Source organism: Ammospiza nelsoni, chromosome 1 (genome assembly GCF_027579445.1).
Source record: "Ammospiza nelsoni isolate bAmmNel1 chromosome 1, bAmmNel1.pri, whole genome shotgun sequence".
Taxonomy (NCBI): Eukaryota; Metazoa; Chordata; class Aves; order Passeriformes; family Passerellidae; genus Ammospiza; species Ammospiza nelsoni.
In genome coordinates this window covers 42,781,675-43,070,032 of record NC_080633.1, presented here as the reverse complement: position 1 = coordinate 43,070,032, position 288,358 = coordinate 42,781,675, and the positions used below count along the sequence as shown (strand labels likewise).

The 288,358-nt window shown below is 40.1% G+C and overlaps 3 protein-coding genes across 11 annotated transcripts; 2 read left to right on the top strand and 1 right to left on the bottom strand.

Moving 5' to 3' along the window:
• The first annotated feature begins 63,216 nt into the window (after nucleotides 1-63,216).
• SNRK (SNF related kinase) lies at nucleotides 63,217-102,916 on the top strand. 4 transcript variants are annotated; one of them, XR_009418041.1, is made up of 8 exons: nucleotides 63,217-63,408; nucleotides 73,763-73,860; nucleotides 75,168-75,861; nucleotides 90,322-90,463; nucleotides 93,349-93,561; nucleotides 94,638-94,772; nucleotides 99,087-101,738; nucleotides 101,881-102,916. XR_009418041.1 is itself a non-coding variant. In XM_059467869.1 (7 exons), the coding sequence occupies exons 3-7, from the start codon at nucleotides 75,273-75,275 to the stop codon at nucleotides 100,303-100,305; spliced, it is 2,298 nt and encodes a 765-aa protein (XP_059323852.1). In that variant the 5' UTR covers nucleotides 63,217-63,408; nucleotides 73,763-73,860; nucleotides 75,168-75,272; the 3' UTR covers nucleotides 100,306-102,916. The 4 variants fall into 4 exon arrangements, 3 of the variants coding, with proteins under 3 accessions (XP_059323852.1, XP_059323861.1, XP_059323869.1); XM_059467869.1 differs by having other exon boundaries at nucleotides 99,087-102,916; XM_059467878.1 differs by lacking the exon at nucleotides 63,217-63,408 and adding an exon at nucleotides 63,954-64,065 and having other exon boundaries at nucleotides 99,087-102,916.
• Nucleotides 102,917-107,014: 4,098 nt separating this feature from the next.
• On the bottom strand, nucleotides 107,015-250,625 carry ANO10 (anoctamin 10). Of its 5 annotated transcripts, XM_059486977.1 has the most exons (14): nucleotides 250,469-250,625; nucleotides 242,777-242,817; nucleotides 234,389-234,562; nucleotides 233,255-233,437; nucleotides 231,714-231,848; nucleotides 230,126-230,245; nucleotides 227,609-228,178; nucleotides 225,214-225,269; nucleotides 223,731-223,805; nucleotides 222,587-222,769; nucleotides 219,047-219,238; nucleotides 216,834-216,962; nucleotides 148,185-148,301; nucleotides 107,015-107,872 (listed from the first exon to the last, which is right to left on the bottom strand). In XM_059486977.1, exons 2-14 carry the CDS (start codon nucleotides 242,805-242,807, stop codon nucleotides 107,837-107,839), a joined length of 2,001 nt encoding a protein of 666 aa, XP_059342960.1. In that variant the 5' UTR covers nucleotides 242,808-242,817; nucleotides 250,469-250,625; the 3' UTR covers nucleotides 107,015-107,836. The 5 variants fall into 5 exon arrangements, with proteins under 5 accessions (XP_059342960.1, XP_059342992.1, XP_059342968.1 ...); XM_059487009.1 differs by lacking the exon at nucleotides 242,777-242,817 and having other exon boundaries at nucleotides 250,469-250,504; XM_059486985.1 differs by lacking the exons at nucleotides 242,777-242,817; nucleotides 250,469-250,625 and adding an exon at nucleotides 237,666-237,792.
• A 7,997-nt stretch (nucleotides 250,626-258,622) lies between these two features.
• ABHD5 (abhydrolase domain containing 5, lysophosphatidic acid acyltransferase) lies at nucleotides 258,623-286,873 on the top strand. 2 transcript variants are annotated; one of them, XM_059471472.1, is made up of 7 exons: nucleotides 258,623-258,790; nucleotides 272,548-272,633; nucleotides 272,912-273,284; nucleotides 276,714-276,868; nucleotides 280,987-281,098; nucleotides 281,633-281,819; nucleotides 283,788-286,873. In XM_059471472.1, exons 1-7 carry the CDS (start codon nucleotides 258,660-258,662, stop codon nucleotides 283,875-283,877), a joined length of 1,134 nt encoding a protein of 377 aa, XP_059327455.1. In that variant the 5' UTR covers nucleotides 258,623-258,659; the 3' UTR covers nucleotides 283,878-286,873. The 2 variants fall into 2 exon arrangements, with proteins under 2 accessions (XP_059327455.1, XP_059327462.1); XM_059471479.1 differs by lacking the exon at nucleotides 258,623-258,790 and adding an exon at nucleotides 270,178-270,308.
• The last annotated feature ends 1,485 nt before the right edge of the window (nucleotides 286,874-288,358 follow it).

Below are 288,358 nucleotides of genomic sequence, written 5' to 3'. Positions count from 1 at the left end.
GAGACCTGCTAGCCATGTCTTGTCATTACAAGTCCTCCAACTTCAGTGCTTGCCATCCCTGTTCATTGAGAATGACTCCCATATTTGATTATGTTCTTGCCTCCTGCTTTCCCAGCTCGTTGTGCTCTGACCTACCCTCTCACACCTGCTGTTCTGCATAAAGAGGGCCTCCTATCACCACAAATTCTTTCATCTTCCCACCCTTCCTGGCAGGAGTTCCTCTAGCAGAGAGCTGTGTCCTGCTTCCATGAGAATTACTGCTGGTAAGAGACATGACTGAAAATGTGCAATGTGTCTGTGTGTTCACCAAACTGTGACTACATAAATTTTGGTCTTTGACTTGGCTTGATACATCTGGTCTTATCTTCCTTTTTGTATATCATGAGGTGTAATTTATCAATTTCCTTTTTTGTTTTTGATTAATATTCCCCATCTATTTCTTCTGCCTCTTCCTGTAAACTATGCATGTATAAAGGCTGACTCCAGCCCGTTGTCACAAGGGGATGCATTAAAGCTGCAGATCTGCCTTTGCAAAGCCTTAAGCACCTGATTTTGTAAATTAAATAAAATACCATCTACATGTTACTGCTAAAACTACCTAGTATCAGCTGCGTTTCAGTACCACAGGGCTTCCCTGCTTCTGTTTGAGAAAGAAAACTAACACCAGCAAATGGTAACATGAAAAAGAATTTGTTCTTTAATAAAATAACAAAACAAAGTCTTCACAGAGGAGTAGTTTCCTTTTTTCCTACATGTAAGTGTTTGTAACAAAATAAAAGAGCGTTTAACTCTTCAGGCTGGTGATAACAAATAAAGATGTGGTTCACCTCGACTTTCACATGCTCTGTCTCTCTTTTCAAAGAGCCTCTTTCCTTTATTCATGAGCTCTTCAGGGACAGGATTTTTAACAGTTCTTTCTGCCAACTTGTGGTTAGCAGAATATTTGCTTTCCTTTTTTTTTTTAAGTGTGTGTTGTGGCTCCCAAGTATCCATCTGTAACTCTCTGAAAAATATCTGGTAGCTTGCGGCTAGAATATATTTTGGGATGCTTAGTTTATCACTGGTTAGCTCGGATGCTGAAGTTTAATCTGACACCTGAAATTCACCAAGATGAGCAAACCTTTGGAGACCCTCTCTTCAGCCATCTCTTCCAGGTCACCCCACAGAGATTATTGACATTGGTACTGAGCTGTCACACAGGAGAGAATTTTTATTTTTTTTTTTTTTGCTTTAATACTGCTTATGCCACAGATCTTCCTCATTCCCTAGATCCCTTCTGCACCTCTAATGAAATATGATGCCCTTCATTCATGTAAGGTTTTGGCAGTGCATATCCTATTTTTAGGAAGTTATTTTGCAGGAAAGGAATCAGTTTTATGTGTTACACCTCCATAGGAAAAGTGTGAGGTCTGGACATAGAAGATAACTATCCCTCCTTCACTTGATGGTTGAACAGTCCAGCCTTTTGCTCTCTAAAGCATCTGCTTTTTGTAAGATGTGAGCTTTGCCCCAGTGTAGCATAGCCTAATTTTTGTCACCTTCATTTAATGACACACGGATATGAAACAAGGAGGCATTGTACCTCCTCCCAAGACTGCAACTTGAGAGCCATGTCCGTCCTGCAAAACAATGGGAAACATCAAGCCTAGTGCTAAGAAATCCTTGCTTTGCACCCCAGTCTTCCTACGGGACAATTACTTTTGTTTTCAGCAATTTGTTTGTTTTTGCATGCATGCACAACCCTTGTGGTTCCAAATCCAAGTGGGGATGAGTTACAGTGATTCCTCTGCTCCATAAACACCACTGCCCACCACCTGGGGACGTGGTCATCATTCCACCCTTCTCCCACTTGCAGAGGAGTCTGGACTAGCTGATTCCTGCCTGAAAAGTTTCAGATCTCTCTTCTCAGTGAGACCAAATGGTCTCTTTGTCTTTTCCTTTGAGGGCCAGACTGTGACAGAGAATGGAAACTGGTTGTCCTGCTTTTCAGGATGATCCTGCTTCAGGCCAGGCAGAAGGCAACTACCAATCCTTGTGTGGCATCGTTTTGCAGTGGGAATATTTGGTCTCAGTGAACTTTCTCACAACTTAGCTAGAACCTTGCCCTCCTTGACAGCAGCCCTAGGTACCACAGAAGTGAATTGGGAGAGCCAGGCCAGGTAATAATGCTGGCTCCCTTGTTGGATTCTGTCTGCCCCAGGAAGTATTTTCCTATGAGCTCAATTTTTACCTAGCACAGCAAATTAAATGAAACCAAGGCAAAGAATAATGCTCCACTTCTCTGGGAACACAGGGCCTCAAGGATGTAACACGAATTCAGCATTTGTCTGTTTGCTGAAGAATTCGTACATAGGATTGAAAAGAATTCTCCGGGGAACAGCAACACACTTCCTTCCCTTCCCTTCCCTTCCCTTCCCTTCCCTTCCCTTCCCTTCCCTTCCCTTCCCTTCCCTTCCCTTCCCTTCCCTTCCCTTCCCTTCCCTTCCCTTCCCTTCCCTTCCCTTCCCTTCCCTTCCCTTCCCTTCCCTTCCCTTCCCTTCCCTTCCCTTCCCTTCCCTTCCCTTCCCTTCCCTTCCCTTCCCTTCCCTTCCCTTCCCTTCCCTTCCCTTCCCTTCCCTTCCCTTCCCTTCCCTTCCCTCTTATTGTTTTCTTTTCATTTTCTTTTTTTCTTTTTCTTTTCTTGTAGTGGAAAACATATAGTATTTGCCTGTGTATTTGAGCAGGGAGTTTGGCTCCTTCCATTCATGTCACAGCAAGACAGAGCATCTCTCAGGCAGGATCATTTCCCTGCTCTTTCAAAGCACCACTGTCTGTGAGCGTGCCCCAGCTCTCCCCTCATGTGCTTTGTGTTGACAGAAAAATCATCTCCATGTGAAGCTGCTCCATCTCCCTGCAGCTACAGCCCCCTGTGAGCTGCTGCTGCCTCCCCCCCGCTCCCTCCCTTACAGATGACACATCCCATCTCATTTATATTATTAAAATTATTTCCATGGGGTCACCTTCTGCTTCACGCCTGAAATGATAGAGAAAATTAAGCTCTTCCTCTTGTGCCACTTGGATTTAAATTGTAGATTTTAAATCTCTCCTCACTTCTGCATCCTTTAATTTTCCACAGGCAGCGCCACTGCAGCGGCAGCTCCTGGTGACTGCATTAGACATTGGGAAAAAAAAAGAAATCACAGGCACATCGACTCATATGGCGTTATGATGAGTGAGGTGGATAATAACAAACATGCAGTACTCCTGTCACCCACTGGGTCTCTTTCCATTTTCTTCACAGAAAACCTAAACAGCCTGCTGTGTGGAGTATGAAAAAGGTCGTATCAAAAGAACATCTGCACATCACCGTGGTGATTAGCTTGTAGAGTAGCACCCAGTGGTGAAAGGGCTTTTATCTTCTTTTCCACGCACAAAAGGGATGGGTCATGGGGAGGGATGCTTACACTGAAGTCAGACCTGATGTCTGTTGTGACTTCTCAAGCGTTTCATCAAAAGTGTTTCCATGCAGGTGAGTTTGGCAAAAGGCATAGGGCTGTTTAAGGTAAAGTGCTGGACTTTTTTAGGAAGTGTAATTGCAAATACTGTTTCACAGGCAAAAATGCTGCCAGGAATGAGTAATTCTTGGTATGGGATGCAGACAATACAGTAAATATGCAAACCAATACTTTGGAAATTGTGTCTTTCACTTAAGCTTGATTTAAATGTGTGAATTCTTTGCAGCTTTCTGGTATCTACTAGTCTTTACCATTGTCTTTCTTTATTACAGGTCTGAAAGAAGCTGCTGCCATATGGAGAGCTGGAGCAGCCAAGAGTTATATTCACCAGCAATGCACCATTCAAAGCAATTAGAAGCTGCCAGTCCTCATGGTCCCAGACCAGAGCTGACCTTTGTAGCAGCACTATTAGGTTTTCTTGCTTCTTTTTCCAAGTCAGATTGTGTTGGCACTCTCTTGTGAAGAGCACTGGATCAGATGGTCTGAGGGGTTAGCAGCTCCTGTGCTAACTCAGATGCAGCTGCATCCCCAGTTACATTCAGTTCAGGGGACAGAATAATCCTCTGCATTTTTTCACTGTTTGCAGTGCAGATCTGATGGGTCTCACCTGAGTGCTGGAGCAGGGATGGAAGAAAGGAGGAGCTTTTGCTTTTTCTTTGGGCAAATGACTGAGCTATTCCACAGAGAAGGCTACACAATAAAAATTAATCCAGCTCTTTCATAGTGGCTGCTGACTAAATACACAGCTGTTTAAAGAAGCACCAGGCTATCTATTCAGCCTTCCTTGCAGCACATCCTTCTATCCAGAGCATACTCCAGAATGTGGCTGGGGAGTGAGACAGGTCAGAGACACTGGAAAGATGAAAGTTATTGGATTAGCATTTTTGTCCTAGGGCTGTAATAGAAATCTTTAGCAAGCAAAGCCCAGGCATGAAAATCATATTGTAGCTTGAAGTCCAATTTTGAGCTGAAATTCACTCCCTTTAGCAGTCTCAAGGCCAAAGTATGCACAGAGACTCTGTAAGTCCTATTTTCAGGGTGTTAGCAGCACAGAGATCCCTCTGCTGGTTCGTCTGTACGTGAATGAATTGGATCCAGAGCACAACACAAGCTCATGTCAGAGCACTGCGGTGGGCATGTCTGGAGACAACTTTACCGGTTCCAAAATGAAAGATTAAAAGAAAAACTGACCAGAGGAGTGCTGACACATTCTGAAAGTTTAGAGGTGAAAGGGATCTGAGGTCTTCTAATAAACTGTTCTAAAAGTAAAACTGCAAAATACCACTCTTTTGTGTGGAAACCTCAAGGCACGTTCCCAACTTTCAATCTAACTTGCAGACTGTATTCCACTTCCGTTTCCTTTTACAAGACACAGTGATATTCTGCCTCATGAAGAGGGCCCATGCAAACTCCTCTGAGGTGTAAACATCTCATTCTGCTGATGGGACTCTTATGGACAAATTTATGCTACAGAACTTTTCTTCAAACAGATAACAGATGTAATGTGTGACTGTGATAGTTATAGGCCAAGCCTTTCAGCTGTGCCTTTGGTTCTAGGATCATTTACTCCTGTAGGATTACCCACCAAAGTGGTCTTAGTTCTCTATTAACACACAATCTGCTCAAGGACAGTCTTCATGCAGAACAAGGAATGGAATAAGGAACCAGAGGCAGCACTCTGAGACCAGGCAGCCTCAGACAATAATGCCCCCTACTGATATTTGAACAATTCCAGGGGAAAGAGATGTCTCAGAGAGCTGGCAATGGCAGCAAGGCTGATAAAAGCAGCAAGAATGTGTGTGAGGAGAGCAGACAGACAGCTTGAAGCTCCAGACAATTAAATGCATAGAGGCAAGTAACTGCTCCAAAAAAATCATATTTTGAGAAAAGGCTGGTTTGAAGATCTTGTATTTTAGGGGAAAGGAGCCTCAGTTGCTAAAAGTTAAAATTTGGCATTTCAGCTGCCACAGAAGCACACGAACTGTCTCATCCAGGCCAAGGGAACTGTGGGCTTGGGCTGCCTGAGAGCTGCAGGAGCACCACGAGCACAGCTCACACCAAGACTTTTGCAGACCCACACCAAGGTCGATATTACAGACCATGGTCACCTCACCTGGGGGGAAACTGAGGCAAGATGGCAGTGACATCACTGAAGGTGTAAGCACGTACAGGTAGGCATATTACTTCCTTTCTAATTAGGGTTTCTGTAATGCCCGAGTCCTCTTACCAGCCCAGCAGTTATAATTCTTTACAGCCAAATACTGACAGCAATTTCATTGCCTATGAACCACTACTTGTAACAACTTTACTGAAATTTGGTGTTGAAACTTGGGTTGCTCTGCTTTATGTTCCATTATTATATATAGAGCAGTTGTTTCCTGCATGTCAAAGGAAAAACATTTTATATTTTATACTGGGTATCTGTAGCCAAGGAGTTACAAACTTGTATTTTTAAAATTAAAATAAAGCTCGGATATTCCAGCAAAAAGACTGCTGCTTAGTTTCCTCACCTTCCCAGGAACAAATCCAGCCATTCTGTTACATCCACTGAGGGCCAGCCTTGGCTCAGAAGAGCACTCCTGTAAAATTCCTGTGAGATGCCATCAACTCTGTGGCTCAGTGGAGGTTGCTGAAATTCCATCCACACACCTTCAGCAAGTCTTAAATTGTCCTAGGAGCCACATCCATGCAAAAAATGCAAGGATGAGCATGTCATTTGCTTTTCACACATGTACCCGTGGTCTAGGGGGGAAGAACACCCTCCTCAGCCACAGAAAAGCTGTTTGCTCTCCGGTGATCAGGGCGAGGCATTTCAGTCAATGCAGTCCTCTGGACTGGGAGCCTCAGGGCAAGAGACAGGAGCTGGCTTTGATGCTACCTTTAGGTGAGTTACTTCCTACTGTAAAAGCCCATGTTTCCAAACAGCTTCTTCCTGCCTATGGACTTGCTTAGAGCATCAAGGTAACTTGCTGTAAGTTTGCTGTGGCAGCCTGTCAGCATTTGCAAAAATAACAAGACACCCTAAGAAATCTGAAAAGTGAGGTTGAATTTTACTATTCCACTACCCAAAAAACCAATGTGTATTAGTCTGCCCTTGGGAATACATTCAGACAGTGAAATCCAGTTTCCTTATCGTGTGCAGTAAACACTGAAGTTAAAACCCTCGGTGGCTTCTTAAGCTTTTATCACTGGATTTATGTCAGCAAAATAGCATGGAAAGTGTATTCAAGTGGTTATTATGCACCACTCTGATCAGGCCACATGAAGTTGTATCTGGCACCTTGCATGCAAAGGAAATCTGCTTTTGATGGAAACTAATGCATGGTTAATTTGCTACATTAGCATGTGATAATTAGTACGCAGGGCTTAGGATGTATTACAACTACATCTTAGTATGCATGCATGCAAATAGACACATCAGTGTGTTAAATGCAGGTATCTCTAGGACAGAAGGTGATATAAACAAATCTAAGCAGAAGTTTTGGACACAGAATGAGGGCTGCATAATGAGTGCCTCAATTTACAGTCCAATAACGTATTATATATTCCTCCGCATACCCTGAGCTGTGTGAATATATTAAAATCTCTAATCTGTCTACTTTCATATTCGTGAATATATTAGGACTTTCTGTGGTTCTTTCTTTTTCAAATGCACAGTCCAGGGTCACTTAAATAGTTGCAGCTTGAAGATGAACACTGTGGCTGTGTCAGAGCAGGACATCTCATCACTCTGAGTTTTGTGCATCTGTAACCATGGTGACTTTGTGGCTGCAGCTTTCCCCAGACTTGGTGTAACCTGGGGTGGATAAAGGCATGCTTCTCCATCTGCTGCAGATGTCACGTACAGCATCTCTTAGGATACATTTTTAATTACCATGTTCTCTTAATTACTCCTTCTGATTTCCCTGGTGAATTGCCTTTCTCGAGTTTCAGTGACTCATTGTGAAACCAAGTGATATCTTTGCTGTCTTCAGTCAGGAAAATTCATCCCAGACCTCTGCACCTTCTCAAGGACAGCACTTGTCTGAAAAGCAATGCAACCTGGTGCTTTGTGCTTGTGGCTACTGAGCAAAAACAATGTTTTACAAGTGCACATTTCCTTCCCTCAGCTGCTGATCTTGCCAAACCACACTGGAGAGCGCGTCCATCCTGTCCAAAGTGGCCTTTGAGGGCAGCCCTACTTTGGCTGCAGGCTGGCTGAGCTCAAGGTGGGCTCCTCTGTAACATCTCCTCTCAGGGAGGTGCAAGGACTGCATGGTGGTGACTCCAGAAGAAATGCAAAGGTGACACATGGTGGGGTGTAAGGACAAGGGAGGCTGTCATCACCCCCTTGGCCATTTGGTCCCCTCCGTGGCTGTCAGGCACTCTGGAGAGAGACTCATGGCCTGTGGGACATGGTGCCATAGAAAAGCTGTCTTGTGGTGAGTGGGGGCAGCGGTGGGCTGCCCAACACACATACAGCTACAGGCAGCAGTCTGTAAGTCTGCACTGTGTAAATCTCACCAGCCCATGCTGAGAGGGGGCTTAGCCAGGCAGTGTCCCCTGTCACCACAATCTTTTTAGATTGTCCTCATACAGCACGCTGTGCTGGGACTAAACAACTCTGGGTTTAGCCTTTTATTTGACAAGGTACATAGCTAAGAGCTGTAATTTATCCCTTTTGAGCAGTCACTTCTTCAGGTGTGTTAAAGTCACCCCTGGGCAGAGGTCCAGGCAGCACAAGCCCTGCACCTGGGTGCAGACACAGTCCATACCCAGGTTTTACAACCACACAGCATGGGACTGAGCAGCTGGGGAGGGACAGTGCCAGACGGCAGGGGTGTTTTTCTCCCTGTGTACCTGGGGGATTTGTCTTCAACTTGGCCTTCATGAACTGCAAAATCACCTGACACCGTAGATTAATCAGCATTTAACAGAGCACCCATGTATTCTTCCACTTAAACTGCACTAAACACAAGCAGTAACTGCACTATTTCTCTTTTCTACCTGGGCTGTCATAGATCTTCTTTTCATGAAGTCATCCTTAGCTGAGCCATCTCTGTGAACAGCTGAGCTGCTGAGGTGCATTATTTATTGCCGTCAGGTGTTTAGCACAGAACCCGAGCAGCAGGCGGCCGTGGGATCACCTTCTCGCCCGGATGGGATGAGAGGGATTTATGGCAAAAGCTGAGCCACGGAGAGAACACACAGTACTTGTTATTAAGGACAAGCAGCTGAAGACCAGTTCTGCTGCATTTCTGACAGAGGGCAGCATTGAGTTTTTTATCATATAAAATAAAACCCCAACAAAATACTTCTCGGCTCTCCAGTGATTGCGCAGTTCAGAAAGAAGAAAAGCTTCTCACTCGCATTTTTCAAAAAACTGTGCTATCAACCGGCTTTTAACTAAAATTTCCTTTTAAAGCTGGCTTTTTTTTGAGACTGTTTTGGCAGAGGGAGGGCAGGCTTGGGGTTGTTTGCTCACAGCTTCATGGAAAATGCTGCTTTCTGGTCTGCCCCTTGCCAGGCCTTTGCTGCTTCTCCTCTACCCTGGCCATGAAAGTCACCAGAGCTAGATACTACCTGGGCAACTTTGTCAGGGAAACATGTCCTGTAACACCCAGCTGCTGTTCCAATGTTTTGGGGGCCTGTGGAAAGGGAGGACCTAGGGGTACTCAGAAATCATCTGGGAAGCCATCAGATCCTGCTGCAGACAGCAATTTTGTGAACCAGCTTTGGACTTGAATTCCTTTCTCACTAAAAGTCTCTGTTGCCTCCTGAGTTTTAATAAGACCAGATAGCAGTGAGGGCATGCCCACAGCTGCAGCAGGAGGGGGTGCTGCTGAATGGCACCCTGGGCAAAGGGCTGCACTCAGGGAGTTTTGAAGGGAGGATTTAGCTGGTGCAGTGTTTACAGACACTGTCTCTAACTCTCTGGTTTCTGTTAGAAGCACATCTTTTTTCCCTGCCAGCAAGGAATCAACTAATTTAATTCCCGACCAACATAATTTATGATTAGAAACAATCCCTGATGTGGAAATTTGCAGCAAAGTCTGTATCTAACTTTCTAGTGTTCCCAGCCTGTTTCATCTCTGGGCTCTGGCTGCACCTCCATTTGTAATTGAAAGGAGGCAATTCCTACATGAAATTGCTGGAAGAGTGGGTGCACCATGAACTTGACAATTGGAAGCTTGCCCACTTAGGAGACATTTTCCAGTAAATGTGGATGTTTCCCAAAACCAGTGGGTGTGAGAGTGTGTGTGTTATCTGCTGAAATACCGCCTCCCTGTAGGCATTTTCATTATAAGTTTGGGAGAGAACTGCTGCATATTCCATCTTTGCCCTGTCTCATTGATATTCATTCATTCTCCAGTGGGCTTAATGTTGCTGTCTGCACAGGGGAAAAAATTAAAATAACAAGACAAGGAAATAATAGAAGAAGGAGGTGATTCTTTTTTAAACTTTTCTTGTGAGTGAAGACAAGGATTCATTCGTCCTGAGCCTTTGTTCTGGGAGCCCTCGGCACAGCAGTTGTCAGAGCAGGTTGCAGGAACAAGGTATTCAAATGCCTCAGAATACATCTATAAATCATGTCACCACTTTTCTCTGCAGGAGCCAAAGAGTAGGAGGGAAGAGAGATGAGAACAGCGAACAGATCAAACAAGCAACCTTCGGAGGAGACATCAGCCCCACCATGATCCTTGGCATGATGTGACCATCTTTGAGGGTTCCTGTGGGTAGTTTTATTTGTCTAAAATAGAATGGACCTTGTGCAAATATTTATGTGTCTCTCCAGTGGCTTTCAAAATATTGGAAGTTCTTTGCTCATGTGGACTGAAAATCTTCAAAGGAGCACAAGTCCTCTTGACTTGCAAGATGATATGAGCACCTATGTCACACATCTGCTTTTAGAAATACTTCTTGCAGTACAGCCAAGGCAGACTGATGGATATTGTCCAGCTGTCCCAGCAGGCAGAAGTTGTGCAACCCCTCCAGGCCAAAGGATATTTGGACAATGAAAGGGAAATGAGGATATTCCTGCCTCGCCCAGCCCTGATTGCCTTAGGAAGGATGCAAATGTCTGTACAGCTTTACCTGGAGGTCAAACAGGACCTGATCAGGCCAGGGTCTGTGGAGGAAAGCTCAGCTAAGTGATCACAAGCTGAGTATGAGGGTCCTGGGGCCACTTGGTGCCCCTGTGCCATAGGCTGGGGCCAGGCAGTGGGGTTGCTCCCCAGCTCTGGTACCCCTCATGCCAGAAAGCCAGGCAGCCCAGCGTGGGCACTGCTGACCGTCTGTGGAGCTGGTGGCCAGTCACCATGGGGGGACAGGCTGCTGTGCCCCCATTCTGGCTCCTTGGGCCCATTGTCCCCTTCCATCCCTGCACATTGCCAGTTACTGTCTTTCTGCTGTAATCTCTGCCAGATCTCACTCCATGTCTGGTCACCCCCTGGGGCTTGAGGTGTGTAATTGGCTGCCATTTCTGTCCCATTGATCACTGCCCACCCCAAGAGGACCTTGAGCATTTGTGTGCTCAGAGGAGGACAACATTTTGGCTGTAGCTGCCAACAGTTTGCCTACTTTGTAAGGGGTCTTTGTCTGAGTGAAATCCTCACAGGTCTGCTGCTTTCACCTATGGACTGCAGAATTTGTACAGAGGGGTTCATGACAGGCTTTATGAGTTCTGGTTTTATGGGCTTTTAGGTGCTGTGCTTCATTTGTGCCTCCACCTCTCTTGTCTGCCTTTCTGCATGTCTGGGATGTGGAGTGAAAAGCTGTTGAAGTTCATGTTAGCCACACCATCTCCTTATGTGCCTTAACTACTCCAGCTCAGGACTAAGGTAGGACAGCTGAAATTGAACCTGCTTATATTTGCACCTGGAAGGAGAGCAGATTTCCCACTTTTATCCCATGAGCTGTGCAGGAATGGAGAGATCAGAGGCACCAAGAGTTCAGCCAAGTACAAAACTGTCCATGGCACTACCATGCTGCTGTCTGTCAGAGCCATGAGGACTGAGCCTTGCAGAGACCAAACCCAGCAACTCTGTTTATCTTCTGTGCAAATCCAGAATACTATTGGTTATCTTAACCTTAACATACCAAATTTTAAACTTTGGTTGGAAAGAAAACTTCTAAAGGTGGCAAATGCTTGCAGTGTTGTTGGCAACATCCTTTAATGATCTGCAGCGTTCCAGATGTAGGTCATGTTTACTACATCAAATGCCAGCAAACAGCAACAATACAATTTTGCAGAATAAACCACAAATTTTAAGCAGAAAAAATGCTGCTGTTCTAGATTCAGCATCTTTTAAGCCCCAAACAGACAAAAAAATTAGGCTTTCCTTTTTCACACCTTACCTCAAGATGACTGAAGCATTTATTGAGTGCTCCTAACATACTGTGTGATTGTAGTAGCAAGCAAAGCAAACTGGGCCACAGAAGAGCTGTAATGCCAGAGGAAAGCAAAACAGCACTATTGAGCAGATGATTTCATGCCTGGAAGAAAAAACTCTCAGAATTCACACCTGGAGAACATGGAGGCTGTGCACAGTTCAGTGCCAGGGCTGAGGGTAGGGTACAAACCTTTAGCAGACAGCAAATCACCATTTTGGATATGAGCTGCCTCCACACTGATGTGGGGAAAGCCTTGAAGGTTCCTGCCCTGGCCAGCCTGGGCATGTGGCTGTGTGTTTCATCCTGCCTGGCATCCAAGTGTAGGTGCCAGCAGGAAAATGCATAAGGGCATTGAGCCAGCTTCCTGAGAACATGGCACTGCTTCACCCTGCAGCCAACAACAGCAATCACCTTCAGTGCAACAAAGCCAACTTTGCTTCTGCAGATACGTCCCTCACATGCTCTGGGGTGCCGGACTATGCCTCTGCAACCTGCTGGAATGGGTATGCCAGCATAACTGGGAGATACAGGATGGCTTAAGGCAGTGGAAATGATGGGAAAGAAGAAGGAAAAAATCTTCTGAGGGGAAACATCTGTTCTCTTTACCATTAGCTACAAGTGGTACCTTTTTAATTATTGAGATGCTGGAGCTGGCAGAGGTTGTGAATTGACTTGGTAATTATTTAGAAGAGCCCCAATTGCTGGCAAGGATTCCCATGCAGTCATTTTCTAAATGGATAGAGGGAGAAATAAACTCTTCAAGTATTTATTATTATTACAGCCTGTCAATTATGAAGATTTATTCATTCCTGCTGAGCTACCTTGAGACTTGGCTTTATCACTTCACTGCTGCTGCCACAACACTATTATATATGTGAAAATGTGAAGGTGAGGCATGCTTTTTGAAGTTAGACACAATTCATCTTCCTGAGTTTTGACAGCTCCCCACCATGTTCAAGATAACACTGTCTAACACACCGACCATGGCACTACAGCCTGCTTTTCTCAGGTTTGATTCAGCACAGCTTCTTAGCTCACACACTGTAACATCTTCAAGCAAGTTGAAAGTGCAGTGAGACCCAGTCTTAGCATTTTCCACAGCTATCCAGACTGCTGTGTAAAACACCCTGGTCTATCAGGCTCATGTGCTGCTGAGGTCATGTTTAAGCCCATTGAAATTGGGATTTCAGTTGATAAATTTGCCATCTTTCAAGTCAGTCAGGTCCTGAATTTAGGGCAGGCTGACCAGGATCTTTAGGAAATGTGGGGATATTGGTGTCTTGTCCTGTGTAGCTTGTTTAAGCCTGTTCATGGATGCAATAGAGGCTCAGCACAAAGCTATTGTTTTCTGCTTCAAGAAGGAAGTGGCTTATGATGTCATTTCCCTTGGGATTTGTGTCCTTTACATTCCCCTTCCTTTTCCATCCCTTTCCTTTCCCTTTTCCTTAAAAAAAAAAAAAAAAAAAAAAAAAAAAAGGCAGCAGTCTTTTGAGCAGTCTTTTGTGGTTTTGTTGAGTGAGGGGCAGATTGATTGGGGCAGAATTAAGGAGATAAGAGAATGGGAGCCCCCCTTTTTCAGACCTCAGTTGGAAAGCTGCCTGTCACACTGCTCGCAGTGCCCCCACAGAGGCTGGTAGGTGACTCCAAAACTTGCTTTATTTTGGGAGCCATCTGAAGGACATGGGCTGTCTGTGAGGATTTGAAGCCCTGCTGCCTTGTGTGCTGCAGCCAGGATACAGAGAGCCTTGAATGGGTGGGACCCCTCCAGTCCCACCCCAAATGGGGGGTCAAGGTCCCAGGCAGGGGACTTGCCATAAAAATGCTCTTTGCAGTCTCATCCCAAGCAACTGTGACAATTCGGGGCCATCTGTGGATTTGCCACCTCACTGCTCACCTCTTTTCCAGATCATTAAGGCATGCTTTAAACAGCACCGGCCCTCTGAACAAATTTGCCAGTCACTTCCACAGCTAGCTGGGAAAATGGTCCCAATATATACCTAATACAGCCTCACCATGGCCAGCCCTGAGCAATACAGCCCTTGTTTTCAGCCTCCATGTCTGTTTTTTGCTGTGCTTTCCCTGGTGGGAAGGGGCGATTTCCCAGTCAGGGTTATGCAAGGTGTGTTAGTCAGGATCCCTCACATCCTGGGCACAATCAGGGCTGGAATTTCTGCATGAGCCTTTGGGGAAGAGCAGGTGCTGCTGCTGTGCTTGCCAGCTTCCCAGCTGTGCTGCAAGGTCTTTGCTGCCTGTGTCAAGGTTGTGCCATGCAACTCTTCCAGAGGCATGGGAGAGGCATTTGGAGAAGTTTCTGGTCTGCTCTGTGGCTTCTTGCAGGAAGCTGTGCTGCACCTGCAACCTGGGATAGGCAGAACCTGGAAAGAAAAAAAATATAAACAGCAAAACCAGAGTTACTGCCAGGCTGGGCAATTAGCTGTATTTATACAAACATGCCTTGCCACTGTAGTTTTTGCTTCCCTGGCACATGTTCATTTTTCTTCCTCCTCTCTTCTTCTCAGAACATTGTGGGGCCATGAGTTTCCCAGCCTGTTCCTCTGGCTGGCCACCAGCCCTGCTGCTGGGTCAGCACAAGCACAATGCCCTCGTGCAGCAGCCCCATGGCAGATGTGTCACAGCCAAGGCAGATGTGCCATGGGAGTCTGCACTCTGCACCCCATGCTTCCCCCTGCCTCCCAGTTTTGGGGAGCTGCTCCTGAGCTCACTGTAAGGGACAGGTAGCTCATTAAACTGCTTGCTGTGCTCTGCAGCATTCCCACTTGGCAAGGTCATCACTGCCAGCTCGAGCCATTCCTCCCTCCGGAGGGAGAGGTGGGGGGGAACCTGTCAGGAAACCTTCCTGTGTGCTAAACCATGGTTGCAAAAGATATACCATGGGACAGAGCCCTGAGGAAGCAAAACAGCCTGGAGCCAGCCTCATATTTTATCTTCCCTGTCCACCAACCATTTTAAAGAAAGGGACACAACCCCAGTCAGATGGTTTGTACCTTAACACTTGGGATGGATGGCAGCCTCATCCTTTGCTGCCTTCCCTGGTTGCCAATGGTTGCCATTGGTGGCTGAGGCATCATCCCAGTTCTCAGCCATGAACCTGGAGATGGGCAAAGCACAACTCTTCTTCCCAGCATGCAGCCACTCAGAGGAGCCAGCTTTAGGGGTGACAGGAAGAAAAAAAACCATCCCCAGCTGTGGGATCTCTTGGGGTGGTGGGGAGGGCAGAGGCCTGGCTGCAGGTCTCTGCTGGAGGGGAATGTTTGCAGCCCCGGGGTGTTCAGAGGATTCTCCAGCCCAGCTGGGCTGCATTTTTTTTGGATGCACCGAATGAAAAATATTAGCCTGTAGACAAAACAGACACTGTGAGGAGGAGCAGAGGGCAGAATGCCACTGCAGGAGCCAGGGCTGGAGAAGCAAGCTCCCCACATGGCCAAGCCATTCCAGCTATGGGCTGCTGGGCAGCAAGGCTGGAATGTCGCCATTTTCCAGCATCACTGGGATGTGCTGATCCTTAACCATCCTCAGCCATCCCATGCTGGGAATAGCTTCCACTGCTGCAAGTCACCTGGGCAGGCTCCATGGAAAAGTTTGTTTAACAGGGTGAAAAGTCCTCTTTGCCTTCCCATCACTTGCTGAGGATATTGGGGAAGGGTTCAGTGCTCATCTGCCTGTGTCTCCAGAGATAACGGGGAGGTGGCCAGCAGTTGGCCTCCTAGCCTAAAAATGGTTTTCTTCTACAACAAACATCCCACTTGTCTTAGGCAGGTGGTAACCATGAAGCAGGAGGTCTGACACACAAGCAGGACAGGGCTCATCTCCCTGCGTGGTAAATATAGAGCTGGAACCTGCATCACACTGGAGGTGACAACCTAGAGCAGCCCCACAGTCACACATAGGGGAAAATCCCAACCCTGGGCATGCACCTCAGTCAATTTTCCATAGTGCTTTTTTGTCTCCTACTTTAAATAAACCCAGAATTCATTAATTCAGAGCCTCTGTTTTTCTGTACCATCTGCTTGTGGGCCAGCATAGCTGAGAGTACCTGGAGTCAGCTCTCCTGCCACCTGCTCCTGCTGGGTTTTCCTCCTCCAGCAAAGCTTTAACCTTTGGTTTGCAGCCTGCTCAAATGTGGTTCATTATTAATTGGCTGGAAAAGTGGGGCCACTGCAATGGAACTTCTGGAGCTCCTCCCTCCCACCCGTCTCCTTGCATGACCCAACCTGGTCCAGCAGGCCAGGCAAAGCGTGTCTCTGAGCTCAGCCAAGGAGGATTGCAAAGGAGGGCCACGCTGCATGGCATCCCACAGCTCCTGTGCCCAGTGTCCTCTGCAATTCGCCATTCTGGATGCCAGAACTGATGGAGGGTCCTCAGGAGGAGGTACTGATTTAGGGACAGCCTTGTTGCTACCCAGCAGGGCAGCACAGCCTTCCCAATGCTCTGCTTTTACCAAGCTGGGCTCTGTCTTGCCCCCTTGCTGACTCATCCATGTTCAGGCCAGAAGAGACCATCACCAAAATCTGGTTTTATCTTCTCACAACTCAGCTGTAAATCTTCACCCAGTGATTTCTGCACTGAGATCACAAGCGCTGCCAGAGGTAGCACCTGGCTTTTCAGAGGTTCAGACGTGATTCAAAGACTTTGAACATCATTACAAAACTCTTTGGAATCTCTTCAAAAGTCTATTAATACTCCCTGTGACTTGTTCAGATGGGAAACACAGCTTTCTGTCCTCCCATCCAGACACAGGGCATGGCAGGCTGTGTCCACAGTGGATACAGTCCAGCCTCCATGAGAGGCTATGCACCTCCAACACAGCACTAGTGTGGAAAATAAAGAAAACAGCAACCCCCCCCCCAGAAGATGAGATCAGGATGTTTCCATCGTGGTCGTTTTGGGAAGGGGGAAAGCAGCAGCTCACCATCTGAAATCCCAGCCCAGCTGGTGAGGCTGCCAGGCAGGTACTTGTGGTACAGGGCTCCAAGGCTCTCTCTACAAAGTCCCCAGAATGTGGGGTGCCTGCACAGCCAACACCCCTGCTGCTGGTGCCACAGCCCTGCTGGGGGACCAGGGGCTGGGGCAAACCCTCCACAGCTCTCCAGGAAGCACTGGCCATCCAAAACAAACTTACAACCCAAGCTTTCCAGCTGGCCTTCTTTTTGTAGTCCTGGAGAGAACTTCTGGGTACAAAAAAACAATCCCAAAGACCTAAAAATAACTGTGCACTTCTTCAACAGGGCAGTTGCATTTTGAGGTATGTAGAATGTTATTGAGCACTGAGACCTCCTGCTAAAACTGGAGGAGATGAAAGCCCCTTAATTCCTTTTCTCTTGTCACCTGAGCTGACCTTCAGGCCTGGGAGTGCTTTTATTCGAGCACATTCCAGGACTCAGGCAGTGGCTGGTGCTTGACTGGGACAAGGACATGCATTTGTCATTGGTGTTCTCTGCTCCTTCTTGCGTCAGAGGGCTCTGCTTTGTTTCTCTTCCCAAGACTAGCCAGGGAATACACAAGCAATGTTTAAACAAGCAATGGACATATTATTTTATTGAAATGATAAAAAAAATAAATTAAAGGACACATTTGTTTTATAAACCTGGAGGTTCTGGCTCAGGCCCTCTGACAGCATCCCTTCAGCATAAAGCAAACCTAGAAGAAACATGACAACAATATATATTAGCAGCTTGAACACTCAGCTCAGTTTAAAGCTATGTGTTATTGCAGGTCTAAAATGTTATTTCTGTTGGATATACAAACCCTCTTCTTACAGATTTACTTCTTCACTGCTCTCAAGCTTGTCTCCAGCAGCAGGTTCTTGTGCTCTGTCTCCAGAGTCCAGAGCTCACTCACCCCACCAGCGCTGATATTGCCATGCTTTGCTCTGCTGAGTGCACCCAATGTTTTTGCCAGCTGCCTGCTGCTGCTCCAACCCTGTTTCAAATGCCCATTTCAGGAAGAGAAACCCGCTTGCCTGGGCTGCAGCAAAAAGAAAAGGCTCTTCTGAACTGGGGGGGATGAATAACCAACCCTTCTTTTATGCTAGTAACTTTAAAAGGCATTAAAATAGAAGGCTTTCAGGGCAGAAAAATCCCCATCACCAGGCTACAGATGCTGCAGAAGGTGTTTTCATTATGAGCAAAGAATGTCTGGAAACAGATATTCCTTTTAACAAGTACTCCAGTCACTGTCTTGAAAAAAATTGGGTCTGTCACCTGCTCTGCTCACCTGTGAATGTGCATTGCCTCCAAATTCAGAGTTTCTTAGATCATTATATTGTCTACAATGGGGCTGCTGCCTGCAGAGAGCTGCAGATCCCTGACCCCTGCACACACACACGCGCACACACACACACACACACGCACACACACGCACACACACTCTGTCTCTGTCTCTCTCTCTCTTACCCATGACAACAGCTATCTTTATGGCCACAAAATCCCATGAAAACAGATGGTGCTGTAGTAAAACTATGATAAACAGTGTGATTTACATACACAGGCAGCTCCAGCTCTCATTAAGAATAAATTAAGTAAAGAGACCCAAGATGCAAGCAGCTCTCCAGCTCCAGCTCCAGGCAGTCCCAACATTGTTGATGCCTGAGTCTGGGATGCTGCTACAGTCCTAGGTAATGCTGAAGCCTGGGAACTCCAGACTTGCATTTCATATCTAATTTGAGATGGAGTGTGCACCCAGAGCTTCAATCTGAGCCCACCTCCTACAGAAAGCAAAGGAAAAGATGCTTTATTTAGATTTTAAAATTTAAAGTTGAAGCTGAGCCCCGTGGTGCAGGTGTTCCTCCCTTCAAAGCTGGAGCCCAGCACCACTTGGTGTGCTTCAAGCACAGCCTGCAGCCCCCAAGCCTCCCATGAGCTCAATAAAGTTGGCAAGGACAAATTTGTCACCTTTCACCTCCCCTTTGGCCATGGCCTCTGTGCAGGACTAGCCCAATTATCCAGAATGGGGTGGCCAGTGATGAGCCCAGCATTCCCAGCCCCCTCCCAGGGAAGTTCCAAGGGATCTGAGTCAAGGACAAGTGTGAGAGCAGGGATGGTGCAACCACACAGGAGCACACCTCAGCCCTCCCTCCCTGTGCACTGAGGAGGAGGAATAAGCATCCTTTGGGCCTCCTGTGCCTGCTGGGAGTGTGCATGGCCCCTCCAGCAGCTCCCACTGCCCCTGGCTCTGCCAGCCTGGACACGGAGCCAACAGCTGAGCAGACAGCCGAGCCCTGGCAAGGGCTGTGCAGTGCTGCACCTTTACCTCTGCAGAGGGATCCTGAGATGGTGGGCTCAGCCAGCCCTTGGCAGACACAGCTGCTGTACCTGGAAAGATGAAGGGTAAACCCAGAGACTCACTGGTCTGTCTCTGCTCCACAGGGCTCCCCAAGGGCTTGCCAAGGCAGTGCCTCTCCTTGTGTCCCCTTCTGTGTCCTGCGGGACTTGCTTTGTGAGAAGGAGGGGGAGGAAGGACGGAAATCCCAGATGAAGCACAATTAAAGCCACTGGGAACCCGATGAGCCAGCTGGTCCCCAGGCAAGCACCCTCAGGGACCTCCCCAGGGAGCAGCTCCAGGGGCTCTTGCAGCAAACTCTCTGGGCAGCCTCTTCCCACGCACTACAGCCTGCCTTGCCTTGCCTTTCCTAACGCTTTCATTTACAGGATTTTCACCTGTGTGGTTTAGTTTTTGTTCACAGTGTGTTCCCATATGGTTTAATTTGCACCTCTAAAATTAAAACAAGATTCCTTGCTGTTAGAGGGCAGCAGGTCCGAGCACCAAGCCACAGAATTTCCTATTTTTCCGTCCCAATGAGCTTAGTCAAGCTCAGGGCTCCTTGTAGCCCTGGTGTTCCTTAGCCCAGAGCTACAGGAATGGGGAGCTGTGGAAATGCCAGAAAATTTTCTTGAAAGATTTTTTATGTGTCATCAAGCTGCACAATTAAATGGCATCGAAAGGTGCCAGATGAGGAACTCTGAAATTTGCATTTAATTTGGTGTGTGGTTGGGTTTTTTAAAATCCACCATTAATCACTGCTCGTGATATTCACAAGGAGCAAAATATTTCTTTGCAAAACTGAGGCTACCATACTCCTGAAGTGTGAAAAAGGGGGTGAGAGCAAGTCAGAAGCCCTGTGATAAATGTGTGCAGAATATTCTGGAATATCACTGGAAGGCTGCAGCCTCCATGTGCAGCATGGATGGAGATACACTCAGAGCTCCCTGAAGCGTGTAGCTCAGGGCAGACCTTCCCCACCAGGCTGGGTGCTCTGGGCCCCTGCAGCTCCTGCTCTTTCCATGTCTAATTCCATAGGAAAGGGGGCTGAGGTGATTCACTCAGCAGGAACCTCAACAGAGCACATCAGGCTGCAAGGAGAGAAAGCAGCCAGCCCCTGCCAGCTCCTGCCCAGCAGCCAGAGGAGATATCCAGCGAGGGCATGTGGAAAGCACAAGCATACAATGAATCTGTCCCATGGAAAGTCCATCCAGTGCCTCACAGGCATCACCTGCTTGAGATGATGTCCTTGAGTTCCATGGCCCTTGAAGGATTTTAGTTACTTAAATTTGTAAAGCTGCTTTCTGACCCTTGACAAATCTCCCAGGGCCTACACCATCCTGTGCCAACAACCTCAAATGGCAGTGAAATGCAGAAACATTGTTTCCTCCTGCTTCTTTTAAACGTGCTGCCTAATAAATTTACATGGTGATTTCAGGCCTGGTGAGAAGGAATGGAAGTTTCTTTCTGTTTCCCTTTCCATCATGGACCTCCTGCACGCTCACCCTGCAGATGGCCCTGCAGCCATCTCACTTCCAGTCTATCCAGCCCATCCTCCCACAGGCACTGTTCCCTATTTCTGGCTGCCTTTTTCCCCCAGCAGGGCAGCATTAGCCTCTATCTGAGGCACCTCACAATGAATGAATGAATGGAGGTACAGCTAGAAGAGCCACATCATTGGGATGATCTCTCTGAGGACATCGTGTCATGCACAGCATTGCCTTTTACATAGAAGATTTCCCCATTGTCCCTGGAAGCTCCAGATTGTTCAAGTTCAGCTGCTGGCATGACTGAATGATGGCAGGGATCACTCGGTCCATCTTGGAAAGCAGCACGAGTGAAGAAGGAACAGCATAAGTGCCTCAGTTTCTCAGTCTCTGCCACAGAGTACCCAGAAAGCAAACACAGAGCCCACACTAGAGGGAGGCTCAGGAGCAACCACTGAGGAAATGTCTTCCTTCACATCCTGAGCAAAGAATGCCTCTCTCAGCAGATATAACAGGCTGGAGGGGGTGGATGCACTTCTTCCCTCTCAGGAGGAGCAGAGGGAGAACTCTCCTGCTGGGCAACCCCTTCCCCTTTGCCTTGCTGTTCCTGAGCTCATGAGCATCTTACAATTTTCTTTAATTACTGCCTTTACCTCCTGATTTGAGAAGCTGCCCTCCCACCTCCTTCTTGAGTGAGGAATGATATTTTACCATCATTAAACCAGGCAGGCTGGCAATATCCCATATGTTTTCATATCTGCCTGGCTTTCGCTATGGACCAGCTGTAAGGAGCATTGAGGAGCAAACCCATTCACAATCTATGCAGAATCCCTCTGTGTCTGCCAGTGTTAGGGACCAACCTTGTTCAGTTTTCTCTGCTGCAGGTTGTGTACCTGGCCTGACCACATCCACCTCTCATGGTTTCATGCCCTTTCTGGCTGTTCACTTGATGGGGAGCTGAACAAAACCAGTACAAAAGGAGGCTATGGCAAAATTTGCACTGACATTATTCTTGTTTTTTGGTAACTTGAATGTGGAATGTGTCTGATATTTATCAGGAAAAAAAAAAAGCCACATCCTTTCTCTTCCTCCTGATATATATTAAAAAAATAGAAAGGCAGTCTGGAAGCTTTTAGAGGCCTCTGTTCTTCCACCAAAGACAGTCACAGATGCCTAAATGCTTAAGCGCAGATGCACAGCATGAACCCCAAGGAGATTACCTTTCAGGAGATCCTTCCTCATGCTGGATTACTTCTAAATGATGCAATGTGATTCTAGTCTTTGCAACCTCACACTTGATGTTCTGGAAATTGCCTGGCCATGTTTGTACCATGGGAAAATGACAAGAGTGGAGGGCTGCATGTTCCCCTGTCCTTGGTCAGTCCTGCTTGCTGGTGTTCCCCTGTAATGAAAAATATTACATCAACAACACCTTCTTGGGTGGAAAAACCCAGCCTGAACACTTGCCCCTCTTTGTCTTTTAGATGTCTTTTCCCCTTTTTATCTCAATTTGTGACCTGTTGCATGGCACTTTGGTGGAAAGGCCTCTGGACAGGAGCAGTGTGAAGCACAGCCATGGTTTCTGTGCTTGCAGATATGTGGATGTAGAGCTGTGAGCCTGCCTGCTTTCATGTGTAAATATGCATATATGCCAATAGGTGAGCTGATCAGAGTATTGCCCCTGAGTATTTATCAGTTTTTATAATGCATGGCATTAAAAAGGATAGCATAGCAGATGTAATATGTAATGCAAATATCATATGCAAATAATTTACTTAGTGTCACAGCGAGAGCAACAGAAGAGAAGGAATCCGACTCTCAACAGGTCTGTGGGGTTTACATTTCACATTACATCCTCACTCCATTTGCTGGGATGGCACGAGGAAAGTAGCTGTCAGTAATACTTTGTGTGGCAGCAGACACAACGTGCAGAGCTGTGAGCAGCCTGATGCAGTACCTTTTTATTACCCAGATTAAGGATGGCAGGCAATTTACTTGCTAAAGGCCAACAGCAAATAATCTTTTCCCTGCAAAATGCAAAATGAATTTAGGCAGCTTGAGGTGGGGCTAGAAAGCAATTAAGTATATTATCAAAGCAGGGCAGGAGATTGTAATCATACATATGTATATTACATACTTACATACAGAGAAAGGCAAATAAGTCTGCAGCCACCTTTGGAACCAATATATTCAAGTCTGAAATGCAATAAGGCTGGAAATGAAGTGCTTATCTTCCTCTGTTAATGTGTAATCTTCCCCTTTAATCAGCTGCATTAATTATTCCATCACACTGAGTTTTTTACATTTCTGAAAAGCAGAAAAGTTAATTCTGTTGTGGTTCGTGGCTTTTGAGAATTACCTGGGGCAGAGCAGAGCAGGGGTGAGGACGGGCTGGCTGCTGGCTGCCTCCCTGCCCTTGCAGGCAGCCTGCTAACAGGGCCTTCACCCCCTGCTCCAGGCTGAGCCCTCCTGCCCCCCGGGACAGCGAGATTCCCGAGATTCCCGCAGCATCTGGGACAGAGGGACACTCTGCTCTGGATGTTGTCTGTCGTCAAGGAGACAAAGTATCCAGATTATCAGGCCGAGCCATAATATGATGGACATTCAGTGAAATGCAGCTTTCAAGAAAAAGTAATCAGAAATCTTCCATGGTAAGACAGGGATTTTGCCTCCCTTACTTAGGAGGTCTCATTTATCCAGTAGAAACAGAAGACAGGGTTTGCTTTTGGCTGTAATGAAGATGCAGACTGAGACATGCTACTTACATACAGAATGTTAATAAATACATGATGGGACAATATTTTCCTCTATCATGAGGGCAGCAGCCACAAAAAAGCCTGATTAAGTATGCTCCATTTATGACATCTGATTGCAGAAGATAATCCCTGCTTGCTGAGGACGTGGCAGTCACGGGGACAAACCACAAGCTGAGCAAAAGGTCATCAGGACGTGGGGCAAGGGGTACCACGTCTGCTCCAGGGGCATGCCTCAAAAATCTTCCAACCCCACTTCGACAGGGGCAGAGTGAGCATGTCACCCTTTGGCAAAAGAGGGTGAAACAGGGATTCCAAAGCATTGTTTCCCCTCATGGAATAGCTGATATCTGAGGGCAGATGTTGCTCTGCTGAGATCACTGCTCTGAGATGTCAGCACTTCCACTGAGCCCATATTGCCACTGCTGTGGCAAGGCAACGCGGCGGGGCTGAGCGTCCACTGCCAGACACAGATGTATAAACTGCTACTGCTCTAATTAAAATGTGGATTTCTTTCTTCTGGGGCTCTAAAATATGGTGTCACAAACTGAGGTCAACACAGGAAAACCAAGTCACTCTTTTTACCCACTTCCTCTTTAGACAGAAAGATTGATGTTTCCCCACACTGAGCACATGCCCCATGTACTGGTTTTGATAAAATTACATTTTTCTTTGTTTAAACAAAGTGTGCTAATTTTATTAAAACATCCCAGATCCATCATGTTATTGAAAACCTTTCAGTTAACCCAAAAGCCAGTTGAAAAGTGAATTTTAATTTCAGGACATATTTTAAAATTTGTCATTTACTTTGGGATTAGGAGTGGAATAAAATCAGGAAACTGCAGGAACAGAAACTACCCTGGTAATTTTTATATTAACTGACACGAGTCTCAGATTAACTGCTTCAGGGTTTTATTGCAGGACAGGGTTAAATTCAAACTAATGAAGTGAGGCCAATATACAGGCCAAATAACGCAACAGCTGGCACAGTGCTCTGAGAACTAAAGGAGGTCACTAAAAACGATGCCAGCTCACAGTGGTTTATATAAAATGTACTTTTTCAAACCTACCAGCCGCCTTTGATGAGACGATAAATTTTGCTGAAAGCAATAAAATGCCTTGGACTTGGTACTGCGTGACATTGGCTTAGAAACCAGGATGGCTTGAAATCAATGTGTCAATATTAAATGAAATTAAGCAACTACAAGCTGCTTAATGTCAACATCATGAAGTAATTTGTAAATAAGAATCACCTTGTGTGCATTGTGTGCAGGCCCCTCTGGGATCATGTGTTTTGTGCCCATTACTGCTAATATTTTTGATAACTACTTAGAAGAAAAAATTAAAAAAAAACTTAACCATCACTGATGATGCTTGTGGGTGACACAGACCTTGGGGGATAACAGCAATACCAAAGAAAGGATAGCACAGATCAGCATCACTTCAACCTGAGCAAAAAACACTCAGCTGAGCAGAGCCAAACATAAATCCATAAATCTGAGGGCCAGAAGATGTTGATGAGGCAGGTGATCCATGCCCACGTCCAGCTTGTGAGGTGAACTACTCCAGCAAGAGCCCTATTACAATTTAACATCCTAGAAGATCCTGCCAAAGCCCCAGAGGCATATACATCAGCTAGCCTTGACCACCTCAACATTTGGGTGCCTCCTGAGCTCCTCCTCCTGTTTGTTGACTTGCCTGTTACTCTGTTAAGGGCTCCTCGTAGTTGCTGTGCTCTCTTCAGTCCTGGTTTTGAGGCACTGCACTCCCTATAGAGGCAGGACTGCAATTACATTCCACCTCGACTCGTGGCCTCCCAGCAGGCTTCCTGCATTCATCCTGCCCCTCAGGGACAGGGGACAGTGTCCCTTGCTTGGCTCTTCCCTCAGGGCCTCTGGACTGCTGCTGACCTGGGATCTCTGGAGGACTTGCTCACAGGCTCAAAACATCCTTCTTTCAAACATGACAAGTAAATCTTTGCCTTAATAGCCTTGCATTTTGTGCCGTCTTTTATGCCCTCTCAGGATGTTATATGCCACATAAAACATGAGAGGTCATTAAAGTTGAAGTGAGAAACTAATTAGCCCACATTTATGCTGAGGGATGCGAATAAATTATGTTATTTAAATATCAGGCGTGCCTTTTAAAATATTGGCTAATATTCTAGGAGGATCCTCAGGTTATAGAGATCACAGAAGATGCTTAATTTACAACAAGCACCCAAATATGTGACTACACTGGGGTAACACCAACACCAGATGAGAGATGACCCCAGTACCACCTGCAGAGCTGCACTGAAGGCATTGCTACAGGGACTCCTACAGCTGCTGCCCCTCACAGGGGAAACAAAGAGCTGTGGACCCTTCCCCATGAGCCCATCAGCTCTGGCCCCAGAGGCTACAAGGTGCTAACATATGTTCCAACCAAAACATATCCCCTGTATCCTCAAGGGAACCAATTGCCAAAGCAGAGAAAGGATATTTAATCTCTTGTCCAGTGAAGGCTGAGCACCTGCTGCTTCCCTCTGTTTGCTGCTTTTATTGGGATCTATACTATGCTCAGCTCCTGTTTTCATGAAACTTGTGGGAAGTCAATATCTTTGTGCCTTTTGTTCCTCTGTCAGGTTTGTCTGAGGGCAGCCAATGATTCCAGTGTAATACAGGGAATGCAAAAGGAGCAAGCAAGTGATTGCATAGCTGTATTTCCTTACGAAGTAGGCTAAAAATAACAGTGACCTTTACAAGCTCTATTTTTCCATGGTTTGGAGCAGAGTTGTGAAATTTGGCAGGTGCAAGAGACCTTTGGGGTGTGCCTTCTGCTGTTCCTGTGAAAATCTTCTCAAATTTGGGCTAGGTATAAGCCTTTGGAAAACAAGACCATATGTTAAGAACACGGTTCAGAGGCATGTAAGAACTTGAGCAATTCAGAGGAATTCCCCCATAATTTCACCCTCCCCGAGTCTCATGCCACTTTCCTACTCAGTGCCCCTGTTTGGCTCTGGGGTCTTCATCTGGATATCCCCAGGACCCACTGTGAATACTGAGGTGTAAAACAGGGGCAGAGTTTCTTCAGAACTCCATGTTCTCACCCTGCTAACAAACACAAACACATCCTTTCAACACAGGCTGAAAGGATGCTCAGACCAACCACACAAAGGGACAAGAACATGGAGCAGATGGTGGATCAAGGTGGCCCTGAGTCACCACATGCTGCAAAAGGCAGAGCCAGTGGACAGCCTCTCAAACCCATTCCTGTTTGGAGAAGGGGGACGTGCCCCTGAGTGTGCTTTCAGACAAAAGCTGTGTGTAAGCTGCGTGCATTAATCTCTGGCATGTGAGTAAATTTCCTCATGTGAGTAAATGGTCCTGGTTACGCAGGGTTGTCTCACACATGGCCATGTGGAGGGAAGGTCTCAGTCTGAGATCTGAGTGTGCAGCCACAACGAGGAAGAGAATGTTTGGCTTCACAACAGATTAGTCATTTGCTTGTAGTTTAAATAAGCCTCTGAGAAGTTGCTGTCTTGACACTGTTTTCTGGCTGGACTGGTAAGAGTGGCTCTGAGCCGTGTCCATGGAATATCTGCCTCACTGAGCCGGAGGGGCGAGCAGTGACAGAAGGTGGTTTGGTGACTCTTGCCTGAGTGAAGGACGCTTCCACAGACAGCAAACAAGTGCTTTTTTTACTCCTAATTTACACAAGCTTGTTTTAGTAGAAGGCAATTTTGAAGCAGAGGATGAGCTTTGAGGTCCTTCATCCCTACAGGCTCCAGCCTGTTTTTCCCCTGGCACTGCATGGCCCTGCTCTGACCTGCACAGGCCACACTGGGAGCTGGCATGAGGCAGGTCAGTGCATGGAAGAAGAGTCACCAAGTCACCAAGTGTTGGCAGGCAGATTATTCCATTTGGAACAGATTGATATGGGCACACCTGATCCCTACGGGACCCAGGAAAGCTCGTCACAGCCACCAATACCAGCAGTGACTGTGGAGGTTGCAGGTGGCAGGCACACAGTGATGGAAGGAAAATTAATGAGGAATTGAATGAGAATTGGGATTGCTTGGGCAGAAAAGAATGGAATTGAACTGAAAGGTAAGGGAGAGACAAGATGGGAAAATGGAAAATACTATATTCAGTAGTGGCTATCAAATAGGATTTCTATCCTATGCACCCATGATGGCAAGGATCCCATAGAAAAAATAGATTTTGATTAACATGCACTCAATTACATTAGTAATTAAAGTCTGTGTGTTGTAGGGACTGTTCAATTAAAATTGCACTACCTGTGTCCTTAACAGCTCCTGATTTCTGGGGGGCTGACTTTGTGATGTTGCTCTGCCATTGCTGTTTTCTTGACCAAATTCTAAACCTTCAAGAGCAGGGAGGTGCCAGTTGATGCCTGTGGGATATCTCTACACACAAACCAGTACAGAAATCACAAAGGGAGAGAGAGCTGGAGCAAGTATTTAAAGGAAGCATTAGCAGAAGGGGTGGCTGTCCTTGTGCAATGCCTCACTGCATTCCCCACGCTGTCCTGAAAATGCCCACTTGTGGGCAAAATACTGCTAGAGCCTGGAGTGACTGCAGGGGGAATGTCATGAGCTGCATGTTTTGCGAGCATTACTGGCAGTGGGTTAGGGACTGCCCTTGCACAGTCCTTAACCCTGCCTGGTCAAGATTGGGGTACCCTGGCATGGGGAAACGAGAGGGTTGTGACACCCTCAGCCCCAGCGCTGATGCCACCAGAGCCCGTCTGTCAGGGCCCTGGGTGTCAGCAGGATCAGAGCTGACTATCCTTAGTGAGCAGAGGGAGACTTTGCCCTTCAGATCAAGGCTGGCCCTGTGGTGCAGGCAGGTGCCTGCAGCTGGGTGTTTGAGCCTGGCTGTAAGTGTGCGTGGGACAAGCCTGGCAGATCTCACACAGCCGCTCTCTTCATCACATGGTGCGTCCTGGTGCTGTGGTCCTGCTGAGCTGATGGCTCGGGCTGAGGACCCCATGCAGAGCCCCGGGGGGACAAGTCGTCATCCCCTGGGCCCTGTGCTGAGGCCTGCGCAGCTCGATGCATGGAGCCATGGCACTGCCAGGTATCAGACACCCATCTCTCCATGCCCATTTCAGATTGCAGGCTGCACCGTACTAAAAGGGCTGTTTCACAAAGGACTCTCCATCCTATTTGTGATAATCCAAAGCCCTTTTCCTCTTGTTCATGGCTGTGTAATAGCCCTGGTGGCAAATGCATCAGCTGCTTATTCCGGAGAGAAATCCTGGCAAGGCTGAATGCAAATTTACGTAAGCCACATGGCACACAAGTTTTCCAGAGAATACTGGCAGAGCCCCACTGGTTTTCAGAAATATCTATTCTTTTAATAGCTGATGGACAGGTTCATTAGGTACCTATTTTTAACAAGATGAAATAGATTCTGAATAACTGATGTCACCAACACGTCAGTCCTGAGCAGACAAAACTTGGATGCAGTCACTGGGGATTTTTCCCATGTCAAAATGTGGCAAAGGCTGCAATAATTGACTCCTGTGGAGCTGAGGACCCCCAGTTAGACACTTTGTTTTATTCCTGGTGATGAGTGAGGAATTGCCTACTGATCACAAAAAATACAAAACAACCACATTCTCCCCAGACTTTTCTTAGCTAAACTTCCTTATTACCTACCTGCCTTAATTAAAAAAAAAAAAATTAAATTTGGAGGTAGCTCAGATGAGAGTTCTGCTGCCACCTTGGCACAGTTCAGGTCTCTTTTTTTTTGAGAAAAAGCTGTGAGTATTTCATGGTTGATTGTCAGCAAGATTTACCTGGGCAGGTGTTAACACTGAGGACAATTTATTGTGTGTATATATATGGAATTGATTTTGGTTAGGAGTCTAATGAATTTTTAAGCAGATGGCAAACTGGGCAGTGTAACAGGAGGAAAAGCCAGGCAGATACAACTCTAATCTTGTTATACATGTTATATCTACTGGAGACCACCTGTGTCGCTGGGTCTGCAATGTCCCCTTGGATTCAGGATGGCAAGGGCAGAACCACCAAAGTCTGGTGCTCTGAATCCAGGGGCTTATAGTCTTAGATGCTTTCCATATTACTGCCAGGATAAAACTGGGCCAAGCAGATCTGGAGAGGTGCTACATTGGTTTTGCTGGGGTCTTCGGGGAGGATAAGGTTGGATCACCAATCACCATGGCATGTACTGTGCCAAAAAAACCTTTTCTGATGTCTAATGATTTGCAGCCCGAAGAGCAAGCTAGTATTTTAACAGATGTAGACTTGCTTCCTTCACCAATCCCCTTATAGGGAGGGTTCATTGGAAGGTTAATAGGATGCTGAGAAGACAGACTGATTAAAATTAAATTAATCCAAATTAAATTAGGGGAAAGTCAAGTAACCTAGTTAGTTCATAAGAATTCATAGGAAAAGTATTAAAAAGAAGCAGTTCAGACTGTAAGGAAACAAAGGATCAGGACCCGAGAGCGTTCTTGCCTCGGCATCACCGGAAGGATTAGGCTGAGGAGTTCGCACGGCTTGTACGACCAGTCTCGGGAGCAGCCGGGAACACGCTGTGCCTGCTCCTCAGCCCTGCAGCGCACCCAGCCGGCTCTGGGACAGCCTGCGGACTGCCCAGGGGACAGCGTGGCTGCGAGGACCTGCCGGCGGGACCTGTCACACGCCCCTGCACGAGGTCACAAGCATCCCCTGCAGCATCCCCTCCCGCCCCGTCCCGTCCCGTCCCGTCCCCTCTCATCCTATCCCATCCCATCCCGTCCCATCCCGTCCCATCCCGTCCCGTCCCGTCCCGTCCCATCCCATCCCATCCCATCCCGTCCCGTCCCGTCCCGTCCCCTCCCGTCCCGTCCCGTCCGTCCCGTCCCGTCCTTCCCATCCCGTCCCATCCCGTCCCCGGGCTGGGAGCTCCGCATGTGCGTGTCGGGATGCAGGGCGAGGATCCTCCTCGCCTCCTTCACCCGTGCTGCCCCAGCAGCCTGACCGCCTCCGCACACAGCATCCACGGCACGGGAGGTTTGCACGGTCTGCAACCACCCCCGAGCACTTTGGAGAAAGCACTTAGCACAGGGAAGGGGGTTTTAAAGTAAGAGTAATAAGGATCAAGTGAGCTACGTTCATCTCTCATGCTATTAAAGCTATTTCATAAAGCAACAAATCTCTCCGCAGTTATATCTACATTATCCACACCCCCAGCACATCCTCCAGGAATTCAGATGGTTATCTGCTTGCACATGCAACTAAGGCAAGCTCATTTTTCCCATCATGTGAAGTGAGGAGAGAAACTGCTTCAGAAACAAAGGGTCACAAAATATTCACTACCCTAAAGAGCACAGAGCCACAGTTATCCTGCAGTTCAATATGTAACACCCCTAATATAACATGTGCCTAATTTTCTTTTAATTTCAAAGTATCTGTATAGCACTTGTCTTTGAATTTTTGCTTTTTTTTGTTCTTACTCTATGAACTAAGAGAGGCTCTTTAAACTCCATAGTGTGCAATATCTCCTTCTAAGGAGGCAATCATCTCATCACAAGATGAAACAATATGTATGTAAATGTACATTGATACATAAAAACTGAAATAAGGCATTAACATCTACATTTTGATGCACTAATTTGGGCCTAGTTATGTTGACACAGATGGAGTGAATTACTGGAGGAGAAAAAGCACATCTGTTAAATGTTATTGTTTAATTAAGCCATTAGCAACTGAAAGACAAGGGCCTTTAAATTATAGTATTTTATATTTATCCCAGCCTGTGGTAGTCGCATCCCTGAGCACTTGGGGTGTGCTGGAGTCTTTAATGCAACCAGCACAACAACCTCTCTGTAAAAGGGACCAAGAAGGGTCCCTCTCTCTGCCTTGCAGGTGGGGAGCTGAGCTGTTTGGCATAGGGAATTTGGGCAAATCACCCTGGGCTGGCTGGGGTTGGCATTGTGACACTGACCTGCTTGGTTAGCCTGTGTGGCAGAGCCTCACAGGGCCTCCAAGGAGATCTTCATCTGGGGATAAGCATCCCTGAAACCTCTGGTCATTCCTCAGTGAGGGCTTGGCACCCTGGCATTCGTGTTCACCCAGCTGTGGGGTTTTGGACACATGAGATTTTCTACCTGAGTGCCAAGCTCTGTGTGCACAGCCAAAGAAATTGGCAATAATCCCTTATTACAGCCACAAGCTCTCTCTGGAAATCTTATTCTCCTGTTCAATTTTACAGAGAATAAATTTCCTAGCTGGAGGGAAATTTCTTCCTGTGAGAGGGAAAAAAATGTCTCTGTGAGACACCTTACCAGTGGACTTACTATGACACAGAGGGGAAAAACTCTCATCTTGTGCTCCAAAAAGCCTTCAAATTCACCTGGGAAGGGTCCACTGCCACTCCAAGGATGCAGGGTCAGCCATGAGGAGGTGTCCTGCAGGCTGTCCCACTGAACACCTGCACCCTTGTTTAAGTCACATTTACTGTGGAAATAGAATTTTACAGAGGTCTAGAGAGCTTAAAGATATTAAGCATCCAGAAGCAGTGCAAAACCAGAATCCATAAAGAACAAAGACACCCTTTTAGCAGTTTTAGGGTGGAGGAGGTGAACACCATCAGCCCTGTCTTTGCCCAGGCACTGAGGCTTCCCAGGTTCTGCTGCCCAGCAATGCCTGGTAGCTGTCATGATGGGGTCAAAAGCAGTGCCCATAAATTGTTTATTTAATTTTTCTGTGCCATTTACACCATCACTGCCAGGAAAGTGACATCTGATAAATAGAAATAAGAAATGCTTTCAGCTTTAAAAATAGAAATGTTTTTCACTTTAGCTGCTGCAGGAGGAAGGCCCAAGTCTGCTCTCACACTGGCATAAAACAAAATTAGCTACACAGAAATGAATGGAGTTTCATCTATCAAAAAACTGCACAAGGGGCAGCAGAACTGACCTCTTTTCTTTTAAACTCCTTCCTGCTCAATACTCTATGAACATCTTTTATATTTGATGCAGTAATCTTTTAGAGCTGACCCCTGCCCCCCACATCAGAGCTGATGCCGTTCAGGAACTAACATGCATACAGCTCAGAGAGGAAAATCAGCCTTGGTGAAGGCCCAGGCAATATGGGAAGCAGTCCTTGGGCCAGCACAGAGCAGTGTAAAGTGCCACCACAGAGGGCCAGCATTTGCTTTTCCTACACTAGGAAATATTGAAGCACAGCACAGTGCTTCAGGGAGGGAGCTCACGGGGCCCTCCAGGAAGAAACACCGAGGGACTCCTGATGGTGGCCCATTGTCCAGGTTTAGAGCAAATTTGGGGAAGAATCCCCGGAAGGAGCTCGGTGGGAAAAGCAGATCCAATCGGCCCCTCCCCCCAAATGGTCTGGGAGGAAAAAATACCTCCTTGGAGAAAAGTGGAAAAAAAATGTTTATTAAACAATAAAACCAACACAATATCAAACAATGAGACCCCTTGCCACTCTAAAAGAGACGACAAACTGAGAAAACTCTGGGTTGAAGCTCAGCTCACTCAGTCTCTGATCAGTCCCTCTGGTGCTGGAATTGTCGCAGGCCAGGTCTGGCCCGGTGGGCCACAGCTGCAGCTGCCGGTGCTCTCCTGGGCGTTCAGTCCAGAGCAGTTTCAAGAGGTCCAAAGAAAAAGGAAAAAAAACAGTCCAGGGAACTTCTTTGCCTCAGCTAGCTAAAACTAACTAAAAAGCAAAAGAAGAGCTCTGTCCCGCTGTCTGTCCGCAGACAACACAGTCTGGGAGCAGGAATGTGGAGGAGTGAGTGCAGTGTCTAAAAACAAACTTCGTGCTTCTTCTCTCCCCCCCCTTCACTCTCTGGAACAAGTCTTAAAGGTGCAAAATTTATTATTCAACATAAACAGAATGAGTTGACTGGGGATAAAAGCATCATATAGTCAACCCAGGACACCCATTCAGCTGTCCTTGTCCAGAGCCATTGACTTTGGCCAGGCATGACCAAGCCTCCGTGGGACCTAAGGAGGTTGGCAGAACACATGGAAACTTCCCGAGGGATGTGCCAGGGAAAGGTGACAGCATATCCCTCCTAATGAAAGCAGTGGCTCAAAGACAACAAATCCCTTCTCCCAGGGAGCTGGATCCCAGTGCCCTACTGTCTGAGGTGGCAGCAATTTGAAAACTAACCACAAGCCTTGCTGCTATCCCAGAGTACTGCATTAAATAATTGAAAAATGAATAATTAAATTAAAAGAGGATTATTTCCCACAGGCAGGGAGAAAATTGCTGCCTGCATGACAAAGAATGGTGGCAACACTTTGTTTTCTGCAGTTCTCAGCAGTTAGGAGCGAGGTGATGTGAAAACATCCACAGTGGGCAGGAAGAGCCCCTCTGAGTCACATTGGGATTTTGGCTCACAGTTTATTCCCAAATTGTCTATCGCCAAGTGCAAGATTAGTGATTTCTAAAGAGCAAGGAAGCAAATCAGGAAATACAAGACATTCCTTTTCCCAAGAATGTCACCCTTGGGGTGTGAGGGCATCTATTTACGCAGAGGTACCTGAGGGATTTGCACAGATCAGTCCCATTTACTCACAGTGAGCTGCTACATACATTTGTAGGATACATTCCTATGTTTAGTCATCTGCATTTATTTTATTGCTGGATATGAGGAGACGCGCATGTGTGCTTTGTTCTAGGACTGTATAAGAGCAGCATAATGGCACTATTATATTTTTCCCTCAGATGTATATATCTGTTTGAACAGACGACGCATTGTAAGAGTCTGTATTTCTCATGAACTATAATTAAACATGAACAACTCTCCACATAGGATAACAATACTGTAATATACTTGCTCTCCTCACAAAATTTTAAACAAGTCGACATGCTGAGTGAATAATGATCCTACATTTATGCAGAATTATTTTCTCTGAGTAGCTACAAGCCCTTGGAACACTGATACCCTGACTGTATGAGGCACTACATCAGGGTCTGACCATGACCTGAGGGGAGTAAGTTGTCCACTTCAACTCACCCACCTTGCCAGCACCTCAAGCTCTCCTCACCCAGCCCCTACATCCCTTCATGATGCCACTTCATTTTTCATTCCTTTTGCATCTGGAAGCCTTGTTTTTATCCTGTGTGTAAGGTTCCTTCGGACAGCCCTCCTACGCCCCTCCCTTAAACTCATATTTGTCCAGTGAAGCAATTTCTTCACTCACCACATCAGCATTGGCTATAAAAGGTCACAGTATTTTTCCAAGAGCTGTGACATTTTCCCTAAGCCCATCTTCTTGTCTCTATCTATCCAGAAACTTTATAGTCACCACCACGGTGGTCATAGCTGTGACTGAGCTGTCACAAGCCAGATGGCTGTGAGGGTGCCATGGGATTCAGAAACACACATGCAGCATCAGGAAGGGTAAGGCTTCAACTCTGCTAGTTGCCCTTCCTCCCTCCACCAGCAAGTCCATACTCATCACCACGTCACATGTATATCTGGAAGCTGTGACCCAGTGCGGGAGGCCCAGGATTCCCACAGCAGATTTCTCATTCCCCACCCCCTGTGCCACAGCAGATGGGCAGAGGAAGCTCAGCAAGTAAACAGCATGCTTGACACTATGGAACTGTGCTGCAGCAGAACAATTTCTGAATGCCAACCCAGGGCCCCAGTCCCAAAACCAGCCCCTTCCTTCCTTCCTTCCTTCCTTCCTCTGCAGAGAGAATGTCTGCAGGCTGCGTTGTGCGAGAAGACATCTTTTGTGAGCGGTGGCTTTTGAACACGGGAGCAATGAAGCCATGCTGGAGCCCAGAGCCAACGAGGACAGAGCAGAGGAGAGGCAGGGCTGAGGGTCTGTCTGGCCATGCAGACAGTGCCCATTGCCCTCCTCTCACAAAGGTCCAGCTAAACCGAGGCCAGCTCTCAGCACTGAAGTGTGCAGAGCCCACAGCAGCTTCTCCCTCCATGTCAAACCATGAAGGAGGCTGGTGGAGGGGATATTTCGGTACATGCCTTTTCAAGGGTGTAGAACACCCTTGCCTTTGGTAAATGGTAAATGAATCTCCAGTCCCTTCAGGAATGGCTTTGTGGTGACACATTCCAGGGCCAGCCATCACTGATCCAAGAGTAACATTTACACACACAGGAGTTGAAAGCTGGTATTCACACAGGACCCAGCATCAATGCTCCTCTCTCTGTCTCTGCAGCCATTCCCTTGTCTCAGCCTGTCTAATAGCCACAGGAATACAGTTGGTGATGTTCTCCTCTGTCCTGAAGCCCACCCAGCTAAAGCAGTGGAAAACATCTTTGTCCTGCTCAGCTCCAGTCCCATGTCCCTCCACGCTCCAGCGGGGCTAGAACCGCCTGAGGGACACTCTAATCCCAGCCATCTGTCAGGGGTCCCTGGGGCACAGTCCTCGAGTTCCAGACTGTCAGCATGCTGCCAGATGAGTGCTCCCTGCTGCTGGAACAACTCCCAGCCAGCCGGCCTCCAGCCTCCAGCCTCTCCTTCCCATAAGTGCAGAAGAAAGAGCTGGTTTGGGGATGAGGGAGGGGGGAATTGAGCTTGGACCCTCCAGAGAGGCATTCATTTTCTCTTGCTCATCAGGAGACATTAAAATACAGTTTTTGTGAAGGCGTACCAGCCCCTGTGATTTAATGCCAGCCCTGGCTCTTTGCATCTTCAAAGCTCTTTACCATCAGCTGGCTGTGGTCTCCTCTCAGGAACCACCAGGATGGGACCAGCGGCACCATGCAGAGCCTGTCCCCCTCCCAAATGACTCAGGCCCTGCAGGGGTACCTTCACAAGGCAGGGAGAGTTATTCAGTGTTATTCCTTCTGACAGATGAGAAAAATGAGAGGAGGTGCAATGGCAAGAGTCGCCCAGGGCCTTCCTGATAACCTGGGCTGTGAATGTCTGAATTACTCAGCCCCAGCCAGTCAGCTCAAACTGCCTCTGGTTCTCTCTGCTGCAAACCACTTATAAAAGCATCAGTGCATCAGTTCTGGGTCAGGCCAAGGCCCCGTCTACCTCTGTATCCCATCCCTGATGAAGGGCTTGGCTGGGCACTGACAGAAAGGCTTTGCCAACAAGACTGGTACAGAGCATCTCCCTCCCATTGAAAAATGAGTGACTCCTTTGCATCCCCATCACCTCTCATAATGATTAAAGCATTGAATCATGCTTTTGGCTTACAGAGCTTGCATTGTGCAGGTCTGTTTGAATTGAAGAAAAGAAAGGCTTTGATGATCTTAATCAGAACTTCCCTCTAAACACACGTTTCCGTCCCCGCCGCGGCAGGAGCAAAACCAGCACTCTGCTACCCAAGAGCTCACGTCCAAAACATGCTTCCAGCCCCAAAGGTCACCAGCAATGGAGGAAAAAATGTAACCCTGCTCTCAAGTCGTTAGCCAGACCTAACAAAATATCCCTCTCCAGTACAAAGAGGAAGAAAGTTTCTGGTAGATAGTGGGGCATCAGTGGGAGATCAGTGCATTTCAGCCTGGTCCCGAGCAGCTGAGGTGGAGAGGAGGTTTTTGGTGGGGTGCAGATGAGGTCTTTGGGAAGCACGTCAACAGCATGACTGGGTGTCTGGATCCAAGATCTGAACCATGTCATAAGAGCACACAGCAACACTTCAGGCAGGAGCCGAAGAAGAGAGTTATTCACCATATGCTTTTGATCCTCCCTTTTACCTTGTGAAGATGTTTTATATATTTTGCATCAGAGGTAAAATTTACCCAAGGAATGTAATAAACAGCATTGCCTCGAAGACTGTGCACAAACTTTACACTACTGTCAGATTAAAAAGTCATCTGCTCCCTAGCGATTTCCTCCTGCACGTACCAAAGGAGTCCAAGTCTGGATAAATTTAACACAGATGATTCTCATTTTTTGCTTCTGGAAAATGTTGCCCTGGCAGATCATGGAGTCAAGCTATGCATCTGTCACTCCCTCCAGTCAAGTCCTTGGGAATCTATATTTATAGTCCTAGACTTTGTTCAGTTAGCGTCCATGCCAAAGCCTGCCTCAGTCAATGGAAATCTTGGGGAAAAAAAGCATTGAAAATGTTTTATAAAAGCACAGTTTTGATGAAAGTATGTTAAAATGTTAGAATATGTAAAAATTTTTCAAAAATATTTTTTAAACATTTCAAAGAAAAACCTATGCAAGCAGTAGATTCTGAAATGAACTGTGGATGTGTGCTTGTGAAAATGCTCAGCGCAGTGAGATTACCTGAGCACAGCCTGCCATGCACAGCACCTTGTGCTCCTCCAGCACGTCAGCCTCTGAACTGGGTCACAGTGAGTTTTGCATAGCTGTCTCGGGTGAACTCCAATTCCATTTTAGTCTATCTTTCTGTTAAATAAATGCCATTCCACAACTTCATTATTTGTTGTTACCAATCACTGAGAAAACAGCAGGTGTTTTCATCAATAAAAGCAGGGAGATTTTTCTCACTTTTGAAGTTTGCTGAGAAACAACAGTGTTTCCTACAAGAATTTTTGGATGGGCACCATCTCCCTCTGGGACTCTACTGCAAAATATTGGCACTTTTTTTGTGTATAACTGCATCATTGTCAATATATTTTCTGTCTTGTTCTCTTTCAGCTTTTACCAGGTTTTACAACCCCCTTGAAATCTGGTCTACAAGGGCCTAGAATGTCTGATCTGTAGGTCAGAGATACAGAAGAGGACACACATACATGAAGGGGGCACACATACAGAGCAACACATGACCATAAAACCTCAGGGTGATAAATGGATGAGCAAAAAATATGCATCACAACTTCAAAATCCTGCAGCTACTGAAGTAAGCAATAAGAAGTCCTATAAGTAAGTCCAAAACAACAGCTTTTCCAGCTTAGGTAACCAAGTCACAAAGTAAAATAAAATGCTGAGCAGGAGCGTTTGTAGGTGGTACAAACACTGTAAGACTTCTCCAGTAAACCTGGCTTCTCAAGGTTGAAAAAGGCTTATACCAACCTTTGCTGAGCCCTGCACAGCTGGCAGAGGCCTCAGCTGAAAGGATCTGGCAAGCCTGAAGCCAGTTTTAGCATCTCTTGGCAACAGAGCATCACCAAGCCAAACATTTTCCAGTGATCCCACATCCACTTGTATTTTAGTATCAACTACAACAAATCCATGACTGAGGATATATAAAAGAAGACATTGATACAGTTGCCCATGAAGTATCTGTAGCACCAAATTTCCTGCGCCCCAATTTCAATATTTAGGCACTTCTGTGCTGAAGGAGCAAAGTCAGAGGTGATGCAGGCCCCATTCCTGCCTGCATGCTGCCCACATGGGTATTGTTTGATTTAGCTTATCTACTGCCAGAGCATATCTTGGACGTGAAGATCCGTAGGGCAGCATCCTTAGGGAAGACTGAGTTCAGCTGTAAAAATACTTGTGGCCCAGCATGTCCTTCTGCACATTGTTTCTGATCACCTTAGACATGTTTGGACTCTCAAAATCTTGCTTGGGGAGCTGCTGTGTGCAAAAGCAGTGGGTAAAAAAGCCCCCAGGCATTTCCCAGACAGTGCTGTCAGGTGGTTATCTCTGTACAGTACAATTTTCATGGGGCTGCATAACAGGGTCCAAAATTAGGAGCTCCTTTACCCATGACATCCATTAAACCTCACCTAGGAAGTGCTCTCACCACACACGTGGCCAGTCCATTCTGCCCAAAATTGTGAAATAAGTAGAGCAATTTACTCTTACTCTGCATCTTCTGCTTTTTACAGCAAGAAGCTTCATCCACAATGTGGGAATCCCAGGCATAATTTCCTCTCCTAAAAGAGCAGGAATATCTGTGTCCTAGATACATGCTGTGACTACCAAATAACAGGTTCTATCCTGGGGAGGTGCTCCATGCCCAAAATAAAATAGGGACACTTGGCAAGAAACAACAAGATTTGGTGGGGAAACAGGAGCTGTCAAGGGAAATTGTGCTGCTGCAGCAGCAGTGGAGAGGAAGAGGCTGCAGGACAACAGAGGCCATCGAGCAAGGTCACCGCTAACTTCAGCAGTCTGGGTCAGGGTCCAAACTCGTAGCTTCCCATCTCACCCGAGTTCTGGATTTTTAGAAATTTCCTTATAAACTTCATGTAACTTCTCTTCCTCTTCATGAGGCTCATGCTGCTTTTACCGGGTCCTTTTGCATGCCATGCTACCATGGGAGCTATTTAATGTCTTTCACAGTGTCTGATGATAGCGAGTGGCTTTTCCGCGCCTTGCGCAATCATCCTACTACGTGCTCAGGAAATGCATGTCCCAGGACTCCAGGAACGCCTGTTTCCATGAGGTACCTGTTGCTTTTATAATATGCAAATATCTGTTAGCTGGTTTTGTAACTTGGTGAAGTTATGAGCCAGTGAAATTAGAGAGTGGATGGCTTTGCACTACAGAAACCCAAAGCAGAGCTCCAGCATGTGTAAATCAGTGTAGCTCCTCTGAGTCAGATGGAGCTGGGTCAATTTATTCTAGGTGAGGAGCTCTTGTAACTGGAGACACAGCCCCCAAATGGCCTGTAATAAGACACCATCCTGCTTTTTCTCTCTTCAAGCCTGCTATCACTGCATCCCTGCAGACTGCATGTTATGCCATGTGCTGGCCCTTCGCATACAGCAAGGGGCACTGATGTTTATCACATGCACTGCGTGAGGTGAGAGGGAAACCACCACAGCAAGAGCTTTGGCACTGCTTTATTCTCATCTGAGCCTTGCTTTGGAGTGTTCAGAGGCTCTGCCTGCCTGCTTTGTGTGGGCATGAACAGCAGCCTTTGATTCCTGGGTGGCACCGTTTCCTGCCCTTTGCTGTGGCTTTAAGACACAGGGGCATTGTAAGTGCCTGGCTGCAGTTCTTAGGAATACCAGCACTTTGGGCTCTTGGAGCAGCTGCATCCTTATCCCCAGCATCTGAAAACTGCTTGTATTATTAAAGTGGCAGATTTCAGAACTGGCATTTCCCCACAACCACAGGTATTTAAAAAATTTAGCAAGACAAAATGGCACGCTGGGATGGTTCTTATGGGTCCTGCGTAGCACTTAGGCAGGAGACAAAAAAATCCCAGAGTTGGCTCTACGCAAGATGAGATTTGGATGTGATGCTTCCTCTGTCTCTAGCAGAATTCAACCACCATGCTAACAAAACCATGGAGACTTTTCCAGAAACACTGCTCTTGAAACTTTTCATGGCCTTGTACACAAAATGCTGCAAGACTCATACCCTATTTAAGGTTGGTGATGCAGAGTGGGAAATAGTTGTCCCTAGGAAGTGGCTGGCTGATGAAAGTTCCACTGGTGTGAATAAACAGCACAATTACAGGGAAAGGCAGCTGTCTTGAACAAACTGTTAATGGGACACTGAGCCTTTAACTGCTACATCAAAGTGCAAATGTGTCCCAGAGCAGCACTGACTCACGTTATTTGATGTCCTATGGGAAATGTGCTGGTAAGGCTCATTCCAGCTCCTTAACTCATCAGAATCATTGAAATTGAAGGAGCTGTGGCATTCAGCAAACTGAGATGCTTCTGTCAGTCCTACCAGAAATGTATCTACACCTTTGGAAACCTGACCCTACTTGTCTCTGCCACAAGGGCCACCAGTGTCACTCACACAGGCTGTCTCAATTTTTGGCCAAGAACAGAAACAGCACGAAAATGAAAATCCCATTTTAGCACTCATGTCAATTATTTATTCATGAATGCTGATTTATTCATCAAGATGTCTGCCTTCAGCTGTGATTTAACAGCTTTGCTAAACATGGGTTTCATTTAAGTAACAAGGAACTTCACTCTGGTCCTTCATCTATCTAATAAGGGCCAGCAGGGGTCCTTATTTAATAAGGACTGCAAATGGACTGATCTGAATTCTGGCTTTAATAGACAAAATTAATAGCAAAGATTAATTTCCTCCACTGCAGGAATGAGCATTAGGATGAGCATCATGAGGAAGTCAAACTAAATGATTGTAATTTCTAAGCCTTAATATCTATTTAGGTAGCCATTTTGCAATAACAAACAATTAGATCTATGAAAAAGGCAGATAATGAATAGGAAAAGGAAGTGTTCTGTGGACCTTTGTGGACCATAAATGTCTATCATCTGGTAGCCCAAGACTGTGTGGAACCAGAGTCAAAGAGGCCAGCTGGCTCTCCCAGTTCTATTTTTTTAGTGAACATGAAGTCAGTCATTTATTTCTCAGAGAAGATAAGTTACAGCTATCCCAAATTTAGATAAAAAGTAAAAGCCTTTCTAAGCTACCCAACCATGAAAGTCCCAACCAGGACTTTACATGGAGTGCTAGCCACACGTTGCATGAAGGCTCTCTATAATGCTGGATATGGTACAGCAAGTCTGAACTGTGGTATGAATTCTTGGTCTAAGCAAATTCACTCTGTAAAACGGGAAGTTCTGACACGGTGCTGCCCTTGCACACTTGAGTGGGCTCAGTGAGGATATTTGATGCAAATGGTATAAACAGCAGCCAAAATACCTAGAGAGCTGATCTAGACCCAGTAGGAACAAAAGGCAGTAAGGTCATCTGATTGTGATCAGTCACCATGAGCCTGAGCTCTGGTAAAAGCACAGCTTTAGCCCATGGTAATTACAGCTCTCCAGTATTCTGCTTCTCAGCTGCAATGTGCCAGGGACTGAGTGTGGCTCAGATCAGAAGCAAGACTGAGCCCGTGCTACCTCTTACTAACACTGCTGAGCTGAAGGACAAAATGACCAGCCCCAGCTCTGACACAGCCTCCCTGCTGGCATCCACAGTTCCCTCACATCTCCTGGTGTGGTGTTGCCAACACCCCCACCAAAGGCTCAAGACTGATCAGTTTACATGGTCCCAAAGAAGTTGTGAAGTGCCCAGAGAACCAACTGAGCACACAGAGTACCTGGGTAGAGAGAGTCTGGAGGGTACCAAGAAACCACAGACAGTGACCTCTTAAGCCAGCCAAAAGAAGACACGCACCCACAACATAGCTTGCCAAAAAACCTGTAGCTCTGTCACATAGAAATATGTGAAAATACCCAGAGCCACATACTGCTCTACTTTCCCCTCTCTGGATGTTGTTTTTTAACAAATATTTCTACAAGCCTGGGGGAAAGACACTGGGATGAAACAAAGTAGGTACTGGCAGTGAATATGCACCATGGTTTGCTATATGCTTGCCTGACTTTTTAAGTGCCAATGTTTTTCTTCTTAATTTTTTTTTTTCTTCAAAGCCTGGCACACTACCATGACAGCTTTACAGTGAGACTCTAGTCCAACATGCTGACATCAACTAACAAGGCATAGCAACAACCAGCCCTTTCACATACTTTACGAGTACAATGTTTTAGTGTTAAGCAATATTTGAAGAAATACTAGGCAAAATAATTCCCAGGAAGACATGGATTCTGACTTTATGCAGGCAAAGAAATATATGACAGAAATGGTAAATCCTAATGACATTGCTGGTGGCCCACCTAGTCCATCAGCAATGGAGGAGTTGTAGGACTCAAGTGCAAGCAACAGCCCATGAAAGAGCATCCTCTTTGTTCCTTTCAGTTAATTTGCTCTGCTTTTATGCTGGCAAGTGTTGTTTGGTAACACAAAGCAGCATAATAGGGCAAGAGGTTTGCTTATTTGGCATCTAGTGAAGATAAAGAAGTTAAAAAAGAAAAGCCCTGCTAATAATAACAACTAGTATTACAAAGGGCTGAGGTGTACAATGTACTCTTCTAGAACCACACTAAAGCCCAAAAGAGTGGCATGTTGACACTATCAAAAGTCTGCATGTTTCACAAAGAAAACAGCATTTAATCTCTAAAACTGGACAGAAAAAAGGTCCAGCAAAATCTCTACAGACATACAGTCCATCACTTCTTTACAATGTTCAGGTCTTATGCAATTCACTCAGCTTCCCCCACTCCCCTTTGCCTTATTCAGGGATGGAAATGTTCTGCTGGCTTATGTGCTGTAGCAGCTGCTCCTCTTGACATTTCTGCTGCAGGCTGGGATACAGACCCTGAGAATTAGTTCTAAGGAAATAGCTAATATAACCCTTCCTCTCATTTCCCAATATTTCATGTGAATCAGAAATTCTAATTTAGGCAATCATTTATCTGAGAAGTCTTCCTAGGTTAGTGGAGATTCAAAAATAGTTTGAAACATCACAACAAAACCAAGGGTGCTTCAGGCTTTAATTTTGTTCCAACAACTTCTGTGGCATATTAGAAAAATATAGATGCTATTTCTATCAGGTATCCTGCTAGGAAATTCAGTCTATTAGTTATTGGCTCCCACTCTTGGTGGGTGTTCAGGTGAATAGAATAAGATACAGAAAGCTAATCATAGAACCATAGACTATCCTGAGTGGTGCAGGACCCATAAAAATCATTGAGTCCAACTGCTGGCCCTGCACAGGACACCCCAAGAGTCACCTCATGCCTGTCCAAATGCTTCTTGAGCTCTGTCAGCCTTGACCTGTGACCTGCTCACCTCTTGTGGCCACTTCTGTGGGGAGCCTGTTCCAGTGCCCAACCACCCTCCGAGTGAAAAACCAAAGGGTGGTTGGGCACTGGAATAGGCTCCAGTGCCCAACCAACCCAATAGGCTCCAATAAAACAAACAAAAAAATAAATATTCAAACTAAACCCTCCCCTGACAAAACTTCATGCCACTGATCACGATAGAAAAGAGATCAGTGCCTGCCCCTCCTGTTCCCCTCACAAGGAAATTGTAACTGCAATGAGGTCTCCCCTCAGTCTCCTCTTCTCCAGGCTGAACCAACTAAGTGCCCTCATCCACTTCTCATACATCTTCTGTAGGTCCTTTGCCATCTTTATAGCTCTTCTCTGGACACTCTGTAATAGCTTTATATCTTTTTTATATTGCAGTGCCCAAAACTTGAGCGCAATACTCAAGGTGAGGCCACACCACTACAGAGCAGAGAGGGACAATCACCTCCCTCAACCAGCTAAATTCTGGTGCTGAGAATATGTGGACATGACACAATAAGAGAGTGTGGCATTCACATTCTCTGAAAAAATCTCTTTGCCCAGGATTTTTTCTCCTGGGAAGCTGAGAAGCCTCAGAGAAAAAGAAAAACAAATTCTTATCTCATTTGCTTCTCCTATGTTTTGCTTGTCTGGAATGTGTTTAGATTGTTTCCCCACAGGTGATTGTTTCATGGAATTTTGGTGTGTGTTGTTTTAACTCTTTGGCCAAATGGGGCCAAGCTGTGTCGAGACTCTAGAAAGAGTCACGAGTTTTCATTTTTATCTTTTTAGCATTTAGTAAGTATTCTTTCTGTATTTTTTAGTATAGTATAGTATTCTTTAATATAATATAGTATTATAAAGTAATAAATTAGCCCTCTGGGAACATGGAGTCAGATTCATCATTCCTGCCTTCGTCGGAACATTCCCAGCAAATACAATAAGAGAGCATGATTTTGCCTCACAGGGTGCATTTGTAGCTCTAAAAGTACAAGGGAGAAAGTGTCTTTGTGGCAATTATTAATGTTGTGTTTCCATGACAGAACATCCAAGATGCAATTCATGATACAGGGGCTTTGCCTTGTCGGGCCATTTCTGCACTGGGCCTGCAGGAGCTGCTCATTAGGAGGGTTTCAGTCACCACCAGTGACCACTGAAGACTGCACAGAAAGCCTCCATTCGTTCCCATCACACTGCAAATACACAGCCCATACAAACATTTGGGTTTTTTCAAGATCCACTGTGACTGCTGCCTAACAAAATCATCAGCATCACACTGAGCAAATTTGAAAAAATAAGAAGAAAGCCGAGTCCCAGTCAATGAGACCTGGAAGCAGAAATATCTATCTTGAATTACCCTTTCTGTGCTTCTGCCCATTACCTGAAGAAATGTGGGACATCTGGGAAGCAGGAATTGCAAATGCAATTCAGAGTCAGTTACCCTCTCAGCTGTGACGGATTTAGTTTGAGTTCTGCTTGTATTGCTCAATAATTTCTTTAGGGAAAGGTGTATCGCAGGAACAATTAATTGAAAAAATGGTAATTAATTGACATATACACCCCATCTCAGCAGTAGAAAATGTTTGTTCTTGGCACTAGAAGGAGACAAGTCTCCTCATCCCAAGTTGCTTTACAGCTCCATTAATCACCTGTGTTTGTTCCAATGGAGAATGTGCTTACTGCAAGTCCTTTGTCTCATGCCTGCATACATTTCCATGCCCTGACTCCTGCATAGCCTCCAGGAAACTCCTCAGTGCAGGCAAATTTCTTCACGAAGTTCACAGAGGCACTCAACCATGCTGCTTGGCCAGCTCCATCAGTATCATCATGCAGCATAATGATGCTGCTTTATATGCATGTGTGTTTTTCAGATAACAGGGAATTAACCAGCTAAACAGAGTATGTAACCTACGGTGAACATTTCTCAACAAATGCCACCCTGGTGGAAGCTTACTGCTGGATTGCCATGCACCTGTTTCCAAGGTCACTCTTCTATTGGCCTGTTTCTGTATGCTGATGTCTTGTACCCACACATCAAAACAGGGCCTACCTGCCCTAGAGATGCACTGGGTTACTACAATTCAGGAGTCCCAGCAGTGAATTCCCATTGGGAATCCCCCAAAAGATGTGAGGTACAACCTGTTGATCATACAGCCTCCCCTCCAAACACTCTCTCTGTCAGCTTCCTCCCTGAAACCTGCATTTCCCTCAAGATCTAGTATTGATTCCTCAGACTCAGCCCAGAGATTATAAATATCCCCAGTCTCCTATGTTCCACTTAGCATTTTGTGAGAAAACCTGAGGAAATTCAGCAACACAGCTAGCTTCTACACAGCATCCTAAAACAGCTCCTTTAAAGCAAACAAACAAGAGCTCCCCAAACCCCAAGCCCTTTCTGAAATGCAGCTTCCCTCCATCTAATTGTGTTCCACTTCAGAAGTCCTTGCAGCAAGAATGGCAAAGAGGCAGCTCAGGGGGTACCCTCATACTTTAGCTTTCTTGTACATCTCCTTCAGACTTCACCCAGGAGACCTTTTAAACCCTCTTTTATCACCTCTTTAACATTGCAGAGTTGCTGGCAAGTTGCCAGTGCTCCTGGAAGAAAGGGTACTAGTTTGTATTCAGAGATAATGTAGTCAATGGAACAAAACCCATTATGCCATCCAGCAGCAGCAGCAATCCAAAAAGTCTTCACATTTGGGAGTATCAGGAGACACCACAGCTGAAAACCCCTTAGTGTATGCATTAGGGCTTGCCTGTCATCTTAGATTTTAGGGATCAGCCTCCAAGCAGATGCACAATTTCCTGTCCCTATTCCTGATCAGCAATCACTGATGAAATCTCTTTTGAATTTTTGCCAAGAGGAAAACAATAGGCTGCTTGAGAACTTCAGCTTGAGGTGTGAGTTATTGTGCTTCCTCTGCTTAGCCGGGTCCTGTGAGAGGGCTGGGGGAGTGTGACCAGAATTCAGTGTATGTGCTGAGAAAAAAGATGCATATCTTCTTTTTCCTTGCATACTTTATTGTCCCACTGGGGAGGATGGAGCTATGGAGATACCACTGCAACTATCAGCTGAAGTTGAGAGATCAGTTCTGACAGCAGCACAGAGAATGTCATGAATGAATGCATCTTATGAATGCATCGACCCTGAAGTCACTAACTCACCTCAAAAATTTTGTTGTTCTCTTTAAGTGCCAGGTTTCATTCTGTTGGACATCAACAATTATATGATCCCACAAACTAGTCAGAGCTTGGGCTAGAAAATGTGTGTGGTATGAAGGTGCACCTGGAACATCAGGAAAAGGTTCTTCACCCAGAGGGCGGTCTGTCACTGGAATAAACTTCCCAGGGCACCAAGCCTGCCAGGGTTCAGGGAGGGTCTGGATGATGCTCTCAGCCATGTGGTTTAGTTTTAGGTAGTACTGTGAGAAACAGGGAGGTGAGCTCTATGGTCCTTATGGATCCCATCCAGCTTGAGACATCCTATGATTCTATTATTCTCTATCAGGCAATCAATAAACAGGTTCTCCCCAGCAGTTTTAGAAGTAAGAGAACCTTAAAAAATGGCAAGAGGGTAAATGAAGTAATGAAACATAACATCTGTTTCTCTAATATTAGCTTTGTTTTTTGTGAGACTTGCCACAAAAATAAAGGCATGAAGGAAAACAGGTAGATTACATCTAAGTAAAATTCTCTAAACTGAGAACGATAAGTTTTTTTGAGAAATAGAAAATAAAGATGTTCCTTGCTTTGAGAATCCTGAAAGATGACACTACTATATAAACCAACTACAGACTATGAATATAATTTGTTATTATATTATTTCAGAAAACATGTTTGCTCATCCTCTTTTAACTGTAGCTGAAAAGGATTTTAAAAAATGCAATCAACACATATTTCATTGTACTTATATGCTAGCAGAATAGCACATAATCCTCTCAGTTTTACTATCAATTTCTCATAGTTAGAACAAAAGTCTGAATTTGCAGCTGTCTGAAGGGACTGTTTGTTTTTGACACATACCTCTTTCTTAGTCAGCTGGTGCAAAATAGTCATCATGGAAATCTGAAATTCATTGTGGAACAAGATATTGTACACTGTGGGGAATGTTCCGTGACTAACAAGGGATAATATTTTAAATCTGAATTTATTTTCAAAATGAAGTGGCTTTTGACTTCTCATTTTAGGCTTGGGAATGAAGACTGTGTTGGAGAGTGTATCTCCTGTGTGTACTGCTTGAAACTGCAGAGATGCAACAGCTTGCCTGTGGAGATGGAAACCAAAGGTCAGTTTGCCTAATGTTGGGATGTGGGCCAGGCCTTCTCTGTGTTTTTCTCTCTCTCCCAATATCCCTCTTGTATCAGTGCCAGGAATTAGGATATTCATCTTCTCTAGGTAAACATCAGTTTATAAAACAGAGAATACAATTGCACAGAAGCAGCTATGATATGCCTTGGGATTAGTGAATGCCTCCTAATTGAGCCTCAGTGAAAGCGGCAGTTCTGGCATTATTTTTATTCACCTTGTGGAAAATTATTGGAGCATATTTCATATAATTAGGATCAAGAATGGATTTGGCATCACTTCCAGCAAATGCCCCTGAACACTAATCTGGTTTATTTGGCACCACTGATGAAGCTTCTCTTGTGGGGAATACAATGACAACAATTAACCTGGCAATACAGAACAGAAATGGGAAGTGGGAAATTGTCTTGTCTTTTATCCACATACAGGGTGAAGTGTGGCCTCGTTCAGCAACAAAGCAGTGCCTTGAATTTATTTTCTTCTTTTGGTTTTTTTTCTCCCATCTTGAGATGCCTTAAGGAATCTTCTATTTTTTTCCCCATCTGTCTGAAAAATCTACATTTTTCATGCTCTTCAAGAGGATCCCAACAAACAGACCTATTGAAAGTGTTTGTAGCTTGATGTGCTGGATAGAAATGGGTGTTGTTGAATGACCAAAAGTCTGTTTCTAGAATTAGTCCAATATTGACTTTCAACAGCTGCCAGCTCAGAGCAAGAAATCAATAGCAGGATTTGGGCAAGGTCTTTAGGTTACTGCACCAGGATGTACTCATGTACTTTTTTTTTTTTTTTATAATTGCATTTGACCCATACATACTCCAGTTTTCAGCAAGTTCTGTTTGTTCCTTCTCAGTGAGTGTTCTGGCTAATTCAAAATTCTCCTTTTTTTGTCTTTTTTATTCACTCGTTATGAATTCAGCACTGACAGTACATTTTAAGATTTCCAGGTCAGGTAAAATGACAATTCATCCATCTGTAGCTTTCTTTTCCTTTGATCTAGTCCTCAGGCTAGAGGCCACAGTGAGGCTTGGGAAAACTAGTCCTCCAAAGTTTGTTTTCAGGGAGAATGTTTGGAAGGAGAGACTTTCACTAGAAGCAGGACAAAGAGATTAGGTATTAACCTGGGATATTAAATACAGCAAAGCTTGAGAGACTTAGGGAGATTTACAGACACAGGGAAGCATGACAAAGAAGAGGAAGAGTAGAGTGATTTGCTTTAGCTGCTGAGCCAGCTGAGAAAGGGATGAGAAGAACTCTGAGGGCATGAGTGAGAGAAGAGGATCTTGTGTACTCAGGGAACCTTAGACTTAACCCCAAAGAACACCATAAAGCAGTGACAAAATTTAAACAAGGAAATATATAGAGTTGCTTATTGGCATTATGCAGGGTTTGGTTTTTTTTTTATTTTTTTCCTTAGAGCAGTATATGTCTTTTGCCAGACATAAGACCTAAGAACACAACAAATTTCTTGCCCAGACTCATATTCCAGTCCCTGATCATGGCATTAGGAAACACCATCCGGGCAAGCATGCTCATTTTATTTAGGACTTGTCACAAAACCTGCCTGTTTCCTCTCTCCCTGGTGGCTGAAAAGGTGAGATGAGAACCCTGAAGCACTTGCAGCTCTGGGGCTCAGGGCAGGAGCTTGCTTAAGCTGCTGAACAGCACAAGGAGGGCGGCTGTGGGGCTGGGACACACAACTTCTACAGAGTCCCAATTCTTTTAGTGGGAAGGCAGAGAGAGCCTATGGCCAAGCAGTGTGTGAGAGAGACTGAGGAACAGTCAAGTGCTGTTGTGTGCTTCTGTGCAGAGCACCTGAGAAACCTCCTGTAAGCTCAGTGTAGTGGGGCCAAGGTGTAAAACCCTGGTGAGAGCCATGCTAGTGTTTACAACAAGCAGCTGGAGATCACAGGATTGTATTTCAGTCATATTTTAAAAAATCTTTACAAACACAACAGATTTGGGGAATGATGTCAGGTCTAGCCCCATCCTTTCTGAAATCCTGGAAAAATGGAGGAGACTCACAGCCTGTCCTGATCATTAACACCCCCCTCCCCACAGCCCCCAAACAGCCTCAAGCAAACGCCAGAACTGAGAGCTCCTCACAGAAAGCGTCCTTCCATTATCCTGAGCTGCAATCTGTGCTCTATCCTCTTCTCTGACAGCAGAGAGGGGATGCAGTAAATCCTGTGCAAGCTGTTCACATCAAAACCAGCAGATGATCTTGTAAAATTGCTGGTCCTGGTAAAATACCTTGCTCAATAAGAGAGCAGCTGCATTCAGCTCCTGTGTTGACTGTAGATGCAGCCCAAAGATGGGAGAGTTGCAGCAATTTAGCTGTGAAGCAACAAGTAACTGACTTGCAATAGGCAAGGTCTAGTATGGTAAAAAACACACTGTAACAACATCCCAGCCAGACAAAAATGAGAAACTTCCTAGAAAATGCTGATTTGTGATGTGCAAGAGGAACCCAGCAGAGCCTCCATGTGCAGACCAAGGAATGGCAGGCACACATGTTCCATGAGGAGTGGAAATGACTATTTCTCCTGGGCAAATAACTCACTTTTGCCAGGTGTTAATTTTTGCCAAGCCATTTCATCATGAACTTGGTCCTCCAGCAATTATCTGTGAGGTTTTCAACACCTCACCAGCCTTGTTGCCAGGTGAGCCAGAGAAAAGGGACTGGTTTATTGCCAACACAGCTGAACTTCCATGGCCTATTTTCCCTACTCTGTCCCTCACAAAAAATAATTTACAAAGCAGAGAGGGGCAAAGGGCAGGGCAAACACCACTGTACACAGGGGATCTGATCCTTGCTCTGGAAATGCCTGGTGTGGAAGGAATGGCAAATCTCTCAGGGCAGACCTGCCAGCTGCCACCATCATCAGGGGACTGAGCAGTGCCCTGCAGCTGTGACTGGTCCCTGTCCCATGGTGTGTGTGTCCCCTGGTGCTATTCATGCTGCTGCTCATGGAAAGTGATACACACCATAATGGTACCCCAGACCTTACCCTATGCATGAGATATTCTGGCTCACTTTTCAGCAGTTTTTGTTAAAAATTTTATCTTTATGTACACATAGCATTGCATTTCATTTTTAAATTTAGAGGTTCTTAAATTCATCCTTAACTCAAAAGTCTTGGATACCCACCATCTGGCACCTCAGTTTAAAAGCTCTGGCCTGAACGTTTTGTGTCCTCTCTTATGCCAGACACTGCACAGCCCCCTAAACAGTGACAGATAATGAATGAATTTAATGTACTTCAATACCAAGTTTCATGAGCAGAAAATAGGATGTCACCCTTAACCATGAATTTTCTTCTCTCCTCTTCTAAAAACTTGTGTAATAATAATTAGCACAGCTTAAATGTGTACTGTACTCTTTCACAGGGTTTGGACACAAATATATTTACCTCACACTACACCAGAATTAGCAATTTAGCAATGTTCCCTGTCAGCACAAAGAGAAGTGAAAGATAATAAATCATTGACTTGTAAACTGCATCCAAGAATCAATAAAATGTAAATGGCTACAACACAGAATGTAGAAACACATTAAATATGAATGATAAGAAAGAGTAATAAGACTGCAAAACGATAAGGCTCTGTATTTCTTTACATGAGACAGAAGCTATGGAGAATGTTTCTGGACTGGTAAAAGGAGAGAAGTTCTTTTCAAACAAAATTGTATCTGACCATGTAATTCTGTCCACTACCCCTTAATGGAGATAGAATATATCATATGAGTGTCAACAAACTTTTACAAACTTTACACATCACTGATTACAAATGAAAATGTAATGCTGCCTACACATGTTCTGGCTCTTATCTCTCCTCTAGGGGAAAGCATTAAATCCTCAGCCTGCCATGGAAAATGTAGTGTTCAGACATCTGTGACCAGTATGTGTAAAGAAGAGAAGATAAGGTGCATATCAAGCCTACATCTGTGACAGGGGTCTCAGAGTCTCTAGAGATAGATGAATGAGCACATATGAAGACTGACTGAAAAATCTCCTAATTAAACCTTTGCTTTCCCCAGAAGCATTTGCTCTCTATGGAGAATTTTCTGTTTTGAAAGAAAAGCTCACTGAAAAGATTTTGGTCAATATCCTTGATATCCAGTGCTCACACACATGCACACACACTCTCTTCTTTTAAGAAAAAATAACCTACTCTTGAGCAAAGATACTTTGTGGGCTTTACAGACTCCTGGAGAAAGTTCAGCCTGCTTGCCTACTGTGCAAGGCAAGAGGTAAGCTGTTAATGGTTGCAGGATGACACTGGATATTTGGGCTGTGAGACAGATTTGGATCTTTGAAGAATAACTGGTTCTTGAACAATAGGAGACAAATAAACCAGAACCAAGCCACAGGTAAGATGTTTGGATGAACAGTGGCCTGCCAGTCAGAGCTGGTCATTAGCCCACACTGGCAGTGTAGGTGAGATGAATAAGGTACAGCTTCAACTTCAAACTTCTAGGCAAGGCTCTTGAGTTTTACAGCCAGAATTACAACAGCTTTGTATGGTCAGCAATTAATCTTATTCCTTTAGAAATTTAAGAATAAAAAATGCAAATGCACCTTTCATGCGTTGATTACTTAGGGATGTATAAAACCATGAACAGTGGCAGCAACTGAATATCTCTTGGGTGCCTCTGAACACCACAGGAGGACACAGGCGAGGTTCCCTAGGAAACCAGAGATGCACTGCAAAGCATGTGCAAGTTTGGCCAGCTGACAGTCACCCAGTTGTGCTCTGAACATCACTGCTAGAAGGTGTCTGATTCAACTCTGGAGTGTAGTCAGAAGGACTAATTGTGGAAAGCCTAGAGGAGGTTGGGATAGATTTATTCCTGGTTGCATAAATATTCAGACCTCTAAAAGAAAGAAAAGGCTGATTGCTAGCTATCCAAAATGAGGGGAGAGAACGGTGAATAACACCTTCAATTAATCTAAATATTGATCTTAGTCCCAGACTCTGCTGGACTAAATTCCACCTAAATCCTTGTGCCTACTGTGTTCTATTGGCTGGGACCCCAAAGGCTTCAGAATAATTATTCCAGAGATGTGAGTAAGGCTTAGATCCCAGAGCCGCCAGTGCTCAACACTAAGTACTCAGATTTATGTGGAATCTAGTCCTGGCAAAACTGGGATTTGGTGGGGATTCGATGTACCTCCAAGGTGCTTATGAGGGAAGGTGCCTGCACACCCAATGCTTGACCTCGCCTCTTCCAACTTCTAGACAAAATATCAATTTAGGGTTCTTGGGAAGTACAGTATAGCGCCTTCTAAGCTTCATTCTCTTTCTGCATCCCAGCACTTCCAAACCCTCACTGGGTTTTCTCTGAAGAGAGAGTTAAGGCCATATGTACAGGTGACCCTCAGGAAGAGAAAAAGCAAAAAAACTTTTGCCCTCCTTGGCCAGATGATTCCTAATGCTTTGCAGATCTATCGTCTCTTACTACTAGAAGACCTTTCTACAAGGGCAGAACAGTGGAGTTTCTCATACTGCTGTGGAAGTCGTAACATGACAGAATTCCTTTCAGGTTGCATTTCTCTGACTCCCTTAATGCCTGTATCTACCAAAGGCTGGAAAGCAATCACAGAGATTTCCAAATCAGCGAGTCCTTCCCAATGATCTGTGGATCAAATATCCTTAATATCAGATATTTGAGGATTGGGATGTTTGGAGTGGAAAGGTCTGCCACACATGAACATTCTTACAAAGCTTTCCATGCATTGAAGGAGCACTGCTGTTCCCCAGCTCCCCTGCCCTGGTGTGAGCCAGAGCAGACAGGTGTGGCTGTAACTCCAGCACGAGTAATAAATACATTTAGCAGCTAGATTAGCATAATTGCTTGCCTAGTCAGCTAGCATGCAAAGTGCACAAACAAGTATCATAACAGTTTTATTACATGTACATGCTTGCGTTTCCTTGAGACGTGATAAAACAAACAGATCAGTAATTTTAGAACAAGCAGTCAAAAAACCTAAAAAATACAATGAGTAATTTAAAACAAATGTTAAGAAAATTGTGCCTTTCAGAAATACTCTCCAAGCTCTGCCCCAGTTATACTGTATCAATGTGAATTATATGATGACAAAATGTATTGCTGGTCACAAAAACTTACATTTAGGTAGTTTTTTGTTCCATTATGAAATATGTTTTGTTTTGTTTCATTATGAAAAGTACTTCACTGCAGTCATTTATACTCTTCAGTGTGAAAGGTATGATTCGATCTGGAAATATTTTGAATGGGTGATTGCTTGAGAAATGCTCCCACCCTTTTCTTTGTTCAAACAACAGATAAGGAATGTGCCTCTTATTTCTCAAGTAGAATATTTAGTTCTTGCTGATAATATTGCACAGTGCCTTTTGAAGAACTTGAATATCAGTGACTTATAACTGTTCTAAATACATTTCTAACAACCCACTATAATTTCACCAGTATTACATGAGCTAGCTAACAAGTTTGCTAGTCAAAACAAATAAGCTAAAACATCTTTGGGGTTACACCAAGATGCACTCAGCTGTTAAATGAAGTAAAATCAGCTGTTGGAGTTTGTTCCTTTTACAAATGGCCTATTGTGTGTGTTTCAGGGAACAGTGGGAGCAGTGAGCAAGACATGAATGGAGTAGTCTGTCAAATCCTCTGTTTGATTTATAATAATGGGGTTGCATTGACATGAGAATAAAATACAGCAAAGCATATGTTCACTGTGAGTAATACAGACTCATTTATATATTACTGGAGTATTAAATAAATAGTCTTGATGATTTTCTAAAATAGTCCTACAGTGAATGTGGTTATAATGCCATGGGACAAATTCTGATTCACAGGCAGTGATCAAACAGACAGAAAAAATATTAACCCTGGCTTTTCTTTCTCCTTCTGTTGCCAGTCCTTAGACTGGTGGAGGGAGTTGAAACAGCATATATTTTCCTGTTGTGGGTCCAAAGAAAAGCTAATCCTGGTCTTCCTCTTGAACAGAGAACAAGAACAACAGTGGCTTCATGACATAACTTGCTCAGTTTCAGTCCTCAAAGAATCTGGTCGCTTAAAATCTCAGTCAGATGTAGGCAGGAAAGGACCGGGTAGGACTTCAAGAGAACATTGACACAGTTTCAGAGATGTCAGTGACAAATCCAACTCAGCTATAAAACAGTTACTGTGGGAACCCAGAGAAATACATGCATCTATCATGAAGACTGGCAACGCTTCCACATGAATGTTCTAATTAGGAATCATGACATCCTATTTCTTTTTTTAATACCCTAGTTGTAAATGTACAACAAATGTTATTTACCAGTGATTGAGCAAGAGAATGTCATTGTTTAAACATGGAAATGGAATTTCAAGTTCTGCATTTAATTATGTTTGGGGTTGCTTTTCATTTGGAGCTAGACCTGAAGATTTTTAAAAATGTGATCCAATATTGTTTCTCTTTGTAAAATGGGAAGAATGTTAATGAACACATCCAAGCTGCCTTTAACAGCATGAAAATTGTCTAAAACTCAGTAAATCTCCTACTTGTTCAAATAATCATGCATTGTATGAGCATGGTTATTTTGTGTTGTGGTTCTAACCACTACATTATGTGACAGTTCTTACAAACCAGAAGTTTCTGAAGTCTCATTTCTATTCCTTTTCTTTCCTATTTTTCAGTGAAAATGGCTCTTTATTTATCTCTCCCAGAGACTCAATTTGTGCACCTATTCAGTGTCAGAAGCAAAGTCATCATAAGAAAACTGTTTGGTTTTTTTTTTCATTTCCAGCCTGAATTGAGAAGTTCTAAACATTTGCCAGAAACTTTGTAAATCAGATATCTGATAAATTAAACACACAGCATTCTTCTCAGACCACCTAGAGAAAAGGAAGACTAAGAAGAAAAAGGAAGACTGAGCAAAAGTTAAAAAAAAACACAAGGAAAATAGAAGGACTGTTGGCTGAGCTCTAAGGCATGGGCCAAAGTGAAGCTGAGATGTAGGTGGTTACAATTTCTCCAGCTCTGGTAGCAAAGCCCAGGCCAAGGCTAGAGCTGTGAATTCTTCGGGAATGTAGAGCTTCAGTCTGCTAAACCTGGAAAGCTGCTCTGCCCTTCAGTCTTCATTCCAGGGTGTGAGTTTAACCACACAGCTTGAACCATTGGCCTTTACTGTGCTGGCAGAGGTCATTCTGACTACACTTGTTGAGTGCTGAGAGCAGATGTGTAAGTATTCAGTACAGCATACATCAGAATTTAAAAAATAAATCAAACAAAAGCCCCTAACTCCAAACCCTTTGTTGACATGAATTTTTGAAATGTTTCATTTCAAAATAAAAGTGTTGTACTTGTGAAAATGGCAACACTATCCTTTTAGATGAACATCAGTTATTCCAAAGAAACACATTTTGCTGTGTAAAATATTATTACTGCTGTTCCATGACTACAATTGCCCTCAAAGGTGCAACTCAAGCTTTCCTTCCAAGAAATTTCTTATTTTTAAGTCCATGGCATTACATGGTTGTACAGGTCTTCAGCTACAAGTCTCCACATTGCATCTTGCTATTTCCTACTCTGCACTGGCTGCAATTAAGTGTAAATCAGGGGTATGTACTACTAAGGACCCTTCTGTAGGCAATGTGTGTTTGAACATTGCTGAAAGTAAGCAACAATTATAATAGCGCAAAAAGCTTTTAAATATTTGCTTTTTAGGACATGCTGGTCCTGTTTCATCCATTAAAGAGGCAGGGTGGAATATAGGTCATATCCTAGCCATTAGCACTTACGCTTCAGTAGCAAACAACTGGGGTTAAGTAATCTGTCACATGATCAGAATTCTAATTTTGATTTTAATGCAATAATTGTGTGCTTTTTCCCTGTAGCAGCACACATATGGCTGCTTTTCTACACTTTCTACTACATTCAGGGTATTCAAGCCCATACTTCCTAGAGAATTTGAAATAATTCTTTCTGCCATTCATACCTGTCCTTCCTCATCCCAGGTAAATGCTGCTTTCTTTATTATTCTACCCTGGCAAGGTGATAAGGGGTTTTGGGAATCCAGTTCAGACAAAGTCTTCCCCAGCCAGTGTGACACCTGCACAAGGAAACTTGGCACTTTGTCCCACACAAAAGCCTCCCAACCTTTCCCAGAACAGAGAAGGACAGACTCCTGAGTTAAGCTCCTGACTACTATAAAGAAACATGTTGGCACTCAGGGATTTTTTTTCTACAACTGACTCACTTTTTCCTATGCTGGCTCTTCTAGAAGAGTTACTAGGAATCCCTAAATAACTTGGGCCGAGCCCAAAACCATAAGTGAAAAAGTATGCAAGGCAACAGTCCTAGAACCACTCCTAACTTTACTATGTTTAATTAGTTTATCACTTAGAACACTAATGCCATATCCACAGACTTTCTGCCTCTACCTTTCCTTCCAGAGTGACACATTTTTATCCTTTCAGAATGAGGCATTATGAATCCATGTCATACCTTATTTCATTCATCATTTCTATGCCTGATGTTCTTTTAATGTCCTGTTCCTTTCTGAGTGAAGCAGGAGCTTCTGAACTGTGTCATCAGCTCACCAGAACAAGATGTTGGACAAAGGTATCATAGGAAGGGCAAAGTTTCTGCACTGCCTCTGTGCTAGTCAGGACCCACAGAGGTTGCATGCTGGTTCTCAGCCTGATATTTTTGCCCTCCTTGCCTAAGTCAACTTGGGCCCCATCCCAGTTTTCCTGTCAGTCCAAGGGTCCCCTGTATCCCTGTCCCTGCTATTTGTGTCACCAAGTGGGATTAGTTGCTTTGACTAAGAAGCAAATGAGGAGTTAGGGAATACAAAATGTGCTTCCTTCACAGCAGGCAGCAACTCTAACTGTCCTAGGCACCAGTGGGAAACACTTCTCTCCACCCACGGCAGGAAGCACACACCTTCTTCCTCCACAGCACTAGAGCACCCATGGCCTTGCTTTGTGTTTCCTCCTCTGTAGTACAGGCTGTGTGTGGGTGTTTGTGCCTCTTTCTTCCTAGGAGAAGGAGGGAGAAACCTTTTGGAAAGGCCTGCAGCAGCATTGTAGAGCAACTACATGGTGGTGGAAAAGCACAGTACTTCAGATGCAGTCTGAGTGCCAAATAGAGGACGGTAATTGCTTCCCCCCTTCTCCTGGCTGTGCTCCAGCTGACACAGCCCAGGGTGCTGTTAGCCTTCATCGCTGGCTGGGGCTTACCCCAGCTGTCCCCCAGGACTCCAGGCCCTTCCCTGCAGAGCTGTACCCTGCACAGAGTCAGTCTGTCCCAGATACTGTTTGTTCTGCTTGAATTTCATGAGGTTCTTGTCATACCATTCCTTCAGCCTGAGTCCCTCTGAGTGGCAGCTCTACCCTAGACCATATTGGCTCTCCCACTAATTTGCAGTCATCCACAAACCTGATGAAAGGGCACTCTGTCACTGCCTCTAGGCATTCCTACAGACATTAAACAGGTCAGGTCCCAGGATAGATCCCGACAGTACTTGACTTCTTACTGGTCTCCAGAGAGAGTACAGCCCTTTAACTGCTGGCCTCTGTGTCCTATCATCCGGTATTTTACCCATGTGGTTGTCCATCTATCTAGCCCACAATGTGTTAATTTGGATACAAGACAGTAGACGGTGCCAAAAGCATTGCAAAAGTCAAGGTACACAACATCCTCTGCTCCTTCTCATCTACAAATCCAGTCATTTTGCTACAGAAGGCAATTGGATTGGTGAGAAACACTGGCTGTTCCCAATCACCTCCTCCTTCCTGTGTTCAGAAAAGTGTTCCAAGAGGACATGGATTTCCACATGGACTGCAGTGAGGCTGATCAGCTAACAGTTTTCCTTTGGAGTTTTTTCAAGACTCATTGGAGAGCACTCCAATGGTTGTGGAGACCCCAGTCTCCACTGTCAAAGACAAAAGCGCAGTCTTGCAGTGAAACCAGACAGCTCCCTCAACAGCTCGGATACAGCTCTGTTGATCCCATGAATGTTTATGGGTCAAATCCTCCCATGCAATCCCTGAATTGATCCTCACCCATTGCTGGCAGCTCTCCCCCATGAATTCTAAGCACAGAGATCTTGGAGACCTTGACGATATGCCTGAGGCAACAGTGGCTCTGAGTGCCACAACCTCATCTGTTTCCATTGCCAGATCACTTCCCCCACTCAGGAAGAAAACCACTCCTGTTTTCAGTCTTTTACTCTTGGAGTTGTGACAGAAGCTCTTCTTGTTGCCTTCGAGATCGTTTGCAAATCTTAAATACAGCTTTGACCTCAGAAAAGACTTGATTTCTTTGGATATTTCCAGCAGTTTCTGCATCAGCCCAGAAACTTGAGTTAGCTCCCCTGATCATGGAAATGTACGGATCTGAATGTCCTCCATAAGCTGCAGTATAAATTGTACTCTTCTATATCTGTCCAAAGGCAGCTGCTTTGTTCTGCTTTGTCAGGGAAACTGTTAATAATTTAATAATGAAAGGGAACTAATGAGGCCTATGGATTTGAGCCTCATGCTCCGATTATCCAGTATCTAATGAAGTGTGAATTTTGACTGAAGCTTTTTCCACCCTGAGGGGAAAAAGCCACTCTCATCCATGCGGATTCTCCTGTGACTAATGAAGGGTGAGCTCACACTGCAGCTTTTGCTATAGAGGGAATACAGGTAAGGCTACTGTTTGCTGCACAGGCCTAGTTTCATGACACTTATGAAAACATGTAATTCTGGAAATATCTACCCCTTTAATTCAGATTTGACCAGTGGGTTTGGGAATTACTAGGGAGAATGGACATACTCACAAAGGCTGGTCCAAGGTCATTATTCAAGCCTCAAGCATTTTGACACATCGCAACATTTTCTTGCACTACTTTGCATTTCAAACACATTGCATTGGAAAGGTGCAAAATAATTTACATTGAGTATTAGCCTAATTTTGGAAAGAGGTGAACCGTAATGATTCATCTTTTAAAGAACATATCCCTTCTCAAATCCTGTAGACCAACAATCTCACATGTGTGTATACACTCCAGACTTTTGACAGACGGCTTACACTTTCTGTGTCTTATCTGAAACTAGGTTATTTCTAATGTAAGCCAGTAGGTATTCTGTAAAAACCAATATTATCTACCATTTTCTTGCTGTAGTAGATTATGGATTGGATTTAGCAAGGAGGAATGTCGTCTGGTCTGATCTGGATGCATGTCTGCCATGAGCAATCCCTCAGACAGATGCATGAGGCTGTTGCTGTCACCTTCCCTAGACAAATACATTCAGGCTGATGACTGACAGGGGAGGTGTGTTTTGCTGTGGCACAGCTATCATGCATTAGCTGTCCTGTTTTATAGCTGACGTGGGCACCGAGGCACGGCACTTTTATTGCAGGGCAAACCAGGCGGGGCCAACCAAAAGCAGCAGCACAGGGCCAACCTCCCCCAGCAACCTCGCTGCAGCTCATGTGATTTTGCAGGCAGGTAGCCATCACATTAATTATGTTTTCACGGCAAAAAAACCTTCACAAAATCAAAACAAGGCCCCGTGCCACTGAAGACAAAGCCCAGTGTAAGTGACTGTATATGTGACAGGAGATTTACATTACCTTGTCGGGGGGATGGTATTGGTCTCAGAAGTGTCTGATGTGATCTAGTGTAAACAGTGATAAAGCTGCCTGAAAACAGGCAATTCCATCCCACTACAGACTGCCAGACTCCTGCCAGTCCCTGCTGTCTCCACTTGAGCACAGCGTGTATTCTTGACCCTCTTCTTGGTCTCACACATACTCATCTATAAAGACTCCCATTGAGCAAAAGAGCTGTTGTGTTGCACAAGTGACCCTAACTACAGTATCTCAGAATAGCTATGTTGCAGGTGAGAATTTTCTTTTTTCTTCCCTGTAAATGTATACTTTTTCACCGACCTGCTCTCCCACATAAGCAAACATACAGAAAAGTTGAGTACACCTGAGTGCAATATCCTGTGTGGCAGTGCAATAGATGATAATGTGATTTCTAGCTGATATAAAAAAGTCCTTTATGCCAAAATATTTTGCTAAGACTTAGTGGCACTGAACCGAATCATCATTTGGCCTTTGTGAGATGTGCCTTCTTCAACATGCCAATGAAAAACAGCTGGAAATACATAATTATTATTAACTAGAGACGGAATCTAGATTTAAGTTTTACAACACAATAAGCACGAGGCATCACCTGAGCACAGCAGGCTCAGAAATCCAAGTGGTGTGTATTACACACGTGTGCAAACTCAGACTTGAGAAATCAGTGATAATCAGGCAGACACAGGTGGTGGGCTGGTTATTGCAATCTCCTACATCAAATCCATCTCATAAATTCAGCAATCAGTTGTGTTTTATTGGGGCCTGAATGGTGCAAGAGTGGAGAATCAAGCCTGATTGGAGACCATGGAGTGGTCTAAATTATGACCAAATAATGAAATTCTCATTCTTGTAGGAGGCAGTGCTCAGACTAAACATATCCTGTAACCTTAATGTATTTTTACTTGATTTCCCTTTTGAAACCTTAAAAATACAGAATCATTATGTTCTTTTTATCACAGATGATCGCACTATTTCAGTTTAGTTATTTCCTGAACTGTATTGTCTGGCTTAGTGTATTCACAAAGACTGGTTTCAAGCTAAGAAATTCCAGGTTAATTCAATAGCCTCTACTGTACATAAGCTATTAACAAAAGAATGATATCTAAATTTTGTAAAAGCATGGGGGAAAATGAACAGCATTTCTCAAAGATTTTCTTAAAATTAGGCTTAGCTATATAACGAGGTTTTGTATTCTCTCTCCATAATTCTTGATTGGCTATTTCTATTTGGAAAAAAAAAAAAATCACCAGGGCACTTTTCAAAGTGACACTTTCAAGTCTTTTGATTCCCTGGCTATTCGAAGATTTTCCTTCCTTGATCTTCAGAGCAAACTCTTGCTTTATTTCTGATGCTCTGAGCAACTGCTTTGCTCATCCCTTCTTAGCACCTACTTAGCCCAAACACTCGAGGTGTTTCCCTCGCCTTCACTACCCGAACAGCATACATGTACAGGGTACATGTGCAGGGAAACTGCTCTGCCAGGTGTGTGTGTGCAGGGAAACTCTGCTCTGCCAGGTGTATATGTGCAGGGAAACTCTGCTCTGACAGGTGTGTGCGTGCGGGGAAACTCTGGAGCCCCTGCCAGGCTTGTTTCTTGCCCTGTTTTCTCCCACTGCCTTCCGTAGCATCCTTTCCTCGCACTCTGTTTCCAGATGCCCCCCACCATCCATTGCACTCCCAGCCTGCCCACCACAGGGGAATCCAACAGCAACGTGCCTTGCTGCCCTCACACCATCACTGCCCAGGGCACAAGGGGCACCAAGGCCTGCTCGGGGAGGTGATGGAGTCTCCATTCCTGGAGGTGTTTGAGGACAAACTGGACGTGGCAGTCAGCGCCATGGTCCGGTTAACACGGTGGTGTTCGGTCACGGGTCGGACTGGATGATCTCAGAAGTTTATCCCAATTTAATTGGTTCTGTGATTGGTGTAGTCTCATTTATACTCTATTATTTCTACCCAGGAATCACAGGCCTGGCCCTTTCATAACTTTAAGCAGCCCTCCAGCCCAGCGTCCCCTCCAGAGGGACAGGGCGCCGTCAACTCGCCGCAACGCAGGTGGCGGACGCACGGGCTTCTTCACCCTCTACCTCCGACCTTCAGCGCTCCGCCCTCCGCTCTTTTTCCCATGTCTAAGGGGAATTGCTCAGGACCTCCTTCAAACCCAGGACGGACCGAACCGGGCGGTCCCGCTCCCTCAGACCCCCCATCCGCTGCCCGGCCCCGCCGCCACCATTGGCCCCCGCCGCGGCTGCGCTCGGCGCGTGGCCTCCCCTCCCGTCCCCTCCCGCCGAGCGGCGCAGGCGCGGCTGCGCGCGGGCGAGCGTTGGCCCCGCCCCGCCCCTCGCGGCCCCGCGCGAGCCGCGGCCGTTGTTGTCAGTCGCGGCTCGGAGGCGCAGCGGGAGCGGCCGCAGCGCCTGGTCCCGTCCGAGCGCAGCGCGGGCGAGGGGCGCCACCCGCCGCAGCCCCGTCGGCCTTCCCCGCTGGGCTCTTGGACCCTCTCCGTCTCCTCCTCTGTCCCTCCTTCCCTCCCCGCCGAGCTCCCCGTCCCCGCCGCCGCTCCCGAGGGCAGTCGCAGCGGGCGCTGCCCATGCAGGGGGCGGCGCGGGGCGCGGCGCCCCGAGGAGACGCCGCCGCCGCTGCCGCCGCTGCGGGCAGTAAGTTGCCGGCGGGGTTGGGCCGCGTTCGGCTCGGGCTGGGCCGGTGGGGTGTGGTGGGTTCCTTCCTCCCCCTCCCGGAGCCGGCCGAGCCCAATGGCGGCCTCGGCCCGGGGGGAGGAGGAGGCGGTGAGGGGACGTTTCCCGGCCGCCACCGAAGGTCGGTGTGTCGGTGCCGGCGGGGCTGGAGGGGAGGGCTCGGGGAAGGGAGCGGAGAAGCGGTTGTTTCTGCGGGCACGGCGCGCTCCCAGGATGCGGGTGTTCATGCGGGATCGGCGGGTCCCGGAATGCGGGTGTTCCTGCGGGGACGATGGGCTCCCCGGACGCGGCTGTTCCTGCGGGGACAGCGGGCTCCCGGGATGCAGGTGTTCCGCAGGGACGGCGGGCGGCCGGGAGCCTGCCGTGCCCCCGGCGCGGCGGAGTGTCCGTGCGGCACGGCCCCGTGTGACCGCGGTGACACCGGCCCCGCGCGTGTGACCGCGGTGACACCGGTCCCTCCGCCACTCCCCCGCTGCTGCTGCTGCCCGCGCCGGCCCCGCCGCGTGTGCTCTGCTGCCGGGAAGGGGAAAATAAAATAAACAAGCCAGGCGAGAGCCTCGGGTCCGGCCGCGGGTGCGTTTTAGGGGAATGACGGTGCATCTCGCCCCTCGGAATCCGGTGCGTAGCCAACAGGTTTGTCTTGGTCTCCTTGTGCCCAGGGCTGGAGCGTGCCCCTCCTGACAGAGGCTGGAAGTATCCCTCGTTCTTTGTCAGTACGTGCCGTGCTGCTGTCAGCGCACTTACTACGTTCGATTCACTGCCTAGAGATTAGTATAGAAATTGGTAGAATAACTAGCAAGGTCCTGCACAGAGGTCTTTGTGCCTATTGTCAGGTGAGTTTTGCACCCAGGTGCTTAAATTAGTGGAAGATGATTTTTAAAAATAGTTGATGTGCCGTCGTGGTAATAGTTGAAGGGCAGATACATGTGGTTGGTTTTATTTGTTTTGGTTTTTTTTGTTGTTTTTTTTTTTTTGTTTGTTTTGTTTTTTTTTTTTTTTAATTTTTTAATTTTTTCTAGTAAGTAGGGTTTTACTCAGTAGACTGAGTAAAGTGTTGGAGATCATCCACTAGGGCAAAACCCCATGTAGTGGCCAGAGGATGGTTGGTGACAAAAGTGACCTATTTTCAGGTTGGATATTTTTATTGGTAGGAGATGCAAGTATACCTGTGAAGGAGAACCCTTTATATGGGATACACGCTTTGGATTTTTGCTTATTCATAGATAGTTTCTTCTTGATCATCTCACTTCCAAGAGCTTGTTGTGAGCAGATGAGGGCAAAGCAGTCGTTTCTTTGGTGGTACCATTACAGTTCCTGGAGCAGCTGAAGCGTATTGTATGATTTTCAGCCATCTAGCATGAATGAAGTGCATGCAAATATGCTTACGCCTGCCCTCTGTAGTGCAGTCGCTACTTAGTCATATCTGCTGCTTTTTTGGAGTTGTTTATTATGGATATATTTGGATCTTCAGGCTCTGGGGAAGGACCAGTTTAACGAATCTCTGCAAAGTGAAATCTGTATAGAAGTGTTTACTAACAAATGTTTATTGTGTTGCAGTTAAGCTTTTTTTTTAAGGCGTGCACCATTAGGAACTGAGTTAAGGAATCCTGGGACTTTTTTGGCAGATATATCACAGAAAGTGGGAAATTGGCTTGTGGGTGTTTTTGTACTATTGCTGATCCTTCAAAGGAATCTGAAACAAATAAGAACTAACAATCATTGCCAAACAGTGCAGTCAAATTTTACCTTGTGAAACATGTCAAAATGTTTACTTAGACTAATGTCTGCCCCTTTGACTTCTAGTGCATACAATATCCAGATTAGAGGACTTAATAATAAAAACTAAGGGGGAGAAAGTCCAGTCTTGTCTCTTAATTTTCCTGAATATCCTAAATGATGAAAAAAGTGGTAGAATGATGACATATTTTTTTCAAGTGATAGGAAAGGGAAGCTAACCTGACTGCTGGAGCTTTGCCTGGTAGGCAAGGTAGCACATTCATCTGGCTCTTTTAAGAGCATCTTTATGATCCACACTTGAGGCTTTCATCAAAAACAGGGAAAAGGGAGAATTGCATCTTAAATGTACTTACTGTGTTATGGTTTTTGTTGTCATTTTACCCAACTGAGAAGCAGGAAAGTACAGTTTGAGCACGGGACACCCTACAGGTTACTGGTGTTCCTTGAATCATTGTGCTATGAGAACTGATACTGCCATGTGGTGTGGGTGGTTGCACTGTAATAAATAGTCTGCTTTCTGATTATTTTAAAGAAATATCATGCTAAGGGTGTGCATGCTAATATGCTACAGCAGATATTCTTTTACTTGCAGCAGTCATCTTGTGTACTGTTCTGACCAGCCTGGTCCCTTCTAACTGCCTTTGAATCATACTTGAATAATTCTTTTGCAGTCTACACCTTCAGTGTATCATTGTCCCTTTTATCCCACTGGCAACTGTAATGCCAAAGTAGCACCTTTGTCTTGCTTGGCCTGCCTTGCTTTCAAGGACACAGTATCCTGGTGCAGCTACGTTTTTTCCTCACAATGTGTCTCTTGTGAAATAATGTATTTCCTTTTCTGGATTCTCAAAATTTCACTGAAATGCCGTAGCTGTGAAACTTATTGGTGAACATCTGCCCAATCCTACTTAATTGTGTTTATAATTGTGTCTTAAAATAAGAAACCAATGAAATGTGGTTCAGATCAGGGATATAGAGCTGAGCTGCAGTTTATGATGAATATGGTAATATTAAATTCTGTAAGCTCTGAACTTTAGTAGCCTCTGAGGTTCTGCCCATCTTCTGTGTCACGTTATTTTCAAGCACTTAACTGGAATGCTACAGCTGCTATAATAATGTAAAATACCTGTTGTTTTAATACACATAACAGTATTATGTAAGAGCTTAAGAGGATTTGAAAAAAACGTATATTCCCTTACAACTCTAGGATAACTCACCCTGGCGGAGTTCTAGTACACATAAGTTGATTGAGTCACCAATGTTAAGAACTTAATGAGAAATAATTATACTTGCAAATTATAAAACAGTGCATGTTCACTTTCTGAAAAGCTGAATCCCTCTGTTACAGTGATCTTCTACAACTGTGCTGGGACACAAATGTTACACTCTATTTGACAGCCTGTTTTCTTTTCTTTCTTTATGTATCATTGTTGGTTTTTCTGCAGCAGAAAGTTGCAGAAAAAGGAGTTACTGACTACTATCTAGTTACTGACTGGACTTTACTTGAGAGATGATGGCCTAGGCTTTATTATAATCTTAGTTCATGTTGAAGCATGTCAGATTTCAGGTATCTGGCTGTTCCTGACTAATTTGGGATGCTATAAATGAGAATAAGCTATTGAAACTGAGTAACTGTTGGTTGGAGTCAACATATTTGTCAAGATTTAAGCAGTTTGTATCCTAGATAGAAAACTCCAGTCTCGTAGTGGCAACTTAAGTCAATTCAGTACTTGAATTTTGTGTTACCAGATTTATTGCTAATCAAACAAAACTATATGATATTTGACCTTGAAGATATTAAGAAATTTAATAGCAATTATTGTTGTTTGTAACACGTACTAAGGGTATGCACACATACTTGCATCTGAACCTTTGTGTTTGAGATGGTGTGTGATGCTTTCACCTCCCTTGATATGGGAAGAAAATCATGTTTGTGGTTCTGAATTTACACAACAAAGATGTAGGTGTTAAAACAGGGCTAACATTGAAATGTTATGCCACACTGAAGTGTTCACTGATTAATGGCAGAATGTTTAGAGCTCCTCTTAATGGTCTTAGCTGCACTGCCTGGCATGACAAAATTATGTGGTAATGTTAATAAATAGACATTGGAAAAAGGTGAAACAATTCTGAGAGTTCATGAACATGGAGTAGATGAAGCAGCTTCTCTAAAGGAGTTTAGTTTGGTGGAGAAATCGAGTTACCTGCTTTCTGCAAAGTTTCTGCAGTAAGTTTCATAGATATAAAGATTTAGCATACTGTCTAAAAGATAGTGATACTGTCACGAATCATCTGATATGCAAAATATTTCTTCATCAGTTCATGTTCCTAGCTATTTTGGGGGAAGAAAAAAGAAGAAAAAAAAGAAAATATGATGGGATTTAGAATATTAAAAATCTTCAAAAATCTACTCAGATACTGTTTATCAAGCTTGGAAAAGTATAATTCTGGGCTAGGGCGTCCAACTACCATGAGTTACCTCTGTTGCTTATACAGTTGTTGACAGAAATACCCAGATCTGGATTGCTTAAATGTATGAATGTCTGTAACTAAGAAATCCGTACAAATTTTAGGTAGTTGATGAAAATTTTTTCTGTTAGTGGGAACTGCAAAACATGAGATTATCAGCTGAAACTAGTTTTTCTATATGTTATGACATCACAGGGTCTGAACAAAGTTTTATAACTGATTTACAGATACAGAAAGAAAGTACTAGCAGATATCACAAAACTTGGAATAAGTACTTTTAAAAGACATTGTCACATACTACTATGCAGAAGATAATTTATGGCTATTCTGGAAGATCTGGTATTTATCTATACAGTAATGCTTCAGGAGCAGCTTCAGAGCTTAAGTGCTGTATTGCTGAAGCCTCTGGTATGTAAACAGGGTAATGTCTCTCTTGCTTTTTTTCTTTAAAAATGAAAGGCCACAGGCTGTCCTTTGAGAGAAGGCATAAGAGGAAAACAGATACAACATGAGATTAATTGCTTTTGGAGCTGTGGCTTGTGTGAGGACTTTAAACGGTGTAAAGCTATTGCTGAGTTCTTAAATCTGTAGGCAACTAGTATTTGTCTTGTGTAATACCTCCTCTTAGAAATGGAAAGTACCTTGTGAACTGCAGCAAATTATCAGCAAGGCTGTGAAAGTACTTTGGGCTTTTAACATATTTCACAATTGGAACCAGTGCCAATAACTACCAGTGATGGGTTTGTCAGTGGCTCGTAGTTCCATCCGTCTTAGTGCCTCTGTCCTCTTAATAACTTTGGGTCTAGTGTAAAATCATCATCTCACTGTTACTGCTACCCTCTTACTATTGCTTTGGAGTCTGTACGTCAGCGTAGTCTCTGTTTTTTCTCATTCACCTGCTTGGAAAGAAAAAGGAAATAAACATTCTTGACTTTTAAAGGGGAGGCCTTGACGGACCAATTCAGATGCAGTGGCTTCTTTAAGTTGTCTGTATGGAGGGTGATTCTCACACAGATACCAGCTATTAAGTGGAGTTTCTACAACACAGTTCTCAAATTTTAGTTTGCTTTTTGCTAGTGTTCTGAAGATCACTTACCACAGCTTAACTGCGTGAAAGAGGAAAGCTTATATTGTCTATGGTTGATGTTACTGCGCTAGTCTTAAGAAAAGAGATGGTAGACAGCAATCTGTAGATCTGAAAGTTTGGGAATTCCTTATCTAAGAAATAAATGTGTTTTTTAATTGATGATATCCAGAATCCTGCATTGTATCTTTTACATTTTCTCATGCATTTGATCTACTTCAGTGTCCTGCTCTTAAGTCATGCAGGCTCTCATCATTTTCTGTTACGAAATTCTGTTTGTAACTTTTTTCTTCTCAAATCTATAATAGTGCTGCCCTTCCCATCCGCCAACAATTTGTTGGCCCAGGAGCAATGTTTTACCAAGTTTATTGACCTGCCAAATATTTCTGCTGCTGGCTGTTTACTGAATAATGGACCTTAGATTTGAAGAATTCTTGTTGGCATTTTGCTTTTACTTCAATACTAAGAAGAGTTAAGTCTAGACATCAGTAGCTCTAATGCCTGCAATACATTCTAAAATGATGAAACACATTTCATTAGGGATTTCCCAAATGTTTAGAATGGCAAAACTTCATCAGCAATTGATGCCTCTTGTATCTTTTCAGAGCAAAATTCTACAGACTGTTTAAAACTAGGGAGTACAGTTAGGTTTTGCAGGTTAATTCTTCTTTTTATGCTTGTAACACAGCATTACTTGATAACTCTTCATCATGATCTTCATCATTTTAGAGGTAGTCAGTGCTGAATAGTAGAGAGATTTCCTGATATATCTTGACATGTCAATAACACAGTATGGGCTGGACATGGACCCTGATGCTTAACAGGAAAATTAAAGAAGTGGATGTACACCTTGAAAAAACCTCCTGTAGTGTTTTATCACGGAATTCACTGGGAGCAGGAGAGTTTATAGGGTTTGTCATCAATGGAAGGGAAGATATGTCTGTATGCTGTGGTGCAGTCACTTGAAGTAGAATATAAAGCTTTAGAGGCCATTGCATATAGACCGGCTGAGTTGTAACACTGCTGCCTCTGTGAATTGTTTTCCTCTGCCCCCCAAAAACGCTACAAAATGTTTGGCTGTAGGGTGAGTGTAGATTGCCATGGTTTCTTTGAGTACCTTTGAGTGGTAGTTGTGAAGGCCATAGGAAGGTGGAGGAAGAAAGGCTTTGCTGGATCATGACACCTGTATGCAAACAAAGGAGAATACACTTTCCTTGGGATACTGACTCCCACATTGAGTCTTGAATACTCAAGAAATAGTGGGTACTAGGAGCTTCAAAAGTTTGAAATACGCTCGAGGAGCTGCATAATGACAAGTTTTCAGGCCATGTGATAAGCACTGAGTGTATGTATTTTTCACATGTCACTCTTGCAATGCCTTTTGCCTGCTTCTAGTGCGTTGGTGCTCCCTTATACCGAAAAAAAGGTGATAAAAAGTCCTCTGGGGGAAAGCAAGTTGATACATAAGTAAAGCTGTAACAGTGCAAGTAGTGGGTCATATAGTAACAAGACAGACTGTTTTTAAAGGTTCATAGATTACCCTGTAAAGACACCTTACATTAGGATGGCAGATAAAAATTGGGAGGAAATATTGGAAAAAAATATAAAAAATTATACTTGCAGTTTATTTTACTGAGTTAATATGTTATTCAGATTGCTCTCAGATTCCTATGATTTGTACAAATTATTTTCAGAGTGAAAGAAAAATTGCTTCTGAATCTTCACATTCTGTGTATGTCAGATTTTGTATTTAGTGTTTCTAGGAACACAATCAACATAAGTCTTACCATCAACATACAATTATATAGTAAATAAATAATTGGTGTAGATGCTGTTACTTATCTGAGACATAAGAGAGCAAAAGTAGAAGCAGGGTAAAACTTTAATCTCTCTGGTGGATGTGTGTAATGTGTGCATCCACTGAACTATTCATTCTAAACTCCTGTTACAGAAAATGAAAGCATGTGCTTTACAAAATGATTCATCTGATCTCTTAGGCTATCTGCTTTAGGGTGCAATTTGTTTTATCACAGACTCTTATCTGTGTTGACTGAATCTCCATTTATTGTCAAGGGAGACAGGAATGGTTAGCTGTCTGTGGACAGACAAGTCCCAGTGAAGATTACTTCAGCTTTTATGTCTGTTGGACTGATGATGCAGGGAAGTCTTTGCATTGATAGTTTTTCAACATTTTGTTTAAATGGGACCGTGAAGCTTCATCTTCTAAAGTAAGCTAATACACACATTAGGGTAAGATGAACTAGGCTGGTCTTACATGCAGTGTGTAATCTAATGAAACTTTTTGAATAGGGTGAAATGCTTAAAGAAAACCTAGTGTCTGAAACATGCTCCTTTTTCTAAACAGATCTATTCATCCATCTTTTAAAGATGGTTGAATCACAATGCTGTTGCTAAGCTTTTTAATAGGATGCATGTGATATTATAAAACAGCTCCTGCAGATCTCCATTAGGGGCTGTTTGCAGTGTTTTGAGGGATAGGTATATGAGCTTATATGGAAAGAAGGATCTGTTCTGAATTTATTTACTGGTAAATGTCTACACTGCATAAAATGAGTATTGGGGGCGTAGCTGAATTCTGGTATAATTAGGGAAAAATGCATTTTTAGAACCATAATTAGCCACGTGGATTAAGCGCTGCTAATGGTTAGTTAACTCACCAACTAGAAAAACCAAACTCTAATGCTGAAAAATGAACTTATCAGGGGTTTAACATAATGTGAATGAAAAGACAGGTAAATATTTTCTGTGATATAGCTGTCTTAAATGCTTTTTTGCAGGCTGTCATTTGGCTTGCTGTTAACATGTGGCTGGTGGAAATTTTGCTTGTTGTCTGCTTTAGTTGAAATTGCTTCACTTGGGAAAATGTTCAAGAGATCACGCTGTAAACTGGATCACCAAAATGATCCATCATTAAAAGTAATTCTGTTTTGGAGGGTCATGGCAAAACTAGAGGCTTGTGTGGTTTCATCTGTAGTCAGTCCCAGAAGTTGTACTGTTGTAACTAAGGAGACAACAACAAAGGGGCTCAAAGAGGCTCTAGCTTGAAATAGTGGATCCTAAAGTACTGTCAAAATTCTACTTTCTTAGTCTTAAGAGAAACTGAGAAAAAGAAACTGCTCTGAAATGTATTGGTATGGCAACTGTGCTCCTTTAGATAGCATATTTAAATTGTAACCAAGGCTTGTATCTATATACACCGTGACATTTTTGCATCCACTTCCTACTACTGAACAATTCTAAACTTTTGTACTTTCCAACCATGTGTTACATCTGAGATCTCTGTATTTAGCGGTGGGAGCTTCATCTATGCAGATTTATTTTAAAACTACAGAGTTAAGGGTTAGTTGGTCTGTTATTGTGGAGACTAAGTTAAACTGTTAATGAATTTGCATTAATTTCGTTACAGCTAATGGGGCTGCAACATTAGTAAACATAGTTTATCTTCCATTTCAGTAAGCTCTTATCCTATTGATTACTCTCTGATATATTTCTCCATTGCTTAAATGTAACTGGGTTTTGCTGGAATTCTGTTGACAGGTTGATTTTTATGTGTATTCTGTGATTTAAAGTTAAATCACTTGTTGAGCTTGTACAATGATGTTTGAGAATGTGCCAAGTGAACAAAGTAATGAACATAAATCTTTCCTTACTGCTCAGTGTTGCAGTTGAATTCAGACAAGCTGTCTTTAATTTGTGTGCTCCAGTTCCCTTTAATTTCTTTAATCTAGAAGCAGTTAGGAGTCAGATTGGGATGCTGTGGAGACAGCAGCACTATAAAGCATGTTTGTTGTGGGGGGTTTTGTTATTGTTGTTGGGTTTTTTTAAATGCTGGCAATCTCTTCAGGAGTGAGACTCTGGAGTTGCATGACCATATGGGGCACAGCTGATTAATATATCCCCTTCTGCTTCATACAGGCTAAGATTAGGTGGTTTATGTATGTACATGGACTGGTTTTCCTTAGTGTTCATTTTGGGGTTAGGTTAGTATGATGGAACACTACACAACTATAAAGCAAAGTATTGCTTGGAAGCATTGTTAGTGTGCAGTAGTAGTGAAAGAACCCTCAAAATGGCCTTAGAAAGTAGAATAGAACAAACCAGAAAATGAGTGGAGATGGGTGAGAGGAATGCTAAAGCCTGTGGAATAACCTCTGCAAAAGGATTTATAGACTAGGATTAGAACAAAATTGAGTTGAAGCTAGGAAGGAAGGAAACTAATTCTGAGTTGCTTGAGGCAAGGTAAATGGAGTATGGTGGTTCTTGTTTTGGAACAGATGGTGAATGAGAAGATGCACAAATTATCAAGAGATTAAAAACAAACAAGAGGAAGTGGTTCTTCTCACAGCACATAGTTAAGTTATTCAGCTCTGCTGCAGTATGTTCTTGATGCTAAAAATTCAAATGCTTTAATAAAGCACCTGCCCAGTTTCACAGGGAGGGGTGGGGTAGAATCCATCAAGTGCTATTAAACACAAACCCACTGCTCTCAGATGTAAAGAAGTTTTTGAGTCTCTGAAAGACAAGGAGAGTTTTATTGTTTATTGTTGTATTTGCCATTGTATTATGTTGTTCCCTATGCATTCTGTAATAGTGCCTACCAGGAAGGAGAGTGGGCATTTAGCTTAATGTAGCTTGCTTTAATTCAGTTTTGTGCTTTTTTGAATAAGGATGGGATGTTGTTACATGGGAATGTAGGGGAAGCTCTGTAAGATGAGCAGTTTGTGAAGTGTTGGGAAGCAGATATGCCAAACATCATCTAGTGGAGTGGTTTTTGAAAGAACACGTGAAGCATAGTGCTTAGTAGCAGAATAAAAGGGTGCATACAGCAACACAAAAGCCAGTGAAGTCTGTTGAAGCTTGATGACTATCTTTAAAGAAACACAAAACCCCAAACCTCAATGTTTACTTTTTTTGTTATTGTATTAATGCCTGTTGTACTTAACCCTGTTCCTTTTCTAGGTTATGACGTTTTGGAAGCTAATTGATTTCATTCAAATTTTACAGGCGTGGAGGTCTCAAACTGAATTCTGTGGGTTTTGTGGAAGCAGACAGCTGGATAGTGAAGAGGTTGTACCATGGCTCCAGCTGAGAGAAGCAGTAAGGTGAGCTTGTTAAACATCACAGAATCCTCATAGGACCCCCAACCTTGTAATTGAATTCATATGAAACCAGGTTCATTAGTTTCACTGTCTGTGAAATAACTTGTTTAGCAGGGAGTGTTTTTAATCTAATGCTTACATTTCAACTTGAGAATAACTAATGTAAGGGGCTGTTTGGTTGCCAGCTTCCTTTTCAAAGTTTTTCTTTTTGAAGTTCAGTTTTGAAACTGAAAATATATTCTAAAGAGCTGTTTTTTCTGTATTTTAGAGTTGGCAATGAGCCATCTAATTTTCATATTTCTAACTCCTTTGTACTCAAAGTTGGAGAAATGGTTAGCTTTTTGATAGCTACAGTTTTTTTTTTAACCTCAATCTAAGTTAACAATACAGGAAAAATTCTGGTAGGTTTTGTATGTGGAAAAACAAAAAAAGACAATGGGACATAAGCCCTTCAAAACTAGTTTTGAGTATGAATATTTTGTAAGTTTGGTCTTGTTTGCTTAAATGCCAAATACCTGGTAAGCAGGAATTCACTACACAAAAGCTGAACTCTTCTTCCCCTTCTCCTCACTCATTCCCAGGCCTGATGAGCATATGCAGCCTACCTCCAAACTTTTTATCACCAGTTTGTGTAACTTCAGTCAAAATATTTAACAAGCTTTATTTACCACTGAGTGCATCCAACCCAAATGTTTCATTTCAGCCTTCAAAGCTTTGTTCCTTTGCTGTAATTACAGTATTGATTGATAATGCTTAAGCTAATTAGAGTAACACAATTAAGTATTGTATGTTACTTGACTAAACAGAAAGCTGTTAAAAAGGGGGAGGTAAAAGTCCCAAGTCATGCCATCTGAACTTTGTATTAAAGCTGTTTCATGTGCAATATGAAGGGATGTGCCAAAAAAGGGATGTGTTAAGTATGCTCCTCTTGATATTCTGTGCTGCCCAGCTGTTTTATAGTGTATCTGGAAAAGTTACAGATTTCAGCTTTGCCAGTTTTAACAGTCTTTATAACATCGAGTTCAAGTGCTGCTTGAAATGTTTCTGACTCATGACAATGAAGGCCACTGAATTTGTGACAAGTTTTCATTATTGAAGTGTTAAAACTCACTTTCTTCAAGCATACTGATAATGTGATGTCAGAAATCTGCAAGTTAGCACAGCCTGCCTTACTAAATCCTTTGCAAAAATTTCTGAAGATGATTTAATAAATAATCTGTAGTAATGTGCTAATGTAACCTGGGGTAATTACAGGATAATAATTTTGCTTACTTTTATACAAGTATGTAATCTTGTCTCTTTGTTTTTAGGTATGCTTGACAGTGATTATGGACTATTTATTTGCATCAGATACTCTTATATGAAAATACCACGTTTCCAAAGAGCTTAAATATTATTTCATCTTCTGAAACAGAATGGCAGGCTTCAAACGAGGATATGATGGAAAAATTGCAGGATTGTATGACTTGGATAAAACTTTGGGCAGAGGCCATTTTGCTGTGGTCAAACTTGCTCGGCATGTCTTTACAGGTGAAAAAGTAGCAGTAAAAGTCATTGACAAGACCAAACTGGACACTCTTGCCACTGGACATCTCTTTCAGGAAGTCAGGTGCATGAAGTTAGTGCAGCATCCCAACATTGTGCGGCTGTACGAAGTGATTGACACCCAGACAAAGCTTTATCTCATCTTAGAGCTAGGGGATGGCGGAGATATGTTTGATTACATCATGAAACACGAGGAAGGTCTCAATGAGGATCTGGCAAAAAAATACTTTGCTCAAATAGTTCATGCTATATCCTACTGCCATAAACTGCATGTAGTTCATAGAGACTTAAAACCAGAGAATGTCGTTTTCTTTGAAAAACAAGGACTTGTGAAATTGACTGATTTTGGCTTCAGCAACAAATTTCAGCCTGGAAAGAAGCTCACCACAAGCTGTGGATCTCTTGCCTATTCTGCTCCTGAAATTTTACTTGGGGATGAATATGATGCACCAGCAGTGGGTATGTATGTCTGCTTTGAATTCAACCAGTAATCTATAAACATAAATACCATGATCTTGTACTTCTGTGTTCCGTTTCAAGATAATGCCAAATATGGAAGGCAGCTAATTGGCAAGAAGCAATATAACCTCGATGAGCTGTGGATGAGGTCATGCTGGAGCAGCTCTGTTTGGAGGAGATACTCAAACATTCTCAAATATGCTTTAAAATTATTTTTGTATGAAATGGTGCTATTGTATAGATTGTAATTGTTTTTTAAAAATGAGTAATAATGTGGATGCAATGAGTATATTTGTAAATACTGTGTTAGAGAGAACCCATCATCTTTTCTGAAAAGTTGTCTTTTTTTGAATTTATTTTTAACAAGACCCCATACTCCCTTGCACCCAGCCACGAGTGACTTTCTTTGCTCAATTTAGCCATATAAGAATAGCATTGTGAGCCCAGGCTGCTTACATGTTCTGCTGCAAGGTGGTGGGAAGCCCTGTGTACCAAGTACTAACTCAGCTATCAAAGGAGGAGACAGGGAGTTAGGTTAAAGAAAGCCTCAACTCCCTCTATCCCACCTCTGCCCTTTCATTGTCTGAGAACCAAAAGTAGTGGATGAGTTCTAAGTTGCTCCTGATTGTGTAAAAGGTAAAAGAAATAGTAATGTGTAAATGAGTCTACATGTTTCTAGCTGCAGGGTGGACTGCTACATGTAATTCTCTTGCTGTCTCTCTTAGGTCTGCTGCTTATTGTAGTAGAAGTAATTTAGATTCTTTTTAGAAAATAGCTTTAGAATTGATGGGGTCACTGAATATTGTCCTGTAGTCATACAGATTGCTTAAATCTGTTCGTTGAGGTACAGCTCACTTCCCCAGCAGGTGTAGGCACATATAATTGCAAATGGTGCTCCAAGAATAGCTTCTGGTAATCAAAATGCCTCTTGTTTTTATCAGTATCTGATACTTTCATGGGTGTTACAGCACCCATTAGGACTCTACATGGCTCTGTGTGTTTTGTTATGTTTTATAGTAGTGACTGTAGTGATGGTTTAAATTAAGGCAGAGTTGTCCAGGTTTTTGCTAATTTACCTGAGGTGAACAATCAGCTAATTTTGTGTGCTGACAGTCACAATGCTGAACTACAATTCTTGCATTATTTTTAAACATAAATATTTTTAGCTGTTAGGTAAAATATTTAGGTTCTTTGCCTAAACATTTGAATAGCACTTTGTGGCTTCTGTCTTTGAATAGGTATTGTCCTCTGGGTTTTCCAGACTTGAAAGTACTTTCCCAAGTGTGCTATAATTAGGAATTTTGGATCTTTGTTATCTCTGGGTTTGAAAATTGATGTTGATGCTACAGCGATACTTTACAAAATGATTTCTGTTTGGAGTCAGATGATTCAGATGAGTTGATTCTGGTTTTATTAGTGGCAAACTAGAGCTCCCAACTCCTGAGTTTTTCTGTGTTCTGTTATCTCCTTTTGAGAATTTCCTGAAGCACAAGTGTAACTGACAGCAGTGGCCTTCAAAACTAGAGGGAAAAGTGCATTTGTTAATTACAAATTATACAATGCTTTATGTGAATTATTTCTTGAAAAATGGAATAGCAGTCAAATTTTGGAGGATGAGCAGAAAATTAGATTTTGATATTGCTGCCCAGTTGAAAATGCTTGGAAAAAGGAGGTGTGTGGAGATTAATGGGGGAAGGGGAATTAGGAGCATTATGACCAGATGGTCCAAACTGAATTATATAGTCAACAAATCATGCTTTGGACCTCTTAATGATAAATGTAATAATGTTTGTTAGAGGACTTTGTAAACAACTAGGGAGGTAAACTTCTGAATAGTGCTAAAAGAAAATTTTTGAATGGATTCAGAGAGAGAGAGGTCGGGTTAATATGGTGTGTATCACATTAATATGATTGATGTGAACAGTAGAAAAATGAGGAAAAAATTTAACTATGTAACTTTTAACTAGTGTCTAAAGATGCCAGTTATCTTCTATTTCTGAGAATATTTAAATATCCCTCCATGGTTAGTTCTTGCTTACTTATTCCCCAGTATGCTGTCTCAGCTGCTGGATACTTCAAACTTCTATCCTAGTTGAGCAATTGCAGGGCTTGTATCCTAATATTTTAGTGGCATATTTTTCATCACTTTGTAATGCACCATGAAATCTCTCTGAAGTACTGTCAGTTACCAGAGTAAAAATACCAGAATTTACTATTAAGATTCCAATAAGATGATGACCTTGAAGGGTCCGGATTTTCCTTTTCTAACTGTGGGTAAAAAGGTAAGATACACTATACAAATTTTCTAAATATGATTTATGTATTTTAAATACAAAGATCATGGGGGGGAAAAATAGGGCCTTTTTTAAAGCCCTCTTTCCCCTAAAAGAAATCTTAAATGTAGGTTTAGGAAATCTATCACTAAAATTGTAATTATGTAACTGAGAAATGAGCTTCTGCAAACCTTTCTTAAACTTGAAAGATAAACTTTCATGCTAGGATGAGATTCTACTTGTGGGCTAGGAGTATGTATAAATTCAAAAATAGAAATTTTGAAGAAAGAAATTTCATCAGTTACATTCTGATGCCAGTAATGTGCAAGGTGTGTATGTATAGCTTGAAATAGTGGTGGAGTGCTGTGAGCTCATTCAGCTGTTGGCTGGATGGGGCTATTAATATTGCAATAATAGTGACTGCCAATGGCAAAGATCCTTCCACCACTTAGGATGAAATTACATTACAGCTGAACCAATCTAAAAACTTATTCCTTAGTAAAAAGGAGGTCATGCTCTCCCCAGTGCAGTGACATGGTCATGCCCCCTTGTGAGCATCTGACCACTTGAAATCTAACTCAGTTTACTAAAATGACAAATTGAAATGGATTCCCCTGCTTACACTCTGTGCATATTAAAGTACCTTTGCATTCATTGTGTTTTTAAAACCCCATGCCTGTTATTTATGCAAAATTATTGCAAAAATTATTGGAACTAAAACTGATCAGGGTGTATGATGGGGGTTTTTTGGCCAAAGAGTTTGCCACAAATGTGGCTTTTTGGATCTCTTATGAATAATATTAGAATGAGTACATAAAGGAAGATAATTTACATCTTCTTTCAACAAACAACTGAAATATTTAGGGCAAGTCTTTATTTTATGCTTAATAAAGATAATAGAAAAGCTTGCTTTTTGAAAACAACTGTTTCAGCTAGTTGAGGATTAATCTGCCCTTTGTGATGTCACTTGAAAGTTTGCACACTTGAAAAGAGCCTAGTTAATTTAGGTCTCTCATTTCCTTTTGTGTTTAATGCTGTAGTTAAAATGATGCAAGAGGAATATTGGGCAATGATCATATGTTCCCAGGGCTTGTCAAAAAGCTGAGTTAGATAATGAGAAGTTCTGTTGCTTGTAATTTCCCATGGTTTTTTCCATACTTAATTAAAATTTGTTCCAATCAAAGTGAGAGGCTTGTTGTTGCACATAAAGTTCATTTCCTAAATCAATGGCTGTGCTGCTTTAGATCACAGTTCTGTCTAGAGCAGTGATGTGTGCTACCATGAGCTCCATCAGTATTTAAAAGTTGATAACTACAGATGAGAAAGAACTGTGTACTTTTGGTAGTACTCTTCCTTTTGCTCTACCACCATCAACAGAAATTGGATCATTAAATAAATAGAAATTGCCTCTTTCCTAGGTGATAAAATTTAGTTGGAGTTTTTTGGATGAGTTGATTCTTTCAGAGGAGGGCAGGTTCTATTTTAACTGCTTGGCATCTCTACAAAGTGTGAAGTGCTGTGTAGGCTTCAGTAAGACATAGACACTTGTGATAAGTTCATGTTATTGAAGTTGGGTATTTTGCAAATGCATGGAAACATTTGCAGAGTAAATTCATTCTTCTGGGGATGAAAAATGGGCAAATTCAGATTGTAGCATTGGGATTTTGTATATTTAGCACAGTTGAGCGCTGGCCTTTAGAAAAGCACTGTAATACACAAATAACATTGCAGTTACCATCACAGTTACTTGGCATTGCAGTTTGTCATCACAGCAACACACAGAGAATGGTGGCAAGATGTTCCTCATAAAAGACACGACTAACGAGAATATTGTGGCTGCTGTAGCTCAGTGCTACTCAACTGGCACTTTGTAGTCCAAATGCAGCTTGCTGCTGCCCTGGAAGTTGCAGATAACTTCTGCTGCTTTAGAAGTTAGATAGGGGCTTGCACAACTCAGACCTGGATATCTTCTGTCAGTATGGTAAAACTACGTATTCATTACCTGGTCATGTGTTTTTGATTGCAGAAGGAAACAGGGGCCTTGTTATACAGACACTCTGCTTTCCTGAGATGGTGATACACTGCCTTTAGACCCACTTTGTGTCTGTTGGAATGAACCCAAATTCTTTTCTTTCCTTTTTGCATCAAGCATTTGCAAGGGCTTTTTACTTTAGTATAGTGTTGCTGGAGTGTGCTTAGTGTTTCCAAGCTTCAGCCATGTTCACAGGGTGCTTGAGCATAGCCAGCTAGCCCCAGAGACCCTGTCTGGCCTGTGTGGAGCTGGTTTGGATGTTCCTGGGTGTGTATGACACTTTATTCTCAAACTGAATGACTAATGTCAACCTGTGGCTATATACAGTAACCTTTTGCACTAAAAAACTACTGAATATAAGATTTGACTGACTGGTATTAAAAAAGAAGGTTGTAAGATATTTGCAGATCATAAACAATATTGAATAACTGAGCATACCTGGCAGCATTTTGGAGTTTGAGTATGATCAAAATCAGATTATAGCCAAGTTCTCAGCAATTAGAAGCATTTCTCTGCTTGTTTGGTTTAGAAAATCTCCCTTGTTGTTATATTTCAGCACTTCAGATCATTTATACTTAGATACAGCATGGAATGATCTTGAGGCTGGAAGGGCACTGAAAGTGTTGTGATACTTGGCTGCTTCCAGTATAAGGTGTGCCTCCCCTTCTGTTTTGCTTGCATTGGTGCAGAGCTACCGCTTCTCCTGTGCTGCACTCTGCTGCATGGCTGGCCCTTTGATGAACTGACTGTTATCAGCTAATGTGACAGAAAACTGTTAGAAAGCCAAAAACGGACAGAAATGCTGCTCTCTGCAAGCTTAAACTTCTGCCAGGTTAGCAGAGCTGCTCGTTCCCTTAGGATGGAGTGGAAGAGGTGCTGCACAGGAAGGGAAGGGAAGGAATCTGGAGCTTGGAGAAGAGTTCTGGGGGAGAGGGGTAGGACCTGTCTCTTGAGTTAGGAAGTTTAGGTAATACCAGCTCTGCCTGGCTCACTTACTTTCCACCTTCTTTGTAAGAGAAACTCTTGACTGAAATTCATCATCATTGCCAGTCTATTTTTAGGAGAATTGTACACTCAAGTTCTTGGCTTCAAATGTTTTTTGAAGGAAAACAGAAGAAACTGATGTGAGTATTAGGTGTATTTTGTTCTGCTGTATTCTCTAGTGTACTGGTGTTAGTGGCCAAGCTTTTCTGCTTCACATTGCTTTGCTGGGTATCTCATACTGCTGAAAAAACTGAGTCAAATCAGAAATTAATTTTTTATACTTTTTAGAAGGGGCAAACAGAAGGAATTGGTTGTAGAACACTTTTAGAAAGTCAAAGTCTTGAGGATAACAAAGTATTTATGTTCTGCAGCAAATTGCATGCAAATAGTGAAGTTTATTTTTAATGAAATGGGAGTTCAGTTTTCATGCAGTTTGCTATCCTTTGGTTCTTTTTTTTCCCCATCAATCCAATTACTGTACTGACCAGAAACTATTTTTAATGCTCAAAATTGAGGATGTTACATTGCAAATACTGGAGCCTTGCGTTCAGAAGTGAAGCTTTGATATGATGGGCTGCAGTGAACAATGGGAACCTGTGATCCTGATAACTTCTCAGTAAATCTGAGCAAGCTAATATTTATCAAGTATAATTTATGTTCTGTTCCAGATTACTTTATGCAGAAGTTTCCATTCATTCACCAGTAAACTGCTGGGTGAAACAAAGAATAATTTATCCAAGTGCAACTACAGAGAAGCTGTCAAGATAGGCTTCAGTTACTGCTATATCAGCTAAACTGTAATTTAAATACAGAGATACAGTCATGTTGCTGTGTTCATGGGAGAACTGTTTTCATAGTATTTCAAGCTGCTGTTGTGCAGCAAGGTTTCGTTATGATGAATACATCTCCACAGCCAGGAAGCTTAATTTCATCTATCTTTCAAACATGTACTCAGATTAATTATTTCCAGCCTGTGGCTGACTAATTTGGCAACACAGATCTGGTGGGACCAAAATCAGTGGTGTACTACCTAGTTATAAACCAGATGCCCAAGTTTTGCATTCATGTGTAAAGCTGTATTCAGATGTTAATTTTTTCTAAATAAAGTACAAATTATGCATTATACAGCTAAAATGTGTAGGAAAAGATAGTTCATCCAAAATCATGAAGAATTTTTAATATACCAGAAGCAAATTATCTTTATATACCAAAAAAATAACAAAGTCATTGCAGTGAAACATGTGCAATAGCTGTATGTGCTGTGTAGACTTTGATATGTCCAATGATTTTGAAAACATATTTTATAAAGAAGAAAACTTCCTTTTATTTTTAACTAATTATTATTGGGTTTTATTCTGGCTAATTATTTTCTGGAGTTGTAGTATTGGAATTCATGCAGAAAATGTTGGTTTAGTTTGTTTTTTTAATATAGATTCAGTAACTTTTTGTGGCTGACCAACATATATCAAAGGAGATAGAATATATTTTTAAATGCAGAACTGATGATTTGGAGTAAAACAGGCTATTTTGGAATAAAGGAAGGCATGTGTTCAGTAAGACCTTTCAGTGGTGGTTTTTTCTGTTAAAGTACTCAAACTTGAGATGTATTAGTAACTAAAAAAAAACAGTTGTTTTTATTTTAGTGGTTTTACTCAACCAGCAAAACCCATGCTATGGACTTCAGGGAAAAATCATGAAATCATAGAATGGTTTGAGTTGGAAGGAACCTTCAAGACCATGTATTCCCAACCCTCTGCTCTGGGCAGGGAACCTCTCACCAGAGCAGGTTGCTCAGAGCCCCATCCAGCCTGGCCTTGAGCACTGACAGCAAATGGAGCATCCATAACTTCTCTGGACAGCCTGTGTCTCACCACCTTGACAGTGAACAATTTCTTCCAAATATCCAATGTAAACTTGCCCTCTCTCAGTTTAAAGTCATCATCAGCCTTTGTTCTGTCAGTCCATGCTCCAGCTCTCTTGTCTCCCCAGGACCTTCTCTTTTCCAAGTTAAACTACCCCAACTCTCTCAGGCTGTCTCCACAGGAGAGGTGCTCCAGCCCTCCTATCAGTTTCATGGCTTTCTCCCTGCAGCAGCTCCATGTCCTCCTTATGTTGGGGCTTGCAGAGAATGAGTACTGGCTGCCAGACTGAATGAGAACAGGAATCACTTCTGAAGATAAGACTTAGTTACTGATGATTGTGTCTTAGTCAAGGGAAATAACTTAGAACAGACTGTTTCACCAGACAGATAAGCTAATTAGGGAAATAATTTGCTAAATGCCATTTGCTATTTATGCTCTTTTTTTGGAGGGACAGAAAAGGAAAAATTTCCCTTCATTCTCTTGTCTGCTCTGTGTACTAATAGTAATATAGACGGGATTTTTATTGCTTTAAAACAAAGAAAACCCCCATTCTGAATGTTAATTTAAAAAATGTTAGCCTTGATTGTGGATGGTTTCTTCCTCAGCCTTCAGCAAGGGAAAAATAAATGCCATTATAGAAAGACAAAAAAAGTTGGGTTAACAGATGGTAGCCTCTCTGAGAACTGGAGAGGTCAATGTACAAGTTTATTCAAAGCCTTTTTCATTAAAAATTACAGCATGAAAGAATAGTTAAATCTGCTAAAAACTGAGTTTCTCTGAAAAAGTAATCCTTATTCTTTACTCTTACACTTGAAATTTTACCGGTCCAGTTTGAGCATATTCCATTTTTTTCGGTAGTCTTTGCACATGCCAGCGTAAAAATACTTGTGATATATAGAAATGCTGAATTCTTTTTTCACAATTATTCTCTACCTTCTCACTACTGACTTTTAAAAAGCTGCATCCCTTGCATAGATTTTTAGCTTATACAGGAGTGGAAATACTTCTCTTACTCTCTTTTAGAAGCACAAGTATATCAACAAGCACCATTCAAATGATTCACTGGTATGATACCAGCTTTTATCTTTTGTACTGTTGTATATAATGTTTTATCACTATTTTTAGTAGAAGTCTCATTTTCTGCAGTGTTTCACCTGTCATTTGAATTTTTACTCTTAAATTGTGTTTTGGTTCTTCAGACAGTTCTGTGAAGCTGTGCTATACTTTGAGTATTCATTCAGTTTCCCTCAGCCTATTCTGTGAACAGGTTCTTGAATTCCAGCTTGTAACAAGCATGCTTGCTACTTATCCTTGTGAGCTGCCAGCCTGTACCTGCTCCTGACCCCATCACAATTCCACCCTCCAATCCACATGAATTTTTTGCAATGGGGTTTTTGTGTCTTGAGCTCAAAAGAGCAGTCTGCATGTCTCCAGTTGCTCCCTAGCCCTGAACATGCCCAGAGTGCAGAGATACTGATGACCTTACATAGTTGTTTTTCCTATTTAGCTTTGCATACAAGAACTAGGTATTGAAGTGCTAGTGTGTTGAATCTCTTCTAAGGCTTCCATTCAGCAGGTCTCTATGGATTGGGCTTTCTTCATGAAATGTGCTCTGAAGAGGTAGCAGCAGCAGGTGGAACATTGTTCAGTGCCTTAACACAGTGGTTAGAGTGACTGCCCATAATCCTGGAAATTGGGGTCCATTTCCACCCTTCTTTTATCCACAGTCTGTTTGTTGGCAAAATAAACATGTAAACACCTCTGTCATCTCCATAAAAGTGGGTTTGTTTCCTTTTAGCTTAAGTGGCTCCTAGTAGAAAATAACTATAATGTTCAGCTGTTACAGTAAACCATGTGAAGAGAAATTTGTAAAACCTGGCTAAATTTACTCAATATTACAAGTCACGTTTGAAGAAAGAGACTTTATGTAGAAACATACATCTTATCAGCTGAGCAATATACCCTGTAAACTGTTAAGCAGTTCTAAATTTAAGTTAGGAGGGAAAAAAATCAACCCTTTGCCCATCAAGGTCTGAAATAAACAACTTCAGTATGTAGACTCAATTTACATTATGTATGTAAATGCAAATATGTCTATTCCAAAATGAATATGGATTTTTCATTGCTTAAAATCACAAGTTCATATAGCATATATAAAGTGTGACAAATGTCTGACTGAGGAACAGTAGGAAATTGAGGGAATATGAAGGTATCACTTAAGTTGTAACTTGCTGAAGTCCTAAGTACTTATTTTAGGAGTAAATCACAAACTTCAGAAAGCAGTAAGTGACCAATGAAATGGTGAAGCAGATGAGTATGGATAACCTTTGTGCAGTGTGCAAACTTGAACATGACAGATGTTTGACCACCCCATGTTCAAGACAGGCGTAGCACAGACAGCTAATGTTGTAACTTGGTTTCTATGGCAGTGACTTCTTATTATGCAAGGAAGTTGCATATACACAGCCCTGGTTGTCATGGTTCATGGTCCTTTTCTGATTATTTAATGACTTGGAAAACAAAAAAAATATATTCTCTACTGCAGCTAGTTACTACTGCTTTTATTCTTATTTTATTCTTTGTCATAGCAATGACAATTTCAAGTTAACCAATTTAAAGGCTAAATTATATCTTGAGATCTTCACAGGATTTTTGAGAGACCTTGATTTTTGGCTACTGCAGAATAGAACTGTGCCTTCCTTTCCTATAACAGCTTGAAGTTTTGCAGGTGATTAAGAATGCTAAATGCATGCAGCATGTTGGGCCTAATTCCTGCTTTTCCATCAGTTTTCTAAAGAGCGCACATTAGATGACCTTTGAAAGACAGAAATAAGCAGTTTCCATAAAGCCTTCATTTGCTAATTGCTAGTTACTAAGAGTAGAAAAAGAACTTGAAATTGTGAAAAAATTATTGTTTGCATCTGCACTTTAAGGGTGGTCTCTGTAACCCTTCTCTTCCTTGTATTCCTTCAATTAAGGGTCTCAAATCTAGAACTGACACTGACACTGATTATGACAGGACAAAGTTCTGGTAATGAACACTGTTGTGTATGGCTTTGTGTATTGCTTGGGGAAATAACAAAATTTGGTAAATATACTTATAATGAAGTAACCTCTGATTATCCTTTACTAACTTCTCTAAGACAACCCTACTTAAAGATCCTGCATCTTTGAGCTAGATTACACTATTCTGGAGTAGAAGAATTCTCCAAAATTAACTGTGATTATTACATTAAATGAGTGAACAAAATTTGTATATTTAGAGAACAGAGCTATACATTTAAGTGTTTTTGCAGTATATTTTCAAATTTTTGAATTTTGAATTTGACTGAAAAATGTGCAGCTGTGTTAACAAGAGCCTCATTAAAGGTGGCATCGCATCAGTCATCTGGTTGGTTGGCTTTAGTTGCATGAGGAGTTGCAAACAATTGATGTGCTCTGGTTAAGCTGTGGCACAGAAAAGGGACAAGGAATCAACCCCTTGTTTGGAGAGTTTGCATGTGAAGGGGCAGGACAGAACTCTTGAATGTGTTCTCCTAGTACACCTGCAACATCCAAATGGCTCTGCTTTTAGAGATGAGAGGCTTGCTATAATGTGGTATTGCAGGGCTTGTGAAGGTGTTGCTAAGATGACATCTGTCGTGTGACATAACAGGGTCTGCACTAAGCCTCCCAGTGATTTTTCAGTGTTACATGTGGATTAGATTTCTCAGGCATACTCTTTCTTGCTTCCTGGTTATTAGTAGGCTTTTAAGTTTTGCTGAGGCTGCTCAGCTTTGTCTGTGACACCGCAAGCTGAGTCATTTTAGTCACCTTGGCTGTAGGTGCAGTGAAGTTGATCTTTTTACAGCTGCAGCTGTAAAAATAGGCTGAGAATAAAAGCCATGTAATTGTTTCTGTTCAGTGTTACTTCTTGCTCACATCAGAATAAACATCTGCTATGCTGGCAGGATAACAAAATACACATTTGTCAGAAAAGTATAATAGCAAGCATTGCTTGTAGTTTATAAGAGTGAGGTAAAGTGTAGTTGTTGCTGCTCTAGTGCTCTTCACTGAGAGGCTAAGAATATCTACATAATATGCCAAGGTTAAATGGTATTTAGCACTGTTTTTAGTTTCTAAAAAACTTTTTCTGCATACACATTATGCCCTTTTAGTGTATATTTTTTGCATTAAACAGAATTAGTGATATAGTGAAACACAGTAGCAGTTAAGTGCATGATGTATATTTCATTATTAACCAGAGTTTTTATTCTATTTTCATACAGCTGTGTTAAAATGATCTCATTTTACTATTTGCAGCTATTCTTATCTGGAAAGACCTATGGGTACAGACTACAAAATATAGTAACTAGTGAAAGAAAAAATACACAAAATTCTCTGTTATGTGCTGGCTAATCAGTAATTACTGTTTTATTTGTGAAAACATAAAGGTTGATGTCTAATGGACATTGCATAATGGCAAGCAGTAGTGGTTTGGGAGTTTTTGTTTGCATTTAGACAATCAGTTGGGTTTTGCTTCTAAAAAGGGCTTTTTATTTTTATGAAGTAAGTGTGCATACATGTTTATCTAAATAACTTTTGGAAAACTAAAACATCACCTGTTATTACACATATCCTTTCAAACTGAAATATAGCAAAAGTGTATGCATAGCCCAGAGAAGAAGCCATGTGTGTAAAATAAAAAATAAATTAGGAGGCTGCCTTGTAATGGAAAATACTTAACTGTAGGTTCAGCATCTGCTCAGTGCAGTTGAAACTTCCAAGGTCTGGTAGGGTTTTCTGTATATGGCAATTTCATGGAACTTTAATTCTCGTCTTTGGTTGCTGTCCTTTTCTCAGGACTGTCTTACTGTTTTTAAGCTTGATTTCTTACACTGCTATCTTTTTCCTTCTGTATAAACTTTTTATATGCTTATTTTTAACTAACAGTTTAATTAGATTGCTCCCCTCCCCAGCATTTTTTTCTCTTGGCTTACATTTAGCCAGTATGTATTGCTTTATTATAGCAAATGTAGTTTGTAATAATGAATACTGTGGGGACTCTTGTAAAATACTTCATGGTGAAAGAACACATGAAGCATTCTATTCTGTTGTGGGGAAGTATTGAGCAGAATACTAGGATAGTTCAAATCAGAACATAGATCTTAGGCAAAGTTAAAAAAGATGACTGGTCACAGAAATGCATAAATTCACCTGTCTTTTGTGCTTGTAAAAACCTCATGTAATCTGTTGTGTGATGGGAAGTAGATAATAAACCAAAACTTTTTGGCTGTGTGGAAACTAAACAAGCAGAAAGACAACAATTAACTTTACAAAATTAAATGTGAACCTTTTAGGTGAAACTGCCTCCCTGTCTTGTGAGGGCTTTTAAAGTCCTGCATTCCTAAACATCGCCTTTCTGGCCTCAAGTTATCCAAGTACTAAAACACTTACTGAATCTGTAAACATGGTGATGGTCATGCTGAATTTGCAGGTATGCATGATATGGTGTACCAGCCTCAAAATGCTGAGTATCTACACGATTGAGGCTCTAGTGAGCATAGCAGAAATCCAATAATTGTCCGAGTTTAATAGTATACACTTAGAACAAATTAGAGCTCTAAAGAAAATTACCATGTAGTGTTCTTATTCCCCTGTCAGCTAAACCATAAGAAGAATAGGTCATAACTAGGAAAATGAGTAATTGTTCTTGGGATGAATCTGTGTGATTTACTTTGTTAAATAAAATTGTAGCCATCCTTCAGCATGAAATGCACATTGAGTATTTTGAATGGACAAGATGCAGTTGAGTAGGTAGTTTATGTGGATCCCTCTTGCAAGTCTTTCCAGGAAAAAGCTGGTGTGCTCTGTGTCCCAGATCACTGCTGGCTGCTCTCCCCTCTTCCGTGGGAGGTGCCTGCCCAGTCATCTCTCAGCTGTTTGGTTTTCCTTGGTACAGATCTGTAGCGTGTTAAGGGTTTAAGACCCAAAATTGCTGCTGAAATTCCCAGAGCATGGAGTTGTAGCTGAAGTTTAAGATCATGAAGATTTTATTAACCATATATTGGAGCAAGTAATTTATTGTTCTGCTTGCTATATGATGCATATCTTAATATTTATGTTTCCTTTATTGAATGCAGTGACACTCATTGAATATTTTTTCTTAGGCAGGCTCTTAATAAGAATTTGAGCTAAATATTAGCTATTACACTAAGCAGAAAGCAACCACAGGGCTTCAATGCCCCAAAGTGCTTCTTTTTCATCTTTTGGTATGCCATTCCACCGGGGAGCAAGAGAGTTGTTAAATGTTTATTTTACACAAACAGGAATTAGAATGAAACAAGAAGAGTCCCAGAGTGTAGTAGAAATAGCTGTTAATTGTTGTGTTCGGATATTTTTTAAGAAACCTCAGCACCCAAACCCACTACTCCACACTTTGTAGTATCATTGGTATAAGAAGCTGGTTTTACATAAACTAATTTGTTACTATTGGAAGTTCCAAGTTTTAAAGCAACACAACATCATTGAAGGGACAACAGCAAAATCAGTCTTATTGAAATAAGTGACTTTTTTTGTGATTTCTTACCTCACTGAGTAGGTGGGGATTGGTCTCTTTCTCCAGGCAGCAACTGACAGAACGAGAGGGACACAGCCTTAAGCTGTGCCAAGGGAAATTTAAGTTGGATGTTTGGAATAAGTTTTTTACTGAAGAAAGAGTGATAAAATACTGGAATGGTCTGCCAGGGGAGGTGGTGGAGTCACCATCCCTGGATGTGTTTAAGAAAAGACTGGATGTGACACTCTGTGCCATGGTTTAGTTGAGGTGTCAGGGCATGGGTTGTACTTGATGATCTTGAAGGTCTCTTCCAACCCAGTGATTCTGTGATTCTGAGAACCATGTAAACAATACAGAGAACAGTTTATGCAAGTCCTTGAGAAAGGAATGTGCTTTCAATTCAAATCTCTTGAATAACCTGTGCCTACTTGTTATCAAAAGGGTAATGAATTCTTGCCTTCTAAGTGACCAGATTATTTTCAGCTTTATCTAACACTGCTGTCAAAAGTGTTAATGCATCTCAAACTGTTATGCATCCTTGAAGTAATGAATTTTACGTTTTTTCCCCTTCAAAAACTGTGAAAGCTGTCAAGCAGTGGAACTACTGTATTTTGTACTCAGTGGAATTGTAATTTCCATAAGTAATGCTCATAATGAAGAGTGCAATAATCACCCCAGTATGCATTTTAAGAATATTTCATGGGTTGGATGGTAATCATGTCTGTATCCTCAACAGTTTGGGTTTTTTAAATATGTACTTTATATTTGCAGATATATGGAGTTTGGGGGTCATCCTGTTCATGTTAGTCTGTGGACAACCACCATTCCAAGAAGCAAATGACAGTGAAACTCTGACTATGATAATGGACTGCAAATACACGGTGCCACCTCACGTGTCCAGAGAATGTAAAGAGTAAGTAGAGTACTAAACAACTTGGAAGCATTCACAGAAGTGGATTTGCATTACTTTTGGGACTTCCCCATACTATATTATCAATGTATAGAATGTTCCTTCATACTCTTCCTTTTATGTCTCTCAGTTGTCATGCATTTTATAAAGAATTGAAGAAATTACTCACTACTGATTGGCTTTGGCCAACGCTTTGCCTGGACAAATTACCAGGTGGTGCTGAGATTATTCTGTCACAAGAGTTAGGAATGTACTGCTGCTTATCAATTTCTGTCCAAACAAGTTACCAAAACCTGTCACACAGCAAGATTTGCTCATCTGCTACTGAAATTGCAACTCCAAATTAACATCCGAGGCTGTCAAGGGAGAAAAATATTTGGTCTGGAAATACCATATCCATTTAGGAGTCACAATTCCTTTTGATGTGTTTATCTGCAGTGTTCACTGGAGCCTTTTTATTGATATGTTCCAGTATTTCCCATGCTTCCCTATTGGTTAAGGACCTTCAGGCCTTTAAATATATGTCCCAGTTGCATCATTTAGACTATTTTAAAATGTTTGTTGGGGTTCTTGAATCTGCAGTAGAGTATCTTTTAATTTTCAATACAGACAACCAGATGCCTTTATAAATGCTTGGAAAATGCATTTGGTTCAGTCAAAAAAACTAGAGCAGCATCTAGAATTCTGTTACTTACCAAAGAATGAAGTTACAGCTGTGGTCATGATGACCATTCCTTTCTTTACCTATCATCTGTGCAGTCCAGGAGTGTGATGCATAACATGGTGAGCAGCATCCTGGCCTGCATCAGCAGCACTGTGGCCAGCAGGACCAGGACAGTGATCCCCTATGCTCAGCCCTGGTGAGGGCACATCCTGAGCCCTGGGTTCAGTTTCTGAGCTCTTAGGAAAGACATTGAGGTCATGGATTGTGTCCAGAGAAGGGCAGTGAAGCTGGGGAGCAGCTGAGGGAGCTGGGGTTGTTTAGCCTGGAGAATAGGAGGCTCGGGGACACCTTACTGCTCTCTACAACCTCATGAAAAGAGATTGTAGCCAGGTGGGGTCAGTCTCTTCTCCTAGGTGATAAGCAATAGCATGAGGAAATGACCTCAAAGTTAAGATTGGATATTAGGAAAAATTTCTTGTCAAGCCTTAGAACAGGCTGCCCAGGGAAGTGGTAGAATCACTGTGCCTGGAGGTGATGATGATGATTCAGAATAAGTGTAAATTCGGTACTTAAGATGGTTTAGTGGTGAGCATGGTGGGTGCTATTTTACTGGCTAGACCTGATGCTCTCAGTAGTCTTTTCCGACCTTAATGATTCTGTAACTCTGTGCTGGTGTTCTTGTCTTGTCATTAGCACCCTCCAGTAACATGGGAAAGCTGCTCTGAGCTTGAAGAGCTTCACATACAGGAAGAGGTTTTAAGTACAGTACAGGAAGAGGTTTAAGAGGGAGCTCTTATCAGTGAATTGTATCGAATCAATCTCTTGAGATGCTGCATGGTGAGGCCAGGAACCTTACCTTTTGCAGCCTTTTGCTTAATATACTTGCTAACAATGATTTGCTTACATGTCCAGATCTGCTTTCTCTGTACAAAGCATGAACAATGTACAGCCAGTTACCCAGGTCCTTTATAGGTTAGGTTTTCTTAGGGAAAAGACTCTGGGAGTGCTTAAACTTCCTTCTTGGAGTGAAAGCATTTGTGGATTGAGATGCATAAACAAGCTTCAAGCACGAGGCACATGTACTGCATTGTGACATTTTACTACAGGTGTAGTTTAAAAAGAAGTCAAATTAAATATGGAGTTTGTTCTCTTTCTGTCATAATATTGACAAAAGCAAAGAAACTTAAGGGTCCCATGTCTCACCCTGCCTTTCCTCTTGGTAAGGAAAGAAACCACAGCTAATAAAAAGAAATGTGACCTTTTTTACTATAGAATTTTTAAGAAGGTTGGATTAACTCCATTTCTTAAATCTATACATCATCTCACACAGGAAAAAAAAAACCAAAAAAAAACCCATTGAAAAATTGTGATTAATTTTGTGCCTTGTGTGTGGCCTTGCAGCCAGAAGTTGCATGGTATAGTATATTCAGTGGAAGAGAAAGCACTATATGAGAACTGGAGAACATGTTGGAGCAATAGAGTTTCTTTGTAACCTTGGCAACAAAACCATATATACGTATTTGTTGAACAAAGCCAAAAATACTTCCCCCAAGAATCTTCCATGTATAGTAAGTGAACAGAGATGTGCTGTGCTAATGAAGTCTTCTTTCTCTGTTTACTTGGGGAATTCATGCACTTTCTTTCCAGCATTTGTAAAATCTCACTATCAGCTCATTAGTAGATTTGTCCCTACATCATCCCAGAGAGTGCATTGGTCTGTTTAGTTTTTTTATATGTGGGTAGAACAAATCACAGTTTTTTCAAGGATGCTGAAGACTCAAATTTCTGATAGTTACTTCAGAATAACATATTTCTGTTTATCTGTTGCCATTCCATATACTTGTTCACAGCAGCAGTAATAAAAAAAATCACATTTCTATTTTTTTACCATTTACTTTACTAGCTGATAGGCCACCTGTGACCTGTAATTACCCTGTAAAACCTACTAAAATCAAATAAATGAGAAAAATCAGATTAATTATCTAGTACAGTAAATGAAAACTGTAGAGTTTATGGTATTTATAGTTTTAATAAACTGTTTCAGTTTAGCAGTATTTTTAATGTCTTTGAGACTAAACAGTTTCCCATCACATTGTTTACTGTGGGACTTCAGAAGATCTGTGTGACCTGACAGCAGAAAATGCCTTCCTAATGTTGCTCTCACAACAGCTGCTTTTTTAAACACGTGTGTGCATTTTTGTTTAGATTTATTTTTTATTCACAGTCTAATTACACGGATGTTGCAGAGAGACCCGAAGCGAAGGGCGTCTTTGGAAGAGATTGAAAACCATGCATGGCTCCAAGGAGTTGATCCATCTCCTGCAACCAAGTATAATATTCCTCTTGTATCCTACAAAAACCTGTCTGAGGAGGAGCACAACAGTATAATACAGCGCATGGTTCTTGGGGACATCGCAGACAGAGACACCATAGTGGAGTAAGTCAGCAGTGTTCTAGATGGATGCACTTTGTTTTGTGTACCTCTTGGTTTTGATTCAAGAACATCCTGAGAACCTTGGGCACTTTGGTGTTTAAATATCAGGGCATTCAGTTAATAAACAAAGTATTGCAGTCTTGCTCTGTGATAGGATATTGAGGGATCAGAAGTACTTAAGTATAACCAAATTTAGGAATAACTTCAAAAAATGTGTTGGAACAGTGTGTTGATTCCTGCTGTAGCTGTCTTGAGTAAACCTAAGTGCTTTGGAATCCATGCTTGTTCTTCATCCCTCATACATATTTGAAGGGGACAAATTCTAGCATTTTTCCCTTAGCATATTTCCAGTGTACCTGAATCTTTGTTCATTTAAAATATTATTCCCTTTATCTTTGTAATGCATAATGGTCAGTGTCACTGAGGGAGCTTGCTAGAAGACTGCATAGGTGCTTCTAATAGAATAAAACTGCCAAATTTCTAAAATATTCCCCAAATTGAAAGAGGTCTTAAATACTTTTTATCTTTTTTAATGTGTTCAGCTGTTAAACACTGTTTATGTGGAAGGGAAAGCAGCAGTCTCACTTCCTAAGCTTTTAGCTGTGTAACAGGGGCAGCCTTTCTGTTACAATGTCTGAGTTACACTTCCTGGTTTTTGAACTTATTTTTGCTATAAACTCAATGTGACAGTCCTAAAATAATTAAAGTTTTCTTCCATTTGTTGCATAACCAAATACTGGTACTTTGTGGTTGCATGTGCCAGTGGGAGAGCCCATCGTTGGTGCAGAACATTAATAAAAAACAGTTGTCATTTACAGAATGTGAAATAAAAAAATAATTTCTTACTTTTGATGGATGGTATTCTAAGGATGTCTCCTCTCAACTATAGCTGAAATTGCTGGACTTGTTGGCCCTTTATTTTTAATAAAATTAAGGCATGCTTGTCAAAAGATCAGAAATGGGTAGTCCTGCTTTCAGGCACTCTTCCTGCTTGGGAAGCACAGCGAGCTGCAAGATACATGTCCAATTGTTAGAAACCACTGATGGATGGGTTATTTCATGTTTTGTACTTTCCTCAGGGCATTGGAGACTAACAAATACAATCACATCACTGCTACTTACTTCTTACTAGCTGAAAGGATCCTGCGAGAAAAACAAGAGAAGGAAATTCAGACCAGATCTGCAAGCCCCAGCAACATCAAAGCCCAGTTCAGGTGAGAATTTAGGAATCTAAATGACTGGGAGGGGTTTGGGAGTTTTTTTTGTTTGTTTGTTTAAATTGTCTTAATGAGAATATTAAATTTCTCAAGTACTGCTTTCTTGAAAACAGTAAAATATTCATTGCAAATTTTAATGTCTTCAAAGGGCTGTAGACACTTCAGAAACTGTTCAGAAATCAGTTGCACATAATATTTTCAATTCCTACCTTTCTCAGGAAATGACAAGGCAATTTGAAGCCTGTACCTAAGAGGCAAGTTTTCACACCTCCTAGAAAAGGGCTTGTTCATTGACCTTCAGCTCCTCATACAAATTGTGTTATGTAATATCCCTGGAGAAAAATTAGTTGCATAATCCATAAACCTGCTTGTGACACAGTAAAACTAAAAGGAGAGAATTTGGCTTCTGGCATCTAGTTGGTATTGCTATGTTCAGCCAGTTCATTTGCTCTGCAGCCAGTTACCAAAGCATCCCACGTTCTCAGTTACAGCAGAATATGCTTTAAAAAACCAACCAACCAAAAAAAGAACCCCAAAACCAACCAACCAAAACACCCAACCCAAAAGGCAAATAGTATAGTTTCCACTTCCACATAGATATTGGAGGATTCAAGTTTTGAGCAGTTATTTTTCTTAAACATTGTGGTTTTTCTTTCCTTAGTTAAGTTTTAAACTATCACTAGGGATCTGCTGATATTGGATAAAATATTCATTGGCCCATCTTGACAATTGTTCCAGTGAAGGTGGAGGAGGTACTGAGGCATTGTCATTAACTTTCATCTTGTAACTTCCAGTATTTCCAAAAGTTGCCTATTTAGGTAATACTGGTAATTGCTATTAGCAATAATAGCAATTGTTAGTAGATAATTTATTAATGAGAAAAGAATACTAAGGGTTTGTGCTGATGTTGAGCACTGCTAACTCCAGTAACCCCTTCAGTGTTGTTTATCTGTATGACCTAGAGAAAAAGACAAAATAACTTGTTCATTCCAAAAGTTTCTCTGTGCAACTTCCAGGCAAAGTCATATGTGAAATCATTTAATAGGAATAAATGCTGGGATGTCCTTCTGGTGCACAGTCATAGTTTTCCTTGGTCTAAATGATAAAAGTAAGATACTACTACCTCAAGTTAAATGTAAAAAAAATGAACACTTGTTACAGAGTAAGGACACACACTTGGGAAAATAGGTTAAAGTCTCCAATGGTTGTCACCTTGGATTCAGGCTTGAGATTTTAGAGGCATCTCTTCTGAATGCCATTCTGTCTCCCTGAATTAGGAGTTGATGCTCCATGAATGTTACAGTGTTTTCAGTGTCTTAGTGTCTTTGTCATCCCCAGGTGGGACTGCACCCTGTACTGTGTACACCTAATCATCATTCACTCATGTAGAAATCACTCAGTGATCACTAATGTGGGAAATTTTATCTTAGGTAGTTGCAGGTACTTGAGAAGAGTTACTGTTGCAGGCATGTAAGGGTCTGCAGACATAAATGGTCTGGAGCTTGGTGTTAGAGAGCTCACCTCTGTTACTTTGGCTCAGCAGTTCTCTCATGATGGATCATCCCCTCATTTCAATGTCAGCCTCTTTGAAAAAAGAAGGCCCATCAAATGTGCCTAATACTAAGTATTACATTTAAAACAAATTACTCTAGTGGAAGACCTGGAGTTCACCTTCAAATGGAAATTGTAAAACTATAAAGTTGGCTTTTGAATTGTTTGGGGTTTTTTCCCTCAGTGTCACTCTTTCAGTAAAGAGCAGCTCTAGTTATAAAGAAACTGGAACAAAAAGTTCAATTAATCTAAATTATTGTATGAATTAGTAATGTTGGAGTAGTTATAGCCTGCCCTAGGAGTATGAATTTTCATTACAAAGACATCTGCACAAACTTGGGAACCCTTGCTCTTATGGTCCCAGTAGCTGTTCTTTGCCTCCATGATGGTTCTAAATTCCGAGTGTTTCTATAGAATGACCTTATAGAACAGACAACTCAGTAGTGCATTACTTTGATTTTGAGACCTCAAAATATTAAAAAAAAACAAACTTACTTACAACCTGGAGCTTGTTTTCTGTCCCTCTTTCCCCTCAGGCCCACTGGGAATAAAGGGAGAGGCAGAAGGGAAGGGAGGCAAACATGGGCTGCTATGAGAGATAAACATACTGTAGTGAGGAGATTTATTGCCTGGCAACTACAGTACTGTAAGGTACTATATTTGCTCTTTATTGTGACAACTACAGAACTCTTCCTATTTTTGCTGACAAACCAGTCTGTTCTTTTAGCATGGCAAGTTCCTATAAGATTGAGATCTTCATTTTCTGTCATGTTTGTAGTTATGTTTCTAGCGTGTTTAAGTCCTATTTGTTAATTACAGGCAATTGTGTTTAAAATACACAGCAGAGCACAAGTCATCAGCAAACTGGGCCAGTGTTCCCCAGCATTTCTGGAGACAGCTGGGACCTAAGGGAGGGGGCCAGCATGACACCAAGGAAGACCACAGCCCAGGCTTCGCTTCCTGTCTGTGCAGCTTGGCTCAGAGCTGCTGCTTTTGTTGCTTCCCTCCAGGTAGAGCTCCCTCCTCACTGGAGAGGCAGGTGAGGGCCACCAGCAGCTCCCAGTGAGACAGGCAGGAGCCTGCATGGCTCCACACAAGGAATGCACCACACAGGCTTAGGAGGTGTGTGGGCAGCCAGGTCCCACTGTTGGAGGGTCCTGGCTTGGAGGTTTCTGGCACTGCTGGTTGAGCATAAGTGACACAAGTGCTTCAAAGCAAAGTCTGCGGCAAGGCTGGGAGAGTTTATTGCTGGTTTTAGTCCAGCCTCCTCCTCAAAGTTTGCACAGCTGGGGAGAGAGTTGTCAGGAGACAACCTGGCATAGACCAGTATCTCACACTTCAGGGGCCTTTTCTGTGCAGCCTTCAGCAAATGCAGTCCTGCCACAGCAAAGGGGTGTCTGAGCCTTCCCTCGTCCTTCAGCTTGACCTCCTGACACGGCAGAGAGCAGGAAACTGATGTGATTCTTGTGTCTTTGTATGCAGCCTGTCAGGCAGATACCTGGGGTCGCACTTGGTGTGAAATGTTCTCTGCTGTCCTCCTCCTCTTGCTTATAAACTGGGCCATGAAGCCATGCAGCCCTTTGTTTTGGCACACAGAAAGTATGGTTGAGAATGTCCTGTAATAGGCTGCCCATATGTGAACAGAGGTCTTTACAACAGCTTTTCATGCAGTAGTGAGAGTATTTTTGTTATATAAATTTAAGAGATTGGCAAACTTTTTGAAATGAAAGCCAAGAAATGTGGGGCCTATGCTTAGTGAAGAAGTTGAAGAATTGTTCAGTGTTAGCATGTTGGTCTGTAGATGTTGGTTTTTTGGATTAGGCTTTTAAAATAGCAAGAGTAAAGACTGACAGTCTTTGTTCTTAAGTTTATTCTGTGTGCATTACTGGAATATTACAATCTATGTTAGGATTTAAAGTTAAATGCAAATAATTAGAGAGTAGCTTGAAATACTGGAGATAAGACACCAACTGCCCACTTGTAAAACTGATGGACACTCATGTTACTTTCCTTTTGATTTGAGCTAATGCTATTACAGAGTCATACATTTTCAACTTGGATTTACAGTTTATTCAAGTGTCATATTCTTAAGCAGCTTGAGTTCTTAATTCATGCAGTTGTATCATTCCAGATTCTCAGCGAAGGACAAATAAATGTATGATCTCAGTTTGCATGTGTTTAAGGGAACTTTCTAGAATAGAGCTTGGTGAGGATGAGAGACTGTTTCATCTGACTCACCTTTTCAATCTCACTCATGTTAAATCTAACCTAATTTTTATATTAAGAATATTGGGGGAAAACTCCAGGAGCGTCAGATTAAAAGTAGTTTGCAATACTATCTTCCTTAAGTTGTGCTTGAATAGGCTTGTACCTTTCTCTAGGTATAGTGGTGGTTCTGTACCAATCTCAGATTATGTTTTTGAAACACAATTATTTCAGGGTTTTTTTATTGCTTAATTCATTTTCTGAGAGCAGTGAAATCTTAAATTTTGATTTGACAGTAACCAACATAATTTCTAAACTGTGTTCTTGTATAGATGGTTCCTTTCAAACAGCAGCATTTCCAGAGGAATGCACATTCTCAGAGAACACTTCCTTGTGCTCAGTCACTCAGTACTGTTGTTTACAGACATGCCACTCAGCAGCCCAATTTGTGTGTCAGTACTTGTGCTTCTCTGGTGCAGATCTTACACTCCCTTGTAAGTTCTGCAATGCCTGCCGTGATGTAAACTTCCTGTTTATCTTCCATTTTCTATGCAGGCAGTCGTGGCCGACAAAAATCGATGTGCCGCAGGATCTGGAGGATGACCTTACAGCAACCCCTCTGTCCCACGCCACTGTTCCCCAGTCCTCGCCGGCTCGCACGGCTGAGAACGTTCTCAACGGGCACCGCAGCAAGGCCCTCGCGGACTCCACAAAGAAGGAAGAGATCCCTGAACTGGCCGGGCCAGCACTCTCAGCAGTTCCATCGGTGAGCTTAAAGCCCACTACCAGTGGCCGGAAGTGCTTGTTCAGAGTCGAAGAGGATGAAGAGGAGGATGAGGAAGATAAAAAACCTATTTCACTTTCTACTCAAGTTGTTCTGCGTCGTAAGCCTTCGGTTACAAACCGTCTTACTTCGAGAAAGAGCGCACCAGTGCTCAACCAGATCTTTGAGGAGGGCGAGTCAGATGATGAGTTTGACATGGACGAGAACTTGCCCCCAAAGCTCAGCAGGTTAAAGATGAACATCGCCTCGCCCAGCACCGTGCACAAACGCTACCACCGGAGGAAAAGCCAGGGCCGGGGCTCGAGCTGCAGCAGCTCCGAAACCAGCGATGACGACTCGGAGAGCAGGAGGCGTCTGGACAAGGACAGCGGGTTCACTTACTCCTGGCACAGGCGGGATAGTAGCGAAGGGCCGCCGGGCAACCAGGGGGACGGTGGTGGGCAAAGCAAACCCAGCAACAGCAACGGAGGGGTGGACAAAACGAGCCCGGGCGATAACAGCAAAGGTGGGGGCAGTCCCTCTGGTGGCTCTGGGGGAAACACCAACACCACCTCGGGTTCCACTCGGAGATGCGCTGGATCTGGAAACTCCATGCAGCTCTCATCCCGAAGTGCAGGGGAACTGGTTGAAAGCCTGAAGCTAATGAGCCTTTGTCTAGGTTCACAGATTCACAGCAGCACGAAATACATTATTGATCCTCAAAACAATCTGTCCTTTTCCAGTGTAAAAGTACAGGAGAAATCATCGTGGAAAATGTGTATAAGCTCCAGCGGAAGTGCAAACCAGCCTTCATCACTGGGCAGCCTAAAATTTTTTTCCGACCAAATGTCAGACACAACAAACGAATTGGAACGGCTAAAGAACAGGAACTTGAAAAACAATGTGCTACAACTACCTCTCTGTGAAAAGATCTCTGTGAATATTCAGCGGAACCCAAAGGACGGGCTGCTGTGTACCTCCAGTCAAACCAGTTGCTGTCACGTCATTTGACAATGACCTGACTTGAACAGCTCGATTCGCTGGACAGAGTCATTCTTCCTGGTCAGAGCTGTGAACACCTTGTCACGGACCCCCTTTTGTTGTCTTAAGATTTTTAAGTGGGCTTCAATCAGTTATTTATTATATTTTAATTTTGTGTTTGCTTGATGGTATGACGGATGCATGGTCTTTGCATGCTGCTAGCAGATATGTTTTTCTTTTTCAACACAATAGAATATTTTATTGTGTAATTTTTACATTTATAATTTTACTATGGAAGATCTGGATGAAATTAAAATAAAGATCTGGATCCTAATGTAAATGAAGCACTTAGAAGTTTCATGTTCTGCACTTAAACTAGAAAGAGAAGCTTTTGTTTGCTTATGAAATGTTAATTCTTGTTCTGACCTTCTGTGAAAACTAAAATATGTGATATGTGGCATACTTCTATGTGTCTGAAACAGAACCAAAGCAATAATGTTTTGATGCTGAAAACTCTTCAGGGAGCTTTCAGATGTTCCAAGGCTTGTACAAAGCAAAGATGCACTGAAAATTAGTGATCTTGAAATATGATTTTAAACCCACACCTATTTGTCTTAAGCTATGATATAGATGAAGTTGTGGCTCAAAATCAAACCGAAAAGATCTTGTTTTGCTAGAGGCAGTTTTCTTTAAAAAAAAAAAAAAAAAAGAGGCAAGTAGATTTGTAAGGCAGCTTTCTCCCATAGAAATATGTTAATATTACAAGCAGACAATCTTTTTTAATATAACAAAGGTAAATTATTAAGTCTACTTCTGAGTTTTTACATGCTAACTGAAAAGAAAGTATTTGTATTAATTACTTTTGTTAGTAGTATATCATGACACTTAGTATTTTAGGTTTCTACCTTGTGAACGTTCTCTGCTGTTCTCGCCTCCCTTCCCTGAGATTCCAGAAGGCAATAAGGGATGGAAAACCTTTAGGTAATTGGATTCACACTGAAATTGTCATTTACAGTTTTGTTATTATTACTCTTTTTAGGACTTAAAATACTGCTGTTCCCCACATGTACATCACTTATTTTCCCTCAGAAATGCACTTGTTCATAAAGTCCATTTAAAACAGCCCGTAGGAAAGTGTTTCTTTCACAGCTCTGAGCCTTCCTGTCAGATTTCCCATTGCCATGGCAAGGTCTTGATTTAGAGTATTTCTGTACAAAAGGATACTTTTGACCAGATGAATTAACTTTGTGTAATTTTAGTATCTAGAATAAAATATATTGCAGATTCCTAGTTTTGGGAAGGGCAAGAATGTTTTATTTTTTCATGCTGTGCACTGGGTCTTCTAAGCAATTCTAGTGAAACTGGGGGTACTATGTAGCAGCGCCCTGGGCAGACCCTGGGTGTCCCAGAGGAGTTTGACACTGTTGAGCATCTTGTAACACTTTCAGAATGGTCAATACAGAGTTTTGTGTCTGCTGTGGAGGGAGCAGAGCACCAAAGAGCAGCTGGGTCAGGATGGCCACAGCTCACAACAGCTCTTGTTGTGATTCCTGCAGGACTTCAGAGAGTCTGACGTGCATGGGGTGTCCTTCCTGGTGAGCTGAGCCAGGGGCTCTGCTTCTGGAACAAGGCAAAGGAGAAGTGTTGTGCTTCTTTAAGTTTCAATCTCTAGTTGCAGTTTAGTTAAAAGCTACAAGCATAGACGTGTGGGTGAAGCCATAGAACATAATTGCTTGAATTTTTTGAGCAGGGATCTAACCAAGGGCCAGAAACGAGATGTGTGGTTCACAGACAGTGAGCGTAACATCCACGTAGGAGACGAGTTTATAAAGGGCATTGGCAATAAACTTTATTTGTTGCAGCTTTTTTCCAAGTATTGTAAATACTCTTTCCTGATATGTACAGCCTTGGAATGGCACCTTTTAACTAACCCCGGGTGTATTTTGTTTCCAATGTTTTTATATACGACTGTATATATGGTGCTCACTTTAGAACAGCAGTGTTGACCATTTATGCTGCATAGTTGTATTATAGCCTTATAGTTGTGTGTGGCTGGTTGGACCTCTGGGTGTACAGATGTGTACAGATGTGTTAGTCTGAGTGCTGTCCTCTCCCCCTCTGTTGATAGGTGAATGATTGTGCATGTGGTGTACGTCGTGTTATGTCGTCACGTAAAAGGAAGGGCGAGAATAACCACTACATTAAGCTAATATTGGACCAAACTATTTAGAGCAAGTAAACAGTTTCTTGTACCCCTTAACGTGTCTTTAAGAGTTGCATATAGTTACAGTAGTGTATAAAGTAAATATTGTGGAAAAACAGTTAGTCTTGTATTTTTCTGTATGTGTGTATATAAAAATATATAAAAAATAATGTACCTCTAGCAACTTAATCTGTATTTAAGATGTGACAATCTTGACACAGAATTTTAAGAGTAGCAGTCTAAATAAGCAGAATTAATGAACAGAAGTATAAAAATTTCTCACCAAGAAAGAATCCATGCGTGTTAAGAGGGTACAGAAATATCAACTGATCTTATTGCTTCTGGCAATGTTTGGCTTTTTCATTGTACAAACATTCATGGTGTGCGACAGAAATGGAAAATCCAGTTAATAAAAGTGATATCCTGACTGATGCACAAGCGGTGACTTGCACATGGCTGGGGTTTGTGTCTCCTGAAGCTGGGGGTGTGAGGGTGGCACAGGCTCCAGGCTGGTCCCTGCCCTGCAGCTCCTGGGAACAGTGAGGGGCCTTGGGAGAGCCCAGCTTGGTGTGTGGAGGGACAGCCCTTGGTGAACTGCCAGCTGCTCTCCTGCTGTGATCAAACACGTTCATTTGGGCTTAGCAGCTGTCACAGTCATCGTCTGCTGAGATTTGTCTCAAGGCTGAGGAGCTCTTCCTCAGGCAGAGCTCCAGACCATGGTTCTTCATGAGGTAAGGCAGGTAGTGGTAACAATAGAGGGGGCCCCACTTTGCCCCACCAGCATGTGCTGCAGTGAGGTGCAGGGGGCTGCCCGGGAGTGGCCTGGCCTGTGGCATCTTGTCCCTCAGTGTCTGCTGCTGCCTGTGGCTGCAGCAGCTCAGCACTGCTGCAGTGATTGAACTGCTCCTGGAGCACAAAGCGTAACCAGCCAGGGCAGGTATGGACACAGGGAGCAAGGGCACGGAACAGGTTCTGTGAATACCTGGCATTACGTGACCGCTGCTTTAGGCCAGGGCACTTGTGCAGCTGGGACTTTGCCCTGTCTGAGGAGCTTCCCAGCTCTGGGCACTGCAGAACAGGGTGGAGGTGGTAGCAGGAAAGGAGTGGCCAAGGAATTTGCTGGGCTGTGACTGTGACTGAGGAAAGGCGTAACACATTGGGTAGTGCAAGGCCAAGCAGGAACGTCTCAGTAGCTAGTAGGGGCAGGTCAGATACTTTTCATGACAGATTTTTTTAAAGGATTTTTTCATTAGCAAAAAAATCCCAAAGCAGCTGGCTAGCAATAAACAGGGAAGAAGGGCAAGCTGGAATGTCCCCATACATCAGAGACACCCCAGCCACCCTGTTAGCTTTTCCCATGGTTAAGTTTATGTGAATGAATCAGAACTGATTTGTTTGTCATTAATTCCAAATGAACTTGCTTTGAGTAAAAGGTGTTTGAGCAGTAACACCTTGATATGATTGTACTTGGGAAGGTGTAGCAATGCCTCACTTGTTGAGTTGCTGACTGCATGCAGCCAGCCAGGCTCCCTCACATGCACAGGGTGTTTAGAGGGACTGCTGGACTGCCCTTCTCCAAGGCAGTGTCTCTGCAGTTGTCTTAGCCTGCTCCCTCCCTGAACCACAGGCTATGGCTATTTATTTGTTTTTTTAAATTGTAATTGTAAGATGAATCTGTTTGGCCTATCTGCCTGTATTAAAAATGACATCAATTTCTGCAAGTCAAGAACCCTGTATTAGAGACAGAGTCGAGTCTTACTACATAGGGATAAAGAATGAGATGCCCTCTTTTTTAAGATGTGATGGAAGAATCATGTTGTAAGAAAAATGCAAGTATAGGGCCTGAGAAGCCCAGAGAGGTAATACAGACTTCATTGGGCGCTCAGATGATTCATCTCAGGAATTCATTTCAGCAGGCCCTTGTGTAACATCTTCCTCTTTCCTCCCTCTCACTGCTCTCTCTTGAGAAATACAGAGCAGAGGAGGCAGGATCTGGTTTTCTCTCTGGGCATTTGTGTGCCACATGCCCTCAGACAGGCCCAGTATTGCCCTCATGATGCCAGTGGTAACAGAGGCCATCACCACAGTGCTTTGTATCGAGCACTGGGGTGCAGAGAGAGCCTCCTCTCTCAGCACCAGCCTCCAGGGCTGGCACTGAGTCACCAGGCCCTGCTGACAGCCCTGGCACTGCCACTCGCCCCTGCAGCTCCTGGGTGAGGCATGGCAGAGCTGTCCTGAAGAAAGCACATCACAGTAGCAGGCATTGTTCCCAGGGGCTTTGCTTACATGAATAAGGAAAAAAGCTCAAATTTCTCTGAATGAGATTCAAGATCAATTCCCTCAGGCCCAGGTAGGCTAAAATATCCATAATTGCTTGCCTGCTACAGTGGAACCTTTCCATGTAATAAGTGTTCTCCTCAGTAGATATCTGGAGATCCCTCTGGGCCACACAATTAGACCTGTGCTCACAAGGAACCTGATGAGAGAACTCTTGTATCACCAGCAAGTGGTTTATGAGTACCCTTCTTAAGAACAGCTTTCTTGGATTGTTAGTGCTGCTGCTAAGGAGATTTATAAAATCCAAGTCTTAACAGGCTTCTCCCACACAGTCATCTTCCCAAACAGGGTGCTCCAGCCTCATGCTTGGTTTTTCCTGAAGCTTGAGACCAGAGATAAACTTACTTTATGGCTTCAACTCAGGCACTGGCAGAACTGCCACACAGTGGCCATACAGAACTCTCTGGTGGCCTGCACTCCTGCAGGCCCAGAGCCACAGCTGTCTAGAGGTGTGAGGCTCTCAGCTGGGTAAGGGACCCTGCCTGGACCTGGGAACAGACATTCAGATTCCATACCTTGTGAATGGCAGCTACTGATAAATACCTTATTCTTTCTGACACTGTCACCTGACAACTGATTTTGGTCAGTGAGTTTCATCCCTGGCATTCCACCATTTTTACAGGTGCACCTATAGCAGAAAGGAAACAACACATTCAGGAGCACAGACAGAAAGAGTTTTTCCTCTCAAATGAGAAACGAAAATAGATGCCACCATGAATGTATAAAAAACCCAAAAGACAAAACCCAGTACACCAGACATTATGAAACACAGGAACCCCTCCCCAGGAAAGGACAAAGAGCTGCATACAGAGGAATAGGAGCTAAATTTCATTTCAGTGAAAAAATACTACTTGGCACTATGAGGGAAGATTTCTCAACAGGTTAAAGTGAGTGTTTTAGGACAGAAACAGTCTCTCTCGTGACCATGTATGTGGAACAAACTTTAATCCCTACAAAACAAAGGAGTCCCATACTTCTCATACCACTGAAGGTCAGAATTCCTCCATACCTCCTCACTTCTGGTGGAGAAGGCACCTAAGAACAGTATTGTCCCCGTTTCTAGATAAGGAAACTAAGCAGAAGTGAACGGATTTGCCCAAGGCAAAGGCAACAGCCAACATTACTGAAGTCACTGGGTACTTACACCTCACTAGAGATTTTCCTGTTAATCCACAGAAAACAAAATAAATGGATCCCACAAGGAAAACCACGGAGTTGGTTTTGCAGAAGGGGACTTGCTTGTTTCACACGATCACAGTTGACACAAGACTTGATTCCTTTTCTAAGCCATCTTAGAAAGTTATTCCAGACACTGATACAGCTGCCATCAGCAAAACACACCAACTTCATGCTCCCAGACCATGATCACTTAGCAGACCAGCAGAATCCCTTCAAAATGGCTGCAAGGTCACAAGAACATACTCCAACAGGAGCCCATCCCATGGATTTTTCTTCTCTGGAACTGCTCACTCAAAACCACTGACCAGGCAAGTTAAAACTTGAAGAAACATGAGCTACTTCAGACCAAAGTGGGCAGCAGACTGCAAAGATGGGGAGTTTTTATGGAGAACACACTGACTGCCTCCTAAGAAAACAACTGGTTTTGGGATCTCTACAGCACTGCAGGAAGGGTGACATGCTTCCCTCAGAGATCCTCAGGGCAGAGCTTGTGCAGCCCCAGCCCTGCCACTGCCTCAGGAACAGGCTGTGAAAGCAGCAGCCCATGAGATACCCCTGAAATAGCAGCAGCGTGGGGGACTAACAGTGGGAAAAGCAATAACAGAGGAACCATAGGTTTGCTCCCCTTCCCAGGAGAACAGTCATTTCTTACTGGGTCACACCTGCAGAGCCTGAGAAACCCTAATTTTTAGTTCCAGACAAAATATATTATTTTGGCTTAGTTATACTATTCTGCTGTGGGAGCCCTGTGGCAGAAATCTGAAATGTGCAAAGCAGGCAAACACCTTAATTATGGCAGCAGCAGATTTTTGTGAACAAAATTCCAGCAAGTACCACATACAGTCACATCTAGCAAAACTGAACATCAGAGCAGCCAAAAAGAAACTGTCTCAAGGTCACAGGAGCAAACACTGTAGATTTTGTCCCATTACTGTCAGAAAACAAAGAAACATTAGGACAGCTACCTTCCTGTGAAATGCAAGGAAAACCAAATCAGATATTCACTACAAACACAAGTACTGGTGTATCAAGTATCAACTTTAATTGATCTGTTTGCTCTTAGTTCATTTAACCAGAAGATCCATTCATACAATACTGCAGTTCAGAATCCAGGGGAGCAATACCAAAATCCAACATAAATTAGAAAATAAATATACTTCATAAGTCACTGATCAGCAATCTGTTTCCTACTAATTTTTTTTTACCTAGCTTTTGAAAAGATTTTAGCTGGGACCTATTTAGAGAACTAGCAAACAGGACTATATAATACATACTCTATAAATATTTATGTTCAACTATTTCTCAGATCACATAATGAAATACATTGTTGTTCTCTATGAAATGTATAACATACTTAAATTAATTTGCTGTGGACAAGCAGTAGCTAATAAGCAAATCTTTGAAATAACAGAGGATTGTTTACCTATTGTAATGAAGGAACAGAAGGGGCAATAACCATAAAGGGAGAGTAAATTAAATAATAGTCTGCTTTTTTTTTCCCCTTCAGAAAGTTGCAGCTGAAAATTCTAGTGAGCTTCTGGATGCTTCCTCACAGGATCTGTTTTCAATCACTCAAAGCACAGGGAGTCTGGCAGACTTTATCCAGACCTGGCATGAGCTGGAGTGCTTTATTTGGTGTTACCTTCACAAGCAATTGCATATGAGAAACAAAGAGAGCAGGAGAAAATACAGTTTTGTACAGTGTCAGGCAAAGATTATTCACCAAGTTTCATAAAAGCAGGTGCCACCTACTCAGTAGATAGCGGAGGGTGCGCTCCGAGCGCCATACACGCTGGCTCCGCCTCGCCTGTGACCGCCTTAGTCATCCTCATTCCTCCGTGTTTACTCCTTCAGCGACTCCGCCGCCAGCTGCATTTGCTGCCAGGAGAGAAGAGCAGAGAGAGACGCTGAGTGCAGCGGCAGCAGGAGGAATTACCAAAGCAGCTAGAGCCCAGGACACTCCAGAATCCAGCTGACTAATAAAACCGCACTGAAAAAAGAGCTTGAGCATTTAAAAACAAAAACCACCACTCTGTCATGCCTGATTTTTACAAAATACACGATTTTAACAGAGGCAATACTCTTGTCCACCAAAACACTCATCAAATAGCAACACAATTTGTATGTTAATTAATTATTTTTGTGATGAATAATCCCTTATGTGAAAGTCATTTATCCCTAAATATTTAGGCTTTTAAGCTGATCTCAAAAGGTCAATGAACTGACAAACTGCTGCCCCCACTTCCCATTGCAACAATCTGTTAACTGTTATTCAGTATTTCTGTTGTTGTGAAATTAAATAAAAAAACATCCTGTGATATAAGAAGGAGGTAGCAGACTGCTCTGGTGATTCGTGTTATTTCCAATCCTGTTGATAATCAATTTTGTTTTCATTATCCTAGGAAGTCACCAGAGACATGTCACCATGTGAAACCAGGATAACAATCCCAGGTGATAAAAATATCTGCTGAGTAAAAGAAAACAGAGCTGCTCTGTGAAGCTTCTTGTTAAAGAGAATGTTTCATAACCCAGAATTTACAGAGGCTACAAGAAAGAGCTCAAACTGTGCTGAAGGCATCTCTCACACATCACCTGGGGGATGTCAGCCAAGGGCCTGGCAATGTCTGGAACCACCCTGAGATACCAAGAAATGGTCAGGGTGACTGAAGTGCCCCGAAGAAAAAAGACAGAGACGACAGTCTCAGGAAGGAGACGAGAGGGAGAGCAGCCCAAAGCACAGGCAGAGGAGCAGAGGCAAGGAGATGCCCAGCACTGCTGCAGTTCACTCATGCCCAGCATCACTGCCTCCTTGGAGCCAATTTGCAGCTTTCAACTCCTAGGCTGCTGTGTAGGCTCTGTGTCATTCCCCTGTGGAGGATGGACATGTGCTACTGAGCTAAAGTTGTTTCTTTTGCATTTGTGTTTGATCTCATAGAAATGGCCCATGACGTATGAGCTATTAGAAAGAGAAGTATCTAAAAATGCTATAACAAAATTGGAAAAGACAAAGCTGCAAATAAAGTGTACACTATCATTCAGTTTCTATCCCACAACACAGGATACAAAGATGTCAGATGCTTTAACAGAGCACCTTCTACCTCTTCTTTGCTGCTAGTCTGGGCCTGAACCTATTCCAAAACACTACTCTGCATGCTAAAACACACCTACAACAACTTTTATTTACCATTTTTATCTGTATTTCCATGCCATCTATAAGTGAAGCAAAATTAGTTTGTAATACAAATATTTATATGCTTCTCCATAGCAACAGTGCAGGGAAAAACGCCACAGCTAAAGGCTGGAACACAGATAGATTCCTCTTCTACATCCTGATTCACTTATTTAAATAAATGTCTCAATAAAATGATAGCATCTTTAATTAAAGTGTCTTTTCCTCCTATTACAAAAACATAGACACAGAAGACAGCACCTTCATTCAGTTCCTGATCCATCAAATACAAACATTCTCTTATTTTAGAATGATTTTCATAAATTCTGAGTACTGGTGTAATTGTATGGGGATTGATGAGGAATGCAGAAGACTGGAAAGGTATTTTTATTCTCTGATCTCTGCAGGGCTGGCCAAAGTCTGGAAAAAAACCAAGCACGAGTGCTAATGATGACTAAATGTAATCTGTCCAAAAACTCTGTAAGAGCTGGACACCTCTCATTTATTTTTGAAGGCCCTCCTAATTTTAACTGAGCTAATCTTAAACTAGGATTGTCTTCTGCTGGCAATCTTATGCTATCATATTTAAAATACATGACATGAACAAACAAATATCCCAGCTTCTTGAGCAGGCCAGTGAGTAGAAAAACCTCTTAAAATAGCTTCACATGGCACACAAGGGCTGGGCAAAACCAGTCCAAATGCAGTCATACACATATTGCAGGAAATGAATCATAAGCCACGTGAGAACCCCAAGAGCTGTGTATTTAATTTCTTCTTTATAGTTTCTAATAGCAAAATGTATTTGGCAGTACCTGGCAGCAGCAGGCTCCCCCAAGAGCTATCACTTGGGCAAGCAACATGTGGTGGCACCTTTAAACAGAGAAATTCCTTGCCAAGTTCAGGCTGAAGAATTTTACAATTTTCTTTCTTATTTACTGCAAAAGTAAATGTTCCTGCTCAATGGGAAAATATTTCTCTAAGACAACATATGGGAAAGGGAGTGTATTTTTAAATTTTTATTGCTGAGAAAGGGAATTGATGAGGTACCTTTTAAGATCACTTTTCCCTTGACAGCCCCAACAGGTTCACTGGGGAACCTGTGGGGCTGAGTTAACTGCTCTTCCCTCAAAAAGACATTTCTTTGTAAGCTTTAAGAAGTATTTTAAAAATATGGAAGAGAGATATTAAAAATGTCTTGATCTACTTGTTAAACCTACTAGATACATGATGACAAACCTCACTCATTTGAGGGGTATTAAAAGCCTCTCTGAACTATCAGAGGCACAGCTAAGAAATGAGTTGGCTCAAGAAGCCATTCTTCATTTATTATCAGCTGAGAGTTACTAGTGAAAGGTTTATGGTTAATGCTCTGTTTTATGCAGCACCCTTAGCAATGGCAGCCTGTGCATGCAATACACGAGTGAAACGTGTTTAAACTGGTATTAATTTTAGTGGGGCTACAGTGTTGTTTATCCTAACATTCTACTATTAGGAAATGCTCTAAATATTTATCTGCTGTAATTCAATAGATTTGCTATTTCCATTTTATTAAGTTTAAATTTCCTTGTAAAGCACATGTAATATAATTAGACAGTACTTCCAGGAGAAATAGTAAAACCCCTTTAATGTGGTTTACAAATAGGCTTTGCCAATTACTTAGATTTTCCTACATTTCAACATTAAATTTTCTGAAAGGACTTCATTAAAATGGAACAGATCCTTTCACACCACACACAGAGCTGTATACCAAGCATGGAAATCAGGCTACTTCCTTTGTGGACTCCAGAAACACCAACCTCAATGTACAGGGTAGTTCTCCAGTTAGAGGGGCTATGGAAGCCTAAACATGTGATTTAGTGCTGCCAACAATACCAAAATACAAATTTAAATCGCTAAAACCATGAAATAACAGAAATACACAGCTGCACCAGAGACCTCAACTACAGCAAAACCCCAGGAGCTGTCAAGGGATTTAGCAGAGCAGTGCCAGGGCTTGGTTCCCCAGCACTGGAACTCAGAATTCCTGTCCCAGTGCTGGTTCTGCACACACTCACAACCTAATCAGACACTCCCACCTTTCCTTTATGGTTTCCGTGGGACAGCCAACATTTAACAGACACTAACAGCACTAAAGCCTTTGCTGCTTTAATGTTGATTTACTGCCCTTGCTGAGCTCTGTGTCAGATGCTCACAACACTGTTAATTTCCAGTTATGCCCAGACCTGGTAAGTCAGCCTCTAACTACTCCTCATTTTACCACTGTGTGTGTTAATGCCAACTGCCAATTCAACCACAACCTGAGGAAAACAATTTAAAACACAGAAAGTGTATAAAAGTGAAAACCAAAGAAACCAGGATCTATTGACTCACTGGACTGGTGCTTTTCCACAGGTAAATACTCATATGTACATACTCAATGTACACATAAGTTTGTACATACGAAGAACAGATATGTAAATAGTTTATATTAAATATAAGAATACATGAAAGAAGATGTTTTTTATCAGCAACCTCATCTTCTGGTTTTCCTGTACACACCATGTGGAACAGCTCATAAGCAGTTAGAAAGAGCAGTGGTACATGGTATCTTTCCCACTTTCTAGCATTAATTATAATATGAAAACATGACGGATATATATTAAATTCTTCTTTTGTAATGGTGTCCAATCACAATAATAGTAGCTTCTTGGCTCTTGAGCTGTCTCAAGAACCATATCAGCCTAATCTGTAAGTACCAACCAGTTACAGAAGAGGCAAATTAACACCCACTTCAAAACTCAGTAAGTCTCTTCCACATGTAGTACTTTATTCTGTGTAAAGGTTTAAAAGCTTATTCAATGGAAATTTGTTCTCACTGATTATAATGGTGTAAGGTTACGGTAGCTTCATACCTGGAATGACAAATCTTCCCTCAGGGTTTCTGTCTGTGGCACTGAACACTCTGCAGCAAATGGTGCTTCAGGACTCTGGGCTTGGGTTACTTGCATTTCTGACTCTGACCACTTTTCCAGCAACATGTTTGTTTCCTTAGCTGGAGATGGTAACTGATGCTTCTTGACAGCAGTAATAACCAGTCTCTGTACTAGTACACTCCTGTTTTATAAATCCCAGGACCACACAGCCACAATGCAACACTGAATGCTTATTTTGAGTTAAGTCATCCTGCACAACCCCTCATTCTTCTTGAAAGCTATTGATTTCCGGAATACAGCTTCTCCCCTACTTCAGTAGTATGATAAAAGATTTGTAGGAACAGTTTCACAACTTCCTCATCTCCCAGAGCCAAGACCAATGGCCCTGTGATGCTGCAACCCAGTGGAAAAAACCCTCTATATATAGGAAAGCCACACATGAGCATTAAACAGTCAAATGCAGATTTTTTTATAAAAAAGCAAGAAAAATTTTAAACTGAAGATAACAAAGAAACAAACCCTGAAATGTCACTCTCACAAGGACTGTGAGCAATTACAGTAATTTAAATTTTTGAGGAATATTTACTAATCTCCTTACTTCTAGGCTACACCGAAAAGACTGTATCTAGTTTTGGGCCCTCCAGTATAAGAAGGATACTGATCCACTCTGCCAAGCTAACTGAATCCAAGATGGGCAGGGAGGTGATGCACATGCCCTGAGATAACTGCCCACATCTACAAGGAGGGCAGCAAGAAGATGGAATCTGGGTCTTGGCCAGGGTGCACAACCAGAGAGCAAAAAAATGAAGTGGTCATTAAAAAATAAGCCAAGAAAGCCCCAGCAGAAAACATTTCACTACAAGGACAACTAAGCACTGCAGCAGAGGCCCAGGGAGGTTTTGGAGTCTCTGTCCTCAAAGCACAGGAAACCCCACCCTCCCACAGCCCTGGGGTCTAAATTTGGTGCCAATCCTGTCCTGAGCAGGAAGCAGGACCACTGACCTTCTGAGGCCCCTCCCAGGCTGGGAGATTTTTACAGTTGTTTCTACAGGAATTGTGACAGGAAGTTTGCCTGGACTCCACAGACCCAAAATGGGAACTGCTACAAGAAACAGAAAGTAATGGGAAAGAGCAAAAAAAAAAAAACAAAAAAAACACTCTCTTCTTTCCTTTCTTGTATGCCTAATTCAAGATAGAGTACCAAGTACAAAGCCAGTGTTAATGAAACAAAAGGTTTGCAAAATTAGTAAGTGCAGAGTCAGGAAAACTTGCAGAATCACATAATTTGTGCCTTGGAGTATTGTACCTGATTAATAGCACTGTGAGGAATTGCAGTCAAAGCAACCCCATTTGTAGTACATTTTTTTCCAAGATTTTTTCCTGATCTACTTCAGATTGTCTCTGATTTAAATTGCAAAGTATTAATTAATACTCATTACAATATTCTTACAGTATTAGTCACCCTTTGCTGAACCCTATTTTAGTTCAATAGACAGTACAAAAATGAAGAATAGTGGAAGTCACACAAGACAGTCTAACAGTATTTTCTTCAGAATATAGCTTATGCATTCTGCCCCTCAAAATAATTTACATTATTTTTGTCCTCATGTAGCTCATATTTCCTAACTTTTTTCACCATAACTGGCCAAACAGTTGCCAAGTGACAGATAAATACAATGTTAAACAACATGTAAATGCCTGATGAGGAGTGGGTGCCCAAACCACCCTCCCAGGATGCCAGCCCAGCCCAAGGGATGCTCTCCCTTTAGCTTATGCAATTACCTCTCACCCAATCAGCAGCTGGTCAATAGGTTTTGGAGTCAGAAACTATCGACTGGCTATGAAAGAAATGATGCAAAAAATGATGCAATGTGACATGACCTTGGTGACATCTCAAAGGGGAGGGATGGCCTGTGCAGTCCCACACTCATTTCTTTAGTTCTGTGCCCTGGCTCATGCAGACATCACTATGGTTTAAGGGTGCAGTTGGCCCCTAGGTTAACAGCACATCAACAACGCTTTAATGGTTTCAGGGTGAGCAATGATACAATTCCTTTTCTCAGGGGTTTTGGAGGATGCAATTACCTGCTTCCTATTACTAGCTACCATCAAGAGAAAATGAGTGAACCACACTATTCTGCCTCTCTGAAGTTTAACAAGCTTTTTCACTAAGCAAGGTGAGCAGGCACACCCCCTTTGGAAGAGAAATACTCAGCACTTGGAGAGTTTAATGAGCCTTCTGGACACAAATTCCTAATATGTGGATATGGCTGACATTGAAGCTTAACTGCAGACATAGCAGTGGTAGCTTTATACCAACTGTAATCTCCTTCCCTGGAGATACTCACAAGCCATCTGGACAGAGTCCTAAGGAGCATGCTGTGGGGTCCCTGCTAGAGCAGGGAGGTTGGACTAGCTGATCCCAGAGGTTTCCTCCAACTGATCCATTCTGTGGTTCTGTGAAAGCAGTAAAAGGCTGGATAACAAGCAGGCAGCTCAATCTGCCCTAATTTGCCACTGAAGCTCACATGCCTTGCACTCACTCTGCTGAAAGCAGCCAGACAGCCTCTGGAGCAGCGCTGGCTGTGGTGGCGGCACTGCAGGGGGACAGTGAGAGTCCTTCCTCCTCACACTGCTTAAGTGGCCAACTGCTTGGGTGATAGAAAAAATACACAGCTTCTGCAGAAGACACGTTTCAGACTATGTGTGCTTTCAGGCTCTCTGTGCTTCCATTTTTTCCAGCTTAAAGCTGGAAGGAACCTGCTGGGTCACAGACACAAGCCTCCCTCGAGTGCACAAACCCACGTCACAGAGGTTCAGCCAGGGAGACCACACAGCATCAATTCCGGTGTTGCACAGGCCAAAACCCACAGCTCTTGCCAACATCCTTTGGCAAATCTATTGTACAAAAGGCAAGAGACCAGTTTAAACTATTTAATGCCACAAAATGAGCAGAGGAAAAACTCAAAAGAGCATGAACGTGTCTCCCTGTAATCCATGCAACAGGGAATAGACTGTGTGAAAAACAGAGACAGTCTCTCCAAATGAATTATGCTCAACCCTCAGAAGACAAAAAAAATATATTCCACTACTTTCTGGACACAAAGTTAGTCATCCCCGGACCCCAGGCACATAAACCCCAACATCTAAGCACTACTGAAGTCCTACCCAGCCTCTGCTCTGCCAGTGGACACAAAGGCATGGCTAACCTCAGCCCAAGCCAGTTGGTCTCAGTTTTACCCTGGATTCACATTTCTCTCCAAATTTCCTTATTTGTGGAGTCATAAAGAGACCAACTTGGTTTCAAATAAAACAAGTAACAAGATAAGAACTTTACTCCTCTGTGCAGAACATTCACTGGGTAATCTAGATCAGCCTCCAGATATGAAATTAAGAACTCAACTTCAGGCACTATCTTTGGAAATTACCATTTGTACATAAATCTGACATAAATAAGTAGAAAGATTTGCAGGGGGCATGGTGTCCTCTGTCCTGCTACCACACAGCAGCCACAACACTGCAAGTACAAAATTTCCATTTCTTTGTGGCAGGCAAGAAACTTCAGCCTCACAAATACGCCTGAAAATGCCAGAGAAATCAAATGTCTGAAAAACAGAAGTAGAAAACTTTATAGTGTATCTGAAGTAAAAACAACACGTTAAGAAATACAGACTTCAGTGCTGGGCAGACACATAGGGAAAGTAACCACTCATGTGAAGGGAGTTTGTTCTAAGAGGAAATTTGCCTCTTTCTTTATCTCTTGTATCAGCATGAAAAGTAAGTGTAATTCTAAATTAACTGTCACCAGAATATTAAAAAAATATTTTAATATAGTAAGTAAGGTAGGAAAAACTAGTCAATGTTTAGATTATTTGATGAAGAACTATTTTCAATTCTGCTCAGGAGTTTATTAGGCAAGGAGTCCCAGGCCACCAATGAAGGGATCTGCCAGGCAATCTTATTTGTTTTCCTCCCCTGCAGAAGCTCTCCTGACCCAAGCACATATTATTACAATATAATTTTGAGTAATATTTTCACTCTTATTTTTCTCTCTTCTACTTCCTGTGAGAGCTCTGCAATTGCCTGGTTACAGTCTAGTGAAAAATAATCAACATAGAGCCAGTAAACAATTTCTAGTTACAGTAATTATATAAATACTCTGAAGCAATCAACTCTGTGAATGTTAAAGTATTTCAAATAGGTCTTTAAATACTTACAAAATGGCAGTGGCACCACTTGACAGAACTTCTTCCTTCACCAGAGATACCTGTGAAAAGGCATCCTGCCACATTCCCAGCTCTTTGGGAAGACTATGCACCCATAGAAAGAAATAGTTTTCCCTTAAACACTGGGCCAAACACAAGTATCAACTGATTACAGGCTATTGATTTGCTCTTAAATCTATATTTAAGTTGGTATGTCTCTGATCAGATGCAGTCAGTAACTCAAATTAGTTACGGTGGATTTATGGTTTGATCTGGCTCAGGAAGCTCTTGAACAAAGCACGGGCAGATGATGGAGAGATAAATATTATTCCTGCTTTTCACCCTATCCCAGACATCTGCATGTTGCCACTTTAGAGCTTTAGGCACCAGGATGCAACTATACACAAAGGACACAGCTGACCAAATGTGCCATTTTCATTGAAGGGGCACACCTGGACAGAGAGCACGACCCTCACTGTACTACAAAAGTCCGTCTAATAAGCAGGTAGGAGAGTTAAAGGTTGGTTTGGTAGTTTAAAACTGCATATCTTCAAAATGAGTAAAGTTGTAATAGCTGACATAGTCCTAAATTATAGGTATGGCAATATTTACAGATTTATAATCTTTATGAATTGCCCTGCTAAGCCTGTTGCAATTTTGAACAACTTAGCAAAGGGTAAAGGTCTGGTTTCCATGAAGGCAATGGCAAAGTTCTCTTTTACTTCAGTGAAACCAGACTTTGTCTTTATATGCTTCCTGTGTTAGGACTGAACAAAATACTTTTTCCAACACATTAGTGGGAAGAAAACCTCTTTGCTGCTCACAACCTTTGTTTTGAAGTGATGAAGTGCTCTGCCTCTACAGCCTCCTGTTCAGAGCTACCTCCACTGTATCAGACCCTCACAAAACTCTGTGCCTTTCTGCCTCTAATACCATCAGCAATTTCTTTGCAAAGCTTTATGAAATTCTTTTGCAATAAAGAGCAAATTAAAGCTGTATAAGAGCTACTATTTTCAGTCTGAAGAGAGATGATATTTTAAGCAGCTCTGTAATATAAAGACAAAGAATGACCTCTAGGTATGTTGAGTATTAGTGTTTATTCTCTTTCTGAGATCTGCTTTAGTGCCTTTGAACACCCTATGCTATGTAACTGAGAAACTACAGAAAAAGATTTTGGGATGAGGTTTAAATTGAAAAAAAATGGATGAATGATTTCTGACTATTTAATTTATTATTTTCATGCCTTGCCAATCCTATAATCCCAGTTTCTTTCTGTTAATTTAAATTTTGTTCAGTATAATACATAAAGGCAGAGTACATGTATTGTATAAAATGCATCTGCATTTTTAAGAATTTCTTTTAATACCATTGTGGGTTTTAAGTTTAGAACTTAGTGTTAAAATTTTTACTTTCTAAACAAAACCTGAATGATTACCAAAAAGGTCACACATATGGCAATTACTCTTCTACTTTATCAACACGAACCTTGTGTCTATGCAGGCTTTCCATGCACAGAGTAAGTCAATTTTCACATGCCTTGGTAACACTCCTCCTTATTTTTTCTGCTTTTTAATTTTCTTAAGTACTTTCACTTTATTAAAGCATTTTACTTCCTTTCCTTATTTATTCCTTGCAGATTTGCTGCTGTTCTACTGTCCTAGCTGTACCCTTTCCCTTATATTTTAACTTTCAATTCCTTCAAAATGAGAAATCTTTCCCTTCTGCCTCTAAATTCACAGGTGGCTAAGGGTCAGATTTGCTGGCAGAGAAGCTGCCGAGAAGAGTGGCCCTGGAGGCTGGCAGCTTGCTGGTGGGAAGAGAGCCCCGCTCCTCCTCCCACTCCCATTGTCCTGCTCTGCCTTTCAGGAGCAGTGGGAACCAAAGGAAGGACAAAGTACTGCCAGCACAGCCCTGCTCCGGGGCTCTGCTCTGAGGGGCTGCTTAAAGCCAGACAATAAACTGAAGCCTAGAAATGAATGTGTGGAACAGATACATACAGCTCCAGTCCAGCTGCTGTTCTAGACTGACCTCCTTCTTTTGCTTCAATGGAAATCAGAGCTAATGGTGCCAGCTTCAGCATGCACTGGGGATTAACTATTGTGATTCATGTTAAATTGCCACACTAATTTAATTCTATCAGACATCAAGGCTTTGCTTTGGAATGTTTTTTATACATTGCAAAGTGCTTTTACTGGATACCCTGGGTCACCAGTACCATCACACTCCTATTCCTCAACTTCAATCTACCACAACAAATATCTATTATCTAGCATGCAATACAAACATTTAAAGCAATTTCTCTTCAACATATCAGCTGTAGCACATCAAAAGTGTCCAACTGCTATAGAAACACTGTACAACATTACCATTTGTAAGAAAATATGTTGTCTTGTGAATTTTATAGTAAGACCTTTATAAAATAAGTTGTTACATCTGTCAAACTAACCGTATTTTAAAAAACATGCCAGTAAGTGCTGTGAAAAGACTCTTAATAAATGCTGAAAACATCATATGATTTTGCATCAGTAAAATGAGTCAATATTATTCAGTGAGTCACCTAGCTAATTCACAGCAAATTTCTGTGATGGTATAAGATGGAAGGTGAACACACATTTCCAGAGATCCTTCAGGGCAAATCAAATATACAAGCTAGGGCAGGACAAATAATTGCAAAATATTAACAAGCTGCAGAAATCCATTTTCTGCACTTTGCGCTTGATAATATGTCAGTGCTCACATGCTCCTGCCTCATTCTTGGCACTGGAAACAATCAGAAAGTAAAGACACACCATTATAGAACCAACAGAACTGCAGGAACCATGGCCATTAGTTACACCCTTTTTGAAAACAGTAACATTTCACAACCACAGCAAAAGACTTCTTCAATAAACTAAAGCAAATATCTCTTATGTATTAAAATGACAGCAACATAATTTCCCTTACTAATAGGAAATTACAATAATTATTAGTGGTGAAAGAAAATACAGCAGAGGCTGTGGTTTACAGTAAGCCAGTGTAAGAATGCATCTACCAAGGACCTGAATAGAATCCACACACCCAGACTCTCACTCTCTCTCTCTGTACCTGTATACTGTATCTATTTATCGATCTAAAAATAAAGAAAATGCATTCATAAAGAAGACTTTACCAGTTTGTATTTAAAGGGGCATTATCCACAATATTAATGGGAGGCTGTTAGGTTTTGGTTTCCATGTGTTGGTTTTTGCTACCCTGAAAATTCTCCTCCCAATGCCTTCCTCATTTGTAACAGTGAAATTTGGGAACGTGCCAATATTGCTACCATAATGTTATAGGGAATTCACACTTCAGTCCAGAAAAGGAGTTTTTCAGCAGGCAGTACATAATTAGCATTGAGCACTAATTTAAAATATGTATTATATATGTTACTCTGTATTACTTGGTATGAATCTCATATAACTAACTTTCAAGTAATTATATTAGAATTTTGCCTTCCTATTAACTTTTGATCAAAGAAACATATCCCATTGAAATTGCCATCCGCTGAATTTGCTTCTTGACTTTGTTTCATCTTTCTGTGACATGGGAATAATCACCAATACTATTGGGAAAGGGATATATAAATAACACCTTAAATAAGTTTTCTCTCTTCTGAAATCTGCAGGGGTTTGACTAAAAAGAAGAAAAGAGGGTTTTGTCCTGTGTTAGTGAATGGCTGAATCTCCTTTCATGATTTCTGCTGATCAGCGAAAACATAGAAAGGAAAATACAGCTTGGAATCACTATGATCCTTATAAATGCTGTTATATTAAATGCTTATGCAACAAACTGGAAGATTCACAGTGGCATTAGAAATAATCTCATTTGTGAAGCAGATATGAAAATCCTCCCTATTGATGAGATAAGCTTAAAACTAATTGATACAGCATGTAAGGAACTGCTCCCATTAATTGTTGCTCCAAACACTTTCATATACTTAACATGGAAACAAGAGGACAGATCATTCCCAGAGAAGTTACTGGATAAACTAATTAATGATTTGGTCTGGTAATTTCAACATCACCATGTTAAAAACAAGTAAGGGAAGCTCTGGGTGTGTCCCAGCTACAGAAGAAAGGTGTCTTCTTGCCACATGCAAGTCTAATTTAGCCACTTAAGAGTTTCTCAACTGGCAGACCAGTTAAATTCTGGCTTTACTCAACAGTACTTCTACCAACCCACACCAATCTGTCTTTCATTTCATTAGGAATTTACTTCACTACTGGTTACCAAATGTTAACTAGAATGTGTTAAGAGCAGATCTTTCCATCTCTCCAAAGAGGAAAAACACAGGCTGATTAATTTGATAAAATTTCTCCAGTCAGAAACAGGAAGGATCAAGAGTCACAAGAACGTCATCTACTTAGCAGATTTACTCCTCTTTTATATATAAAAAGTAACCTTACCTTTTGAAAAAATCCACCAGCTCAAGAAGATGCTGGTAACAACCCCCACCCCTTTCACAGAAACAGACCTCCTCAGTTATTCAATTTATTTCAAACTATTCAAACACAGAATGTCTCTTCAACAAATACCCAACAATCCCTGCTGTGTTATGGACAGTCCTGCTCTTCCAACAGCACGTAACATTGTCCTTAAATATCTAAGGCAGTGTTGCTGCCAAAACTTTTTCAAGTCTTTTTTTTCCTTCTTAGGTAACAAAAAACAATGCACAAGACAGAATTGTAGAAAGCTTTTGAAACTTGCATGGGCAAGCAGATGGTGACTTGTACCTGCAGCACAGACACCCAAGAAGACCTCTGGGGCAGGAACTTAACACTTTTGCATTTTTATACAGAGCTAAGGCAACACAAGTCATAATGCGCTTAAGCCTTCTAAGTGCTACAACTAAATAAACTCTGCAGAATAAATTATCTAACACACAGTTCTTTTGTCTCAGAGTCTGACCTGAATAATAAAAACCTGGGTTTGGTGATCCATTCTGGCAGATGCATCATATCCTACATGAAAGTTACCAAAATAATTACAAAAACTTTTAAAATCCTTCCACTTTTTCCTATTTATTTCCTATCAAAAGCTATGGAGTCACTATGCCTGCACATGTCTGCTAAACCTGCAAAATATTTTCTCTGCATTGAAATTTTAACTTTTAGCATGTCTTTGAAGGAACTCTAATTGGTCAGATCCTGAAAGTTTGATTACCCAATCTGGACATGAGAAAAATCTTGCTCAAAATGGAAGGAGCCTTAAAGATCAATTAATCCCCCTGCCACAGGCAGGGACAGCTTTCATTAGACCAGGTTGCTCAGGGCCCCATCCAACCCAGCCTTTACTTTCAGGGATGGGATATTCACAATTTATCTGGGCAACCTGTTCCAATGCCTTACCATCCTCACAGCGCATAATTTCTTCCTAATATCTAATTTAAACCTACTCTCAGTTTGAAACTATTACCTCTTGTCCTATCACTACATGCCCATGTAAACAGATTCTCTCCATCTTCCCTTTAGGCTCCCTTCAGGTACTGGAAGGCCACAATTAAGTCATCCAGACCCTTCTTTATTTCCAGGATGAAAATAGCACTTGCTCAGGTCTCGAAAACTGGTTTTCATCTTTAAAAAGCCATAGCTATGCTGAACATCTTTGTTGCTTTTTCCCGGGGTTTTAGAGTTGTTAGCTTTTTCCTTCTTTTTTTTTTTTTTTTTTTTTTTCTCCTAAAAAGAAATTGACTACTCTCCTCACATCTCCATCCTTTCTGCTCAGCTGCCCCAGTAATTAATTTCAGAGTTTTATCTGGGAGATGGTCCTTTCTGGCTTGTACTTTTGTAATAAGCCAATATCCCACCAAACATTCAGTGTCTGACAAGATAACAATTTCTGGCCCAACAAGACATGTTTTAAATGTTGCCTCCTCTGCCCTGAGGGACCAAGGAGAGGTCACAGAAAGGCAGCAGACTCTTGAGTTGAGAAGTGCACTACATATTGCTCTGGGACAGCTTTGCTCTGAGATAACAGGGTAGATAGACCAGGCTATGGCTCATTTCTCTACACACATTCCACATTCTTTTGACTTTTGGAAGTTTTGTAATTTATTCCACATGAAACAAAAATTGAGACAGTAGAGAAAAAAATACTCTTGGAATATGAATAATACTATTATCATCAGAGGAAACAGAAAAAAAGAAAATAAAAAAGATTCTCCTATGAAAAGAAGGCAATCAGACAAAAAAATCATAGTTTGGCTACTCAGCTTAATAAGGACCCAAGAACTAAAGCACTCTCATTAAAAAAAATAAAGGTCAGCAGTGCTGGAAAATGAAGAAGAAAAACCAACCAACCAATCCAAAACTAAACAAGGCAGCTAAACTAATAAACTTCAGATTCTCCAAATGCTTCCCAGAAAAGTAAATCTTTCTGTTTTCAATCTATTTCAGAGGATATACAGCCATAAGTAGTGCACATTGCTCCTATAATAGAATGAATAACCTAGCAAATGACAGAGACACAATTGCTCTGAAATGATAGCTGAAGTTTTACTTGTTGTCAACAGAAAAGAGAGGAAAAAGAAAGAAAAAGAGTATTACAGTACCTTAACTTATAAAATGTTCTATTTTATTCAATCCTGCCTTTCCATTTAGTTTTCCTTTACTTTACTAAAACTTTAAAATACAATAAAGCTTTTAAAAGAATCTGTCTGAATTCAGTTCTTTTGGCAGATATTTTCCTCCTGGCTTCTTTAATCCGTTTTATATGAGCTGGCATCTTAAAAAGCACGCTTTAGTATGCAGAGCCTAACAGTACTGCTGAACCCTCCTGACAGCCTGCTTCTCAGAAGCAAAAAAAGACATTATCTCCCCAAAAGACCTGCTCTAAACAGTGTTCTCTTTTGCACACGAGCTACCTGCCACCCTATGCCCTGTTACTTGTTATTCATAGAGCTGCACATCAAAGAGAACCAATCCTGAGAGCACATACAGGAAAACTTTCTCTTTTGGTTAAGCACACAGCTATTTATATCATAGTGTGTTGCTTTCCATGTACATAAATGAATTTGGTTCTTATGTAAATTCCCTTGGAATACTGGAGGCTTCAGTCTCTTATTAAATAAACACAGAGCAGCAACATAATATTGTTTCTATAAGAGAGCAACACTGGGACTGATACACATGCAATGATATATAGATGCTTGTCTATAGAAAGCTGCAATATGTGCCCCACGATTTCAGAAAGTTCTGAGCAGAATGTTATACTGAGCTGACAAAAATGTAGAATGTCAGCCATCTCAGTTTAATACTTATTTCAGGAAGAGAAGGTTAAAGAAACTCCATTCTTGTCTGCTTGCTAAATTACCCCAGAATACATTTTAGTACTTTATAATCTGTTACATACAACATTCAATATCCTACTCTCTGTATGAATAATAAAAAATGTTATTTTCAGCTTGTCAAAAGAAGTATTTCAGTTTTTACAGCACAGTGCATAATGAATTAATTACACATTAGGTAATTAGAATCTAAAATATTCACCATGCTAACTTAAAAGGATGCTGAATACTACTTAAAGACTGACATGCTCTTTGACCCCAACCAGCTTTCTTTGAACACAACACCTCTCAAATTTCTCAAATGTCAAGCCTTGCTGCTTTTCCACAGAAGTGTAAGAGCCTTCAAATGCAGCAGAAATCCTGTCTTTATGATGCCCTGCAGAGCAATGAAAGAAGAGGCAATGCTTGTCTGTTGGCTGTTACAGACATTCAGGTTACAAACCCCCTACATCCTTCGTAAGCACATCAGGCCTTATTTGCCCCACTTAATGTGCTCCCTATTTTGCTTGAATATTGAAAACTCCCTCATATTACTGTGACTAACTTTCTTATATTAATTTTTCTCTGTTTAATCACTTCATAATTCAACCATTTCATAGTTCAGCTGTTGCTTCAATGGGAAGGTCTCTAACAGATTTGTTGGCAGTCTGAACTACATGTAGGTTCTGTCCAGAATGGCATTTTCCACAATCTTGTGCAAGAAACAAATTTGATTTAAGGAGAAAATGCAATCGTTTCCAGTGCTCTAAGATATATAATCCTACCCAGAGTTTCTCAGTTCTCTAAAGACCTGCCTTAGCCCTGAGGTTTTGTGCACACACTAGATTTCCTCTCCCAGGAAGACTAACACATGCCATCCACACACAGTTTCCTCCTGTGTGTGAAAAGTGTAGAATGAACACTTCGTTGCTTGTCCAGTACCTGAAGATTTTATGTATGCTGTGTCCCCTTATGCTAAACTAAAGGACTTGGAAGTAGGTAAATGATAGATTTGCATATCAACAAAACAACAAAACACTTCTGACAACTCCAGCTATTAATGGGTAGCTTCCCTTCCTCCCTTCAATGCCTGTCCACATGATCATTCACACTGACTGTGATTCAAAGCAGTATCCTCCCACATATTCACAGTTGATTAGGAGTTAGATTAGAGAATCTTTCAGCTGCACAGCTGACACAAAACTGCCAAGAACAGCTTTGCTTCTGGATGTCTCTAGAAAAGGGCAGAGTTCGGTAACAGGGTAGCAAACAAGGGGGTTACTTTTGGATGTCAGGAGTACAGAATTTCCCACGAGCTCGGCACTAACTCAAACACTGATAGGTGTAGCTGGGTAAGTAAATGCAAGTATCTCAAGGCAAACTCTGATGACTTGTTACTCTGTTAGTCTCCTTAGTGACAGGCTTATATAGAGTATAATTATTTTGAGTAACCAAAACATCCGAGTTAAATAAAAAAAATAAATTCTGATGCCGAAGTGTTCAAAGTACACAAATTGTACTCATCCAAATTGTAACAGGACAAGCAAGTAACATAATCACATGCCTTGAACTGACAGCATGAATTGCTACAGAATAATTATTAAATAATAACTCTAAAATTCAAGCAAGTCTGAATTTCAGTGATAGCCAACCACTGTCTCCTAAAATTTGCAGTTTTCACAGTATGTCTCTTTAAAACCACCTGAGTCAGATCTCTAAAGGGCCAGAGGGCCATGGAGCAAGAGACCACAAAGTAACCTTCCACCTTTCTAGTGAAATTGGCCACCAGCCAATTCCAACAGAAGTCATAACTTTGCAGAGGTCTCAAGGATGCCGAGTGTCTCTTCACCTTACGAAAATCAGTAGCTGTGTATGCACAGAAATCCAAACCTACAACCTATCACTGAAAACAGAATTGTAGCTCAGAGTAACTGCTACTGGTTTAATGAAGACATGTGCACTGCTGCCTATAGGTTCAGGAAAGGCAGGACATAAATCCTGAGGAAATCAGGCTTCATTAGTTCTGCTGCCTATAAGGAAGCTGCAAGGGGAGAACATGCAAATGGAAAAGTTTATTGTATAAGAAATCAGTCCAATCTCCTTCACAGTACCTGTCCCTGTACAGTCTTGATAAAATACAGTCTTGATTTTCATTCCCTTTCCTGTTTAAAACCTGCATTTATCAGAATTCTGCCGTTTTCACTAGTCTCTCAGCATACAGGTACACAATTTTTTAATTCCTTTTTACTTTAATCTAAAAAAGACTGTAAGACTTTATGTCCAAAATACCTTTTAGCCTTCTTCTGTCTCTAAATGAAAGTTATTGTTCTATTTGAGAGAACACACAGGTAAAAATAAATTTTATAACATTTTAAAAGAATAAAATTAATGCAAGCATGACAGAAGGAAACTGTCAACCGCAACAAAAATCAGAATAACTACAACTTACTGCTTTGATAAACTTGAAAACACCCATAGTTTATAGAAATGTAGCTCTCAAAGGAGCCAGGAGAATAATATGTGCCATGGCAACCAAACAGAGCAGTCTTCTGGCACTTTCTGAATGAGCATTTAGGAGGAGATTAATTCAATACTCTGCATGATGAAAGGGCTCTTGAGATCCATAACTGTCTCCCACAAATTACCCTTATTGTACAACTGGATGTTTAGAACAGATTGCACATTATCTATATTGAACTAGAGCTTTCACAGCAAATTTATATGAAACAGATTAAGCCCACATGATGTGTCACACTATTTTTCACCCACTCATTTCAGGGCATTAAAAAAAATGGGCATTTTATTAAATGGATCGTTGCAGTTTTGCACGATTTATTTTTAAGCTTATTTATATTTAGAAGTACTCTAAAGCCTTTTTACTATGAAACTTTGAAATTTCTGAGACACATAAAGGCATAAAAAGATACTACTACAGAATTTACAGTCTGGTATGTAAACAGACAGCAGAAAGTCTGCCACATAAGCAAGCATTATTGTCTTTGTTGTGCATTTCATGCTTTTTTGAACTTACAGTAAATTAAAAAGATGACATACCTCAATAAATAATTATGTCTTCCTATTTATATATATGAAACCATATTTTTCATCAAATGCAGCACCTGATGAGCACCGGACAGCTCAATGAAAGCAAGTGTCTTATAGAACATGTTTTAGAAAGAGGGTGTTATACCTCTACCTGCTACATCAGAATCTAAATTACTATAGAATCTTTCCTCTCAGGAAAAAAGTGATTTGGTATTTTGTTTACTGATTTCCTTACATTGCATCCAATCACACTGTACAACATAACAACCAGAAGAAACTCGGAATAAAACAAGATCTAGAGTGCAAGCACATTATAAATGACTGCAGGAGAGAAGAGCCAGCCAGTTACTCTTAGGAAAGAGGAAATAATGTATTTTCTCTTCTGAGGCTACTGAAAACTCTTCTCTGCAGCCCAGCAATGCTCAAGATGAAGTATTTCACCTGCTGGATTAAATGAAGAGCTTTCCAGTTGTCTGCAGTTATGAGTAACACCTGAATTGCACAAAATATTCTGGAGGATGCACACCCTAAAATTAATCTTAGCCAAACTGAAGAGAGCTACTTGAGACTGAAGATTATAAATAGCTTTGATTCAGTTTTGTATCTGGTAACTGCAATGAATGAAAGGTGAACTTTTCAAAAAATTTCTAAAGGCCACACAATTTGTAGTGATAGACAGTGGAAATTAGACAATCCATCAGCATTTCTGAAAATCTCACTTTGGCTTTGATTACATTATCATACATTATTTCTGAAAAAACCCTATCTTCTGTACAAGTAGGAATACATTAGGCAGGCAACAAGAAAAACAAAAAAGTAGTGAGTGTAATTACAATTTTGAAGATCCAAGACTTATGTAGAGCTACCATTTATTTGCAAATGAGACAATTCTGAATCTACATCACTTATTTTGTACTCTGTACTGTGTGTGGAGGCACTGAGTATCCTGAATAATAAACATCATGTAAATCAAGGAAGAGCAGTTAGGTTCTAAGCAGAGAAAAGTAAGTATTTACCTTGCCATTAAACAGTGAAAATAAAAATAAATTTAGGTGAAGCAATCTCACTCACTGAACATCCTGTAAATTAGACTGAGCTAAGAACATTGGGGGGAATCAAAATCCAGAGCACAAGGAGCAAAGCTGTGGTTTGCCAAGTTCCCTTCAATTTACTACTTCTCACTTCAGTCCCATTTTACAATTATTATATCATTGACAAACCTTCAGCCTTCACTTTGGTACTGATAATTAATGCTGTTGTAAGTTGGAGAAGGTATTTAAAAACATTAGGCATTTTAAGCATTACTCCCTCTGGGCTTGGGAGTAAAAGGCTCGCAAACCTAATGGAGTTGGGCTGATTATTCCAGCTAAAGACTTTCATGTTTCTTGACTCTTTCAAAAGCAATGAAGTGAAACAGATTTGTACATTTCACCATTTAAACTCTACAGGAAAGCTACACAGGTTTTAATACCTGTATTTTAGAAAACAGTTGAGGCTTTGCAAAACCAGTATAATGATACCTCTCCCAGAAGCACATCTGTTGATTAACAAACCTCCAAAACAAATCTTTCCTGTATAAATAGAATTAAATGTGCTACAATTTCAAGTCGACGTATTTCCAAGGAATTAGAAATACTAATTTGAAAATTGTCTCAAAGGATTTGCAGAAGTACTTGCATGATGGAGTAAATGACTTCTCCCCAATACTACTGCCTCAAAGATCATTATTTTTCAAAGCTCCTCTTCACAAACAAGCTAGAGAAATCTACAAAATGCGGTAAGAATTTGAATTTGCAATTCATGAAAGAAAATATGTAACCAGAGAGCAAAGAATCATTTACAGATATGAATCTATCCCAAAACCAAATTTCTCTGTCTCCATGTCAGGCGAATCTGAGGCTTTATGCCTGCACTCTTCCCTCCCTCTCCTTCATAAAAACCCCAACCACAAATGTCATAGTTAAAATTATCTTTCTGATCTGTGCCTTTAAATTTTCACCATTCTCTTCAGCCTACTGTTCCTTCACATGAAACTAAATTTTTCTGACTTTTGGAAGTTTTTTCATCTATTCTGCATCCACTTGCTCCATTCTGACACAGAGAACTTAACTCTTCTCATGGCTTTGCCAAAAAGTAATTCCTTGCTAGCAGGCTTCTCCCTCAATATCGTTGTTCATTCATGAGGCCACATAGGCATGGAAAAGCTCTCCATGAGCATTCAGAAAAAGCATCCTGAAAAATCACTTTGACCATATAAAGAACAGTTCAGAGAACTCTGATCAGGCACTTATTAGTCATTTATCATGAACATGTTTTCCTGGGAGGGCTAAGAGCTCTTCATTAGATCTGATTAGATCTGCCAAAATACTTGATTGGGTTTTTTTACCATGTCCTCCAGAACCTATTTTTGCTATAGCTCTAATACTGTAGTTTAATGTAATAGAAAGTATTATCTAATCTTAGCTATAGATATCACTACTTGTCTCCCATAATAGTTACAGTGAGAAACTGGAAATGCAGCATAACCTGTAACATATTTAGAGTATAGTATTAGGAAGGGAAAATATTTTGTAGGAGTGAGTTCTTTCTATGACTGAGTAAAGACATAATGAGAGCTGTACTTCACATTAGGAAAGTTTTATAGTTCCAGATATTCTGAATGAATGTAAAATTTAAATTTAGTAAGATGTGTTCTGAAGGCAACCTTGTCATTTAAACACCTTTTGAATCCTTAGGAACAGGGCTGACTGTTGCCTTGGAAACAAAGACTGCTCTAGTGTGTTCATTTCAATGGATTCAGTCAATTTGAAGTCAAATTTCCAACTGCTAATTTTATAGACAGTGCAGGTGCAAAAGTTTTTAAGATCAGAACAGAAATGGTTTGCAATGCTGCTCCCTGACAACAGTGTATATTTATTTATTTATTTTGCACTGCCCTTGGGAAATGAGGATATTCTTGCATAACACTCTCCAGGAAACTCAATTATATATTGTCCCTCTGCATAAGAGGTTGATTATGATAATGGAGGAAACAAACCTGAAAGTAAAAATGCAAAAACCTTCAGGCATAAACAAACAATGTATAATTTGGTCCTTGTGTTCTTTAAATTGATCTAGGATATTTATATATAAAAAACAGGAAAACAAGCAAAAAACCACCCTATGCTCTACTTCTATGGATACACTCTTTTTTTCTATGTATCTATGTTTAGATAAAGTATTTGTAAAAATGAGGACTAACATTTAAAAGGACATTCCATTCATCATTTCAGTGAAGCCACTTTGTTTAAATGAAGCACAAAAAAAGGACAGGAAGAGACACTACCAAGCAGGACCTTGCATAGGGAATGACACCCATATTTTCTGAAGCTCAAATTCAGTCTTGTGGGCTCCATTATTCACCCTCAAGTAAATCATGACATATCTAATTTTGCTCTTTACTTGGTCAACATATAAACATTCCATTTTCAAACAGGATTTAAATTATGAGCCAAGTTCTTAGCTGGTTTCTACCCATGAAAATATTGACATTTCACCCTGAAGGAGACTTGTCCCAAGATGCTCCAAGTACAGTTAACAGAGAGGGGTAAATTCCTTCATAGACTTAGATTCCTCTTCTGAGGAACCTTTTTCTCTGTTTTCTTCAAGATATGGAGGAGACTGGCATATCTTAAGCAATTTTTCCCAGTATGTATACTATTCAGTGCAGGTAATTTAGCAGTCCTAGCTAAGATAGCAAAATGCCAGTACTACATAAACACCTCTAATCAGCTATACAGGATTAATGCTGTTAAAAATATTTTTTCTTTCTTACATGCAGAGGCCCCTTAACTTCTATTATCTCCCACTGTCAGAAAGTTACAAAGCACATCCCCAGAGCATTCATTCATCAATGCAGTTTGCAGAAACTATTGTTTCCACTCAGCTGTAAAAGAATCACTCACTTGCCCATCTTATATCTGCATTCTCCATTCCTGCTGGTGAAATTCAACCACACTTTACTTCAGTATTCCAGGATTTAATATATATAAAACTTTCTCATGACTAGTCTTGCCTTTCTAATCAAACTGTAAAACCCCTATCTAAAAGACTGATGAAAATGGAAGTCATTTTACAAGAGAAAGAACAGTTCATACAGAAAAAAATTATTTTCACATAAGCATATGCAGCGTAGGGGCCATAGGCAGTACACATACCCAAAGGGGGAAAAAAATCCCCAAACCTTAAAAAAATCCCTGAAATAATAAATAAAATTTATTAAACAAAGCAGCTACTGAATGATTCAGCATTTAAAAACTGCCATGGACAAGTTGATTCAGTATCACCAAAAAACAGTTGTAAGGGTATATGGCTATGTACAGACTCAGAGGCAAATGCAGGTGTATAAATATGTGTATATATGCACAGGAGTTAGTCTATTAGGAAAATAAAAATGTACTTCTAATAGAATAAGAGAACTCACAGTTAACATACATTTCAACATGATAATGAAGGCAGGAATTGCTCATTACTTTTTCTACTGTGGAGACAACGAAATTGCTTGATTTTGGTATCAATGCGAAGCTAAAAAGCAAATGAAGGAACAAGATCTTCTAAATGTGCCATGTGCAACTACCATTCCTGTCACTCCTCCACCCTCCTCAACTTTCAATTTCAGGTTTCAGTATTCAGCTGTTTTTGCACCAGGCTTTCTTTGGAAACCATCACATTCTGTTATCACTGAAATGAAGGCCTTGAAGAACTAAGTATTTTGAGTGATATAACAAAAATGTGTTCATAATGAGGGTAAATTAAATGCCATTTAATCTATTTGAGAGGCTGGGATATGTTGTTCAAATACTGAATATTGTGATGAGTGAACTGAACAATTCAGAATAGATTCTTTTCTTCCATAGTTCTTTGTTTGTGTCCTTATAAAATCAATGTAAACAAACTGCCTAGCAGAGCAAGGCTGCCATGGGTACTTAAATGACTTTTTTCAGCTTGTTTCTTTTCCTGGATTAATTCCATTGTCACTTTGTGTAGAGCTGTGGAACACTCATAGTGGCAAATAAATGATGTTTACAAAATACCCACTGTACAGGGACTTTAAAACGCCTAACAGCTGATTAGAGTCCAGGGCGAACCGCAATGAGGCAAGGAGTGCAGTTATGAAATCAGGTTCAGGAAACTCACTGCATGACAACCTAACAATCTCTCCCATCGAGACAAGAAATACTAAGATAAGTAAAACAGAGAAATGAGAAACTGGGAAGATTTGAAGAGTCCATACACCAAGATGAGTAAAGACAAAAACTCTTCTAGAACAAAACACAATGAACAGAATACAAAAAGCAGGTACAAAATTTCAGAGAATAAATTGGAGAGAGGAACGGGAGGAGACTATTTTTATAACAAATAATTCTGTAAATCACATTTATTTCATACTCAGGGACGCTTTGTCAGGTAACAGTAATCAACCAGCTGCAGATTGACGTACAGAACTAGCAGAACTAGCTTGTTGCAAGAGTATGAGCTAACTTGTTTTCCCCTTGTTTATATAAAGACTCAATGCTAAAAAACACACTATTTTACCTTAACTGATTCTTTAAGTTTTATTGTATGGATTTGCTGCTGATACACTTGACTCACATGATTGTTGTGGACAGCCAGTCCTGAAATCCCAACTGGAGAAGAAACAACCAGCTCCCCATTTCTTTATAGATAAGAAACCAGTAAGAGATAAACTCTGCTGTGGCAAAAAATTACAGCGCAGCATGATGAACACAGGCTATACATACTGCATACACATATCTCCACATGTAAATAATAATACGATATAATTTCATTACATAAAAATGCCTGCAGAGATCTTGCTCCCAGTGACTAGTGACTTGCAAGTGGACAGGATGTTTGTGCAAAATGTTCTACTTAAACAGAACAGGAACTGCAGCATGGCTCCATGGGGCAATTCTCCTAGACATGGGAAATAAGGACAGAGAACTTCCTCAAGGAAAAGACACGAAACTCAGTTTGCACTAACAACGCAAAAAGCACTTATTCACAAAGCAGACATTGAGATCCCAGCAACTGTGAGGTGACAAAAAGTGTTTCATGGCACTGAAGAAGGAAAACAGGCTACAGTAACTTCTGCCAAACTTCTGTCTCTTCCTAGAGTTCACGGAAAGCTGAGATTCCTGTAGGACCAGCCAAGAGACTGAAATAGCAGAAAGCTTTCTGCAGGAGGCTTGGGGGGAAGGTCTGACACACAGCTGAACTGCCCCTCACTCTGGCAGTGAATTGCACCAACAGCACTGTTACACACCAGAGGCAGCAATGCTGGGTAGGAACACAGAACCCAACTGCAGGTCTGAGAAGCACCACCAGGCAGAAGAGGTAACTGGGCTACAGGCTGGACTCAGGTATTAGCAGTCTTTAATTAAAATGTGTTCAGTTTAGTTCAATATTTGTCAGGTACAGAGGCTTCACCTTAATGGTGACTGTCCCACAACCAAAGCAAACTGTTTCTGGACAAAGTGACACTAATACTGCTCCCATTTTGTTTGAACAGTGACCATTACAGCACTCTGTCAGCTTTTGGCTCTGAACATGTGATTTGTTCCACAACATCTGGATGAGAAGAAGCTCCTTGCAAACACTCCATGCCATCTGCACAAAGGCATTGTGCTGCCTTTCCCACCTCCAAGCAAGTTTTTGAGAGGAGAGTGAAGGATGAAAAAGAATACTCCTTTGCAAAGCCGAATTCAATTTCCCAATAACTTAAGAAGAGAATGTCTTATAGAGTTCTCATCTGTTATCTATTACAGTTACTACAGTGATTTCAACCATTTAACCTGTAATATAAATTATATCTGGCACACTGGCAGGAAGGAGCTGTAGCTATGTGACCGAAGCATGAAGAATTGAGCTCTTACTGCTACCATTAAAATGTGCTGCAGAGGGTGGAAAAGGCTCATCATCAAGCACCTTTCGATTTTGATCTTAAACTGCGATGGATTAAAGAAGCCTCAGCAAATATTCCCCCATGAGAAATATCCATGCTTCTATTTGCAGGAGAACTGAAGTTAAATCTGCAGAAGATTTTACTAGCAGTAACAAAATAACTAGCAAAAAAAAAAATGCTGAGCTGCAATTCTTTTTTTGCAAATGCAAAGAAATGGTTTTTCAGACTGCATATAAAGAGCAGGCCCTTCCTGCTGGGCCTAAAAACTCCCTACCACTTCATAGTACTTAAACACATTGCACTGCAATATAAGTTGCTGTATGTGATTTATTATTTTATATGGATACCCAGTTAAAAAAAAAATTCTCATGGACACTTGATTCTCTTCTTCTTACAAATCATTGTATTACTTTTGAATATTTTGATATGTGTCTCTCATGCAATCATGCTGCCACTGCTGCAGCAATAACAGATATGCCCATTTTCCAAGAGTGCTGTGTGTGTTTCCAGGCTGGTTTCAGGCAGGTGGCAGTGAGTTTTGGAAGCACAGCCGGCGACCTGGAGCACAGGGGAGCTCTTATGTAACATGCTTATACACCTTACATAACTTCCATATACTGTGACAGCCAAACCATCTCCCAGATATTTGACTATCTGACAGCTCTCCCTCTCTACCTCTCTCACTCTCTGGCTTTCAAGGAGACATTTTAAAGAACTCCAAACAATTCTGCCTCACTTCCCCCGCCCGCCGAGCTCCCCAGTTACAGACACTAATGGCATCATGCTAGCTACCAGCAGGAACAGATGAGGTCTCTGCTTTTTGGGCATTTTCACATATATCCCCTGCCAGTAAACCTAACTTTAGAAAAATCACATTTTGCACACTACAGCCATGGTTTCACAGCAGGAGAAACCTGTGTTTTTACAAGTGCTTTTTCTTCTTGGTCCCCAGTAATTTAATCTCTAGCTGAGTGCATGGCAAATATTAACCAAGGGCATTCACTAAGGAGGAAGGGAAAGAAAATTTGTTGAGTAGTAAGTAGTATTTAACTCAAGTATTTAACAAAGCTACAAGTTTTGAACATATTCTGTGAAAAAATAGTTCTTACCAAGTGATATCTGAGATCTCTGCTGGTATCAATGTAAATAACAAGGCATTTTTAAGACAATTACCTCTATTTGCCCTTTCTAGCATAGTTACACAATACATAATGCATTTTTTTAATATGTTTGTTTATAATAATTTATAGCTTGCAGAAAACATTTGTGAAATAAAGTCTTTCCAGAAACTCTAGGTATAAATAATGAACTCCTACATTCTTGGTCAACAAAAAGTTTACCTCCTAACACGTTGTAGCCTAACAGCCTCATTTAGCACCAGTATTGTAATGACACTGGCAGAATACAAAAACCAGAGATGCTATATATAAAGTGTATATACATATATATATATGCAAGTATAAAACAACCATCTTACTTCTTAAGTACCAGCTCTAAGGAAGAAGAACCACTTTGGTTTTCTTGCCATTGAATTTGGGACCTTAATTGTGAGATACCCTCTCTTTAACCTTGTCAACAAAAACAGAACACAGAATCTGAATTTAAAAAGCAGCATTTAGCAGTAGCAAGCTTAGAAACACAGTCAGAGGATACAAGATAAATTGACCTAAAAAAGCTAAGAGGCTTTGGGCATTAAAGCAGACTCTCAAATGTTTACCTTAGTGCAACAGTTTTGCCCTCAAAGCTACCCAGTACGATTAATGTTTGCTGGAAAATACTATGCACACACAATACCTAAGTAGAAAGACAGTACCTTTTAAATGCATATCCTTCAGGGAAGGAAGTTGCCTACAGTCAGCTGAACTTTTCAAAACCTGCTTATTGTGACTATAAAGATGCCTTTAAGAAAATAAATAAAGTAAATCAGTAGTTACAAAGGAAAGATGCAACTCTAGTGGTAGGCAGAAAGCAGGGGCTGCTGGAATTCGGCTACACATTATGGAGGTGATGGGAGAACTCGCTAAGCAAAATGTCCCCCTAGAACTACAGGAGATTCCAAGCAGAAAGATTCAACTTATGTGTTTTTTAGTACTCCTTGCATGAGACAAATCCTTCTGCACATAAGTGCCTCTCATAAGAAAGCTAATTACTAATGGAATGTTTAATTTAGAATTAAATTAAAATTTCAGATGCACAATACAACTTTATGCAAGAGTCACACATGTAAATAACGCAATATATGCATGAATATGTACCTATTCTTAATCAGTGCAATATTTTCTTCTTCCATAAAGTTAACAAAACTTGAAAGACTGGACTTTTAAGTGTCCCTGTACAAAGTGACAGAGATTACTTTAGTTATTTTAAGAAAATAAACAATATCATGGCACTGTTACATTGTGGTCTAACTGCCGAGCATACTTCAAAAACACAACAGGCCATGAGACCAAACCAAGTCATGATATCTTGTCTAACGACAACTACCAAACTGGCAGTGCTCCAGACTTTCCATGTTTTGGCAGATGAAGCAGTTTTCCATTAAAAATGAACAGGAAAGTACCCTTAGCACCTAATATTCCCACTCTGGTGGCAAGAAACAGATTAGGTAAATCAATTCAGGTACTGTAATCAGGTGGAAGAAAAGAAACTACAGGGATCCTGCCAACTTGAATTTCCCCAAATTTGGTAATCTGTCTAGCTTTCATTGTGTTAGCAAAATGTTAACCTGGCCTCCAAGAAACAGGACTATTTGTACCAATGCAGATTATTTGACCATCTATACATAAACAGAGGAAAAAAGGAGTCAGCTAAAGCCCTGAAGCATGTGATTTGATTATAATAATTACCTTAAAGCAAATTTGCAAGCATCATTAACAAGCTAAAAGTAAATCAAGCCATCATATTTTCCACAAAGCCCATAAAATAAAGTTACAGAAACTCAAAATCATGTATTACAGAAGGCAAAAGGACCTCCATGACAATTTGGCCAAATATCTCTTCTCATATACAAAAGCTAAAGACTTTTTCCCAGCAAACCCAACTGAAATATATTAAAACATCTGCAAATAATCATCCTATATCCTTGGCACCAAGGATAATGAGTTGTGGAACAGCTTCCTGAAGGATATTGTAGATCCTAAAGCCAAAAATGGTTCAAAAGGGAACAGAATGCTACCATGGAAGAAAGAATAACTGAAGATTACTAAATACAAAGATACTGCATCTGTCCTAGAAAAATCAGGAGATAGAAATGACTGGAAATTGTGGGAGTTTTAGGAGGAAGTACAGCACCTAGTTGCCACATTTTCCTATTCTTTTCTAGACATTTGTGGATGCTGGTAGAGATGGCATACTATCTTTGACGAAAGTTCTTTTTGTCCCTCATACACTTGTTTCCTCCTAATTTGGACCAACATCCACCTATTTTCACAGATACAAAATCATGCCTCCTTTATGTAATGGCTGATTTCAGACACTGGGCCACATGACCTCTTCATCAAGAAGTCACGCACTAGCAAATACATACCTACATACCTCACATAACGACATCTCTCACCCTTTTCTTGACAACCTAAATAAATTGTCCCTAAATAATCCCCCCTGTATTATGGCAGCAAAGGTTACAAACTGCTGGTTCAGGCTTGTTGGGAAAATTAGGTGACTAGAGACTGGAAAAGTACAAAGCCGTGGCTAATTCCAAGTTTTGCACCTGCTAGATAGTGTGTCCTTGGGCCTAGCTGTAGTATGATAACAAATAGTGAAAGAGACATGAGAAAAGAGAGATGTAGGCCCAAAGGAATGAGGAAGAGTCAATGGTATAGTTTAACCAATAGATTGCTTGGCTTGCAGAATATTCATAAGCTTATTATTTGCTGTATAAGTGTTTGATGCTTTCTTCAATAAACTGGACCTGTGATGAACCAGCTGGTGTCCTGGTCCCCTTCCTACGACACAGGCTGTCACCTAATTTATGAGAATCACTAGTACATGTATTAAAAAGAACTGCTAAAACTGAAACAAAAGGCTTATAAATGTCCCTGTGGTAAACAGAGACCTCTCACAAGCATCTCAAACGTGCATTAGCTGGAAAAAGCATCAGAGCTTAATCTCTGCAGACTTTCATATCATCATCATCATCATCTCCTGTATTCTTGTACACCATCACAGCTCCTTTCTGATTCCCTAATAATACAGGCCCATTAAGAAATGCCAAAACCAAGTTCCTTTGACAATACAAGTGCCACCAGTCTCCTCGTAAGGAAGCTAGCTGGTTGCAGGAAATGAAGATAACAGCAAGTTAGAACTTCTTTCTGGTTGATACCTCACACCTGCTTGTAGCAAAGTGACTCAACATAGGGTCCTGGTTTTGTTGCCTGAGGTGGCACAGGGAGAAAAAGGGACTCTCCATTTTCTTTCCCTTTCATGCACAGACCCTCTGCATCTTCCTCAGACACTGGACATCCTGTCATGCCCTGCTAAGGGATCAAATTTTCTGCAGTTCCTCATCATTTACCAGTTTTATTCCAATCAAGCAGTGTCCACCGCTGAACAGCGTATCTCCAGTTACAGTTACACAATCATTAGTGAAAATATTGCTTTCCTCATCATATCTGTGAAACACATATACTAAATTTTGCTGGTGTTGTTCTGCCACACATACCTATCAACTTGGAGTTAGTGTGCTTACATGTCTACTAGTGACAGAGGTTGGGCTTTTTTGTTGTGACACATGCACGTTTTTACAAAGTAAATCTCTCATACAGTTCAAACTGTTCCAGAAAGAAAAAAATATGGATTTTATTTTAATCATCCAAAGCAAATAGGAGAAAACTCCAAAAACCTCTCTAACAAAATGTCACTCTGCACAAAGTGTTTATTTTAAAAGTATGACCTTTCCTTGTCCACAAGGAGCTTCAGTTACATCAATTAGCTCAACATGGGGATGTGGGCTGGATGACTTCTTGTTGTCCCTTCAGAACTACACCAGTCTATAATTCTGGGAAATCACAAACTCTTAAAGAATGTGTTTAAGTACAGTTTAGGTGTCAGTCTGGATACTGGTAAAGGGCAAAATTATTTATGACATGGTAGCAAAATTCCTTATATCATGGATACAGCAAGTCTTAGAAAACAGGTACTGACACAGAACACATAATTGCTCATTATCTATGAATAAGTGGGTGGTGTCTATTCTGATACAACAGAGATACCATCAGACAGAATTATTTTTCAGCTGACATGGATGAGCATATGTAGAGTTTGCAGAAGCCTTCAAATACAATGGAGTCAAAACAAATAAAACCACCTTTGTTGGACTAAGCTGCTTCATATCCGTCTGTTCACTTGGAAGGGTTTCCTCAGCACAAATTTGACTACGTTCAAATTTTTGAATTATCACTAATTTTGAGAAGCAGCAAAAAGGACAAGTAGACAAAACTGGATTGCCAAATAGTGTGCATAAATTACAAGACTATAAATGAAATATGAATTGATAATTTGTTCTAGGAAATTATGAGTGGCAGAAAAGCCCCAAGCCAAATTTCAAATGTTGCCATATGTTGGGAACTCAGTGACTCCTAGGGAATGGTAATTTGACTAAGAGTCAATCACTTGCACTACCTGCCAGGCAGGTGTCCCCAGACAAACACCTCAAGAGACAGATGCATTCAAAGACTGAAACCTCCTGCAGTGCAGTCTTTGCCTAGTTTTGGAGAAGGAAGAGCGACCATTCCATCCATCCTAAACTCCAACCAGGTAAGAGGGTGAGGAAAAGTTAATGGTTTAAGGCAAGTTTGTAGAAAAAAAATCGTCTTAATGGATATTACTGGTACAGAGCAGTAGTTGGGAGACGTACTGCACAAATTGTCACTGCTTGTGTGACAGAAATCCAAGCCATGCTTGATAGGGTTCACTCTGTGACAGTCAAAGGAGTGGTCTTTGCAGAAGAGATCCCTAATGAGATTAAAGCTCAAGCCATAGCTGTAGCAGAAAGTATAAGGAAAGATGGTACTGAGCATGGATTCAGTAAGGGACAGATCAAAGTGTCAGTAGCTTCTCCTCTCTTACTTTGCAACACAGTCCTTGACTGCACCAAGGGATTTTGCTGTCTCTTGTTAATTAAATGAAAACGTTCTGTATTTATATCCACTCGTGACACTGTTTATACCTGGTTTGCCTGAACATACCTGTGATTATAAAATAACCCTGGGCTGCCCATTAAAATAATGCCTCTAACTTACAGGTTCAGGTCAACACCACAGATTGAAAAAGAGAGAAAATAATACACAACAGAGACAAGTATCAATTTTTACCTTTTTAAAATCACCCTGTCAATAAATTTTCAACTATATCAGCTCTTTAGATGCTGGGAGAAGGTACAGAATTAGATATCTGAAAGTGTCAGAAGCAGCAGTCCATGAAACCACCTTCACAAACTTGTCTGTGATGAAAGCGTGAAAAACATTTGCACAAGGACTCCTCTAACACACCAAAAGCATGTGCTACAGTTATGTATTTACAACACAATTAAGTATTAATGCACACCATTGAATTTAAACACACATTACCTACTTTTTTTTCTTTTTATGTTATCCAGACAAGAAATTAACATCTCATTTTGAAATAAAAATTAATCAATATGGCAAGAACTTGACTATTTGCCATGAGTTTTATTGAAATGGGAAATATATATCAGAGTGCTGTTTCTCATACCACAGAAAGTGGGAGTATTGCAGGCAGCACCAGGAGGCATAGAGATTTTTTCAAAATCAAAAATGAACAAAAGCCCATTGGCTGTGTAGGCAACATACCCTAGTGAAGACTTGTTCTTAGAATCACCATAATCAGGCTGTGCAGCATGTGCAAAGACTCAATCTTGGTACAAGTGTCATCACTAGCAACATGCAGACATGAATCCACTTCTAAATTTTTTCCTCTTTTTCAGGAATTCTGTGGGTTCCTGCTCTTTGGTCTCCAGTTACACCTCAGAATACTCTTCCTGTAGACAAGATGACAGAGATCTTCTTGGGAGGAGGGGTGGTAGTTGTACAATCAGTAAGAGTTAAACACCTAAAATTTGCCTGAAATAATCATCTCTGAAAAGCTGAGATGCATCCTACTTATTGTCTTCCTGCTCACAGAGAAAGTTTTCCAGAGTCAAGTTTAATTATTTCCAATAAACTAGTATTACCTCTTAAAGTCCATTATTCTTACTGGGATCTTTTGAGGTGGCATAGGGAAAAGGATATTTAAAATGCAATAGGTGTTTCGGAGTCCACAGCTGCTTGCAACAAATACTGTATTCTTTTATCATCAAATTCTATTCAGTTCTATAAGACAAGCCCATTATCAAAGCATGGTAAGTGCAACCTGGGGGGATTTTTTATTTTGAAGGAATTTTAACATGAGAAGAGATTTAATTTTTGCTTCTCACTCTAGTTCTTCACCTTCTCAGTAACAGATACAACCACATTTAGAAGTCTGTAACTACACCTGAATGCCCTGTAAGAGGCTGTTACCAGAGCTCCTGAGATCAAATCTCACTGTGCACTTTACCCTCATTTGTATGGGAAGTGGAACAGCCTCTTGCCTTGCATTCAAACTAGTACACACATAATTGGGAACCCCACTGGGTTCTGAAACTATGAAAGCCTCATGTAGCTGCAGCAGTCTTACAGTAAGGACAATTTTAACCTAGTTTTTATCCTATCCCATTACTCCAGGTTTCCTTGTTGAGATCACATCTTGTCAGTGACCTGGGACATCAGGCAAAACGAGAGTACTGAACTGACTGATGTTCATTCCACCACCAGCCTCTAGGTCAGGATGTGAAAAAAAGGTAAAATGGGTTATCTTTCCAGAGAGATTCAGCTGTTATGGAAACATAACGTGATGCACAATTTTACCCCAAGCAACAGCCACAGAGTTGGCTGAAAAAGAAAGTTACACCTGCTGGAAAGTTGGTGCATTATTTGTTGCAAAAGTACCATCTACCATCTCAAGATGCCTATTAAAAAGTTTGTATTTCTACTGTTAGCTCTCAAGGGTCCCGTAGTTCAATGTTGAACTTATTCCGAAGCAGATAAACTTGTTGTCATCTCACCTTCAGCTGAAAAGTAGCAAATGGGGAGACACAAATCTCCTTCCCAAATTTGATTTTACTTTTCCTTTCTTCAAAGAACACAATTTATTTTTGTTCTGCTAACACTTTTCTACTGAAAGAAATTTTCATTAACATACTCTCAAGCAAGCTCCAGGATTAAAGGAATTCATGTTTGAAATGCCCTGTCAAAACTATGTTTGAGCACAGTATGTTCTATGACTGGGTGCAAGTCTTTCTAGGCTTAAAAAAAACTGATATAAAAAACCTGAAAATATAATGAATCTTACTTGCATTATATCCTACTGCTACCAAACATGTTGAAATGTTATATTGACATGCCTGAAAGTGTTCTTCCTATTCAACAGGAAAAAAATTGAATTTGTGAAGTTGAAGTAACAGGTTTGCCCTCTTAAAAGAAACCTACAGCAACCAACAATGATTAGCAATGGTTTTATTTTAACATCAGCTGTGAGTTATATCTGATTACACAAACCCATAGAGCCAAAGAAAAAAGTGCAGCCACATATTTCTTCAGAAAGAAATGAGGCTTTTTAAAAAATAATTTTTTTCTTTAGAAACAATGCTATTTTCAAGGATTTTTTTGTTGGGAAAGTGGTGTCAAAAGATAAAGCAATTGGTTTATGTACTCATATTCTGTTTCAACCTAAATTCAATGTTTAAGCTCAAGTTTCTGCAGTCTTTCCTACAAGCTGTTTTGCAAATCTTAGATTATCTGAATGAAATCTTTTCATGTCAGCTACTTGCCCTTCCTCCAGTCTGACTGAAGCATTGCCAGCAAGCATGAAACAAGCTTCAGTGGTGTTTTGAGGGCAGTCCTGAAACTACAGGTCCCTCTAAATTCTGGTAATTATAGCATCAAATAAGGCAGAATCCAGGAGTTTGGTTCAGACTCACAAAAAACTGCCCTCAGTTCCATGCACGATAAATAAACAGGATGTTAAGAACTAATGACTTACACTCCTCCAATGTTAGACAGTTAAAAACAAAGATCCTGTTCTCTTCCTTCCAGCACAAAAAGAGAAGGGTCCTTTCTGAGGCTCACTGATAAGTCAAGTCATCTTGGCCCATCACCTCCACAGTCATATTTTGAGACACATGATATGCTAGCACACAGAAAATCTCTGCAACAAAAACAGCTTGAAGAGGTGCAAGGAGACTGCACAAATGTCACACATACAGAAGACCCTTAAGTCTGCAATACTTCTGTTTTGATCTGAGCTAAAGGAAGCTGCTCTCAGAGAGGCTACACACTCTAACAGGCCAGCACAGAGTATTCCTGCTGGAAAGGATGTGATTAGTGCTAGTGGGTACTATTCCCAGGGGAAATGGCAAGGTTCAGCAGTTGCAGTCAGAAACCAGAAACCTTGCCATTATTAAAGCTGCTGCAGTGTAGTGAATTGCAACGATAAGGCACTGAAACTACCTGAATCAGGTTTTCACTGAGAGAACAGCAACTTTCTCATACCAAAATACCTGAAGAGGGAGGGAGGAAGGATTTAAACTTTCCATATGACTGCACCTAGGTGAAAAGACACCTGTTTCTTTCTGTCATTGTCTCACTATCTTTTCAAAAAGAAGGTTGTAAACACACTGCCATGTTTTGAAGAAGCCTCTGGTCAGTGATGATGATGATGCAGACATCAGTCACAGGATTCCTATATTCTTCCATTTCCTTGAGAGGGAACTGAGAAACAAGACCCATTTTCAGGAAAAGGTTGACATTGCTGGAGAAATCCTAGTGAATGCTGCACCTACTGTTGCTTAAAAAAACTTGTTATTCTGCTGGAAATCATTAGCAAGGAACAGTACTGACACACAAACACCTGGACATCACTCTAAAGCAACTGAAGCAATTGTTTATGGATATCCAGACCACAGCACTGCCATTAAGCAATTGCATATGGATGGTACAACTGCCAAGGGAGATACTGTATGAAAGAGCAAAAGGTCTTAACTGCATTGCTTTATCACTCTCTGAACAGAAATACATCAGGGAGGATAAAGGAAGCATCTTTTCATGGCTGGTGCTCACTAAGCCTGACCCTTTTCATTACTGCCAGTTGAGGAAGGGTGACAGCTGTCACTCAGCTGACTGGGCCCTTTACTCATGAGCCTCTTATCTGTCTGGAGTTGCTTTCTGGTGGAATATTTGCAGATGGACAGCAGATACCTAACAGATGGGCTCGCTTCTTCAGAGGAAGCACTGAAAGGCTCCTCATATCAGAAGGAAAGGCACTGCTGTTAAAAGATACTGCCCACTGATGGCTAGAACACTAAGGAAGGAATCAAGAGCACAGGGATGACAGGATATTTATAGATTAGGTCCCCTTAGAGGTAAGGGATAGGGATGAAACTGGGAAGGGATGCACAGAGCAAAAAATCCTCCATATCTGCATTTCTGCTCCAGCTTTTGTCCTCTATAGTTACTCTGAAAAAGCCAATTCTTGCATGAAAATGTATTTCTCTATTGTTGTCATCAGGGCTATGTTTATCTTGCTCAGAGACTGGTGCAGGAGATGCCATAAGAAAGAACATCTTTACCTGATTTATGTAATTCAGATGTTTTAATGCAGAAGTACCACAAAAAATGAGCATTTTCCTATCAATGAGCTTGTGTTTTCAGACCTGGTATTGATGCTGTGTAATGAGTTGCACTTTGTGAAAAGATAGGCATTCCCCATCAATGTCAATCAGTGTTAACACACTATCCTTCCCTGAAAAATATTAACTAGTTATACATTATCTTGGAGTTGATACTATCTGTACTTCATGATCAGAAAGTAATTGCATGAATAATTACTGTTTCCCAATTGGGCTATCTTTTGCCTGGGTCTAGTTTTAGTGCAGAAAAAAGGTATATATTTGATGTTTGCCTCAGATGGAAGAAGGTAATACTGGGGAGATCTCCTAATACCTGAAAACATGACTGTAACCTAGTCCATAAAATGAAAATTATGCTGTTTCATCTGTAGTTGTCTTGTGTTTCTGGAACTTAAACCTTTTGTAAGGATATATGGCTGACCCAACTCCAGCCACAAGGGTTTTTTGTCTATTCATTAAGCTTTGATCTATCCAGAAGCTGAAGTATTTATTAGTGAAACTTTTACTGTCACTGCCCTGAAAATGCTAGATAGTGACCTCACACAAGTTTGACATCATTATTTCCATGTGCAATGTATGCAGTGGTAACTCCTGAACCACTGGAGAATTAACTGACTGTTCCCATGCTGCCTGCAGGCACATCTATACTTAGGCCTCCCTAAAACAGGAACTAGACCAAAGAGCATGGCATGCTTCTCTGCTTGTAGCAAGTACAGGCACCAGAGCAGAGTACTGCAAAGATGCAGGGAGAGTCTCAGGCACCTGACTCCGCTTTACCAAGTGGCTACTTCCCCAGAAAGGATCCTGATGGGCCCATCACCCTGGCAATACCCATTTCTAGTTGCCCATTATCCAGGCTTCCTTCCAGATGACAAAGAACCTGACAACACTTTAGGGAGTGTGAAAGGAGTTGCTCCTGCTCCTCTTCCAAGAATCTTGATCCATAATCTCTTTAGTACTCTACAAAGAAGTTCACGTTAATTTACTTTCTGCCCCAGGTCCCAGAAGAGTTTAAAAAAAGACTGGATGTGGCACTTGGTGCAATGATCTAGTTGAGGTGTTAGAACATGGGTTGGACTCGATGATCTTAAAGGTCTCTTCCAACCTAGAATTTCTGTGATTCTGTGAAAAACAGAGTCTAACCAGCCTCCTCTATCATTCTTTCCATCGAAGGATACCAGGGAAATCTGAAGCAAAATCTACAGCTGTAGCACATCCTCCAATTTGGATTCAGAAAGATGAACATACTTTGTCTTGAGTTACATTAACAAACAAGTTACATAAACAAACAACACTAGAACTGTATCATAACAAAGTATTTCTCAAAATAAGCCACATTATTCAACCCCTTCAACAGTCTACCCCTTTTCAACAGTCTTAAACTATGTAAAGAAATGTTTCAAAGAAACATTTCAAGAGTTTCTAAAAGCCTTTCCTAAAGTTTGAGAACTTCAAAACAAGACTGACATTCCAATATAAAATGACTTCTTTTTTTTTTTTATGGCATTTTTTACCCTTCAAAGTAGGATTTTTTTAACAAGGTCTAATTTTGACTATTCATCTCTATTAGATGAGACACTCCAGTCTCTAAAATCCCTTTCAAATAGACACTCAAGTCTTCAAATGGAGTTGAACACAGAATAGTCACAGTCCCACTGTACCATGTTAAAAAGCAATTAGCTTGGCATTAATGAAAATGTAAAAGTACTCCCACTGCCTAAAGTTAAGGATCCCAAACATAATCAATATAACTGTTCAAAGCAGCTGTATTAGGAGATACAGAGCCCAATAATCTGTTTTGGCATCTCAGAGTTTACAGTATGGCACTGTTAGTACCTTTCTAATAGCTACATCCCAAGACAGCAGTACTCCAAAAGATTGTATGGTAAAACACAATGGAATGCATGTCTGGATAGCATCAAGAAAGGAATGGGATGCATACTTGCACAAAAGTATACAAACCAGTTTCTTCATAACACTTGATCCTGCAACATATTTACCCCAGATATTTATGCCTGTTGTTTTGAATACATGTTTTGGGGGATTTTGTTGTTCTTATTTTTTGCTTCAAAGTAAGATATACAGCATAAATTACCATGCTGAGTCTCAGTAACAAGAGGAAGAAATAGAAAATGTGCTTCTGAACGAAATGTTTTGGTATCTTCTTGCAGTGCCAATGTACTACTTTTAAATGCAGATCTTTTTCACTCAAAAAACACTACAGAACGAGGAAGGAAGTCCAAATATCTACATGTCTGTGGCATACATAGTACAGTATCAATCAGGGGAAATCTAAAAAGGTGATGGCATATACTTGCATTTAAACTACCTATCAAGGCACTTGAAACTCAGCCAATACTCTTCCCTAGATCCTTTAGGAAGTCTGAAAGCATAGGTGAGAACTAGGCCAGGTTTCTGGCTTTTGCTGAAATTCAGACTAGCTTTTTTCTACTGAATTAATGAAGCAACCCTGAAAAACTGGGAATCAGGCATATATCATTGTAGGAATGCACAGATGCTAGGATAGGAGATGAAGACCTAACTGGTGACATGCACACTCATAGAAAGAGACTGCACATATTCCAGCTGGAACATTGTGACCAAAGGTGACTATATTCACTTGGCCTTAACATTCCAGTGGGTGACCTAGTTTTGCCTGTCTACAAAATGAAAACAGAGAAAGAACAGCTGAAATAGAAATGTTCCTTTTAATATTATCTAAAAATCCCATGAGATTCCCTGTTCAGCTCCTGGTAACTTCATATTGACCTACTAGAGAGAAACAAAACAAAACTATCAGGCATTAGATACAACTGTGATTTGGATTATGTATGTCAGGGCTGATTAAGAAAGACAGCACCCAACCTCAATAGTGATGTTCTAGTATCACACAAAACTGTGGGATTTTAATTACAAAAGGCAGTGGATTGCTTATAGACTCAGTTTGTTCAGAATCAAGAGATCATTTTGTCAAATGCAGCTACAGTAGACACTTTAAAAAGTAACTTTCCATTTTACACACATAATAAATAGTATAGAGGAGTTTACGCAAGTGCATGTCAAGCACACAAACAACATGTTCACGTAAAACCACCATCTGAAGTACGAAAATATCTGAAACAACAAGAAATAGGGAAACCAGTCTCTGCAGCTCAATGCTGGAGTTTTTATTCTTAGCTAATTTTCTGGTATGTAAGATAGCTTAGAAATCCCATCTAGCATTGTACAGTCAGAAACTCCTAAAGAATGCCATCATTGCAAAACCAGCTCTGTAGGATCTCTATATCCTACTGAAGGCAATCCCATGCAACTCTTCATCTCTTGTGATCTCCACCACTGACTCTACAGAATCATTGGCTAAAACAGAAATTTTCAGTAAAACAATCTAGTTTCTAATTTTCCTAAATTGCTTTGGAATGTTTGTTAACTATATTTTTACACAATTAAATGAGACTACTGTATGGACAGTAAAATAGGTCAACATTACTATTTCCTCTCAACACAATTATTTCAAACATGTTCAGACTATTTACAATTTCTGATTACTACTAGAGCCAAGTTAACTTGTTTTACTTGTGATGGTATTTCAGAAATGAAAGAAATTCTGGTGTTGTAATAACAAATACCTCCAGGAGTTGAAACAAGATTTCATAGAGCCTAATTTCCTTAAAAGTGACAATATAAACAAAGTATGTTTGCACACATGAGGAAAATAGACATTATAAGGTGCCACACTACCAGTCACACCAGGAATTTCAAGCTGTCTGAAAGGGCACATCATTTTCCTGAAGTGGATTTGCATATAATGGTGGGTTGGAAGGACAGAAAAATATGTCAAAGCTTTCTGCTATACTTCTTAAGTAATGATGGATTAAGGGAAAATGAAGCTGCATCTGAAATGCTCTTACCTGTTGTTTGAGAGCCTCTAAAGATTCAAATTCCAATTTGGCGAGTTTCATCTGGATATCTCTTGGTTTATCAGGAATTACAAATGCCATGATAAACTTTATTGCTAGTAGCAAGTGCTGTGAAAAAAAAAGGAAAAAGAAAAATGTTGTTTTATAGAGTTTGAATCATGGAGAAAACAGCATAATATTCCTAAATTTTAGTAACAGAGGTATAAACAATGATTTCTTGTGACGTACAACACAGCTCACCATAACCACATTAAGCCTCAGCTACTCCATATTTTTTTCTGTTTGCAGTCATTCATAATTTGAATCTAAACACAGATAGTCTACCTTATTTCCATAGTAATCCTATTTTCACTATATACTGTAACATTCTAATTGAATTTTGTATTTGTGATTCCAGATAAAATAATAGCTTTTTAAATGTATTATTGGTGTATAGGATTTGAAGATAGTATATACTGCACCCAGTATATACAGTTTCAGAGTGAATTTTTTTACATGTATATAAATATATATATACACACACAAATATAATCCTTAAAGAAGTGGCGCACCCATGAACAGAAATTTTTCAGGAAATGGAGAAACATTCCATATATAAGATGTCAAATCAGTCATAATTTATTGCAAAATTAGAGACTGAGCAGTCTCTAAATTTCACTTAAATATGCACGATCTCACAAAACACAAATGTCAAACTGTCAAGTCAGTAGTTTTGTTTCTTCATTTATGTCAACTACAATCTAAATAATAAATCTTCTTCTATCAAGGCCTGAGCTGACAATATACTGCATATTTGTAAGCAGGAACTTGCTCCCAGCTGAGAAAGATAAAGCAACACTGAAATGTGCCTTATATGTTATATATGCTTAACTTCAAGCACATGCTTACACCACCATAATGATACTCATGGAGATGCTTAAATTCAGGTAGCACATACAAACCATTTCCCAAATTCCCTCAAATTTTAAAATATAAAATGAAGCAGAGCAGTGCTCCTCTCTGAAATACCATCTTGCTGAACTGTATGATCTTTATGGACTTGGGCACACAAATAACAACATAACAGACAAAAAAATCCCTCAGATTATGGTATTACACAAGCAAGAAGCTAATGAAAATACTACAGGCTTCAAAGAAGCTGTGATGAAATTCTAAACAAGCTAATATATAAGAACTAAAGTAAAAAGTATGATTATGCTAACAAGAGACAAAGAGCCATACGTTAAAATATTTCTTAAAATGTATTGCAGAAACGTAGGTCAAAGAAACAAACATTACAAGGAATAATACCTTCTTTAAAGAGGTGAAAGAAAGGCTGAAAATTGATACAATCAACAAACAAAGACTAAATGCTTAATGAATCAACTGGTATTGATTTGTGTGTAATGCAATGATTAATACCATATTATTAAAAAAATTATGTCAACAGTACAACATTCTCTTCCTCATTCAGATTTTCCTTTCCCCCTCTAGTTAATACTGTCTGCTACTAAGAAACCTTTTTTCCAAAAAAAATGATAGCAAATAATGTTGGTTTATGCTAAAAACACACAGCAATAAAACATGGATCAGAGTCAGCTCTGGAGGAATTTCTTAAATGCAAAAAGGTAAAATGCTGAAAACAACAACTGAACAAGACAAACAGTACTCCTATGCAGAACTCAGAAGTAATCACAGGTTGAAAGGGGAGTAACTAACCCACAGATAAAATTTTGATGTGTAAATGTAAAAATAAAGAGATCAAATTGGGAATTACTCAAAACTAAATAACAGAATTGGGCTAAAATCTTATGCTTAAGGCAGAATTAACAAAAATTGAGGTATCCGGAGAATTATATTTATCTGAAAAGTTACAAAGAACAGTTAAAAAGAGACAACATCACATAATGTCACTTCTAGATGCCTAAAGTCCTTTGCACTGGGGCTCATCTCACATTACTCAACCAAAAAAAAAAAAGTATTTTTGAAATCATATTAAGGAGTGAAAATCAAAGTTTGCAACTGTAATTATTCAAGCACTGCCTCTTGAGGAATTTTAAAAAACATGAGATAAGTGAGTAACTTTATACAGAGACTTCAAAGTAGTTCCAAATTCAAACAGCTTTTAAGAAAATACAACAAATAATTTCAAGGAAATGTAAATAATATTATGGAGGATAGAGACTGCCTAAGTTTTCCCCATTTTTAATACAGGTGAGGGAGGAATAGAAGAGACATCTAGGGAAATCAGAGCAAAATGCAACAAAACCACTGCATTTAATCCTGGAAAACACTGTATCTTTTAAAATAAATTTAGAAGAGCAACATGTTTTAAATTGCTTTTCTATGTAATGACTTTTACTGCAGGATTACCTAACTAGCTCCTTCTCAGAAATTACTTTTCATGCAAGCACTGCTCAGCCAACAAACACAAGGATACAGTCTTAAACAAGAAGGCAGAACCTCTGACTCATCTTCAAGCCAGAGAGGGATTAGAAGTTGGAGTACAGATGTGGGAAGTCACTACTTTTGCCTGCCCCACTGTCATGTCTTTCCTAGGCATCCACTAAAAGCCATTATTAAAAAAAATAAATTAAAAATTACAGGGTAGGTAGATCTTTGGTTTACTCCTCTGAATGGCTTTTTAATGTTCTTTTCTCTCCCATGAAAACAAAGCTTTAGCAGTCATAAAGTGCCCAGACTGTGGGGGATGTCCCTGTGTGCAAGACCTGTGACTTCAGAAAACACACTGGATTTAACACACTGCAGATTGAGCTCAAGCCCGACTCGTAACTCCCATGAACCTGAAAAGAGCCAGCAGATAAACAGTCTCCCTTGGATAACTTTTCCAGCTGTTCATATTTGCAAATTTAGAACAGTATTAATAAAACTGTCAAGGCAGAAATTATGAATCTGGGTCACGTGATGCATGAAACCTCTTGAAAATAAATGGATCTATTTTATTAACAGTTTATATTTCATTTTGAAATTGTAAATTGGCAAAGGAAATATAAGTTGTTATTCAAGAGAAATTGAAGGGAAAAGCAGGGAGTTGAGTAGTTAAGTTCATTATTTCAGTCACATTTCCATACTGATTTCTTAATCTTGTTTAGTATAACTCCTGGAAGTCAGATCCACAAAAAGCAGACATCTACTTTTAAAAAAGAAATGTCTAAGGAGTATAGTATAAATCACCAGAAGACAAGATTTACTTTCATTACATTCACACTAGTACAAATATGTTATAGAACCAAAATACTAAAGTTTATCCAAATTTGCTACACTAGCATGAATGTACTTGTTCAATATTTAAAATATCTTCATAGAGCTGATTTTTGGTTTGGGGTTATTTTATTTTGGTTTTTTGTTTTTTGGGTTTTTTTTTTCTGAAACCAGGTTACAAATCCAACCATTATTTCTATCTGCAACCATTAAAAAGCAGCGAAAGGCAAGAACATGCCTTTCATGATTACAAGAGAACTATTCCACTGTGAGCAAAACCCAGGGTAACATTCCCACAAGCTGTAAGTTCTCCAATGCCAACAGCAAGGTCCCCTCTCATTTTGCAGTGTGCCAAGTGAGCACACAAACAGCACTGAACCTCTTCCCCCTGATAAATGCAGTGCCATCAAACTTGTGGTCCTGTGCCAGGTGCTTGGTGAGCCAGAAGAACTATTCTCTTCTGCAAAGCCACCAACAAGAACAGAAGCAGCAGCAGCTGTGTTTTGCAGCAGTGGGTCCCCAACCTCACCTCTTCCAAAACAAAAATGGCCAATTAGGGTTAAATTCCTGAAATTATGAACAGTTAATTTGATTTCTACAGTGGATTTACCACAGTAATTCCTGACAAAATCTACTCAACTGAACAAAAAAAAGAAAAGAAAAAAAAAAACTAAAAAAACAGTAGCTGTGCTGCTGGTTAGCTGATAAAGTGCATTCCAAACATCAGCTTGGGGAGACATTAATATAATTTTGCATCAAATGTCTATTTTATAATCTACTACTTATAGAAACTTTCAATTAAAGTCAGAAATCTGGACCTAGACTAGCCTAGAACCAGTCCATGCTCTGAAGCAAGGTGGTCTCTGGTTACCAACTGCACAAGTGAAGAAGCCAACACCTGAGAACATCTCCTCATTTGAACCTCTGTCCTCTGCTGGTCTTTGCCAAAGGAAAGTACCACAGCAAAATCATGTTGTGAGAGCAGAGGGCAGGGAGATCATTAGTTTCCTTGCTAGGACTCCAGATCCCAGTGTTCTGACATTAAAATAAGCTAAATTCAAACACTATGAACAGATAAAACAAAATAAAATAAAACAAAAACGCAACCAAAAAAAACCCCAAAAAGCCACCAAACCAAATTTTATCTTTTAGTGGCAACAGTTTTTAGTTTAGTGGGTCTTGCATGTTTCTGAGAGGAGCAAAACACACAGGAGGAAAGTGAAAAGTAATTCTGTTAGGGAAGCAATATAGACAAAGAAAAATTTTCATAAAGCTCAGGAAGTTCAATTAAATTAAACTGTCTTTAATAGGTGTCAATAAATTTATGAGCAAACATTTCTGTAATATACATAAGAAGAAAGCATGACCAGACCTCCTTTCCCTCCTGTAGACTGAACTGGCTTCAATAGAGAGTCTTGCTAATGGGACAAAATTATCATAGCTAAGGGACTTTAAAAAGAGCGTTTCTTCTGCTACTTCGATAAACGCCGCTTTTAAAATCACATATGATTATGGAATTTTATGGAATAATAATGGAATAACATGGAATTTTAAAATCTATATTATTAAGGAATTTTTCTTTCAAAATTTCATTTTATCCACAAACATGTCCAAAATCCTGGGAGAAGAGAGGGGAGAAATGACAAACAGTTATTACATGTTGAGTCTATTTCATGGCTTCTTCACCTCTCCCATTAATCTTCTCTTCCATGAACATCCACATGCACATACTCACAATCCTGACACCTGCCACAATCTGTAAGCTCCATCTACCCTATTTATTTATTTATTCCCAAAGCAGCATAGCCCATTTCTCCCTCATTTCAGCCTCCTCCCTGCTGAAACTCCAGGGAAGCACTAGGACTGAAGGGCAGCCTTCCTGCCTCAGATCCAATGCCTCTTGCCACTCCAGCACAGTGAAATGTGTCTCAGTTCTCAACTGGAATATGCTCAGTACAGGTGGAAAGTTCATGTGCTTACACCTGATGTGCCTCTTTAAGACATTACAAAGCACATAAACCAGAGATGTTTCAGAAACTTGTATCTTTGCCAAGTTGGGACAGTTTTCTAATAGGAGCATCCCAAAGCACATTCTTTAGATCAGAGTGCGTCAACACAACAAAAATCTGATTTTTATATATTTATAAATAGTCTACCTTTATTTCTTTACCTATAGATCTTCAACTTTTACAAAAGGTGGAAGGCATTTACTTAAAATACAAAACCTCAAAACTCCAAACTTAAAAGAACCTGTCCAGCAGGAAAAGTTTCAGCCTGTCCTATTAAAGTGTGGCTGAGGCAGACGCAAGTGAGCAGACGCTTATTACAGAACGTGGTGGGCAACGTGAGCAGACAGCATTATCTGGTCCATTTATCATCTGTAACAGAACATCCCTTTCCTCCCCTCACATCCTGAGCACACACACACACACACACACACACAGAGGCTGCCCAAGGAAACCTGGCAGCTCCATTTCTGCCAGAACGTTTCACAGACTGTCAGAAGGGCAGGAGCAGATCACGCATCTTCTGTTCACTGCACCAGCACATTTGAAACCTGGACACGCTCAACGGAGTGCTTAAGCTCATGTTTAGTTTTAAGCGTATCTATGAATACACTTATGTTCAGAAAAACATTTAAGCCTGAAAATGCCCAAGTCATTTGCAGAATCTGGATCTTAAAATTCAATGGCTGAATTATGGTGCTTTCTTTTTTCCCTGGAGGTGGCTGAATGCAAAATGTATTAAATTAATGAGTTTGAAAGGAAAAATACCAGCGTGCAAGGTGTTTCCTTGCATTTACACTTTAGAAACTGCTTTAGGTAGAACAGAAGTCCTGGTCTGTATTTTTACTACTAATCCACTGTAAAACGTCACAAGTAGAAATCTATGCTGAAAAAGATACCAGGTTTAATATGCAGTTATATTTCAAAGTAAAAAGTATTAAACTGCATAATGAAAATCTGGGCTCATTTTACCCGCTCTGGTCTCTAGAAGCATTGAAACACACCTCTTTCCAGATAAGTCTGTCTTACGCCTTAAAACTAATTAATTGGTTTCTCTCAGAAGAAGCAAATTTATTCTGAATACTACAATTGCTTTATATACTATCAAAATGGAAAAAAAAAAAAAAAAAAAAGAAAACGAGCAAGAGACTAACAAATAAGACAACAAGAAAGGGTTTTTCCCTAAGTAAACAAAAAAATAAAAAGTTAAGATAATCTCTAAGGAAACAGATTCTGCGCTCATGTTTCCAGGAAGCAACTGCAGAAGCAATGAGTTAAGCAAAGCAAAAAATAAAATACTGCAAACATCATCTCCTAGTGAGGAAACTGGTCTTTTCTACCCTTACATATTTTTGTACTCTCCTTCTGTTTTCAAGAAGAAATCTAGAAGACTGGTTGGAAAGCAAGCACAGCAAGCCAGTCCTATTTCTGGAATTTAGTCCTGCTCTTTGAAAGCCCTAGAAAGTATTTAAATTATAATATAAATTATATAATATATCTAAATTAAAGAAATATAAATTAAGACATGTCAAATAAACAAATATTTATTAAATCAAGGGAAGTCAAATAAATATTCTATCAAGAGATATACTAATAAACTCAAAAGCACAAGTAATCTGGTCAGTTACATAATTGTGAGTATTTTTCTGTCTTATGGCACCATCATGCTTTCTAGTAATTCAATTTTTTTTTTTAAACAAATTTTGTAATTGTTTATAACTTATTTTTACTAGTGTTTAAACCACAGCTGTTACATATCATATTCAGCCAGTAATGAACTAAAGCATTATCTGGTTTTTATTAGACTTTTGGAAAAGATTTAGAAGCCCAACTGTTTTCTGCAATTTTCTCCAACAATAACAATTAAGATGGGAGGCAGCCCAAAATCTTTAGAAATTTTGTCACCAACTTACCCTGAACTGGAAAAAAACCATTAGTTCATTACTTCTCACCATGTACTTATCTGCTCAAGGCTTTTACGGATATTTTACACTGGGATTTTAAGCCTACCTTAAAGACCGAAGTATGAAAAAAAGAGGGCCAAGTGCTAGCAGGGAGGGTGTTTTATACCAAACATACCCAAGCAGCATTTCCCCCTCTCTCCAGGGAAATTGTAATTTATTTTTATCTATCACTACAAATTAAGGATTCAGCAAGTTCTAGAAACACCTGGCGAAAGAAAAAATTCTAAATAAAAGGTCTTCTGGTATCAGTCTTCCACAGAGATGCCTAATTGACTGCAGCTTGGGAAAAAGCAGTTGACCCAATAATCTTGTTGTATAAACACAGCACATTCTGTGACACAAAATATTTTATGATACAGCACACTTGCAAAACTGTCTGTATAAAAGCCTCTATAAAACTCCAGCATACACAAATGAGTGTTTCAGACATGTTACAGGAACAAGATTTTTCTCACATTCATTTATTTAATCCTGTAGTCAATTCAGAAGAGATGAAAAAAATCACTGCAGGTGTAAATTTTTCTTGGAGGTTGTAAGTATCTGCTAATGATTAATTTTACAGTAACCCAACAGTCTTCAAACCAGCATGATAATACACCCCTCTCCATGTTACCATTAGGTAATCCTGAAATGTTTTGGCACAACGCTTATCTCAATTTATGGCCAGCGTTTAATAGGAACTGGGATGAGAGTTGCCAAAAGCCAAATTAGCTAATGCTGAATGTAATGAACAGCAGAGCTTTGATCATGCTCAGAAATAAATTCCAAGTGAAAAGTGGAAAGAAGGATGGCCATGGAATTAAAATTGACAGTATGATTAATACAAGCCATATGAAGGTGCCTCTTAGCTGATTGCTAACGTTACATATTGGCTTCCACACTGACAGGTATAGTTTATTGTCAAAATGCCCTAATGCTCCACATCAAAGAAGGGGGGAAAATTGCCATTTTCTATTAATCTGTAAAACTTATACTTCTTTCTACATTTAAGTCATAATTTTTCTCTGTGAAAAGAGAGAAATTATGGCATGAGTCACTGTGCTTATGCATTGTAAGGAATTCTGTTCACCAGGGCTCAAAAATACCTCCTTGGTTGGATGACCTGTGATTAGTAAGGAGATATGAAGCACCATTTCTGCCAGGGTTTTAAAACTGTTAGTTCAGTAATAAACAGAATTTGTCACCTACTGCAAATATCACAGATTTTAGGAACTCTTTCTTCCTGCCTCAACGAAACCTCACTTGTCCTAGTCCAAGCTGAAGCGAACACAGGTCCTACTGAGCTGTGGACAGATTCAGGAAAGATATCAAAATGTACACATATGAAAGCAAATCCACTGTACTTCAACAAGCCTTACAGATGGTTTTCCCAAAACTGTGGGGTGATTCTGGAGACTGAAAGACAATTAGACTTATCTCTTTTTTTTTTCCCACAGTTTGAAAACTGGTGATAAATGGGTGATGGAAAAGGTGATGTAGCATCTACATTATAATTTAAGCTATTTTAAACATTGAAATTTATGTTCTGTCACCTTGACAGCAAGAAACAAAAATGGTAACTGGTGTTTAGTTTTAAGGGTGAAATCTCAGCCAGTCATTCGTCAAGATGATACACACTTTATCTTTTAAGTTTAACTGTGAATAACAAGTTCTCCAACTAGATGCATTGCATTATATTTACAGCCATTTGCTTATTTCTCTCACAACTCCCTCGCTGTAGTCTTAGGATGCTTTCAAAACTGATTCACAAGAACATTCATCCTAGTGAAAAATCTCTTTGCCTTACAACACCAAGATAAATAAAGAACCATAAATGAATAAACATGTTTTAAACAAAACATAGTGTTTCACCACACTGCCAATGCATCTCCAGTGAATGAGTCAAGATTTTAGTGTAATGCACAGCTTTCTTCCTACTGTATGGCATTCACCCTGTTCTAAGTGGTTTGCTTTGCTCTACTTCTGTTTGAAGTTGAAAGTAAATTCTGTAGGACATGGCACATTTTTTAATCTGGACCAAAAGGTGACTCATGCAATGTTAAATAATAAACAAAATGTCACAGGCATGACTCATCAGAGAATAAACCAACGGTATTGCAATATATCACACTCTAATCTGCAGATTGTCGTCTCTATTCCTGCGCATTTTTAATCAAAATGAATTAATTGAAAAGGGTCCAATAAAACTAGCTAATCTGAAACAATTATGGAGGGCAAAATCACAACTGATTATTTTTCATATTGGGAACTCAACACCTGCATTTCTTCCTGTAAAAACTAAGGGGTTTTTTTGTCAGAACTATGCAAAGTCAAATAATCCTTTGCTTTTCTATAAAGGTCAGGAGGAAAGCTTTCCATTCAACTGGAGTATTTTATTAAACATTGCAGCAGGTGTTTGGATATGCTGCCAACTCCTAAAAAGCTTTCATCAAAACGGTATCTTAAAAAAAAATAAAGACCTATACGTCCTCCTCAAGCCCTCTTTATCTGTCTTTTCTCTGGATGGGTATTCACAAAATTACACACCATTTTCTCTGGTTTGGAACACCATTACCTGCCCTAGCTATAAAAAAAGTTCTTCATCAAAGCTGCTGGAAGCTTGCCATGCAATTCTCACATCAGCTTTTATGGCCATAGCAGATCCCTGCAACAGAGTACAGCCCAGAGTTTAGTCTTAGCTGCTAACCTGCTTCAGCTTCTTAGGAACATAATTGGTTTGTTCCAGCTGACAAAAAGGGAATCTTTAACTGTGTGCCAAATTCAATTTTGAGACAAAATCCTGCAGTTAATGCTGAACTCTTTGTGTCATCTGCAAGTAATGGAGTTTTGCAGCAGTAACACACCTCCTAACTTTATGCACTCAAATAAAAGCAGCCTAAGAAACACTTCCAGAACTGCTCATGTCTTTAAGGAATGCAAAGCCCTTGGAAAGGAGTATTCTTCACAAGAGAGGAAGAACAAGCCATGCTCTACTCAGTGGCATTCAGTGATTCTGTCAAGTCCTTCTGTCAGCTGAGAAATGTGAGTCAGAATGTGAATCCCAGCACAAAGATTACAAAGCAGTAATTCCTATACCCTGGGATACACACAGCTCCATCAGTGCAGTACTGTTCTCCAAAAATATCAACACAACTCAACACTTACAGCTTGACAAATTCAGTGGGCATTTGTGACATCTCAAAAAATTCACGCTCGAAACAGAAGAGACTGTCAATTGAACTCCGATGTATAAGGAGAAATGAATACCAGCAAATATGATAATACATCAACAAATGCCTTTACTTACTCATTTAAGAGTTTTTTTTCTGAGACTTGGTAGTTTGCCTTTTGGAACTACAGTAAGAACAGAAAGCCAACAGTTTAATCTCAGTGGTGTAAGAGCTTTGACAACATGTAGTGAGCACAACTTCTCATCTCCCTACAAACAGCAAGGCTGAAAGCAAAATAAAAAAAAAAAGATAAAAAACAAAATTAAAAAGCTCTAAAAGAGCTCTATTTACAGATTTAATTGGAATTTTAAGACCATTTGGAGAAAGACCAACTTGCAGCAAGGGCTCAGCATCACTTTGTTGCTATGAAACACTATCATACAGGAATAATCAGCTATAAAAACCTGCAGCTGACTCGTTCCATGGCAGAAATGATCTCAGCTGAGAAGGACACTTTCAATTTAAAATAAAGTAAGTAGCAATTTTGAACATGGCTCTGAAATACACCTCAAGAATCTCAAACTGCTAACACTGAGATGTCAGACAAAATCCTGGACCTTAGTAACTAAATCTGGACCAGTCCTTGTGTAATTATCACAATGCACCAAGCAGAGACAGGTGGAAAACTGAGACACTTCACTCATGAATGTCAACAGAACTGACCCAGGCTGTCCTGAGATTCTGATCCGCCCAGGGACTAAAGGAAGAAATCACCTCTACCTGTGGTAGTACTAGAAGGTCTGCTACTAGTAATTCAAAGAGGTAACAATACCAAAAGGAACATTATCTCAGCTTCAAAACTCATTCTGGGAATGAGAGAAAGCTGTGAAGAGGCATTACCTCACTACAAGAGTAACTTCTGGCAATGGTGACTCGGGCTTGCTGTGAACCAGGACGATGGTGTTACAGAAGTATGTATCCACAGACTTTGAGTTTTGAACCAGTCCTGGGTCTGCACACAGAGACTGATGATGAAAAGCAGGTATTTACTTCCTGAATCTGGGGACCATTTGTACTTACTTATCTGCCTTATGATCAGACTGAAAAGTAATACTCTTTCTTCTCTTGAGTTAAGAAAAACCGCTGGAAATGAAAGTATTCTACAGTGCTTTTTCCCTCTGCTTGTAGATGAAGCAAGTTACTGCTCCTTTTTTGTGCTAAGTGTGGGTAAGGAGAGTTCTTCAGGACAAGCGAGAGAAGCATGGAGAAAAAGGCAAAAGCATGTACAAGAAATGTGAATGCACATTCCTGTACATAAAGTACAGGACTGAGCAAAGCCGGTGCATCAGGGCAAGGCTTGCTGCAAACAGAGCATGCCTTGGAATGGACTGTGATGCCCCAGCACTCTGCCAGCTTCACTGCCCCCAAACAGCAAGGTAAGCCAGTTCACCATCTCCACACCCTGCTGGCTCCAAAAGGGATAAGATGACTCCTGGGGTGCAGAGACAGGTGCTCACCTCTAAAAATAGGCAGTCCTGGTAAACTAATGCAATTAATGTCTTCAAAAGAAACACGTTTATAGAAGTGAAAACACTGAAGGATCACAACATTTCAAATCTTTCATCCAAACAGACTCCCTCAACAGCACACGAATCTGAACTACAAACAAAACAACAGCACTGTGAACTGTCAAAACATGAACAAAATTTTCACTTTGTTGAAACCCTGCCTTTTTCCCTTAGAAGTTCTTTAAGAGCTAATACTTGAGAGTAGAAATCTCTAAAACCTCCTGGCCTAGATTTTATCTTTTTTCCCCCTTTTTTATATCCTTGACCAAGTGTTGTTTGTTAATCTAAACACACACATCCTTGTGTACATAAGAAGTCTTCCCAATATTCTCAAAAAGGTTAAAAAAATACAATGGGAGAACTTGTCCCCATTGGAATGCTTGAGAGATCTGGCAGTAGTTGATATATAGGGTTTTGTGGCATAACAATTAAGGAATTATCTTCTAACTTAGTAAATTGTTACACAAAGCAAAAGGTTAAAGTCATGTCAGATAAAAAACAGGCTCATAAATCAGTTTGGCCGTTTACATTTTTTTCCTAACATCTCATCCATTATTTTTACTCAGAGAAGAAATATGTTTCAAACACAGGAAAAAAATTTCTCAGTCAAGCAGTATTTGAAAGTAAGACCTTCCAACACGACAAAAATCATTATGAGAATAAAATTGAGCATATTTTTCCTTCAAACCTTGGGAACATTACCATTCTTTGATAATACTGAATGGTTTTGGATTAGATAAAATGACTTCATTGTATATAGCAATTTAAAATCCATTTTTATGATGATGCACCTAAGCACCACAGATACCAAGTTCTCTCAAGCCAGAAATAGCATCTTTACTAGTCAGCAGACTAGTTCACTAGACCTGGATCACTTTCAATGGGAACAAACATATTACTCCCACATCTGAAAAGTATCTAGACTGTTTACAGAATGCACAGGAATGTCAGATGTAAACCAGAAAAGTTCAAACACTGTACTACTTCTCCATTTGTTTTACATGACATGGTTTTTGTTTAATTTTTTTTTTCTGCATACCTGATCTTTTAACATTCATTACTATGTTTCAAACACTATATCACTGAACACATAGCACATATATATCACCCTATTTTATCCTGACCCAGACTTTTAGAAATTTGAGTTTTCTATTGTTGCCTTGTGGGGAAGAGATTCTTTTGTTTTAAATAATTTTGCATCTTTCCATGTTGCATTTACTCATTTTTGCTTAACTTCTCTCCCACAGACAGAAAGCATTAGGTAATACAGTTCAAAACAAAAATATTTGAGGATCATTAATGTCCAGGATGCTTCTGAAGATATAAGCCATTCTTCAGAATCATTACTCTTCCAAGATGAATACTCAGACTTTGAAACCAGGTAAATGGCAAGAGTATTTTTGTCAAATTGCCTTGCCTGAAGTGAATATAAAATATGCTTTAGCATTCTAAAATATAATTTCTAAAGGAAAGAATACCATTGCAGAAAAGGTTTACTTAATTATGCTGTAACACTGAAAGAGAGACAACAAGATACAGTTGTATTGATTGGAGAGGTGCTTTGTTACCCTGTTCTGTCAGAGGTTAAGTCCTTGATCTCATTATGGACATGCTTGGTTGTTAGTAAGGGTAATTTTTCTGACAATGCTCTGCTTTTGAGGGACGCAGATTTAATTTATTTCGGTTGGGTTAAAAGTTCACCTCTCCATTTCTTTCCCTTCTTTTTATTCCCCACCATGCCAGCAATCTTATCTTCACATGGCCAATTCAATTTTTTTGTCCTTTGTTTTTTTTTTAAAGCTTAAATATATATGGCTGACCTTTATTTTAATTTAAATTCTCCTTCATACTTTCAGAATGTTGTCAAACTTGTTATCTGCAGGTGAACTTGTTGTGGCACAGTAAAAGTAGTCTTTTTTTGCCCCATCAGCAGCAGGATGTTTAATAGGATGAATTACTTGGCTTCTCTGGTCAATCTATAATTCACTCTGTCATTTTTCAACATATTCCCTTTAGAAATGTACTCTAATACTCTTCTTGTGGCCCAAAGGTGCTATGCCTCAGGAGCCCTCAGCTCTGTATCTAGTATTAACAGTGAGGATATAACCAACACACAATTAACATGCCACTCCTGTGTAATCCAAAGACTGATGCACAAGACCCATAGTTTGCATCCAACACAGCAATCCTGGCCCATTCCAAACATGGTATAGTAACAGTTTAGCATTTAGGTTTACTGCAAGAATGGTAGAGATTCAATCATTAAGGAACTGCTATAAATAGAAAACCTACAGTGATGGCTCACATGCTGTTTTCAAGTGTTATGTGTCTTCTCTTTCTAGATATTTGTATAGCAACAGCATTTTAAAAGAAGATTCATTTAAAACCATATGGTTTTCTGAATATATAAGGCTGCTTGTAACTTTATATATAGAGCTGTTTTTCAGAATGCATACTTGTCTCTCTTAAATGCAGAAAAACAATAGATACAGCCATTATTTGCTTCAAATATAATAGATGTTTTCTTGACATCTTACAGTTACTTAGAGTAACTGTACTCTAAGAAACACTTACAGTTTCTTAGAGTAAGTCTGGTTAGACTGTGTCACTGTGAAAAAACTGGTATTAAGATCAGGGATCCCTTGCATTTTTCCATAAGGCAATAAGGAGTTGCAAAATCCAATTTTGCCAATAAAAACTTGCAACTGAATAGAAATTATTAAAAAGCACAATGCTAATCAAGGCTTTGGGCTTGTTTTAATTTCTTTCTTTTCCCTTGCTATGAGACTTATATTCAAAAGATCACAACAAACATGTTAGAAATGCCAACCAGGTCTGCTATCTAAAATGCACATGCTGTAACTCTCAGTCAATAATAGGTCTAAGAGAGATGACAGAACAGACGTGCACTCCCTATGTAGTGCATCATATTTCTTCCTTGTATGCACTTAGATGCTTCCCAGTGGACAATCTATTCTTCAATAACCTGTATGAACTTCTGTTACAATCTTCTGAATAATAGATCTACTTTACACAAAGTTACTTTATGAATTTTGCTTTTATATATTCATCTGCAAAGTAAACTCTTTATCTGAAAGTGCTGACAACTGAGCAACGCTCCATCATGAAAACAAGGTTTTTAAATTGACTAAAAGCATTTTCAAGAACACTAACTTTGTTTTTATCTTGAATGATTGCAAACACAGTTTCCAACCATGAGGGAGCAGACTTGTGTTCCCTTGCTCACTTACTCTGCTGAAGCTTAAATAGTGCAAATAGCCTTTGCTATTTTGTATTTTGCTATTTTGTTTGTAGTCCATCAGCAAAGCATTCCCTCAGTGCAGAGGAAAGCCAGCTGGGAGCAGCAGCCTTCTCCTTCAGCACACACAGCAGGCAGGGGTGGGCCATGCGCTGCATGAGGATGGGTGGGAGCATAAAGGCAGCATGACTGACATAAAATTTGTAATCAGGTTCTGGGCAAGGCCATTTTAATTCAGTCCAGCTAGATACCTGCATATTCCTCAGTCCCACACACTCCATGTGCACTGATGACTCAGTCTGAGATCCTGCTCCAAACACCACAGTTTTGATCAATGACAAAAGAAGCAAGAAGGCACAGATTTATGATTAAAAAGGAAAGATTAGCGCTGAATGGTGAAGCACAAGCTCATCTTACTGGCTCTTTCTTAAAACTTGAACACTAATAGCAGTTTTTCCTTTTACCTCCAAAACTCATTTAGCTATGAAGCTCACATGACAAGAAGTCCTGTATGCCTCAGAGCAGAGAGGTAGAGCAAGACTAAAAGTGGAACACACACATCTTCCTTCACAGATTGGAGTAACAAATATTATCAAGCCAGACAATAGCTCTGGAAATGAAAAATGAAAAGCAATCCCCTATCACCACATACCTCAGAGCACGAGTTTGAAGATCATATGCTGAAAAACAGTTACTGAGAAAGTGTCAGCATGCTCTATTTTTGTTGGCATAACCAGCAGTGCTCTAGTTCTGAAAATCAGGTCAATGCTACTTTTCTACCTACATGCAGATGCCTGAAATCAGACACCAGTATTTTATAAATTCTGTCTTACTATACAATATTTATGGTTTGTCCAAGTACTTGAATCACTGAAACAGACAAGCACTAATAATAATTACTCTGAAATTAAAGACTAGACATGCAAAGTCGGATCGAGACTTTTTTGTTGAGCAAAAGTAAATTAAAACCATGTATGAGATTTTCTTTCATCTAAGTTTAATTATCTAATAAATCAAGCGTAACCAAAGCTAGCAGGTTCCACATCCCCAGATGGCATATTGCTCCATTCCAAATGAAGGCAGGAATGACTCTCTGCAGGTGTCTCTACATTCCCCTTGGCCAGACAGTAGTCTAGGCAACTGGCCTCAGACAGATACTAGCTTTCACGTTGTTAAAGGTTAGGGGAGACTTTCCAATTTGTAGGATTTTAAGAGTAAATGCCATAAAAACCTCACCAGTTCAACTCAGAGTGAAATAAGCACAACCGTTTTTGAATAGAAGAAATACTCCAAAACCTTTTTATGCAGAAAAGTCACTTTGAAATATTAAAAACAGTGTAACCTATGAAACAGGAGGTACAGTTCCTAATCTGTTGTGATTACTGGAGGTAACTACTAAAGCAGTTATCTTGCTGCGGTTGTCAAGTGTGTACTTAATAGGTTCATTTACATGAATGGGTGCAGGCAGAGGTCTCACATTTTACTACGCTGATCTCTCCAGGGCTTCCATACAGTGTTAATGGTAATAAGTTCAGTATTTTAATAATAAGAAAGACTTCAGAAAACCTTTAACCTACATATGAAATACAGAATATTAGAGAAAATTTTGTCAACTATTTTTGCATTGGTAAAGGATGCTGAGACTACAAAACTGGAGAATATTTTAGAAAATGTCTTGTATATGCTTTGATGTGCTCAGTCTCAACTATTTTAAATTACTGCATTGTGCTTACACTGGATTATCAGGAGATAAACATTTTTCTAAATTTATGACTTCTGCTGGAAAAAAAACCAAACACGCAAAGCTATATCTTCACTAACTCATCATCTGGGACATCCCAAACATTTGTACATGCACATCAAAAGAATATCAGAGAAGATGCACTGTTTTCAAGCTTCGGGAATGAAATTACAGTACACTTAATGTACAGTAAAATTACTGTATCAATTTCCTTTCCCAAAATATAAAGATTACTTCAGCTTTCTGGGTCACTCTCATCATCATCCATCTGTGCAGGTTTCTCTAGTGCTGAGGAAATAAACATAGAATTGTTTAGTTTGGAGAAGAATTCTATGATCAAGTCCAACTGTTAGCCCAGCCCAGCAAAGTTCATCACTAAATTGTGCCCTACGCATCACATCTACAGATCTTTTCAATACCTCCAAGGATGGTGATTCAACCACTTCCCTGGGCAGCCTGTCCCAATGCTTAACAACCCTTTCAGTGAAGAAATTTTTCCTCATATCCAATCTAAACCTCCCCTGGAGCAACTTGAGGCCATTTCCTCTTGTTCTATTGCTTGTTACTGGGGAGAAGGCACTGACTCCCACCTTGCTACAACCTCCTTTCAGGCAGTTGTAGAGAGTAAGAAGGTTCCCTGTGAGTCTCCTTCTCTCCAGGCTAAACAATCCCAGCTCCACAGCCACTCCTCACACAGTCCTCACTCACCTCATGCTCCAGACCACCTTTGCTGCCCTTCCTTGGACTCACTCCAGCACCTCAAAGTTCTTTCTGTCCCAAAACTGAACACAGGATTTGAGGTGTGGCCTCACCAGTGCTGAGCGTGGGGCGGCAATCCCTGCCCTGGTCCTGCTGGCCACACCATTGCTGATACAGGCCAGGATGCCATTGGCCTTCTTGGCCACCTGGGCACAGACTGGCTCATGTTAGCTGCTGTCGACCGTACTAACAACAGTTTCTTGCAGAAAAGTGAACTTTCATCACACCAGCCTGTCTCCTATCAAAAAAAATTTAACTTTGGTTTTACTGGTGCAGCAGCCCCTCATTTACATGGCTGAAGAAAATGCACTCAAATTACAGAGAAACACACAAAGAAAAGCCCACCTTCCAGGAACATGACCCAGATAACAAGAAATTAATTCTAATTAAAAACAATGAAGAAACAAAGGTAATTGGGGTAAAAGCAGCATTCTGAAATTCTAAAGTGGACGTTCATAGATAATTTTTTTGTCAGATGTAGTCCAGGAATTCCAGATCAAAATAGGTAACTTGTAGTACCCCCATACACTTCCAACTATCTATGAATTCCCAATGCAGATTAGTGCAGTCAAATGTGCTTTTAAGTGACACATTAAATTAGGAGTCTCATACCTTTTTAGAAAACTTAGGTCAATTTACTGGTAAAGCCCTCTGGCCATTAGTATTTCCATTTTAGTATTTCCCATCAACAAGTCAAATGCAAATATTTTAAGCTTCATTAGTCTTCAGCAATTCCAAATGCCAGTTTCTTGATTACCTACTGGGCTGTTGCATACTACTCCATCTCTTAAGCTGCAAGAGGGATTACAGTATTATAAAAGCACTTAGAACTTGCATCATAAACTGAACTATTCATACCATCTGTTAGGAAAGACAGAATTGTTCTCCCTGCTGAAGTAAAGATTGAAGTTAATCTGCTCCCCCAGAGCTGTGCAGCGAATCAGAAGAGCAGGGTACACCAAGATGCTGAAATCTATAGTTGCCCATTTAATGACAATTCTATATTACCTTTTCAACAACCTGGATGCACAGCTACCCCAGCACATCAGTCTCATGTCCTAAAAATTCTAGGACTATTCTAGGTCTTGTGGCTGCAAATGACTATTTTCTTTTTTAACATTTGTATATTATTAGCTATAACATTATTACTTCATGCCCAGATAGTTCAGCTGGAGAACCCAGCCTCTGCATGAGATGTTTAAGACAGTTATTTCAAGTGCTTCAGGTCAATAAGCCAATACTACTGCACTCTTGTAAATGAGGCCAGGATTTCTCATGAGGTTTTACCAATAACTTCAGAAATATTAAATTATTCCTTTCATCCTCTTTGTCTTACCTAACATCACAGATCCCATTAAAGGAAAAGTTCATTGTGTTCTAGAAGACTTTATGCAAATAAAACTCTGAACACAGATACAGCTGGAAAATGAAACTCCTACCTACACTGCCATCTTATTGTTTGCAGAATAGAAAAATTAGAACTTAGAAATACATTCAATTTCATGGCAAAATTAAAAACAGAAAGCTCATTATACAAAGAGTAAACCAGCTTTAAAGAGGTGTATTTTATTTTCCCATTTAATTATTTTCTTATGCAAGTATTTGGACTGTGTGTTTAGGCTAAATTTTTATCTCATCACAGCTCACTTTTTGATGATGACTGAGGTCATAAATGCTGGATTAGAAAGCAACAATAAGACCCTTCCTGCAATAAAGTGTCATATTACAGCTCAAATAATATATCTAAAAATATGAAAAGAAATATAGGAGAACAGAATGAAAATAACAGGTGAAAATTTGTCCTACATTCAAGTGCAATGCAGAGAAGAAATTCCTTTTGAGTAGTTCCAGGTAGGTGCTCTGGTGGCAGATACTATGAAGAAAGAGGAAAAGAAGCATCTTACAGACAAAGGAGAAATAATCTGGGCTCAGGCTCACTTTTTGATTTGGAATGATTTGGAAATATTATGCATACTGGCTTCCACAACAAGAGCTCTTAAGCTAGTTTGTATTATATGACAAAGTTATTTATCATTTAATATGTAAGATTCATGGTGAAGAAAATTTGCAAATAAGAGGAAAAAACCTAAAGATTTCATCGGTCAAAAGAGTTCAAGGAAAAAAATCTGCAATTCTGCACTAAATTGTAAGAGAAAAAAAAGCTTTACGGTTTCTAACAAATGAAGAAATAAATTCTAGTTAAGTTACTTTTAAGACTTCAATATGTGTTTTTGGTATGATGGGAAAAATGAACTAATGAAAATATTTTATTTTTAATTACAGGAACATAAAAAAAAGCAAAGTAAATCTTAGTGAAGTAAACCTCTCATTTTCTCACACGTGCACTGTCCCCAACAGATGCATTATTTAAGACCTACATGCTCTACCATATGAAAACCAGATGTAACCTTACCCATGTTACAGACACAAACAATTCTACCAAGACTGCAGTGCAAGCTTCAAGGATAGAAAAATCCAGAAGGCATCATTTCTGAAAAAGTACAAAGCCACCTTAAAATCTTGCTCTTTACTGTGGCTGCATATTCAGTTTGTCTCTCAGAGGAACATGCACACAGCATCAGGTGATGATAAAATCTAGAGCTGTAATGCTGTTTACAGTGACTATACATGAATCAAACCATGGCTTTATCCAAGTGTGACAGAATTCCTATGAGATAGAAGGAGCTCAGTGAACCATCACACTCTTCTAATGAGTAAACACCTTTCTGTCTCTCCTAATCTCTACAATAAACACCAATCAGTAATTCTAGGCTCTCCTCTTCACTCAGTATGACACCTAATTCTGAAAAGATAAACGTGATTATTTTGACAGAAAAAAAAATGATGCAAAACAAATTACTAACATCAGCTCTCCTGCAGAATCAAGCCAGAATGTTCCCACTTTGTAAACAAAAACTTTTCTCCAGTCTAAACTCACAACTGGTTACATACCAAGTTTCTAATACATAAACCTTGAAAAATAATTTTGTTTTTATCCATCACACTTAGGTAATTGTGAGCAAACACTACTGAAGGCTAAAAAAAAGTAAATTATCTGGGTATACACAAATGCAGACAAACTGTGGAGATTTAACTCTTTCTGGTTTACCAGAATTACAGTAATGTGCAACATGCTGTCTTATTCACTGTGCTGCTTATGAAGCATTTTAATATCATTATTTCATGAAGTTTTAAAAAAAACAGTAGAAAATACTTTACTTTTAAATTCAAAAACACTCACAAGATTTCCGTACTGAACTGTTTGCTATAAGGGGTCCTTTACTTATTAAACGTCTAAGACAATGCTGATGAGCAGATGAAGAACCTGTTTGTAATAAAATTTATCAGGTTTTAGAATAATGCACCCATCACATTATCACCACTTTTAAAAAATTCAGTTTTCCCAGATTGAAGTTACTGTAAAATCTGATAGAAACTAACTCTGTCATACTGCAGCAGTACCGCAAAAGATTTGAAAAAAATCAAACATGCCCAGTATACAGAACTAGACCATAGCATTTTATTTCTTTGATAAACTCTTCTAAGCTTTCACTCACAAAATATTTGAAGCATTAACTAGACATTTGGACACAGCTATAAGACTTAATTATATCCAAGTTGTTGAGACACTGTCAGTGTTTGATGGTAAACAAAAAGCTAGAAGATTTTGTTATGTGATACATCCTCTTTAATGATAAAGCTAAACATGTTCCCTCAGTAGTGACAATTCTTAATTAAAAAAAGAACATTAGGACACTGAGGAAACATCTTAACCCAGCTATACAAGTCACTGCAACATGGCTACCACAGCACTTACAAAGTCAAAATATTTTTTCTCTTCCTTAAAAAAAAGAAAGATGTCAGGGGGGTGGAAGAGTATATTTTACTCCAGTTATTTGACTGTGTATTACAGAATGAATAATTTTGTCTATTACTCATTGTAATGCTGCATTATTCCTCCAGTGAAATTTATGCTTTTTGGTTAAAGGACTTCCCCTATATAAATTTTGCCTATCTCTAGTGAAACAGACAAAACCTCTTGTTCGTTACACAAAAAAACCTCAGGAATATAGGATGTGGTTAACCGTTGGTTTAACTTGCCTAGCTTGCACAACTTGCTTGCACAACTTGTTTAGCTTGCACAAGCGCGTGGTAATCATAAGATCTTAGCACACTTTATAGGGGAAGAGCCAGGGCTCTCCTACCAAATATGGAATTAGGTCAAAAGACATAGCCGAGGAAGACTACCAAGATCTTCATCCTCGACCACCAGGAGGCAGAAGAAGACCTCCTAGCAACAACAGATGCAAGCGCAGAGTACTTCAAAGTGACATGTCAGTCCGGAAGCACAAAGGACTTAAAAAGGAGGTCACTGGGGGATGAGGGCGCAGCAGTTGGTGGAGTGGAGACTCCCCTGTTGCCCAGCACTGAATCTTTTGCTTATGCTGTATGCAATGAATTAATAAATTCAAATTGGAAATCTCACTCCTTTTGAGTCCATTTATAACGATTTGGTGCCCTGACTCAGATGGGGACTTGAGTTGGATAAGTTGTTCCAGAGAGGGGGGCGCCCCACCCAACATAACTGGGTGGCCCCTCTGGACGACCTCCACCACCCTCACCAACGAACCCGAACTATACTCATAAGCAAAAGGGAGACAGCGGTGAACCCCTTAATCTTCTGTGCACAGAGTCCGGACGAAGACGCAGGACGCGTAAGTATAAACGGGTTGGGATCCCGGAGTGCAAAAGCACTCCAGAAGAACGAGATCTGTCCAGTTGGGGTTGGGATCCCGGAAGTGCAGCGATGTGATGTGAGAATGAGAGCAGGACTGGCAGCCAGACCCTCCAAGTGATTGCGGACCCTCAGTAGTGTGGTTCCCGCAGACCCGCGAGGGCTCGAGCCACGAAAAAGGGGAAGCGAGAGATATATGCGTGTACGGAGGCACTCCAGAAGAATGGGACAGGGGAAGAGTAAGCCCCCTGCACAGGTTAAGCTCCCCCCCATTCCAAGGGACAGCCCCCTGGGATACTTGCTTAGTAACTGGAAACACTTCCCAGGAACTGAAAGTAAAGACAGGGCTAAAATGATACACTATTGTGTAGAAGTTTGGGGCGGGAAGGAAATTTCTAAGAATGTATATTGGCCCATCTTCGGATCGTCGGAAGATTGGGTACGACAGGCATTAAACACTTGGGTAACCTCTAAAGAACCTACCTCGCCAGAAGAAAGCGAGTATGCAAAGATCTGGGTTTTTAGACCAGAAGTATGCATCTTTAAGTTAACTGAGGAAAATAAGGAACTGGATAGAAAAAAGGAGAAGAAGGAAAAAAAAGGATGAAATTATAATAGCACCCCCTCCTTATGTCCCACCCCCACCTCCTCCAGTGCCTAATGCACCGGCACCCCCACCTCAAAGCAATGATAGTGACCTTGACCAATCAGACCATCGGGGTCCGATCACCAGAAGTCGAACTAGGAAACAACAGACAGGGCTTTTTCCCTTAAAAGAAATGCTGATGGGGGGACCGCAGGCAGGAATAGGGTTTATTTCAGTCCCCCTGAGTTTGACCGATGTTCGGGAATTTAAAAAAGAAATGGGACATTTACTAGAGGATCCTTTAGGGGTAGCTGACAGGGTGGATCCATTTTTGGGCCCAAACATGTATACATGGGAAGAACTCCAGTCGATTTTAACAATCTTATTTTCGGCTGAAGAAAGAAATATGATTAGGAGAGAGGGAATGCGTATCTGGGACGCGCAACATGCCCAGGGACCCGCCGCAGATACCAAGTGGCCCCTGCAAAATCCGCGGTGGGACCATCAAAACCCAGCTCATCGAACACACATGCAAGATTTAAGAACCATTATAATCCAAGGAATTAGGGAATCAGTCCCGAGGGGCCAGAATATAGATAAAGCATTCAACGACAGACAGAAAAAAGATGAATCACCCACAGATTGGTTAGAAAGGTTAAGACGGAACTTTCAGTTATACTCCGGTATGGACCCTAATGGACCAACCGGACAAGCTCTTTTAAAGGTACATTTTGTTTCAAAATCATGGGAAGATATAAAAAAGAAAATACAAAAATTAGAGGATTGGCAAGACCTAGGGCTGGATGAACTTTTACGGGAAGCACAGAAAGTATATGTTAGGAGGGAGGACGAGAGCCATCGGAAGCAAGTTAGGCTGATGGTAGCAGCAACCAGTGGAAGCAGGGGGTATAAGACAGAAGAGAGGAGATTTGGGGAATCCAGAAAGGGAGAACCCAAGGAGACAGCAGGTCAGAAGATTTGTTTCTATTGTGGTAAGAAAGGGCATTTTAAGAGAGAATGTAGGGTTAGGATTAAGGATGAGAAGGAATTCCAGATGGATTAGAGGGGTCAGGGGCTCTATTTAATGGGGACCCGAAAACAACATAAAGAGCCCTTGATAAAACTTAAGGTGGATCCCCAACACCAGGAAATACCTTTCCTGGTAGACACTGGGGCTGAGAGGTCAACCATTCAGTTTTTACCAAAAGAATGTAATTTGTCTAAAGAGGTTGCTACAGTTATTGGGGCAAAAGGGGAACCACTTGAAGTCAAAATTATTAAGGATGTAGTAATAGAAACAGATTCAAAAATAGGAATAGGGGATTTTTTGTTGGTTCCCAAATCAGATTATAATTTATTGGGCCGAGACATGATCATTGAACTAGGAATTAAGATTGATATGGAAGATAAAGAGCTTAGAATAGAACTTTGTCCTCTGCAAGTGGAGGACGAGGCAAAAATCAACCCCGAAGTATGGTACACTCCTGAGTGTGTTGGGCAGTTACAAATCACTCCTTTTACAGTAACTATTAAGAATCCAGATATCCCAATTAGAATAAAACAGTACCCTTTGTCTCCAGAAGGGCGAAAGGGATTGAAACCTGAGATCGACAGATTATTGGACAAAGGACTACTAGAACCCTGTATGTCTCTTTTTAATACGCCCATTCTTCCTGTTCGGAAGCCAAATGGTACTTACCATCTGGTGCATGACCTAAGAGAAATAAACAAACGCACAGTGGCCCGATTCCCAGTAGTGGCCAACCCATACACACTCTTGAGTAAAGTGGGGCCAAACAATTTGTGGTATAGTGTGGTAGACTTGCAGGATGCCTTTTGGGCATGTCCTCTGGCAAAAGACAGTCGAGACTATTTTGCCTTTGAATGGGAAGATCCAGATACCGGACGGAGACAACAATTGAGGTGGACTGTGTTACCACAGGGATTCACGGAATCTCCTCATTTATTTGGGCAAGTTTTAGAACAGACAGAAGCAGGAGTCACACTAGTGCAATATGTGGATGATTTGCTTTTGGCAGGAAAACAAGAAGAGGAGGTAAGAAAAGAAAGCATTAAATTATTAAATTTTCTGGGCCTCAAAGGATTAAAGGTTTCAAAAGCAAAACTACAATTTGTAGAGGAAGAAGTTAAGTATCTAGGACATTATCTGAGAAAAGGGGAAAAGAGGATTGACCCGGAAAGAATTCAGGCAATTCTGGCATTACCGATCCCTAAGAATAAGAGGCAAATCCGGCAAATTTTAGGCCTAACAGGATATTGCCGACAATGGATCGATAATTACAGCGCAAAGGCAGCCTTTTTATATCAAAAGTTAACACAAGAGGGAATTCTAAAATGGAATCAGGAGGATACTGAGAAACTTCAAATACTAAAGGAAAGCCTGGTGCACGCACCGGTGCTTAGTCTTCCAGACACAAACAGACCCATTTTCCATTTCATAAATGTAAATGGAGGAATCGCATTTGGGGTATTAACCCAAGATTGGGCAGGGAAAAAGAAGCCTATCGGGTACTTATCCAAACTCCTAGATCCCGTAAGCAAAGGTTGGCCCACATGCTTACAAGCAGTAGTAGGATGCACCTTGCTAGTGGAAGAAGCACGAAAAATTACCTTTAACAGTACATTGAAGGTAATGTCTCCCCATAACATTAGGGGGGTGCTTCAGCAAAAAGCTGACAAATGGATATCTGATGCTCGACTTCTCAAGTACGAAGGAATCTTAATAGAAGCCCCAAATTTAACAATTGAAACTACAGCTCTGCAAAACCCCGCTGAGTTCCTATATGGAGAATGGGGCGCAGAACCATTGGAGCATGATTGCATAATCACCATAGAAGAACAAGTAAAAATAAGACCCGATCTGGAGGAGGAAGAATTAGACACAGGAGAGAAGTTATTCGTGGATGGTTCCTCAAGGGTTATAGAAGGGACAAGGAAATCGGGGTATGCCATCATTAGGGGACCTGAGTTGCAAATACTAGAGTCAGGGCCACTAGATAAATCTTGGTCAGCCCAGGCGTGTGAACTATACTCTGTACTGCATGCCTTAAAATTCCTAGAGGGAAAGGAGGAAACTTCCTAGAGGGAAAGGAGGAAACTATCTTTACAGATTCCACATAGTTATGGAATAGTGCATACATTTGGAAAATTATGGGAAGAAAGGGGGCTGATAAATTCTCAAGGAAAAGATTTGGTTCACAAAAATCTTATCACTGAAGTATTAAAAGCATTAAGAAAACCCCGAAGGTAGTTCATTTAAAGGGGCACCAACGGGGATTAGATTTACAGAGTAGGGGAAATAATGCAGCGAATCGAGAAGCAAAATGAGCAGCACTACGAATCCTGACCCTGAAGGAAGACAAGGACACTACTGATTCAGAGGGCCAGGACCAAATTATCAAATTTAGGGAAGAAAAAAAGAAAAAGCTGCTAGAAATTGGGGCAACCGAAAATTCTGAAGGGAGATGGTTTCTACCCGATGGGAGAGAAGTACTACCTAAAGTTATGGCCTATAGATTATTGGCGAAGGTCCATCAGAAGACTCATTGGGGATCACAAGGATTAGTAGATTATTTTGCCACCAAATACATGAGTATGGGTATCTGGGACATGGCCAAGCAAGTAACGAGGGGTTGCCTTCTGTGCCTACAAACAAATAGGAAAAACCTAAGGAAGTTGCCAGAGGGAGGGCAACCTCTGGCAAAGAGACCTTTTTCGCATATTCAAGTAGATTTTACTGAACTCCCAAAGGTAGGAAGGATAAGATATCTATTAGTCTTGGTAGACCACCTTACCCATTTTGTAGAAGCATTCCCGACCCCGAGGGAAACTGCTAAGGTAGTTGCGAAAGTATTACTAGAAGAAATAATTCCTCGATACGGGGTTCCAGAAATCATAGACTCAGATCGAGGGCCGCATTTCACCTCTCAGGTAACTCAGAGTTTAGCAAAGGCTCTTGGAATAAAATGGGAACAACATACCCCGTGGCATCCTCAAAGTTCAGGATGAGTAGAAAGGATGAATGGAGAGATAAAGAAACAGTTAACTAAGTTGGCAATGGAAACAAAAATGTCCTGGGTAAAATGTGTCCCTTTAGCCCTATTAAATATACGAACTAGACCTAGGGTAGATATGGGGATATTTCCCTTTGAAATGCTGTATGGAATGCCATACAACCTTGAGGGACCTCAGGAGCACCCAGTTATTAATGATCAATGCATGAGTAAATACTTAGCTGAATTAATCAAGTTTAGGAAGCTTTACGGGAAAAAGGGATGCTTGCACAAAAACCTCCCTTAGACTTTACCTTACACCAGGTACAACCAGGGGACTGGGTGTTGATCCAAAGCTGGAAAGAAAACCCTTTGATACCAAAGTGGGAAGGACCTTACCAAGTACTCATCACAACAGATGCAGTAGTCCGAACTGTCGAGAAAGGATGGACTCACGCTAGTCGTATCAAGGGACTAGTGAAACCCCCGGACAACTGGAAAGTTTGCAGTGCCCCCGGGGAGACCATGATCAAATTAAAATGGACTACACGACTTGGACAATTATCTGGGTAGGAGACAATCACTATCTCCAAAAACAACTAATAGGGGATAGGGAAGCATTAGGATATTGTAAGAAACTAGAAGACGAGCTAAGAAAACCCTGTTTTAAGTCCCCTCGTTTGGAGCACAAGGGACACACATGGGATGGTGATAAAGCCAAATGCAGAGACATAAGACTAAAATGTAATTGGTTAGATTGTGATTGTTACCCATTTGTATGCTTTTCTTGTAAGTTGTGTCACGAACCGTGGTGGACTCATTGTCGGAAGGGACAGGTTCCTAGGGCCATTTGTGGCCCATGCTATGAGAAGGAAAGGAAATTAACTTCTATGATCCTCAGTCATAGAGTAAATTCAGGGGAGGTAAAACTTGGGTCGGATCAGTGGTGGGAGATCTTTTCGAAGGGAATAAACCCCGAACGGTTCTGTTATCACTCCAATGAACCGGCTCCTTTCATCCTCGACATTCTGGAAGTGGTGTGTAGAAGAAGAGTCCACACCTTACGGTGTGATATCCCACAAATAAAAGCCAATAACTGGGCTGTTAGCACAAAAAAAGCGGGAAAGAGATGATTATCCAGCTCCTGAAGAATACCCCTGCTGCCGAGAAGATGGTCACCCTCGAGACTCGTTGCAACCGAGTCGTTGAGCGAGGCAGAGGGGGAATAGACCGCGGAGACAATCGGAAGTCTCGACCCCTTTGTGGAAAGTTCAAGAAATGCTGGCAGTCCTACCGCAAGACTGGTGAGTCACCACTGAGTGGAAGGGAACAGGGGAGAGAAAGACAACAAAAATTAATTTATGGGTCCTATTCCAACCATGTGGGCCACCCGGTTTGGACAAAACTAATACTGATGTATGTAATGATTAGAATATCCTATGCTGAGACACATGAACCTTTTATGTGGTCCTTAATTAGATGGGAGGATCAGAGGGTTTTGAAAACACAGATCACTTCCAGGAAGCCTAGCTTTTTGTGTACATTGTGTGACCTTATACCTGTAACACCATGCCTGAATCAACATCAATATTACTTTTGCCCAAGCTCAAATCCTGGAAAGGGTTATTGTAATTATCCTGGACATTATTATTGTGCTTACTGGGGTTGTGAAACTGTTTCTTCAGGATGGGGTAGTAATGACAGGTTTATCACCACTGGGTGGGGACCTTTTGGGTGTACACAACCAAAACCGCACGCACAGGCCGGCGGAACTGAGGGAGGTAACTGTGACCACATTTATATCAACATAACCAACCCCGATGATTCTGTGTGGTTACTAGGGAAAATGTGGGGGGCTAGACTCTTCAAACCAGGAGTAGACAGAGGGGGACATTTTCTGATAAAGAAAAGTCCTCTACCCAATGACCCAGAACCTGTGGGACCGAATCTGGTGATAACAGAAGAGATAGTTGAAAAGCAGAAAAATGACTCAGTAAAGAATAATGGAGATTCCTCCAGCATTGGTGTAAATTTTACACTTCCAACCCCTACATTTAGCTCAACAGAAATGGGGGATGACAATTTATGGAAAATTTTACAAGCCACGTTTAAAGTATTAAACGAGACCCACCCAAATTTAACATCAGACTGTTGGCTATGCTATACACTCAAACCCCCCTTTTATGAGGCAATAGGAATCACGGCAAAGGCTAAGAGAGTAAATGGCACCAACCCTGCAAGATGCCTGTGGAGGAAGGAGAAAGATATTCAGAGAGGAATAACTCTAGTGAAAGTCACAGGGAAGGGGAGATGTATAGGACAAATACCCCCAGGAAAAAGCCACCTGTGTGCCGAGTATGGGAAACTTAGAGATCAAATGAAGCCTGCACGATGGCTACTCCCAGCAACAAACACAAAATGGGTTTGCAATACTTTAGGAGTTACTCCTTGTATAAATATAGAAGAATTTAATGGAACTAGTGAATTCTGTGTTCAGGTGTTAATTGTGCCCAGGATACTTTACCACTCTTCTGATTACGTTTATGATCAATATCAGGATTTGGAGCATCACTTAGTCAAAAGAGAAATTTTCACCACTTTCACGGTAGCCATGTTATTGGGAATAGGAGCAGTGGGAACGGGAACAGGGGTAGCCTCATTAGTACAGCAACATAAAGGGTTCCAGGAACTTAGAATATCTGTAGACGAAGATTTAAGGAGAATTGAAGAATCCATAAGAGATCTCACAGAATCCTTAGATTCCCTGGCAGAAGTAGCATTACAAAACAGGCGAGGACTAAACCTTCTATTGTTACAACAAGGGAGGCTATGCACGGCCTTACGAGAGGAATGTTGCCCCTATGTCAACAAGAGTGGGGTCATCCGAGACTCCATGGCAAAGCTTAGGGAGGGGTTGGAACAGAGAAAAAAGAGAAGCTCAACAGAGCTGGTATGAAACTTGGTTTAATTACTCACCCTGGCTTACCACTTTGCTGTCGACTATTGCAGGACCAGTAATACTCTTAATATTGGGACTTACGTTTGGACCTTGCATTTTTAATAAGATAGTAAATATTGTTAAAGGGAGACTGGAGGCAGCTCACCTTATGGTGATGCGCTCGGAATACGAAGCTTTGCGGGGAACCGATAGGGGGGAACACTTGGAACTAAGTCGATACGAATTAGCCAGATTTGACGAACAAGAGGATAAAAGAAAAAGGGGGATTGAAACAGACAAAACCTCTTGTTCGTTACACAAAAAAACCTCAGGAATATAGGATGTGGTTAACCGTTGGTTTAACTTGCCTAGCTTGCACAACTTGCTTGCACAACTTGTTTAGCTTGCACAAGCGCGTGGTAATCATAAGATCTTAGCACACTTTATAGGGGAAGAGCCAGGGCTCTCCTACCAAATATGGAATTAGGTCAAAAGACATAGCCGAGGAAGACTACCAAGATCTTCATCCTCGACCACCAGGAGGCAGAAGAAGACCTCCTAGCAACAACAGATGCAAGCGCAGAGTACTTCAAAGTGACATGTCAGTCCGGAAGCACAAAGGACTTAAAAAGGAGGTCACTGGGGGATGAGGGCGCGGCAGTTGGTGGAGCGGAGACTCCCCTGTCGCCCAGCGCTGAATCTTTTGCTTATGCTGTATGCAATGAATTAATAAATTCAAATTGGAAATCTCACTCCTTTTGAGTCCATTTATAACATTAGGTGAATTCAGAAAGATTTTTCATCCTTCTCTAGGGGACCTGGTAACCAAGGCTTTTTTTTTCCTACTGTCCTGGGGTGACTTTAGGATGCTGAATTGTATCCCCATTTGTCTGTTTAGCTCAGAAATACATTTTGCACCTTTAAGACTGGTTCTGAGAGCAAAGAGGGGGAGAGAAGAAGCACAGTTTGTTTTCAGATACTGCACTCACTCCCCCACATCCTCTCCTGGATTGTGTTGTTCTGTGCACAGACAGCAGGAGAGAGCTTCCCTTTGCTTTTTAGTTAGTTTTAGCTAGCTGAGGCAGAGAAATTCCCTGGAATCTTTGACCTATTTAAACTGACTCTGGACTGAACACCCAGAGGAGCCCCGGCAGCTGCACCTGTGGCCCACCAGGCTGGGCCTGGCCTGCGGCATTTCCAGAGGGACTGAGAACAAACTGAGCGAGCTGAGCTCACCAAGGGAACTTTCTGAGTTTGTCATCTCTTCAGATTGGCAAGAGGTTTTATTCTTTAATATTGTTCTTTTTTTGTGTTTTTGTTTGTTTGTTTGTTTTGGTTTTTTGTGCTGGTGAATGCTTTGTGCCTGTTAAATAAGCAGGTTTTTTCCACTTTTCTCCAAGGAAATCTTCTCCTGAACCAGCTGGGGGAGAGGCTGCTTGAATCTGCTTTCTAGAGGAACCCCTTTAGAGGTTTTCTCCCAAATTTGCCCTAAACCAGGACAACTATGTATTTTAGAAAGTGCAGGTGTTTATGATCTGATTTATCACCAAAGGAAAACCACAAAAGCAAACTCTTTTAAAGAATATCACACATGTCAGAACTACATAATATAGCTGGAAGCTATTTCATTTCTTTTGACCTTGTGTTCACTAGAGGAAAAAAAAAAAAACAAATAAAAACTCCTCTGTGCTCAAGCAACTCCATCCAAGGTAACATCCTATGGAAAACAAAGTAGCTTTTGATCATTTAGGATAAAATGAACAGGCTCATTTGAATTAAGTGAAGAGCAGAGATTAATCTTTAAACGCTTTCAGGAGTTAGTGAGAAGTCTTTACGGTACAAGCTCACAGTGCACCAGTGAGGTACCTCCCATCCACAGGTACAGATTTAGCTGGTTTGCAACCACTGTCTGCACCTTCCAGTGCAAGGAACTGAGGCAGTGAGCAAATTCATAGCAGTGGCACTTTCCAGGAAATGGATAATCAGCAAGAGAGACAGGAATCCTGGATGCTGCCTAATAGGGCAAATCAACATGGACAGATGTGAAGACCAAACACCAAATTATTTTGCATGCTATTTTTTGTAATTCATTTCCCATCTCGTTGCTTCCGCTTCTGTTACAGGATTAATCAAAGCCTAGGACAGGGCCTCTTCTGAAGCAGTGGCAGCACTTTTGCCTTCCTTGTGTTAGGTAAGATGCCTTACCAACTTTGCCTCCTTTTCCTCTCGAGAAGTCACTGTCTTTCCTGGTCTGAAAGCTCAGAAATAAATCATTGTTTGTCTCAGGCTATTTAAACTGTCAGTATTTCACTTCAGCAAAAACTGAAAGTGTAGTCTCTACTAGACATGATACATATTATCATCATTTATTTGTTCTATATCACAAAAATCACAGGTTAGCAAAGGCAAACAAAAATTAATAGTCCATCAATGGCGGAAATGAGAATTTTATTTCTTAAATTAATGACACTTTTTCAAAATCTTTAGAGAAGGGAAGCACTGATTAATCTGAAGTTAGGGACTCATGGCCAGCACTCAGGAGATCAGGTGTTCTGATTAAGTGTGGGGAATGCTTAATTCATAGTCCAAACACCACTGACAGCTCATCAGCCCTCTCAGGTAAAATACTGCCCTGCAGGACACATCCACTTTCCAGTTCATTAACTAATAAGTTCTGTATTTCAAAGATAGGAAAGAAGGTTAAAAAAAACCCCAAATAAATAGTCTTTCTAAGGTATCTTAGTCCTAAGTATAAAAATACCTTATGTTAAATCACATATATTCATCCCTCCATTGTATTGTGTTTGAGATGTAGTCCCAAACCACATCTGAAGGCTTTGTGTCACACTTGATCTTTGAAATCAGTAATATCTGTATGTACGCAGCAGTCCCCTGATATTTCTGGTAGCAGAATGAAAACCTTTATCCTTGATAAAATCAAGTTCAAATTCATAGATTTTCATGGAAGTGAAACCATACTAATGGATTATTGGGGCCATAAAAGTATTACATTCTCTTTATATAAGATATTATTAGTTTAAACCAATTCAGAAGCTAATGACACAATCTAGGAAAAGGGACTGGGATTTGTTGAGAGAAGACAGGGAAAAAGGAGCTTTTATTCCACTGGAGAATTACATTAGAATAATTATCACGTGCTTACCAGAAAACCAAAATACTCCTCACAAGAATTAGCATCTATAGTCTCCTTTTACTTCATTTTCTTGTGGTGGAGAGGTAAATATACATACTAGGACTTTCTCAAAATAAATCCTTGACATGCTATTAACAGAAAATAGTCTTTATTAATTATGAGATTAAGTGCTATATACTATGAGTTACAGATGCTTCATGGCACAAGTCTTACAACATTAAAGAGGGCAGAACAAATCACTACAGAAATGCATGTATGGGATATAATCTAATGAGTTCTTTTGTAATTTATTTGGGTATACAGGTGTCAGTCACCGGCAACTATTTTAGAAGTTCATATTTCAAAACACTGTTTCAGTTTTACTTCTCTTCCCATGAACAGTATTAATGCTATGGGGACTTTTTTTCTTTTCAAAGTGCTTTAGGCTGGCATCAGAAAGTATTATAAATTTTAAGAGTGCCTCCTGTGCATCCCTGTCTAGCATGTCTAAGAGGAAATGCTGTCAATCAAGTCTGACTAGAAGCCATACAGGTCATGAAAGCAGCTGCATAACCAAACAGTGTGGACAGCCTTTGTATTCAAAAGATAATGCAGTGCAGGTTTGAAAACAACAAAGCAAGGGAGGTGTGTTCAAAATCACAGCTAGGAGAACAGAAACATCGACATACTTTAATCTTGGAAAAACATTCAGGACACTGAATACCCCTCTGTACCTTCATAAAGACAAAAGAAGCCTGGTACTATTGGGAATGACTGCCTATTTTGTTTTGCTGCTCCAGTAGTTATAAATGCCACATCTCAGGCACTGCTGCTGCTGCTTTGTTGCTATAAAGTGACAGCTGAGAAAAACGATGATGTTAGAGATATGTGTTATGAATATACAAATAGGTGAGAGACAACTGATTCCCACAGACAGGAGTCTAGACATTTCATTTACTAAGTGCTTGTCCCTTTCCTTAAATCCAGCAACCCACCAAATGTACAGCCTTACCAAATACCTCATAGAAAGTGCCTCTGGAACTCTACAGGTAGATAATGGTGCAGACATTACTACAGCCTGAACACAGTCCACAGCTTCAGCAGCAGCACTGATCTCACACAGCCATAAAAGAGACTAGTTCAAGGTTCCTGGGCCTACTGGGATGCTGAATAGTCACCTCCAGACAGTCCTGCTTTGTGTGCACAGAATAAACTGAACTATTGACAATGCGATATTTGTTGTCTTTTTAACAAGAAATCCTCGTGAAAAAATGTAGTGAAAGAGAAAATAGAACTACCATACAATAGATAAAGAGTACAACTTCCTTGAGAAGTTGCACATTAGTTCTAAAATACTATATATATAAGAGCTTCTGAACAATGCTGAAACGTAACGGGCATTTGGAGTTTGGCTATGCTGGTACATATACCTACTACCCCGTCGTGGCACACAACAAAAGGGTTTAAGCTATGTAAGAGAAAGGAAAGAAAACAATCCTTTTTTCCCCTTCTTTTAAGCACAATTCAAAGCAAATCTCCAATTAAACCTGTGTATTACCAAATCACTTATTTAATTCACACCCAAAGGACATGGTTTCATATCCATAAAGAATATATTCTTCTATTGTGTTGACACTGAACTAAACTGAAAAAAAAATTAGGCATGTAACTGAAATAGAAATATAGTATCAAAAGTATGTTCACAGCATCAATGCATCCATTCTGGCAGTTAGTGATAAAAACTAGAATGGTTTGGCCTTTTTGATTCCTTTCTGGAGCTTCAGGGTAAGATTTCCCTGCCACACATCCCAGTAAAATTGTTTCAATTGCTCTTAAGAAAATAAAAGGATCCCAATGATGGATAAATTTAGGCTTACAATTTCCAGCTACTTCAGGTTTTGTTATATTTCTATACACTTTCTAATAATCCACTTCAATAACAATGTAGTCTTCTTTTTAGCATCTTTCCAAGTTAATAAAAAGCACAAAATTACAAAACTAAAAATGCTATAGCTTATACAATGGCATATAAGAGGAAGCTGAACTATTTGAAGTGAAATCAAGGACTTGTCAACAGTACAGCACATTCAATAATGACATCAGGAGTTTTTAAGAGTCCTACCCCATTGTAGAGCACAGTTATATTATACTTAGAATAGCAAACTTGGTATGGCCATCACAGTAACAAGTACCTACAGGTAACAAAGAATCCCAGCCAGTCTCAGAGCCCCCTTGCCTGCAAGCTCCTGAATGCCAAAAGGAACAATAAGAAGACTGTTTCTATTATGGTGCTCTCTATTATTAGGCCAAGTCTTGTTTCTGCAACAGAAACTTTTTTTTCCATGTATTTATAACCACAACTAAGTTTCCTGAATATCTTCATTCCTGAGTAGCGTGATTGTTTTCATGACACACTGTGCTAACTAGGAAAGACCAAAAAGAATGTGAGTACAAACAAGTACCAAGTACCAACAAGAATTTGATATACAGAAAAAGAGCACAACACAGGTTTACACCATCACCACCTGGTTTATGCCTCAGTCAAAAGGCATAAAGGTGCCTTCTTGTCACCACTAACAACCCACAATTAATGCCAATCAACTTGCAACAGTATAAAACTGTTTCTTGAGAACACTGTAAAACTTAGTGGATAAACAATTTTGATGAAGAATACTTAGAGCATCTGAAAACATGTGACTTGAATTACAGAACGTTTTGATTAAACAGCATCATATATAAAAAGAAGGCTTAAAAATGAGAGATATGATAGAGCTCAAGGGTACCATCTTAGTATGGTTGTACCTTTTCTGCAGCAGCACATGATCCATCTCAAAACACAGTACTCGTTGATCAGAATATTAATATTTTCATTATTTGGAAGAAAAAAACCCTGATTTTGGAAAAAAAAAAACCCTGTGGTGCCCAAGCAACAATAAATTCTGAAGAAACCAAGGTGCTGACACAGAGGTACCACATCTCTTCACTGAAAACATACAACCAAGACAAACTTTCAGAACAACCAAGTGAAAGGCTGTACCTACAAAGGGCTACAAGGGTCAGGTGACAGAATGGGGGAGTCACTGTCCTCAGAAGCAGTAACTCAAAATAAGAGATCTGGATACTGACTAATAATAATTTGGATGTTATTCCTTGGACAGCATGGAAGTATTGTACTAAATGTGGTAAACAAAAGGATCTGGAGAAGACAGAAGGCAAAATTACTTTGCCTCTGATACTGATGAGACTAGTAGTGGAAAAGCAAAGGAAATGAAGGATTTCCCACCTCAAGACCAATGTTGTAAAAATGGGAAAAAAAAACCACAACATATTGGGGTTTTTTTGACTGAAGAATCACACTGACAGAGTAAAGAAGCCTTTATTTACCGAGAAGAAAATGAAAGGGTAATTTGATTAAACTATACAAGCAAGGTATCAAAGGGAATAGAAGGGTTCTAAATTTAGGGAGGCAATGAAGGACAAGAAACGGAAGATGGTAGAATGTAAAATAGATGATTTTTCTTTTCTTAAATAGCACAATTTATGCTTGAAAGAAGATACTAAGGATCACCATTTTTGCAACTTATGAAAGCATAATTTTCATCAATTGTTTTTGGGGGTTTGGATTTTTTAAAAAGACAATGTACTACCAGCTCAAATTTTTAAGAGACAAGAACTGAAAACATAATGGAATTCATATCAATGTTAAGAAAACTTGAAGGGTTTTCTGGCTTTAAAACCTGGCATGTTTAGAAATTTTCAATGCAAATAAAGTACTACTACCTGAACAATATTTTTTTCTGTGCATAAAGTGTTCTATGCAAAATACCCATTTTCAAAACTTATATGCAGTACTTTCACAAGTGCAAATGTCATTTGGCAATCTTTGTAGTTTTACTGTAATAGCTAAGAAACATTCTTTCATTTGATGAGCTGAAAGTGCCTCAACAGATCAGCACATTGGTACAAACTAAAGACTCACCAAATGTATAAAGTCTGTGTTCTCTTCACTTCAAAGTGAAGAATAAAAAAAAGAGGCAAGATATAAGAATAATAACATAATAAACTCTTAGAAATCAGACTGCTTATGTTTCAAAAGACATAAATCACCTAATTAACACTGAAATAAATTGTCTTTTCTCTGACATGAGTAGTGAGAACAGACTGAAAATTATGGCAGCAGAAATGAACCACTGCCATAAGAACAGAATGAACAATCAGGCCAAGAATTCAAAGGCTCTCCTCGTAAGTTACTCCAAAATAAGTTTAGCATTTCACTTATGTTTTAGATCACTTTTTCAGTAAGATACGGGACCTAGAAATCCTGCTATCACAAAAGAAGTCTGATGATGCAGAATTTTATTTGCTGTTCAGAGAAGAAAAGCAGCTGACCCTGTGCTGCATCAATTTGTGAAAAGTCAGTTCTTCACAAGAACAGCATTTTCAGTCAAATCTATAGAATGTTGCAGGGCCAAACATTTATTTTGAAATAGGTAGCTCCTGAGTAATGGAAGTGGTGGCATTTTTTTGTTGTCCATTTTTGCTTTTGCTTATCACCTTCTAAAAGGAACCAAGCTTTTCAATCTATTTGAAAAGGCAAACTTCAAAGAAAGGACATCAAATCTGCAGAGAGCACTCACACAGAAGATAAAACACTTCCTATAATGATCTGTGAACTCGAGTACAGGTAGCCCACCTTTGCTTCAAGGGCTCAGTGCAAAGACAAAGCAACAAAGGAAGACAAATTGATCAAACCATTTAAGATTATGTCAATCTCCAGCAGATATATAGCCCTTGTAAAATGCAGTTACCTTGGAGGGACTTAGAAAATGGCCTAAATTAAAATTCTACTAGTTCATATAACATTAATTTACATTAAAAAAATACATAAATGAAGGACTGCTGATAAGGGATTTAAGGGAGTTAACACAAGAAAAGAATTAATTTATCATATAGCTTTACACTGTTAATAGGCTGCTGTATAATAAATATTTAGTTGTACCCTGAAGTAATTTTACAAAGCCAAGGGATTCAGCATTTCTTAACATTCTTCTGAACTTCAGTTAGTAAAATATGGAATAAAGGAACTTTTCACGGAGGAGGAAAATGTGAGTGGATAGGCACCTCTAATGTGGATATGCACCTGTGATGCTTTAAAAGGCATGAGATTAACACCACATCCTTTCTTTTGCCACTTCCCGAATTATGAGGTATTTTATACTCCCATTCTAGGATTAACTCGAAAGCAGATCAAGCTAGCTGCCTAGGAGACCTGAGAAGCAATATAATGGAAATTTTACTAGTTTCCTACTTTGGAATGAGAACAACTCATGAGACACACATAAATGTGTTTCAAAATGCAATCAGAATGGAAAAAAAAACAAAAGTGAAAAGGAAGTCCTTACAAGTATTCAGGCGGTATTCCAAGCAGCTACAATTTGTGAAGATATTTTATTTTTAACTCTAGTAACCTGGCTCCATTTTCACAGATGAAGAGAAGATTCTGACAGCAATCAAAAACAGGAAATAAAGCTTATGTGAATGAAAATGATAATCGGCTGCTTCCATGAACAAGTTCTTTTGTAGACAGAAATTTTTTATGAAAGACTTGGAATTTGCATAAAGCCATCAAGGAGCTCCTTAAAATGCCTATGAGAAATTGAGCTATCTTTTCCTTTTGGAAGTGGGGGATAACTTTGAATAATTCATTTGGGTCGATATTGAAAATGGCATTACACAACTCTAAAAGGATTGCCATATGTACTTTGAAAACCAGAAAGTAACAAGCAACAACCTTCATGGGAGTAAATAATTAACACAAGAAAAGTTTTAGCCTTTCTCTTCCATTCTTCTTGGTTTAGTGAAATAAGAATAATTCAAACAGCATATAAGTATTTGATACATGAAAAGCCACAGTATCCCAATGAGGTAAGTAGAGACAATTGCCCAGAGAATTTAGCCACAGAGGTAAGTCTCTCACCCTGGGCACCACAGACTGCTGCATCTTCAGGTTCATGGCATTCTGCGCTAGTCCTCACCCATACCTCACTCAGAACTCAAGAACAGTTTCATGGAATTAATCAGTCATAGAAATGACATTGTAAAAGGAGACACATTCTAGATGATTTAACATCTGGAACTGTTCAATCCCAGGAGATACTTTTATTGCACAATTCCAGAGGTTGGCCCATGTAATCATTAGGCGCTGTTTAAACAGACTAGCAGCATTCCCTGTCCACATGGATTAGGAGTCAGTCTTCATTTTCTTATACAGCTAAAAATGCTGTAGACACTCTCATTTTTTTCTTGCAAGTATTTTCTATTTATTCATTAATTATATCCTTGAACAATTTTAGGTTGTATTATTATGATTTCATAAAATGTAACTATTAGCAATGCAGGAAATTATTCAAATGTATGCATAAATTACTTGTTGCAGATTCCAAACAGTTTACCCAGGACTATCTGGATCATAAAGATGCACTGAACTTCACAGACCTTCAAGACCCTCTGGTATTTTCTGTTCTATTTCCTTTCAAGAAACCAGAAATCTGCATATGTGGATGAGGAATTGCTTGTGTTTAGATAAGCAAGAACTTTTTATTAATTATTTTCTCTTGGTTAATTCAACTGCTGTCTGCCCTGTAGTGCATCTGTGGGCCGTATAAAGACCTTGGTCCAGACCTGGGCTTTCTAGTAACCGTTGATACTCTCTTTTCAGCCATGAACTTATGTATGAGTTTCCTTAGGAAAAAAAAAATTTAAAAAATTATTGTTGCCTTTCAGCATCCCCTACAACCAAAATAGAAACCTGTTATATTGTACTAGCTAGCTACCAAAGTCTAGGAGAAAAGAGAATACAGGCAAGGGTATTTAATTTAGCTATTCAGCTGTACTTAAATGCCACTTAGCACTGCCAAGTTGTACAGAAATTAAAATGTGAACATCTCAACTGTCTAATCTGTATTTGTGAAATAAAACTATGCCCTTTTTTTCTGTTGAAAGACCATGTTTTCATGTAGGATAATCCATACATTTGTCCACACTCCCTATTCCTTTGTTAAAACTTCCCACAAAACCTTAGCTGAGCCTTCCTATGGATAACTTCCTTAAATTCATAGGTAACAATAAATAAATAGTAACACAAACAGATGCCTGACATAGATGATTCCGTATATAACCTTGATTTACGAATTTTCCTTTTCCAAACTTCTTACCTATGATCTATCTGTTTAACTATAGCACAAACTTTTTTTTAGACTGAAATAGGTATGAACTCACTATAAGCAGCACCATGCAGAAATACTGAGTATATGTAATTCCTACTGCAATTCTGGGTGATACAATGATCAGCATCTCTCAGGCACAAGCCCTAGGTACTGCAACACATGAACAGGGATATCCATGCATATTCACTCAGTGTACTCATTTAAATCCCCAGAAGTTGATAAATTTAGAATGGGAAAAGTTAAAAGTTAATTTTTCAACTGCTAAGGATAATAATTCAGATTTTAGAACTCTATTTTTGTATTCATGGGACAGAGATACTTGGATCTTTGCAACAACTGACAGGCTCAAGGCTGATGTACTTTTGAAAGCAGAGCACGATCCATTAAAAAAAATCCATGAAGCACTTGTCACATCCATTAGTCACTTTTTCCTACCAAAATAACATCCATTTGTAAATTATCATTTTGGTAAGGGATTAATATTAAAGTGGGTAAATGCAGTTTATTCTATTGACTTTTTTATTAAAATCATCTAAATTTCTACTAAGCTCTCATGCAGCCTTACAGTATAATCAGAAATTTAAATTGTCCTCCTTCCATCTTTAGCCGGGAGAGGTGATAGAGTTTTAAAAACAAAAAGAAGATAATCTTCTTAAACAAGATGAAGCCATCATACTTAACTGTAAAATAACTATGCAGCTGTTAATAAGGCATAAGTTAGCTCTTATGCCAAATTATTTTGTATTTTAATAAGTACTTTAATAAGTAGGGTATTTAGATAAGAACATTGAGTCTTTTAACCTAAAGCTATAGATACACATCTCATAATAATTTTTCTCTTGAATTAATGCACAGGCAGTTAAAGCAAACAGTGAAGATAAAACTCAGGTAAGTCCATCAAAGCATCATTCCAATATACAAAATGAGGTTTAAACTGCGTTTGTCATTACTGAGACTGAAGTTTTATTGCTGTTTTTGGTAATAAAAGTTAAAATAAAAAATTCTCATCTGTCAGTTCAGCAGTTTCCTAGTAGTTGAAATCAACCAAAGAAAAACAGAAAAGTTGCAGGCTGACAGTGCAGGCTGTGTTATGTAAGAAGCATATAAACACTTCCACAACTTAGATTAATCAAATATTCTTAATATCGTTCAACTTCCTCTCGGGCTAGCTCCTTTTTCAAGACAAAACCCCAAATACAGAAATTAAAATGTTATTGTTCTATTTAGAGAGGAAAGAAACAATGAACTAACAAATTTGTGATTTTTCACTCCTGAAAACTACTTCTATTTGACAGGTAACCTGCAGAGTGAGTGATTTTAAGAGACCCCTCCATTGTTCACAAAATAGACTCCAAACAATTCATTTTGTTCACTGTTCCTCCAAATATCACATAAGAGTCTTGCCTGACATCCTGCCCATGTTTACTTCAGCAACAAATGCCATAAATGCATCACTCAGATCTTAATGTTTAGCTTCCAAGGGAAATAGGCAGTACAGTTCTCAAAAAAAAAAAAAAAAAAATCATCCAATAAAGTTCTGGGACAAAAATCATCTGAAAAAGTCATCCATATATGAAGTTGAGCTTTTAAGAAGTACTAATAGTTTGAATTATGTTATACTTGTAAATATATCAGGTGGAAAGTCTGTACAATAGTATATTTGTCAAAAAAAAAACAGGTGATGCCACACTGTAAGGCCTTGTTTCTCTTCACTATTCATCATGAACAGCATAAGCTACCACTCCAAAAGCTCATTCTCCTTTATTTTTCACTAGACACTCAGCCACATAACTACCATGTCCCTCATTGTAACACTCCTATGCAGAGTAGAGCAAGTGTAACCAGAAGAATTAAATGCTAGGAAAGCAGTAGGTAAAATCTGTCTCTGTGGATTTAATGAAGGCAAGGGACTTTGGCCTTTCTGGACACTGAGAAGGAACAGAAAGGCATGAAGCATTTATTCCAACAGCCTGGGAAAACACTGTTTAATCTGAAGGAGAGAGTTCTGTCCCTTTGAATAAAGTCAGATAAGGTCTGAGGGCTAAGACATGTAAGTACAGAGAAACAGCCACAAAAACAAAGGCACCAGTCCCTTGGACAACTAGGGAGGAAGGGAAGTAACACAGGGCTTGAAATCCAACTGCACCATGAAAGGAAGAACAGAACAGAGAACTTCAACAAAAATCATGAAACAACATTAGGGGGAGCAATTACTGTAAAGAGAGTTTTGGTAAGAACAGAAGCATGAAATTAATTTTGGGCTGTCTGCAAGGTAGGGAGCAATTTTTCAGTTAGAAACTTTCAGTTTATATATGAAAGCACCATAAATTTCTATAGAACATTTTTATCTACCCTAAAAAATGTATGTTAGGCAGCTGAATAAGAGGTTAAAGATTTCTTCTGGAATTATGTCTGTGTATTTCTGTGAATACACAGAAAGTTTTAGAAGTATCAGTCAACTTTCCAGGCTTTGCAGTAGGCCATCATGTTTCTGGCTAAATAATATTTTGCAGCACTCTCTTCTGCCTGAGCAAAAGCTTAGCCACACACTTCACTCTTCACTGCATGCCTAAGAAAGCCATGTGTATTTTCCAACCTTACCCTGCATTAAACACAACAGAGACTGCAGGATCAGGTACAGGAGAAATGACTAAGCATTCTAAAAGGCAGTTCATTGTTTCTAATACAATTCACATGTGGATTTTTCCCTTCAAAACCAAACCAAGACTCCTCATTAACTCATATGGTTTTGCTGCTGGAAGTAGCAAGAGAAAATTGCAGGAACATAATTTATTACAGAGTAATACTTGAAGATTAAAAACTCCACTGTAATATTTATCATCTCCTTCCATGTCCTTTCAGACAGAAGCTACCAAACATGGCCACAGTAAGCATCTGTCCACTCTGCTTAGGTCAGGTTTTCTTAATCTTACCTACTATTTTTGGAAGTTTCTCCTTCCCAAAGATAATTGTCAAACTAGAGGAGAAATATACACTGTTAGATAGAGGTCTGACACAATTTAGCACAATTTAATGCTTTCAAACATTTACACCAGTCACCTCTTCTTAAATAAAAACTCCAAGATGTACAAGGGAATTATGCTATCACATGTAACCATAATGCTTTGGGGTTTTTGTTGCTGAATATTCCTTCAGATAGACAAGTGGGAGACACCACCAGAGGTTTTCCAAATAGTAATTTGTAACTGTTCAAATCACTATTTGCATAATTAAAAATACTTTTAGCATCCATTCCCTTATGCACGTAAGCATACTAAAAGAAGCAGTCTCTGCATAGTCCCATCCACATAATGATGCACTATAGAACACTTTTTGAGCAACTGCTCTAAGCACTTTGTGCAGCTTTTGTGACAACCTATTCCTGAACCAGCCCCTTTGACTTCATGAACACGGCGGACAACAACTGCCAAGTTTGTCATTGATAAGAAACATCAACAGAGCCACACCAACAAAGTTCAAAAGTCAAGAAGAAGACACCAGAGACTGAGAAAATGGCTTGGAAATGTTTTTTGAGATCTCAAGAGGAGCCTCACACATTTTGAGGAATTCAGAGCTAAATGTAAGAAAATGCAAACTCCACAACTTTTCAGAAAGATTTCCTACCCAATGCTTCTGCACAGCATCCCTACTCAGATCCTACCATCTCCAAGCAACCCCAGCCTTTCCCCAGAGAGCCTAAATTCTCTTCTGTCCTCAGATGCATCTCACTGTGCATGTTATGCTTCCTTCCTTGTCATGAGGCATTCTGCACTAATGCTTAGGCTTTTCAAACCCATAGAGCTCAATTTTTGCTCAATGCAACAGTCTGGGGAGAGGCAACTGCTCCTGCAGAAGCACAGTGGTGATTCCCCAGTCTTTTTGTCCTTCCCTCCAAGTTTGTTCCTCTTTTGACTGGTTCTGCTCACTGAAACAGATGCAATTTTTTCAGTCTGTCTGCACAATTCTCCATGAAAAAAACCCACCTGCTTAGGACAATACACACTGAAGAAGTTAGTGCTGACAGCAGTATCAGACTGCAGATCACCCAGAAAACATCTTGGGGAGAAGCTCTACCCTCACCTTCTGGGTCTCCTCAGACTAGCTCTTCTTCCCTTACTCTGTCCCTTTGATAGTGTGTTAAAAACTGAAAAATATGAAAGCTGCCTTTAGAAGGTTATGAAAAAAATCTTACTGTATTAGTGATAACAGAGTGTAGAAACATTCAACATTGTCTCTGCAAGGAAGACAATGAAAAGATGCAGATAATGGTAATTTCCCACGGCATTCCCCTAAACAAACTGTTTCTTCAGAACCACTCATTCCAGAGGTTGTGTCTGTATCTTAGGCTTGGTCTTTCCATTCATTAAACATTTTGAAAAACATAATTGAAAACACATCAATTATTCCTTGCAGCCTGATCACTGTGCATCACTGCTAGAAAGAAACTGACCAAATTGTTTACATCAAAATGTTTTTTTAACCCTAAAATTTGCTCTATACATAAAGTGCATCCCTGATTAAGGTACTCATCCTAACAGCATCTCAAAACCCCAAAAAATAGTAACAACTATTAGCAACTACTTCTAAAGAACTTTGACAACACTGATGAAACCTAGCAACTCTCATCATAAGGTTCCTTTAAAAATAGATGGACTTGCACAACCATAATTTTGTTCTGAAAGTATCTTCCAGATGTCAAGATAAGAAGAGCAAACCATGCTTTAATAAATAAATACACTAAATCTGAACTGCAGAGGAAGCTAAATTAACCCCACTGGGGTTCCCATCTCTGTTGTTTTGCCAGGTTTTTGTTTGCTTGCATGTGATATAAATATTGAAACATTTGGCTCAAAGTACTCCTGAGTATACACAGGAGACTTGCAGAGCCAGTTCAGTGTCAAGCACAGGAAAAGGAGAGCAAATGACATCCTGTCTGTTTATGTAATTTTTTTTCCAAAGTTTGCTTCCCACAGTTGGGGAATAGTATCTTAGCTGCATTATAAAAGCAGAGTATTTTAAGTTCACAAGAACTTTACTGTTTACCACAAGATGAGTATGCCATAGATAATTAGAAGAAATAAATTAGTTGCCCTGTACCAAATCCTAAACCCATCATTACACATTTTCCCACATACTTTAACTGAAAAGGAGAAAATATGCCTGGAAATGGAAAATGAAACAGAACACTGCTCTTTGTCAGACCATTTACTAGGCTTAGGCAATTTCCCCAACTGCTGATGTAATACCACAACGTGTGCAGGATCACTACATACTTCAACCTAAGTTTAAAACATTTTTCTTCACTTAAAATGCATTACTGGTTCAAAGGATCAGCAGCTTAGTTTTACTGTACTGCAAGCCAGTGTGTCTTTGTAACAGTGAAATGGGTCTTTTTCTGCGTGTAGTATTTAAAAAGCTGTCAGTATTGAGTGAGAACTGTTTAAGTACTCTTATTTCAAGTCATTACAGACTCAGTCTTCTCCATCGAGAAAAATCGTTATTTTGCTTATTCTGGCATCACACCTATGTTGTCACTGATCATAAAGAGCTGTTAAAGCTATTTTAAGTCAACTTTCATTGAGTTTATTTCCCGCAGCCCAAACATCCTGTCACTGGGGAAACATCTGTGGGCAGGAATGCAAATTATCTATTATATCTAAGGAGGCATAAAAGGAAAAAGTGTAATAATCTGCCTTTGTTTTCCAAAAATTCTACAGATAAAGTATTTCTGAGAACTGATTTCACAGTTCTGCTAGACTAAAACAGTTTGGGGTTGTTGTTTCATGCCATTATTTTCTCCTTTTAGTGTGTTCCATAAAACCCTCCAAATCAAAATTCAAATACATTTAACAACTGAATGCTGATCTGGTCTAAAATCCCCATCTCCCAAACAATACTAAGGAACTTCTAAAGCCCTTCAAGTTCCTGAATACTTTTAAAATGCTAACACAGACAGAATTTAAAGCTCTATGATAAACAAGCAGAAACTGTTTTGAGTTCTGAGTACCTTGGTTAAAAGAGCAGGGAGAAAGGTCAACTTCCAAAACAATGGAATGCATATTATAAATGTTTAGAGTTTGCCTAATCCAGAAGTGACACCGATGAGATAACATACACATTCATAATACTAGGGTTACTTCAGTATAATTCCTAGCCAATATTTTTATTTCTAATACAAGAACAGATCAGGTTGCTTCTAAGGCCTACTAGAACTTTAGTTCATGTAGCATAATGTTATAATTATATCAACCAAATAATTTTCTACCATTTTAACTTTTTTAGGCTGAAACTCAAACACAACAAAAAAAAAAAATCCCCAAAAATCCTAAACAAAAACAAACAACTAAAAAACCCCAACAACACACACAAAAACCCCCAAACCTCAAACAAAAAAACTGCCTCACAAAACAACAACAACAGCAAACAAACAAACAAACAAAACCCTGAACAGGTCATCTAAAATACAAATAAGACAGCCGTCTCAAGTTTTGAGGTAGTGGCAGTTGTCTAGTAAAATTTTCTCTCTCTCACATCAATACTCAGAGTTACAGATACATGTAACACTTTGATTTATTCAAGCTATTTAAAAAGAAGCATGGTAACAAACAATCCTACAAACTGCTTTCACTTAGCTATATATTCTTACACATCTTGCATTTCCAAGTTATTTTGCAGAAAGAGCTATGAGGTAACTATCCGCAAGAAAAAAACTCTCTACTGATCAAAGATAATGAACAATCGTGTGCAGTGTAACACCGTAAGCAAAAATAATTCTGTTGTATTCCTGGATGTACAAACTGGGTAACATAAACCGAAATCACTTTCTTGTTGATACATATTCCAGCTGTCTGATGTGGACCACAGAAGTATATACAGTTAAGTAGGAATATACAAATGTATTCCAGGAAGGAGTCAGAGATACTCATTCAGGAGACAGAGTTAAACAACAACTGCCACAACTAATTAACATACATAACAATACATTAAATAAGAGTATCTTTTTTTTCCATATTAGAACACGTTAGAAATTAGTATATGAAATAACAGACAAAAGCTTCAAAAGCTTGTTAACTTCACTTGAATTATCTTCTTTAGTACTCTCAAAAAAACCATGCTTTGATGACAATGCATTAACTTTTTCTTTCAGCCCTATTGTTGAGAAGATGTTTTGTATTTGTAGAGGCAAACACCACTCAGAACAAGTGCAGTAATGGATGTTCACTTAGAAAAATGCATTGTTCACTTGGAAAATTTTAACACAAAAAAATCTATTGAGGAAACATTCATAAAATTAAAAAAAAGATACAATTAAAAAATCCTTCCATCTTATATTCTAGGGAGATAACTCACACATGGACTATAAAATTATCTTTCCCATTATAAATTCCATTTTCATCATTAGCTCTGTCCCATAAAGTGGCTCTTTAGTCCCACTTGCTATATTTTCACTTTGCTAACAGGCTGTAAACACACTACCTCTCCTTTTTATTAACCTGCCTTATTAACCATCAGCTTGGAAATATACACATCTGTCTTACAGATTTTTTTTGCAGTTTATTTAAACTAACATTAGGATGCTACTTTGGAATAATATCATAGTTATGCAACTGAATTAAGAGTTTTAACATAATGCTCAATTAGACTGCATACAATTTTAAATGGGAAATCAAAGATTATCAGTCTGGGAAAAACAGGTTGAAAAATCATTCTTATACATAACTGTACAAACTTTTTCCCCCTCTTTTTTTTCTCCACAAACACAACCTATCTGCATGGGACCTTTCTTGAACACATTTCTAATGATCAGTATCATTCTGATACTGAAAGTGGAACTCCAGAATGCTTTAGTGATTGTGTATTCATTTGACCCAATATTTCAAGTATTTGCATTGAACCACGGAAGTTTCAATTCAAAGCCATGATCAAACTGCATCTTTAATAAATACATTGTCAAAGTGCCACATACAAAGATCTGATGTCAAGTTACAAAATAACAGTACATATGAAAAGGCATTGTAATAAATTATTTCCATGAGACAGCAAACTTCAGCTCTGAGGATTAATCTAGAAGACACATCAAATTCACTATCCTGCTTATGCCCAGCTACTCCCAGTCATTAACATCATGCAAATTACCTGGACCATGTACTATATATGCCTCACTGGATAGTAACTGTACATTTTCTATGCATTTAGGCGTTCTAGCCTTCTCCAACTTTTTCTAATAGTGGTTTTCCAAGAATACATGGAAATATTTTAAAGCTAGTTATTCCGAGACAACTTTTATAGAATTTGAAAGTCACCGACGCCTGATCCATTTCAAATTAGATATGCAAGTACACATGACTTACAATGACTCCTTTTGACTGATATGGATATAGGAGTACTCTCACAACAGATTAGCAGGGAAGTTGAATCTGACAAAGGAGTGGAAAAACATGAGAGGAAACATTCAGTGAGATCCAGAAAAATAGAAATCTGCCTACTGATTTATTGCTGGGGGAAGAGAGCCAGAGCTACAAGTCAATAATATCAATCACACTGGGCAGGAGTTCTGTTCTATGGAAAAAGACAGCTTTTAGGTGAAGAAAACTGACCACATCCCAAATAAGACATTTATACTTGTTCTATTATCTAAGTTAGATAAATAAGGAATTTTAATTCCTCATTTTCCTTCCACCAATACATGGACTATTGCTTAGCTCTAGTAAAAACAACCCCATCCCTCAACTTCTGTTTCCTAACTTGCAAATAATGAAATTTAATTTTGGTTTAAACCAATTTTAAGAACACATTATCATGTATCAATTGATTATTTTTGTATAAAAAACAGATGCCCTTACAGTGAACATTCTCCTCTGCATGCACACAAGGAAGCATATTGCAATTAATTATCACACTTTGTGATTATCCTATCACAAAAGTTTAATTTTTTTCTCTTTCAGATACACTTGAGTAGATTTGAGGTATTTGCAGCTAATATTCTAAAATAAACCAGTTTCATCAAGTGGCAGGGCAATTCACCAGGAAATAAAAACATCATGCAGGGACCAGGCAAATGAGTCCCTTCATTTACAATGTGTGAATCCTTCAAGCAGGAAAACCAATTATCAGGTAAAGATCTGCACACAGCCAGGATGGCTTCAAGCTCACTGGGGGCTTGAACGTGCATTGACCAAAAAAACCTCAAAAAAGCACACACACATACACAGAGTGGCAGAAGAGTTTATATAAAGTTAGGAAAGCACACATTTGGAAATGGCTGCCAATGCTCTTTGGTAGGCAACAGAAAGCAGTAAAACTGGAATGAAAAAGCACAAATACTAAAAACAAACCCCTTTAAACAGAGGAACATACCCCTCATATCTCAGACACAAAGTTTTCAAAGAATACCCAGTATTCATGGCATCCAATGGTAAAAAGACTTCTCCTGTGCAAAACAAAGGCAAGTGTTCTGCTACACGTCTTCATAGACAGAGCTGAAACCCAGACTCAAACATTCACCAACACAGAGATTCAAAACCTGACCCCACGTTAAAAGATTTCCAGAAGGGAGAGGCTGAAGGCTTACTCTATTAAGGGAATATCTCAGAACTGGAGGTAGGTATGGACAGAATTTTAATTTGGAAACATATACTTACAATTGCCTAATAGAAAGAAAACTGTCAGTGTGGTAATTTTTAACACTCAAGGTCTTGCAAAACTGTATTCTCATTAAGAGACACAAATCACTAGCATGAAATCAGCTCTGAATTAGACTTAGAATAAAATCTTGGCATTCACATTCACAATATTGAGTTTATTTTATTTTTTTTGTTACTAATGTTTACACTGTAAGTAGTATAAAATTAAAAACTACCTACAGCATGGAATGAATTTACTTGTGTAAATTACAGTGTGTATTTCTGGAGATATTTAGCAAGTTAATATCTCCTTCTTGTAACCTCCATTTATTTGTCTCCTGCTCTGAAATACAACTACAGGCATTGAAATAACCTCTCTATATGTTTATCTGGTTACATCAGCTTTTCTTAAAACCCTGCACACCCTCTGCCAATGTGCAACCATGTAATCCTCACTGAAGGGCTGATTTTGGCCCTGCTTTTTCGTTTTTCTAAAGACATGAGTAGCTTCACCTCCAATGTCAATGGTCATTTACTTGTATTTTCTTACTCTAAGAGGGACTTCAATGATACTGAATTTCAGTTTTTTGTTGGATTTTAATACTTCACATTTCCCTGAGATTAAAAAAAATAATAAATCATTTATTTTTCATAAATTCCAGTTCTCTAAAACAAGGTTTAGACATACTGCCTGGCCCTGCACCCTGTATTGACATGCTTGCTTCTCCTCTCCCCTTTAATAATCTACAGAGCCTCTTCCAAACCAGATTAGACACTCTTCCTGCATAGCTACTGATACTGAATCCATGAATAGGTAACACATTCAATATATTCTGGTCCTCAAATTATAAGCACATTCATTTTAAGACATTTTAAACAAGTCTCAGACAAACTTGCTTTTTACAAAGTCACTGAAATATTTCATACAATGAAAATACTGTCACTCTCTCTATCCAGAAAGCTAGTGCCAACAAAACCATGAAAGGATGGAGGATTGCTGCTCTTTATGCCTTGCACTAATATTCAGACTGTTTTTCCTTCTAAGAAAAGCAGAACTAAACTTTCTATTTGCAGTCAGAAAATTTAAAAGTCAGTATTTGTAATCACAGTAACTTGAGAATTTTAAGAATTCCTGCTCTAGGAATATATTATAAACCTAATTCTCCCTGAGCTAAGTCTAGAAGAAGTGGCATCAACAGCGATGAATCACACTGCGAATGAGCCAGCCCTGCATCGATCGGCTCCAGGGACGATTCTGCAGCTGCCCCAGCAACCAGCAGGGGAGCCGGCCAAAAGATCAGAAAAGAAGCCCAAAAGCAGGTCAAGGCTTGCGAGCCTGAACTTGGCATCTGGGTCTTACAGCTGTCAGGGATACTTATGAGAGAAGTCACTGTTGTCTACAGATTTTGAAAACAGTTGGGGAACAGGAAGAGGAAAAAGAAAAAAACAAATCTATCTACAGCTATTATGAGCCAAGCGCGAGCGGAAACGCAATGCATGCCACCACTTGTTCTGTGGTCACAGCATTTGTGATACCAAACCACTACACCAATGAGAAAAACATTATCTGCACAGAAATACGGTTTTATAGTGATTGGGCACATCAGACTTCCAGAGAGATTTTTCTTCTGGAAAAGAAACATTAGTGAACAAGATGGACATAAAAACTAGACAACTATTCCTTTTTGTGTATGCACTTCAAAATATAAAATTTTGCCTCAATTTTTTTTAAGGGGGATAACCTGTCAAATTTTCCTTTAAACTCTCCATTGTGTAACTACTTCCAGCACCAGCAAGAGCTCAAATATATATGATCAACTGTTTTGTTGCCAAGTTGAATGTACCTTTTATTTAAAAAAACAAAACAAGAAAAACCACCACACTTTATCTAGAGATTACTGAGAATATATGAAGCTGCCCTGTCTTTATTAGGGATTCCATACTATCTAATGACAGACATAAAACTCAGAATGACAACTGCACATTTCAAGAATCATTATTAAATAGAATTTTCAGTATCTAAACAAAAGGAGACTCAGACCAAGAACTCTAGTTTTGCAAAAATTAATTTAAGTGCATATGCAGGCAAAAATCCAAAGCTAGTGGCAGTTTTTGGGAAAGCTGTCTCCACAGATTCTGTACTGACAAGCCAAGCAACTGCCAAGCAATGTTTCAAAACAAAAGAGAGACTCTTGGAAAGTGCCAAAAGAGATGTTATGTTCTGCCATTACAACTCACGCTCTATGAAAAGGAAAGAGAGGACACTTGTACTGGGATTCTCATTGGCACTGTGAATCAGGCACATTCCGTACTAAGCAGATTCCCAAAGAAACACACACGCCAGTGCGGACTGCAAAAATGAAGAAATGTTCAGCTGTGATGAAAATCATAAGAAAAGTAGAAACAAAGACAATGCAACTTATGTCCAAAAAATGATGCTTCAAGCAGAAGTCAAATGAACAGCAAAACTCTTAAAACACACAATTTTGACAGGACATTTGAATTTATTTTCTGCATTCCATTCTTCCTTCTAATCAGCCTCTATGTTTGGTTACAGATTGAGATACTATCTCTTATTTCATTTTCTGAGTTTAGAACTAGCAAGTTCATTATATTCTTGACTTTGTAGTCTGACATCCAGTCCCTGAAAGTCACACTTCCATCTGTTTTTCTTGGACCATATGAAGCATCAGAAAGCTGTCTCAATGCACCCTTCTCCACAACAATCTTTACTGTTATACAAATAAGCCCTCTAGTGGTAAAACCACTGTGAGACCCACATACTGAGTTTCTGTGCACCCCCTCTCCAGGATAAAAATCTTACTCTCATAATACCTCCTGTCTAAAACTGAGCTACTCACAATCTATCTATAACCTCTTTTGAAAGCTATTCACTGAAGATGACAATTTATCTTGGGCATGAGTGGTGGCTTTGTTACTGAATCCAGAAATAAAAATATGATTATCAACACAGAATAGAACTGTCAAAGGTACAGAACAAATTTAGCATAATGTCAGAGAACTCCCCAGATTTCATGATTGTTAAAAAAGTATGCCAATACAGAGATAATGAACTCCACCACACGCTAGCACTTAGCTAAGCCCTCTGATTACCAACATCATGAGTGAATGCTTGTGTTCTTTTCATTCTAAGCTACTGCATTTCCTTTCTCTACCCTAAGAATATTTATTCTCTAGTTCTAAATACTAGTCAGTGACCTGATAACAGAAACCACCACCAACACTGACCTATGTTTGTGCAGTGATTTGCATTATAACTGCCCAAACATTACCAACGCATCAGATACTTCAACTGAAGCAACTCAGCTTCACACATAGCCAGACTTAACATTGTCAAAAATTCCTAAATATTATGCTAACATTTCATAACAGAAGACTAACATGCTATCTAGTTTTAAAATAAAACAGCTCTATTCTATATTAGCAAGCATGGGCAAAAACCTCCCATTCACATACTTCTCTTACTTTAACACAGCAATGCAACAAATTGTTATTACATGAAAAGGAGTCTGAAGGGACAGTGATTCTGTATTGGCACATATTTCCACATATTCAGCAGTACTAACGAAACAGAATTATCTGTGTGGCCAGATCAGAGCTTGCACTGTGTTTTTAATGACTCAAGAGCTCAGTGACAGTACCATGGTGTGTCTGCAACCTCCCTGCAGGAATAATGAAGGAGGCTGCTGGGAGAGGTCACTAATCACCTTCCACAAAACACTGCCTGCTTAGAAACACCTCAGACCCCCTTTCTGTTCTGAGTAGAGGTGAGCTTAGGGAATCATGGTGCACCATCAGTTCACAAAACAGACCCCTATCCTTTCTCACTTGACAAGCCTAAAGCCTACCAGGTAGAATTCAAATGGAAAGCTTCTTTGGAAGTGCAAGTACCAACAAAACTCTACCAAAACAACAACAGATTTTTTTTTGCCTCCATTTAAACATTTCTTGTGTGATTTCTGCCTATCATGCACGTGCCCTGATGTAACAATAAATGGTTATAATTCAGAGAACAGTGGCAGAGGATGAATCACATGTTCTGTTGCAACTTGACAGCTAGAAACTCGGTATTAATATATATTTCTGAAATTCCTTGCAAAACCATTCAGAAATGAAACCAGTGTAAAAATGCATAAACTTGAAAAGCAGGTTCAGAAGCAACAATAAAAGTAAACGTAACTTCTCTGACAAGATTGACAATAGTTGTATTACTTACAAAATACTCCAAATAACTGAATAGGAAAACACACAGATGACTGGAAGAAAAAGCCCCCCAATAGTAACTGTTGACAACTATTAGGCTGGAATGTCCATTCTGTGGGGGCCTACAAAGGTCTGCAACGGATTGGATTTCGGTTCAACAGTTTCACTGACAATTCTAGTGATTAAACAGGAAAATTTGCTTAAGAACTGCATATATGATACCAAGTAAGGAGAAATCCAAGTGCTCTGATGAGCATGATCAGAATTCAGCAATCCTGAAAAACTGAAAAGAGAGTCCTACTAAAGAGAAAAATGGAGGAAACAGTCACAATGAACAAGACAGCATAGCTACACATTAGATGTGTAGCACTAATTCAGGAAAAAGAAATATTCAGTACAAGGTTACTGCAGGGAACACAAAAAACCCTTTGACATGCTAAAAAGAGCATCACATACAAACACAGGATGTACCTGAACCTTTTTGTATTCAGAAATATGTGCACTTGTAGCTTATTTCAGGTACCATCATTTTAAAAGCAGAGACAACCCTGGTGAGAACAAAATCAACTATTTTGAAAAAACTGATCTGTGAGGAAAAGTTTAAAGACAGAAGTTCATGTGATTTAGGAAACAGCAGCTGGAAAGTGATCATGAAAGGAACAGTGACTAAAGACTTTTCTATGCTAAAAGTATCAACCAGCTTAACTTGTACTTGGGAGATTATGGTTAAAAATTCGTGTATCACAAGAAGAGAAAGCTCATAAATAGGTTACTTTGCAAGGCTCAAAGCCCTTATGTCAGCAATCTCACATGGCGCAGGTCTGATGAAGATGGCATGGTCTGGGTTCAGAGCAGCTGAAGAAAAGTTAGATACACTGAACTTAAGGCAGGGTCTACAAAACACTTTGAATCTTCATTCCCCAACCAGCCAGACTGGCAGAGCTGATACATGGTACTGCAGCTCCTCCATCTTCAAACAGCCACCCTCAACTTCTCCTGATGAAAAATGGGGTCAACAGAATCAGAGGGAGAATGATGCACACCTGAGTCCTGGCCTACAAAAGTGAAGCTTTTTCTGAGTTACACACCAAAACACCAGGTAGCCCTCTTGGGCCCTGAATGGTTTTGACACTGGTTTTCCAAATGTAGCTGAATTCTGTAATATAAAGCACACTAGAAAGTTACCAATGGCAAAGGTGCAGTTTATAGCTATGGCAGTAGGCAGATGGCAGTAGGCCTAAGGAATCTAACATGAATTTACCTCTAGGTCTTGACCTTTTGCCAAAATATTGAAGCTACCATTCTGTGTTATACAATGCATACACATGCATATGGACACTTCTGTACCAGCAGAATCCATCATTATAATTATACAAGGGCGATGTCTTGAGGCAATGCGCTAAGAGAAAATGACAAGAGACAAGGCATCTTTTGTTTGAAAGAGAGTTAACAAAGTTTAAAGTCTTCCCCCAAACTCTTAAAAGAATCCACAATACAGCTTTTTTTTTTCTCCATGTATTAGCCACAATTACTCTGTGGGATAAAAAGAAGCATCTGTCCCTTTCTATGGCTTCCAAGACTAAATCCTATCATGCACTAGATATCTGCAGCTCAGACGTCTTCAGAGGGAAGCTGAGCAAAGCAAGATGCAGGTGCCATTATTAATGCAATGTGACATTGCAAAGGAAACTGGATTTCCTCCTCCTTTTTGTTCAGGTTCTGGCAGAAAGGCAAGTCTTACATTTAGCTTCCCAAACTAAAATTTGAGTGCAAAATAAAATATATCATACAGCCATATATATATATATATATATATATATATATATATATATTCTGAAGCAGTATATACTCCTACACTTCAGCTTCAGAATTCATTTCACAACACACAGCTTTTGGTCCCTTGCTGCAGAAATTCTTTTGTACCTAAACTGTATGACTGTAGATGCTACCAATCTCAGAGTTTAATCTTCATGGAGCGTGGGAAGGAAGAGCAAGATGCCAACACTGTTATTCACCCCACCTTCAGGAGCAGTTAGGGAGTGATGGGAGGGGACATGAAAAAACAGGCTTAAAACTAAACAGGCTTAAAACTCAGTGCATTTGAAACTTCTCATTTTAAAGATTTAAACCAGAATAAAATTATTAAAATACTGTAACAGTGCATCCATATGAGGAGGTGCATTCCTAATATTTCTTCTTCAGCATCACTGTTAACTTCTCTGGCTAGCTGAGCTCTTGGTGTAGCCATCACAGCACCTGAGGCTGCTTGGAAAGCTTGATCAATTTGCAAAACTCATAAAAACAGAACAACAAAATGATACAAGGCTCTACCCATACTCCGCAAATTGAGAACCTGCAATTCCAAGCACACCAATACAATACCATCCCGTTGGCAAAGAACGGCAGTCTCACAGAAAATTACCAGTATGTTTTGTGCTACATGAAGCTGCCAAGATAAGCACCAAAATAACTACAAATCCTAAAGAGGCAGATCCACTCATTCCTACTGACATACCCAGAGTCAGCTTTATTTGGCTGTGACAGGACCTTCCAAGTTTATGGAAGACCAGTTCATGAAGCTATTAGCAAAATGGTACCAGTATGCCTTTTCCACCTGCTGTCTCCTTGGGGAGGAATATGGCTACATTCCATTCTCACTGCCAGCTGTGCTCTTGTCTCTTAAAGGACAGGCTGCAGACAGAATTTAGAAGTTATTACAGTCTATTCTAATTACAGGAATTGAAACAGAAACAAGAGGACTGACAGAGGACTGAATACTCTATAAACTGTTTTGTGGACTCCTTTGCTCACATGTAATGAGTTCACCCTCAAATCATGGTTATGTATGCATTTTGTGTTTTTAAAAATAATGTAATACACTTTCTACAGAATCAGTTTGTTAAACCGGCATCAAGACCACTGGAAAGATGTCACACTAATACCCATCCCATTTCTTCTGCTTCGTCCTGCAATTACTAAAATTACACAGGAAGTGAAGCAAGACTACCAAATGGAACCAATGTTAGCATGGACTGATACTTCCATGTGTTTTCAACATTCTATAATTCAAGTTGTAGTAATAATTTTTCTGTTATAAACCACTCTTGGTATATCATTTTTCTTAAACAGACTCTTAGAAGCTAGGAGAACAAAAAAAGTATTTTAATTCAATAATTTAATTTGCTAAGCTATAACAGCAAAAATCTAAACATTTCCTATAATAAACTGTTTTTTTCTCATTTCATTAGATTCTAAAACAAGTTTTGTCTCAGATTTTTCAGTCGTTATGAACTTCTGAAAAAATACAAAATATGCTGAGATGCAGATTAACTGCAGTATCACAAATGACACTGCAAGTTTAATAAAAGATACCCTAATATTTGACATTGGTTTATCCATAATCCATAGACCAGGCACATACACACACACTTTTCATCACAGAACAAATCCTCTGACTAAAGCTAACCTTGATCAAACATATTATGGTTTATGAATTCTCAGCAGCATCTATCTGTATGTCCTTTGTGTAATTCACTGTAGAGATTTAGCTGATGATAGGCAAGCATGAGGAATCTCCCTTGATTTCAAAAGGACTGAAAAAAGCAGGACACACCTCACAGCTTGCACACTGCCATGGCACATGAAAAATCCTTTTGAAAATTACATATCATTCCACTAATTTCTTCTGATCAGAAGAGTGAAAATCTGGATTGACACTCTCTTCCACTGTAAGATAAAAATTCAGTGCACAAATAAAGTCATTAAGCCCCAGTTCTTTTGACATTTACTTTCTAGCATGACTCATGACCATCTTCAGCCTGGGTTTAAAAAAATGTTTTCAGCAAGACTATTAAAAACCCCCAACAAACTCTCTGCTGTAGCCTTTCAACCCAGTGCTTCATTTTCTTGCACAATTTGAGCTCCAAAATCAGTTTTCATCTAAGTGTGCCAGGTGGCATTTAAAAAACAAAACAAAGCAACTGGAAAAATATTTTTTTTCATGAATCCAGCACATGATTCTTCAGAGCTTTTGTAAAAAAAGGGTTGGGAGGGTAAAAACTATAGCAACAAATTTCACTCATTTAAAAATAAAACGCTGTAGAACTCACACTGCAAGCGTCCAATAAATGACTACTAATTATATTTATAACACCAAGCAGGTATGTAAAAAAGTCAACAACAGGAGTACCAAAGTTGATCCTGAAGGTTTAACACTCCAAATACGAATGTCAGAAGTTATTGCAAAGAATTTTAGCACAAGAAAGGTAAATTTTCCTGCAATTTTCTAACAAGGAAACGTGAGCAACAATACTACATTACTAAGACTCTTTCTGTAAAGAGGTGTTTATATCTAATCAACAATACAGAGACTCCAACGTGTTTGACTGGCTTTCTCCTGCTATTTATAGTCAGTTTTACTGATTTCTTATTCTCCATCTCTTTTCCAGCTGCAGCTGCAAACCCCACATTTTCTACCCTACCTGTCCAGAGCCACTCATTTTCACTGTTAATCATCAGAGGATACAAATGACAAAGTGTATTTATTGTCCAACCCTGCCACAGTTTATAAACCAAACAAACCAGCCAAAACATAGCATGTTAGACAAAGAAATTACAAAAAGCTTTTCCTGAACACAGGAAAACATTGCAGTCCCTAAAAAGAGAACACTTCTAGTAAGAACAATACAAAGCAACACTGCTGCAAACTGCATCAGAGATAAACAGATATACAGTGGAGCCCTGTAGCTCTAACCTATTCACAGATTCCTAGGAAAAGCAATTATTCAGGCTTGTGCTGGCAGCTACGGGTAGCACATTTGCAGAGAATTATTTAAATAATTTAAGAGAATAAACTAATACATTATTTACAAAACAAAATAATTCAGCTTCACGAAATGCTACGCTAGTCTTGAAATGGTCGCTAAGCAAGAAGGCTTTGAATGTTCATACTCTGTCTTGTCATTAAACAATTACTAATCCTAATCAAGTGGAAAGTAAACAATTAATATTAATAGGTATTAACTTGGTTTTTGTCTGGACGTTCAAGTTACAACTGCCAGCAAGGAAGTGTATTCAACATATTCAGGCTTGAGCTGGAAATATTTACACATTAAAGGAAACTTCTCTGTGGGAAATATCAAATTAAGTGGGTTTTAAAGAGATCTGAATATCTGATTCTTAGAGAGTTCTCTAAAATGTCTTGTAATTGTCTGCAAAGATCTGTTCTCTATTCATCCTCCCTTTTGAAGTTTTGTCATTCTGGCATCCTTGCACAATCCCAGAAGAAACAGGAAAAAATATTCTTACTCTGTCTTCTCTTGCTGTTCTTCCAGGCTGACACTTCTGAAGCCCTTATTAGCATAGTTAAGAAATGTGCTCTCTTCCTACAGTATCTCTCCAATCCAACCTTCCTAATAGGAATACAGCAGTATCTACCAGATAATGGTAATTCATGAGGAATGGCACCATCTCAGGCACATCCATTTCTGATTCCTACTGAAGGAACAGTGAAGTACCCTTCTGGAAAGTCCAGATCTTTTAGCTAACTAGCACCTGACACCTTTGTGGCTCTACCACCACTGTCGCAGACATTTTTTCATAGAAATCCTTTATTTGGGATTTGTTCATCTTCTGGGAAGCTGAGGCCCCAAAAGAAGAATGTAAACAATTGTTATCGGCTGGTGTGGAATGTAACAGGTGCAGCGGTGATTGGGCTTCTGTGAGTGTTTGGATTTGCTAACCACTCACAGGAGAGTTGTCCTTGCTTTCTGCTGGACACAGAACTTTGTTATTCATTCTTTTCTATGCTATTCTTAGCTTAGCAGCCTCTGCAACTTCTCTCTTTATTCCTATTAGTATAGTTATAATGTATTATATATCATATATCAATAAATCAGCCTTCTGATCATGAAACAAGATTCTTGTCCACTTCTCTCACCTGAAGACCTCATCAGGTCGCTGTAATACCACCACCCAGGTGACAGCAAGAAGAGAGTATTACCTTTTGCTATCATTGTTTCTTCTAAAGATACCTACAAGGTTTTCTCAGAGTGAGAAGGTTTCCTGTGCTCTTAACCTTCACTGTAATGTCACAACCACACTCACAGAATCCAGCTTAAGAATTAAAAATGCTTCTCAGACAGAAAAGAAAATTGAAAAAAAAAACCACAGAGAAAACTTATGAAAATCCAGGATAGAACCTATACATATGGTAATTACTTATGATGCCAAGAGTATATCAACATTAGCTGCTTAAGCAGCATTTCACTAGAGTATAATTCAAACTCTTTTGAAAAAGTAGGTACACCATTGTATAAAAGCATTGCACACTTTCCCAGGCAGCTCTGGCCAGACCATTTTCAGTTATTAGACAGGCTACACTGGAAATCACCAGATTCTGGGAATTAACTTTGAAAGAGAGTGACTACATAGTTGGCTGTACTAATTTACTCTTCCCTTGGCTTCTGCTGCAGAAAGGATCCTGGCCTATAAAGACCCCTGATCTGCTCTAGCTCAGACATCCTTTGCATACTGTCTTCTTTAAAGATAAAAACACATTCTGAATGAATTGTGTCAGCAAGGAATGAACATTACTGTCAAAATGCTCCAGTTGGGGCAGACACAGTAGTAAAATATACATTAACACATTCCAGCTATCAGGGTTGAAAAACCTGATGCAGTACCTTGATTTCTTGCTGTCCTACACATTACTGTATGTGCCCATTTATTCAACACATTTCAGTGCTTGTACACAGTTTGAAGAGCACAATTCATTGTGATTATTTTTCAATTTCAAACATAGCAAATTGAGAACCTGAAAATGGAAGGGTTTGAGTACAGAAGAGAAAATAAGGAGAAACAAAAGAAAATTAGTCACAAATAGGAAAATACTGTTTTAAGCTCTGAGACTTTCAAAAATCTGTTGGACTATTCAAGCATAGATGTTAACATGCATTTTCATTTCTATACCAGCAGAAAGCTATGGAAAAAAACTTATTTAGATCTTCAAATTTTTTAGTGTTTGTTTTCTTTCTGACACACTTTTGGCATTAAGCTTTATTATTTAGAGTGACCAAAAAATTGACACTAAATGAGAATTAATATCTCAAAAGAACCAGTAGTGGGCAATAAAAAGATCTGTGATAAATTCTGATTTTGCAAATAAATACAATCTGTAGTAATGTACAACCAGAAAAACTGGAATTTTTTTTAACTCAATGATATGGTTGCAGGAGGCTTCTTGAAGCCACTAACATTTATAAAATTTTATACAGACAAATCCATGAATCTTTCCCCACATCTGAAGGTGAGGAAAAAAAAAACAAACCCTGAGAACAATCTGTTCCTGTAACATTTGACTTCATTTTTACTCTTAAATTATTGCCAAAGAGTAAAGTAAACAACCAGCAGAATTAGTAAAGTCTTTAGACATAATCTTTATATAAGTCTTTATAGCTTTAGAGGTTTTCATTAAGTCTCAAACTGAGGCTATTCAGCAACTACTGGAAATCTTTGCCAGGGTTTCAGCTTGAAGTTAAAATATCCAACTATTTCTATGTCTCACAATTTCAATTCTAGGAATAAACTGCAGTGGCTTACCTGTCTAGCAGAGAAAAAAAATCAAATTACTATTTTGCATTGTATTAAAAAAAATTACATATTTGATTTTTAAAGAAGGGCTTTCAGATTATATATATATATATATATATATATATAGTAAATGTTTGCAGCTGAGGTAGGGGCATTCCAGAACAGAACAATATGTTAATTGAAATCACTACTGCTTTGTATAAACCTTTTTTAATACTCAGCATCAGTAATACTACATTGTTCCATTTTCCCATGTTTTTCCATTTTCACCACATCCAAGCACAGATAATCTTGGCTAGGAAGTCTGTTTCACTGAAATAAAATACTTGATGAATTAAATTGCCAAGTATTTTCCAAAAAATAAACCATAAAGCTGTCAGTAAGGTTTTCACCTTAGCATGAACCATCTTTAAAAACAGATTTATTATTAATTATATTTAATTAATATTTTCTCATTATCAGTAATTCATCTAGTATTTTTTCATATACATTTAACTATTAGCAAGAAAATGAAACCACGCATCAAATATTCACCCCTATGTACTCTACCTTACAGTTCTATCTCCAAACTGACAAACCACTCAGGTTATAAATGTAGTATATATGTATACATGCCAGTTTGGAAAAAACACATTAACACAAAAATGAATTAGTACATGGAAAGAGAGATACCTCAAAACTGTTGCCATTCAGCAGTAAGAACATTAAAAAACTTGCCTAACATTCCCAGAAATTATTTTCTCTAACTAAAGAGAAAATACATTGAAGATAAAAGAAAGAATACCAATTGCAATTAGCAGAAAGATATAAGGGGATAAGCATGAATTAAGAGTATTTTTTTTTTAAATTTTTAAGTGGCACTGACAACTTGGAAAGCAGAGACTGAGAATTTGGAGGCAGCCTCTTGAAGAGTCATATACAGGGTTGAAAAACCTGATATATGAGCACAGGTTGAAGAAACTCAGTTCGTTACATTTAGATAAAAGAAGGCTTGGGTTGGTGGGTAAGATCTAACCACATTCTTCCAGGGCCTAACAGGTAGTTTTCAAGAAGACAGAGGTACCCTCTTCACAAAGTTGCACAGTGGAAGAACAAGAGGTCATGAGCTACCAAGTTGCACCAGAGAAACTTTTTTCTTCCCATAGGAAAAAGAAAACCCTATTATTTGCCATAAGAACAATTAACCAGCGGACCAGGCTGCCCAAAGAAGTGGTTGACTTTCCCCCACTGGTAGTGCTCAAGTCTTAGCTTATCTTGATAAGCACATTGAGAATTTAATCAAGGGTCCTGCAGAAGGTTTGGGCAAATAATCTCCAGCGGTCCCTTCCATCTACACTGCTCTTTAATTCCCCATGTGAAACTCTGCAGCTCATTTATCCTATGTTAGTATCTGGCAATAACACAGAAATAATGTAGCAAAATCACCACTTTATGCACAGCTGTTATGCTTCAACCTTTGAGCTTCTGTAACTCCATCAGTATGAAAGGATTCATACATGTGTGTATGCTGATGCAGCCTATTTTTCTGATTTTTTCCCAGTTGCTTTTCTACTAAAGTTGATCCTTACATAAATGTGTATTTAGCATATGTTCTAAATCCCAAACTCATGAGTTCTAGATGAACAAAGCTGTCTGCTCCACACATGCAGCACACTACACCATGCAGGACCATGCCTCACTTCCACCTGGCCAGAACGGAGTCATGTACATTACTGCCAGGAAATAATTCAACCAGAACTGTTTTGTAAAAAACAAAATTACCCAGCTTCACTGGGAGAAAACAGATTACACTGAAATCTGTTGCAAAACATTTAAGAAATTTTAAAGGGAAAAAAAAGAGGAAATACTTTAATTTTGACATAACAATCGACCTAAATATGCTTTTGCTCAGAAAGTGGACTCAAAAGATCTTCAACTGCATCGGGATGCAATGTTTACTGATTTTGAAGTTTGTGGAGAATGCAAATTACAGTGATGCCTAGAACTAGATGATAAATACACCTTGTCATCCACTAGAATTCAAACTGACTCTGGTAGTTTTTCCCAGTTTCTCTGGCACACCATTTCAGAAACAACTGTCAAGCTTACTGTTGAGCTGACTGAGTGTTGAGACTACTACAACAAGATGGTTCAGCAGAAGCTCAAAGACCTTCTAATCTATACAAGGAGGCCTTTGATGAAAAAATACACTTAATAAAATGGAATTCTGAAGAAAACTTGTATGCCAATCTCAATCACTTTGACTTTTGATCAGCCTCATTGACACACTACGATTCCTGCTTTCCAGCCTCTTATAATTGAGCCATCAGCTCCTTCTCACTCAGAAAAAGCAAAGCTCAAGAAAGGATTACTTAATTTATTCTACTCCATACTTCTTACAGAACTGACTTTTCAATACAGGTTTTTCTATTATGCTGATAAAGATCTATGTCCTTATGAGGACACCAAGAAATTAAATCAACACAGACCAACTGTGTAAGCCATGTTTACTACAAATACACCACCCATGTCCCTATGCAAAGGTCCTCATTTCTACAGCACAGCTGATTACATTCTTCCTAAAATCGTTTTTTGATGGTACTGTCAGATTTTATATTGCCATTATCAAGAAGGACCTTCATTACCACTTAGTATTTCCAAGCTAATTACCAAATCCCTCATGTGATGTAGAACATCCAGGCTAAGTGCACTTCTGCAAAAAGGCTTTCCATTAGTTTACTACTCTTCAGGGCTGGATACATGAGTTGCTTTTCAAGGCTAGGACACATTCATGAGGAGCTGTACTTCACAGCAACTGCTTCAAACACCACTACTGATGTACTGTTAGAAGGAAAAATGTTTAAAAGTTGTACTTAAGAGTAGAACTGATTTCTTGAACTCAATTCTTAGAGTAGTCCTGACACTGATTTAATTTGCATACCTTAAATTTATCAGAGTCCACATTAAAAAGAAACAGTCATCAGGAACAAAACTCTTTGTCAACAATTTTTGCAAGAAAGATTTTTTAAAGCACTGCAGAATTACACTTGCTTTAACCTACTTCCCTAGCTATGCACCAAGTTTCTTCAGAGTTATTTCCTTTTTTTGTGGTTCAAATCAGTGTAGGCAGTCAGAAGTGATCTGGAACAGTTTCACACAAGCACAGACACGTGCTTGGAATGTCCTACTTTGCACCTGAATTCACACCAGAATTATGTGTCTGTGGTGAAGTCTGAATAACTAAACACACAATGTGATACAACTGTTTTAAAATTAGGTTAATAAGGATATATTGTTTCCTGCTTTAAAGGCATTCAGCTACTTCTTTTTGTTTGAAAACTGCACTGGCTGCACTCAGTTAGCATCCATCCATAAGAAAAAGAGTGGAGTTTCATCATTCTGCTCCTGGTTCAAATCACGTTGCCATGGAAGCAGATGTTGAATTGATGAAAATAGGTCAACTGTTCAAAAAAAATGACTGGTTTAATACTTTAAAAATTATTATTATATTTTATTATTTTAATGCTTGCCATTATTTTGAAATTGGTAATATTTTATCCTGTGGTGTTCTAATTAACATTTACTTTGCTCACACAATACTCTCACCAAAAATGTAGACAGCATCAGAGTAAAGAGGTGTTAATGGGAAAAAATATTTCGCATAAATCAGTAGGGGCTGGGTACTGAATGCTTACAGGAATATCACACACACAATTCTTTGTTACTTCAGTAGTGTGGTGTTAAATATTGCATATAAGCTGTTTCCATTCAAAGGGTATTACTATTATTAAAAAGTACTAGCATTAAAAAAAAAGGACTAAAAAATCAGGACATCACTAATACCTGTCCTTGGCTTTGACAGCAACAGTGCTTTTCTGTTTAGTTTTGCATCAAACAGATATATAAATACTCAACTGTAGTCTCAGTTACTATAAACTTATTAAAATACTTAAAGACAGCTAAGATTTAAGTAGGCTACCCCATCAACAGAACATGTGAAAATACACATAGCCAATTCAAAGAAATTTCTCTCTTAACATTTTCAAACTGCCTGCCAAGATGCTGTCAAAATAGTGCAAACACACAGTAAAATGTTCATCTTCACCTGCAGTAAACATCATAAAATAAAATAACTCACCTGTATCATGTTTTTCTGAATCTCTGCTAGGCGATCTAAAACACTTTCCTATCAACACCCTGACACATTTGAATTTTTTCCTGCCTTGACATTGACATACTTTAGATGCATCGGGTTTGTCCTAAAACTTTAATGTACTATATTCTGTTCCTGAATATTTTTTTACAACTGAAATGCAGAGTTTAATCATAAATAGAGAAAGGTGCATGAGAATACTGCCAATACATGAGATTTGGGCTCCTTTCATAGTTCAGAAATCTTTCTATAGATTAAGTGAGACATAAAGTAGAAAGGCTCAGTGGTGTAGAAGTCCTGCAAATTTAATCCAGCACAAACCCAACACAGCACTGCTGTGTGTGTCCCACACACTGCTGCTCCTGCCCTGCTCCCTAGTGGACAGGTCAGACAGCTTCTCCCACACCAATTCCCTGATCTGGTTCATCAGCACCAGGTAAAAGAAAATCCCAGTGCAACAGGTAAGATGGGAATAAATTCACAAGAAACAAAAGCAAAAACATCCTCATCTCTTGAAGCTACTATTAATCTATAATGCTGCTGTTCATGGCCCCACAGCATCCAGTAATCCTCCTTTCTTTGAACCTTTTGTAATCAATGTTTTAACCTGCAATATGTACAACAGAACTTCTGATTAAAAAAAATAAATCTGTAACTCTGTTGACCTGCCAACACAATTGAAATTATTTTTAACAGAAATAAAACTCATGTTTGCTGTGCTCATTTTCATATAGTTTTTTAAAATTAAATTTCTGTATAAAACGTGTTTCACTTTGGAGAACTCTTTTTGACTCTAGAAAGTTCAAAATTTGTGTTATGAAACTTTTTGCAATATTGTATAACTTGAGATCTCTTTGAAAAACCCAGATCTCTTTTAAAAACTAAAACCAACAAAAAAACCCCAAACCGCACACCTGTGAAGATGTTAAATACTGTTTAAAATGTACAAAAAGAATGCCCTTAAGGAGATAGCAAAAGTCTTACATTTCACATGGAGTATTTGAAACTGTTTATAACCAACCAACAACATTCCAAAAAAAACCCACAAGGCTCGTTATGCTCCAGAAACATACTGTAAGACTCACATGTTGGTTTTGTATTCTCTCTGTTTTCTCAGACAATACATAGCTGGTAGTAAGAGAAAAACAACCATCCAAAAAAAAATCAGAGACTGGCATATTTTAAATCATCAGGCATAGTGGATACTTTTAATCAAAACTTTTTTAATAGATCTTTTCTGACCACTGCATTATGGCTTGTTGTTTGGTTGTTTTGGGTTTTTTTAATTAAGCAGAATAATTAGAGAAAACTTAACTTTTTTTTAACCAAATTAATACCTTTAATTTCCTCTGGCTCATCCAGCATTAGCCTCCAACAGTCTTCACCGAAGGTGCTTCTCTATATAGGACACCATTTTTCCCCTCTTATCCCCTCAGTACTAATTCACCTTTTCTGTCCAAACTTGCTTCCTTTTGTTTTCTGAATCTCCCTTTCCACAGTATTTATAGATAATTTGAGATACAACGTTGAGGAGTTCAAGAGCTACTTAGTTATTGTGCTGCAATTCATGTTCCCTAAAGGGTTGCATATAACCAGAATTCAAATTTAGAGAAAAGTGCTGGTATTCTCCTTTGGTCTATCAAGAAACAGAGGTCTGCCTAGAGATCAAATAGCCAGCTTCACATTTAAACAGATAAATGTCTAGCACACAGCAAGCAACATCAAAAACCACCCCATCTCTGAGCTGTCAGAAATCCATACTGCTAACATTTATTCATCCAGTTTTCAAAATATCACCTCTCTAGATATGTTGTCCAGTAATGAGCTATATCATTACATTTGAGTTGCTAAATTAGTTTTATATTAAAACTACACCTCACTGAGGTCAATGTAAATGTCCACATGTGCATAACAGAAGAGTGCATCAGGCTGCCTGTAAATTCCAGCAAACCAGCTGACATGATTCATATTTACACCTAACTCTGCAAACCTTAAGGCTTGGAAAATAAAACTCAAAGCAAGCTCATAATTCATTGCATAACACTTAATACCTGTAAAATGAACAAATAAGAAATAAATACTTCTGATGCACCTCTGTAAGATGATGCACTTTTGTGACTACACATACAAAATCCAGACCTTTTGCCATGACAAAAGTAATGCAGTTTCTAAAAGCTAAAATAGGATAATGGAAAAAGTCAAGGTAATGCAATACAAGAAAGCCCTGAAGGAAAGATTTATAAGGGCAAAGTCCTGCAATATCAGTTCTGTAAAATACCCACAGTCATCCCTCCATGTCTGAAAGGGAATGACACTGATGTGCTTACTACACGGAATTAGGAAAAGATTAAACCCAAATGCTGTTACAATCACAAATATTTACAGTCATGACACATAGCTGTTTCAGATAAGCCCTACAGGATACATCCATAAAGATTATGTAGGAAGTCTTTTTAAGATATGCTCGGGTCACAACCGAAGCAGAAAAATAAACAGTTCACAAAAATGTGATTATTTTGCTTCTTGAAATAGCACTACTAAATACTTGAAGTACATGAAGCAACAAATGCTTGGTATCTTGGGAATGCCTGGGAAAGTATAGCAACAGCATTCACAGTAAATGAAAACACAGAGGAGAAAGAAATCAAAAAGAAAGACTTTGAAACACTTCTTTGATAGGGAAATCTTAATTTCCTTCTAATATAGAATGTGAGGTAAACTCTAATACCTGATATCATTTCCACTGGTGTTTGGGTTATTTGCTACAACATGCATTTTTGAAGGCAGACTTACCTCTACCAATGCCACAGTCAGAACAAGGTCCATTTTTGAGTCTGGGAAAAGGGCATCCACTTCTGGAGACATTCCAATCAGTATACAATTAGTAACAACTGATATTACACTCATAGTTTCAAAGGCCAACTGAAATAAAACAAAAATATATTTACAGTTATGACCATTACCTCTAGCTTACTAGTCCCCAAATTGCTCTGCATGTTACCTCTCTCTTCATTAAAGCCTCAGAAGACCCATAAGTTTAACTTATTTTCTGTTATCCTCTGAATTCTATGGCACAGGACTTGTTTTGCAAGCAGTCCAGACCTCATCAGCTTGACAAGACCACAGCAAGGCTGTAACCTGAACACATGAAACAGCAAGCACTCCCAACAACAGCTGGAATCCCAAACAAACTTATTTCAGGATAAAGGAAAAAGTGCAAAATTCCAAGAGGAACTAGTAATGCTAACACTGGCTTTGGAGGTTGTGTCTGAATGTTAAGAGGAAAAGGTTCAGAACACCTTTTTAAAATCACAACCACTTGAGATTTGTTGACAGATTTACATTTAAACACATGCAATAGCACAAGTCTAAGAAGCTCTTACCTACAGAGCTCGCACAAAATGTCTGAAAATATTAATACAGCTTAACAATTGCATTTGCAGTATAATAGTTACTTATTCCAAGGTCCTGTATGGAATGAGAAAGACTGACACAGAATTGTAGTGACTGTCACAATGAATTAGCAGAAATAACTTTCTCCTTGACAAGAAGCTGGTGACTCAGTTCACCTGATAAAGTAATTCCAGTATTCCTTTAACAGAAATCTTTCAGCAAATGCTCTTATTCCCCATGTGAAATGGATGATTTGAAAAGTTAGTTATTTTTAATTCACAAAGCACATTCATTTCTGCCATTAGTTGAAAAAATGACACCATAAAACAAAATTACAGTACTGTAGTAATGTTATAATTTTTCAGCCTACTCCCTTGATTGAAACAAACTATTCTAGCAGAAAAAAAAAAGCTATTAATACATCTGCAGCTATACTTGTGTCTTATGACCACAGCCTGATTATTCTGGTAGTTACACAATGGTGGTTACACAATTGGTCAATGCAGCTATGGCATTAAGATGTTGGCAGCATAGATCTGGACTGAGAAAGTACATTCCGTGTTAAAATGCAATCAGATTATAATTATTAAAAGACTTCACTTCTAAGTCCCCTTCATTAATATCAATGTATGTGTCTAATGAACATTGCTCAGAATCCTTGGTTTGCATGTTTTTACTGTATGTTTTACTTGAGGTTTCAGGATTTCCTTTCTCACCTCTCACTTGCTTCATTTGAACATTTACAACCCCTCCAAACTGAATAATCCCTTAGCTCACTGTGCCCTTTATCTCCATTACATAACATTTGAAAACCTGTTAAATAAAACTAGAATATGAATCATCTCCTAGAAAGGTCCCCCAACCTTATCACATTCCCTTATCAAGCACTGCTATTATGGAATGCTAAAGTTTCTGGGTGCAATTTAGTCACTCCAGAAAACTCTGCTCAGGATCAGTTCACTGATGCAGCACTCTCCACAGGCCCCAAAATAGCTGGTGGCAGCATGACTGCATGGACAAACAAGCGAGGACAGAAAATGCTTAACCCAGTACTATTACCATGAAATTGTTTAGACAGACTACAGTGCTCAGGCTGTGCAGAAAGTTCCAGCTCCTGCTCACAGATCCAGGTTATTTTCAAATTAGTCAGCTTGAGCACCAGTAACCAAGGGTGCATAGGCCACAAGCCTGGCATAGGAATCCAACTACTCATCTATTCTTCTATTTTTTTGAAATCCCTGCTGCGCTCCACACTTCTGAGATAGCATGAGAAGCTACCATTTCTAAAATACACTGCCTATAAAGAATACTGGGCAGTAGCTGGAAGCTTTGCTTTGTTGAAGTTGCAACAGAAGTACAATACATGCACAAGAACTAAAGAAAAAAATCTGCTTTTTTTTTCCAAGGCAGCTAAAAGGCATGTGGTCAAAACCACACCAAAAATATCACTAGGATATACAGCTGGACAGATGATATTCCAAGGCATTGAAGAGAACAAAGTACCTATTGAACTTTGAAGTGGCTCATGGGACAAACACAAAGCTTTCATACTGGTGCTGAAACCTCTTTTAAACAAATGAATAGAAAAAAAAAAAAAAAGACACAAAAATTACCTGCCAAACACCAATATTCGCTGTGGGTTCTGCAAATGGACGCTTGTAAACTCTGCACATCTTTAAGGCATCAGAATATATCTCTGTGATGTTGTTTAACACTGCAAAAACAGCTGCCAGTGGATAAACACATGAGAAAAGACTCACATAGCCAAACTGCAGGAACAACTCCAGGTAATCATCAAAAGTACCCTGAAAAACAGAGGAAATGTAAGAACAACTTTAACCTACAAAAAACTATGACAAAACAGAAATAGCACTGCAGTTGTAAACATGTTTCCTCATCCCAAATCAGTTGTTTGGGAATGACTGCTGATAATAGACAAGAAGAATAATTTTTTTTTTTAATCCAATTAATTTGGAATTATTCAATCACTAAAAACTTCTCATAAGGAGAGGCCCAGGTCTTTCCTTTTGCCTAATGCATTTTATGCAAGCCACCCTCCCTATCCTTATCACATGAAGTAACTACATAAACCCATTCAACCTATATGGGTTTCTGAGTATCTCAGTTAAAGAGTAACAGAAGGAACAGTGAGGAACAGAAAAACAGCACCATGCATTTCAATTGGCAGAACATCCTCCTGAGAGCACTGGGGCAATAAAAGTCCTAGCATTTCAGACTGTCCACGAAAGACCTAACCAGAATGCTAGGCTGGAAGATAGGCAAATCTTTTCTGGTATTTCTGCTTGTTTATTTCAAAGTGGGCAGGACAAGCTAGTGGACCACTGGAAGATTGAAATCTACAAGGCAGCACTAGCATCTGAAAGGAACAATTAATGCAAACAAAAACCCTATTTAACAAATCCCAATAGGTTTATCCCTTGATCTTTGAACCAAGAATGTAGGTACTTAAATGCTGATTAAGTACTCACATGTAGGTGATCATACATTTATTTGCATATTAGTTTTGTAGTATTAATAACAGTTTGCTATGATTACAGCAATTTTTTAATGAAAGAATCAAACCAACCCCTTTTAAAGAAAAAGTGCTCATTAGCAAAGGATGGTGAAACACCAGAAATTTAAAGTAGGATCTAGGTATCTCGTATTTACACAGACACATGTATTGTCCTCTCTCTCAAAACTGAAATTATAAAGACTTGACAGTAACTGAAATTATTGCAAGAACCACATGAAAGTGGTTTTGGCTCCCTGCATCAGACACATGGTTCTCTACTCTTTTTTGCCCATCATAGCTGTTAAACTGACTGCCCTCTCCAACACCTAGTGTTTTTTTCTCCTAGGAAACAGAGAGGCAGTAGAAGTCTGCAAGCTCACAAATCAACATGGGGTACTCACTAATTGTACTTCTCATCTGAGCTCATTTTGCAGTTTCCCAGCATAGTTCAGTCTCACAAACCAGTCTGCAGGCCAGACTATGAGCAGCTACCTAACTTTGAAAGCCACCAAGACTTTTTCCTCAGAAACATTTTGTGCAAGCTCTAAATTTTACTAAGGCCTTCTTAAGGGACATTTGCAGGAATGTCCACTGGAATGGCAGCCACACATCTGCTACTGCTATCATTTTCTCAGACAAGCACTGCAGGCAGGCAAAGAGCTTTCCTTTGTGCTCCTCCTTCTGGCAACTGCACAGTATTCCCGCTGCTTCCTCACACTTCTCATTTCCTTGCCCAATACCTACTGGCTTTTAAAACAGCAGAGTATGAGGTAAATAAGTATTTCTTTTTCTCCTACTCAATTTATGAAACTCTGTAGGAAAACAGGAGTCTGAGACAATGATAAAGAAATTTCTAACTGTGCCATCGGCAGCCACAACATCAGCTATGACATCAAGGAAACAAAAGCAAGGAATAAATTAAGGGAGAAAATTAACTAGAGGAGTGAAGCAGAAATTAGAAAAATAATAATTAAAAAATTATTGCACAATGTTTTTATATCTTAAACAGGGTTAAGGACTGGATATTTGAAAAGTAAGTGAGAATGAGGACAAAAAGAATAGAGAATTAAATGCTGAAGAGTATGTGAAAGGAGGAATCAAAACAAAAGAGCCTGAAACACAGAATTCTGTCAAGACTCCACAGTTACTAAACAGTCAAATGCTTCCCCCTTGTGACAGTTTTAATTTTAGAAATATTCTTGCCTGCTGACAGCTCACTGCTTGCAAACAAATCAGCGGTCTAATATCGTTTATTCACAAGCACAGCAAAACAATAATCTTTAAATTGAGTATAAAATTAAGGCTTTGAATACACAGTATTTAGAACTGAAACTGAGGCTAGCAGTGGACACATCCATGGCAAAGTTCTCACTCCCTACAACTGACCTCTTGGGTAGCCATGAAAAACTATTCAGGGTACAACAGTACAACAGGTGCAGATTCATTTGATCCAACTCTGCACAAGAAGCACTGGGCAATGTGACTCAGAGACACCACACTGGCTTTGTCACTGGCTCAGTGACAGCTGAGAATCAGGAGTCAGCTCAGGTCTAAGAGCAGAGCTTACTTGGTCAGGCTTGATGCTGACACATAACTCTGGGAGCTGTGCTGGCTGATGTGCAGGTGTAGCGCTGGACTGTGCTGTTTTACCAGCTCAGACACTAACACAGGGACTTCTGCTGTGTTCTGGACTGCAAGACAGGCTGTCTATCTCCCTCCAACCTTCACATAGGAACACATTTGTACAGTTTTTAAATTGTAAAGATGATAATTCTTTCTCCTTTTCCTACGTCAGGGCACTTCAAGCAGGAAGAATCTGATACAGTGTTACTAACAAATTTTCAAACTGCTAACGTCTACCTTTTACATGAAAAGTACACTATCTACATGTACTTCTTATTCTGTAAAAACAAACATCATACAGTACTAAAACCCTTGTGACTGAGCTTGCAGCATCTGATCAAGTTGTCAGCCAGTCTGTGAGGCCTTAACATACACACTGACGTCCACTGCATAAATTCCTTTAGAATTTTAAGTAATGACTTGCATGGAATCTGCTAAATACAATTAAAAATTATACTGGGTAGGAGGTGGTGAAGAACAGAACCAAGAACACAGGGAATACCAAAGCTGTGGTTTCAAGAGGCTAGAGCATCCAACAGGAATATTGTTTTGAAAAGCTGGTTTCTTCTGTTTCTGGCCCCATCCAGACCTAAGCTCTCTCTTGTAGGCTCTACTTTAACTGACCATTTAAACTAATACCACTGCAAAATCAAACCAAAACAGAAATAATTTCCCTCTTTCCTGTGCCAACCTACTCATCCTGGTAGTCTCTGGGTTACCCTTGGGGATAAGGGCATATTACACAAATACTTCTTTCCAGTGGCATGGGGTTAGGCAGCTCCAGACAGAGCTATTCATTCCTTCCCCTCCATTCTGGTGTTACTAGGATCCTGCACTGTATCCACTTCCTGATCCAGGATAACACACAGCTGCATAAAAAGCTACCAGCAAAGCTGATGAAGCTGGAAATAAGCTGCCACGCCAGAAAGCCAAAAATATTCTTGTTTGCCTTGGCTGATGCCTCTGTGAACTACAGCCCAGAAAAGTTTTAACTCCTTTAAGTACTACAACTTACCAAATAGGTTCCCATTTCTTTTTCCATGTTGACCTGTTCAGCTAATGACAGGTCCATATCAGTCTTTGTGGAGCACATGCGTTTCCTCATCCTCCTGTTGTATCTCTTCTGGAGCCAGTAAGGAAGCAAGGATTCTGCAAATTGGTTGAGGATCTGTGAAGTTATCAGCAAAGTGGCCAAGCTCTTAAGTTAAAAAAAAAAGAAATGAAAATTAATATAATTGTGAAGAAACTATGATCATTTGCAATTCTGTGAGCTCAAGTAACACTCTAAGTTCTGTACTGTGAAAAAAAGGCCAGCCTAACAAACCTAGGAATAGCATATGAAAAGTGTAGATGATCTAGTTCCCATCTTTTGCTGTGTGCTGAAAAGGGCTAATTAGGAGTTAGCAGTCCAAATATTTTGTGTATCTGGTTGTATCTTGAAAACAGTACACCAAGTACAAAGAAGAGCAATGCATATTCAATATATGCCAACGACACTAACAGAACTAAAGACAGATTTTTTTTTTTCTCTATGCTTCTCATTTCTTGATTTTACCTGAAAGTAGAGAAAATGTCACAAATATTATGTCTGGTATAGGTATGTGAAGTGTTTTGCTAGAGATCACTTCAGAGTAACAGAGGTCTTGAGCTGAAGTTCTTGTTGTACTGCTCATTATGTTCAGAGCAAAAATATTTTCCTTATACCAAATTTTCATGCACTGGAGTGTGAAAGTTGATTTAAAATACCAACTACATATCATTTTTGCTTTTATTTCTTCTCAGATCCTCACTGCAGTCGAACTTAATCACGACCCTATCCTCAAGAGTCTCTCATTAAGAACACTACAGAGAAGAACATCTTCTAACATAAAAGGAAATAGAGAGGAAATTAAAATTTCCCAGTCTCATCTGTGTGAGAGAATAACCAAATTTATTTGAAAACAGTTCCTCATTTATACAGAGAAAGAATTACTCTACTCTGCTATGATTCTGTAATAATGTTAGGGGAACTGAAACATGGAAGCTAGATTTCTAAGAAAATATAGGTGAAATATATTAATTGCCAAGTTTATGTTTTAGAATAAATATTGAAGTCTGTTTTAATCAATCCTTTATTTTCCTAGATTCACCAATATTCTTAAGCTGTTTTTGGAACTCACCTGCCTCAAAAGCTTCATATCAAACATCACAAAGGCAATGTAGAATAGAGATGCAAAACAATTTAAGAAGTTGAACTGCAAATAAAAATATTTGACTTTAGTACTTGAGCAAGAGTTCACACGCAGAATATCATCTAACTTAACAGCACCCTGACTAAATGGCTTCCATGAACATGTAAACTGCCCATCAAAATTTTCTTTATTCTTAGCTCAGAAGAAACACATTTTCAATATTGTTCTTACTCAGCTTTTCCACTTAACAAGCTTAATGCTCTCCTAAAGCAAAGCAAACAAAGAGAGCTACAACTGAATTACAAAATGTGGACATTAAAAACACATCACCTTCTACTTAAATTTAATTTTTTGGCAATTTCTCCAGATAACATTAGAAAAGGGATATATTGATCTTTATTTAGAGCAGTGACTTATTTTAAAAGAGATACTTTGTCAAAATATACGTGTTGGCTGATATGTCTCTCAATCTCTAAAAACAGTCCTTTATATATGTTAGCTGCAGTTTATGTTTAATCACTTCAAAAGGTTTTATGGCCAAGAGAAATAGTCCCTACTTCTAAAATGAGACATAATTACAGTATTTAATCAAACTCTGAAGCTTCCTACATGCTCTAAGTGCTGCAGCTCCTGTTTTGGAGCTTTTGGCCAATATAGATAAGATTGGGAGTGCAGAGAGCCATTCACAGACTGAAAATGAAAACTGGGGGAAACTTACACTTGATAGTTCATAATTTTTTAAATCATTTTGTATAAATAACCTATGGAGAAAAAGAAATGGTCCTAAGTTTTATGAGAAAGGCTACAGGAGAAGACAAAAGGTTAAGTGATAGCTACAAGAGTTTTAGATCCAGAGGTTACCAGCAACAGATGGGTAATACCAAGATTTAACACAAAGAAAGCCCCAAAACAAAACAAACAAACCCCAAATAAACACACACACATATACAAAAGCATGGTGAAGGAAATAAAGAAGGAAGTCTAAGGAAATTGAGAAAATAAAAAAGGAAGAAACTTAAATGATCTTTTCAAAAAGGAAACAAGAAGATTAGACAAATGAAATAGATCTGGATCTGCTATGAGCTACACAGGAGTAGACTGACAGGTTGTCTGAATGTTAATATAGGAGGAAGTTAATACATGAACTTTTCAAAATATGGTTTACCATAAAATTGAGCAAAAAATAGCTCTCAGTTGAAGACAGGACCACACCAATTAAGGGAAACTTATATATACAGCATCCAATGAATGAACAATTCAATACAAATAAAAAGCCAACTCTCCCCTATAAGAGAGGCATCTAAAATAGTTACCAGTTACTGCAACCATAACAGAAATCTTGTTTACTCTGATATTTGTGCTACTATTTGGCCTTGAGCAAAACTGCAGGTCACTGTGGTAATGCTAGGAAAGCACTAATAAAATACAGCACAAGCTGTCTTTTTAAAAGCTGCTTATATGACATACTTACCACTAAAACCTTCAGAATTAAGTGATTCTGATATGAAGATTCCAGCCTGTGATTTTCTAAAATAACAACAAAATTATTAATTAGTAAACAGCAGAAGCTCCTACCATTTAAACATTGCTATCCAAACAGTGAACAGACACTGTTAGTTCACATGAAAATTACTTATCTAATAGTTGTCCAACACTTCATGGTAGAAAGAATTTATACTGTACCAATACCTCACCTAATCTATAAAGCTAAATTGAGCCACAGTATTATCCATCCATATTTTTGACTACAACTCCAGTATGTTTTCAGCCACAAAAGTTCCTTCTTTTATCTATTTCTTACCCTGAAGAGCTATTTTATAAAACATCCATCACTCTTAAGGCTTAACAAAATGTGTCTAGTTATTGATTGCTCTTTTAACTGAAAACTAATGGGAATATATATAATGAAAAGTAAAAATAACAAATTTGATTCAAAACCAGTAAATGCTCCCAGAAATATTCCCATCTTTCTCCAAGGAATTTAGATAAGATCCTACACTCTAAAGCAAGACTAGAGTATGTGAAGTTCAACAGATGCATTACTCATTCTAAATTGAGATTTTCAGTTCATTGAAGATAAACTGTCAGAACCTGATGGTTCAGGAAGGCTGATTTACTAGAGGTGAGAAAAGGGAAGTGGATGGGAGATTTTCAATTTCTTTCTGCTATTTTGCTAGATTGTACCTTTAAAGCCCTGGGTAAGCAGTAACTGGGAAGGCAGCACACCAGCAGATGTTGTGTCAACAAGGCTGAAAGGAGACACCATCACCTAGGGACCTTGCTCAGGACAAACCAGCAGAGCTCTGCTCTGCAGGAGCATCAAGTTAGGCCTGACACGTGAAAATGCACTCAAGTGACTGCAATTTTTGCTTTCAGCTTTCACTACACAATCAGCTTTCATGATAAACAGGTGCAAGAGGGGTGCTTAAAACACCCCAGATTGTTTCCCATGCTTTGTCACTTTAGCTGTTAAAGTCAGATACTATCTGAAAATATGCCAGGTGTGGGAGAAGATAGGAGAGCCAGATGAGCTTTTTAGCCTATTGAGAGCATGGCAGCAGAAACATACTGGACAGCACAGAAAAGGCACAAGTTGTCAGTGTAGCAGGTTACATAAATACTGCCTCTGCTGAATATGAAACATCAGCTTAAACCCAAAAAAGTCTGGATTAAAAAATCCCTTGAGTCGCCTGTTAAAGACATTTTAGTCTATCAGATCAACATAACTGGGTATTTCACAGAAATGCCTTTTTCTACAGTACAGTAAAAACAATGAAACAAAACAGCCAACTGAGCCCTAGATATGAATTTTTAAATCACTATTTTAAGTAAAAACCTTGAACAGTCACAAACAAAGAAATTGCTTGCTTTTACTATCACGGATGTCAGCTTGAATTTGCTGAGCAAATCATTTTGGCAAGCATAACCAACCCCCACGTCAGCACCTGTTTTTATTCTGTCTTCTGCAACAACCTCCCTTTTGCTTTATCTTTCTTCTGTCAATTTTCTGGGTTTCCATCTTTAGTAATCTGGATTCTGTCCTGCAAATCAATGCCATATGGAGCTACATGAAGCAGTTAATTCTCCATTAGCTTAACTTATTAACTTTGTCTGAAAGTGACTTCATATGTCTGTAGAAGTGCTAAAATTCAAAATAAACACCAGCATTTCACTGTCCTTATGTTAGGTTGCCAAACACAAGGCCCAATCTGTTAAATAGATCACACACAGAGGAGGGAAAAAAAGGTAATCTCTTATAACATTCCTCCTGTTCTGAGAGTGTCCAGAGAAAGACATTTTGATTGGGATGTGGAATCCCAGTCTTTATTTTGTATATAGCATACATAAACACTCTCATGTGACATTCAGAGTGGGCTTAGATTAGGTTCCATTATCTCAGTCCTCTGCCCTCTGCACTGATGCACGCTAGACTAAAGCACAGTAAGCAAAGCCAGGTTGTGGGTGTAACTTGCCAGGACAATCCCTCCTGCCATCCATGCACCTCTGAGCTCTTATGCTCTACCCCCACCCCTTCTGCCGTCACCATCGCTGAGACAGCCAGACAAAGAGCTAAATCAGGGAGGGGAAACTTCTGCACCAAAGGCAGAGAGAGGCTGAGTAGCAAGGCAGGATCCCCCCTTCTGATGGAATGTCAGACTCAGACCAAATTAAACCAAATATGAAACTGCAATCTCACAACACTCAAAATATAAGAAGTTAAAAAGGCCATCTCTTTTACCCTACAGCAAGAACCGACTTTGGGAAAGCTCTTTAGCATTCTGTTGAACAAGAGCTCACAGTAATGGATTCTACAAAGAAAGACAGATTTTCTAATTTGAAAGAAGAAGAATGAACAACTTTCTTACCCCAGGATGTTAAGAATTCAGCGGCATACCGATAGATTAGGTTCATAATTTCAATGACAACAGCATAGATGATACTGGGCACGTAGAGCATCAAGCTGCTGAAGTTAGACTCATTCTCTTTGTGATAATCCAGAGCCCACTGCTCCAAATCAAAGTAAATCATCATCACGTACAGTGAGAAGTAGAGGCAAAGGCACACAAATGGTAAGGACACCAGGTAAATCCGTAATTGTCTCTTAATGCTTGAGTACATTGGCTCCTCCCTGCCAGTGACAGGATTGATCCCCAGCACGCCGTGGAAGCCTGGTCTTGGCTCCTCAAACTGTCGTTTCATGAGCAGCGTGCCCCAGCGGTAGGTCAGGATGGCGCACATGCGCTTCCACACCTCCAGAATCACAGTGGACCACAGCAGATTGAATGTGGCAAACATCACGTATTTGTCGTAGTCTTCCCACGCAAACACGTAATAGGGAATCCCAATGACAGCCATTGGAATCAAAGCAAATGTGAAGTACTCCAAGAAGCCAAAGTAGAGAGCAATGGTTTCGCCAAAGTAGCAGCGTATGTCATCTGCAGAAAGAAGTAAATCAGCTAAGACTCCACTTAACAGAAATGTCAGTGCAATATCAAACTTGACCTTACATGAACTTACAATTTTTCATTGGCCAGAATGCTTTTTCTAAATAACACGATAAATATCATTGCTTTTTCTTTCTTCCTTCACCCTTATTACAAAAAGTCAGATGGCTATCTGAGTTATTTTTTTAATGTTACATATATACTCACATAAACAGACCATTCAGATGCAAGGAAGTCAAACAGATATCCAGAGAAAGGAAAAAAAAAAAAAAAGAAAAAACCCAACCAAAGAGAAAACACTATCATTCTTGCAGACAGAATTGATCACTGAATGCCATGGAGGATATCTGATGTAATAAAAGCCACTTTAACAGCAAATGACACACAGCTTCTGAAAATTCCCACTGGAATATGTACTCCTGGGAAATAAATTTGTTTCAGGTTGCTCAGAGACAAAAAGGGCTAGCTGCTCTTTGACAACCCTCAAGGAGCTAAAGGAATAGATGGACAGGTGTATCAAAATCTTAAATCTTAAACACATCAGATAGAGTATGCAGGTTGAGATAATCTCTTCAGCAGACAACTGATACATGAAATACATACTTGCTGTACTCACTAAGTTTGTCTGCTCAGGTGCTACAGAGACTTAAAAAGTGCACTAACAATGGGTATATTTCACTACAGATATATTACCTCCAAGAAGACATATCACTTATCTTACTAATAAAAAAATATAGGATTATTATTCATATCATCTAGAAATTATTAGATACAGAAATGCCTACCAAACAGTTTAGAATGCTGAAATCTCTTGTCTTTGCCTGCTTGGACAACCAGATTGCTTGTATGCCACTGTTTTGTATTTACTAGCTTAAAGAAAGAGCCATAGAAGCATGACCTCTGAAGTGACACTGTAAATACACTACCACAGTGCATTACCTCAGTAATAAACTACCACCAAAAAAAACCTCACATGCAATACCAGAATATTCTTATGGCTTACAAAACACTACAACAGAAGTTTACAATTGTCAACCAGATAAAGTCTCTGAAAGCAAGAAGGAAAGGTAAACAGACAGAAGGATCAGCACTCCAACATCCCAGTCAATCAAAAATTCATTGACAAATACATTCAAGTGTAGGTCATTAGCATCAATTCACACTCCAACATGAAAGACATCCCTAAATTAGTACACACTTAACAGGCTCCTGGGATTTACTTCAAAATTTTGTATGGATTCAATGCCGGTCCAAAAAAAATCCCCTTTCTGACATAAACAAAAGAACAGCACACAATAAGGCTCCTAACACAATACTCTAGAGGCAGGAATTATCAAACCAGATCTTTAACTTCCTGTAGCTCAGGAAAGAACCTCAAACAACTACAAGACCCAGAGATTTATAATTAGGCCAGCTCCCAAATGCTTATTTTCTTATTTTTAAATAAAGTTTACAGGTTTAGAGTTTAGAACTTAACTTTCCACATTGCCTGACTAAAAATTATATTCATTTTAAGATTATTCAGTGTCTAAAGTATACTCCAGTGATGCTGGCATGCAACAACATACAGTCTTCATTTAGACACTGAATTTAAAACAAACAGTTGTAAACACAATTTTGACACACCTACAACACAAAAAAGCTTTGGGAATTCCAGACACGTGGGAGCTTGGCAAGAGTCAGTTTGAAAAAACAGTCTTGACTTGGACCATTCCTGTTTTACTGATGGGTGGGGAGAATTTGTGATGTGCAGAATGCTGTTACATGGAAACTCACAGACTACAGACTCTGAAACCACCAATTCTGCAAGTCTACAATCATTTCAGCATGTCACACAGGAAACACTAAAAGAGGAAAAACTTGTCCAAATGGTAAAAAAACAGTGGTCTGATTTCACAACTCCACTGCATGACCACAATGCAAAGGCTGTTCACATACCTAATGGTTGATAACCAATTTTCACTCGGCCATACCAGCTGTGAGAAAGCTTCTTCAACTCTTCTCTATCATGCAGAGGGAAAATTTGAACAAGAATACCACTGGTCAATAATCTTCTCACTAGAAGAGAAAAGAAAAAATAGATACCTGGCACTCCTTCACAGGATAGTGAAGGTGACATAAGTAAACAGGTTATGTTGTGTATTTACCAAGCCTAAAGTCTGTTCAAAATAGATCTAGCACTCAAATCCAAAAAAAATTGTCTCATGTTAATTAAAACATTGAGAGCAGTTATACCTATTCCTGCAAATACTGTGCTGCCCACTGGAAGACAAAGAGCAACCTTTTTACATATAGTAACAACTCAACAGCTTTGGAATATAGCCAGATGCAGCTTCAATAGCAAAAAGTGCTACAGGTCAGGACTTAAATGCCACATGCAGCTTTGCAGAGATAGCCACAAAGCCATCATGGTACTAATTATAGGAAAGATACAAAAAAACCCCTTTGAATTACCAGTTTACACTAATTCATAAATTTCATCACATCTTCATTGCAAGCAAACTACACATTCCTCAATTTGTATTTAGCTTTGTTATGGAAAGCAATACTACATGTGTGGATAAACAACAAACTGCTCTGAAGTTACAACCATAGAAAAAATAAAATATATTAAAAAACAGGGAGGCACTGAAGTGTGACACTTTTTCATTATTTCCCATCATCATCTGCTTCACACAACTAGAAAAATACTTTAGCTATATACAAAAATCACCAATGTAAACTCATCTGTCATCTACATTTATTTACGTTTTTTGAACACAGTTTTTTTGAACAAAATTATTAAAATACATTCTCCTAAGAATCTGTAGCATCTCTGCCAACAAACTACTTTGAGCTACCATAAAAATAGCACCAGCTCTCATTGCTTCTTTCTCCCATGAAAAGAAAAAGCTCTTAAAGCAAAGAGGAATACCAGTGAAACCAAATAAATAAACCTTCCTATTTTGAAATTTGTAACTCTGGAGCACTGGTACTCATTCCAGTATTTTTATACAGAAAGAATCGAAATATACAATCATGTAACTTAAATAATAAATACTTTTGGTACTAATTAAAAATAATTGATAACACCAACATGTGCAAAAGCTACTCAGCTGAAGAGAACATAAGGCCAGAGCCCCAGCCTCACAGAACAACTCAGGGTGGACAGCCCTCTGGAAGTAATCCAGTCCACCTTCCTGCTCAAGATAGGTGTGGCTTAAATCACGCTGCTCAGGGCTTGTCCAGCGAGGATTCAGAAGCCTCCCAGGACAGTTACCAACAATCTCTTTAAATATCCGATCAAATGTTTGCTTACCCTGTTGAAAAAAATACTTTCTTGATACCCATGCAGAATTTATCTTGATGTATTGTGCATCTATTGACTGTTGCCCTATTCTGAAGCAGTGAAAAAACAAATTTGTTTAAAAACAGTGGGACTTGAACATCTGAAGGACTTCTCTTCATTAAAGGAATTTTTTTTTTCACCATGAACACTATCCTACATCAACTCAGTGAGTTAGAGGCAACAAACTACATTACTTACCAATTGATTTTCCTGGGTACAGTTTTGCCTGAGGATATCCAGGGATCATTTTTTCATCTCTGGCTCTCAAATTTTCAAGTTCATGTTTGATGATGTACTGACATTCTGCCATTGTAAGGAAATCGTGATTGTCATCTAAATAAAAAGGAAGGTTGTATGAAATGGTGCAGCACATGGATACAACCCTGGCAGCAAACAACTACAAAAAATTACCAGAATCAGGAAAAAAAAAAAATTACAGCAATAAACCCATGTCAGCCCCATCCATTTATTATCATCATGGAAAAAGGTTAAGATTTTCTTGACATAAAAACAATTTTTTCCCCATTAAGAATTAAGAAACTATAGGGATTGCCCTAAATACGTTAAGTAAAAAGCTAATATATCAACAAAACTCTAATACAAAGAATAACAGTATTTATAGTTTAGCTACCACCAGAAATGCTACCAAGACAACACAGACTGCAGGGTTTCTTTCATAGGTGACAACTTCTCTGATTGCACATGGACAAAACTAAAATTACACTTGTGCTTTTAAAAAGAAAAAATACCAGGAGATACAGCCAAAAATATGTTTACAGCAGTTGGAAATCCAGCTAATCCTAGAGATTCTGTTAGCAGTGAAATTTGTGACAGATTTGCATTAATAATGTAATGGCATGAAAGAAATGGAAGTGGCACTTTTGCAACTGACAATTCTTTTGAAGGCTTCTTAATTTCAGGAAAGCAAGGTCACAAAACTGAAGGCACTGCAACAGTTATTGCACAGCAGTGGTGTTGAGCAAAACTGCCACTGAACAACAAAACCTAAAAATTGTCTGAGAAAGACCCAAGAACCTTTGTATTGAAAAATGTGGTGAAAGGCATCCTTCAAACAGGCATAGTAACAGTATTAGCAATACTAAGCTGGAACTCCAATATTTACCTGCAGAGTAAAAAATGAGTTCTGCCACTGTAAGGGCATTAAATACCTTACAAGCAGCACATTTAAAAGGAAATGTTCCTGCATTGGCATTCCCACCAAATAAAAGAGTAAAAAGGAACGAATCCACTAATCATGCCCAAATCCCACTGAATGCATCTGTAGTCTTAATTATTGTTTGTTTGATGTGTACATGTAACAGAGAAAAATGCTTCTATTTTTTCCAACTTATTTTAAGATCATAAGCCTCAAAATTGGCTCACAGAAATTAAATTGCTCCATTAATTCATAACATGGATTGATAATCATAAAATCATGTTTATCAACTCCTTTTCTTGTCTTATTTTCCAAGGAAATCTTTCATACAAGTAAGAGACTATTTGGAGCATAGAAAAGCATGAAGGAAAAAACAAGCAAAAAATTAAAGCCATGCGAAAGAAACCAAAATTAATTAAATTTCCATCGTTAAAAACAAGTATTTTTTTATGGCTTGGTCTTCCACTTACTGTTCACAGTTACCATTCCAAGGAATAGAAAGACTGTAAAAGATTTAGCAGCATAATTGCTTATAATCTTTAGTCACCACTTTGCAATGACAAAGATTCCTACCATTGCTTACCTGCATAATGTTTGAAAGTTTTTCTACTGCTGTAGGTAAAAGTTCTCATTGAGTTATCACTGCATTCCTTCACCAAACCTACAGCTTCAGCTCCCAGCAACAGCCTTAAGTGGGAAGCTCCAACTAGATAAATATTTTCAACTCCATTTTCTGTAACCAGTGGTTTTATCAGTAGCTGTGCACCTTTAAAGTAAACAGGGGTAAAATAAGAAAGAAAATACATTACAATTATGTATAAAAGCCCTAGCATTTTAGCATCCAATGTATTGGCTCTAGCTAACAGGACTGCTGAAAATGTCTGTTTTTAAGGGCACAAAGAGTTAAGGTTTCAACAGTACTTGACATAGGTTCTTCAGAATCTTGCAGGGTCACCCCCTGATTTAGCCTGTTTCTGTTGAAGCACTCTCAACAATGAACTGGAAGAATGAGGACTGTTTGGATCTATTCCCCTAAGGTTCACACCATAAAAGCAAGAAGTGCTTCTGCAAACACTTCAATTGGTTTTAAGGAGACTAGATTTTTGAAGCAGAAACATCCCTAACTTGCCTAAAGAGGCCTGAAAGCAAATCCACAGCCAAAGTCACAAATCCATCAGTCACAGAAATATTACTGACCATAAGCTATAAGCTACAACAGCCACAAATAATGACTTTTTTAAAACAAGTTTTAAAAAAGTCCAAGGAATTACAAATAAATTAGACTAACTTCAATTACCAGAAGCATACCAAAATGAGTAATGAAATATTGCCTTTTTAGGACCCTTCATGCTAACAAAAATATAAATAAAACCCAACATGAAGTTATCAAGATTAAATTGCTACTACATTTCTGCAAGCAACAGGAGAAACATGTCTAGACAACTGCTTTAAAAACTGAAATCAAAACTACATTGAAACATAGGTAATCAGAGCTTCAGTGCAAAAAACTGAAGAATTCTTGAGCTCAACTGGCATTTGACCTTAAGCTAATGTCTTCATTAATAACAGGGTTAAGTGGGTTAAAAAAACGCAAAACAACATTGGCAAGCAATCATTATACCACAAATTCCCTGAAAACTAATTTTCTGTAAGCCTTCATATTATGGTGACAGCCAATTTGATTTCAAAGTGCTACAGAAGATCATACTGTGCTCACCTCCATTTGCCTTTTTGTCCACAATTCGTTTAGTGAACCATTCTATGGTTTCTTCTTTGGTGCCTTTTGCAAGTTCAATTACTACCAGGGGCCTGAAGTTAGACTCAGCAGTATCCAAGAAAGACCAGCTTTCCACCATCTCTTTCGTTTTTCCCGCCATCTCCTGAGAGCTTCCTAAGTACAAAACCAAAATAAAATGCAAGTGCTAAAAAATAGCTGGTACAAATCTAAAACCAGCAAAACTTTACTGAAGTGAGTTACACACAAGTCTGTGCTTATCAAAGGCATAGGTGTGCACCAGGTTGAGTAACCTCCGCAGTTGTCAAGATGTTACTGATCTCCCATGGCATTTAAGTCCTACTCTCTATGTAGGAAAACTGCTGTTGCTATGTATAGCAAAGCAGTACTGAGAGGAAAGCAAATAAACAAATTAAAACAAATCAATAAGGTGAAACTATCCTCAAAAACAACAGTCTGCTACTTCTGATAGTATATTTGTCAGCAAATGAAAACATTAACTTAGTCAAACAGATATTTAAAAATCAATAAGCTTCTTGTGGTAAGAGTATGCAAACACATTATAAGGAAGAACCTTCTCAGTTAATCTTGTGAAGCTTCAATCATACCAAGGAAATTTATTACCATCTGGGTAGGTGAGTAAGACACCTATCATACTGACAGGCAAATTACACTCAAAGCACTTAAATGACTTTTTGGAACCTACATACCAAGTGTTCTGTGACAAAGTCCATCTGTAAAGCACTGACAGGACAACTTTATGTGTAAATATCCCAAATGATCTAAGCAGGCCTTTATAGACTCACAGACCCACTGAGGCTGGAAAAGGCCTTCAAGACTGAGTCCAACCATTAATGCAGAAGTTCCAAGACCACTAAACAATGTCCCTAAGAGCCACACCTACAGAGCTTTTAAATACCTTCAGAGATGGCGACTCAACCATTTCCCTGGACAGCCTGTTTCAGTGCCTGGCAACCCTTTCCATGATGAAATTTTTCACAGAATTTTAATGGCCCAGCTTGAAGCCATTTTGTCTTGTTTTATCACTTGGCAGACCCCCACCTTGCAACAATCTATTTTCAAGTAGCTATATAGAGAGTGATGAGGCATCCTCTGAGCCTTCTTTTCTTCAGGCTGAACAACCCCAGCACTTCTCTTTAGTCTTGTTAACAAATTTTGTATGAATTATTCTACAGAGATCATTGTATCATGCTTCATAAAACAACTTAGAGATGTTGATATAAAACAAATCTGTGACCTAACCTACTCCATTGAAAAAAATGTTTAAAAACCCAAACAAATAATCTATGACAGATTTAATTTACTAAATTTAAAAGTGAGGGGAAGGTTTGGTGATTTTGGTTTGGGGGTTTGGGGTATTTTTTTTTATATTAACTTGACTGAAGAAGGGAATTTGCCCACGGCCTTTAAGCAGTTTCCCCACTCCTGTTAAAATACTTAATTTCTAAGGAAGTTGCTTTAAGGATGCAGTTCAGCTTCTATGACCATTATACTTCTGTAATTCAAGGACAAATCAGTCTCCAGTATTTATTATAAATTATCCTACAAAATACAGTGATACGGTAAACATATGCATATCATAATAAACAAGCATATTCAGCTTGTCAATTTCAACTCAGAGAAAAAAGCTTTCAAGGCAAATTTCAATGGGGCTTTTGGTTAGTTTCACTTGCCTTTTCACAGGCACACAATTCTGCAGCATACAGATTTACAGCTCTGAACCCAAGTATTCATATTTTTTTAAAAAATGCACTGGATTAATAAAGTATTTTTTAAAAATTCAGATGTGTGTCTGTATAAACAGAATGAACCAGACAGAGGAAAACATAATCAGGGGTGAGGCACTGTAACTGAGCTTGTCAGTGACTGTCTTGACAAGTCACTGCACCTTAATGCATCACTATCCATAATCAAGGGTTTGCAAGGGTTTGCTAAAATGATGTCTGACACATTGTGTATATTGCCATTTCTAAAGAATGCAAAGAATGAAAAACACTAAATAATTATTAAATATTACCTACTAATTATTTGTTTTGCAGAACAGTTATCTCTTGAAAACAGCCTTTTTAAGAAACAGTGTGCTACTCAGTGAACTTGGCTCCGATCATTTATTCAGAATCATCGTCCTTGGCATGGTGACTGTGAAAGAATCACAGAATCAAAGAATGGTTTGGTTCGGAGGTACTTTAAGGATCACTTAATTCCAATTCCCCTGCCATGGGAAGGAACACCTTCCACTAGACCAGGTTGCTCAGAGCCTGGCCTTGAGCAATGCCAGGGATGGGGCATCCACAGCTTCTCTGGGCAATCTGCGGCAGTGCCTCACCACCCTCACAGTAGAGGACTTCTTCCTAATATCGAACCCAAAACTACTCTCTTTCAGTTTGTTACTTCCAGGCTTATTACTACTGAAAACTACAACAGAGTAGACATACTCTTCCAAATCCTGTCTGCATGATTTCTACATTTATTTTCCTAACAGGTTGTCCAACGCCCAGCACAGACTCTATGGGAGGTAATTTAGGATGTGATTTGGCCTGTTCTTTCATCCTACACACTGTGCAACCAGTGACAGACCCAAAAGCACAGAGAACAACCCAAGAGGGCCCTCGAAGCCCCGAGGTCCCGCTCTCACGGAGTGGCTTGGTGGCGGTCACAATTAGTTAGGTTGGAAAAGACCTCTGGGACCATCGACTCCAACCCACGACCGAGGACCACTCTGTCATTCAGGGCAGAGGGAGCTGCAGCCCTCTTCCATGGGGTGTGGGTGCACAGCGGGTCAGAGCCAGGCTCACCGCCAGGCCTCCACCCGCTCGGCGGCCCCAGAGCCGCCGCGTCCGGGCCGTGGCCGCTCTAAGGCGGCGGAACACGGCTCCTTCCCACTGCCAGGCTGCGCCTCGCTCTCCTTTTTTAGGAACGCAAATACCGGGGAGGAGAGCAGCCCGGCCGGCCCCGCCGCCAGCACGGCCGGTGACTCACTGCCTGCCCCCGGCCCGGCCGCGCTCGCCGCCCCGCGCCGCTCCCCTGCCGCCGCCCGCAGCCCACCGTGGCCGCTAGCACCACCCGAGCGCTGCCGGGGCGGCGGAGGAAGCGCCGGGAGTGTCACGGCCGCCCAGGCTCGGCACTGGCTCCGCGCCGCGGTGGGGTGGGCGGGAAGGGCGGAGGCTCCTCCCCTGGCGGCGGCGCAGGCATCGAGAGCCCCTTGCCGCGGAGCGCCGACCGCCCACTCCCCACTCACCGCCGGTGCCGGCTCCACATCCGCTGGGCAGGGCGGGGCTGAGGCGGGCGGCGGCCGCAGGCACCGGGCGCTGCCAGCACGGGCTCCGGGCCGGCCCAGCGTGACACCGCCCGCCGCTGCCGCCGGCCACGCCCCGCGCCGTGGCCCTTCCCGGGCCGGCCCAGCCCGGCACCGCCGCCCCTTCTGCGGCCTTTCAAAATGCTCCAATGTCAGCGTTTTAAAAATGCTCCAGTTTCAGTGTTTCAGTAACGCTCGTATGCACCCGCCCGCTCTCACTTTATCCTGTTGTTTATTTCCACCTTTTGCTGCCTGTGCTGCCTCCTGTGCCAGAATCACAGGATCAATTAGGTTGGAAAAGGCTTCTAAGATCATCGAGTCCAACCTATGACTGAACAGCACTGTGTCAACCAGACCCTGGCACTGCATGCCACGTCCAGTCTTGCCTTAAACACCTCCAGGGATGGTGACCCCACCACCCCCTTGGACAGTCCATTCCAATATTTATTCATCCTTTCTGTCCAACATAAACTTTCCCTGACGCAGCTTGAGACTCTGCTCCTCTTGTCCTGCGCTGGTTTCCTGGGAAAAAAAAACCAACCCTCAACTGGCTACAACTCCTTTCAAGTGGTTGTGGAGAGCGATAAGGTCATCCCTTGAGCCTCCTCTTGTCCAGGCTCAACAACCCCAGCTCCCTCAGCCACTCCTCACAGGACTTGTGTTCAAGACCCTTCACCAACTCCATTGCCCTTCTCTGGACTCACTCCAGCACCTCAATGTCCTTCCTGAATTGAGGGGTTCCAGAACTGAACACAGCACTGAAGGTGTGGCTTCACCTGTGTTAAGTACAGGGGGACAATCAGTTCCCCACTCCTGCTGGCCACACTATTCCTGACAGATGTCAGGATGCCATCAGCCTTCCTCGCTACCTGGGCACACTGCTGGCTCATGCCCTTCTCTGGACGTGGCCCAAACCTGCTCCTGGAGCTTGAGTTATAAACATCCTGCACTTCAGCAGGATATTTTCCAAACATTGTTTTGTACAGGAAAAGAGATCATTTTTGCATTTTGATACCAAGACTTATGCAGAGAATATAGTTCCAAGCATCTATTTGTAGCTAGGAAGGGAGAAGTGTGACTGTAAAGCAGTAGTGGCAAGCAAAGGATGTGGCCAGCAAAGCATTCTCCCCTGCAGGGCTTGGAGAAAACTTTTCAGCATATTTTGATATAAATAGAGATATTTGTATGTAAATTTTGTGATGAAATTTTGATTTGTGTTTGGTAGCAAGTGTAAAATACTAGCTTTTGGTGAAGAATTTTTCTAGTATTCATAGCCAATGAAGCAGTGAGGGTCTAGGGCACCATGGAAAATGGGGAAATGCGAATAATTGAAATTTAGGAACCAGAGACTGCAGTGGAGAGTAGAAGACAGACACCATCTGTATCAGATAGTTTGGGCAGAATGTCAGACCTCTTAAACTGTGTTTCAGTCTTCTCCAGCTTCCAGTGGCCTCACCATATAGTTGTTAATCTCTGATTTAGTCATCTCTGAGCATCAACTACTGTGAAAACTCTCACTTCCTGAAGAAGTAGCATGGCAGTAACAGAAAGGTGAGTTTAACAAAAAGGGGGCTTTAGACCTTATAATTGTGTTTTGCATGTTGGATGTCTCCAGTTACGATGCATCTCACGAAGATCCACAATGTCTTCATGGGCCTTGGGCCTGTGGCCTCCTTGGCCTGTCATCTTCAGTCTTCTAGTAGTTTACAAACAATTATTTTTAAACTGTCTCTGACACCTCCTACATTTATGAGTTTTCAGTGGGGACTTGACATTATCCAGTTATTTTGGCCCATGCGAATAGTCATTCAAAATCAATCTCTTTCCTGCTATCAAATTAATTTTTCTCTTGGACAAGGTCATCTTATGGCAATATTGCTTGATGAGACTGTCACATTTCCTCAATGTCATGTATCCACTAGGTGTCACATTCTTGCTACGCAATGAATTCTTTACAGTCACATTCTCAGTTTCTCTCTACAAAGTTAACATTTTGCTAGCCATGCATAACAGTTATCACATAATGCTGTATTCACAGAAGAAAAATAGGATTCATAAGTGGAAACAGTCTCACCATGCTGGCAAAAAGTAAATTACATTGGGCCAATCAGTGTTGTAGACGCTAGGAATTTGCTCTTAAGAGCATTAGCTAATTTCAAGATGAATCGGTTGTGCCCATCCTAAATTGCAAACTGCACTAGCACTATAGCTAAATATAAATCCCAAGCTTGTATCTCTTAGTGACTCTGTCTCTTAGTGACTGTATCTGTTAGTGACTGTTTCTGTTGGTGGCTGGACCTGTAGTCCAGCCTTGTGATTCTGCTAGCTGATTATAGCATTTTCATGGTCTGTCTCTGTCAGGCACCATGCAGACTGCAGACATTGTAGAATGGATGAGCTGTGGTAAGGCAGGAAGAAAAAGGGGAAAAAAAGAGAGACAAAAAAAGACTCCATGAAAATTTCAAGAGCAGAGGATTTATTTTTATTCTGTGGTTAACTCTCTTCTCCCTGGACTAATGACTACCACAGTACTTTACTAAATAAAGAACACATTAATTTACTGTGAAGTGAAACTGGCTTTTACACCTGGTTGAAACTTTGAGTCATATTTCGGGTATAGTTTAATGGCTAGCTGAGCCCATCCAGCATCTCACTGCCACTAAAAGGGTGATGAAATCTCACTCCCACTCCACCATTATCATCTCCTTCTCCCTGTACCCACATTGTCAGACCTAAGACTCTGCCCTGCACTTAAGCCAACTCTGGCATTCACCAGATCCATCTGAGCCCATTCAATTTACCAGCTCCAAAAAAACACCCACTTTTGGTTTGTTTTGCTTTGTTCTCTTTCTGTGATTTAAATAAACTCAGATAAAGGTTAAAGAGCTGGTACAAAGAAAACACCTTTCCATATAGCAATCCTCATTAATTCAAATGCATGTAGATATATGTACAGCATGACAACCATATTTCACATAGTCACATAATGAGATTAATATTGACTCTTAACTGAAGTCATATATAATAGCAATCATTCTCATAAGATTTACCTTTATGGTTTTGAGCCATACTGGAACACTGTATTATCATAAAATTAAGGAGCAACTAACAGCAGAATATCCTTTCAATTCACAGGCTAATGACATATTAGTTTGAGTGCAAAATGGGTGATGAGGTTCCTACAGTTTAAGGCTAACATTGAATTACCTTATTATGTTATTAATAACAATTGCGTTAAAATTTTAGTAATTAAATTTCAATTAATGTGTTTGTCAGAGTAAGATACAGTGACATTTTACCAATTTTCAATGACATTTTTTGTCAGATTATAAGGGATCTTTCCAAAAGTATTATAAACATTATTAAATTGCATTCCTGCAAATGGAGGGTAAGTTATTTTTTGAGTCACACTTGGCACAATTTTTACATTCTGATAGAAATTTTAATATAAGTGTGTTCAGGCAGTACAAGCACTGTTTGTGTCAAACTATGAAAGCTTTGATTCATAAACACTGAGCAACAAAGCTGATTGTAATCTGTAAGGTACAAGGAAGACACATCTCTTCCATTTCACAGTGTGTCCATCTGATTAGAAACATTTAGTTTTTACTTAGGTATCTATTTCCAAATAAGATCATCACAGAACAAAAAGCCCTGTCCAACAAAATGGAAACAACATAAAAAGAGAAGGATCAGCCTGCCTAAGCCAGGAAGAAGTGAGAGAAATCATTCTCAAATTATTACCAAGGAGGACCAAGTAAAGGATAAAACATGTGTAAGATGTTATTCATCATTTATATGCGAAGAAAAATAAATTTAAATTTAGGCAAACAGCATCCTAGCCTGTGCCAGAAATACTGTGACTAGCAGGAATAGGACAGTGGTCTCTCCCTGGACTTTGCACTGGTCAGGCTACACCTCAAGTCCTGTGTCCAGTTCTAAGCCCCTCACTCCAAGGAAGACACTGAGATGCTGGAGCAAGTCCAGAGAATGGCAAGGAAGCTGGTGCAAGGAAGAGATCACAAGTGCTATGAGGAACAGCCGAGGGATCAGGGATTGTTTAGCCTGGAGAAAAGAAGACTCAGAGGAGACCTTATCATTCTCTGCAACCACCTGAAAGGAGCGTGCAGCAAGGTGGATGTTGGCCTTTTCTCCCAGGCAACCAGTAGGACAAGAGGAAATGGCCTCAAGTTGCACCAGGGAAGGTTTAGATTGGGTATGAGGAAAAATTTATTCACTGTCAAGGCTTGGAATAGGCTGCCTAGGGAAGTGGTTGAGTCACCATCCCTGGAGGTATTTAAAAGCCGTGTAAATGTGGCACTTAGGGACATGGATTAGTGATGGACTTTGCATTGCTGGGTTAACAGTTGGACTCAATGATCTTAGAGGCCCTTCCAACCTAAATGATTCTATCTTTATTGTCTCACTATTAGAGTAGCCTGCACAGCTGGGCAATATGAGGGAGATCCAGCAGTCAAGTGATCTTTATGTTTTAGGAAAGTGAATAAAGTCAGTAATTTTACTGTACATGGAGAAGTGTTTCAAAGTGTCATCACAGAACTTTGAAAACAATGCATGTTTTCTGATTTTCTTTTGAGATGCATGTGTCAGTGTTTAGGATGCCCCAAATAACTAGAAAATTGGGTTACAGAGCCTCCCTGAATTTGTGAAAATAATATATGAATTCATGTAAAAACTTCACAATTAACCACTGGGGTCCAGTTAACATAATTGTGATAGTGTTAGGAGCAAAAAGGCTGAATTTTGCTGCATTTAGACAAATGGAGCCATGAGGTAAATAAGGTTGCAGTGCTTCTGATTAATCTCTATGGCCTTCTGTTTCTACTAGCTATCCCTTAATTCCTAAAACAATGTAGTTTACTAGACTTCACCATTCACCTGCTGTGGAATAGCATCCTATATCCTGTGATCACTGGCCTACTCAGAAGTAAGTCATCACTGGAATTTTCAATACATTCAGTTGGACTGCCTCCATTACTGAATAGAGATACAACACCTGATTGGCATACAACACCTTTTTTTTTTTCTCTTACCTGGAGACTTCGTCAATTGTAAAGGCTGCATTTAGCATGTCCTGCAAAAACAGGAAAAAAGAAAAAGCTGTGCATTTTGTATGTTTCAATTTGAAGATAATTTTCTTTCTTCGCATATTTTGTATTGTAGACAATGGTGTCTATCATTCTACCTGGGCAGGACATACTTGGGTTATCTGTTAGTGCATGGCTAGAAACAGTAAATTGGTTAATTACTATGATTTACTGGCTAGCATAGTTTAACACATTCTAACAAAATGTGCAGTCTGGATTCCTTGGCAGCCATGATGCCATGCCTGGGGCTGTGCCTCAAAGAGGCAGTCCCTGACTATACTGTGTGATGCAGCCTTGCAGCCTTTTGTGTTTTTCAAATACCTGTTTTAATAATATTTCTGCCTGGATTTAGGAACTGAATGAAGATTATTCTAAAAAGCTGAAAGAGCTTGAACAAGGTTTGGGCATGTCAAGTTCAGGGATTTGTTATTCAGCAAAAGTCCTTCCAGCCACTACCTTCAAAGTAACACTCACTGAAGATAACAACATGATAAATCCCCTTCCAGTCCTATGCTGAGGGCTCTGGATTATGAATGGGAATTGCTGTAGGAGGGCTGAAGAAGTTAATGATTCCAGTTGTCTTTCACCTCCTGTGCCTGAATTCAGCTGTTGGACAACCACAGCATGAGGCTTTAAGGCAAACCAAAATCAGAGAGAAGGAACACCATCAGCCATTCCAAATGACATCAGATATGTACATGGTGGTTTTTATCATGCTTTGTGAACTATTTAATGTGTTCTTACAGACAACTTCATGAGGTTATCTGTATTGTTTGTAAATGCCACACCTCTGTATAATCCATTTTACTCTAATTTTTAAGTAACTTGAAGCATAACTTGGGAACTGGTCTTTTATGGAGCTCTTGATTATGAAGAGATGAGTTTTGTAGGTTTTCTAGCTGGTTCTTCACAGTGTCATAAACTGATTTCTCTAGGGAAATACATTCACTTATATAGTTAGGCAAGGGCTGTAGCACTGACAGACTGCTGGCAAAGCATTTGTAGATTTGACAGCTGTCCAACAGTTTTGAATCTAAAGACACTGAGATCTGTTTTCCTTTCTTGCAATGTACATGTTCCACTGTAAGATACATTTCCCAGCCTGGATATAATCTCTTTGTTTAACTGATATCCCCTAGTATGAATTGTACACCTGTTTATTCTCACTATTGCTTGGAAAATAATTAAACTGTAAAACTACAAAACTACAGATATCCTACTGCTATTAATTGCTATTTCTAAGGGCCCAAACTTGTCATTATTACTGATGTCAGTCTAGTTTTATGTACTACATCTACATACTCAGATTCATATCTTCACCTTCATTTTCAGGTGACCCAATTACATGAATACAGGTTTTTAGTCATCAAAGACTTTAAAACAGAAATTAAAATTGCAGGCCTTGAATAAATCAATCTTAATTTTTTGGTCAAAATAAAAAATAAATGTGATATAAATGTGATCACTGGACTTCACAAAATTATGGCCCTTGCCCCCTTAGAAACCAACAACACCAAGAGAAGAATATTGAACTAATGAATATAGCACCATTTGAAATGTTCAGTGAAACATTTTAGCAATCACTGAAGTAAGACTAGCTATTAAAGAAAAATGGGATGAGTCAAAAGAGAAAGCCTTTTGCCGTGAGCTCATCTACAGCATACTGACAAGAAAAGTACTGACAGAACTAGGAGGTGAGCATATGCTATTGTTAACTGACTGCATGTGCTGATCTAGTTCAGCATGTACTTTTGGTATCCAGCTAGTTCCTTGAATGCAAAGTCAGGTACAGTTTTTCAACATCTGCATTCACGTGGGTCCCAGTGCTGTCATCAAATGTTCAGAGCACAGGGTAATAAAGATTTATGATCTCTTCTGGCACTTCGAGGGAACACAAGGCACTCAAAGTGAATCTGAAAAAATATTTAACCTGACTTGTCTGCTACAGTCATACATTCAAAAACACCATACACAAAATATTTCTAATGTAAAATATATTTTATAAAGATTCCAACTTAATAGAGACTAGTATGTTATCTTTCTTAGTATCAAGTCTTTAACTTAAAATCTAGTACTGTGAGTCTGTACAGTAAAACCTTGATTTTATCAAGGTCTTTGAATTTCTCTTTTATTTCTGTAGTCTATAATTCTATAATCTGATTTGAAGCACACTCAGATATAGCAAACCTAATTTTAGGAAGAATTTATTTTAGTAAAAATCATCTCCAATCAGCAATTATAAATGCAATGTAGTAGAAAACAGAAATTCTATTTCTGTTCTCAGTTCCTTCTGAAGCAGATGTTAAGTGTTTGCCAAGAGGGAATGGCAGAGGAGTGTAGTATTTGCCCTGTTTTAAGTTGCAGAAGGGAGTGCTCCCTTGTGCAGGGTACTACAGTGAAATAACCTAAGCAAAACATTAAATTAAAGAATTCTCCATTCATAATGTCAAATGTCAAGTACAAGTCAAAAAAAGATTACCAATTAATGTTGCCCTTAAAAATCTTTTGCCTGGGGTATCTGAAGTCATGTACTAAAAACAAAGAATGGAATGCAAATTCCATTTGGGATTTCTTCCTTTTTCAGGAAAAATAATGTTTTACTTTGGCATGACATTATATAACCAGGAGTCTGTGTTCACTTCAGATTTTATGAGGGTGTCAGGTGTCTGGGTACAGACAATCTCAGCCACTCCAGCCTAGGTGTGAGTGGGTGTATTTAAAGCTGTATGTGAGTCACAGCAAGTCTCACTAGTATTGCATGTAAGGCCCTGGAACTCATGGGAACTCATATAAAGCTTTATATGTTACTGCATTACTGGGGGGGTGCAGGGGGGCTCTACACAAAGTCAGCAGATGAAGGCTTCTGTCTTCTGTGCCGGCCAGGCATTGCAGGTGCACACCCTGGCCAACCTGAGCTGTGTGGCAAGAACCCACTGTCCTGGAGCCTCATAAGGCAGAAACACACAGTGCGTGGAGCAGCAGTGCAGGCAGAGACGGACCTTTCTTGGAGACAGCCACAGCTTCTCCCCAGGTGCCTGGCACTGGTGGCTCTGAGAGAAGCTGCAGTGCTACACTCACAGCACCAGTTCCCTGCACTGCCACAGGGAACAACCTGGTGAAGGCCAGTGTGGAGGTGTGGGAGGATTCATCCATTGCTTCATGAAATCCACACCTGCAGCAGCATGATTCTTTCTCACTTAACTCTGAGAGAACCTGACTGCTCTTCCAGACACTCTGGAAATGTGGGGAAATCCTGACTGACTGTCAGCACCCATTTATGTTGTCACTCTGAAGCTGACATCTTGCTAACAGAAGTAAGAGTAAGAAGCAGGGCTGGTTCTGTCCCCCAGCTGAACCAGCTTGTCTGAACTGAAATTCCACCTCCAGACTAAGTGAAGTGGTTTCAGGTGTCCACAAGCAGTCATCGTGGCAGTGTGAGTGCACAAATAACGTGCAATCCCCCAGGCACTTATAACGTTAGGACTGGTGGCAAGGGTTGAAAAGCTGCCCTTAGTGGTATTTAACAATATGTTCAGAGAGGTGGTTTTCCACATGTCAGATAGGCAGGTCCTGCAGAATTGAGGATCTCTGTATGTCTAGAAATATGGATCTGTGCAACAACTGGTAGGACAGGCTGTTCTGGGCCAGTTCCAGCTAAATATGGTTGTGTACTTGGAAATGGATGAGAATTTGTGCAGCTGCAGAGCTTTACCAATTCAGGGAAGTTGGAAACTCACACTAACCTAGGTTTGAAGCATCTAAAACATTCTGGGCATTTAATGTTCTTAGAAGCAGGGTGATTGGTAGAATTGGCAGCATTAGGTGGTAGCAGAATTAGGATGGGTACTGGCTATATTAGATGGTGTCAGTAACAGTATCCCACACTGAAGGTCATGGTCTACTTAGCAGCACTGACACAGCATGCTGGAATACTAGCGATATCAGCATCATCTATCCAGAAGAAACACATTTTGTGAATATACTTGGATTTTGCATATCCTTTGATTAGGCACCTGTTAATAAGCAATACTGAGTTACCAGATACATTGGATTTTTTTCCTTGATCATTAGCAAAGTACTCAAATATACATTCCCCTCTGACTTTTTAAAGGAGGACCTTAAATTCAAAGGTGAAATGTGTTTTGCCTTCAGTGGACAGTATTTGTGTCCCACTTAGTTAAATGATCTTTTAGGAGACCTCAATATGCTCATGGGACTTGATTCTATGACCAAAGTAATGTTTTATGATAAATACGATGAACAACAATATGCTTAAGTTTCCCAATATGCTTAAATGTTAACACTGATTTAAAAAATACAGAACTCTTACAGTAAGATGTAATATTATTTGCACAATATAATTTAAGTTATTTTTATGGACATTTTGCAGCTTACTTTATACATTGCTATCTTTTTTTATTATGTTACATGGATCTGCAATTTTTTTTTTTAATTTGTTTGTCATGGAATGATTACATTTAATTATTGTTTTATTCACTGTGACATCATTCATTTTCTGAGGGATATAGTGGGTAATAAAGGTACTTCACAAATTTGGGGGTTTTTAATTTCAAAAGCCATAAACATTTATTTATTATTTTTAATGTCCATGTTTGGTATAGGACAAATTCAACATCATCTGAACCTATTTGAACAAGGAGGAAAATTGTAAAAAAATTATAGTTCATTGAAAGACCAGAAGAAACAATACCTTAGCCTTTAACTGACATTTACTAAAGCTTCTTCCATACTAGATAACAAAATCAAATAAAAATTGAATCCAGGTAATATAGCCAGTACTGTACTCTGTACAGTGTGGAGTCTGTTCTTACATAACTCACACATGCATGATTTTTTAATGTGATTTATTTGTCTTGACTCCACTAAGTTCAGCCCATGTAACTGAAGAATGAATGTTTATATTTCCAGGGCTGCAGATCAGTGCTCTGACACATCTAGGTGAGGAATTGGTTCCCCAGATAGGTTCCTCCACACTGCTGGTACCTGAAGGAGTGTCAGCCGAGGCTCCCCGGGTGACCTTTCAGCTGCCACTCACAGAGATTATCTGCATGATCTAGAGCCACTTGACACACCCTTGGGTATCAAATTGATCTGCAGAGGGCTGGCAGAGACACCACAGGACTGAAGACAGACCTGCACCGTCCTGAAGCAGCAGTGGAAGTACAGGAGATACACCACACAGCAGTGAAAATGGTGCTAGACAGATATGCTTAAGCAGCTTATTTAGGTTGTTGCTTCTCTAGCTAGGTGGGCATTTTATCTGTCTTCTCAAGAGATTTCTGCATCAGCCTCAAAAGCCAACAGTTCTCCACACAAGAAATTACCCAACAAGGGCATGACTGCATACATTTTTCTCATTTTGATTAGTAAGCATAAGTATTATTTTTTCTTTTGCACGGCCTACAGTAACACCTTCAAACATACATCTTTCTATTATTTCTCCATCACTACAAACCATAATGAAACTTTGGGTGTGCCCACAAAGAAAATACACAGTATTAAATAAACATTCAATTCAGTATGATTACTTAGCCACACACCAGTAAGCACACGGAATGTTTTGACAAGAGTAAACTTTAAAAGTTTCCCCTTTCTTCTCAGAATTGCTTTACATGACCAAACACTCTACACAACAAAACCAAGATATGCCTGTAGGACAGGGAGGTAAATGTGTGCTATGTTTAATCCAGTCAGCATAGTTACAAGAAGCAGCGTAGATGCAGCAGCATAGGCCAGATATTATATACATTTATACATTATATAAATCAGAATACAAGCCATACAAAAATCTAGCAACATGCTCTGAACCTTCTTGTTGTTTTCTTAGGCTTCCAGGAATCAGTGACCAAAGGATTGAGATGTGATTTGTCTCTGGCCACTAACTTCAATGCCAATCAAGACACACCTCCCATTGCCTACTCCCTTATCTACAGTTCTGTCACCTCAGTCTTCAGCAGCACCACATTCCATTATTTCTGTCACATGAAAAAGTACTTCCTGATTTTTTTTTTTCATCTATACCATGATTCTCAGGATCCTCCTAATTATTGTATTGTGAGTTTTGTGAATGCTTGCTCCTTGTTTTCCTTTCCACACCATCCATTGCTTTAAAGCTTTTTCTTGTACTGCTTTCCATCATCACTCTTCCAGGCCAGGAATTCTAAACTATTTAGCTTCTCCACACATGAGAGAATAACATGGTAGTTACTCTTTAACTCTGAAAGTCTCTGCCACACTTCCATCAACTTCCTCTTGTCCTAGGCTACTATACCTTTTTCAGAGTGGCATAAGCAAAACTCCATACAGGAGTAAGAATACTTCAGTCCCAATTAAAATGCTTGATTTAGTCCTTCTGTATACTTACTTTCCCTATCCTGTGACTAAAACAGAAGAATTCATGTAAGGCATTGCAGGAAATAACTTGCAGCCAGAGCACTGCAAAAATTAAATTTAATCTCTCTCTCTGTGTTTATTTCTAAATATTAATATTCTTATAAGTTACACAGTGATTGGCCTTTACTTGGCATAATTGTGGAACTGACTGTAAAGAAATGCAATAGTAAGCTGTTTGATGTTACAGAGGGTATATTATACCTAAACCCACAGATCTGCAATCAAATACACAAGTTCTGCTGAAACCAAGGTGCCAGGCAAACCAACAACTACATTTAATACCCTGAAAAATATTCAATAACAATCCATTTGTGTTGCCCAAAGCACAGGAAAAAAAGCAAGATTAAACCAAGTATCTCATGTAGAAGAGAAAAGCGTATCCAAGCAACAACACTAAGACTCAAAAGAAATAGGTCATGTGAAGAGAAGCACTAAATTTAGTAATTAAATGTATATTCAGCAGAAAAGATAAAGAAGCTTTAGTGAAATAACCTAAAGAAAAACAAAAGAAATTAAGAGATTTCTAAAGCTGGGAGACACATGAAGACAAAAGATGTGCACTTGGTTGCAACTGTACTACTGAAAAGAAATTTCATGATAGTTAGCTGAGTTAAATTTGTATGAAACATGAAATAACTCAGAGCAGATTTTGGTACAGTATTGTATTTTTGGTCAGAAGCTTGATAAGAGCTCTAGTTCATTCGGTCTCTGCGCAAGCAGACTGAAGTCATGATATGTTAAGCTGTACAAAAGTACAATGCTAAAACTTTTACCGATATCACAGGGTCTTGCAGGCAGCCACTACTGTTTGCTTTTCATTGTAATTGGGTTGGTGACAGAGCTCTGCTCCATTACACAGAGTCACACACATGACTTAATGAAAAGGTGTGACCACAGCTGCTGTTGGCATCCCATCTGAGCCCAGTCAGTTCAGCTGAAGAACTTGCTCACCAAGCAGCTTACCTTGAGGTGTGACAGCTACCTGTCTGGAGCCACAGATGTGGTAACACTGGAAGAATCACTCTGTTCCACAATTTTTTGCAAAAAAACCTGAAATAGTACCCTTTTCCTCCCTGAAGGATTTCTACTCCATTTCAGAGACTGTCTTGTTAAATCCTTGAACACTCATGGATGGCATTTTTTGTAACAGGGGAGTTTCTGCCACTTCAGATGCACCAGCTCACAAGAGCTTCTCTTCCACTCTTAAATTGCAGGTTTTCTCACCTTTGGATAAGGTCTGAACTCCATGGGAACTCCCTGCAAACACAAAGGCAGATCATGCAGCTGCAGGACAGCTAAATTAGGACCTCAGGAGGAACACAGAACTCTCAGCAGCCAGGAAAGTAAAGGGCTGACTCATGAGCAGCAGAGCCACTTGTCCTTTCCTCCTACTTAGCTCAAGACTCAGCAGAAGCTGTGCTCTGGGGGTGATTGCTTCCCACAGCAATAGTTCAGCACCATTCTGCTGCTGTGGGAAGCAGCAGTTTCAAAGCCAGCCCTCTCCTGAGGTCCTGTGGGAAATATCAGTGGCAGAAAGAGTACACTTCTCTCAGAAATGACAGCATATTTTCATTCAGAAGGGTAAAAAACCAACAAAAAAATGCAGCATATATGCTGCTATATACTGCAGCAATTTGAACATTATGATTATAGAAATACATATTTCATGTTTAATATAAATTCATCCTGTCAATTTACTGTCTCTGGGAGTAGCCATTGACTTTGCTCTGAGGGCACTGCTGAGAGTAGTGGGCAGAACAGGATTATCTAATGATGCTAAATTTGCCTTTATTTATCAGTAACTGACATAGCAAAAAATACTGGCTGAAACCCAAACATGGCAAGTGTGGGGTTGGAACTAAGATATGTGGTATAAAGGGTAGCCCTGTGGTTTGAATGTGAATGCAAAGGTTGAGTATATTTAGGAAGGACAGTGCCTATCTGTATGTCATCAGCACTCAGTACACCAACAAAACAAAACAAACAAAACAAAAAAAAGCCATGGAGAGCAAGAGAAGCAGCAGTTATGCCTCCAAGAGAAAGCTGAAAGAACAAACTGTAAGCAGATCTTAGGCTCTGTGTACTTTGATTCTCTTTCTTTCTAAGGAAATAGGACTTTCTGAACATTTTTTTTTTGTAAATTAAAACAGTGCACCATAGAAATAACTGGCACAGCATTCCCTTTTTTTTTTTTTTTACTCATAAGGCTGAATATGGCCAGCAACAGAGGTTACAAAGTAGAGGGGGAGAAGTACTTTAAACTGAACTTAAGCAGCTACTCATTTTGACATTGCTTTACAAAATTGATCTTTATGTTGAAAAAGCCAAACTCCAAGAAAAGTATTTTCCACTCTACTACTACTTACTATTGCCATTTTCTACAAGCTAGAATGAGTACAAATAACAACTATTTCTTTTTTTGCCTTATTGAACCCTAATACTTAATTATCAAAAGAGAACAATAAAAAAGGACATTTTCTCTCAAAAGAAGAATTATAACAAAACATGTTGACTGGCTTTAAATACTGCTTTCAGTGTTCTCTTCACACAAACAAAGAAGAAGACTTTACTAGTAAAGGTAATTATTCTTTATTCATGTTGTATACATAAATAACTGGGACCTAACAGGGATGAAAAACTCTGAGCTATTTTGATTAATCTGGTTGAAAACACTTATTGCATTTCAAGTACAGAGGTATCAAAATAATATTTTGACCAAAAAAAAGCCTGTAATAAGAACTTATTTCACAAGAGAAATGATTGGAAATTCTCAGGTTCAGAGTTTACCAGATACCAAGTACAATACCCATAGGAGGCTTCCTGTATTTACTCATGGCAGATGATTGTAGACTGTTGACCAGTTTAGTATTACAACATATGCTTTAGGGATCAAAATGAAACAAAAGGAAAAAAAAAAAGAGATGTGGTTTTATGTACAAAGGAAACTCCAAAATATTGCACAAGTTTTTATTTACAACCAACAGGGTGAAGATGAGATCCAGATTACACCACAGAAGTTGCGCTGTGTTTCATAGGTAAATTAATTTAACAAGGAGCAGGATTGTGAGGAGGATTTTTTGGTTTGAAATCTTCCACTAGTATCAAATGGAGAGGTATGGGCTCCAGGCCATGAGATGGGACAGTGGGTGTACTGCTGGGCAGGATCCACTTGTTACGAAAGCCTGTAGTGATAGGAAAAGGGACAATATTTTCAAACTTCAAACCAGAAGATTTATAGTTGGTATAAGCATGAACTTTCTTATGATGAGAGTAGTGAGATACTGGATCAGATTGCCCAGAGAAACTGAGGATGCCCCATCTCTAGGGGTGCTCAAGTTCAGGTTGATAGGGTTCTGAGTAACCTGGTCTAGTGGAAGGTGTCCCTGCTCACTGCAGTGGGATTGGACTAGACAACCTTTAAAGCTCCCTTCCAACCCAAACCCTTCTTTGATTCTATGGTTCTATGACATTATAAACAATCAAAATAGAGGGCTGCAAGGTCCTGAGAAAGTCATATTAACAGCCTCACTATACTTACCACATTTCTGATTATGAAGATGCACTCAGCCTGTACTTAAAGTGACAATGACAGTCTATGTTCATACCACTGGCAACTTTTTTCCAGTACTCTACCCGTCAAAAACATTTTTCCTAATGTTTAATCTAAAATATTCTGGTTGCAATTTCTGCTCCTGGTGGGCATAGAAAGGAAGTTATTCCCATCTCATCAGTAACTTCTCATATACTTGCTGACTGTTGTCATTCTCCTACTCTTACTCTTCTCTAATTAACCAGTCTGAAATAATTTGCTATTATCTTTAGGTCCATTGAAATTCTGGTTTCTCTTCAGGTGGTCCACATAATTTTTCACATGCAGCACTCAAAACTAGCTTTACAACTCTTAAGCAAAGCAGAATTCCTTGCCTGGTCTTGCAAACTCTAATCCTCATAATACATCCCAGCAGAATGCTTATCTTTTTTTTTTTTGCAACAACAAGCCATGGTTGACTCACACCCAGTCTGTGACCACTCAAAGCCTGAGTTACTATTGTACAGAATTTCTACCTAATCAGTTTGCCCTACCAGCTGATTATTCCTGCCTAGAGCTGTATCTGGTTTGGCTGAATAACTTTCAATTTTTTTTTCATATTTCTAACTGAAGATAATTTTTTATTTTGTCTCTGCCCTCAGCATACCTTTTCCCTCCCAGTCTGATACATATATCAATTTGATAAGCATTTTCTCTTTTATAAGAATGCATCCATGTCACCAGATTCTGAATCTGTGCAATCCAACTTGATACACATTTCCATTTTGATGGAAAACCACTCTGTAATTCTGGTTTTCCAACAAGTGTTGCACACACTTACCTGCAGACCAACATGGAACACACATTCCATACGGGCAGCACAGAAAATCAAGACATACTGAATCTAGAGCTCTTCTTTATCCATAAGGTATGTCATGTGGTTGTAAGGGCAATTAGATTTTTGAGATGTGAGTTCTTGTTGCCAGTTACTCATCCCTATATTATTTTTCAGGAATGTACAAATACATTTTTCACTATTTTTCTAAAAAACTTAATTTGCTTAATAATGTCATACCTTTTTTCTCCTTCCTCTCTCCACCAGGCTTGTGACTTTACAGCCTCCCTCTATCCCACCTAGCATCCATAACTTCTCAAATACATTGATTACTGACACTGAGATTCTGTTAGCAAGAGCTTTAAATACTCTAGGCCATAGTTAAAGAGAGAATTCAGGTCAATTTGAAAATATGTGGCTTATACATTCCACCTTTTCTTAACTGAAAATGCACCTCACTAATGCATTAGTTTCATTATTTTACTACCTTAGATAGTGAAATCTAGAAGGTACTGCATTCCTGACACCTTTTAGTCTTCTCACTTCACAATTAGAGTACACTTTCTATTTCACACAATTAATGAGCTTCTGGAGTGATGTGGGGGTTTTATTTTGCTTGCTAGTTGTATTTCATCTCATGCTTGTCTTTCTGATTTTGTTCTCACATGCTTCTGTTGTACTTTTATTTTCAGCCCTAACAACCAACATAAAAGCTAACTTACTTTCTCCTTTCCTGTAGGTTTCTCTCCTACAGTTTGAGTGATTTAGCCAGGCTGGTTTCTTAACTCCAAGTTCATTGAAAACTGCCTTCCTGACTCCTGTGGGGTTCATGTTGATCATACTCCTTGTTCTGGTCCTGCAGATCACTAATCTCTCATCACTCTACCATGTCATGTACAGTCTCAACTAGTGCTTACCCTGACCTTTTCAGTTACTTGCTTCTTTCTGTCTGTAATCAAAACTAGAATAGCTTTACTGCACTGTGCAGACTTCTCCAGAAAATCTGGAAGGCTCAGTTGTCTCCAGCCTTGGGTTCATGTAGGTATTGACAGGTGAGGGAGACAAAACAAGAAGGTTGTGACACTGCTTAAATTACACGCTCTGCCTCACGCAGCAAATGTCTCATCATCATGGGTTCTTCACAGGGACCATGTATGACCCAGACAGACACAGTCACAGCACTCTTTCACCCACCTGAAAACATGAGACCTTGTCTCTCCTCAACCACTCCTGTGTCTAGGAGGGAATTTAGGTTAGTCACGTGTGAGTCATGAACTCTGGAATAGCCAAGCATGACAAGATGTAAGTTCTGCCTAGGAACACAGCCTGTCACGGGCTCAGCTGCTGAATACGCTGATATATTAATAAATATGTATCTAAGCCCCCTCTTTGCAATTCACTCGCTCCTTGAACACTTAAAACTTCTTCTGGCCTTCTCGTAGCTGACTCTTGCACACAGTTGCTCAACTTTCTACTGCAACTGCCATGGGCACATTTTCAAAACATTGCCTTTAGGGCAGATAGAGGCTGTGAATGCAAACCCACCCTGAGATGGTGTGAACAGCAGCTCAGTCAGGACTGCTCTGTTCTATACTCCCATCACATGATCATGGTGAAGAAACCAGCAAAACTTTACTTACAATTCTCTTCAACTATACCTCTTTTCTTCAAGTGCCAAAATTCACAGACACTCTGGTTTGCCCCAAACATTCAGTCCAGGACTGGCCTCTTACAGTCATGGCTGTGTCATCGATTTCCTGGTTCACAGCCTGCTCTCAGAGTGGGATCAGACATGAGTCCTGGAAGGGACACAAGAAAGCCTGCCATCCTGTACAGCCAGGGTGTGAAAGGACAAGAGGCTGAGACAGACTGCCTTCCCATTCAGGGCAGGCCTTGGAAACGAGGAACATATTGATACACACTAGCTTCAAGGAGGGCCTCCCACATCACCAACATCCCTCAAAGCTTCCAGGAGTTTGGGAATCTGTACAAATAGCCCCCTTATGCCCGCCATAGGCAGACATGTGGTTGGAAGATGTTGACAAAGTGAATGTGAAGGAGGATTTCAGAGTACTTGAACAATTCTTGATCAACCTGTACTCATTTAGAACTCTGCATACACCCACATATATCTAGGAAACAGGAAAACATGGAGCAGACACACTAGGAACACAACAAGCATGTTGCCACTGGTCTCAAAGTGCCGCTCCAGTTTGGAGGGGAGCTCAGAGACAGAGTCCACAGAACAGTATCTTCAGAGAGATCAGAAGCTGAACAAGCTGCCCAGGGCTGCCATGGCTCTGCAGACAACTGGGGTCTGAGAGGGCCCAACAGTATGGATCTCCAGACTCCACTGGAAACTGACACAGTTCAGACTTTTTTTTTCTTCAATGACTCAGCCAAGGCTGAAACATCCTGCTGCATAGTACTGAGGTCCAGAATCAGGCAGAAGCTCAGTTAATGCAAGAATTCCTCCCACACCTCAGTAACACAAAGAGCCCTCCCCAGAGAAACACAGCCAACAGGACTCGGGGTGGAGTTCCTCATCTACATCTCCCAGTGCTGTTTGGGCTTCTGCTTAGGCTTAGCCACAGCTAACTCCAACCCCTGCACCTCCAGTTCCTGAGGCAGCTGACAGACAGCCTTCTGTCCTGAAGGAGCACACAGAGGAAGCCAAACCTCCAGGGACAGCAATACACGGACACGAGATCCCAGGGGCATTCTCCCAGGGCTCCACGGTCCTCTTGCCATCCCAAACAGGTTCATTTGCAGAAACCAATAAGTTTTATACTGCTTTCTCCCTGCTATTCTGAGGCCCCATCAAATGTCAAAATAAGAGCAGGCATAATAAATGTCCTTATTTTCATATAAACATGTTTAAACAGTCTTAGGCTGTAATACTTGGCCAAGTCAACGCTCTCTGCAGTTTGTTGCTCAGACTGATTTTAGCAAGCTGCAAACTGCAACTGCTGCAGTTTGGAGAAGTAGCTTACTCATGGGTAACATACCACTTATTGAATAGAATGGTAGTAAACTAATTCAATAATGAGGGCCAGATAGAAGCCCCACTAAATATCAACACAGAAAAGTGAGAGATTAAACAGTAGCAGGGACCACTCCTTTTGAGACATTTTCAGCATCCGGAATTTTTTTTGAAATACAAAAATGGATAAATTAATCTGAATTATTTGCTTCTCATTATAATACAGCTGTCCTTTATTCATTGACACTCCACTGCAACATTTGCCAACTGATGCACAACTCTCTTTCTTCTATCAGCATTATCACAGTCATTTCTTCATGCACAGAAATACAGCTGATTTATCCACATAATCAAATCAGCCCTGAAGAAAGTGAGTCATTCCTCAGTAAGAGAAAGAAGGGCTGCTAAGTGGGAGTAGGCTGCTTGTACAAGTATACTCTTAAACAAATGTAACCAATTACTGTTCGGGTGAGCACCACTGAATTAAAATCACAGAGATAATTGTGTCTGAACACTTGCACATTCCATGAGTAGGATGTAATCTCATTTATGAGGTTTTTAACTTACTATTCCATTGAAATTAGAAAGAAATAAAACCATAGCATTCAGAACTATTGATTCGGGCAGTTTGCAAATTCTAATGACCATCTTTACAAACCTTTGCCAGCGATCATATAGTTCTACACACACTGATAGCCACTTTTCTCGTAAATAAAATTTTTCAGCGCCACAATAAAAATAAATACACTCTCCTGAGAAAAATATCAGATTGCCAAACCATTGTGACACAGCCAAACAAACTTCAGCTGAGATTGTGTAATCTCAATAATCACTGTTGTCAAATTGCAGAATGGTTTTAGCTGAGAATTATTTCAGCTATTACCAAATTCACCTTATACTTTTTAATCAAAGGATTTCAGAAACCAAAAGAAACAGTAATCATCATTCCATTTGTTTTTCTAAAAACAGCTTTAGAGGTCAGTGACAAAATTCAGAAGAAATGCAAGACTTAAAATCTCGCCACTCCTTCCACTTGCTGCACATTGCTGCTTTGTTTCAATTAAGGTTTGTTGATTGCCCAATACCAATGCAGTTCTTATGCAGCTGAACAATAACACAACCAATAATATGAGATCAAATGCTATCTAAAACAAGCACACCCCAGCATTCTCCTCCCCATAGGCACGGCTGCACTTAAGTCTATCAAAACACTTAAAAATGACAATCGCAATAGGCATTCTATTTGGAATCGTCTTAGAGACAATTAATACTTAAGTTACATCCAGAACTCCTAATTTGCTTCTTATACATAAAAACAAACATTACAGCCTGGAACACCTAGTGCTGTCTAGCCCTGCTGCCCTCTTTGCAGGCCTCGCTGAGCGAGTTGGCCCAAGGAATGTCTGTGGGGGAGCCGACGCTTCAGTTTGGGTTCTGCCGCCTCTCCTGCTTTACTTGTCAGCTGGGTGCTGCCACGGGGGCATTGCCACCTCTCCAATGCCACTGCCCGGTGTTGTGTCCCTTTACTTTTAGCTTTACTTGTCAGCTGTGTGCCACGGGAGCATTGCCACCTCTCCAATGCCACTGCCCGGTGTCGTGTCCCCCTGTGCGCCACTCGGTGGGAAAACAGTGGGGTAGATATACTCAGTATGCCCGGTGTGTAGGGTGCGTACACAGCTATGTCCGCACAGTGTACAGTGTGCACGGTACAGGATATACACACACACACACCGCGGGCCCCGCGCTCACGGGGCAGGGACGCCCGGGAAGCCGCGGCCCCTCTGCACAGGCCTCATCTGTGCCGCCATCCTGGGATCAGAAGCCAACAAACGGGAGCCTTGCTCCAGCCATGCCGCTGGCTGGGGAGGGCCCGGGACCCACTCCTGTCGGTGGGGCACCCATGTGCCCAGTGCCCGCCCGACACCCACTCACACCCCGGGGTCCGCCCGCGGCGCTCCGGCACTGCCGGGCCGCGCACGGCGGCGCTCGGGGCTGTGGGTGGCCCCGCGGGGGTGACGCAGGCGGCGGGCGGGCAGGAGGGAGGGAGTAAGAGAGGGAGGAGCCCGTGATGGCCGGTGCCGCCGGCGTCGCGCTGTCCCTCGCTGCGCTGCCGGCCGCCGCCACCGCCGCCCCTCCGCCGCTGTCAGCTGCCGACCACCGCGCCGCCGCCATGGCCGAGGAGGAGGCTCCTAGCGAAGGGTGAGTGGGCTGACCCCCGTCCTCTCCGCGGGTGTCCCGGACGGGGCAGGAAGCCTTTCGGGGCGCTCGGGCCGTGCCGCCGCGGGTGCTGCTCGCCCGCCTCCTCCCGCCGCCGGCCCGTCTGCCCGCGGTGCCTACGGGCTGCGGGCGGCCCCTGTGCCGGGGCTGCGGGGGCTCCCGCCTCCCCGAGCGCTCACCGGGCTCCGCGCTCCGCACCGGCCCTGCCGCGCTCCGGCATCGCCGCTCGGGCGCTCCCGGAGTGTGGGCACGCCGCCTGCCATGTTTTGCTGCCGCACAGCCCGCCTTCCTGCCATGGCTTCCCGCCTTGTGGCACGGGCAGGTTCCCGGCAGGGTTTACCGCCGGCTCCCTGCGAGCCCCGTGTCCCCGCCGCCTCCCCTTCTGCTGCGGAGCTCCGCCGTGGCTGGCCAGCTGTTGTTACTGCACACCTGCCCGCAGGCGTGTCCCTGCGCCTTTGCCTTGGCAAAGTGTATGTACGCGCTCCGGCTGTCATCCAGCCTTCCTTCCCCTTGCGCCCCAGAGGTCACACGGCTGTGTACAGTGCTGGCCCGTGCTCCTGTGTGCCTCGGCGGCTTTATCTGGGCGCACAGATAGCCCATCATCTCGTTCTGTACGTTTACTTTGATATAGAGCAGACAGTGCACTTGTCAGCCTCTCTGTGTCATCATTCTATACTTTATATAAGTAGGAGATGAGAGCACATCTATAAATTACAAGCATACGCGGTTGCTGTAACTTTTCCAGTACTATATGCTATCCCTACTAACTTTTTCTTTCTTTCACTGTCCCAGGGCATTCACATCTACTGAAATAACTCCTATGGCATAAGTTACCCTGACCCTGTTCTTAACATGTGTCTCTAATACCTGTTTGTAACCACTTACACCCTTGATATATGACTTTATTATAGCTAATAATCATTCTTCTGCCTTTTACATAGTTACATAAATTACATAGTTCCTCACTGTATCTTTTGTGAGTGTACTGTATACAAGTTACTAATCAATGGTCTGTTCTTCAGTTCACATGCCTTCTTAGTGTATGCCTTATTTCTTGTTACACTTAAGCTTCCACTGCAGACCCATTTTTATACTGTTCCATTGCCCCCAAATATGTTGTCTGCCCCCGTAGAATAATATAGTCATCCCATCTCTGAGTTTGTTTATCAGACATACTTAAGATATCTGCTGGTCGCTTATCTCACAGTTTGTTCCATCATATTTTATGGTTCTAGTCCAAACAGTGCTCTATCAGAATATATCTAGCTCTGCTTTAGTCATACATGTGCTTTATTCCTTCTGTCAGATGTGTAAATATGCTTTATATGCATTGTTGACATTAACTTTTCCTCTTTCTCATATGCTTTAAATGCATTGTTTACATTAATTTTTCCTCTTTCTCTATGCTTTAAATATTAGGTAGTATATCCCATTACTGATTGACTAGTCATCAAAAACTGATTTCTTGCCTTTTCTTCTACATCTCCCTTCTTGTGTAACTAAGTCTTGTGTTATTTTGAGAAATCAGACTTAAAATTCTTCAGCTGATTGCATGAAAATCATGCCATGCATTCATGACTTCTTAATTAAGTATATTGCCATTTGCATGTTGTCATGTTATGTGTTTGTTTTGTAATCTTCCAAAACTACCTGCATCATCAATCTTGTGCTTTTTTTAGTAATTTTTCCAGCTTGGGGTTTTGGTATTTCATCTTGCGTATTTACCTGATCTGCCAGCTCAATCTGACCAGATCTGGACTATCCATCTTTTCCAAATTCCGTGTTGTGCCATTATCACCATATGTTCACAGCATTCTCATTTTAAATGCATACTCCAAAACCTTCCCTTTCAAAGCACTCTGCAGTTTTGTCTACTCTGTAACTCCACACTCTCTTCCTTTCCTCAAAATAGTTTTCCAAAATCTTCACCTCCACACAATCTCTGCAACATTACCCACCTGAAAACTACAAGTGAAACGCTTCTTAGTTCCGTGTTCTTTCTGACCCCTTCACAGTCTTAAATACAAGTAGTTGGTAAAGCTTCTTGTTGCTGGTTTACAGGTTTCCTAAGTGCAAGCCTTAAAATAGCTGTGCCTCGGCCTGTTTTGTTTGTGTGTTCATTCAGCGCATTAGGCTGAACTGCATTAGCTGTCTGGTTTGATCACACAGAGTGCTGAGTGCTGCTGAGACCGTGCCAAGCGCCCTCCACTCCAGCTGCCGCTCAGGATTGCAGGATCGTAACACTTGTTGATCTGGACATAGGGTTAGGCTGAATTTTCAAGAGGATTACTGCAAGTTTCTTGTGTGGTTTACACAGCTGGGTGGCTTTTAAGAGATGTTGGTTTTCAGAACTTCTGAACAATTAGGCGTTGATGCGGTATTTTTCAGAGTAAGCCTCCCAATTCACTAAAAACTTCTAAGAACAAAATATCATCATCCTTTTCCATGAATTCAAAAAGTGCATTTGTGTTGAAATGTTAGTGCTTTTATTGGTCAGTTTCTAGCAATAGTTAAAATTAGCATTTCTTCATGCTAATGAACGAATTAGCATGAAATTTTAAGTGGAGCAACGTTCAGTAGCCAGGGCAAGTCTATAAACAAGAGAAATATGTTAAATGATTTTTCATTGAGAATGCTGTGGCAGTGATAGGAAGTTACAATATACCATCAAAGCCCTAGAATAAGTTACTAGTGACAGGTGCACACAAAGAATAAATGCAAAGTTTATCTGCTTTGAAAATAATAGTGGTGACTCAACTTGTTAGGCAATGCACTTGCTTTGTTGCAATTTGGTTACTGTGCAAAGCATGGTGAAAACTTTCTATCTGGAAGATCTCAGCTGAAAAATATTCATGAAAACTATTCATGGCCCTGTCCTAACTTTGAATTAGAAGATTAACTAAACAAATGTTTTTGTAGTCACAGTGATTGCTTGGTTAACATGTCACCTGCTGGTGATTTCCAAACCTCTTTACAGCCTTGGACCTCCTCTGTGTAGGTTTTAGATGGAGACTTCTGCCTGTGAGACAGCCTCATGTGAGCTTTTTGCCAGTATTGAATTAACTTATTCACTCTGGATGCAGCAGGACTGCTTATGGCTTATAACATAACTAGGAAGAACAGCTACTAAATGTGTGTATACATACAAAAAAAGATCCCCAAACTGCAATACTGGGGGGTTTTTTCCCCTATAAGTGGAATAGTTTTCTTGAAGTTTTCTTAGAACTTATTTTTCTTAAATAGTTTTTTTAAAACTTTAAGACATCTGCAGTTTCAAGCCCACATCAAATTGCCTGGTCTTTAGTCTCACAAAATGGTGACTTGGAGTAAAGGAGAAGACATACACTCTAACACCAGTGTTCACAATTATTTTTGTGTTATCCTTCGAGCTTGTTTGTATTACAGAACTCAGTTTTGAAGTGAGCTGTTTGATTAATAAAAGAGGAATAGTTTATTAGGCTTGATAGAGCCTGTGTCTTCTCCTTGGTAGGATGGTTCACAGTGTTACAGCATGAATGGACACTCTCAGCTCAGAATTTTTGCCTGAACTTTTTGCTAGTTACATGATCTAGGTTTTACAGCAAACTGAGTGGGGTAGGCTGCTGAAAGCAGGGTCCTGTTTGCTTTTCTTCTTTCCTGTGGTGCAGGTGACCCAACACAGGCTTGGTAGCTACAACTTGCATTTTTAAAAACTGAGTGAGACGTCAGTGCAGTGTGGAAAGCAGATGTGGAAAAAAGTTAAAGGCCATTTCCTTCCTCTTTTCTGATTTTGTCTCTTTGGTTAGCAGGGTTGTGTCAGTCACAGCTTCAGTACTTAAAGTCTTTTGTGTTACATACATGAGCCCATGAGAAGGTGTTTGTATGAGCAGGTTTTCAGGCATTTATGGGATTATTTCTAATAGTTTCTGGTGCTTGTGTGAATTTGGGGAGGGAAGGTCTGTGTTTATCAATATCTCTCATTTCTCCTAATGCAGACTAAAGGGAGAGAGGGAAAGATGGCAAAATGTAACAGGGGCTATCTTCTCATTCTGGTAGCAAAAGAAAGATGCTCATAACCCTACTTTCCAAGTATCAAACAAAGACACTTCTTCAGAAGCTGCGAAAGTAGAATTAGGGGGAGGGGGTCTTGGCCCCAGTGGAAATGACAGTGAAGCTATAAATCCAGAGGGGCAACTAGCTGTGGTTAGTGTGCTGGTGTCTATGTGTCATTGGAGATCACAATTTTTAGCCAGTATTGCATGTATTTGAGTATATGAAAAGTTGTTTTAGAGCCTGCTGGGGGCTGATATGCCCAGTCCGTGACCTACCTTTTTGAAAGGGGAAGTGTTTGTGTGCTGGGGTTCTCTGACTGTTCTGAACTTCTTTGGGAGGCTCTGAACAACTCTCCCAGCTGACAAACTATTAAAATGTTGCTTCTTTTATATAGTTGTTTATTAAGATTTCTTGCTGATGAAATTTTGATGCTTGTGTTTCATAACTTCTGAGTATTTACTTGCATTTCTGATACTCTTTTGGGATAGTTTTTTGCACATGGGTTGCATTGACAGGCAGGGAGAAGAGGGCATGAGAGGAAAGGTGAGTGTCTGCATTTATATTGGCTCAGAAAGATCCAGATGAGAAGCTGAGCAGCAGGAGAGAGGTCAGTGGAGAAGAGAGATTTGTGAGTCAGTAAAGCTGTGTAAGGGAATGAGGTCGATCTGGAATGAGGTTAAGAGGGTAGAAGGAGGTTTTAAGTGGCAGCAAGAACACATGGTGCTATGGTGAGAAATGGCAGAGAAGGAAGGTGCTCTGAGTGTGTTGCACTAGAAAACTTAAGATGATAGGAGACTACGGAAAGGCGGGGAAGACACGAGCATAACAAAAATGCATTCTCCAAAAGAAGATGTAAGAGCACCTCTTGCCATTGAGAAAGTCTGCTCTTATATTGAAGTGAGAGAGGAGTGTGGCAAAGGGCAAAATACAGAAATAGGGTGGGTTAAAGCTCTAACAGACCACTGTAGGATTTGTTTCTTGGTTGTATTTAGTAATTTGGTGTCATACTGACACCAAAAGCTTCTTAATTACATCTTTACCTTTCCATAAGGGGACTTTTGATGCGATGACTTTTTAGATCCATTTAACTTCTTAACTATTTTTAAGACTACTTGCACTTCCTTGACATCTAATGCATTTGTGGTGTAAGCATGTAGAGGAAATAGTCTGCTCTCAAAAGAGTTGTGCGCCTCTTAGCTTTTCCAGGAAATGAAATGGAGATAGGTAGTTGAAAATGTTGAATACCAGTGCTTGCATTTGGACATAGGTAGCTCTTTGTCACCTTAGGTGACTGTGATAAAGGAACACATCATAGAAGCTGCTCGAATGAGCTGCAGTGAAACACCCCTCAGTGTTGTTCATACTTGTGTACAAGGGGGTTGTGTATAGCATGTTTGGAGCTAAGGGAAGTGATCATATGCTTTAGATAGTCTTATATCTGTGTACTTACATGGGCCCTTGTGGAAAAATGAAAATATTCACCTCCTAATGTTGTGATCTACATTGCGCATGATAGACAATGGAATTTTACCGAAAGAGAAGCAGGGTAGAGTGTGGATGGGCAATGGTGGAGGTTAGTGAGGGGTGCCTGTTGCACGTGTGCTTTGCTCCCATCCAGTTTGATGGAATTTGGGAACAGGCTGAAATGTGGGCTGCTGGCATGGTAGGTATGAGAAGGCTGACAAGGATTAAGCAAGGTTGAAGTAATGCAATATCTGAAGGGCAGCAGGAGTACATCAGTTGATGTATGAATAAAATAAAAGCAGTACAAAGTTGAATAACATCTGAGGGGTACCAAGAAGAAATTTTCATTTCCTTAATTTTAGTTATGTTTTTCTTCACAAATTCTTACTGCAATGTGCAGTGTGTTGTTTGTAAAAACGTGAAATGGGTGGCATTGCCAAGTTCTATCAGACATAAGTTTACTGTGGAGGGGGCAGAGGTAGGACCTCTGTGGTACCTAACCCATGGTCTCTGTCACAATGTTGAGGAGTTTTAGTAGAGCTGTGCAGCTTCCCCCTTGCTTCTCCTCTGTATCTTTATCTCTGTATTCTGTGTTATTCCATACTTGGTTGCTAATATGTTTTTTCTTTGGATTTTTTTTAAGCTTTTAAATAAGAATGTGAATCTGAGTTGGGTGCTATCACAGCTTCTTTGTAAGCAGTATGAGCATTGCAGGTTGCAGGCTTGGGTAGCACTCCATGGGTAAACTTCATTCTTGTGGTACACACTGAAAAAGCACTTGCCCTGAAATGGACACCTTTGGGTATAGCTAGAAAGAGGGTGGAAGAAATTGTAAAAGCATAGAAACAAGGATATGTATGGTTTAAAAAAAAAGGCAGTGCTGAGAGACTCAAGAAAGGAGGAGGGGGCTGCAATGGTGCAAGTTATACTGCAATATATACCTATGTCTGAGGCCCAACATGGGAGGGAGCAGAATTGTAGGTCCTCTCTACTTCTTGAATGGTCAGGTTGCTCAAATGACTTAAAATAGTCACAGTAAACTTTGATATCTCTAAAGTAGCCAGAAAATCTCACAGGTTATGGATTCACCTTCATGAGGTAGTTTCAAGTTAGTTTTGATAAGTGATGGTTGATTTTGATAAAAACTGTAATAAAACTTCCTTCTGAATTTTTATATTGTTTCTGATGCTGAATGTTCTGAACACAGAGTTCAAGATGCAGTAAATACATGAGGAATGCATTGTTTTCACCTCTGCCCTAATGTAGAGCAGTATTCTGCAATAAGCTATCATGGGTCTTGTGTTGGAATGGGGCTGATGTATGTTACACTTCCTAGAAATATTATCCAGAGGTTTTCAAAACATTCTGTTTTAACATTACTGAAGCATCCAAGAGTTTCACAACATCTAATTGCATGGAACATCTTGGCTCAAAACTCATCTAAACAGAACTTTATGGGCAGGGTTATAATGTCATCTGGGAAATAAAATCATTACCCTTTTTTAACCTGTTGACAATGATTTCATCCATTTTTTTGTCTTCTTGTGAAAGTGGTAAATAGGTATTTCTTAAAGCAAGGAGTTTTTTTGTTCTCATACTGTATTCCTGATACTTGCTTCTGGGTCTTGCCTCTTTAGTATGCACTTGAGGGTCTTTCCGTGAGGATTTTTAGTCTGTTCATGCAATGAAAGTGAAACATGGAATGTTTTTCTTCTCCTGATTTTTGTCCACAACTGCCAGAGTGTTTTGTCCTAGGAACATCTCATTCAAATTGTTGTGGTTGCCACATCTGACTGCTATTGTACATGCAGAAGCTTTGTCCCTGGATATACAGCCTTCACAACAACAGTTACTGTGTATGCCTGAATAATTCTGACTAAATTCACTGCTCTTAGAAGACATAAGCATGAAAGAACATGATGCACTTTAGGGACAGGAGTGAAGGACTTCAAGGACTCCTAAAATTGCTTATGCTCTTCAGGTTCTCATGAAATCATATCCTGAGCCTTGCTGCAGAAACATCCCTGCCTAGTTAAATGTGGACTTGATGTCATGATTATATGTTACTGTCTGTCAGTGGCAGCTCTGACTTAAAGCTTGATGCCCTCCACCTTGACTGACAGTGTTTCTTTCCACCTTGATAGTTCACAGGGCTGTTGGTTAACTTTCTGGCTTTTCTGTAGCTGTGTTAAACCATAATTATCTGGTTTAAATCTAATATCTTTTTCATGCCCGAATTTCACAGATCTGGCACAAAGAACAGCCTCCAAGATGGACCTTGGATATAGTGATTACTAAAATATTTTTCTTTGCATATTAGGGTTTTTTGCCAGGGTGGTGTTGCTGGTAACTCTTAACAAAGAAGGATCAATTCTTGCCATAATCAGTCTTGTACAGCACCCAATATTCTCATTTTGCAGGCTATTAAAGTAATGAAATGGGAAAGGAAAAGTTTATTATAACTCAGTTCTGTCATGGATAGAAATGAGCCAGATATAAACCTGCTATTTTTCTCTGACATTTTGACACAGAAAGTTCTATTTGAAAGTGTCATCCTTGACTGGTTCTTTTGCTTTTTATTGTTTCAGGTTATTACCCATAAACTTGAAATTTAGCAACCAAATATAGAATTTGCTCTGAAAACTTAGTGTTTTGTGTTGATGGTGGAAGAAACCATCCTATGTACTCTTAAGCTTTGTGCAGACTACTGCTGATGCTGAGGAAAATGCAGAAAGCATCCAGTAAAAAGGAGATAATGAAAATTATTAAAAGATATCTGTAGTTACTTCACTTTAAGTATCCGTGCTGTGTTAACTGTGAAGTGTTTATAGAACATTATAGTAAAACAGTTTTATTTTTAAAATTGGCACTTTGCCATAAATTTTTTATGCTGACCTCTTTATCAGTTATGAATACCTGATGCTTCTTTTCACTTCTTTTTTCCCATTCTTAGTATTTCTTTAACAACTGAAAGGGCTGGATGAGTTGTGAGAAGTAACATGGTGTTTTTATGGGCTGAGGTTTATGTAAGACCTTAGAAGAGTGAGCCTTATGTTGCTTATACTTAGATTGCAACATACTGGCAATTTTGAATTCCTTTGCCAGCACAGTACTGCAAAAGTACTTTATGCATGAACAAGAGGGTAGAATCTGAGCTGCCTTTCCAATAGTTTACCTTTGTTTTTGTTTTTTTTTTTGTTACAGTGTAAGAGTCTCTTAAATTGGAGCTAGCTTGAATTGCTGGGTGCTTATAGCTGCATTGTCAGTTGAAAGACCCTGAAAATCCCAATGCCATACTGGGCAGAAACAGTACCAAATTCTCTGCATTAATATGTTTTTCTTTCCTTTCTTAGTTCTAAATGGCTGAAATTAATTCTGAGAGTCAGGAGAGGTGGAGGTTAGGGTTTTCCAGAGATCAACTTCATTCTAAGAAGATTTAAGGGTAAAGGGTAAAGCTTGAAGTAGTGTACCAGTGAGTTCACTCAATGTTTCAGCTTTTTAAGTTTTTGAGCTTGCTCCCTAGCTCAAAACTTGGTAGTTTGCAATATTGTCTGCAAAAGTTCAATTAAAAATATTAAATGCATTTGTTTCCTGAGAGGAAGACGAACAGATGCAGCTCTGTTTCTTGTGCAATTCAGTTACTTTCCCATAATCCTTCCTTTGGAAGTTACTCTGTATTTGTTGTATAACCTGAGCACTGGCTTCCTTACTGATGTAGTTTTAAAGTCCAAGTAATTCTTTGTGACAGGAAAATCTGTTCTCCACGCTCCTGTCACTGCTGCATGGTTTTTGGTCTGTACTGGGAGTTTTGATTGCCATACTAAATTCAAAATTCTTAGTGAAAAGCTGATTTTACATTCAACATTTTAGAAAGGTTTTTGCATGTCTGTCTTGGTGGGTCAGAAATTTTTGACAGGTGGTCATGTAGCAAATGGTATTGTATTTGTTTGCTGTGGTTTGGTGGAATTCTGTTACCTTTTTGCAACTGGTTTGGTTTGCAAAGTTTTTTTGGTTTGGTGTTCTGCCAAAACCAGACTTGCCATGGGTCATGATGGCTAGGTCTGCAATGCTGGTGTATGTGGGGAGATGCTTCCATTGAATGACTTCAAGCTTAATACATATCTTGTAAGCCATGCATTCCTGTAATTCTAATGTAGGTAAATCCTGAGCTTGAAAAGGGAGAGCATGAGCTCCATTTCTGTACATTATATCTTCTGCATAGAGTTATAAGCAACTTCTGCTGAATATTTTAATGTGGTAGAGCTTCATTTTTTAAATTCACAATACAGGCCAGAAATCAAATAGCCAGAAATCAATAGAAATCAATAGCTGTTTCAGTACATACCTCATTGTTAGAATATATGTTTTCAGTTCTTCAGCAGTATCTAAGTTTTCACAAACTTTTTGTGATTATGTCAAATTTGTGACTGGCTTCAGATCCATTAATTGTCTTGCATGGATTCAACTCTCACCAAGCTGAATAGGGTTAACGGAGCTGACAGAAAGCTCCAACATTGGTGGTACAACCAATTTGCCACATTCTTCATTTGGATTGATCTGAACAGTGGAGGTGAATGGGTGGGTCAGGCTCACTGTACCTCTGCCTCTACTTGATTCTCAGCTCTTTTGAAAGTTACCCTCAGGCAATTCAAGCAGTGCTGACAGTAAGATCTTGATTCAAATTAACATTCAGGCAGCTGAGGACAGGCAGTATTATCCTGAGCTACATTCAACACAATATTTATTCACTTATTAAGTGTCAAAATATGGTAATAATTATTTATTTTTATCCTTTCTTATGCTTGCAAGCAGGGTCTCAGACCACTTGCTCCAGCCAGCCGGTGTTTTAGATCCTGCCTGGTGATTAGGTCCCTGCATGTAGTGGTTGCAGCTCCACTTAGTCACATGTCTGTGCATGTGTCCCTTTTGTTTGCATTATTTATTACAGTATTTAATCATCAACATAGGCTACTGATGGTCCCCACTAATCTCCTAGTCTGACACTAATCACCTTGACTTTCACTGAGGTCATGCATTGGGTGTCTCCAGGGCTTTCCCTTCCTTCTGGTCTCCTTCCCTGGATGTGTTAGAAGAAGTGTGGAAGTGTGTCTGGAGGTCTGTCAGCAGAGAGAGTGACTTCTTTGAATGCCTGGCAGGCCAGCAGCCCTCCACCCCACCTGCTAGCCTCTGATTTTTCCAGCCTCTGTTATTCCAGATGTTTTCAGATGGATGTGAAGAATGTAACTAACCCCAAACTGAAGATGCAAGGAATCACCCTATGCAATGCTTTGCCCTACTGCTGGTTATTGATTATTTTAGCGTGGATGTGCACAGTGGTTTATGTTACTACATGGCAACAAACAAATACCCTGGTTAAGTTCCACCATGTGCCTTGGTATTTGATGTGTAACACCTGTAAGTACATTTGGTAAAAAATTACAAAAATTTGGGCTGTCGGTTGCCAGATTTATATCCCACTTTCTGAAATAGCAAGTAGCTGAGGCCAGTGGACCTCCTAACTCCTCACAATACAAGGTTCTGCTCTTGACTTTTCACAAAAAGGCAGGTGGGAACAGAGTGTAAGGGAAGTGGTGGGTGATGAGAGCAGTGTGGGGTCTGACTCCTGGCAGTGGGTAGCTCACTTACAATGTGGAACTACTGCTGGAATCTTTTGTTTTCTTTCATAACTCATTTCCATTGCTGGTGTGCACACTGTTTTAAAAGGTCCATTGCTTCATTTTTGACATTGTGTAGCACTTACAGCTTTATAGCACAGAAATAAAAATGATAGACCACGTAAGCAATGGACATTCCTGTATGCATTTAGAAGACACATTGAGCACAGATGTATGAAAGAAATTATACAACTATAGCCTTCCAAAGTTATCGGAAAAATATTCAAATAGATTAAATAAGTGTTTGTTCTCTGTGTGTGGAAAACATCTAGCAATGTGGTAAGTCTTTTCTGGAAGGAGGCAAACAAAGGATTAAGCCTTGACTATAGGTAACTAAATATTTTCTTTCTAAAATAGTATTTCTAAAAAATACTCACTTTTTTGCATGAAAGCCTTCACCGCTTACTCTTTTAGTTCAGCAAGTACAACAGGACAGAATTGCAAACATAGTTTTAATTTTAAAAGCTTCAGCTTGCTAACTGTATTTGTCAAACTATACATGTATGCAATGCCTCTTCTGAATTAAAATCTTGGTATTTCTAAAAAGATCTTGTAGGTAACAAAAAAAGGAGTGGGCAACTTTACCATTCTGATACATTTTCCTAAATAATTTTTCTAAGTATCCATGTGCCTCCCTAGGACTAGGAAATAAAATTCTGGGACTATGATCTGTAGATGTCACTTCTGTTTCATTGTGGCCATATCCCTGCACTGTTTTCTTGTTGGCATGTTGCAGCTTTACATGTCTGTGAATAAATAAATAAGATCTTTAAAGTATTTTCTTTGCTTATTTAGTGGTTTTTCTGAGAAGAAACAGTACATAGAGTTTCAGCTTAGAGGAAATAGTGACTAGTTTTGTTTCTGACCCAAGAATTAAGAATGAAAATGCCTAGTTGAACATGTAATTAGCAGAAAGCTTGACTCAGAAGAGTGGTGACCTAGCTGTTGTTTAATAATTTACCAGAGTAATTCATAGCCCTGGACAAAATTAGCGTTGTTGTTAAACTCTGATTTCACGGTTACTTGCGGGTAAAATTACTTTTGGCTTGTCCCGGCTTTAACTTCTTAAAGATCTTACTTTTAAATCAATGCATAACTGTGCATAATGTGGAAGCAGAATGCTTGGATGCCCATTTTCCTAAAAGGTGCTAAGTTCCTTCATTTCTTAGATTGCATGAGCACATGGCATGGAAGGACATACAACCACCTGTTGCCAGCTCCTCAATTAAATTGATGATAACAATTCCCATGGTCCCTCCTTGTAACTTTTAACTCCAGTGATCTGGTGGGTCAGGAGAATGAATATTTACAGAACAGTCAGATATCACTGTAGAGGAATGAATAATACTGAATAGCAGTGGGCCTGAGTGATTGGATGATTAATCTGGTCTGTTCAGATATGGTTTGGGGCTTTGTTTCTTAAATGTCCTCTCACAGGTTTCTGTGAATCTGAAAAATGCTGCTTGCCGTTGCATTGTGCATTCCCAGAAAACCATCTTATCATAAACTTAAGGAGCTATGCAGCTCTGGTAGATCAGCCCCTTAGAATGTGTGGAAAAGATCCTTTGGGTAAAGAACTTGTGGGGCCCTATCTTTAATGTATTACTGATAAGTTGTGCACACTGAAAAAGTGGATGTTAGTAACCTAATAATCTTTCAGCATTAGTTGTTGTGTAACTAATACTCTCGGTGTTCGGTCCTGAAAATTCTGTATGTAACTAACTGGAAAGCAGTTCAATGTAGAAAAAGAGTGCTAGAGGAAGTTGATTTGGTGACTGATATCCTCTTCCCTGCGAGGTCCTGCAGTGGCAGCTTTGCACTGGTAGTCTGAGATGGAAAAATAAGATTCTGTTTTAAAATCAGGGGGTGAATTAGCACCCAGGAAGATCTGGGTTTGTACCAAACTGCCGTACGCTTTGCAGCACTGGGCTAGGCAATGCTGCCAGCTGAGTCATTCCCCCTGCTCTCATGGTCAAGCTGGCTGTACCAAGATAGTAACTGACAGCTGGAGAAGCAGCTTCTGCAGAGGGAATTGTTGGTTTGTTTTGCTCTGGGACTTTGTTTCTAAGTTTGTAATTAAGGTCCTAGGTTTTTGCTTGGTAGGATAAACCTGCTTATTTTTCACTTTTTAAATTTAGAGTAATAATCAGGTTAGGCCGGTGAAGGCAGAGCTTATTGCTTTTTTGGAAATAATAGGTTCATGCAAGGTTATGCAGGCAGACTTCCAAAGGAACTTGAGAGGAGGCTGGAAACTCCAGTGATTGTTACATATCCTGCCAAGCTTGTTGGGTTGATGTGAGGGTTCATGTCTCCAGATCAGTATGCTCTGATAGGAGGACACGGTGGAAAAAACTGCTCACCCTTTGAAGAATGCCCCTGTTTGTGATGCCACTTTATAAAAAGTCAGGAAAAAATTAATTCCCTCCCAGTGCAAAAAATAGTGTTCTTCACACCGTGTGCTTAACGTGGGCTCTCTCATGAAGAGCAGCAAAAGAAATGTCTTCAAAGCATCAGTGCCAAAAATTACCGTGCTGCTCAAGATATTTTTATTCTATGTTGCTGTTGTAGGTTTGGGTGGTTATTCAGCTGGCTTCCTGCCTGGTGTCCCACATCACTGCTACACCTTAAAGAGGCTGAGGACAAAATGCTAAAATGTAAGTCTTTGGTTTTTAATAAGTTTCATAGATATAACTAGATTTTTTATAAATTAACCTTAAGTATAAGCAAGAGAAGTTTTTCAGTATGTATTTTACACTGTGATGAAATAAGCAGGTTTAAAATTACACTTTCATTTTTCACTTATGTAGATACTTGATTAGAAGCGATCTCCTTTGAAAGGAGCCCCTATTTAAAACAGTGGTTTCAGTAGAATGTACTTTATATTTTGTCAGGTGTGTTTAGCAACACAATTTTTTCCCCTTTTTTTCTCCAGGTATTGCAAGCATATACAATAAACGATACGTGTATATATCTAATGGAAATAAAATATGGACATTGACATTCTCTCCAGACCTTTCAAATAAAACTCCCCTTGTTCTCCTGCATGGGTTTGGAGGAGGTGTTGGACTGTGGGCTCTCAACTTTGAAGATCTGTGTGAGAACAGGACCGTTCATGCTTTCGACCTCTTGGGATTTGGACGTAGTAGTAGACCCCACTTTGACACTGATGCTCGGGAAGCAGAAAATCAGTTTGTGGAATCCATAGAAGAATGGAGAAAGGAGGTGGGGCTAGAAAAAATGATTTTGCTTGGACACAACCTAGGCGGATTCCTGGCTGCTGCTTACTCCTTAAAATATCCATCAAGGTATGTGAAAATAAAGGAATAAAGGGATTCCTTCTCTGTATTTGACTTTAATTATTTTATTGATTTTAATATAGATTTTCAGGCTCTTTGTCGATAATATTTATGTAGATGACTGTGATAATTTAAAGAAATTATACAGAATTCTAAGACCAAAGTATTAATTGTGTGGTTTGTTTCCAGGTGAAGGAAATAGGTAGATATGGTAAACATGATTTTCTGTATACTTTTCTGTACCTCTTCAGTTCAGTACTCCCTTGCCATTTTATAAGGTGAAATAGCAGTTAATATATTTATGGGTGAATGTTTTGTCTCAAAGATGGTTTTTGTGAAGGGAAAATAGGCCTGTTTCTGCCAAACTTCCCACTCTTATGGATAACATTGAAACTTCTAATTCCCCTTGGTAATTTATGCCTATATTCTAGCAGTCAGTCTGGTGCCAGTAGAATGATGTAAAAATTATTTTAGTGACTCTTTGATTTAAATTGTCTGTGTGCCACTTCATATTTCTTTGTAAGACAACCCATCTGCAGTAGTTCTCTAATTGTATTTCACCAGCATTTTCTGCACCATGTTTTGTCCAACAGTTAATACATTTTTTCCCCTTAAAGTAATATTTTTTTTTAATATATCTGATTATAAGTCCGGTTATTTATCCCCTGCTGAGCTAGGATCTCACCCACCAAGGCAATTCTGTATCAAAAAATGGCAATGCTTTTGTTGGGATACACTTAGTGGTTTCCCATGAAAAACTGAATGTAAGCTTAACTCTCCACATCATATAGCAAATTCTATATTTTACTAAACATATCTTATTCTTTTCTATTCATGTCAAGTTTTACTGTTTTTTTGTTTCTCAGTTGGATATATTTTAAGTAATTTCGTGCATCGTTTTTCCCTAAAACACTTTGCCTTTTTCTTTCTAAATGGACAACAATTAGCACAAGTGGCTGGAAATGATGTGTGAAAGTAGATGTGTTTCTAAATCCAGAATTGCAATAAAGATATAAACCTGTTAGCCTTTTAGTTATAAACCAACTTCTAGCTAACTGTAGTTAGCTTTTTGTAGGGATCACTTATCATTTCCTTACCTCTTTTTCCAAAGGATCTATAAATGGCACTGTACTATCCCTATGGGATGGGATATTGGTTTTGCCCACTGCTGATTTACATCAAAAGTGATGCTTTATTTTCATGCCTCACTGTGCTTCAGTTGGGGTTAATTAATTTGGAGATGTTTCAGTTTGTGCTCTCACATTATTAATATTTCTCTGAAATTAAACTAAGACCACCAAAATAACAGATTGACTGTTAGGGTCCTAAAAGAGCATTGAATCAAGTGATAAATATAGCACAGCTTTCAGCCAGGTTATCTAACAATTCATTAGAGGCTTAAGGGATTCTGGATACATATTGTTAGGAAAGTACATCTGTTTCTCCAAGCATAGATGATCCGTTAATTTGCTATACTGTACCAGAGTCCATGGAAAATCTGAGGCTACTAATCCAAAAAGATTCCCGTTAGCATATTGCCAACTTGAAGTGGGCCATGATTTTCAAATCGTGCAATTTCTGGACATTTACTTAGGAAGTGATTCTCATAGTCAACTTCCCATTATCCTGGGTTATGTTTTAGGCTTGTTTACCAAAAGGAGAAATGCCAAACAGGAAGGAAAGTATTAAGAAAGGAAGCATGAAGCAAAGGTTACTTTATTTCTATTAATTTGTTTGCCATATTATACTTGATGTTTGTGCACGGTGTGTGTGGCTGTCCTGAGTGGCTCCTCCTGGCTTGCGCTGCTGTGCCTCTGATCTCCCCTGCTTGGTTTGTACAGTTAGGTTCTACCCTGTCCTCTCTTACTATTGCTGTTTGCTGCAGGGTGCAAGTATGCTCATAGCTGAGCTGACAACCAAGAAATGTCTTTGTGATGTTAATCCTTTCCAACCCTTCATTCCAAGCACAGGGTTTTGGTTTCCCAACTGATCATAAGCCAGAAATAACTTTTGGGATCACTTCTGGCATCATTTTAGGCACTATGAACTCTTCTGTGTTTATGTATAATCTCATGGCTTTAACAGGAAAGGAAGAAATTAAGGAAAAAGTGAAGATAAAAAGGTAAAAAGATAAAGATAAAAATAAGATAAAAATATTGAAACCGTATATGGATTTAGGTTAGATAAGACTTTTAGGATCTAGTCCAACTGTTCACCCAGCACTTCCAAGTGCACCACTAACCCATGTCCTTAAGCACTGCATTCACACATCTAAGTACCTCCAAAGATGGGTACTCAATCACTTCCTTGGGTGTAGCATCATAAGATGTTATAGGTGAGATAGGACATAAAGGATTATCTGGTTCCAACCCCCCTGCCATGGGCAGGGACACATCCCACTAGACCAGATAGAACAAGACAGCCTGTTCCAATGCTTGACAGCCCTTTCAATGAGGACATTTTTCCTAATATCCAATCTAAACCTCTAAACCTCCTTGAGGCTGTTTCCTCATGTCCTATTGCTTGCTACCTGGGACAAGAGACCAACTCCCAGGTTGCTACAACCTCCTGGCAGGTAGTTGTAGAGAATGATAATGAGAAAGCTGAAATGGAAAATCATCTTTAAATTGAAAACTATAGTTGAGTCACTTTTTCCCAGAAATCACCACTATCTAGGACATGTAAGAATAGGTGTTATTATGGGATTAAATGGAAAAGGGACAATTAAAGGGAAAGGGACAATTCTAATCTACCAGGATGAATTAGAATTTTGCTTGAGGGGAACCCACAGCATGAAGTGATCAATAGTTGCATGTTCTGGAGACTTCTACAATGCTTTCTGTACTGATATTCCTTTGAGTAATAATTTTACAAATTGCTTCTCTGATGTTTTCTTTCATGACCTAAAATCAATCGATTTGGAAGACTACTGCTAGTTTTACTGTCTTTTTCAGTTCAGATTTTACTTTGATGATTTTTCAGTTAAATTGTGTCTCTTCTTTGAACAGAGATCTTAGACTTCTAGAAACTTCACTTTAATGAAACAGATGCAATTACCCTCTTTCCTGTCAAATTAAACTGCTCCTGCAAATAATATTGACTAAGCATTTAGATTAGGCTATTATTAAAAATAGAAACAAGACTATCCTTTCTCTCAAAGGTTTGTGACGGTGGGTATCTGTAATGTACTGAGTTTCTCTTTGTGACACATGCTTCCATGTTTCTGGTTCATACATATGATTAGGTGCAATTCACTCTCTAATTAGTAACTGAAATCAAAATAGTTGATGAATCAGAAACGAGGTAATAAGCCTCTGTGATAGAAGTGACTAAAGTAGGCTGTATGTATGTATCTGTAAAACAGACAGCATGTTTTCATCATGCTCGGTTAAAGAAAAGCTACTGTACTTTAAACCCATGAACCTTTTTTGCCAACAGGGTCAAGCATCTTATCTTAGTGGAGCCATGGGGTTTTCCAGAGAGGCCTGACAATGCTGAGCACGAAAGACCAATTCCAATCTGGATCAAAGCACTAGGAGCTATATTGAGTCCATTTAATCCATTAGCTGGGCTAAGAATAGCAGGACCCTTTGGTGAGTTTTAGCTACTCTTAAATACCATTTCTATTTTGGTTAAGCATAAACATGGAGCAGACAACACATTATGATAAGTTTTTTTGCAAGTCTGTATCAGCCACGAAGGAAAGAGTTGGAGGAGAAACTGGGAGAGGATAAAGAAAGTTTGAACTCTTTAGGAAAGAAGGCAAACTCTTGCTATTAGAGGTACTAGTACAATAGTCTACAATAGTCTACAGCAAGCTACTCTATGTGATCTGTTCAGTTATGGTGAGTTGGATTATGCAGGTGTCTGTTGGGGAACCCTGACAGAGAGGTGTGAATGTGAAAGGGTTTTTTCTGGTTGCCTCTGGTCACAGTCCATTTCAGTTCTAATTTGCTCATCAAACTTCTAATTCCAGTTTAATGAGCAAATGGGATTTCCAAATTCCCTTAACATTAGAAGGCAGTCTGTCATAAATGCAAGAATTGGCCTGAGTTTAAAGAAGTTGAAACTGGGTTCTTTCCATTAGCCGTTTTCTTACTGCTCTAGGAAATCTTGTGGGCCTCATTGGTGTCCTGCATTATGGTGGCAGTTCATATTTCCATTTCTTCAACAGCACTGATGGAATGGTAGATAAACTGTCTATACTCTAATACTAGGGCTAGGTAGTGCTGACCAAAAATACTGGTTTTAGTTAATCTGGGAAATGAAGAGTGTAATAAAATCTAGAAGTCATTATAGCTATTCCTTCTAGAGGAGAAAGAGATTATCTGTCTGTTACTCTCTGTGCTACTGAGTTATCTTCTGGAGAGTCTTGGAAAAATACATCCTTAAGATCCCTCACAAATATAATTAACTAACCTCTTCATCAGTTTTGGTATTCAGTCTGAAGATAAACTCGTGAGATTTCTAGGCATTGTTTACATTTAAACCACATCTGTTTCCTAAATCTATTTCTATAGAATATATATTTCAATATGCTGCATACACTCATTTGTTTGTTTCTTTTCAATAGTGTGACAAATTTCATTTTTCAGTCAAGCAACATGTTTTGTACAAACAGATTTTTTTTTTTTTAAGTAAAATGCTAATTTGGTTAAGAAAACAACCTGGAAAATATTGAGTGTTATGCACTGTTTTAATGTGTTCTATCCAATAACAAGAACATGCATAAATCAATCCACATGGGAAAATTCAAAGCTGAAATTGTCTTCCTTAGCAAAAAGTGAAGTCAAACTGTGCTGCAGAAGCAGACTCTGTCCTGGCAAGGTGTCCCCACACCTAGTCTCACTTACAGGTTGCCATGAAGGGCAGTGCCTTTAAAAAGTTTTTCATCTGTTTCTCACTGCACTGGTAAAAAAGTTTTTCATCACTAAATTAAGTTCTTGACAGGTGAAACATAGTTCTTAGAGAAGGGTAGGTCTATACACTGTGCTGCAAGTAGCCATCAGACCTGACCTGATGAAGGCACTGAACCGATCCCCAGTTTCCTTCCACGTGCAGACATGTTTAAGCTGATGGGCAGACCTGGTTGTTTGAACTTCACTCTAAAGCCAATTGCTCTTATTCAAAGGTGTAAGTTCAAATGTGAGCAAGTTCATTGGATATCACCATAGTATCACATGGATATTTAATCAGTCCCATGGGCAAATACTTAAAACTGGAAGAGAGACAGAATCCAGATATTTTTTTCTTTGAGTGGTTTCCAGTAGTTGATTTGCATGTTTTCCTTCTTAACTGGAGCACTCACCCAGGAGTTTCACAGTTTGGTGGGGCTTTGGTGCTTAGGTTGGATTTCTGAATTCCATTCCTAGAGCTGGATGCCTGAAAATTCCTCACAACAGACATGTCAGTGTGACCACGCCCTTTTTGTGGAAATCTGTGTCTTCAGTGTTGGAATTTCTTACAGTATTTTCATAGACACTGTGGAAAACATCAGCCAGACAATTCAGAATTTCTTTAATAAATGTTACAACAATGACTTACAGTCTGATTTAATTCCAAAATTTTTTCCAAGTTGCCTTGAATCTTTGTTTCATTCTCCCCTGTAAATTCCCAGGGGAAAAATGTTTTGGAATTGGACCCACAGACAAGGCACTTCTTACCAAAACAGAAAGTGAATTCTAAAATTTGGTAACACTTTGTGGCATGGCCTCTATGCTGACAGCTAGACAAGGCGCAGAATTAATTTCTTTTTTGCAAGAACTCTTATTCCAAGCCAGCTGTGTTCGCTTGTATTCAAAAAACCCAAACACACAGAAAAAGAAGTCCAGCAATTGTACTCTATGCAGGGAAAATAGAGCAAAGCCAATTGCCAGATTTTTACAAAATCTTCATTGCTTTGGGAGTTAAATCACTGTTTCATAAGGGAATTATTTTCTCTTGCACTGTATTCATTTTCTAAATCTGTTCAAAGCATGTGTAAGGGTGTGTTGCAATAATCTCCAGGTTACGAAAACATAGATCACTGTGGCAAGGTCTGCATAAATAATACCAGGCCTTTGCCCAGGACTGGGTGGGAAGAAGTGACATCATCATAATTGCACAGATTAACAACAGCATGAAGTTGCTACTGTCTGTGAAAGGGGAAACATAACCACGAATAGTCACACTCAGTCAGCTCAGTGTCCACATGGAGACCAGTGATGAGTATGGTTCCTCACAGATCACTGTTGGGATCAGTTGTTATGCACCTTTGCCAGCAACACAAACAGTGGGATTGAGTGCATCCTCAGCAGCTCTGCTGATGGCACCAAGCTGTGTGGATAACAAGCTGTAGGGGAGAGATGCCAGCCAGAGGGCCCCTTGAGAGGTGGGCTCATGGCAACCTTGTGAAGTTCAACAAGGCGGTGTGAAAGCCTTGTGGCAATCCTGATCACCTCTGAACAGAGAATAGATGGAGAGCAGTCCTGAGGAGAAAGACCTGGGGTGTTGGTTAGTTGATGAGAAGTCCAAAATGATCCAGCAATGTGTACTTGCAGCCCAGAAAGCCAACTGCATCCTGGGCTGCATCAAAAGCAGCATTGAGGGAGGTGATTCTCCCCCTCTACTCTGCTCTCATGACACCCCATGTAGAATACTGCATCCAACTCTGGGGCTCCAGTATAAGAATGTTGGAGACATTCCCCTTGGAGATAGTCAAGAGGAGGGACATGAAGATAAGAAGGCTGGAGCACCTCTCCTATGAAGACAAGCTGAAAGAGTTGGGCTTCATAAGAGAAGGCTTTGGGGACACCTTGTGGGAGCCTTCCAGTACCTTCAGGAGGCCTACAAGAGGGCTGGAGAGCAACTTTTTAAAAGGGTCTGTAGTGATGAGACAGGGGTAATGATGGAAGAGTTTAAATCAGATATTAGGGATGACTAATACTCTTAAACTAAGATTAGCCTTGTGATGAGGCTCTTGTCCCAAAGATCCATCAGGTCAATGTAGAAGAGGCTTCTTCCTTAGAGAAGTTATTCAGAAAAGACTCTTAAGTTTAGAAGGCCTGAACTGGCCCCTGAAAAGGCCTACTTCTCTATTGGCTTGTTAGGAGAGCATAAGGACAAGGTTTTCAGCGTTAAGTCTCTTCATTTGTACCAGTAGTTGTGCCTTATGTTAAGATTTCTACACCTGTTTTTCATCATAGACTTCGGTTCTTTCAACTACGCTCTAGTTAGAGGAACTAGCTTCAGAAGCAGACTGTTCTGTAAGAGGAGAAGACAGACTTAAGGAAGAAAACACCCCAGCTTTTTCAACAGTGCCTTCTGGTCCTGAAAGGTGTAGTGCATTTAACCTACCCAGTGCTGCCAGAGCAAGGAGAATGTGTTGGTATCATGTGAGACTAAACTGGTGACAGAAAGGCACTGCTTAGCCCTTTTGCTGGTCCCAGTCTGTAGGTTTCCTCTCTTGCTGTAGTGACCCGACTCAAACATTCCCCATATATATTCAGTGGGGGGAGCAGCATAAAATTCTTTATAGTATTTAAATTTAATTCCTATTAAGTGTAATTCCATTGTGTTTACCTAAAACATGCAAGTGGTAAAACCACATACACATTTAGAAGCCGTGAGTTTTAAGGGGATGTGTTCTCAGGGCTCTAATGAAAAGCATTAGGCAATCTGATAAAGCAGTTTATACACATTCCCACTCTAACAATGTTTCCCGTTTTAACAGGATTAAGCCTTGTTCAGCGTTTAAGACCAGACTTCAAGCGAAAATATTCATCAATGTTTGATGATAACACTGTGGCTGAATATATCTATCACTGCAATGTACAGTCACCCAGGTGAGTCTGAATTTCCCAGTGAATATTTTGAAGTCTGTTGTTCAATTACCAAGTGCCTGCTACTCCCTCCAATGGCCATGGCAGCAGTGTGCATGCTGGTTTGGTTTTATTTTTAATTGTGTCATTTATTATATTGAAGAAAAAGGTACCATTGCACTTTTTCTGAATTCCAGATACTGATAAATGTAAAACGTATCCTAATTCTATATTTATTCTCAATTTATGTTAATTCTGTGAGAGTTTGGGCATTTCACTTAAATAACTGTTGGAGAATTTTAATGTATAAAGAATTCCTTTAAAAACTGTAAAAATAAGGCATTTCATTCTTTGAAGTGCTACCACTCAGTCATGCAAAAACCTGGGCTCTTCCTGTTGAACATTATATGTAAACCTTGGAAACTTAGTGTTCTTAATTGTAAAACATCCCAGCCTCATGTACTCCGTCATACCAAAAGGCACAGATACTCCATTTTAGATGAAAAGCAGATCCAATGGCAATTTAAATTGGTTTTTACCCTTTTTGATGCCTTGAAGTGGTGAAACAGCTTTCAAGAACATGACGATTCCTTATGGATGGGCAAAAAGGCCAATGCTGCAACGGATTTCACAAATGGATCGAGACATTCCTATCACAGTGGTCTATGGAGCACGTTCATGTATAGATGGCAATTCTGGCAGCACTATCCAGTCTCTGAGACCAAATTCCTATGTGAAGACAATAGTAAGTTTGACTTCTAAAGCAGTTGTTTGTTTTTTGTGTGGATTTCTTTAAGTCATAACTATGTGGCCAGGTTGGATGGGGCCCTGAGCAGCCTGTCTGGAGGTGTCCCTGCCCATGGGGTCGGAACTAGATGAGCTTTAAGGTCCTTTACAACCCAAACTATTCTGTGACTCTCTTTTTTCATACCAGCTGTGGAAATGGTGTCACTTTTGATTTAGAGCCTGGGGTAATAAGTTCTGTTTTCTGTAACAGAGAGAGAGAAAATAAATGTTACATCAGAGAAAACCTAGACAAAAGTGTTGAGTCCCCAGGCTAAGAACAAAACTTGCTGTAACACTAGAAGCCTAGGTGATTCTTTATTTTGTTCTACAACATGCTAATAGAAGTAAGTATTGTGGTCACTGTGTATCAAACCACACCAGCCCTACTATTTCCATGTATATATCAGATAGTGGGGAGGCTCTCATAAACTCTCTTCATCTGTCTGTATAATATATTTGTTCCTCTGATGAGAGAGCAGTTTGTACCTGCTGCTTAGGATCTTGTGAGCATCTTTCTTTAAGTCATTAAAAAAATAGTTAGTGTTGTCTTACTACCTAAGATGTTTTTGTTTAGAGGTATGATATTGTCATTTAAAATGTGCATAATTACAGCTTGATGTGAATGTGCACACTGCATTTTTTGTTGTTGATTTCTATAAAAACTAATTCAAAAGTATTCTTCACACATTTTCACATCAGTCAGCTGTGATAATTGAATATGCATACATGTTGAAATGCTGTGAGGTGATAAAATGTTTGAGCACACCAGCTGTGGTGTTACTGATGTCTGGAACTATCTGGACAGAAGTGTACAGTATGTAAGGTTTATTGTATACTATAACAAGTCACCCAGATAAAATTTTATAACTTGATACAGCTGGATTTAGAGCTGTAAACTCAGAGAAAAGACATTGTTATCCAGCTGTTTTAAGTGTGTTAAAGAGCACAGATACATTTCATAAATGTTGACGTCCAGACTGAAATTGTCACTTAACTGCTGAACCAGAGAGAGGGAGCTGTAACAGAAAGTCAGTGTTAAAATTTGTACAACATATTGCTGGGATAAGCTTATACCATTCAGGGAGATTTTTTCCACTCTGGTCAGGGACTTTTAGAAGGAACTGTAGAAAATGATATTATATTCCAGGCTAAAATTTTGCCAAGCCACATACAGATTCTAAAAGGTAAATTGGAGTGGTAAAATTGCAGGCATACTCAAAAACCCATAGGAGGGCAAGGGCTTTAATGAGATGGAGATGTGGACTTGGCAGTGCCATGCTTGGTAAAATGTACAGAAATTCTGTGGTTTTGTTACATGCATTTATTCCTAAATAATTTTTACTTTGAGTTTCTGGGAGTTTTTAGCGCAATAACATAGCTATACTTGTAGGACATTTGGTTAGAGACTTGAGAGGGTGTTTTAAGGAGGGGAGGGGAAAATTTTTTTTTTTTTTAAAGGTTAGTTCTGGACTGACTGTAAAATAGAGAGCAGGTCAGGTACCTTTGCTGTACACTGTGGTGACAATTTACTTCATAGCATTTTTACAGATAATAACAAATTCTAGAAGTAGGCTATTTGAGTGGAGAGTGAAGGGACTTAAGATACATCAGAAATTTGATATGCAAGGCTACTAAATTTGTTGTGCAGTGACTTGTTCATGTCTCCATGGTGGGTTGTTTTTTTTTCAACAAGGTGAGCAGTTGAAAAAGCAGTGGTTTTACTTTCTTTTCCTGTGTAGGAAAGTTTCTTTACAAGGAAAGAATATTTTGGTATTCCTTATGTTTAGAGCATCATGTAGCTAGAGCATAGTTGCATGATGCCAACTCTTGGGTAGTGTGTAAAAGCTGGGTTCTTCACCTATCCCAGTATTTATTTTTTTATTACATATTGCTGATACTGACGTGCTTCTTCACCTTTATCGTGCAGGCTATCCTCGGTGCGGGTCATTACGTGTACGCCGATCAACCTGAGGACTTCAACGAGAAAGTGAAAGACATCTGTGACTCTGTGGACTGAGTGTCCTCTGTTCTTTAGGAAGTCATACCATAGATAGCATTTAATGGCAATACTCTCTAGGAAATCACTAAAGAATGCAGAGTTAATGGAACAGGCTCTGCTTGCACACTGTTTCTTCTAAGAAGCCATTTGCACATTTAAACCACTGAGTGCCTATTTTTGGGGGGAATGAAGAGATTTGAAGCTAACTTTGTACAGCTTTTTTTTTTTTTAATTGTCCTGTCAGATAAAAAATTACATGTAACTTTTGAAACTGGAATTGTCTTCAAAATTTAATTGAACTTTGCACATGTTGAACTCTAAAAATGCTGAATTCTCCAACATGGAGAACTGTATCAATAGAGATACAATGTACCAAATGCAATTTGGTTTCTTTATGAATGCTCGTACTTTTTAGCTGATGTTTCATACCAAGAATATGAAACTGCATATGTATTTTATTTTTGGAACCCAGAACTCCATATACAATATTTTAAGAGGGTTTGTTTTTTAATTGAAGTGGTAACAGCTTATGAAACTGATTTTGGGAAAGGGATGGGGCCAAAATAATGAGCAATGTCTGTCACTGAAATATGTTTGTTAGTTTATAAGAATTTGAGGCTCAATATTGGGAAATCCATCTTCTGTTGGATTTTATTTCCATTTATCTCAAGGCATCCTTTTCCATCTGTGCAACTTTTACGGAAGACTCAGTTTATAAGAGTCGATGATGTCACCAGCACTCATGCTTCCATAAATATTTTGATGTGCAGATTTCTGTGATTTAAAATACAAAAGATGGCTTGTTAGTTACTACACCTTTTTTTAACACTTTACTGCACGATTTGTTACTAGTCTAAATCTAACAGTTGTGGGTAAGCTGATAAGATTTTGATTAGGGCTAGGAGATATCCACCTGGATAGTGAGCCTATTTCCCATTTTCTTTCAGTAGAAAGCCTAGTCCATATTTTAGTGAATTTGAGCTGAAGGAGAGGCAGAATATTGATGTTCTCTAATTGGGAACTACAACAGCTTAATGTATTTTATTTAACATTCAGCCTCCTTATAGGAAGGATTATTATTGGAATGAACAATACCACTGTAATGAATTATAATTACATGTTTTGGAGATTGTTTATATATTTTAATTGAGTATTTCAATATGAGAGATAGTCCAGTCTCTGCTACTTTTTGAATTATAGTTCGATGTTAGTACTTCACATGCCTAGTAAATTATATTAAGAAAAATACTTTGTCACTTTAAAGCCAAATAATGTGGTGGTTTGTTTTTTAACAAGTTTACATAAAACTATTGATCTGTTTTTGAATATTTAATTGACTACTGAAGAGTTCTTGATACTTTTATACAAAGAGAATTTGAATTAATGATAGCACCATCTTAAAGCTTGAATTATGTGCAATTTTTTATCAAATTAAGGAATCATTGCACATATTTATGATGTGGAAGGCAAAGATACCTAAATATTCAGGAGATAATGTAATTATGTTCCCCAGCAGAACATAGTCTCTCTTACTGAAGGAGATATTTATCTATACGGTGCTATGTAAACATAAAATAGTTGTTGTGACTACCTTGACTGGTAGCACTTCATATCTAGCAAGATAAATATTTTAATTAAAAATAAGTATTGAATTAAATTACTTTTTCAATTAGCAGATGCCAGAACTGTAAAACCAAAATTTTGAGTTATTTGCTAAAATCTTGAAAATAAAAAATCAGAATTATCAATTATCAATTCCATTTTTTAATATAAGCTATAAATTATCAGTCATGCCACCATTTAGGTGGATGCCTTCAGCATGTTGGTTATTTTTCACCCTTTTCAGTGTCTTATTTTTTATTTATCAACTTAAACAGCTGTTTTAGTTGTGCATAAAAACCTAAATAAAATAAATTTTGAGTCTTCTCCAAATAATAAAAGGTGAAACAAATTATTGGAATTTTCAGATAGCACTTACTGATGGGAATTGTAGATTCCGCATCAAAAGTTGGAAGTAGGGATAAAAATTGCACACTGGATGTGAATATTGTTTTAAATATACCTTGCTTTTTCAGCTTATTGTACTAATAAGACTTATTGCTTATGTTTTGCACAACAAAAAAAAATTCTTTAATGTTATATTTTATTAATGTTATGACATTATATTGCTTTTTTAAAAAATTATGTGCAATTAAGCCCTGGAAATCAAGAGTTATTAGTAAGTTGAGGTAAATTATCCAAAATACATTAAAAATACATTAATGCTTATTTTCAAATGTCTCAATGTTCTTAGGTTTCCTTGTATTTAACTGAAGTTAGTGAGTGTTTGTCAACAAGCAGCTGCAAGCTGAGAATGTTGTTTGTATGTATAAGGAAAAGGATTCTGTGTTATCTTCCAGGAAGTATTAGATGCTACTGTGAAGGTCAAGATGGAATTCGGAATGTCCTACTGTGTGCAACATAATCTGCTCAAATTACTTTAATAAATGTCATAGGAGGTGCTGAACAGAAAATGAACGGCTGAAAAGACTTGGGAGCTAGACCTTTTGTGGGCAATTACTGTTCAGAAATAATCTCAGTTTCTCCAGGAGTTCTGTTTCAGTGCAGTGACCAGTTGCTTAAATGTACTGTGGTGAGCACTGAATGCTGATGATGCTGTTTTTGTTACAGCACTGTAAAAAAGACAAGAATAACAGGCATAGAGGCACCCAGTAGTCTATCCCATTCTAACATCAAAGTGAAGACAGCTGTGTACCAGAGGCTAGAGCATAACAAAAAGAATCCAAAATATTAATAAAAATCCAAGATAAACTGCCTAAATCTCCAGGACACACTCTTCCTGAGGTTGTTGAGATAAAATTTATTTAAAGTAACTTAGTAATATTTTGTTTGACATGGCTGAGTTCATCTTGTTACTTATTGAACCCTGCCAGATTAGATTTTAGTTCTGAAAAACTGATTTTCAGAGAACTTGTTGATAAGACTCTATAATAAAATGTTTGCAACCATCACAAGGAAGTCCCTGTTTGTATCTGATTGTGAAATGGAAATGGAAAATGTGAATTCTTATGTGTTGATCTTGGAAAAATGGGTCCAAGGAAGAGAAATGTCATCATGTGGTTTCCCTTGGATTAAACTGATGCTGGCCTTTCTTTTTTAAAAGTTAGCTTTTTAAGGTTGCTGCAACTGTTTGTGCTGAATTGGTGTGCCTGTCTCTGCCTGAAATGCTTTCTGTGGTCATTGTGGTTCCTCAAATTCCCAGCCCTTCCAGATCACAGTTACTCAGCTTTTGCAGTGGGATGAAAACAAGACTAAATGCAATAAAAACATCTGGAATTAACCTATGGGCAGACATTTTCAGGAATGCCTGTTTTGTTAGCCTTCATTAAAACATGAGCCTGCAGAATATTAAGGCTCACAGTCAAGTGCTTTTGGGCTCCTTGGCATATCTGTAATTTTGTTGGGTTCTTTTGGCCATTTGACCATCAACCCATCCTGCAGTCTTTGAGCATGGCAGCACAGCCATGAGGCCTTCATCAAGGGATTATGTTTTGTAGGAAGTATAAGGGAAGCTTGTGAAAGGATGAGGCACTACAGGAGCTGAAGAGAGACACATTTTAGGGGGACTGGTAAGATCAGAACAGGACACAGGTGTGTGCAGAAACTGCCTTCTGGTGTTAGTGGCAGCAGGTGGAAATGGATGGAGCTTTCAGGTTTGCAGGCAGGTGATGGGCAGAGGGCAGACCAGTGTGGAGAACAGAGCCACGTGGCTGGAATGACAGCCTACAGCATAAGGAACAGTAAGAGCTAGAAAAAAATGAGGCAGCTGGAAACAGCAAAATTCAGCTGAAGAGCTTTGGGGTGGGAACATTCAAGAGCCAGTCATCAGCTCTGGATGAGGATGAGAAAAATGGTGAAGGAAAGGTTTGGGGTGTCTGGTGTGCATGTAACAGAGCTTACCAAGGTAAGGAGGACACCTGCAGTGCCAGCTGGAGGGAAGTCTGGTTGGAAAGCCTGGATCTACACTATATGGATGTTTTGGTGTCCCTCCTTTGACTAAAGCTCGTCCTTGGAAGGCAAGTGCTTTTTCCCAAGCTGGACACCATTCCCTCAGACTGGTACTTGGACAGGAACCTTAAAAGAATTACCTCTCATGAGAAGCTGACTTCCACAAATCAGAAGTGAGCTGATGGCAAAACATGTGATGAGGGGGTCACTGGACTGCGTTAGGTAAGACGAAAAATCGAGATGTACAACAATGCTTGTCACTAAAGATCATAAATTCATCTTTTACAAGAGGAGTGGCTGTGTTCCAGTTTGCCTCGTTGCTTTTGATCACAGGGGTATCCTACATTAAGGTTTGAATATGGGTAGTAGAATGTAGAAGGATAAAATATGGAAATATTTGCCACATATACTTTAAAAATAAGAAGCGCAAGTAGCAGGAATGTACTGAAGACATTTTTAGATATGTACATAATTTGCATTAGTAATTAGCA

What these genes read in the sequence shown, in the direction of transcription:
- ABHD5 (XM_059471472.1), top strand. Translation starts at nt 258,660, where the DNA reads ATGGCCGGTGCCGCCGGCGTCGCGCTGTCCCTCGCTGCGCTGCCGGCC. An exon ending in TCCTTAAAATATCCATCAAG is followed by an intron (nt 273,285 to 276,713) that starts GTATGTGAAAAT and finishes TTTTGCCAACAG; the next exon opens with GGTCAAGCATCTTATCTTAG. An exon ending in AAGAATAGCAGGACCCTTTG is followed by an intron (nt 276,869 to 280,986) that starts GTGAGTTTTAGC and finishes CCGTTTTAACAG; the next exon opens with GATTAAGCCTTGTTCAGCGT.
- ANO10 (XM_059486977.1), bottom strand. Translation starts at nt 242,807, where the DNA reads ATGCAGCCTTTACAATTGACGAAGTCTCCAG. An exon ending in ACAATTGACGAAGTCTCCAG is followed by an intron (nt 234,563 to 242,776) that starts GTAAGAGAAAAA and finishes TTTTGTACTTAG; the next exon opens with GAAGCTCTCAGGAGATGGCG. An exon ending in AAGAAATGGGAACCTATTTG is followed by an intron (nt 219,239 to 222,586) that starts GTAAGTTGTAGT and finishes TCTGTTTTTCAG; the next exon opens with GGTACTTTTGATGATTACCT.
- SNRK (XM_059467869.1), top strand. Translation starts at nt 75,273, where the DNA reads ATGGCAGGCTTCAAACGAGGATATGATGGAAAAATTGCAGGATTGTAT. An exon ending in ATATGATGCACCAGCAGTGG is followed by an intron (nt 75,862 to 90,321) that starts GTATGTATGTCT and finishes TTATATTTGCAG; the next exon opens with ATATATGGAGTTTGGGGGTC. An exon ending in GTGTCCAGAGAATGTAAAGA is followed by an intron (nt 90,464 to 93,348) that starts GTAAGTAGAGTA and finishes TTTTATTCACAG; the next exon opens with TCTAATTACACGGATGTTGC.